At 46.5% G+C, this 242,416-nt stretch overlaps 1 protein-coding gene across 1 annotated transcript; it reads right to left on the bottom strand.

Moving 5' to 3' along the window:
* Positions 1-16,557: 16,557 nt before the first annotated feature.
* On the bottom strand, positions 16,558-230,450 carry TMEM132B (transmembrane protein 132B; the record flags this gene model as incomplete). The annotated part of the gene is made up of 9 exons (XM_084216990.1): positions 16,558-17,712; positions 18,912-19,103; positions 20,517-20,790; positions 28,420-28,625; positions 59,099-59,242; positions 83,800-83,986; positions 134,102-134,242; positions 170,071-170,950; positions 230,366-230,450. 9 exons carry the CDS (start codon positions 230,448-230,450, stop codon positions 16,558-16,560), a joined length of 3,264 nt encoding a protein of 1,087 aa, XP_084073116.1.
* Between the last annotated feature and the right edge of the window lie 11,966 nt (positions 230,451-242,416).

Raw genomic sequence — 242,416 nt, 5'->3', positions numbered from 1 at the left:
GGGGCTGCTCTGGCAGCAGAGGCAGCTCCTGCTGGCAGTAACCCCACCTGCTCCCAGGTAAAATGCAGTGTTCCTCAGGAGCTGGCAGCTGCTCACACCCTTGCCATCTTCCCCGGTGCTGAGCTGAGGGGGAGGCTCCTGCTCGTGTTTTCTGTCTGAAATAGAGTTGCTAGCGCAGCCTTAACGAGAAGTTCAGCATTTGAAAGCCTGCTATGATCTCTGCAAGGTGATTTACCAGCCTTGGATAAATGTTGGGAGTGTTTTGCTGCACCACGGTGCTGCTCTGGCAGCGTTCCTGCTCCCCCAGACACTGCTGCTGGCAGAGAGGCCAGTTCAGCTCCTGCAGCCCTGCTCCAAAGGGCTCTTATGCAACCAGAAGGGAAGGGGAACCACTAAATTCCAAATTCTGGTTACCTAGCAGGCTCAACTGAGGGATGGAGCTGCCATGGGTTCTGCCTCTGGCTCTACAATCCTTTCCTTTCCTTCTCCTTTCCTTTCCTTTCCTTTCTCCTTTCCTTTCCTTTCCTTTCCTTTCCTTTCCTTTCCTTTCCTTTCCTTTCCTTTCCTTTCCTTTTCCTTTCCTTTCCTTTCCTTTCCTTTCCTTTCCTTTCCTTTCCCTTTCCTTTTCCCCTTTCCTTTCCCCTTTCCTTTCCCCTTTCCTTTCCCTTTCCTTTCCCCTTTTCCTTTCCCCTTTCCTTTCCCCTTTCCTTTCCCCTTTCCTTTCCCCTTTCCTTTCCCCTTTCCTTTCCCCTTTCCTTCCCCTTTCCTTTCCCCTTTTCCTTTCCCCTTTCCTTTCCCCTTTCCTTTCCCCTTTCCTTTCCCCTTTCCTTTCCCCTTTCCTTTCCCCTTTCCTTTCCCCTTTCCTTTTCCCCTTTCCTTTCCCCTTTCCTTTCCCCTTTCCTTTCCCCTTTCCTTTCCCCTTTCCTTTCCCCTTTCCTTTCCCCTTTCCTTTCCCCTTTCCTTTCCCCTTTCCTTTCCCCTTTCCTTTCCCCTTTCCTTTCCCCTTTCCTTTCCCCTTTCCTTTCCCCTTTCCTTTTTCCCTTTCCTTTTTCCTCTCCCCTTTTTCCTCTCCCCTTTTTCCTTCCCCCTTTTTCCTTCCCCCTTTCTCCTCTCCCCTTTCTCCTTCCCCCTTTCTCCTTCCTCCTTTCTCCTTCCCCCTTTTTCTCCCTTGCCTTTCCTCCCCTCCCAACAGAAACAAAAATCCCCAGGTTTTGTTGGCATGGCTCCCATCCGTGTTTAGATCAGCTCAGGCAATCCCAGCCCCCTGCCCAGAATTACTCAGAAGAGGCTGGGATGGTGCTGGGTCTGTTTTTAACACTCAGATTTCTGAGTTATCCCATCAGTGCTCCCTGGGATGGTGCTGGGTCTGTCCCCCTGGATGTTTTTAACACTCAGATTTCTCAGAGTTATCCCACACTCAGATTTCTCAGGGTGATCCCACACTCAGATTTCTCAGGGTGATCCCACACTCAGATTTCTGAGTTATCCCATCAGTGCTGCCTGGGATGGTGCTGATCTGTCCCCCCTGGATGTTTTTAACACTCAGATTTCTCAGAGTTATCCCACACTCAGATTTCAGAGTGATCCCACACTCAGATTTCTCAGGGTGATCCCACCAGTGCTGCCTGCTCCTTGCTGCAGGGCTGGCTCTCAGCTGGGCTCTGCCCATTGCTCTGCTCTTTTCCAGCTGCCTGGTAACAATTAATGAGCCCCTCGGGGGATTTCCTGATTTTCAGATTGTTTTCTTAGCACTGGAATAGGAGGAGTGGTGAGCTGGGATGGGAGCAGGGACAGCAGTGAGGAACTCCTGAGTTGTGAAGGGTTGGATGTGGGATCTTCACCTGGCTGCAGGGGGAAAGTGGAGCTCCCCTTCCTCTGCAAACATGGAATTTTTCAGCCCAAAGCTGAAATCAGGTGTTTTATCCCCGTTATTTAGGTTTTAGTTGTGCTGTTATAGATAAATGTCTGGATTTCATGGCCATCCTGTCTCGGTTTGCTCTGCCTGCAGGGTTTGCTCAGGGTCAGGCTGTGCCTCCCATGAGGATCCCTGCTCAGCACCAGAGCCTGGGAAATAAATTGTGTTTGCCAAATGTCCTGGAAAGATTTGGGCTGGGAGAGCTCCAGCCGTGGAGGAGAGCAAGAAAAAAAGCAAATAAAGCAGAGCTCTCAAAGGCATCATTGCAGTGCTTCAGAATTAACATATACTTCATTTTGGTGGCTCAGTTTTTCAGTGAGAAAACAGCATTTTCTGCAAAAATGTTGCCTGCAACTGAAATTTCCATTGGAAATCTGGCTCTGATAGAAAAATCTCTGATGGATCTGTGCTCACTCCTTCTCTGTGTTTCTTACACTAGAACTGAAATTCTTACCAGTTTCAACAACACAGAGCTTTGCTGGCTGGCTCAATCTATAAATATAAATCAGAAGTAAAATTGCAATCCCAGCTCTCTTCTGTGGAAATATAAAAATGTTGGAATGGATGGAAATGAAGAATCTGGGAAGGGTTAAGCTTTGAGGAGGACCTGATGATTCTAAGAGGACATGAAATATTTTTTGCACTTGTACAGAAAGTCTAAAGAAAAGCTTTTAACATTTTTTTTAATTGAAAGAATTCCAGCCAGCTCTAGTTAGGAGAAGTGGGTACTCATAGGAAACACCAGAATAAAAGACAGGATTGCTCCACACATTTTGGTAAGGATAATTTTTGGTTTCTCCAAGCCTGCTCACCCATCTGTGATCTCTTCAAATGCCATTAATTGAAAATGCTGCACCAGTGGTGAAAAAAAAACCAAAAAAAAACCCCAAAAAATTGTTTTGAGGGAGAAAGCAGGATTTGTTTGTCCAAGTGATGCAGCAGAAGAAATCTGCCTCTCCAGGAGTGCAGGAGGTGGCAGAGCTGAAGCTCAGGGGTCACCAGGCTGCTCCTGAGCTTCACCTGGCACAGCCCCACTGCCCTCCCACCCCTGGGCAGGCAGAAACTGCAAATCATTTCCACAAGGAACCAAACCCCTTGGAATGTTCCAGCTGCAGAAATGCCAGCAGAGCCCTGGTTTCTCTCTGGGAGTGTGGGCAGCAAAGCTCAAGTCCCTGCTTTTCTGTCCAGGTTCATTTTTATCTCAGGTTTCAGTTTCCTGTTCAGTTCCCAGCCCCAGGAAAGGGAAAATCAGGTGAGCTTTTGTTCCGTGTGTTGGACCAGAAATTCCAGGCACTTTTCCTCTAAAACTCATCAAAACCAGCCTTTTGTTTCTGAAAATGCTTTTTGTAAGAAAATGCTCAAGCTGCTTCACTCTGGGTACTGTGGCATTAACTAAATAGTAATTATGAGGAGAGGATTTAAAAACCCTTCACAGGTTCTGATTAGGATAAAGACCCAGATTAAACCTGCCTGAAACACTGGAAAACAGTAGTTAAATCCTCTGATATGCTTTGTTATGTCTGTTTCCTGGCCATGAAAGCCCTAGAAAAGAAGGGGATCAGCAGAAAATGCAAACCAGAGGGGGAAATTGCCCTTCAGGAGAAATTTGAAATTCTTACCCCAAATTTACCCTTGGTGAGAGCAGAGCTTTCCTTAACTTTGAGGTCTGGGGCACAAGATGTTTTGCCTCAATTTTCATCCCCAGCTTTTCAGAAGCCCCAGGAAGGTGCAGGTCACCACCATGGAAAGCCAGGAGACTCCTGAGGAACAACAACCAGCAGAAAATTTTAAGAAAATCAAAGGAGAATAATCCATGAACAAGTCCCAGAAAAATGCTCAGGAGGCGGAGAGTTCATTTTCTAAACTGATCTCTTCTCCCTGCAGAATCTCGCTCCCACCTTATCAATATTTTAGGGAAGAAAGAGAAACCTTGTGCAGCTGCAGAAGCAATTTGGAGGGATTAAAAATTTATCCTGTTTGGAGCAAAGCTTTCAGCAGGTGCTGGAATCACTCAATCACAGGTGGGTGACCTGCCCAGCTTCCCCTGCCGTGGCTGGAATGGAGGGGAGGCCCTGGGAATGCTCCTGTCAGAATTCCAGCCACAGTGGGTCACACACTCTGCCTGGAAAAGCAAAAAAAAAAACAAGTCTAGGATGGAAAAGTGACTTTTTTTTTTTTTTCTGCTGGTTTCTTTCACTTGGTGATGGAATAGTCAAGCAGGTTGTATCAGGCTTTGAATTTGGCTCAATAATTGACTTGGCTGATTAACATCAGCTGAAACCCAGAATTTGGGCTCTGCAGGAAGTTTGGACAATTCCACATTGATTTGCACTCTAGAGTAGAAGGAGCCACGTGGATTAGAAATTTCCAAAACATCCCCCTCACCAAGAATTTCATTGGAGTGAAGAAAAAGGAAAATAGGAAACCTCCAGCTGACACACAGAAATCAACCCCAAACTTAAATTCCTAAAAGCTTTTAAAACATATGGGGTTTTATTTCCATTGCTGAAGGAAGCCTAATTAAAACATTTCCTTTCCAGTGTTTTTCAGAGGAATTTCACTGTGATTATGATGTTGGATGGAACATGTTGCTGAAACAAACCAGGTGTGGAGACACCACCTGGGAGCTGGGGAGGCTTTTTCCCGAATTTCCCCAATTTCCTCGGTGTCTTTGGCGCTGGGACAGCTGGTGACAAATCCCTGAGGATCCCACAGTGCCCAGGACAGGGCTGGGGGATTTTCCCTGCTCTGAGGAGAACAAGCTGGATGTGGCAGAGCTGGACTGGGCAGTGACCCCATCCCTCTGTTTGCAGAGCTGCTCCTCGTTCCCCTCCAGAATTAATTGCTTTTATCAGCACAAATCACCAGAGCCAAGAATAATCTGATTTTCTGGGCGTGGTGAGAGCTGGAGGGTGACAGAGCTGTGATGGGTCACACCAGGGCAGGGAGCAGATCCTGTTGGGACATGGAAAAGTGCAAATTGGAGCTTCCTGGTGGGAAGCAGCCTGGAGAGCCTTTAAACTCCCCGTGGTCCTTGGAGCCCCTGGGAGCTCAGGCTGGGCTTTGCAGGGTCTGGGGGAGCCTTTTGGGAGAGGTTTTCAGGGCAGAATGGCCCAGCAGGGAGGGCTCAGTGTGGGGCAGAACATTTGGGGTGCCAGCAGAGCCCTGGGGAGTTTCCATCCTCGGGGGGCAAACTCTGTCCAGCAGCTTTGGTTCCATCCCAGTTCAAACCAGGATTTGTTGGGAACAATTCCCAGCTCAGGGGGAAGGAAATGCCCTGCCTGGGAGGACAGAGGCTCTCCTGGCCCTGGGGAGGGCTCTGGAGCTCCTCACATCCCGAGGGATCCAGCCCAGGCAGGAATAACCCAGCGAGGGGGAAAATCCAAAAAATGTCTTTTCCAGTCAGAGGATTCCAGCTTTGGAGCTGAGTGCTGGGCAGGTTTCTGCAGCATTTGTCACAGGTAATACTGGCAGTCTATTCCTGGCTGAACTGTAAATAATTGCTGCCAGAATGCCATGGTGGTGCTGATGAATATTTCTCCAACAGAAGAGAAACAGCATGTTGATTCTTGAACCACAGAAAGCTATAATTGTCATTTAAAATCTGGCACGTTGGTTAAAATACTGAATTCTTTCAGAGTCTTTATAATTATACATCTAAACCATCACTCTGAATACATTTGCAAGTGTTGTTCCATTTTTAAGATCTTCCCCAATTTAAATATCAAGGCCTGAGAGAAAAATGAAATTTAAAAAATCCTACCTGCACAGAAAGCAAAGCCCATTCTGTTTCAAAGCTATTCATTCCTGTTATAGTTACAGAAAAAAAAAAAAGAGTTATAAAATTATAACACTTATTTGAAATGTCTTTTCTCACACAATAGCAAATGTTCCTGCTCCTCCTCTCACTATAAAACCACCATATCAAATACCTTTTTTCCTGAAATTACAGAAGTGCTGGGGGAAAAAAAACCCACAGAATATTAAAACTTCTCAGCTTCAGAGATGCCAAACTGTTATCAAGGCCTGTGAGAGGGTACAAATTTTCAGAAATATTGAAAGGAGGGAGGGAAAACCCCAAGCTTTGACATGAACAGGATGACACCAGCTCTTGTTCACAGCCCAGAATTTCAGCAGGGGGAGGATCAGGCTCTCAGGGGCTCTGACATGGATCAGGCTCTGATCTCTGGCCTGGCTGGTATTATGTGGAGTTATGCACTGGAGGAGTTTGGACAAAAATAATAAAATAATAAAATAATAACCCCTCCCAGGGGCAGGGGCTGTGTGAGACAGGAAAATCCCAGGTCCTGAATTGGCTCTGGGCTCCTGTGCTGGCTGGAGGGAAGCAGAGCTGCTGGAAATGCAGAGCTTTGAACATCTGGGGGCTGCAGGGGCTGATCTCAGCAGGGAATGTTCTGCCAGCAGGGAAGGAAGGTGCCAGACTTTGCTCTGCCCCAGAAAGGGCTGGGGCTCCAGCTTCCAAATGGGATTACGGGCATGGAAGGGGTTGTCAGGGCTGGAGGGTGAAATAATGAAATAATTAACATGTGATTTCCACCAGTGGCAGCTGGGAGCCAAAGAGCAGTGGGGAGAGGACCTGCAGTGGGGAGAGGACCTGCAGATGTTCTTTCAGGCCCTTTTGCTGAGCTGATTTCTGGCTCCATGGGTTGTCTATAACCCAGTGGTTAAAAGGTAACAGCCAAAACGTGTTGGGTGCCTCCTGAGACCCTGGTGCACATTTGTATCTTAAATCAAAAATTCCTGGCTTGGAGAAGCTTCCTCAGTGCAGCAATGCTTTAGTGATGCTGAGTTAATTAATAATAACATGCAAGCTCTGTATTCAGTGACTCTTGAGCAATGAAATTCATGGAATCCTGTCCCCTGAAGGAAATTCATGGAATCCTGTCCCCTGAAGGAAATTCATGGAATCCTGTCCCCTTGCTGCCTGTGTCCTGGCAAACCCCTGGCTGTGCTGTTCCATCCCCATCCCTGCCAGGACAGCTGTTCCCTGGAGGTCCCTGCTGTCCCCTGAGGAGCACTTTGGGCTCTAGCTGGGCTCAGCCTCTGCGGGGGCAGCCCTGGAGGGAGCTGAGGTGACCCCAGGAGTGTGGGGTTCCCCAGAAACAGCAATCCATGGAGCCAAAATCAGGGACAAAACCACATAACTTATCACATAATAAACCTCTGAGTTCCTGGTTTGTCTGCACAGGAGGGGAGGATGCAGCTCCTGGGGAATCCCAGCAGGGTTTGGGAGGAACCTCGGCCCCACTGCTGTGAGAGGAATTTTGGGATTGCATTTGGGGCTCAGGCTCCTTCTGGCACTGCAGCCCAGAGGCAATCCAGCCATGGGCCAAGGAGTGTCCCAGGGAATGTCCCAAGGAGTACCCTAAAGAATATCCCATGGAATACCCCATGGAATACCCCAAGGAGTATCCCAAAGAGTGTCCCAAGGAGTTTTCCAAGGATTATACCAAGGAGTGTCCCAAGGAGTATCCCAAGAAACACCCCAGGGAATGTCCCAGGGAATATCCCAAGGAGTGTCCCAAGGAATACCCCAAGGAAAACCCCAAGGAATACCCCAAGGAGTATCCCAAGGAATATCCCAGGGAATATCCCAAGGAGTATCCCAAGGAGTGTCTCAAGGAATATCCCAAAGAATACCCCAGGGATTATCCCTGAGGAATATCCCAAGGATTATACCAAGGAGTGTCCCAAGAAATACCCCAGGGAATGTCCCAAGGAACACCCCAAGGAATATCCCGAGGAGTGTCTCAAGGATTACCACAAGGAATACCCCAAGGAATATCCCAAGGAATGTCCCAGGGAATACCCCAAGGAATATCCCAAGGAGTGTCCCAAGGAATCTCCCAAGGGACACCCCAAGAAATATCTCAAGGAGTATCTCAAGGAGTATCCCAAGGAATATTCCAGAAAACATTCCAGGGACTCTCCCAAGGAATCTCCCAAGGAATCTCCAAGTGCTCTTTGTGTGCTCCTGGTACCCCCTGTGCATTTTTGGCCAGCTGCAGGGAGAGAAGCTCAAGCTCAAGCTCAAGTTAAAGTGTGGGGGTTCTCTGTAACCCCAGACTTTATTGAAAGAGCAGTTGTGTCCGAGTGCTGGTGCCTGTGAGCAGCCTGTGGAGAGGAGCTGAGCTGGAATGGTCCTGCAGTGACATGCTTGATTGCTGGGGAGAGCAGATGTAATGATTCTGGACAGCAACTGTCAGGGTTAAGAAAGTTATTTGTTCCATTGGTTTATGGCACAGACTAGTAGTATTTTATTGTCAAACAGAATTAGTTTTATATCAAGAAGAGTGATTACTTGGGTTCACTGTGTTTGAGATTAAACTTGATGATTTCATGTCCATTATTGATTTAGGCTTTACATTCAGAGGAGTAGCAGTTTATATTTTACTTAAGGGGATTTGATCACAGCAGATGGAATCTTCAATGGTTTCTGCAAATAAATTAGTAAAGTTGCTGTGCCTTTTACAGTAACTGCAGAAGGAAAGTGAAAGGGGGTTTAGCTCAATTTAAAAAAGTGCAAAAGAAGATGGAAAAAATGCTGCTGAGCTTTTGCAGGGTGCAGGGGACGTGGTGACACCTCAGGAGGGGGCACAGAAAAGCAGGAGCCACTCAGGGGATGCTCAGCCAGCGGCACAGGGCAGCTCCAGGTGATGCAGGGCTGCCAAAGCCTCAGTGCACTTCATCTCCTCTAATTCATCCTGAAATCACACCCAAGGAGAGAGGGACATCCAAGGGACATTCCAGGCTCAGAGGAGGGCCAGATGTGGGTGGGACCTGCAGGAGGCAAATGTGCAAAGTGAGTAACACCTAAAAATCCCTCCTGAAACCCCCTAAGGCAGGCAGGGCTTGGAGCAGGGGGATCCTAAGGCAAGGATTTTCCATAAATCATGTCAGTGACATACAGGGCCTTCACCTTGGCAGCTTCACCCCCCAGCTGCCCCAAACCCCTCAGCCTGGCCCAAAATGGATGTGCTGGGCCCAGCTGCCAGGAGGGATGAAGGGATGCAGCCAGGGCTCAGGTAATGATGTTTTCCCTTCTGTGGCTGGGGTCACTCCCAGCTCCTGGCTCTCTGCAGTGTTTGGCTCATTAGGGACACGGCAAAGCCCAGTTCTGCCTGCTCTGCAGAGTCCCTCAGGGTCAGCTCTTTACTGCCTCATCTTTTTCTCACTTTCAATTAGTGCCCTTTGCCTCTTGTCCTTTTGCTGAAAGGCACGGAGGGAAACCTGGCTCCATTTCCTTCTCTCCTCGCCCTGCAGTGGCCACAGACCCTGCTGAGGTTTCTGCTGGGAGCCTGGGGCTGCTGGGGCTCAGCAGAGCAGCTCTCAGCTCCTGCTGAGCCCCTCGGGCACCTCCAGGCCAGGGAATGACCTTGGGGCAGCAGCGCTGGGAGCAGAGCCCCAGGTGAGCCCTCCCCAGGGCTGAGCAGCTTTTCCAGCCTTTAGAGAGATGTCCCCATTCCAGCAGAGAGAGAAAACATGAGGAGGAAGCAGATGCATGGCTTTGAAACCAAGCAGGCACATTCACTGAGATGGGTGTTAAAAAGCTGCTGCCAAGAGCATTTTTTGGGGTTTTTTTGCTAATATGGGAGTTTGTTGATCATTTGAGTTTCTCTGTCCAGTGACCTGGCTCACACTGAATGGCTCACTAAGTTATGCCTGCAGTGGAAATGTGGTTTCTAATTCAGGGGGATGGACAAGCACCCTTTGTGCTGGTGGTGCAAAGTGCTCGAGGTGAGTGCTGCTCAGGATGGGGACAGAGTGTGGCAGGTGTCTGTCCTGTGCTCTGGCAGCTCCTCCTGCTGCAGGGCTGGATCCAAACCCCGCCAGTGTGAGCGAGCTGTGCCACCTGACGGGCAGGACAGGCCACCAGACACTGGGGATGCTGAGGGGGACGTCACCCTGGGGTGGTCAGGGAGGTTAAACCTGCTCCCCACTCTCAGGATTTGTTAAAGGGATTTGGGGGCTGTAGGACCCTACTGATTAAAAAGAAATCCCACTGATAATGCCGTGGTATAAAGTGTGTATTCTGCTCTGCCTACCACAGGTTTAAATTGGAGGATTAAAAATATCCATTCTTCATTTCCACTAAACCCTAAGCTGCTTATTTGGGTTTTGTATCATCAGATCCCATTGTTTTTTAAATAGACTAACCCAAGATTATCAGGAGGAAGGAGACAAGCCTTCATCTGCATTGGTTTAGAAATCCTGATGCTGATACACATGTTTTGGGGAGCATGGTGCCCTCTGAGAGCTTCAGAACAGGTCTCAAAACATCACATCACCAGTTCACTTCAATTTCTTAAGCCAGCTGCCTCTCAATGAGACAGCTCAATTCTGTTCCCTCAGTGCCCTGCAGAACCTGCCCAAGGAGAAGGAATGCAGAGCTGTGCTGCAAGGAGAGGGGGCAGAATTGCTGGTTTTCCCATGGCTGCATTTCCAGAGCCCAGGATCTGCTCAGCCTCGCAGCCCTGCGGGGTCCAGGCACAGCAGCAGGGCTGGGTTTGTCACACAGGGTCCAGCAGGGCTGGGCTGTGTCACACAGGGTCCAGCAGGGCTGGGTTTGTCACACAGGGTCCAGCAGGGCTGGGTTTGTCACACAGGGTCCAGCAGGGCTGGGGTTTGTCACACAGGGTCCAGCAGGGCTGGGTTTGTCACACAGGGTCCAGCAGGGCTGGGTTTGTCACACAGGGTCCAGCAGGGCTGGGGTTTGTCACACAGGGTCCAGCAGGGCTGGGCTGTGTCACACAGGGTCCAGCAGGGCTGGGCTGTGTCACACAGGGTCCAGCAGGGCTGGGGCTGTGTCACACAGGGTCCAGCAGGGCTGGGTTTGTCACACAGGGTCCAGCAGGGCTGGGCTGTGTCACACAGGGTCCAGCAGGGCTGGGTTTGTCACACAGGGTCCAGCAGGGCTGGGCTGTGTCACACAGGGTCCAGCAGGGCTGGGCTGTGTCACACAGGGTCCAGCAGGGCTGGGTTTGTCACACAGGGTCCAGCAGGGCTGGGGTTTGTCACACAGGGTCCAGCAGGGCTGGGTTTGTCACACAGGGTCCAGCAGGGCTGGGGCTGTGTCACACAGGGTCCAACAGGGCTGGGCTGTGTCACACAGGGTCCAGCAGGGCTGGGTTTGTCACACAGGGTCCAGCAGGGCTGGGGCTGTGTCACACAGGGTCCAGCAGGGCTGGGTTTGTCACACAGGGTCCAGCAGGGCTGGGCTGTGTCACACAGGGTCCAGCAGGGCTGGGCTGTGTCACACAGGGTCCAGCAGGGCTGGGTTTGTCACACAGGGTCCAGCAGGGCTGGGGTTTGTCACACAGGGTCCAGCAGGGCTGGGCTGTGTCACACAGGGTCCAGCAGGGCTGGGCTGTGTCACACAGGGTCCAGCAGGGCTGGGTTTGTCACACAGGGATTCTCCATCCTCCAGAGCCACAGCCAGGACTGTCTGCCCTGTCCTGCCCCAGCCCAGCTCCTCACACTGGCAGTTTCAGCTGAGGCAGCCTTTGGGATCTGGCCCGTTTCATTTGTGACACACACCGCTCCCAGGGCTGCCAGATCCTCAGGGCTCCCTTTTTGGGAAGCAAATCCCAGTTGTATTCATGGGGCTGTTTCTTTCCCAGGTGAATGCAGGGAATTATTTCCAGTTCCACAGGTTTGGTGGTTAAAATGCATCCCTGGCCAGGTGTTTGGGGCAGTTCAGTGTGTGTGCATGGGGATAAAACAGAACAAAAGATGATTTTCTGTGACAGATTTTTGATCTCTGGGTGTGAGGAAAGGCACTGGCAACCGTCAGATGCTGCCAAGGGATGAGTGTCCCAGGAATGGCCAAACCAACACCAAATGGTTTAAAAAAAAAAACAACCACATGAACATCATTTTTATTTCTCCAGCAAAATCGGTTTCTTTCAGTCTTTCATTTGCTTCTTTTCTGAAGACTCAAGTCTTTATTTCAGACATCTGCCTATAGAAAATAAGTATTTTTTAAAGGGCACATTAAAAGATGAAAACTGAAGCTTGAATAACTTAATCAGCATACAAATTACACAGATATAAAAGTTCTGTTTCATTGTCTTAACTTACAGTTTATTTTGTACAGAATTCATTATGTTATACATCTAAGACTTATTATATTGTATAAATATCTGGGGTGTGATGTATATACATTTCCAGTGTTATAATTCAGCAGTTAATGTATGCATCTCACAATACACTCTCGTGTATTTCAATGTAGTGCACATGATTTATAATCCATAGAAGAGCACATCTGCCAGGAAAAATCTGCATTTCCTCGGGGGGGTGTTCACCCCACCCTGCAAGACGAGGGTTCCTCCACTCTGATGGACTCTTGGCACTGTCTATGGCTGTAAGGTCTGCTTGTACATTCCCCAAGATGAGCTCAGGACCAGCAGCTCCAAACATGAACCTGGGGGGGCTGGACAGTGGCAGGAGAGTGGGGCAGGGTCCCTTGGGGTGGGGAAGGGGCACAGGCAGCCCCAGCTGGGCACTGTGGGGTGATTGGAACAAAGAGTTCTGCCCACGGGAATTTGCAGCTCTCCCCTGCCTGGCTCTGCTGCCCCTCCTGTCCCAGCTGCCCTGGCAGGGCTGGGGGCTGCCACCAACTTTGTTTTTAAAGTTTGCAGCTCCCCCCATTAACCCCTCTCTGCCCACAGCAGTCAGGGACGGTGTTTGTTTGGTGTGGAATCACAGGTATTGCTTCCCTAGGCACCTACTGAAGCAGCATTCTAATTAATCTGCTCCTATTTTCAGACAATCCTACTTTCCTGCATACATACTTACATACATACATTTTGTGCCTTTTGATCACTTGGCTACCATTGCTTTGTTCTCTCAAAAGCAGAGACTCTTTAATCCATGTGTAAATGCTGTTCAGTTAACAGCAAAGTGGAATATTATATATTCCATGAATAAAATATTGTATTTAACAGCAACACTGAAAAATATTTAGGTGAATGGGAAAATTGGGGGGGAGGGGGTGTTTAAAATAATTAAAAATTGAATTTGCTTAAATTTATAGAGTATGCCATAATTCTGAAATTAAAATTTGAGATACCTAATTTAAAATGAACTGATCAACTGAGAACTATTTTGCATCAGATATATTCATGTTGACTATATTTTCCTTTATCTTACGAGAAGTAGCATAAAGGCTCAAACCAGGATAAAATAACTCCACTTTATTGGTGTTATCCCAGTTTTACTGAAAATAGAGAGTTCTCTCTTCCCACTTCTTTTCTCTTTTTTTGTATTGCTTTTTTCCCATGGTTGTATTGCCATTTTCCATGTAAGAGCTTTCATGTGATGACATGTGATGGAAAAGAAAAAGAAAATTTATGAACCTGCAGATCTTTTTTTTTTCCCCCATTGCAAGATTTGAGGATTGGGTCTTTTTGTGGACAGCTGTCCCCAGTTCCCCTGTTTTAACTGGTTCCCAGTTCCAATGCTTAACTGTTCCCAGTTCCACTGTTTTAACTGGTCCCAGTTCCAATGTTTAACTGTTCCCAGTTCCATTGTTTAACTGGTCCCAGTTCCAATGTTTAACTGGTCCCAGTTCCATTGTTTAACTGGTCCCAGTTCTATTGTTTAACTGGTCCCAGCTCCATTGTTTAACTGGTTCCCAGTTCCAATGTTTAACTGGTTCCCAGTTCCACTGTTTAACTGGTTCCAGTTCCACTGTTTAACTGTTCCCAGTAGCAGCCATGCTCCTTCCCGCTGGGCAGGAATTGTCACTGACCTTGGGCAGAGGAGGACACCTCTGTGGCTCTAAATCCAGCCCAAATTCAGCCACCCAAACCCTCCCTGAGGACCTTCCCTGGCCACGCTGGGAGCTGACCTCAGTGGCACCTGTGACCTCCTGCCCCCAGCGGGTTTGGGATCAGCCAGACCCAGGGTGCCCAGGCACGAGGGACAGCCAGGGACTGGGCATCAGGGACAGGGGACACCCCCGTGGGGCAGCAGGGAGCCCCTGAACTTTGGGATCCTCCAAGGGACACTCTGCAGCTGAGTGAAGTCCCTGAGCTCCTGTAGGTGAGGCAGAGGAGCAGCCCAGGACACCTGCACGTCCCTGGGAGCTGTGGGGACACCAGCAGGGACACGAGCAGGGAGCCTGCAGCACAGCTGGAACCCAAAACAGGGCTGGAAGGAAAGGGTCCCATGAGATGGAACCTCAGCAGGGCTGGAAGGAAAGGTTCCCATGAGGAAATGGAACCTCAGCAGGGCTGGAAGGAAAGGCTCCCAGGAGGAGATGGAAATCAAAACAGGGATGGAAGGAAAGGTTTCCATAAGAAAATGGAACCCAAAGCAGGAGTGGAAGGAAAGGTTCCCATGAGGAAATGGAGCCCAAAGCAGGAGTGGAAGGAAATATTTCCATAAGACAATGGAACCTAAAGCAGGAGTGGAAGGAAAGGTTTCCATGAGGAGATGGAGCCTCAGTGGGAATGGAAGGAAAGGTTTCCATGAGGAAACAGCTCTCTGTGAGGGCACAGCCTCGCTGGCTCACTGAGGGTTTGCTCTTTGGGCTCTTTGCCCTCTGCACCTGCCAGCAGAGCTTGGTTCCTCTGATTTCAAGACTAAAGCCATTTGTGGTCAGTTTATAGTATATTGTGCAAACAACAGTAAATAGGGGGGGTTTTGGTTGTTTTTTGTTGTTTTTTTTTTTTTTTTTGTTCTGCTCTCTGGTTGGGCCAAATACAAAATAATGCACTGGAAAGAGAAGTTAGATTCTAAAAAGGGGTTTTTTTGATGTTAGTGATAAGGATCGTTGTAGGAATTCATCTTTCCTTATTTCCTGGATCATTGAAAGGGGAGAGAACATTTGTTAAACAACCCAAGACTTCATCTGACGCACAAGCGCTGCATCCCTTATGAAACAGAAGCATATCTGTGCTCTATTATTTTCTCTCCTCAAAATTAGATTTTAACAGATGCCATCTCCTCCCTGTGCAGTTCAGTGCCAGCAAAAGCAAGTCTCTAATCACTTATATAAGCCTGGTGTCCTCACTTTTAGTCTCAACGTTAAAATTCCTGTATTTTGCAGCAGCTATATTAAATGTGTTCCCAGTTGTGGATTAGGACCCAAATGCAGAATTTCCCACAATTTTCTGGTTTATATATAAATTCAAATCTTGCTTTGATCTACCTAAAGGATGGGAACTCCAGTATGTAAGGCAGTTGTAATTTGGCTCTTGTGGTTATTGCACAGGATCCATCACAAGAACATGTGCTTGACTGGGGGGCTTTAAGTATTCTGTAGGTTCAGGTTTTTCCTAACTGTAATTTCAATTTATCTCAGTCATCCTTCAGTAAAAAAATAGATGTGATGCATATGAAATGGCAGCTTTGTTTTCCTTGATAAAATTGGATAGTCCCTTGTGTGGCTGCAGTCCCAATGTGTCTTTTCTTCCCTTTTTAATGAAAAATGGTGTAAGGTTTTCTCTTTAATGGCTTCATGGCCAGGGACGTTTTAGACAAGGCTGTTGAGCATGAACTTCTCTGGCCTGCTGACCTCTACCACCAATGGATTCATTAGCACAGAGTAACAGTGACTCCAAGCTTTGCTTATTTCCTAGGAAATTTTCCTTCCTACTTTTTTATGCATTCCAATGCCACGTTTGGCTTTCCCACTCAGATAATAACACCTATTGTCAGCCAAGCTACTGTTTCAGCAAAGCATTTCCCTTTGAAGTATGTGCTGGGGTCTTTTTTACAGGTTATTTTTTCATATTAGCAATGACAAAAGTGAACCCAGGGCTACTCCTGATTTTTATTTTCCAGGGTTTATTATTATATTTACAGTTCCCTGTAAGAAGACACAACCCTTTCCCAGTAAGAGTTCTAATTCCTTTCTATGTTTCAAATACTAACGACCCATATGGAAAGGAGGAAGATAATCAGTGATGAAGGAGGTATCTCTGGGGGCTGAAGCAGATGAATAAAAAACTCTGATCATTATAAATATTACTGTACTACACTTTGGTACAACCAAAAAAAAAAAAAAACAAACCCCTTCAAAGAAAATATTTAATGTTCCCTAAGTCAAATAAAATTCACAAACAATATAAGAAGAAATTAACCACATGGGGTTTTTTATATCTGTAAAAAATAATAAGACTACTTGGCTGCATTGCACATAGGCAATAAAATGAGATTCATTCCAATCCCTTTTTCCGTGAGCCTCCTCTCAGGCCGTGAGCGAGAAATGTCCACTGTGCTTTACAAAGGACGACGACTAGAAAAAATCAATGCAAACAAACATCCCTTTCTTTTCTGATTGACCATTTCTCATGAGAGATGACCAACAAATGGAGTCTCCTCTGAGTCTGAGCGCAGTTGGATCAGCATTTGGCTAGAACCAGGCAGTACACAGAAACAGCCATCGTGTGTGACACCTCCAACACCTACAGGGAGCTGTTTTAGGGGCACATCCTGGTTTGTGGTGAAACAGGATTAACTCAGCCAGCCTCTTGGACCTGCTCTCTGCCATCAGGTTATCATCTCAGGACCTCCAGGGTTGGGCTGTCTTGTTCCTATTGCTGACTGGACTGACTGCTCCACCATCCATAAACAGAAGGCATAAAGGTGATTACAAACATAAGAAAGTAGTTTTACATATTGTCTTGCAGTCTTTCCATATAGTCCCTAAGTTCCTTGGAATCACCAAGATTCATATCTTGGCATACCCATTTAATATTATCATCACTGTCAAATAGAATTGAGTTGGTGTAGGGGCCTCCATCCTCTGGCAGTATTGTTGTATATGAAGTGAACTTTACTCGCTTCTGCTTTGGCCCAGAAGGATTTATAGGTTCACTTTTAACTTCTTTTTCACAAAGGTACTCAGAAGATCTGAGGATATGATTATGAAGAGTCTTCTGAGAACTCCCATTAAGGAGAAAGTTGCTTTCTTCAAACTGCATCCCTCTGTCAATCATGGTAGTGCACTCCTCTGATGGGAGCGAAATGTCCACTGGGTTTTCCAGGAGCTCCACCTCATTTCCAAGCCAGACCCAGTCATGGGAATGGGGGATGTTGCCTTGCTCACTGACAGCAAACCTTTTGTGCCTGTACTTCCAAGCAAATGCCACGCAGTTAATCAGAAACACCAAGATTGCCAAGCAGAAAACACAGAGCAGCGCGTACATGCCAATCTCCAGGTCCGTCAATCCTCTGGAAGTCAATGAGAAATCACTGGGATTGTTTTCTCCCGGTATTTCTACTTGGGCAGGGAAACCTGTGAAGGCAGTTGGGTTGTTTTGAAGCTGGCCATCCTCCAGGGACTCCTGATCAACGGGAGAGATGAAAGTTGTGCTTTTGTTTGCATTGTCCTCAGGACCGGACACGTCCTCGTGGTTTTTGGACCAGTCTTGTGCTGTCCTCTCTTGTTCTGCAGCTTTCTCTATGGCATTGCTGGCATGGCTTTTAAAATCTTTCTCCACATCATCGATGTCATTGGTGCTCCCTTTCTGGTCCAAATCCTTCTGACCAAACTTCACTTTGACGTTTCCTTTCCCCACGGCCAGAACGCTCTTGCGCTTGGTCTTCTGGCAGGGCTCGCTGATCACCATCTCAATTTTGATCAGGGGCCCCTGCCCGTCCCCTTCTGCCACCACCACAGGCCAGAGGGACTGGAGGCTCTGGTGTGAGGACACCACCATCTCATCCAGGGAGGTGATGGCCACGGAGAAGTCCTTGGAGTCGTAGATGTCCAAGGGCGTCACCGCCCCGTCGCTGAACAGAACCCAAGCACTCACCACAGCCTCCTGGTGGGGAGAGGACGAGGGGGTAAACAGGTGTGAGAGAGAGAGCACACATCAGACACTTTGTTGTTAAAGTCTGAAAAGAATACAGAGTTTAACTTTGGGGATCCTTTTTGGTTTGTTTTTTTAAAGAAAATGGAAATGTCTACTCTGCTTCTCATTTTCTTGCAGGCTTGTGTTCTCTAGACCACTGAGGCATTTACCTCACCTTCAGGAACTATCAAAGAAACACTCATGTAAATTTAATAAAAGTGCTGGAAAAAACAATTGACGATTCTTTTTTCTCAGTCTGAAGTGAGAAGCCTCTTTTGAATGCCAGAGCCTTATGATGAAAATAATCATATTTCCAACATCACGGTCAATTAGGTTTGTAAAGGGCCCATAATGGGGAATTTCTCTAATGCTGCAGTTCCAGGGCCTCATGGAACGCAATGAGCAGGGCTGGAATGTGTCGGGCCAGCGAGCCCATCCAGCCCATGGAACAAACTGGGAGGAGAACACAGTGCAGTGCTTTATATTTTCTGTCATGCTTTCAAATATGCAGCACTTGCAATATGCAAAAGGGATTGTGGTCTTTCCTGGGAACTACAGAAACAATCATAAAAACCACCATTTTTATGTTTTGACCAAACCAATTTGTCTTCTTGCTGCAAATTGCTAGTGCAAAAAATGTAGTTACACTTTCTGCACTGATGTAGAACCTCAGCTCTATGAAATCTATTAAAAAAATATAGAATTTGTTCTGTGGTCTCATTAAAAGCTATTTAATTCCTCAGATTATATGGTTCAAAGTAAGCACAAACTCATCAGTTTTCAGCAATGCAGGTCACGAAAACTTCTGCACCTGCAGCCAGAGGTCGTTTTGGCTGAGCTGACTTTGTGAGACAATTAAGGACTGGCATTCCCAGCCCTGCTTGCACAGCCAGGCTGCATTTCCCCACAGAAAAGGAGATTTTTGTGGCACATCCATGTTTGTTTGGCATTGTGCATCCCTTTCCCTGTGCTGTGAGCTCCCCAGAGCAGCTCTGGAGAGCGCAGGGGTGACTGTGCAGGGGTCAGGAAGATGAGCAGCCTTTACTTTGAGAAGTGACTGCTTTTCACAGCCATACATTCATCACATCTGCTGCCTAAAATGTACAGCAGATGCCTGTGCCAGAGCAGAGTGAACATGAAACGAATTTGCTGCATTCTTTGGGGCATACCTGTTTGGGAGTGCGCAGGATGTCGTGGGCAGAGGTGGTGGCAAGGATGGCTCTCTTATTTCCTTTGCTGCTCTGAAAGGACACGGACAGGCCTGACACCAGCTGCACCCCCAGGTCAGCAATGGTCACCCTGTCATCCAGAACTATCACTGTCTTCTCTGCCAGGATGGAATCCGAGAGAGGGGACAGGACCTGGGAGGAGTAAGGAAACACCCTGCATGAAACACCAATGAAGCATTTTAAAGCAAGGCTGGTCTCTAACCAGCACACCAGATCCCTCCTGAGTTTGTCACGTCCATGTCCAAGCCAGAACTGATGTTTTCCCCAACACATTACACTCATTTGCTGCTAAATTACTTTATCTAAAAAAATAATTTAATAAAACAACAAATCACTTCAAAATTGCAGCTTGATCTCGACAAAATATATATAATATAGAATAAATTACATAGTTTTGTTGTTTTGGGGTTTTTTTAAGTAATTTTTGTGGGGTCTATAAAACTCCCTGTTAATGCAGTGCAGGACAGGACAGGGTGTAAGACACTGATGAACACTGAAACTCAGTGAGGGGATAAATAAGTGCTCAAAGCCTGGCTGATGGGAACTTGGCCTGTTGCCTTTCTAGGGACACAGGACCTGAATGAAAGTGAGACTTGCAAAAGAACTTTGGAAATCCCACTGGGTGCCTGCCTGCATTTTTCAATGCCAAAACACTCCTGCCAGTTGCTCTAAGACCTTGCTTCCAGCATGCTCAGAAAGAGACTCATCTTTATCCTGGTGACAGAAACAGCTGCTTTGAGCCCAAAATAGTTGAGGTGTGATTTGTCTAATCCAACAGGAGAAACCTGCAGCACAGCTCGCTGCACTGGAGCTTCCTGCTCTTTTAGGGTCACTGGAGAGAAAGAGACATTTTAAGGGCAGAAACCCCTTGACCTCTCTATCCCATTTATTCAGGTTGAAGGGAGCTGAGCCCTAAAATCCCTGTGTTGACTCCAGAGTGAGACCAGAACATTACAGGTGTTTTCAGCCCCTGAGAAGAGCCCCAGTGTTTCCATTCCTTTATTTTGATTAAGGAAGGTGCATGAATTTGGACAGAGCTTAGGGGGGAACATGAACACTCCAAAAGGAGTCTGAAGATTATTTTTGTGTCCATGTGATTGGTTTTGTGAACATAAAAGGACTAATTTTTTAAATATGTTCAAGCCTGTAAAGGTGCATGTAGGTATTTGGTACAATCTCCCAAATGAGTTATGAGTTAACTCCAAGTATGAGTTATGCTCATATGGTCCCACTGAGGTGAAAAGGAGCTGGCTGTGTGCCTCATGTCACCTCTTTCACCAGCCAGGGAAATCCCCCTGTGTTCCAGTCACACTGAGATGGACAAATCCCCACAAAAGCTTCACCTAAGGGCATCTATGGAAGTGACAAATAGCCACAATGAAAACCCGCTCAAACTTCCCTTTCTGTTTACCACGCTCATTTTTTCAGCTTTTTTTTTTATTACTATTTTTTCCCTGAGATCAGTGAATTTTCCCCAGCAACCCTGAGCCCTGCTAGCCCGGGTGTGTGTGAGCCTGAGCCCCTCTGGGGCTGCAGGGGCTGTACCTGCACCGTGGTGATGCCTTGCTCGCGCCCGGCCAGCACCCGGCCCTCCTGCAGCTTGGCCACCTTGGGCTCCTCCACCTTCATGAAATCAGCCACCAGGTCAGTGATGTCAAACTGCCACTCCGAGCCCAGCAGGTAGGTCAGGTGGCCTCCAAGCTCCGAGGACTCGGCCACAAACTGCGTCAGGACCCTCACCAGGGCGTGCTGGTACTGCAGGGTGCAGCCTTTGCCCTTCTTCTCGTCATCCTCCTCATCCTCGCTGTCCCGCGTGGGCCTGTGAACACAGCCAGCCTGGTTAGATCCCCCAGCCCTGCAGAGCTCCAGCTGCACCTCCTCTGGGGGAAATGGGAAAGCTAAGGTGATTTCCACAAAGCTGGAAAAGCTTAGAAACAGGAAGAGCAGAGAAACTCAAAACTAGCTGCAGTTACAGTGGTATAACAAGCAAGGACATAAAACAATAGCTTGAGTTTTAGGCTTGGCTGAGGTGGACCTTAAGACTGCAGAAAAATATGCTTAACAGGGCAGTAGAAGGTTTTAGGCTTAATAATGAATATTGTGTATTGTTAACAGAAAGCAGAGAGCCAGCACTGTGTGCAGCAGGTGTAGGTGTGCTTTTAGTGACTGGCTGGAACAGCTGTCTGTAAGCTTCAGCAATATGCTGGTAGCTAAAAGGTTTTTCAAATGCTCTGCAACAAAAAAGTCTTTAGCTGCTGTTAAAACGTGAGCTGCTATCATCTTCCCAGTGTCTCAACCCTGTAATGAGTGATACTGCAATAAAAGCTCAGAGAACCTCTTCCAACAATCCCATCCTGTTTAAGAGAGGAAAAAATCCCACACCAACATGTTCATTGTCATCAGTGGAGATGTTATCACCTCCTGCTGGCTGAGCCAGGAGATCAGGGTCGGGATGGGCAGGTTAGTAAATCCTGTGTGGATGTTTGTGCAGCTTTTTGGTGCTGTGCAATTTAAAAGCTACTGACGCTTCTTCCAGGAAATCCCTTGTTTGTGTGGGACCTCCCAGCAACTTGAAAATGTGTCTGGCATTGCTGGGATCCCAGTGGAGCCACTGCCTGTTCTGCAGGCAGCAGGAAATGTTGAGGAAAGGGCAGCTGTAGCAGCTCATGCGGCGGAAGGAGGTGTTTTACCATCTTGTAACATTTGTATTTCTGAGCTGGTCCCTTCCCATCTCCTGTAACACCTCTGCCCTCCCTGCTGGGGCAGAGGCACCCAGCTGATCCCACCCCTGCTGTGCTCCATCCATCCCTCTGCTGTTGGGAGACACCTTGACTTTACCTTCATCTCACGCAGTCCCTGCAGTGACCTCAGGTGGCCCCAAAACCCCAAATCAGGCATTGAGGCTCCCCCTCGGGCAGGGTTACTCAGATTAACCCGTGCAGGAGCACCTGCAGCATTAGAAACACTTCCTTCAACATTTTCTATCTATCTGTCCCCCTTTGAAAATAGCACCTATGAAATAAACCAGCTTTCCCTAGAGCTCAGAGAAGGCATCCCAGTGATTTGTACATGATAGCACTGCTGTCACACCTCACAGACTTTTTTGTCTGCTTAAAGACCCAGTTTATCACCAATATTTTTTTTTTTTTTTCTCATGTTCATTGCCTGGCACGAACACATGGATCCTCTTATCTCTTCCAAGTCAGGTATTAAGCAGTGGGTGGTCACACTTTTACTCATTATGCCCCCATGCTGTGGATTCATTGCTCAGAAATAATTTCCCTCCCTCCTGTATTTATTGAGCCTGAAGCCACCTCTATATCAAGGGTGGGAAATACAGGCTAAGTCTCTCATTTTTCAAAGTATTGCAGGAGGTAGTTTTGTGGTTACTGTGTCCCTTTATCTCCTCCTTTGAAATAGCAGCTATGAAAAACTATTATAAAACAGAATTGCTTTTGTTATAAATTGTTTTATGACAAAGCTGGCAGCCAGTAAGCTGAAAACATATCTAAGAAAAACCCTTGTGCTCTTCAAAATGACTGAAAGTCCCAGTGTTACAGAACCTAATCCACTGGAAATACATTTTCAATGCATCACTTGTTAGCTGAATATTTATATTCAGCCTCAAGTAAATGGTCTGTGGTGCCTTTTGGTTTTGTGTGTGTAAAACAAGTGTCCATCATTACTTGCTGACTGAAACATCATTGAATAACAGGAATTGTTAGGGGGAAGGCTACTAAAATAGGATTTATATTTCCCAAAGAAATTAGTCTTACAGAGTTTGACTAGCTGGGTATTTCAGGGAAACTTTCCGTTGTTCTCTCCTTCCCAGCACTGGTATCAGTCTGAAGTCAGCTCACAGTTGGCAAAACAGCCACAAAGAAAGTTCTAGAAGGGGAATGTTCATTGAGCTTCTTGTGGTCCATATCCACCCATGCTGTAAATGAATTCATGAACTCCTTAATGCTCCCAGTGTCAATTTATTCCTGTGTTCTGACCCTCTCCAACTCAGCTAAGCCATAACCCAGCTCTGAACAACCTCAGACTTTGGCAGGACCAAGCTCAGCCCTGAGATTTTGGGCTTTGACCCTCTCTTAATAATCCAGACAGCAACATTAGTGCCTGTGCAGAACTGCAGAAAAATGTGCAAAAGCTCTTCAGGTAAGGAGCACTTGTGGGATTTGGGGCAAAAGAGCACAGAAGTGATGGGAACCAGCCTTGTTATGGGAAGGGAGACCCAGAGCCAGCGTGGTGTGGCTGGCAGGAGATGCTCACATATTCAGCATCCACCCCAGCATCATTTACACAACTCCCTTCCTGCTCCTGTTCGTCCCTGCCCAGGGCAGGGGTTGGAACAAGATAATCTGTAAGGTCTCTTTCAACCCAAACAATTCTGTGAGCCGATGTTTTATTCACATCCAATGGGTTGCTGTTTTCTTTATTTATGTGCTTGTTTATTTCTACTTTCACTGTTTAAAACTTTGCACTGCTGGATTGTCCGAGAGGAAATCTATTCAAAACAACTGGAGGGAATTCTTTTTCAGCCCCAGCTGATAAATCTGAGCTGTGGAATGACCAGAGGGGAGGACTGTTGCTCAGGGGCACAGAGGGAGCACTCCTGTCCTTATTTCACGGACTGGGACCGTGTGGGCAGCCAGTATTTACCACAACAAAACAATGATTCAAGTCCAGCACGTTCCTTGGGGTATCTCGAATTCAAAGGCTCCATTTCAGCACAAAAACATTTAGAGATGTTGATATACTTCTCCTCAGAAACATGTTTTCTGTGGCAGACAAATGTGGAGCATCAGCAAAGCCTCTCCAAAGCCCAGGATGAGCAAGGCACGTTCTTTGTCAGTGCAGAGGAGAGGGAGGCGTCTGAATTTTCAGTACAAGCTTTGCAAGTCTGCTTTGCCAGGTCTCAACTCAAGTTCTTTCTGGTTTTATTTTTTTAACAAAGGATATAATTTTTCCACTTTAAAGACACAAAATCAAGATTGAGGCAGTAAGTCAGTGTTTGAGGTCCAGTGAATTGCACAGTTCCCTTTAAACTCCTCATTAAAGTGTTTTCAGTAAGCTTAAAATCCTTCATTAAGCAGGGAGCTCATTTTCTGCTCAAGACAAGTCCTGGTGAATATAAGCAATTGCTGCATATTGTGCTTTTTTCCCCTTGGTCATCTCTGAAAATCTCTCAGAGTCCTCCTTACCCTATTTCTTGCTGCCTGGCAAACTTGCTTGGAAGGTTTTTTGCTTTTCTGGAGCGAGCCAAGGTTGCCAGAATTACATTTAATTTACATTTCACAGAGAGAAAGGCTCTGCCAGGGAGCTGAGTTAAAGCAGCAGCCTGTTCCAAGGGTGCCTGCAAGCAGTGATCTAATCAGTGATCTGTCAGCTCCGCATTACAGACCTTGTCTCTGAGCAGTTGAAGTGTGTCTCTTTTAATCTGCACCCCTCTCCAACCAGGCATCACATTCTTGGGCCAGATGCTAATTTTCTGTTTAAAAAAACCCAACCCTAAAGAAATCACTTTTGCTGGGTTTGGATTTGAAATACTCATTACAAAGAGTCCTATATTTAAAAAACATTTCCAACACTCCTAGTTGAAAAAGAAATCTCTCTCAGATACAAATTACAAACCACTAGAAGCTGATTTAGTGGAAGCCACAGAAATAAGCTGCACATAACTCCACTCACAGTTCAAGAAGAAATGTAATTTGGTACTTTCACAGATCTTGAAAATACAGCCTACCTATTAACGAAAATCTCCAAGGCCTTATCTCCAAAGGACATTAAAGTCAATTAACTAAAGGAGCAAATTTACAGCGTGTTCCAGCTTTGTGCAGATGCTGTTACCCACCAATGCAATGGTTTGAATCCAGTGTCACTTAATTCACAGCTTTACTTCTGAGGAGCAGAAAACCCTCACTGAGGGTTTAACTGAAGCAGTTTCTTTTCTCCTGCTTTTAACTGTGGCCAGCTTTCCTGCTTTTGTCTCCAGAATTGGACAGGACCAAAGCAGAGCTCAATAAACTCTGCCTGAAGTGAAGCCTGTGCTGGTGGTGTTGGGAGCCTCCTGAAAACAATGTCCTATCCCAGCTGCAAATATTTACTGAAATTAAATTTCCAGCTTGTACTGTGAGACTTTAGCCATGCAATTCTTATTAATGCAAGCTGAAGCCACTCATGCCATGTAAATATGTGTGCACAGAGCTGGTGCAGGAGCCTCAAGAAGAAGGTAATTATTTTGCAGATGCATAAGGAATAGAAATAAATGTTCTTGTTAGACTAGCAGAGTCTGCCTGGACCTCTTCTACACTCTAATATTTGACTTTAATTTAAATATACACCCACTGTTTGCTGAGGCTGGGGGTTTGTGCAGCCTGTGCTGGCTCAGGCACCACTTTCCCTGCACCACTCAGGAGCTGATGGTGGAGCTGAATTTCACCTGCCCAGGGAGGCTCCTCCTGTCTGCAGCAGCACTCCCCAGAGATCAAGTTCTCCTCCTGATAATATTGAAGATTTGCCACATATTTGCAGGCTGATCTGGTAAATTGTATTGCTGCTCTTACACAGGGGAGAGGAATTGGGTTTTTTTCCAGTTTCTGGCATAAAAGCAGCCTGTCTTTTCCTTTCTGTTCTCAGACAAGTTCCTGCTCCTGCCGCAGTTCAGACCAGCTAAAAACCAACACAGTTCAAACTGTGCAGGGGGCATTTGAAAAGTTTTGTAAAGACCCTGCCTTCTTCATGGCTTTGAGGAAATGATTCAAGAAGTCAGAGAGGCAAACATGTCTGTAATCACATGTATTTTACAATTTTACAAACATGGCAGGGTTTATAGGGAGCAGCAAGACATTTTACTGGCTCGAGAGCCATCACTGGGAAGAACAGATGTGATCTGGGGCACATAAACTCTCTCAGGTCTGAAGGAGAGCAGCTGTATCAGAAGAAGAACAGCTATGCTGATGCACAAACGTTTCTTTTGCTAACAGCACCAATAAACACGTTTAAAAGATTATTGTAAACCCAGTTCTATTTTGCCATCTGGCTCAGCCAGCCACGCTGTGGGGGTGGGAATGGGGCCCTGGGGCAGCCAGAGGAGATGAAAGAAACTCTGGAGGTTGCTGAAGTGTCTCTGCACAATCCCTATAAAATATCCCAGCATTTTACCTGCTGTATGTTGATGAATAATTTTACAGCAATGCTCAGTTCCTGCTGAGAACACAAGCAGTGGTGTGAGGACACCAACCCTGCAGGACAGGAGCAAAGTGGAAAATCGTTTTGTTTGTGGTGAGGTGAGCTATGAAGAAGCCACACTGCAATCCTGCCATGACCAGAACAGTGACACAGTTTCAGATGAGTTTTGGACTAAGTTTAAGGCTGCCTAAGCCTGTTGTCAGGGACTTTGGAAAGAATCCTTGAGTTTCCTTCAAGGACAGATATCAAAATCCTAGTGCAAATTGCCAATATTGGCTCTCACATGAAGGTGAAGTTGAAACGACACAATGCTATGGCTTCACCCGCTGGGAAATGCTTGGATTTGGGGTTTTTGCAAAGATAAAAGCACTCTGCTCACTTCCAAACCTACAGCTTCTGACTGCAGTCCAAATGTCTTGAGTGCTTCAGCTTATCACCTAAAAACTCATAAAAACTCCCCCATGTTTAGGATTTTGGGAAACACAAAGGAGGTGGAGGTATAAGCAGATTAAAAAGTAAAGAGAAAAGTCATAATAATAAAAAAGAGCCAAACGAAAAGCCACTAAATCTCAGGTAAAAACCACCCAAATCTAAAAATAAAGGAAATGTAAAAACCTTATGTGCAAAGTAAATGTCAGCATGAGCACAACTAATGCTGGCTCTGAACTATTGATTCAGAATAGCCCTGCAAAGTTAAAAAATCCCCATGAACGGTCAATAAAAGGAGAGCTCATTTGTGTCCTTTGCTGCTCACGTGGGCATGGACCTTCCAGGGGGATGGCACAGTGTCCACACTTTGGAAAATGCCTGCAGGACCTGGGCCAGCAGCTGCAGCGCAATCCAAGCAGCAGCAAATGCTTTGCACCAAAACTCTGCAAAGCCTGCCAGCTTGCAAGCAGAGCAGACTCTCAGACCATTCTCTTTATTTCAGCTGGCCAAACAAATCAGGAGGAGACACCAGGGGGGAAATTTCCAGCGCTGCCTGTAATGGGTTTAACTTGAGAATGCCCACGACTGCTAAGCAGGGCTGAATGTCTACTCCTGCAATAAACACCAGCCTAATCCTGCAGCTGTGTGCTCAGCAAAATCCCACTGCTTTCAGCAGGATCTGTGCCTCAGGGCTCGGACTGCACAGGCAGGAGAGGGAAGTTCAGTGAAGATTTAAGCAGTCAGCTTAAATCCATTCATTCCTCACCCAGCACAGCTCTTCCTGCCTTTGTCACTGAAGCAACCACTGCAACTTCTCTTGTGCCAGATTCTCATCACCTCTTCTGTCATAGCCAGAAAAATACCCACATGATCAGGAGGTCAGTCATTGCCCTTCTCTGGAGCTCATGATCTCACTACCCTGCAAATTGTGTGCTATTCCCTTGGTTTTGTGCCCTTATGAACTGTTGGGTAGTTCTCCTCCACTGCTGTCTGGGCTCTTCAGGCTCTTCAGTAGCTGAGATGTTCTCCTGGGCACTGGAGAGCTTTAGCTGGAGCTGCCACAGCGTTTAGCACTCCCTTTGCTGCTGCCAGCAAGGCTTTTTCACTGGGTTATAAATCTGAGCTGGTGTCACGCCTTTTCCCCACTAATATTTTTCAATTTCACCTGAAATCCACCAACACAACAGCGTTCCTGGAAGTTCTTCATCTTGCAAATGATGGTTATTACAGAATGGGCATTTCCAGTAGGAATCAATGGAATCAGAGCTCAAAATCCCCACTGTCCCTGCACTCCTTTTTCCCTGACCACTTTTTCCCGGTGGAACATGGTCTTCAGTAGGAATTGTTCCTTACTTAATTAGAGCTGCTAAGTACCGCAGCAGCCAGGTTCTGCACAGACTGAACAATAACCCAAAGCCATGGAATCACAGAGGGTTTGGGTTGGAGGACACCTGGGTCACCTGGTCCAAGGCAGCAACACCTGAACCCTTCCTTGTCCCAGCAGAAGGAACTGAGGTCTGGCAGTGCTGAATGTCTCACACACACACAGGGTTGTGTTACACCCACAGGAGAGGTCCAGGTCCTTCTGCTCAGGAATGTGAGATCCAAAGTCCTGAGATTGTGTGGGATTGATGAATGCTGCAGGCAGAGCTCTGCCTTTCAAACTGCACAGATCAGGATAAAGGCAGCGATGGCTGGGTGTTTGAATGAAGGCTGAGGCAGACTGCAAAGCTGATGGCAAGTTTCAAATGCTCATTTTCAAATGGCTGTGCTGTAAAAGCAGAGCCCTGGCACGTGTGAGGAGTGGGCAATGCTGAGGACATACCTTTTGTTGGAGGTGACAGGGATCCTCCAGCCCTTGATCTGGCTGAGCTCGGTGTCAGAGATCTCGATCTGCAGCGGGAGCCGCGGCACCCAGACCGTCACCTCCAGCTGCGTGGTGAAATGCTGGTAGGTGAAATTCACAATGGTGTCCACTTTGCTCTTCATCTCCTTGCCATTAACAAAGATGGAGTCACAGCTCTCAGAAACCTTAAAAACAAAGATAAAAATTAGGAAATGAATCCTGAGGAAGAAGGAGGATGATACATGAGTGCTAAGACAACACTGCAAATGTATGTCATGCATATTGCATTTCCAGTTTTCTAATTAGAAGCCAACAGTGATAAATGGACCCCAGGGAAAGAGTTGTGCTTTACTCAAAGGACACTACTCACACTACAAAAATAATTTAATGATGTTATATAACCTGTGTGAATCTTTTATATCAGGCAAATTAAACTCTTCATGAATCAAACTCCATGTGCATCAACATTTATGTTTACAACTTGCTTAAAGAACCAGGAAAAAACGGGGCCATATGTTAGTAAGAAAAAGACTGACTCAGAACCATAAACCAGAATCTTTTCCCTTTTCCTTGAGCACTGTAATGCTGGAAGACAAAGATCCCCTTATGGCTCATGAGCAGAAGTGCAGCAAAAGCATTATTTTTTAGAACTTCTCAGTAATTGTTTTAACAAAATGTATTCATAGTTGCTTCGTGGCATTCCATGAAATCACTGCTAAAAGGAGCGTGTGGGCTGTGTACTACAACTCATCTGCCCTCTTGGCTCCAGGGATCTTCTGGCACAAAATCAAGGTCCTGAGCACAGATCTTATTTATATAAAACTCTGATGTAGCAACTAATTCAATCTGCATCCTGGAAGACAGGACTCCTTTGTCAGGAAGGGGTTTCTAATATATTTCTAAATATGTGTGTGTGTAGTTTTAGCTATACAAACAGTATAGTTTTAGATACACAAACACCCAGCCATGTATAACATTCATGTACATTATTCATGGACAATATTCATGTTTATTTACATATACAATGTGTTATATACCTGCACACCTGCATGTGTACATGTATTTTATCTTTATCTGGTTTGCATTCTGCCTTGAAGAGAGAAAGGAGATCATTTCCCACAGAGTCCATGGTTTCAGTGTGGTTTTAATCTTTTAAGCCCACAGCTGATGAGATGTGGCTGTGTCCCTGGAATGCACTTTGTTCTCCTGCCAGGGCTGCTCTGTGTCACCTGTCCAAGGCTCTGGCACAGAGGGAGCCTGGCTGAGCCCGTGTTTAAATTCTGGTTTCCTGGAATTACTGAGATAACTCATGTAGGCTTCAGGGGGGAATAGGCTGAGACACAGGCTGGGTTCTCTCTGCAAACTTACCTCAAATCTTTTCAGATATTAACAGGGATTAGGGCTTACTGAGCCAAGAAAAATTAGAGAAAATCTCTGGCAGATGCTTTGTTTTGCTCAAAAGACACAATTTTGAGATGTGAAGTAAAAGATCTGTCCTTCCATATTTGCCATATTCAAGTCAGCTTCTCAGATCCTTCTCAATGCACTGAAACTACAATTGCTCATTTACAGAGGGGCTGAGCCAGGTGATGAGGGATGGGGCAAAGGAAACGAAGTCACTCCTATGGAGAGAATACTCCTCCACATAAATGCTTAATGAACACAAGAATATAAAAATAATAAATCTAGATAATCTGATAAAGAGCTTAAAATGGACTTCAGGCTCAGGAGTACCACAAATGAGAGGGAGCATACTTGGAATCTTTTTTTCCCTCCCTCGTAATGTGTCACGAGTGTCTCTGGAAAGTTTAAGCACATTAAGCAAGCCCATTAATTGAATGAGCAGTTGAGATTCTAAACCATAAAGCTTACATCTAGGGAGTTATGTGAGAATTAATACAAGACAGAAATAATTAAGAAAACTCAAAGAGGGAGGGATAAACATCAAGGCCGGAGCAGGGGAATAACTAATATCTGACAAGACAGCGGCTAATTTTTCAGATTCTCTTCTTGCTGTATCAAATGTTCTTGTCAGCAGGCAAGAAAGGTGCTAAATTAGGGAACCGAAAATGGACATTAATTGTAGCTATAAAAATATCAATCTAGGTGTTGGAATGCTGGATGCTGAGAATTTTAAACTTTCTGTGCCGAAAGGCACAGACCCACAAGAAAACACTGCACTCCATCTGAGGCCGTAGAAAAGGCTTCCAAAATTGGTTAATTGCACTGGGATTGTGGGTGTGGAGTTTGATTACAAGTGTGTAATATCACAGGGTGGAAAACTTAAGAGTTTAAGGTTTTAGAATACAGCAATATTCTAAGATATTAGCAATATTCTAATATTCTATAGAATAGAGCAAGATGGAGGTTTTTAGGTGGAGGCCAGTCCTTCTTCTTCCTTCTTCTCCATGGGTTTGGGTGGTGTTGTGTAATTGGACAGAAAAGTCCGCAGTGCGGGACACAAGGGATTAGTTATTGGGTTAAAAGTAAAAATAATTTAGGTGTCATTTCTTAATTGGATAGTTTAGCCTTAAAAGACCTTGTAGAGAAAGATAGTTGGCCATTTTGCAGCTTGTTAGTAGAATGCAGTAGAACTCAGGACTTGTAATCCAGATAAGCAATAATAAACATCTGAGTCTGAGCACGAAACACTGTCTGGAGCACCTCAAGCCCGACCGTGGCTGGGCAGACGAGAAGCCAAGAGCCAGCAGTGAGCGGTGCCCCGGGCTGGGGACACCTGCTGAGGCTGGGACCCCTCTGAAGACACTAACTGCAGCTGTGACCTGGAAAGAAAAAATCCCCAGGGAAAAGAAAGGAAAAAAGGAAGAAAAAAGAACTTGGGCATCCCTAGACACTGGTGAAACGGTGTGGAGCAGAACGTGGATGCTGGAGACCCACGAGACGGGAGCTGAGGAGGAGAAACGGACGGCGAGAAGTCAGGTACGATTTGTGTTCTGCAGGGTGAGTCACAGAGAGAATGGAAATGTAATGTCCAGATCTCAAAGAAACGCCTTAGATCTCCTCCACTCACTGGGAGGGAACATCCACGGCTGTCCCAACTAAAACGTGTTTTATGATGGGTGCGGGAGCAGTTTCCAAACGCAGAACCAGGGGCACTTTTAGACCCCTTTCTCTGGGATGAATCTAACACCATACAGTGCTGCTACGCTTAAGGACACAGCAGCAGCACAACTTGCAGCCCGCAGGGTGCTCTGTGAGGCTCCAGCCCGCAGAGGCCATGCACAGCAGCTGCACAGGAGGCTGAGGAGATAAACAGTGCCCACAGAGCGCCCGGCTCGGCCCGCGCGGCCCAGGGCGGCGGGACGGGGCAGCCCCCCTTCTCCCGCTCCAGCAGCGTCGGCAGAGCCTGGGAGATCGCTCCCCACGGCTCCCCCGGGGCAGGGGACATCCCAGCCCGGCGGAGGCGCTCCCCACAGCCGGGAACCCCCGGAATACCGGGAGCGGCCCGGGAGCGAACGGGCCCGTCCCCGGCGCGCGGCCCGCTGGAACGGCGGGGAGCCGCGGGGTACGCAAGCCGCGCAGGCAGCGACCGCACGGGCACGCAAAGCGCGCAGCCACCGCAAACGGCGCAAAGGCGGCTCCCTTCTGCCCGGGGCAGCGCAGCGGGACCCGCGGCTGTTGTTAAAAGCAAACACGGCTGTGGCTTCGCGCAGTGCGGGGACACCCAGGGGCACACGGAGGTGGCGGGAGGACAGGGGTCCCTCGGGACGGATGGAGTGTCGGACCGCGGGTGGCAAACCCAGACCCAGAGATCACAAGCAGTGCTTCTTTACTGCCCGCAGCGGCGGCGCGGGGGTCCCTTCCCCGCCCGCTCTCTCCCAGACCCAAACTCGGCTCCAGCTCTGCCCAGCCCGCGGCTCCCTCAGCCATTTTGGCTCCGCCCGCGGCCCCGCCTCCCGCCTGTCAATCACTCACCGCGGCCGTTCCGCGGGAGACCCCAGGCGCTCATTAGTGCAGCACAGAGGCTGCGCACGAAACACGCCCCTCCCACATCATGGCGGCGCCCTGCACGCCTATTCCGTACGGGAAAATGGCGGCGCCCTAGGCACTTCCGTAATTTTTGTGACGTACTTCCGCTGACGCCATTTTATGACCAACAAGACGCTAAACCTCCTGCTGCAGCGCCACCTCTGGCCGAGTCTGTTACTGCATTCCCCAATTCTAATAATACACAACAAATGCCGCCGGCAATCCCTCATCCAGAAGGGCGTTATGGATACATATGTTAATAGTGCCTTTTCGCAAATATTAAAATGGATTTTATATGTGTGGCAGTAAAATCACACATATTAAATCCACTTTAATATGGATTTAAACTTTGTTATAAAGATATAGTTTGCATTTCTACTGTTAATCAAGCTTAGACATAGTAGTGAGATAGTATATATACTATATACTATGATTTAATATATACTATATATTATATATAATATTATAGATAAGATATACTATACATATAATAATGTATAATAGACAATATATTATATATAATATAATAGTATAGATAATAGATACAAAATATATACTAGTACTATTATAGCATACTATACATAACACGTGTTATATATATGTATGTGTTATAAATACATATTATAATATTGGCTTTTTGCAAATATGAAAATGGATTTGATATGTGTGATATTAAAGCAACTTTGTCATAAATATATGTTTTTTATTTCTCTTGTTAATTAAGCTTAGACACAGTAGTGAAAGAGCAATGCTTGTGTTAAAATGCCTGCTTGGATGGGATAACATCCAATGAACACCTGTACAGATCTGCCAGCTGAACAAAGTGTGGACCAAGGCCCAAACTGGAAGTGAGAAGGAGCCAAAACCAGAGCCAAGAAACACACATGCTCTAAAAATGCAGAGCTGAGGAGGGGCCATGTAAAATAGTTCCTGGAAAATGTAAACTAGTTTGTGAATATGCATAAGGGTCTATGAATTTGCAACAGGCTGTAAGGAAAAGTCATTTAAGGGGTACCCCCAAAGATAACAGGGTGCTTGGCTGAGTGCTAAAATGTACCTGGCCATAATAACCTTTGCTCTGTGGTCCTTGTCTCTTGTTGTCCTTTAATTAACTTTTTAAATTTTCACAGGAGAGTGAACCTGTTTTTCACAAGGGGAAGGAGTGAATACAGCCTCGAAACTTGAAGGAAGAACATCTTTGCAGCACAGCAACCCACAAAATACAAAAAGAGAGTTTGTCCCATTTCCTTGGATTCCAGAAGCCATGTCAAATAATAATACAAAAGATCCATCAAGAGACAAACCAAATTCTACCAACTGGGCAGAGATTAGAAGAAAAGCATTAAAGGAAGGAGACTTTGACATGGCATCAATAAAATTAATGACAACAAAACATGGCAGACGAAGTGCAAATATCAAATGGGCACCACTGACATACGACATAATTAAAGACTTGAGACAGGCAGCTGAAGAGGATGGTTTAGGCTCTCCCTACTTCCAGCGATTATTAAAAATCACCTTTTATTATTACGACCTGCTGCCTCATGACTGCAGATGTCTTGTCTCGCTAATCCTCTCAGATTTGCAGTTCCAGGTGTGGGATGTGAGGTGGCGGAGGGCTCTCGCTCAGCTGAGGAGCAGGTATGCAGGAGGGCCACACGCAGCTCTCACCCTGGCTCAGCTGGCAGGAGATGAGCCCCATGACAGACCCGGAGATCAGGCAGCAGAGTTGCCTCGAGATGTGATTGCAGACATCCAAGAGGCAGCACGGAATGCAATTCTGCAAATCCAGCCAGTTGGAACTCCAGAAGGCTTTTATGCAGAAGTAAATCAAGGTCCTTCTGAGCCCTTCGCCTCATTCGTCCATCGTCTCACGCAAGCAGTGAACAGACAAGTGAGTGATGAAGAGGTGAAGCCACATCTGGTTCGAACTCTGGCTTTTGGAAACGCCAATGCAGAGTGCAAACGCTTAATTAACATCGTGCATGGTCTACCAACCGTGGCTGAAATGATAGAGGCATGCAGCAAGGTGGGCACTCCTCAGCACATCGCAGAAATCCTGGCAGGTGTTTGTGTAGAACAGGTCAGGAAACTCCTTCAAGAGCAGAACAAAGAATTTTCAAGAATTCTCACAGAGCTTCACCCAACTTTTCAACAAGGCAACTCCAGAGAAGCGATCTCAACAGAATTCACTGTGGGACCGAGCTTCAAATACGGAAAATATGGACACAAAAAAAAGAATTGTCCAGAACCTACGGAAGTGCCAGGCCTCTGTCCAAGATGCAGGAGAGGAAAACACCTCGCGAATCAGTGTTACTCCAAAAGGGATGTGGATGGAAGAGCTCTGCCTCTTTCAGGAAAATTCAAGAAGAACGCGAGATGCCGTCGCGCCGCGACACAAGGGATGGCGACGGCTCAGCCCGGGGCCCCAGAGGGAGCACGGCCATCGGGGAATGCCAACCAGACTCCATCAGCAGGACCAGCTGCTGCCTCCCCAGAGCCAGAATCGTTGCCCCGGGTGCACAACAGGAATTGGCAGCTTCCAAGTTGGTTTGCTTGATGAATGAAAGTCATGCAGTGATACCCACGGGGGTCACTGGAACACCATGGAAGAGACGAGACTTTTTAATCATAGCTAAGGACAGATGCAGCATTTCAGGGCTCATTGTTTATCCATCAATTGTTTCAGCAGATCATAATGAAGAACTGACAATTTTGGCTCGACCTGTATTCCCTCCATTGATCATTCCAGAGAAGACTCCAATAGCCAAGGCCATTGCTTTGCCATCTCATGCAACAGAGCAGATCATGCCAGTGACAGATCAGCAGATTTCACCTGGCAATGAAGACACGGACACTCATGCCTCGTGGGTGAAGCACATAGGCCGTTCTCGACCTGTGATCATCTGCAACTTGACAGGCAGCTTCAAAACAATTTCAATCAGGGGCATGTTGGACACTGATGTGGATTTCCTACCTCTTTTGACCCAGAGATTGGAACCTGAAGGCGCCTTTGAACTCCCTCTCGGGTATCAGAGGAAATATGTTGTGCCTGTACAGTAAGAACTCAGTTATTGTTTCAGGGCAAGGAGGAAAGACAGCAATCATTCATCCCTTCGTTGTGCAGAAGCCATCACAGTGTGGAGAAGAGACATTTTATCACAAAAACAGAAGTGGATTTTTAACAGGGGTCACTGCAGCACTCACCACCCTGAAAGCGACTTGTAAGACAGACAACCCAGTCTGGGTGGACCAGTGGCCCCAGGAACAAAAGAAACTAAGTGCCCTCAAGAAATTATTTGGAGAGCACTTGCAGAAAGGCCATATCAAGCCAACAAATAGTCCCTGTAACTCTCCAGTGTTCATGATCCACAAGAAAACCTCTGATTCATGGAGGCTGCTCCATGACCTCAGGAAAATTAATGAGGAGATGGGACCACTTCAACTTGGACTTCCATCTCTCTCAATGATTCCGAGAGATTGGCCACTTGTGATCATCCATCTCAAAGATTTTTTCTTCAGCATCACGCTGCATCTGAAAGATCCCCTTCTTGTTCTTCATCTACTCCAATTTCTGCAGTTTTTGTAGCACACAGTGATTGGTTAGAAAGAGCCATAATGCAGATGCTGGACAAAAAAATAATTAGTTATTGGTGGAAAGGTAGAAATATTCTAAGAGTTAATTGGACAAAATAGTTTTAAAAGACCTTGAAGCTGTGTGTCTTGTGACTCTTTTGGTGACTTCCTCTTTGTAGGTTAAGTTTGGTATGTAGACAGTGTGCTGAACAGTTGATAAGAGAAAAATAAACAGCCTGAAGACCGAAAAAACCAAAAGTCCCGTTAATCTCTCAATTCTGGCACAGCACTTTTTAGGGGTCTCCCCATCAGGGGAACCTCGGGGGGAGATTTCACATCTAGGCTTACAAATGTCACAGATTTTAATTTTAGACAGAGACATTCAGTCATTTATATACTGACCAAAAGGTAAGTACAAAGCAGGATATATAACTATGCTATAGTTCACCCAGTGCAGCGTTCAGAGCTCAGGATTCACTCAAGTCTACCTCCCAGAAAATAACCCAGCCTGGATAAGAAAACTTGAAGAGAGCCATTGTTGTTTCAGTTCTCTATCTGGAATTTGAGTTTACCCTATTAAGTACAAGCATACCAGATAATTCAAAGGAAAATCCAGCTGAATCCCACGGCAAAGCAGGATAGACTACAGCTCACATGAGGAAGCCTCTGCTTCACTCACACATATTTCATTACTGCCATGTTTCTTTCACTCACCTCACTACAGCTGGTGCTGGAAAGTAGACTTGGCTCATCTGAGCACCTTGAGCGTGGATAGAAAATGTCCAGCACTCCTTTTTCCCCTGGGACCCACTAGAGCCAGGACAAAGAGCTGATTCCATCTTGGAGCTGTGATTCCATGGCAGCAGCACCTCTGAGAGGGAACGGAGCCCCCCTTGAGCCTTGGGGACTGCACCCTCTGGCCAGGGCCCTGCAGCCATGGCCCCCTGCACTTTCTCTCCTTTTCAGTCCCCTCCAAACCTTCCAGCCACGCTCTGGCTGTCAGAGGTGGTGGGGATGCTGCTGGGAGGGGAGCTGGTCTCAGTGCTGCCTGTTCCCGTCAGAGCTGCTGATGGGGCAGAGCTGCCCGAGCAGGTGACTCGCACACAGAATTCCTTTGAGCTGCTGCTTCTGAGGGAACAAAGAGGGAAAAGGCTCTGAAATCTCTCCTGCAAACACTACACAGTGAGAAGAATCAGCACAAGCTTAGAATGCCACCCTCTCATGTAAAATACACGGAGCAGGGCTGTTTAAAGCAGTCTGTCACCATCCATTGTCAGCTGCCTGGCAGTCCCAGAAAGTGCTGTTTGAGACAGTTTGCAGGGGAGCAGGCCAGCCACCGTGTGCTCCCAAATGCAGGTCAAGAGAAAGAGAGCTGCAATTAACCTCTCAGGGCTTTGAAGCAGGTGGTTGGCTCCAATCCCCACAAGTAATTGTAAAAAAGCTCAATTTGCCCTGTACAGTCTGTGACAGCCTCCTCACTTTAGGCTAATCCAGACCAGAGGAAGATAGCAGTTCAGGGGGAGTAATTGGGAAACCATTTGATGTTCAGGTCACAAAGGTTTCTGCACCCTTTGGGGGAGCAGGTAAAACAGAGGGAACGTGAACTGACAGGAAAACAACAGATGCCTGCTTGTAGCTCATCTCTGCATGCAGGGTCTGCTCCCAAGCTGCTTCCTCACCCTCATCTCACAGGTCATCCTGCAAGGAGCCCTCACAGGAGGCAAGGCAGCCACAGTCCTCGTGGCTGTTTATTATTCAGGAGTTTTTTGGTCGTGCTGAAACCCTGCTGGGCACAACCATTTTCCTCCTCCTCTCAGCGTGGGAGGGGAGAGCAAGATCTGCTTCAGCCACAGGGACATCATCTCCTGTCTGCAGCACCTCAGGGGGCACAGCCTGCTCCTCAGCCCTTCTGCACCTTCAGGCAAGCACTTCTCACTGCTATTTACACACAGCTGTGTATGGACATGGATAATGAATTATACAGGAGAAACTCCCACCCAAAGGAATGAATTCTAGTTAATTCAGTGCAAAGTGACACTGCCTAAGAGGATGCAAGTGTGAGACCAAGCACAGCGCAAAGCTGTCCTCTGGCACTTTTCACCAGTGAGTTTTTGACACAAACCCCAAAGGGATGGTGCTAATTTTACAACACATTTAAAGAAAGCTGAGGCGGACACCGTGTGTATCAGAATTTGGTCTAACACAGAGTCTTTGCAGCTGAAAAACTCAGCCATTTGGTTATCCAGTCAGGTCCCCAGGTAATTTAAATCTTAAGTTCAAATTCACCCTTGAGAAGAGGTGCTTGCTGCCAAAAGAGCCTTCACCAGTGCTTCAGAAACACTGGATTTACAAGAGGAGGTTTTTGCTTGGAGTCAAGATCTACTTGTCTTTAAAAATACCTGAGTTCAATGGATGGGCGTGCAGACTGCAGAGTCGTAACCCTGATTTTTCTCATTAATTTCTCATTCCTTGCCTGCCTGTCTGCCCTAAATAGCAAGGGGCAGAAAGATGTGCCTCGTGTCTTGAAACAAAAGAAAGAATATTCCCAAACCCTTCTTAGATAAGAAATGCTAGGTTTATTTAAATTCAGAATTATGCCTGACAGCAGTCAGTCTAATAAATGTCAGGCTTCTTGTTTTGGCTGCAGCTGTGTGTTATGTCATGACATGACAATTATCCAAGTGCACAGGACTCACCCACATTCGTGTGTTGAGTGATAAAATCAAAACTTTTCATTAGATTTTGTTACCCTTTTAAAATTAAAACAAATTGACCATGTTTGAATTCCAGCTCTGCCCATCCTGGGTCTGAGCCCTGTAAGAGGCCTCACAAGGATCTCTTTCTCTTCCACAAGCAGGGATTTTTCCATGCAGATAATTCTCACAATAGTTCTGCCTCCCCCTGCCCCAGCTCATCTTGTGCACTGGGGTCTGCAGATATTGCCTGCAAGCAATTTGAGGCAAATGGTAGATTAAGAATATACAGAATAAAGGATGGCAAATGACATGATGCTGGAATTTAAACTAATAAAACAAGAGGTTTTATTTCCTTTTAATCTTCCACATGTGCAGAGTAGTCTTGGAAGTGTCATTTTTGAAACATTCTTTTCCCGTTAATTTGTTTTTATTGGCAAATCAGGTCTCCAAGTACTGTTCTCTGAAATAGCTGCTGTAGTTTCAGATACAAGTGTTGTTTTTAGGAATCCCCTGAGATATATTCTGAGCTTTCTTTCCTACTTAGAAACGATAGCCAGAGTTTAAGTCGAGTATTCCCCATCCCATGTGCTCGATATCTGTTTGTTTTTCCTCTTATCATTGAACAATAATGTTACACAGGAACAGGACACAAACTGCCTGACCCACAGCAGCCCAACAGCTGCACTTACCCACAGGATTAGAAGGGTTTCCCCCTCCCACCACCAGCTTTCACTCAGAAAAGGTAAAAAATGAGACATGTCAAGGTGAGCCTGAAGCAGTTCCAATGCTCTTCATCCTAAGCAGCCTTTAATTGCAACGTGCACCAAGAATCAAACCCCACACCTCCCACTGAAACAAGAGGTGTCCCTGACCTTGCTGTTTGGGGGAACTGGGAGGGAGGCAGGGAAGTCTGTCCAGCCCCCTCAGCTCTGTGGTGTCCTGTGAAGACAGGCTGGCCACATCATCAGCCAGCAGCAACAGGGCTGTGTTTGGGTGGGTTATTTGCAGATACATCTGCTCTTTTTTCAGTTACCCAAAGGCTTGATCTTAAAACTGCTGAAGTCAATCCAAAGGAATGGTGGAGGATGACGCAGTACCAGAGTTTCACTGGTTAGCAGCCATTTCCAAAACTACACAACCAAATCCACTGGGAAGTCCAGCCTATCTTGAAATTATCATTTTTTAAGAGTCTTTCTTCCCAGTTTATTGTTCTAAAGGAGTAAAGCAGGAGATCCAAAACTCATATCTGGATTTGGAGTGTCTCTAATGAGAGACAGAGGCACAGCCTGGCAACTGCTTGAAGTTGGAGGAGCACACAGCCTGCCACAGACACAGATTAAAGCCCCCAAAATAATGCCCATGGCTGCAGAGAGCTGCAAGAGCATCGCAGCACAGACAGGAGCACCATCCTTGTGTGTGCCAGACACAGGGCTGTCCTGAGATCCCTTCTGGCAGGGTAAAAGTGCAACCTGGGATTTACACCCAGGCCTGACTGGAACAACCAGGAGGTCAGAGCAAGGATGAAAGGAAAATCCTTCATCCAGGAAAGCACAGACCTGGAAAAGCAGATAATTTACTGGAGTGCTGTGCGCCCAAGAGGCCAGAAAACCTCACTGGACTGAGCAAGGGGTTTGTGGAGGGGGAGCAGCAGGGACACCAAGGGAGGAGCAGAGCTGCTGACACCTCGTGAAGGAGCCTCTGCTCATCTTCTCTGAGGATCAGTGTTTAGCACTGCTGAGGAAGAGGAGCAGGAAATTGAGGGAGGAGGGAGATGAGCCCAGGTATAGCCTTCGATGATGTGAATGGGTGTTTGAAGTTTTACGAGTGGTTTTAGCATTTAACCCCCATTGAAATGCACTGAACTCGAGGGAAGGACAGACATTAACATTTGGGTTTAACAATGCAGACAATTGCTGAGGCTCAGAGAAGGTGCACTGATCCATGAATGCACGATGAGGGTTTAAAAACCTGCTGAACGGAACGGAGTGTGCGCTATTCAAAAACTGTTGATCTGTGCAAAATTATTAAACAACACTTGAGATGTGCCAGGATTGCAGTCCCAGGTGCAGAGCAGCTGCTCTCCTTCCCTCCCCAGCACGGTGCAGGGGCGTTCCTGCTGGAGAGGAGAAGTTTGGCAGGGGCACAGCTCCAGAGGGGAAGGTGGGTGTGCACTCACAGTGCAGCCTGCTGCTGAATTCCAGCCCAGCAGCAGCCCCTGAGCACCCACAGCACACAGCAAGGGCAGCTGCTCCACTTTCCTCCTCATTGATTATGGAGAGGGAATCCTGAGAGCAAATGGGGAGCAGCTAAAGCAGGACATGGGGGCTGCCAAAATGTTCTCTGCTTCACGAGATGAGATCCTCTAGCCATCAGCTGAGATTTTAATTAAGAAAAAATCAAGTTGAGGAATTGTGTTGGAATGAAAAGTTCCCGTTTCTGCTCTCTCACCACCATGTGCAGACTGAGAAAGAGAGAACACCTGCATCAGGTGAGCTCCATGGCCACGTTAAGATGCTGGTGCCTTTGGAAGAGAAGTTAATGCCTTTGCTCATGGTACCTGGGACCTGGTTGGTCCCCCAGGAATGTCACTGTCCTGCAGGAAAAGAAATGCTGCTCAACACCGAGAGCCAAATGTAGAGGTGGCTGAGCTGGTGCTGCTCTGAGCCAGAGGGACTCTGCTGAGATGGGTGAGAGGGAGCGGGATGGCAGGGGAGGGGACACAGCCTGCCTCTGAAATTTGATCTGAACTTTTTTAAAACAAACGAGAGACTTTCTGCTGCTTTACTGGCCCCAGCCCAGGAGTTTTCAGGGCTGTGAGGACTTCGCTGTCTATTGTAGCACAGCGACAGCCAACTGTGACACAAGCTTGGAACAAAGACCTGTAGGCAGGGTGGTTCTGGAGGCTCCAGCTCTCTGGTATGTCACACTTGGAGTTGTTTGGACCGACTGCAATGATCCCTTGATGGAGTTCCACTGCCAGGATGCAGCAGAGCAGGTGCACATGGAGCAAGTTCAAGCTGATTTCAGTCTCAGCACAGTTTGTGTTTAGGGAAAGCTTCAGGAATACTTTTTTCTTCCCATTCAATCACTGCTTTTGTTGATAATGAGAACACATGGAGCAGAGCTTAGAGCAGGATCTCCTTTCTTTATCCACCTTGTCACCAGGATACAGTGGTGCCTCTGCTGGGCCAGCATCCTTCCAGCCAGGTGCTCATCTCCAGACAGACATCTCCACTCTCAGCACTGAGATCAAGGAGCTCTCCCCAGTTCCAAGCACACGCTCCCATCTGAGGTGGATTTGCTGCAATATTTGATCCTTCCGCTCGTGCAGATCAGGCATTACCAGCGCTCGTTAGTTTATGTAAACATCCACATTTTTCATATTCATCAGCTGCTATCCCAGAAGGGCTCAAGAGCTGTTTCTGTGGTGAAACCCCAGCAGATGGTACCAGCTCCTTCTTGCACCCATCTAATTGCAAACATGGAACCTGCTCTGTAAAAGCTGTTAATTAGGTGAAAATAACACATATGTTTGAGCTATAAGTTAAGGTGGGTTTTTCCCCCCTCTCTAATTTCCCCCAACTGAATTGCTCACACAAATGGGGTTATACACTGATAGAATAATTTGCAGATGGGTGAGAAAAGTAAGAGGGGAAAATACTCAGGCAGCATCAGATGTAACGTTCTTTGCAAAATAATGGGCTTTAAAAGGAATTTTCTGAGCACTAAGTAAACTAAATGTTCATGATTCACGGCTCTAATCCCTGTGACTGAAATTTAAGATCTAAGGCTCCATGAAATTAAAGAAAAAGAAACAATTACATGCATATTCATTCAATTTCATGTACTGCGTATCCTTCAAGTTTTCAAAAAAAATTTTGACGGGGGAAACGGAGGTTTCTAAAGACTGTGCTTGAGAAAACCCAGCAGATCAGCTCTAACTGCTGAAGCCAACCACCCTTCTGTGCCTGCTGGCCTCTCAGCATTCCTGGGGAATGCAAATATTCCATAGGTGTGACAACACAGACTGCACAAGGCTCAGGGCAGCGGGCGAGCAGAGCCCTCGTGCAGGACAGCTCAGCCTTCCCCAGCTGCAGGGGAGCAGAGCAGCACAGCAGGCACCCATCCATCCCTGAGCTGCTCCTGCAGGAGCCCTCAGCAGCCCTGAACCTTGAGCTTTCATATTTCCAGATTTGTACTGTGTTTGTATTTCTGAACTCCACACACAGTGCCAGCAGCTCTCCTCACAGCTCAGGCACACAGAACAATCCTTTCCCTCTCCTCAGTCACTCTCAATCCTTTCCCTCTCCTCAGTCCCTCTCAATCCTTTCCCTCTCCTCAGTCCCTCTCAATCCTTTCCCTCTCCTCAGTCTCTCTCAATCCTTTCCCTCTCCTCAGTCTCTCTCAATCCTTTCCCTCTCCTCAGTCTCTCTCAATCCTTTCCTCTCCTCAGTCTCTCTCAATCCTTTCCCTCTCCTCAGTCCCTCTCAATCCATTCCCAGCCCCAGACCCAGGGACAGCGCTGCAGCTCCAGCCCCAAAAGTGCCAACAGGGGATGGAGGAGAGCAGCCTGGGAGGGTGGGACTGCAGAGCCCTGAGCTGGAATTGACCCTGAACCCAACATGGAAATGGACCCAAACTGATAAAGGAGTGAAAGCTCCTGACCATTGTCCAGCCTGGGTCCAGCTCGGGCTCAGCCCTGGCCGGGCTCTGGCGCTGCCCAGGGAGCTCCTTTGAAGGCTTTGGATAAATCCCTGATTTATTGCTGGAACTCTGCTATTGCTCCTCCTGCCACGGGACAGAGCATCCCTTCCCCAGGGCAGTGTGGCAGCAGCAGCCCTGCAAAGCCCCCAGGAGCAGACAGACAGGCTGGAAAGCTTGGGAGCTTAACAGCATTAAGAGGAATGTCTTAAGTCATGAATATTTGCCAGACTAATCTAGCCTTTAATCTTCTCCCAGTAACACAAGGCTACACCATCATTATCCCAAAGGATCAACAGAAAACCAGGAGAAATCCCCAGAAAGCTCTGAGATACACAACAGCACACTTTTGTTTTGTAAAGATAACTCTGGTCCTATGCTTAGACAGTGCTGCATCGACATTCATAAGTCTTCCCAGTTCGTTTTTAGTCTCTGAGGCACAAATAATGCATTAATTAGTAAAAAAAAAAGACTTTGGGACAGACAACACAGGCAAGAAAACAGTCCTTAAACTGCATTCATTCAGCCAAGTGCTTCACTAGAATTATTTGGAGAGAAGGTCAAGAGTCTTTACTTTTCTCCTCTGGTCTTCTGAGACTGGACTGTACTGGAGTGCCTTGTCATCGAATCCAGGATGGCACAGAGGGCCAGCATTAGGAGAGGCTCCCTGGACAGGAAAGGGCTCTGGAATGTCCCTCTGGACTGTGCCAGGCCATGTCCTCAGTGCCTGCCCTGAGCTGTGCTCCAGGGACAGCACTCACAGGGAATATTCCTCAGGAAAGCACAGGGAGCTCCTCTGCATCAGAGACTGGAAAGGAAAAGTCCCTGTGTGTCAAAACCATGGAAAATCTGCTCTGACACCAGCAGCTGCCTTTGTGTTCTGCTCCTGGAGCAGGAGAGGAGGGAATTGTCCCTCTGTGCAGGAGGGAGCAGAGAATGGAACAGAATCAACCCTGCAGGGGCTGTTCAGGGAGAGAGCTCAGGGCCACCCCTGCTCTGCCCTTCTGCCCCTCCACTTTCCCTGTGCCAGGAAATCCAAACTCCAGCCAGGTGAAAGGAGCACATCCCGACCTCTGCAGAGCAGAATATCTTAATAATTACAAACAATCATTTATAATTACCTGTATTTATAATTACAAACGTAATTCTCCAGAGGTAATTACGGATGCCTGGTGCACAGCGAGAGGGGAGTTTGGTGCTGCAGGGCTGGCAGGGAGTGAGCTGCACGGAATGTTCTGGCACTGGGGCTGTGTCCCCACCCCAAGGCCATCTCCAAGCCCCCTCTCATCTCCATTTCCTCCTGCAGGGACAGGCTGGAGCTGCTGTGCCACCCTGGGGTGTCCTGCAGAGTGCTGGGGAGGTGGCCTTGCCAAGGGGGACACATCATGGGTGGCTCCAAGGGACATGTGTGACCCAGGGGTGGCAGGTCCAAAACTCCCAAAATCACAGCAAAAAGATTCTGCAGAAAACCAACCAAACCACAGAATTTTCCTCTTTTGAGGAGAACTTTTAAAAAACCTAATCACAGTGAGAACAAATGTCAAAATGCCACATTCCGGATGACACAAAATTTGCCTTTTTTCACAGCTCTTCAGAAACCACAACTTATTGAAATCAATACTTCAGTATTGACTTTCACTTACAGGCAGAGATTGAATTATCAGAAAAACCAGGGTAGAGCTACCTGAGTTCTCCACTGTGCTCTTCACTGGAGCATTTTTGATCCAAAGCCTGCATGACACATGTGGACTGGGCTTCTCCCTCATCCAACAACACCCTGTTAAAATCCATTTACAAATGAGTTGGCCTTCCTGTCTGTCAGTCTTTCTGCCATGGACTGGCATGAACCCTGTCTAAATGCCAAGGCAGATCTGTAAAGTTCTTCAGTTTCCCCCTGGAATCTGGGCACAAACAACTGTTCCAACTCATGCATGAAAGGTAAGTGACAAACTGCAGAGTGCTGCCATAAGTTTGCTCTTCTACTTTAGGATTTTTCCTCTTTTCTTTTGTTTTTAAACATCTTCCCTTAGGGCTGTGTAGATACAGAAAAAATATGCCACAGTGAAAGAGGAGAAAAACATGGGAAGAGTGGGAAAAGGTTTCTACCTTCTCTTCATTTCATCACAAGAGAAGTTTATGTAAAAGCTATGTGAGACATAAAAGTACACCCCCAGAATCACAGAAAACCTATAAATCTGACTCTTTTACTAGAAATGATGATTTCTCTTTCCTAACCAGAAAATTTACAGGTACCACACGAACAGAAAATGCTTCCAGACTGTGTCTGGGAAGGAAATGATGTCATTAAAAACAGTGCTTTGTTAAAAATCCCTAGAAAAATGGATAAGAAAGCGTCCTCTCTTACTTTCATCTCCTACTTGCTAGAGCTACAAAAGAACAAGTTAATGCGAAGGACAGATTGAATTTCTTCATTCATGCACAATTGTTCTTTGTGCTGCTGCTCCTGGAGACGCTTCCTCCCCATCCACACGTACCAAACTGCAAACCAGTGCTGTGGCTGCCACGTTTCTGCCCAAGCAGAGCACAAGTCCTGTGCAACATTTGCATCCCAGGCATCCCTGCTGCAGGTGCTGCACTGTGCTTTTATTCTCTGTGCAATCAGCCCTGAAGGCTGACTGGATTTTGCCTTTATTTTCTGTAAGAGGCTCATGCTCCCTGTCTTCTTTTAAGTTTTTCTTAATAGTGGCTTCTCAGCTGACATCACATGGATTTTTTCCCAGTGTTTGTGCTGCAGGTGCACTTTGGAGGCTGTGGTAGGACAGCTGTCATCTCCTCCTCTGCAGCTTCATTTCCTATTTCATCCCAAATCTTCAAATAGTTTCTTGCCTTATCTGCCCCTTCTGTGGCAAAGGAGGGTTTGGTGAAGTTCTGTTTGGATTTTAACCATGCTTGCTGCCAAAACCCATACATTTTTTTCTGTCCATTTGGCTTATTCTGAGATAATTTCAAATTCTTGCCAGGATTTCAAGGAGGGCCCCTGAGTTTTGAGGAAATCCTCTCTGATGCCAGGAGTCTCATCTTTATGGCACAACCCCCCTGCAGCAGGGGCTCTGAAGTCAGTTTGTGGTGACCAAAGCTCTCAGAAATAACTCTGTTAAAGGCCAGGGATGCAGCCCTATTGATTTCCCTTGAGAGAGGACCCTTCTTTGTGGCAGTGAGAAGTTTGTTTCTCACCCCTTTGCTGCTTTCACTCTGCCCAGCAATGCAGCTGCTGAAGGTCACCAGTCCTCAGAGAGCTCCTGCTCAGTGCAGGGCACCTGCACGTCTGGATTCAGCATTTCAATCTCAGGGTGCACCTCACACACCTGCTTGCTCTGGATTTTTAAGTTTTTCTACGCTTTTTGATGTTCACATTCTTGTAATGAACGCTTTCTGTAAATAACTCATTGTTTTGCATTCTTTTATGGAAGAAGAAAAAATTGATGGGCTGTTGGTTTGCCCAGTGTCATTGGAGAGGTGGCCCTGTCACCCTCCAACCCACTGCCACTTTTGGAAACCCATAAATGTTGCAGCCACAAATTAAACTGCCCCCGTTTTCCCTTAGAGAGTTTTGTCCTTGCTGTTTTATTTTGTGTCCTATAGCGACACACACCTGGCAGCACCTGGAAGGAGCTTCCAAGAGCCTTGGAAAGGATTTGGTGCAAAGGATCCATTTCTTGTGAGGGGAAAAGCCACCCCAGCTGTGACAGATTGTACCCATGGGCATCTCCTGCTCCTTGGAGAGCAGCACAGGCACAGTGCCTGCAGCTACAGCCCAGGGCTTAGGACAGACTGCCCCAACATTCTGGGAAGGGATGAGGTGCTCCAGTAAAATCCCTCCTTCTCAGGATACCTGCTGTTTCTTTTCCTTATTTCTCTTCTTGCCTGTCAGTCTCACCTCAGCCTTCTTTATTTAGAATCACCTTCATTTTCAGGTACAAGGGCTTTTCCCTGAGCTTGCTGCTGCTCCTCCTGAACTGCCAGTGACAGACAGAAAAAGAATTGTTTGAAAGACAGGCAGCAGCAGCCCCCTTCAGGATCTCTTCAGTCTTTGGAACAGGATCCCTGACTCACACAAGGTCAGCAGCCTTCTCTGAGGAGCCACACTCCTTACAGAACCATCTGTGCACTCCTCAAATGGGCCAAAGCTCGGGGGCATCTTCTCACAAGAATTAAGGGGATCAAAGTTGGCAATAATAGATTTTTCCTCAGCAGAACTGGTTACACAAGATGAAAATATCAATAATAGCATAAGGCAATGAAACAAGCCCCACTGTCACGTTTGTGAGGAACAGAAGGTCCTAGCAAATGGCTGTCTGTGAGATTTCAAACCCACCAACAGCCCTGCAAACAGCAAACGAGCTGGGGCTTCAACAGTTCCAGGGCTGTGCTGTCCCCAGCAGGGCAGGGCAGCATCCACACAACAGTTCCAGGGCTGGGCAGCATCCACACAACAATTCCAGGGCTGGGCAGCATCCACACAACAATTCCAGGGCTGGGCAGCATCCACACAACAATTCCAGGGCTGGGCAGCATCCACACAACAATTCCAGGGCTGGGCAGCATTCACAGCCCGTGGGCTTTCCCTTTGTTCAGGGACAGCCCCTCAGGTCTGAGCTCTCCAGGGCAGCCCTGCCCATGGATCCTGCCCCTGGAAAGGCACTCAGGGTCCAGCTCACCCCTGGGGGTTTCTGCCTGGGTCACCCCCAGTGCTCTGCAGGAGCAGGGTGACCCTGGGGTGCTGCAGGATGGGCTGTGAGCAGGAGACACAGCCCTGCCCTAAGGACACAGGATCTGCAGCTGCTCTTCCCCTTCTACCCTTTCTTTCCTTCAGGGTCTCTTTGCCTCTGATTTTTGTCCTCAGATCCTGATCTTCCCATAGCAATTTTGAAAACAGTTGCTTGGCATTTATAGGACACAAAATGTGCTTAAAAACACAGCAATGAAGCATTTACTCCAAGGAACGATATTCTCATCTCGCTCTCATAATCTCTCATGCTAGACTCACTGCAGGTTGGGGAAATCTGGAACTCTCCAGTTTCTGTGTGGCAGCAACTATTTAAGTCTGCAGATTTCCAGTATGGGTGTTTTGAAATCTTTTATTTGTGGGGTGGCAATAAAAGATGTGGAGAGAAAATCTCCCCTGGCAACATGTACTCTTGAAAGGCCCTTTCAGAGCAAACATCCCAGCAGTAAGAAACACTTCAGCATGCCATGTTCCCATCTTCCCCTTCCTTCCCTCTCTGCCTCCCCAGCCTGTGCTCTTTGCATTGGAATAATAAATTTATTTGTGCCCCATCTTACAAAAGTGTCTCACATCACCTCCATGCACTTGGCTGGGGAGGATCTGGCAATCTCAGATTCTATTCTCTCACACAACACTGCAAGTACTTCGTGTTTCTTTGAAGCCAAGTGCTATCAGCTGGCCATGTAAAAATATTCAGTTTGGGAAAAAAAAAAAAAGATTATTGTATTCTGAAATACTGATTGCATCAAATGGCAACTAGATTGTGAGACAGTAATCATGCTGAGCTCAGGCGATTAAAAACTCACTTGGAAAATTGGTGCTTGCTGAGCTTTATGGAAAGAAATGAATTAAGAAGGGAAACAATAAGGAAGGGCATACATTAATTTGGCTCTGCAGTGCATAATGCTGATTGTAAGAGATCTAAGGAAGAGCTGTGTGTCTTGAGGATTTCCTCTTATGTTTCCAGAAGGAAACCTGAGAGCCACCAGAGGGGGATTGCAAATTAAATCCTAACAGTAATCTCAGAAGCAGCGATTGGAAAAGAGCAAATAAATAAACAATATAAATAGGAGCTAGCATTTCCTGCTAGGAACTTCTCTTTTCTGACCATGCCTCTCACACAAGGAGTGCCCTTGCTGGCAGTCCTGCAATCCTGCAATCCCATCCATCCCCATTCCCTGTTCCCTGCTGAGCTGTGCTGGGTGTTAGCACAAGGAGCTCAGCACAGGAGGAGCTCCCTGGGGTCTGTGTTGCAGCTGTTGTCCTGTGGGGCTCCTGTGCAGCTGCAGGGCAGAGCCGCAGGGCAGAGCTGCAGGAGAGCTGCAGGGCAGAGCTGCAGGGCAGAGCTGCAGGAGAGCTGCAGGGCAGAGCTGCAGGAGAGCTGCAGGGCAGAGCTGCAGGAGAGCTGCAGGACAGAGCTGCAGGGAGAGCTGCAGGAGAGCTGCAGGACAGAGCTGCAGGGAGAGCTGCAGGAGAGCTGCAGGACAGAGCTGCAGGGCAGAGCTGCAGGAGAGCTGCAGGACAGAGCTGCAGGGCAGAGCTGCAGGGCACATCTGCAGGGCACATCTGCAGGGCACAGCTGCAGGGCAGAGCTGCAGGACAGAACTGCAGGACAGAGCTGCAGGACAGAGCTGCAGGACAGAGCTGCAGGGCAGCTGCAGGGAGAGTTGCAGGACAGAGCTGCAGGGCAGAGCTGCAGGAGAGCTCCAGGGAGAGCTGCAGGACAGAGCTGCAGGGCAGAGCTGCAGGGCAGAGCTGCAGGAGAGCTGCAGGACAGAGCTGCAGGACAGAGCAGCAGGACAGAGCAGCAGGACAGAGCTGCAGGGCAGAGCTGCAGGACAGAGCAGTAGGACAGAGCTGCAGGGCAGCTGCAGGGAGAGCTGCAGGACAGAGCTGCAGGACAGCAGCAGTACAGAGCTGCAGGAGAGCTGCAGGACAGAGCTGCAGGACAGAGCTGCAGGACAGAGCTGCAGGGCAGAGCTGCAGGAGAGCAGCAGGACAGAGCTGCAGGGCAGAGCTGCAGGACAGCTGCAGGGCAGAGCTGCAGGGCAGAGCTGCAGGACAGAGCTGCAGGGCAGAGCTGCAGGACAGAGCTGCAGGAGAGCTGCAGGAGAGCTGCAGGACAGAGCTGCAGGACAGAGCTGCAGGACAGAGCAGCAGGACAGAGCTGCAGGAGAGCTGCAGGACAGAGCTGCAGGACAGCTGCAGGGTGGGCTCTGTGTGCGCTGCACTGGCGCTCAGGGCTGTGCACGCTGCAGGCACTCTGAACAATCCATCACACAAACACCCAGAGCTGTGCCAGGAAGGGAAATGTTCCTCTCAGTGCCCCTTGCTGACTCCTCCAGCAGTTCAGGTCTCTCTGCTCATTGCCCCTCTGGCTCACAGGGGATTTTGGGATTTCATCCTGCAGCCCAGCAGGCTCCAGATCCATTCCTATGGCCTTGGAGGCACCAGCTCTTTTTGTCTGTCTCTTTACTGCCAGACTCTGGTTTTGTACCATATGTTTGGGTTTGACTCTAAACTTCCATATTTTTAAATGAAACCAAGTTTTTGCCATTCCACTGTGAACGGAGCTGCAGCAGGTGTAAAACCAAAGTGCTGATCCCTGTCTGAACACCAAGGTGACTGAGGCTGCAGGGGATGGCCCTGCCAAGCCAGGGCTGGGAGTGACTGCTCTCACTGAACACAATGCCTATTTGTTCCAGAACCATGGAGCACTTCCAGTGCTTTTCCTCAGGAGAAATTCATCAAAGGAGTAAAACTCAACAACTTAATATTAACAAAAAGTGATTCATTTTCACTGTGAATTCGGTGGAAAGCTGCTTAATTCCCCAGCCAAGCATCACAGAGTTCCAAATCTGCCCCTCAACTTCTTCTTGAGCAGATGCAAACTTTAAAGTTTAATTGCCACTTAACACTTCTGATATTTTAAAATATTTACCTGGACCACTCTCCAATAGCCTGGCTCGACTCACAAAAACAACTCTAGCAACTCAAGAAGTCTTAGATGTGGGAGTAAATGTGTTGGTGCAGTGCCATGAGTATAAATCAGACCTTAATAATTGACAGCACAAAACAAAATGCAAAATCCTGACACTTAGTTAACCATTGAAGCCACTGCTCAAACTGAAGCTGAGGAACCCTCTCCCCAGAGTGTGTAATTAATTGGAAAAAGAGAACAACCCCACCCCAGTCCAACTCTGCCATACTTCAGGCAAATGGAAAAAGAAATCCATTTATAACTTCACTTTGTTCTTTCATCCTCATTTAATGAGTTGTCTGACTCAATAACCCAGCGTTAAGTGTGATTCTTTAATGGGGTTTTCCCTATTCCCTCAGAATCCCAATCCAACCTGGGTGTTAATTCTCCTCCTGTTCCTGATCCTCTGAAGAACACCAAACCAGCTTTCACTCTGAATTCCAGTTTTCCATATAATGAGAATGCAAAACCATAAATAACTAAAAACCTAGCGAGAGAAAGCTGCCTTTGCCCACAGAGGAGGAAGGGAGCTGGTTACTGTCAACAGTAGCTGCTTCTTCTGTCAAATAAATTAACTGTACTTCAAACTGATGGTGCCGTGTCAGCCTCCTCATCTCCATCTCCAACTCCAGTTCCGATCTCGAGGGAGAGCATCTCAGAACACATCAGTAAAACACAGGTGTGGGTGAGCTAAACCACAAAAATAAACACCCAAGCTGCCTTCCAAACCCAGCTGTGACCCACAGAGCAGGGGGATGCAGGGCTTTGGCTGCTGCCAGTGCAAATCACCGCTGAGCTGCCTCAGTGCTGCAGACAGGTAGAGATAGCATAAAAGAAAGGCTTTATAAAACAGGGTTCAGGGCTTGCTGCTCTGGCTAAGCTAACAGGCAGCCTGTAAGTTCCCATGTGAAAAAATCAGAGGAATGACAATCAGTTTGCATAACAATCTATGCTTGTAGAGAAAAATAGGTTGCACCTGTAATAACAAAAGATCTGTCCCATGAGAATCCGTAAAGAAAATATGTAAACTAACCAAAAATAGATTTGATGGATATACACACGGGCCCAAGTAAAGTGAGTTTCAGTGGATTGTTAGCCAATTAGATTTAACACGGTGCCTTCTGATATTTCCTATAAACGTGAGCTTTGTGCATAAAGAATTGGCTCTTCTGCATGAAGAAACTGAGTCCTGTCTGTTTGTGTTGCAACACCTCAGCCCCAGGTTCTCTGGAAGTGAAGGCACCTGGGGGTGGATGCAGTTTCACACCGGTGGGTGCTGCCCCAAGCCCTGCTCTGGCTCAGGAGGGGATGCTCTGCCCCCTGTGCTGCCCAGCCCCACATCAGGGAGGGCAGCAGGGAAAGGCTTTGCTCCATCCAGAGCTGACAGCTAATGGCTGCTTTAGCTCTCACACCAGCAAATTGTGCCCTCTGTCACTCCCCTGCCTGTCACACGCTGGCATGACTTCGCTGAGAGCACAGCTTGGCCCCGGGCTTTTGATGACAATGGGAATCTGAATTAATTTGCCCAGCCAGAATGACAGTTCAAGAGGTGTAAAAGCCTCGGAATCATGAGGTTCACAGAGCTGCAATTAGAATATTTAAATGGCCAGCTAGGATAAAGTTTACAAAGTACAGAATCCGAAAAAAAAGCCAGTAAAAGTTTGTCATTTTCTCCCAACAACAGCTCCTTGTTGCTGCCTTTGTTGAGCGTGGACTGAGTTGTTTATTTACTCGTGCGTTTCTTACTATAAAATATTCAGAGTTTACCCTGAGCGATGCCATGGTTTGGGTAATGATTGTTTCCCAGGACTGGGATCCGTGCCCTTTGCGTTTCTGCTCTCAGAGCAGCCAAATGCTAAGCCATAGAATTGTTTTCTTCCTCTGAAGTAGCAGCTGGTGCCTTGGAAGACACCATAAGCATCTCTGCCGAAATCTGTGTAATTGCACATGTCGGTGTGGTCTGCTCTCAACGAATCCTTCTCCCAGACAAAACACTGTTTTCTCAAGCTGGCTTTGAAGGCTGTGTGTGTTCAAATATAGCTTCAGGAAGGCACACACATATATTTTGCTATAAACTGTGTACAACGTGTGCTGTATACAGAATATTAATGCCTCAATATGTGATTTTGTGCGACTGCCTCGCTGGCATCCTTATTGCTCTACATGGAGCTGGTTTGTGTGCAAATAGAACTCCAAACACAAAGTTTTAGCTTGGCACAGTCCTGAAACAATACAGATTTCCACCTGTTGTAGCCAGAGTGCTTTAAGCTAAATCTTTAATATGCAGTAAGTGGCTGTGGTCCTCTGTTCTGATCATACTTTGTCAAGCTAGAAAACTAATTAGCAGAATCTGGTGACCTGGATGTCAGAACCTCTGATATTTCAACAAAGAGCAAAATCCTTAATTCAACAGCAGACATATTGTAGAGAGATCTGATGTGCTCTCCTGCCCACCCCTAATGACTCATAAAGATGAACTCTGTACAGGGACAAAGAGAATGGACTTTTTGTCCAAAATAACCAGAAATTGCAAGAAGCTCTAATTTATAAGTTTGATGAATTGCAAACAGCTCGATGATAATTCATTACTGCCCTAACTTAGGCATATCTGCCTACAGATATAAAAGGCAAGATGTTTAACAAGACAACTCCTTCTGGCCAGTAAATCCTCCTGGGACAGGAGTGTCATCACCATGGCACTGCTGAGACAGAGACAGCAGCTAAACCAGAACTCCTCAGCCCCAAAACCTCTCCCCAGCTCCCAGCCATCCTCCTGCCCAGCTGAGGAATGTTCCTGCCATGAAGCTCCTGGCCCTGCCAGGCAGCAGGGGTGTCATTATTTCCATCCCTGCCAGCTCCTGGGGACAGCTGGGCACGGGGCTGGTCACAGCTGAGGGCAGGGAGCTGATGGCACTGGCACCAACCAGGTGACATTGAAGGGACAGGGTGGGCAGGGAGAAGGACTCACCAAATTAAACACTCCCACTTCAAAGGCTTTTTCAGCACACAGCCCCAGCCTGGCCCCTGCTCTGGGGCAGTCACACCTGCAGGGCTGCCAATCCTGAACCATTCCACTGAAGAAAAAATCACTTAGAAAATAAGATCTAGTTCAAAATTCATAGTGCAACGAGCCAAGTGGCACCAAAGTAAATCCATCATACAAACAAGCAGAGAGGATTTTTGCTGCTTCCAGGAAGAGTTTGGCCTCCTGGAGGAAGGTAATTTCTGCACGAGTGACCACAAAATAAAGCTGTTAGGTACTCAAAAATATGATAGATGGAGGAACAAGATTAGCTCTGCTTTATGTACAAGTCCATCACATTCTTGATCACATACTTTAATGGCAAAGCAGCTGCAGAACTTGCAAATTACAAGCTCTGGCTTTGTTTTCAGAGCTGCTTCATAAATAGCTGTATTTAAGAACTCCAGGCAGGCTCTTCTTTCTGTAAATTGTCCCAAGAATGTGCTGTGAGTCTGCAGCGAGGGATTGTTCTCAAAAATTCAGTGTCATCCACATTGGAACGCTCAGTGTCCCTCCATTTCCCTGTTTGTTTTTTGCCCATGGATCCTTGTAGCAGTTTTTGTGCTGGGGTTGGAGATCCCTGTGCCCAGGGCTGTTGGATGAGGTCCTAGTCACTCATCTGCTTTGTCTGGAAGAGGGAAGAACTCTCTTCAGATTTAATCTATTTCAGCTATTACCTCTCTGCCTTTGTTACACTGGGTTTTTCTGCACATTAGATAAAGCCTGGCTGGCTGCTGCCAGGAAAATTAGGCCTTCTATTGTTTTACCATTAATTATGGAGAGTTCAAGATAAGGTTTGTGTTCCAAAAGTAGAGGGCAGGAACAGTTTGAATTTTACTTTCATTATAATTAGACAGGAAATTATGAAAAGGTGAAAAATAATTCATTGAAGAGCTTTCTTCTAGCAAGATAACAAGGAAGGCACATTCTGGCACAGATGGAGTTCACAGGGTGCTGTTGAACACCATTGTTCTCAGTGTGCCTGTGCTGGGCACGGGGAGCCTGCTCCTGCTGATTCATGTGTGGGCACAAATGGGCAGGGGGAGGCTCCTGACTCCCTGCTCTTCTACTGAGGGCCTTTTCTCCTAGGAAAAAAAAATAAATCAGGCTAAATTAGTCCATGGTGTAGGGTATTGAGTGACTGCAGAGATTAATTGGAACAATCAGTCACTTTCTGTGTAACTTGCAAAGGACACGGAGTTATGACTAATGGAAGGATGAATTAATTGGGCAGCTGTCTCTCTTTCAGTTGAGCACTACTGAGATAAACATTTGGACTAAGAAGCTGTCCTCATCAGAATTTCTTCATTTGATGCTGATGGCGATGTTTACAAGTACCGTGAGACCCCGGGGTCGTCAGAATTTCCCTTCATGTGGAATTACTGCAGCTCAGGTTTTAAAGGCACTTTTCCAGAGGAGGGCATGAACCTTACCTGCAGCTCCTCACTGAAGGCTGGCCATGCCAAAGCCCCTCAGGCTCCATCTCCTTCTGCAATAAACCCTCTGCAATCAACCTCTGCCACGCTTCCACCATTTCTCTCCTTTCAGCTTCACAACCTGATTATTTATTTAGGGCTTGCAGGAAAAGCAGGACACGGGGACAGAGGTCCTGGAAGAGAGGAGTCCATGGCAGGAGACCACTGAGGTCAATGAGGTGAAGATGAGGATTTTGGTCATTCAGAGTCAGTAGAAGCTGTAGAAACCATAAAATGCAGGTGGGGGAGGGGAGAAGGGTGAATTTCTCTCCTTGTTAGCAGATAAGGAAGCGAGATTCCAAGGGGAATGAGTGATTTACCCACAGTCACACAGGAAATCAGCAAGAGATATGGAAATTAATGCTGAGAAGCATTTCAGTGCCTTAATCATAAAGCCAATCTTTCCCCTCAAATGCCAACAGCATTAAACGTTCCTTTTAAATAATGGAATAAGCAAAAGACTTCCATTGACTTACAGGAACTTTTCCATCCAAATATTTTAGAGGGCAGCCAGTTCCAGTGGAAGGCTTGGTGACTATTAGGACTTATGTCCAAATCTAGGGGGCAGGGATTGGGATGAACTAAAGCAAATTCAGCTGTCAGATTCCTTTGAGGATCACATGCTGAAAATGCAAGGTCAAACCCCCCTGGGTGTGTTTTATTATATTTACCACTAATTAGGTAGGCTTTGGGAAAAGGAGCTGAAATGTTCTCTCCTTGGGAAGCTGTTTAACTGTTAAATGGCTGAGAACAGGGAAGATTCCCAGGCACACAAATAAATCCCTTGTTCACCTCTTATCTCTTTGCCCATCTCTGAGCAGCATCAGGTCGCTGCCCAGAGAAACATATTTTGTATAAATACATTAGAGCCTGGGTGGAAGCCTGTTTTTATTTAATCTAGCTTCAATTCACTGTCTTTACTGAAAATAATGATGTTAGAGCAGTGATCAAAGAGTTGTCTCATTAATTGGCTATTAAATCATTAGCTATTAAACAGAAATAAAAGGTTAAGAATGCAACACTCTATTCTGCCCAAAAGAATAGGAATATGTCTCCAGCATCAAAGAAACAATAAAGGCAGAATTAAGAGTGAAAAGAAGCTTAAGATAAGGCAATTAGATCCAAAATGCCTGACAACTCTCATTAGAGGGTTTAGCTCTACAACCTATACAGAAAAGGCAACAGAAATTCAGAAGCAAAGTCAATATTGACTTTACCAAAGGGGCTTGTAAATGGAATATGCATTTTTCTGAAAAAATATAGGCACATAAACGTTGTACTAAATTTTAACTCAGCTAATTAATTGTTATGGATTCAATCTTGCAACCAATACATATATTTGCAGTTAAAAAATTATGCCTGAACAGCATTCAGTCTCAGTAATTTGTGACTGAAATCCTGCAAGTATGCTGCAATTTTTACAAAAATAGCATTACTCCCCATTTCTATCACCAGGATGAGGCAATACCAACTCAACAAAGACCACATTGAGACCCCTTGGGTTTGTTCACTATTTGAGAGACAGTACAAGGCATGGGAGAGGGTCACAGGAGCATTGCCTACTGTCAGTAATTTGAGACCCAAATAATTTCCTAAAGCAGGCAAATGAAGACCTGATTTATACCAAGTCACTCCCAAAAAAACCCACAAAACACTGTAAATCCTGTCTGGTTCAGCCCAGTATTCTCAAAGTGCAGCAAGTCCTAGAAACTCAATTAATAAAAATAAAAGTCCCCACACAGCATCTTTTGGATCTGGTTTTCTGAAGTGCAAAAAGAAGACAGTCCCAGCAATATGCTGATGATATACAACTTAATGCTTGAGCTTATAATTTGCAATTCATTGTTCATGTTTATCAACTGATAAATAATAGTCACTAATCAGATAATAGCTGCATGCTACACAGAAAAAAATGTAAAGAACAGCCACATTTATCAAGGCAGCCTTTTCCTTTGACAATTAATCTAGTTATAAACAAAGGTATTCATCCATGTTCCTCTGGTAAGAACCTTCAAAGAAATTTGGTTTCCAGAAAAAGAAAATGGGATTTTTTTTCTTTCCCTATCTGATACCTAAGAGAAAATATGAAATCCATAAGTAACACCAAAAACCCCACCTCATACAGAATTCTCTGCAGTCAATTTTTAGCTTCGTGTGAAACAAGAACACCCCCAAATCACATAATAAACCAAATTAATATATTCAAGATATTCAAAAGCACCTCTTTTATGTCTAAAAGTAATAATAATAGTACTAATGAGATAAAAGCTGAAGGCCAAGCAATGGTGTCAGAAGCCAGGCAGGCAGATTCTTGGTAAAGTCACATAACACAATTTTCATCTCAGTGTCAGGGAGACAGAACCACTTGAACACAATATTTAAAAACCCCACTAGAACACAGCACAACATTGCTTAAAAGCTCGCAGCTCTCATTTCAGGACTTTTTGCACTATGGTTGTTCTTTTCTATCCCTGTCACTCTCTACAGACGTTGGTACAGCTCAGGATTGTTCATGATGAGAAACTCCTGACTGGCGATGCAGCCAGAGAGCGAAGGGAGCTTCCTGCCCCTGTGCCAGCTCTGGTTTATTGCTGTGCATTATTGCTGTGCATTATTGCTGTGCATTACTGCTGTGCGTTATTGCTGTGCATTATTGCTGTGAAACCACAGCCGGCACTGGGAATGACTGGCTGGTGGAAAATCCCAGCGTGGGATGGAGGAGGGATGAAAGATACAAACTCAGAATCCCAGAATGATGAGGTTGGAAGAGTCCCTTAAGATCATCGAGTCCAACCTGTGCCCTCACACCTCAACCAGACTTTAGCACCAAGTGCCATGTCCAGGCTTTTTTAAAACACATCCAGAGATGGTGATTCCACCACCTCCCTGGGAAGAGCATCCCAGTGCTTTATTATTCTTTTGGTGAAAATTTCTTCCTAATATCCAACCTGACACAGCTGGAGGCTGTGTCCTCTGGTTCCGTCAGCGCTGCCTGGTGGAAGAGACCGACCCTACCTGTCTGCAGCCTCCCTTCAGGAAGGTGTGGAGAGCAATAAGGGCATCCCTGAGTCTCCTCTTCTCCAGGCTGAGCACCCCCAGCTCCTTCCAACGTTCCTCACAGGGTTTGTGTTCCCAGCCCCTCTCCAGCCTCATTGCCTCCTCTGGATGTGCTCAAGCATCTCAACGTCCTTCCCAAACTGAGGGGCCAGCACTGGGCACAGCAAACTCCTGGGGTGCCTCACCTTTACCAGGCCTGCCCTGGGCACAGAGAACTCCTGGGTGCCTCACCTTTACCAGGTTTGCCCTGGACACAGAGAACCTGGGGTGCCTCACCTTTACCACACCTACCCTGAGCACAGAGAACTCCTGGGTGCCTCACCTTTACCAGGTGTGCCCTGGGCACAGAGAACTCCTGGGTGCCTCACCTTTACCAGGTGTGCCCTGGACACAGAGAACTCCTGGGAGCCTCACCTTTAGCACGTCCTCGTCGGCAGATCTGCACTCGGTGGAGTCGGAGACGTCGACCACGGAGCCGTCCTCCTGCACAGCCACCACCTTGACTGGCACCGCCACCATCCTGCCCGTCAGGATGGCTGTGTTGAGGATCTCCGTGTCCTGGGGGCACACACAAACACAGGGGGAGGGTTAGAGCAGCACAACACCACGGGAATGTCCCAGGGTCAGGCACAGGGATGGGGCCCTCCCTTGCACGCACCCTTGCAGCTCCCTGCAATGTTTTTGCAGCTTTCTGAGCCAAGAGCTGCATCGGGAGCACCAAGCCCTTTTCTGACAAACAGAGCCCATTCACAGGTCTGGCTGTGGGCAATGGCTCTGTGAGCACAGCACTGCTCAGCAGGACCTCCAGGGCATCAGCAGTTCCTCCCAGCCCTTTGCCCCAAACGGTGCCAGTGGTTTGGGAGGTGTTTGTCCACCATCACAACAGCATTCCTTCCTTCCTGTTCCAGCTAACTCTGCTGTGAAGCAACCATTTCTTTCCATAAACACATTAGGAGAAAAACTGTGCATCCACACACAATTTTTTTAGTCTTTCCCCACCTAGAGACGCTTAACCACGTTTATCTGTAATCCTGATGAATTCACAGTGCTGGCACTCTAATGACTCCATTACACAGCCTTCCTCTCGGTCTCAGGTTGATTAATTACTCCAAACGAGTTGCTACAGAGGCCCCTGCCTGGCACGAGCAGGTCCAGGCTGGAGGGGAGCAGCCTGTGCAGAAGCAGTGCTGAGTGCCAGCCCAAAATGTGACACACCAGTGGGGCAAGGAATGGTCTGGGATTTCACAGGGATCCACTCTGCCCTCCTCAAAAAGCCTGCAATAGGAAATACTGCTCTGAATCCATCCCCTTTTCATTTTTCAACTTCCATAAAACTAATTGCTTGCCAGTTGGTGGGGGGGAAATAAAAAAGTTGCTTCAAACCAATCTAACTTTAAATTCCATTATTAGAATTGGTGGAAGAAGGAATGGATTTTAGTGAAAAATTTGATGGCAGCTTGCATAGGGAGATATATTCACTATCATTTGCTCTGGCTGCTGGCTAGATTGATAGAGAAAAATGGGCATTGACCACAAGCTAAGGACAGCTGGAGAAGACCAATAAATACTTGCAACTAAGATGTATTATTAATCAATATTCGGAACCTTCTACAAGAAGCGGCCTGAATTAAATGAGCTGCAGCACTAATAACAGCAGTGCCAGCCACCTCTGAGAGCCCTGAGAGGTTTATGGGCAGCACAACAGCACCCAGCACACACTGGAGTCCATTTCTGCTCAGGACAGCCTGAAAGGACGTGCTCAGCTTCACACTCAGGCTTCAATGTGATTTAAGAGTCATCCTGAGCAGAGAGGCTTTTTGGATAACACCTCAGGAAATAAGTGCAGGCTTTGTTCTGTTCTCTGCGAGGCACAAACCAGATGTTCTACACAGTAAATGACTGTCTAGTTTTTGTTTCTGCTGAACAGGCTCATTTATAACCAGCTGCCAGCCAGGAGAGAGGGACACTGGCAAAGAGAGGAATATGTGACAGAAGTGGAAGTGTGAAAAAAACAACTGAAAATCCTTTACAAAGACTGAGATTTGAAAAAGGCTGAGGAGAAAATGCACTGCCAGGTGGAAGAAAGCACTTAGGTGCGCCTCACGTGGAAAAAGGTTCTGTAAGACAGCAAAGAGAAACTGAAGGTAATTCATCCACAAGTCAGAGAAGAGGTAGTTGGATTTCACCACTGCAAACACCCCATATTTCCTGAGCCCTCCAACATCAGATATTTGATGAAGACCTGGTGGTCCTGGGTCAAAGGGCTCGTGAGGAGCAATTCTCCAACATTCTCCAACAATAGAAGGTGTTCTTCAACACATCTGGGGAAAATCTCTTTTGGCCAAGCTCACAAACCATGAGCACCCAGCAAATTCCCCCTCCAGGCTCTCTGTTAGCACAGCTGTGAGCTGCTCAGGTCAGGCAGGCAGTGCCTGTGTCAATCACACCTGACCAAAGCACCAGGGAGTCAGGATTAAACCCTCCTGAGCCAGGATTAGAGGGCTCTCTGCACCTTGGTGCACTGGAACCAGCTCCTCAGCAGGCCTGGTCCGTTTCCCATTTGTTTTTTGTGCTGCTGTTCCATCACCTGGGTGTTGGCCATCCTGTGTGGCAAAGCACAAGCCTCCAGCCCCTCTGAAGCCCAAGAGCTCTCCAGTGCCAGAGCTGCACTCAGACTTCGATGCCCTGAAGGACAATGTGAAGTTTTAGAGGCATTTGCACTCCTTTCATAGAAGATGAGCACAAGACAAGCACAAGCACCAGAACTGTCCCGAGCTCCCAGCACACACAGGAGCCCCCTGTGCTCAGCAGTGGGGCAGTCCCCCAAACCCTGAGCTCCACTCTCAGCAGTTCCACCTCAGAAATCAATATCACTGATGCCTGCAGTGAGTGTTGCACAAATATCACAGGCTGTGTAAAGGCCTTCTGAACAGCTGGCTATTTATAGACTGCAAAAATATATTTCCTCTGAGGAAGAAATATGAACTAATTGACTGTCCAGTAGATTTATAAACAGAACCTTTTAGTGCTTCTTCAACAAGTCATAACATTTCATCTAAATTCTGTAAAGCTTGGTTTGCATTTCCATGGTAGAGTTTCCTGCAGGAAAAAAGCTGCTGAACTTCAGCTGCCTGTGCTGGTGATTTCTGACAGCATTTGGGATGTAGAGGGCTCGTGGTGCTGATGGTCCTCCCACGGGGCACAGTGAAGCATCAGCCAGGACCACCAGCACCATCCTGGCTGTGGGCACTGCAAGGCCCTGCTGAAACACTGGGAATCCTTCCCCATTGCTTTTGTTGAGGTCAGATCTTGACCAACTCCTTCAGCTCAGCAGCCTGAAGGGGTGGAAGCTACACATTCATATCACAGGCTCCATCCCTGAATAATAATAATAATTATTATTATTATGTGTGTTTATCTGCAGCTCTCTATCTGACTGCATTAGCACTTCAGCAGAGCGCTTCTTAATTACAACTGTAACCTGCTAATAGCATTGCTTTGTTGTCTGAAGGAATCTGCTTCTTATGCAGCCCAGGCTAAATTAAAATTTAATACAACATCAGGTCGCAACAGAACTAGGAAGCAAATGACAGCTGTTTAATTAAAACCTAAAGCTGATTAGATGGCACTACTGAGAGAAATACTCCAGAGGAAGAGCAGAAAACTACTGGAACTCAAGGCTGGCATAATGGCTTTATTTAAATATGAATCAATGCTTCACACAGCCCTGGTAAATGTTTGATAACTGGTGGGTTTGGACAAATGTGGAGGAAAAGTGAATGGGAGATGTGTCAGGAGCTCTGAGAGAGCTGGGACTGCAGACACTGCTGGGAATGGGGATGGACCAGGGGCTGGGACTGCTGGGGAGTGACCCCCATGAGCTGGGACTGCTGGGGAGTGACCCCCATGGGCTGGGACTGCTGGGGAGTGACCCCCATGGGCTGGGACTGCTGGGGAGTGACCCCCATGGGCTGGGACTGCAGACACTGCTGGCACTGGGCATGGACCAGGAGCTGGGATTGCTGGGCAGTGACTCCCATGAGCTGGGATTTCCAACACTGCTGGCACTGGGCATGGACCAGGAGCTGGGACTGCTGGGGAGTGACTCCCACAGGTTGGCACAAATCAGCTGAGGAACTCCAGGCTCAGAGTTCCCAATAATTGTGTTTAAACACTGCATGCACAGTGACCTAAATGCTCCTTGGGCAGGTGGCTCTATGGCAGCTCCCCCCATGCAGCACTTTCACCCTCTCTGGTTGAAAAATGCAGGCATGGAGCAATGGGTGCTCCATCTCACAAGAAAGCATCCCAGGAGCTGCAGCCAGGTGAGCCCAGGGCTGACTGCTGCCCTGGGAGAGCAGCCAGAATCCTCCCCAGAGGCTGGCAGGCCCTGCAGCCCAGGCTCCCTGACAGGTATCACCATCCCTGGGATTGATGCACCGGCTGCCTGCGTTTTTCTAGAGGTTAACAAAACATGCTACAGTACACTAAACCCAATAAACACTCAATTGTAAATCAGGAGGGAAACCTAAAGCCAGCCCTATTCCACTGACAAATGCTACAGTTAAATGCCTTTTGGCATTTAGCTGAAATGACTGTCTTTAGTGAGGGAGGCAGAGAGCTGGAACATTTGTCTGTAGAATTGCATTCCTTCATTATTATTTCTTTCCCCTGAGTGTAGCTCACGAAAATACATTTGTAATATTAGAAGGAGTCTTTTAGGAGCCAGTTCTTCTGCCTGGAAACGGCATCTCTTAAAAAATGTAAATTACAGGGCAGATTGTGACGTGTGGGCTGGGCTAGGGGAGGGTTTTTTATTTGATCAATTATTCACCACCTTTTGCTTCAGATCAAAGAGCAAGGCAATATAAATCCATTAAGCAAGCTTAATATATAAATTAGATGCTTTGCTGAAATTATTATAATCCACAGCAATTCTGCAGTTTTCCCCCCTCGTGGCTGAACACCGTTTTAGGTTCCCAATACATATTAATGAAGCCTGGCTGTGAGAAAACTCCATTTCCCACCATTCTGTCAGGTAAGATACACCCTTCAGTCACCCACAGGCAAGAACAAACAACTGGGATGATGTGTTTATGAAAGATTAGAAAATTTTACAAAGAGCTTATATTCTTTGACCTTTTTTCCTTCCTCATTTCCTTTCCTTCCTCCCTCCCACTGAAGGGCTGACCCAGAGCTGCTTCCTTACTCTGCAATCACCATTTCAGTGCAGCCACCTGTGGCACCAGCCCCTCCCCGAGCTCTCAGGTGTCAGCAGAGTCCCCCATCCCATTCCCTCCATTCCCCTGCTCTGTTTCCCCATCCCTGCTGGAGGGGTCAGCTGGGACAGAGGGACAATCCCAAACCCTGCAGCCTCTCGTGCCCCAGCTAAAGGTCATCCTCTGTCTCCTAATAAAACCTATAAAAATAAAATAGAAATATATGGAAATAAAGCATATAGAAATAAAAGCTGTGAAAAGGTTTCATTTCCTGGGGCTGGCTGAGGAAGGGCAGGCAGGGGCAGGTGCTGTGCAGCAGGGATTAGTGCAGCATGAGCCAGGCTCAGAGGTCCCCAATCACTGCTTCTCACTGAACAATGGAGGCAGCAGCCATTAGCCTAATTGAATATTATTCTAGATGTGCATCACTGCAAAAACAATTTGCTTTAGCTCAAAAAAGCACAATCCAGAGATTCCAAAGCAGAGTCTCATTTCTGAACTTGTCTTTTTGCCACGGAGCCACTGAAGGAAGCTCTGATCTCAGCAGAGTGTACCTGCACGCAGAGCCAGCTCTCTCTCGGATTCATGGAAACTAAAGCTGAGATTTACTCCATTTCATGTTTTTTTACCAAGGAAATTCAGCTCATTGTGAGGTTTATGTAGGATGAACAAGCAAAACCTGCTGCTGAAGGTGAAACCTGATTAGACACACAGAGACTGTCATTTCTGTGACCTGAGGCAGTTTGTGGGTTTTTTTTCATAACTCAGAACAGATCTGCCCCCATTAAGCAGAGGTTCAGAACACAGCCTGGTGCACTTGGCAGAAGTAATTGCAACCTGTCAGGCAGACTGCACTGTGCCTCCTGCACGAGCAGAAGCCCTTTCTGAGCCTGGGCTCAGGCTATTTCTCCTCAGCACATCGTGTCCAAACCTGCTTTGTGACACCATCGCTCTCAAGTGCCCACCTGAGGCTGCAGGAGCTGGGCTGCAGCTGCTGTGTACCTGATTTTAAATGTCTGCAGAGAGGACAGGCAGCCAGAGCTCCTGACTTGTGTTTCAGGCCCTTTTAGCCAAGAAACAAAGGGCCTAAAGTCAGCCTCAAAGTCTGGTAAGCTCTGCCAGCCACTCACACTGGAATTTATGCTGTGTTCAGAAATCCGTGCGGGATCTGAACGCTCTCCTGACGGGCTCAAGCCAGTCCTGCTCAACCATTTTAAAGCATATTTAGAGTTTCTCAGTTCATTTCAAGATATTGGTTTTTTCCCTTTTTGTTCCAGAAGAACATAATCATGCTCTGACTTCATAAAATTGTGGCTCCCCTCTGACTGAAATCAAACAATATCCCCTGCACGTGGACGCAAAATGGGCAGAGCTCTCTGCTCGAGAGCAGCCAGTGTACAAACTGATACACTGATGATTGTTTGCAAATGGCCATGAAATAATTCATCTGAACATTCCTCAAAGGCATTGTTTTCTCCACAGAGGAGTCTAAGGAGGCCATGCCTTGCCATGGAACATAATTATCAGATTCACTTGAGCACCACCAGCAGTCAAAGACACAATTTTCTGGCTCTCTATATTTATCCCACAGGCTGAATAATATTTAATGACATCAGGGATGGCCACTTGGAAATGCTTCCTTCAGACACCTGTCTGACTCTTTTCCTGCTCTTGATATCTCCTTCAGACTGGGTTGGAGGGAGGGTTTTCTGGAGGGAGTTCTCTGCCCCTGGTGCAATGGCAGAGCTGGCAGCTCAGTGGCTTGAAAAGGCTCCAGTTTCACGAGAGCAAAACTGCAGGCACCGAAACATAAGGTTGTGCATCACGTGAGTTCAGCACTGCAATCTGTGTGCTCATCTCCTTCCACCAGCCCTACCTGGGCAGAAATCCATGTCCTTCTGTAAGAACAGCTGCTTAATGCTCTAGAAGGATGCACAAATTAATTACAGCATGTCTGCACCACGTCCCAACATGCTGCAGGACACCGGCACGGCGGGAGTGTGGCTCTCCCCCTGCCTTGGACACACTGCCTTCCTCCTCCAGCCCTCCCCAGGGGCTGTGCCTCGGGAAATCCAATTTCTGAGCAGGGAAAGATCCATGGGAAAGCAACCAGTCCTCTGAGATCTCCTGAGAGGGGACAGCTGGACAGGGGGGCAGAAGAAGGGGGGTTCCTGTCACACCAGCACCAGAGGAGATCTCACCTGGCTGGGCTTGGCACTGCCTGGGAGTGCTTTGGAGAAAACAAATCAGCTTCTCCATGAAAATCAAGTGTAAAGAAGGCAATTTTGAGAGTCTTTTCCTTTGGAAAAAAACCCTAAAATTAAAAAATGGGATTTTTTTTTCAAATCAGAACATTGATTTATTTCAGGTGAGTTTCTGAGAGTTCTCTGACTGATCTAAGAACTGGAGAATTTTTACTTCCTTCCTCTGCCTCTTCTTGGCTTGAGTTTTGTTCTTGACTTTAATTTGTCAGCCTGCTCACCTTGTGTGACGTTCCACCTTGTTCTGACATGCCCCTGTGTCTGATTATTTCTTTTCCTGCACAACTTTTACAAAGAACAACCTCTGTTTTATTCAAGTTCAGAACAAAATCCCTTTTTTGTTTTCATGATTGAATTTGCCAGTGAACTCTTGTGCAGTGTATTTATTTCCTGCAGACTAGGACAATATCATCTGGCTTTCAAAAGCTGAGCTGCTGCTGTCAGAACATCAATATTTTTCCAGAGTCCATCAGATTTTAGGAAACACAGTCCCTCAAATGAAAGAATGTGTTAAGAATTTGTGAGAAGGTAATGAAAAATAAAAAAGAGACTGACTGGAGATAGTAACTATAATAAAGACCAAGTATCCACAGAAATGTAAAACTGCTGTGAATTCAGCATCAAACTATTGCATTTTTCATCTTTTCCCATCTCCATTTCACCTGTTCTAAGAAATAGATATACAATGATTTATTTAAACTACTGCTTCTAGTATCTAGTCTTTCCAGAAGAGTTCCAGGCCAGTTCTCAGCCCTGCCAAAAACAACAGGACAGTTATTTCAGGTATTTTCATTATACATCTAAAATAACTGAGGCACAGGAAATCCCACCAGGGACAGATGAGGAGAAGAATTCCATATTCCCCAGTCCCAGGTCCGTGCCTGTTCTCTGGGTACACCCAAACCTGCTGTTGGTTCTGAACAATTTAAACACCAATTCCAACACCTCTCCTACTGAGTGGCCTTTTTGCACAACAAGAAAATGGGGATTTTATTGGCAGCTTCCCTGAAATTCAGCTGTGCAGCAAAGCAAATATCAGTGACTGTGAGGAACTACAGAGGGCTCCAAGTGCAGCAGCAGATGAAAGGCAAGGAAGAAATGCAGGATTATTTGCCATCCTTCTGAAGTGGGAAATGATAATGGCATAGCTGATGTTTATAATGGCACAGGAGTTTATAATGCCACTGGCAGCTGCAGGAGTTCAAGGGGGAAATCACTGAATATCTCTTAATCTGAAACAATTGCAAAATGTTCCACTTCAGGGGCTTCCAGTGTCACCTCACAGGTGCTTTGAGACAGGGCAAGGGGGTTGACATCAATGTTTCTCAGGAACAGAAAGTGACAGAGTTATTGGTTTTCAATAGAAGTATTCTGTAAACACACAAAGGTCTCCCACTTACTGTTCTAGAAAGGCCAGTAAATATCAAAATCACAGCACATTTCCTTGATAAAGGATTTTAACTGGTCCCTTGTTCTTACACCTCAGCACCAAACTCAGAGCAGGCTGGGATCCCACAGCAGCAAGGATTTTTTTCATTTAAGCTGTTTGTGAACTATGTGAAAGAGTGGCTGACTTGGTTTTCCAACAACAGACACTGAAGGACAGAAGGAAAGTGAAAAAATACTTCTATCATTGCTTAAAAAGTCTTGTCTTCATAATTAGCCTTTAGAAGTCATTAAGATGTGATTTAAATTCAAACCTCCCCAGAACCTGTTCCATGATGAGAAATGGGGAAAGTGCTGATTTTCCAGAGAGACAAACTGGCTGCAGCAAGAGAGGTACAAGAGAATTACCCCATTTGTGTTGAAGGACTCATCTCCAAGGTATCTGAGTGAAGGAAAGCGTCTCCCATTCTCTGCCATTTCCCTAATATGAGACACAAAAATACACACCCTGAGCTGCAGAAAGAAATCAGGTCAGCCCTGCTGGACTGTTCAAATAAAAGGAATATTTGCAATTCACCTCCATTAAGGAAATTTATCTCCCTTAAAATTGCCCCTGTTAACCATTCATTCTTTACTTTCTCTCTAAAAATGGGCAGGTTTTCATGATAATACATTTATTTCTCCTTTTGCACTAGCAATTTCAGGTTGTTGACTGCTGTGAGGTGGGAGGGAGGCCAGGAGTGAGGCCAGGTCCTTCCTGTCCTGCAGCTGATGGGGTGCCCTCCCTGCACATCCTCCTGCTAAAAGGACAGAGGAGCACAGGAAAAGAGCCTTTGTGCAGAAAGCAGCTGAACAAACCAGGTGCATCTCTGGCATTTTGACACATCATTTTAGCAAAGAATTGAACAAAGGTGGAAAAGAGCTGCACTTAAAGGCCTCCATAAACCTGACACAAAATTCCAGCTGCAAAGTGCTTGCACTTGGAAGCACCCCTGCACAATTACCGTGCAGAAAAGAGCAAGCCCTCCTCACCTTCCACTCCTCAGCACTTGGGCTTCTTTCCTTTTCCCCCCCACCTTGGAATACTGAGGCACATCCTCCCCTGCTGGTGATATTTCACCCCTTGGTGCTGAAACACACTCAGCACAGATGTGGGGCAGTAATTCTTAAAGTTTGTTTTCAAAATGTTCCTCCAGATAGGGAAGCTCTTACCTAAATAAAATTCAACATGGTGATTCAAATATCTCATTTAAACTACTGCACTTCAATTTTTCCAGGCAACAGGAATGAGCTGGCAGTGCATAAACAGGACCTTGAAACAAAAACCATTGGTCCTTTACTATGCAAGAATTTTCCAAAAGCCCAAAAATTACTGCCAGAAGGCTCCTCTAACAAAAAGTGAAACAAGGTCATCAAACATTTCCTGTGGTCGACCAGGGCCAAGCTCCTGAAGTCACAACAACTACATCAAACACACCTTTCTATTTGGTTTTCATTTTCCTGTCCAACAACACTGGCAGTCAGCTCCCTGCCCAGCAGTTACACTCTCTCAAATGTGGCCCTTCAGGGCTGCTTTTCTTCCTCCTGGGTAATGAAGGCAGTTGTGCAAGTTGGTGTTGATTTAATTTGGGATTTTTTCTCCCAGCAGCCTTGCAATTAATTCTGGCACACAGATCCAATGCAATCTGACCAGAGCTATTATGGAGAACGAGCTGGAATAAAACTGCACCTGCATTTCTTCCTCAAGACAAGGGGTGACAGGAGTGGGAGAGAAGAGAAGAGAAGAGAAGAGAAGAGAAGAGAAGAGAAGAGAAGAGAAGAGAAGAGAAGAGAAGAGAAGAGAAGAGAAGAGAAGAGAAGAGAAGAGAAGAGAAGAGAAGAGAAGAGAAGAGAAGAGAAGAGAAGAGAAGAGAAGAGAAGAGAAGAGAAGAGAAGAGAAGAGAAGAGAAGAGAAGAGAAGAGAAGAGAAGAGGAGTGGAGTGGAGTTCCTGGCCAGGTAAAGTGAGACAGACGAGGGACAGAGCCAGCCTGGGACAGGCTGAGCAGGAGCATCCCTGAGCAGCAGCTCCCTCCTCTGCAGCAGCACTTCTGTTCTGGTGTCCTTTGGTTTTTCTCCTTTCTTGGACAAGAATCCCCAACCAGAGCTTCAATCTAAAAAGCCTCACTCCAGCGTGCACTGCTCTTCAGTCCAGAGGGGAATAAACCTAAAATCTGGGAAAATCAAGGCAGAGGAAAGACTGCAAACTCTATTAAGCATTAGCTGTGTGTAGCTGCTGTAGTCTGTATTTCACCAACTTTTGTCACAGCTCTTCCCACTTGTTCTGCATGGTCTCTTGGGGTAAACAAAGCCAGAAAACCCTGCATTTGACTGAAAATACATTGACATGAAAGGTGCACTGGGATATGATATATATAAAGATTTTGCTATTTTTACATGTGCAGTGATATTTAGAAAGGTTGGGAATGATGTTTAGATCTTATTTATTTCTGGTCAAATGGATTGCCAGAGGATTTTTCTGACAGTGGCTGTTTACAATTCTGTGGCAGTGAATAACATGCAGAAAATGTGTGAGGTCCTGGGGTTTCATTCACAAAGTGCTGCAGAATGAATTGAGCTGAGGTGGGAGCTGTAGCCTGTTTGTGAGTGTGTGATTTTCAGGCACAACCCCCATTCCTCTCTCCAAGAGCCAGTGCCACTTTAAAGAGAGTTTTTCCCTCAGAGTGTTCTGACAGGCGTTTCACCGATGACTAAAACTTTACATTCAATATTTTGTTCACGTGCCCACGAGGAACAGCACAAACATGATTATACATTAAAAATAAACCCACAATGATTAATTGAGTAGATTAACCTCCAGAACACTTGGACAGCTGTTTCAACATGCTGTCTTTGAGGGCAATATGCTGAAGCAGCTGTTCTTACACATAAGGTAAAATTGTCCGCTTTGTTTTGCAGTGTGAACACTCAAGGCCTGTTCTGTGTCTTGGTGACTTTAACTCACACCTGGAGCCTTGCCAGGGCTCTGGATAACTTGCATACATTCCTTTTTTCCCCACCTTATTAGCAGCTTCAACAATGTCAACTCATTTGCTCAGCAATATGCTCAAAACCAGAGTAAGTGGATTTCTGTCACAGACATATTTTATGAAAATCCTTTTGCCAGGATCTTTTCTCCTGGGAGCTGGGAAACTTCAGCCTCTCCATGTTCTGCTGCTTTGGAATGTGATTTGGAGAACTGTTTACCCAGCATGTGAATTGTTTTTACTTGATGGCCAATGACAGGTCCAGCTGTGTTGGGACTCTGGTCAGTCACAAGATTTTATTATCATTCCATTCCTTTATTTGCTACCTTCTGATGAAATCCTTTCTTCTAGTCTTTTAGTATAGTTTTAATATATAATTTTCTTTAAATATATATCATAAAATAATAAATCAGCCTTCTGAAACATGGAGTCAAGAGTCTCATCTCTTCCCTCCCTGGGACCCTGCAAACACCACCACAGATTTCTGTCCTCTCTATGGGATCCACACTCACAGGCTGCTCCCTGCAGCAAGATCCTCCCCAAGAGCATGAATGAGTTGGATTCTTTTTGCATGTGGTTTTACAATAGCACAAGTGCTCCTTAAATGGAAAGCATGTCCTGGTCCATGGAGCTTCCTCTCCTTGTTTCCAAGGCAACTCAAAACACAGACACATGTAAACACACGTGCCTGCTATTAATATTCCTTCTGGATGGGAAATATCTTCATTTATCAATGAAACACTCAACAGCTTCTGGAGGAGTGAAAGACTCAGACAAACTTCTCACAGAGGAACTCACAGCAGGAAAACATTCAAGAAACTCATCCCTTTGAGTACACTAAAGCACATGTTTTGGAAAGCTTTTGCATCAAGATCTCCTCCAACCGCATCAACAGAATCCCTGAGTCCGCCTTGCCCTGTGCCACAATCAGGCTTTCAGCAAAGAGAGGGAAACAACCTGGGAGCTTGGCTGGCACATTGATGCCCCTGGATCCCCTCCCATCAATAAGGAGCTGACAAAACTGGTGGCACTTTGTGCTTCAGAGAGGTTCTGCAGCCTGGCCAGAGCCGAGCTGCAGGAGCTGCTCCTGACACTGAACCTGCTCCACGCTTCCAAATGAAACTCATTTCAGAACTAGTGAGGTCTGGGCACATAAATGATTTGTCATGCTCAGCACTCCGTGCTAAATCACATTTATAGCCTCTAATTCTCAATTGTAATCCTCTTTGGGGTTGGCTTAATTGTTCTGCTTTTAAGAGCTGGGGGTCAGGTACAGCCACTGAGTGCTGAGTGAAAACTGCACAGCCTGTGCCCGGCTGATTCTGCTGCTCATCTGAGCAGGGAGATGTCACAAGGAAGGGAGGCAGCTGGAAATGGCAGGAGATGCTTTCAAAGAAAGCACTCTGAACCCTTGTTGGCTCGTTCTTGTTTCCATCTTCCTGATTTCCCCCCTGGCATATGAAAGGTCTGACGATTGCTGTCACTGCCTGGGAGGCTGAACTTGTCATTCCCACACTGCTTTGTAGGGTTTAGAGCACATCAGACCTTGAACCAGAGCTGGCTCTTGCCTATCTAAATACCCCAAAAATGGCAACAAAATCTGGTCTGTCCTTAGGGGTCAAGTGTCCAAAATAAAACCCGTGGGCACAGTTCACCTGAGGGAATTTCAGTAATACCAAATCCCATGGCAATGCAAGCCCAGGACACAAGCTCAGGCAAAGGGTCCTGCTCAGATCTCCTTGTACCAGCTATGGATTTGAAGGGACATAAATGTGATTTAACTCCAAGCTTAAGAGCCAGCAATTGTGCTGAAATGGGGCGCTGCTTATCCTGAATTCAGTTTAGCTTGGGCTTGATTTAGAAACAGCTGGCTGTGATTTATGGTGTAGGGAATGCAGTAGAATTCCATTAACATCAGCAGAGCACCTTCATTTCACTGGGGAACCTGGACCTCTTCTCCATATGTGAATCCAGGATGTTCCTCCTCCTTTGCATAAGTATTTGAAGCTGTCCTTTATGCAGCTCCACTCTGGAAAAGGACTTGGGTTTTATGTCACCTCTAGTTTGTAAATAAATTTTTAAAAAGAGGAAAATCTTCAGTGGATACAATGAGAAATCCCTGACTTCCATGGGAACTCCACCATCCTGTACTAAGAAAACAGTTTATGAACCCAATTGCCTCAATTCATGCACTCCCTAACTTTTCAACATTGCTCCTATTAACTTGCACACCATGTAGCCTTAATGATTTTAGGTTACATTTATACTACATGCTTCTATTTATAAATGGTTTATAAGGGAGACTAATCAATATTTAATAGACATTTTAAGTGTGCAGCAGACATGAGCAGCATGTGTGAGAGAAGGTCAAAGGCACATCAATAGCAGGGTTAGAAACACCTGCGAGCTCTGACTTGCAAATAACCCCCTGGGCCAACAGGATTCTGTAACAATATTAATAGCAATTATCCAATTAGTAACAGCTTCATTAATAACTAAGTCTTTGTGAATTATTTTAAATGCAATGCAGTCCCACAAGGAAGCAATTCCTGTGTGAGAGGTGACCAATTCCATCACAAGAAATCCATGGGTTAGGGTTTAAATGCCCCCCTTCTCCCACAAGCCTGAACCAGCACTGGAACATTCCAGTGCAAACACCCTTCCAGGGTTATTTTGGGATTTGGGCATTTCATCATACACCCTTAGGGTTAAACTCTGCTTTAAGTCACAAATTCAAATCTCCCGGGAGCCTAGAGCTGCTTGCTGTGCATATCTGTGCGTGTAGGAGGCCACAACTCAGCCTTTTTATTTACAGAACCATTAATTAAATTACTGCAATTAAATACCAAATCAAATTGCATTAAGATAACATTAAGCACACAGGAAGTCAGAATCAGAACTGGCATTAGGGTTAATGGCAGCTCTACGTGGAGAGGTTTTAATGCCCTGTCTGTAAGCCAGATCCCAAAGGATGCAGCTGACACACACAAAACCAACACTTTATGCAAATATTCCTCCACAATGTCCTACTTTTTGCACCATTCCCAATTGTTTGTGTGGCTTTCCTGCTATTTTCCTCTTCAGGCAAGTCACCTGAAGCGAGATGGAAGAGCTCTGTAAATGACAGCTTCTGATCAACTCAGAGCCACAAAATTCCCAACTCCCAATTAGTCCACAGGGCACAAGCTGCAATAACAAATCCACCTGAAATTATGGTTCCTCTGCTTTCTTTTCAATTTCTTTGCTAATTAACGGTAACAGTAATAGAGATTTCTGGAAAAAAAAAATAGAAGTCAAGGGAATCTAAATCTCAGTTTTCTGCACTGTCACATCCACAGGAGTGGGCAGCAGCTCCACCCAGCAAATCCAGCAGGGGAAGATCCTCCCTGCATTGCCTGGGAAACACAGGGAAACCCCCAAAATGCTGAAATTTTTTTTTGCCACAGCAATGGGGTGGGAGGGCTCAGGTCTGTTCCCTGCAGCGAACTGACCCTGAGTGCAACCCCAGCCCTCCTCAAGGATGCAAACCTGCTGTTGGAAAATCCCCACTGAAATGGAAAATGTTCCTGCAGCAGGCCCCTTGTACATTCTTGCTGTGTTCTGAACTTCATGGTTTTCTTCAGAGTTTTACAGCAGAATTAAAATAATAATAATAAAAAAAATGATGTTTGCTTATGCACTGATCAAACTAGCACAGAACTCCGTGTGCCTGTATTTTCAACTGCAGGAAAAACATTGAGGAGATTCAATATTTATGTAATGTTTTATGGAAGTTCAATAGAAAAATCCAATATAATTTCCCAATTAAAATCACCTGCTAGTTGACTTACATCCATTACTATTATCTCAAGCCACTGTATACTGAACCTGTTCACACAATAGTGTTATGTGAGCATGCATAGGTTAAAAATTAGTAATTACTGTCTAGACAATTCACTGTTAGCTATAGTTGAGTGAATATAATGAATAATTTATTTGATTAATTTTACATTCCTTTTCCTCTTTGCGAATTGATCATGACCATGGAAAACTTGAAAATGTACTCATTTATCAGAGTTATTTTCTGTGAATAATTCTTAGCCTGAACATTTTTTCACAAAACAAACTATTCTTACTTGTGGACCGAAATTCACATTATGGGATGCAAACTACAGAGACCACTGGGATTGCTGTTCCTTTTTGCTTTAGCAGATCATCATGGAAGCAGCAGCCCTGCTAAAGTGCTTTTACAAACAGACAACCCAAACAGTTTGATGCTCATTTTGTTGTGTAAGCTACATAGTAAAGAGAATTTATGCAACTGATAAGCAATAGCTAATACTGGATTTTAAACTGCAGGTGAAGTGGGAAGTCCATCATGTTTACTCTGAGTTTAAAAGCTCACAAGGAAAGAGGGAAAATAAGAAATATCTGAGCAGGGGGAGTGCTGGAGGAAGGGCTGCAGGAGTTCACTGTCCATCACAGCTCACAGGGCTGGAGGCTGCTGGGACAAAAACTGCTGGGCCCTAAAACCAGGCAATGCCACAGGGAAATATTTCTGATTTCTGTGGGCAGAGGTGGATTTGGGCTGGCAATCCAGAGGCAGGAGACCCCACGCCCATCCCAGCTCCCTGTTCTGACATGGAATTTACCAGTGTGGTTTTCCCTTTGAAATTTGCTCTTCATTAGGTGAGCTTCAAAATGGAGACTGAAACAATGAGGGGCTTTGAGTCTGCACAGATCAAATGCATCCTGACATCCACACACCCAGCAATAAATGACACTCTAATGAGACACGGAGATCAAATGCTCTGTTTGCCACTTCAGTCGCCAGCAATGAGAGGCACATCAAGGCTGTTAACCCCTTCCTGGCACTGCAGGATGCTGCAGCCTCCAAACAGCCCCACATTTTCTTTCTATCACACTAAATTCTCATGGCTCCTCCTGTTTGCAGGACCAAGCCAACACCATAGGAATGATCTCGCTCCTGACCACGAGGAAACAAGAGGAGCAGGAAGGGGGATGAATGAAGTTTGATTTTGGGGCTATAATTTCTACCTTTTCCCTTCCACCCTTTACAGCAACCCTACAGGGACACAGCACAGGCAGCACCAGCAAACACTGGCTGAGATCCCTGTGTCAGGGCAAGGGACTGGGGAGGGCAGGGACTGGGGAGGGAAGGAATTGGGGATAGAAGGAACTGGGGATAGAAGGAACTGGGGATAGAAGGAACTGGGAATAGAAGGAACTGGGGAGGGCAGGGACTGGGGATAGAAGGAATGAGGAGGGCAGGAATTGGGGATAGAAGGAATTGGGGAGGGCAGGAATTGGGGAGGGCAGGGATTGGGGAAGGCAGGGACTGGGGAGGGCAGGAATTGGGGATAGAAGGAATTGGGGATAGAAGGAACTGGGGAGGGCAGGAATTGAGGATAGAAGGAATTGGGGAGGGCAGGAACTGGAGAGGGCAGGAATTGAGGATAGAAGGAACTGGGGAGGGCAGGGACTGGGGAGGGCAGGAATTGAGGATAGAAGGAATTGGGGAGGGGAGGAATTGGGGATAGAAGGAATTGAGGAGGGGAGGAATTGGGGAGGGCAGGGATTGGGGAGGGCAGGAATTGGGGATAGAAGGAACCGGGGATAGAAGGAACTGGGGATAGAAAGAACTGGGGAAAGAACTGGGGATAGAAGGAACTGGGGAGGGCAGGAATTGAGGATAGAAGGAACTGGGAATAGAAGGAATTGGGGATAGAAGGAACTGGGGATAGAAGGAACTGGGGAGGGCAGGGACTGGGTTCTCTCCCAAGCCCAGCAGCCTCACTCCCCTGCTCCCACAGCAGTGACTGCATTCACTCCCTGTGAACCCCTGGAATGTGCAGTGCCTGCTCTCCCTGCCCTCCCCAGTGCTGCTGCCTCTCTCCCACCCCACCAGTGAGTGAGTGCTCTCCTCTGCCTCTGATGGATTTTGGAAGAGCTCATCAAAAAGTGCCAACAGCACAAAATGCACCTCCCAGCCCCACAGGAGGCAGAGCTGGGAACTGCTAATTCCCAAACTTCAGCGCTGAGCAATGCAGGATATTCCAAAGCTGCCCCAAAGCTCTGGGCTGGACTCTCCTGATCATATTCATGAAGCTGCAGCTTGGCATTTTCAGTAAAGCTGAGGCACCTTTGCAAGGAATTCCTTCACACACAATAGCTGCTCACAGGCTGCATCACAACTTCCAAAGCTCTTGGATTGCTGCTCTGCTCCATCTTTATGCTGCTATTGAAATTTAATTTAAAAAATAGAAAATGCATGAAAAATAATTCCTGAGCCCAGCTGTACTGGGACCATGGGAATCAGAAATAACCACACTGAGGGCAGTGACAGCTTTGAGCAGGAGTTGTGCAGAACACAAATGACTGTTTAAAAAGGAAAGCCTTCACTGCAGCCTGTACATAAGAAATATTGTATTATACATACAGATATACACACAATACAAAGTTAATTTATGCAGAAAGGACTCATCTTGCTGTACAACTAATAAATGCAGGCTGACTACTAAATATTCCTAATAATGCTTCCTGCTAGCAGAGCAGCTCAAAAACAAACATCATTTTGTTCATGTGTGTCCATTATATTCATGTGCTGATTTAATTAACAGTAATTTCAGTATCTCCCAGATTTCTTCCCTGTTTTACAAATGATGCCCTTTTGCTGAGGGCTTGGGTTCGAGTTGCTGGCCAATCAGACGTGGAACAAGTCTAGAATGCTAATGGGCAATAAAACCAGAGTGAGCACGCTGGAAAAACTTACAGATGAGCCAAGTTATGGGGGAATTGTTAAGGAACACAAAGAGATTTTTAGGGAGAGAAAGTGAGTGAGAGCTTTGCAGCTCCTTCCCCAGAGCAAGCAAAGGAAAATCCCCTCTGTCTGTCCCCAGTGTTGCTTGCCCAGGTGATCATAGATCAGCTCCAAAACTGCATTTTACAGCAGGGCCAGGCTTAGCACAGCCCAGCCACACTCAGGGCATGGTTTGTGGGAGCAGCACAGGGTTCCCAGGGCACAGAGAGCCCATCCCTGCCCCATCCCTGCCCCATCCCTGCCCCATCCCTGCCTGGGGAAGGCTCATGGGGCAGGAGAAGCCAGCCTGCCACGCTGCCAGGCCCCCATGCCACAGGGAACCCCCTGCCCTCCCCAGACTGACAACGTGGGGCAAATCTCTGTCAGCTGGGGAGACCCAGAGCCACTTCCAAGGGGTGGATTGGTGGGAAATGCTGCCTAAAGGATCTGGAGCATTTGGCATCAGCCTCCTCTGCATGTTCATTAATATTTTGGGCTCTGATTGCAAGGAGTATCAGCAAGTGTATCAAATTCCATGAAAGCAAATTGTTGGTTCACAGTGCAATAACATGGTGCTTTACTCAAGCACGAGGATGAAAACCTCATATCATCTCCAGCTATTGTCATTCAATGTTTATCATCCAACACAGCAGAATACAATCCTTATCTTTGATGGATGTGGCACACAATAGATGTTTTCTTGAGTGCATCATAAATATTAATAGTATTCACAGAGCTTCTTAAAATTTGTCATGTCACATTGCTTTCATGGAAACATTCAAAATGCCATTATTTTTGTCCCACCAATAGCAAATTTTCCTTTGGTTTCTTTCTTTTTCGCTCTCAAAATTAAATGGTAGAGGATGTTTAACTGAGCAGAGGGAAAAAAGGGGATAATGGTTCACATTGAGCCATTCCAAAACCTACTTCAGATGCCCAGAATTAGACTGAAAGAGAAAAATTGTGATATCCTTTGGAAAACACAGTCCAGTTAAAAATGAAACACTTGATGAAATTGAAGAGATTTGTCTGGAATTTCATTTTTGGAAGAACACTGAGGAAGAATGCTGACATGACCAAAATCTTCCTATCTGCCATATTCAGAATGGGACATTCTCACTTCAGAAAAAAAAAAAAAGGCACTTTTTTCTCCCCAAATGGAATATTTGTACATTATTGTGCTGATCCTGGGCTGCATCCAGAGCAGTGTGGGCCAGGGGGATAATTCTGCCTCTGTGCTCTGGTGAGATCCCACATGGAGACTGCATCCAGCTCTGGGACCAGCAGCACAAGGAGCTGGAGCTGCTCTGGGCTGGGGGAGCTGGGGGTGCTCACCTGGAGAGGAGAGGCTCCAGGGTGTCACAGACACATTTTATGAAAAATCCTTTCTTAGGATTTTTTCTCCTGAGAAGCCTCAGAGGAAAAGAAAAACAATAATTCTCTGCTGCTGTGGAATGCAACAGGTGCATCTTGGATTGGTCCATGTGATTGTTTTTAATTAAAGGCCAATCCCAGCCCAGCTGGCTCAGACTGTGGTCAGTCACAAGATTTTATTATCATTCCTTTCTATTCCTTTCAAACCTTCTGATGAAATCCTTTCTTCGATTCTTTGAGTATAGTTCTAATATAGTATTTTCTTTTAATATCATTGATATCATAAAATAATAAATCAGCCTTCTCAAACATGGGGTCAGGATTCTGTGAATGCCACCCCACCAGGCAGAGCTCAGAGGAGGAGAGCTGGAGAGGGACTGGGGACAGGGATGGAGGGACAGGAGCCAGGGAATGGCTCCCAGTGCCAGAGGGCAGGGCTGGGTGGGATCCTGGGAATTGGGAATTGTTCCCTGGCAGGGTGGGCAGGGGCTGGGGCTGCCCCTGGATCCCTGGCAGTGCCCAGGGCCAGGATGGACACCGGGACACCCTGGGACAGCGGGAGGTGTCCCTGCCATGGCAGGGGTGGCACTGGGGGGGATTTGGGGTCCCCTCCACCTCGATCATTCTCTGATTCTGTGATTTAATCAAGCTGAATCCAACACCTCAGTCCTGCACAGCAGTAAGTTTTCCTGCTGTTGAACAGCTGTGATCACTAAAATGCCTTTTCAGGGTGGCTGGTGACAATGGCAGCTGCAATCCCCTGGCCTTGCCCAGTCAAAGCCCATGAGGACATTCCTCACATCTGCTCCCACACATTTCCCTCCCAGGGTGTTCCAGAGTCAAAGCCTTCCCCTGATCAAACTTAATAAACCTTCAGTGCTTTGTGTTTTGGTTGATGTGTTCCAAGAAATCTTTTTAAATTTCCATCTTTATCCATAAAATTCACCCTGTGGTTTTAGGAGCAGCCCCACTAAACAAAACATTTAATTCTCTATGACAATTAATTTGGAGATGGTAATAATTGCACAGGATCTTATCTCTGCTGCAGAGACATAAAACACTTGCTATGGGCAAGGGAAATAAAGTCATACAAAAGAAGAATCTCTTTTTTCCTATTCTGTACTCTCTCCACAGTAGTTAATTTGCTCTGAGTATAAAATCAATCCTTCCAGTGTGGGACTTTAGGAAAGCTCAAGGCTTCAATCCTGCTGCCATTAATCAGTGTTAAAATTCACACTGAAATCTGTGATCTGGGAGCCACAGATTCCAGTTTTATTTAAAAACAATGTTGATAATCCCTAATATTTCTGGGATGAAGATCCACTCTAGACTGAATTTACATTTAATTTTTTTTTTATGAAACAGTGAATGTTGGGAAGGACAAAATCCCTTTCTAGGCAGGTTCCTTTGCATGCAAAGTATGACAGAAAGGCACTGTTAAAAAGGAACTGCAAAGCCAAAGGTCAAAGAGATTTCAAGTAAGAAATATGCATTAAGTGCAATGGATAAACACATAGGGGACAATTCTGCACATAAATGCCTTTAACCAACTTCTGAGAGATACATGAATCATCTGGGTTTGCCAGAAAGGACTGATCCTGTCCTGGATGTTTTATTCTTCAGAATGAAGTGGGTTTGGTTTGTACACCCAACCCCAGAGCAAGCAAAGGAAAAGCTGCTAAAGACTGACATTTTCTGGTTTGGTTTAAGGAGCTGCTTTCTAAGTCTGGATCACCTTCCACCTTGGACTGAGTGTGCTCCTTTAACTGGTGTCTGAATATAAATTCCATTAGCAAACCCTGAGTTCTGTAGGTAAAATAAATTCTTTAAAGTTTCTTCTCAAACAAATCAGCCAAGTGTTGCACTCAGCAATCCCATTTCAGCCTGAGCTACAGGAACTTTAAGGACAATTTCTGTGGGTGTTCTTGTCTGGCAGCAAGCAGAAATGAATTATCCAGGCTCCCATTGAAGGATGCTCAGCAGAGCAGGCACAGCCCTGTGTGCAAGGGACTCACAGCCTCAGGAAACCTGTGCTCCTCCAACAGCTCCCAACAAACTTCCTGAGACATAGTTCAGATAGGGAATAGGGAAATGTGTGAGGCTGAGGGCACAGAGCCCTGGGGAAACACTGATTGCTGCATTGGAGAAATGCTCTGGAGCAGTGACAGCCTGGGACTCACAGGAATTCCCTTCCTCCAGAGCCAGGATTTCAGCAGGGACCTGGGAAGGAGCAGGGCTGCCAGCCACAGACCAGCCCATCCTTTTCCCAGGTAAGAAGACAATGCCAGGCATTTTTCTGTTATTAAATCTATTGTTCCTCAAGCCTTCAGCCCCAGCTGGAGCCTTCTTACATAAACCAGTTAAGATGCATCTCTTCAATGTCTAATGCTTTAACTAAGTTCCTGGTTGCCTAGAAACTCTCTGAAAGACCTGGATTTTAATTTTTTCTCTTTTTCTTTGTATTTTTGCCAAGGGGTAGTTAGGTAACAGATTAATCAAATCACAGGTGTTTGTGACAGAAGCCTGGGTGACAGACTGAAAGCTGGGGCAGTGTTTGTTCCTGCATCCCAGGAGTGCCAGACTCCACTGGTGACCTTGCTACCAGCAATTTCCACAGCTATGGAAATTGCAGATGATGTCTGCTTAGATCAAGGGCAATAACTGAGAATTACAGAATTATATCATCACTGGACAGAGCAGATTTATCTGTGCTCTCAGTTTCTGTAATTAGCAGGACATGCACTTCCACTTTGCAAGATTATTATATCACATTTTTATATTAAGATAAATCAAGCTGTCTAGTTTAGATCCAACTTTAGAAGGTTCTGCTGGACCTTCTGGATGCTAAACACACCTTCTGCTGCATCAGACACCAACCAGACTCACAACTTCCAGCCTATTTCAATGCTATAAACATTTTAAAATAATCACCTGCTGTTATTAAAGGTATAAATTCTACCTCTTTTCTAAGCAAAATAGTTTTTAGAGTTTATAAGCCAGAGCTTTGTAAGATTAATTGTTTTAAAAGTACCTTTAAGAATATAAAAAGGGACTTAGAAGTCATTCAGATACAGGTAAAACTAAATAAGAGTGACTTCATTTCCATTTAATTTTCTATTCTCATCAAGCTTAGTTTATTCGGGTCTGATTAATTAATGTCTACAAAGAATTCCAAAAATATAAAACACTACATAAATGCTAAATAATAATAGAGTACTGAAGGAAAAGCTAATTTGTTAATTTGCACGGAGTTTTAGGAATTAGCATTTATTTATTTCTTTATTTCTCCTGTGCAAGCAGGCCCATCCAATCCCTTTTAGCTTTTTTAGTAGAAAATACTTTGGCAGCTACAGGACAAAGGGCAAATGCTCGTGAGGAAGCAAGTAAAAAAGGATGGGTGTTCTGAGGGAAATGCTGTAGCATCCACACTCTGCCTGTTTCTCTGGTTTTACACCCCAATTTCCCCCCTGAAATCTTTGTGTAAAGCTCTGGTTGTAAAAAGTCCACCAGGCCCTAACACAGGTGAAAGGTCCCTCCTGGAGAAGGTGCCTCTGATTTTACCAGGAGATATTTGCATTTTTAAAATAAAATATCAGCCTCAAGCTCTCTGCACTCACACACCTTAACCTGCTGCACACCTCCATCTTCAGGAGGCATTTTATCCTTCCTGTGCAACTCAAACCAGACCTTTTATTAAATCTTTTATTAAATTGGTACTTTGCAGCTCGCTGGACTATTTGGGGAAAAGCAGAGCAGCGAACAGCCCGGTTGTTTGGTTTAGCAATGAAGCTTCCCACGCAGGCAATGCTCATTTATCCAGTGAAAATGTCCCCACTAATGGCACCAGTTGCCCTCAGAGCACAGCCTGGCAGTGCCACTCACACAGAGAGGACAAGGGCTCCAGAGGAGCCATTTCCATGCACCAGGCCAATAACCCACCAACGGGAAAGGATTTTCACAAAAGGCCCAAATGCTTTCCAAGGAGCCATTACGGCACATCAGGTAAATAAAATATTATTGAAATGGATTTTTTGCATTTAAATCACTTGCAGCAGGTGCATAGGAAGCAGCTCATAATAAAAAGGCTCCTATTCCTGGAATACTAACGAGGATCAACGGAAACATTCCGGAGAAGGGAGCAGGGGCAGGTTCTTGCCATGGCAAGAGGAACAATCCCCATAAAAATAGGGAGCAGGGGGAGGTTCTTACCATGGCAAGGGGAATGATTCCCATAAGAACACTCAGAAAAGGGAGCAGCAGCAGGTCCAAACCATGGCCAGAGGAATGATTCCAACAAAAATATTCAGGAGAGGGGAGCAGCAGCAGCAGGTTCTTACCATGGCAAAGGGCATGATTCCCATAAGAACACTCAGGAAAGGGAGAAGGAACTAGTTCTTGCCATGGCAAAGGGAATGATTCCCACAAAAACATTTAGAAAAGGGATCAGCAGCAGGTCCTTACCATGGGAAAGGGAACAATTCCCATAAAAATACGGAGCACAGGCAGGTCCTTACCATGGCAAAGGGAACAATTCCCCAGAAACACTCAGCAAAGGGAGCAGAGCAGGTCCTTACCATGGCAAAGGGAACAATTCCCATAAAAATAGGGAGCATGGGAAGGTTCTTAGCATGGCCAGAGGAACGATTGCCCCAAAAACATTCAGAAAAAGGATCAGCAGCAAGTTCTTACCATGGCAAGGGGCATGATGCCCATAAGAACATTCAGAAAAGGGAGCAGAGCAGGTTCTTACCATGGCAGGGGAACAATTCCCATAAAAACACTCATCAAAGGGAGCAGAGCAGGTCCTTACCATGGCAGGGGAACAATTCCCATAAAAACACTCAGAAATGGGATCAGAGCAGGTTGTTACCATGGGAAAGGGAACAATTCCACAAAAACACTCAGAAATGGGATCAGCATCAGGTCCTTACCATGGCAGGGGAACAAGTCCCACAGAAACACTCATCAAAGGGAGCAGAGCAGGTTCTTACCATGGGAAAGGGAACAATTCCCATAAAAACACTCAGAAATGGGATCAGAGCAGGTCCTTACCATGGCCAGAGGGACGATGCCCACGAAGAGGGTGCGGCTGACGAAGATCTCGGACACCACCAGCTCGCTGACCGAGTCGTCCCGCGGGTATTCCACCTGCCAGGTGATCTGCTGGGCCCCTGCCAGGCTGCTGGCGTTGTCAATCTCAAAATCCATCTGCAGGATCTCGTAGGAGGTCATGTTTGCTCTGGAAAACAAGGCAGAATTCCCCACCACATCACCGGGCTGTTGATAGCAAAGAGGATTTTCATTTCTCTTTCCTCCTCGCCAGAAGATTTGCCATTAAATTCAATGTGCCATTAAATTCAACGTGCAGAATGGAGACACTGACAGAAACCTAAATAAAACTGCACATGGGCAACTGTAGAACTTTCTAAGTAAGGTGAAACTTTATCTTTTATTTTCCTGAAATGGAGGCATTTTTCCCATTGAACTCGGGCATTCATTCTCCATAATCACAGTGAACTTGCAGAATAAGCCACAAACCCTTGGAAAAGCAGTGCACAGAAGTTGCTAAATTATTTAATACAACACTATTATAATTTTGATGCTGCAAAACAACAGAATACTTGGCCATTCCTCATGTTCTACCAGAAATGAGCTCTTGAGGAGGGGAAAAAAAGTCCTTCAAACCCAAACTGGTCTTTATCTCAGTGAAAAAATGGATTTGCAGAAATTATACATGACAATAAATGAGGGGTAGATTATCCCTATTTTGAATTCATGACAACATTCTCCTCGTCAGTGGTGCAGACTTGTAATTATATGGCAATCGTATATTTCTCATCTGGAAATAAAAGTTTAAAAGTAAAGAAATGGAAGTAAATGCACAGCAGTCAGAAATGAATTTAAGAATTACTTCTGCTTCCTTTCTCAGCAACAACTCTTATCACTTTCCTCAGGTCCAAAGCTATGTAAATATTAATAATTAATCCTCAGGTTAGAAAAACAGATCTTGTTTTTGTGTTACAGAGAAGCAAACAGACACCAAGCTTTAACCAGCAGCCCTCAGTGCACCCACAGCAGGGAGCTGCTTAGAAAACAGACCTTGGCTCATCCAAACTTCCCCACAAACTGAGTTGTTTTACAAATCAGGCAAGGTTTACACACAAATATTTACAAAGTTCCAGACTCCCAGGCAGAGCCTGCAAGGTGGAGACCTGATGGAGGTCACAGGCATGGAGAGGGGATGGAAGGGCTCTGACTGCTGAGCTTCTTCTGCTGGAGAAACACCTGATTTTACCAATAGTGCTCAGGTTTGGGGGTAAAATCTGAATTTGCTGCATGTCAGGCCAATGGCACATTCATTGTCTGTGCATCCTTCCCCAAAGCAGCCATCCAGGAGCTGTGTTCACAGAAGTTTGAGCTGCTGCTGCAGACAACAGAGACTTAAAACATCCTTTTCCTCTCCCCAAATGCACAGAGGCAGAATCTGGGTTTGCCATATGTTTCTGAAGGAGAATTGTAAAGGGGGAAACAAATCTGAGCAGGAATTATTGATTTTCGTGTTTTCTTTCTGACAACAAACAACCTAAACATATGCTTCAATGCCTGGAGGATAAATATTTTCCATGCTGACAGAAGATAATATCCACCTCCAGGCAAAACTAGAAGCTATTAAGGCATCTTTTGTGTGACCAAGCAGACAACCAGCAAAAACCTTTTAAGATAAATTTTATTGCATAATAATAGGGATGTAATTAAACCATTTCTGTTAAAAACATAAACTGAACTTCATTGTTTTCTGTGTATCACCTCCAGCAGTTGTTTTATCTAAATTGCATACAATTAATATGCTCACAGCACAGAACTCAAATTCAGATTTGAGCTTGCTATGGATTTAGATACTGGGCCTGTCAAGGTGTGTTTAGGTCTGCAATTTCACTTCAGCCACTCACAAAACCACCCAGGAGTGGTTTCAAACTGAGAACAAAACCACCAGTGGAGGGTTTGGGTACAGACAGACTAATTAAATACCAGGTCAGGTTAGTCTGCAATGACAAATCCATTCCATGGGTCCCTCTGACTGGCAATTGAGTTCAGCCCACAACACCTTCAATTATTCCTTTCTTGGTTTTCCTTTTACACATCCAGAAAGAAACCTCTTATACATAAACCTTCCTCAGATGCAGCTGCATTAGCAGGTGAAGTCAAACAAAACTACACAAACAGCTGAATTAAAACAAAGCCACATTAACAGGTGAATTAAAACAAAGCTACATTAGCAGGTGAATTAAAACAAAGATACATTAGCAGGTGAATTCAAACAAAGCTGCATTAACAGGTGAATTAAAACAAAACCACAGTAACAGGTGAATCACAACAAAGCTGCATTAGCAGGTGAATTCAAAGAAAACCACATTAACAGGTGAATTCAAAGAAAACCACATTAACAGGTGAATTAAAACAAAGCTGCATTAACATGTTAATTAAAACAAAGCTGCATTAGCAGGTGAATTAGAACAAAGCTGTCCTCCCAGGTCTTGATCCTGGTTCCAAAGAGAATCCCAAGCACCACTTGGAAAAATAACTCCAAATGTTTGTCAGAGGTTTTCTGCTTTGTCTCAGTGGCCCATCGTGTAGCATGGCACATGAATATTGATTAAAGAGGTGGCCTTGAACCATCTCTCACCTGCAGAGCCTCCCCTGAGTGCACAACCAGGGTTCAGCTTTCTGCACTCGTATTCCCCAGCAGGTGAATGAATTTTCTCTAAAATGATGGGTTTTGTCCTTTTTAGAGATTGAGCCTTGGAGCAATGCCAGGTGCTCTGGTATCTGGGACACTGAGTGCCCCACGGATGAATTCACCCTCTTTGTTCTAAGCTTCTTCCCAGGTTACCGCTGTAACAAACTCCTGATAAAACCTGAAAAGTGAATTTCTCTCATGTTCAGACTAGTGCTCACCTACTGGCTGCTTCATCTCTTATCCTACAGAGGTTTCCTGGTGGAAAGGCTGGAATTACATTCATAATTCTTGCAATTTATTAACCATCCTCTGTAATACCGTGTGGGAGACCACTGCCTTTTTCTACTGAAATTGATGGAGGTTGCTAAAGTAAAACCAGAGATAAATTAAACCATAATCAAGACCTCAAATGTCAGCATTTACTTATGTCAGCTCCATTAGCTGATAAATTCCCATCCCAACACCTGCATTTCAATTTCTCTCCTGGCTGTGCAGCACACCTCTGAAAGGCTTTCTAAAAGCAGATGTGCCCCTGCCAGGGCAAACCTTCAGCTTTGCTCTGGTTTGGAGCTGGGGGCAGAACCTTGCTCTTGGTGGCCACTGTCCATCTGCAGACAAAATGCCACCAGTGGGAAAATCCACAAGCAGAGCAGACAAGGACTGTAACTCATGCTGTTCTCAGCCATTAAATCCTGTTAAACCAAACTTTATCCTATCAAGATTTTTCAGCTTTTCCTGGAGACTTATTTCATTTTTCTCTTAAATAAGTTTGCACTCTTGGGGAGAGTCTGATGGAATCCAAGGACTATCAATCACTTCTCCTTTGCAAATCTTTTCTCTCTCTTTAGTTAAATATTTCTATTGTCCAGTGAAGTTTTGTCCTGGTTTAGGATTTTGCCAAACTCTAGTTTAGAGAAGCAATAAAAAATAAAAAGTCAAAATTACTTTTATAAAAAAAGATTATTTCCTGCAAGCACAAGGAAAAGACCTTATAATTTTAGGCAGCTGGCATGCTTGCTAATAAGTCCATTTCTATGGAAATGAGTTCATAACTATTAATTTTGCCTGCTCCTGATCTATTCTTGATGAGCCTTTCAAATTTAGAAAAGCGCTTCATGATTCTCTCAATTTGGTAATTACTAACTCCCTTTGATGAATCCAGCCCAGTGTTTCAGACATGAGACATTCATTACACATTTTTCTCTCTGGTGAGAGGAGAAAAAAAAAAACCCCATGGGTCTTTTTGGATTTATTTCCTCTCACAAACTCCTGTAAGTAGGTCCTCTTCTTCAAATGGTGATTTATAATCCTATTTGAGTACCTTCACAATCCTGCCTCTGCTGGGGGCTGGAAGAACGCCCAAATCCTTGGGATTTCTGCCCAATCTCCTGTTGTCTGCCCTCATACCTGTCTGGTGCATTTCCAGCAGGTCCCAAAGAGCCCAGCCAAGCTTTGTCACCCCCAGTCCCCATCCCACACCCACTGGGAGCTGTGGTTGGGATCCCAGTTTGGGCACAGAATGGTAAATCCATTCCTCAGAACGCCAACTTTAGCTCCAGCCAGCTCCAGAATAAAGGAGTGATCCTAGGAGAGGAGCTAAAGGAGCTGCAGTTTATTTTTACAAAATAACAGATCTCTGTGAGGGTCCAGCACAGCTCTGATGGGAGAGGTTTTAACCAGCACCATGAAATCACCTGGCACTGAAATAACAATGAATTGAATCGGTGTGAGCCCAACATGAATTATTGACTCCATGGAATGATACTCTGACTGATATTAATGCAGCAGCAACAGCACAACTGCTCAGTATTTACCTTAAATAAACAAAATTTTTCACTATTAGGAAAGATTAGCATTGCTAACCAAGCTGAAGGGCCTGCCCTGTGTGTTTGGCAGAGAAGGAGAGATGCAGGGTGGCATTTCTGGGCACTGTGCAGTGCCACACCAAGGCTCTGCTGGCTCCCACTCATGGGTCAGCAACAACTGAGCTGATAAAAGTCAGAGCCTGCTATTGCTGCACTTGGCTATTACAGGAAATCACAAGTTCCATTCACTCATAAAAGAATGCTTTCAGTAAATGGCAGTTTGTTTATGAGACCCACAGCAGAGTAAACAATACTTTCCAAAATGGAGCAGACATGAGGTGTTGGAAAAATTGGAAAATAATACAAGTGAGGTTATCATGTTGCTTGAGAGTCTTTTCCAGGCTGATAACGGCCAATTCTCACTCTGACAAATTGTAACCAAATTCAATAAGAATTCAGTGACCTCACATTACCAAGGTACATTAGTTTATCAAACACTTGAGTGAAAAAGGTCTCGCTCCTTTGGTCTCAAGAGGATTAATTCTGTAAGTGTGGTTTCCTGAAGAGCAAACACTTACAGGAGGAGCTTTGGGAAGTGCTCAAGACCCTCACTGCCTGCTGAAGTCAAATGAAGCAGCAGAGGCCAGGACCTGTCAGGGAACCCACCAGGACTGAAGGTCCTGACCCTCACCCCTGAGGAAATGCGGATCTGAGCAGTGTGAGATGAAGGAAGGGAAAGCAAACCCCCACCAAAACCTTCTCCTCCCGAGGAAATGCAGATCTGAGCAGTGTGAGATGAAGGAAGGGAAAGCAAACCCCCACCAAAACCTTCTCCTCCCGAGGAAATGCAGATCTGAGCAGTGTGAGATGAAGGAAGGGAAAGCAAACCCCCACCAAAACCTTCTCCCCCTGAGGAAATGCAGATCTGAGCAGTGTGAGAGGAAGGAAGGGAAAGCAAACCCCCACCAAGGCAGCGTGCAGCTTCTGGATGATGCAGACCAAATGGCTACAGAGGATAAACCCAAGCTGCTAAATCCATTAAGAATGTCTGGATTGACATAGCATGTTTTAATAATCCAGTAAAAGCCATATAAACAACAAGAAAATATTTTTGTTCAAAACACACCACCAAGACCAGGTATTATGATGTTATTTTGCTTAGCCAACATTTTCCTACAACTGAAAACAATAAATCTAGATAATGAGCAAACCTTTTAAGCTCTTCAGCTTCTCCACTGCCAATTCACAACTGTGCTGCTCCCTAACAATGTGCAATAACTTCCACTTTATTTGATTTTATCAACATCATCATGACAACCCTGGAGACAACCGAGACAATTGCTTCAATTATTTTTATTTGCTTGCACCCTTGTGACAGTGCACAGAAATGCTTCTGGTAAAAGAGTCCTTAGATACTCTTTAAGTCAACCTTTAACAGAACAACTTTTAGGACTGAGTTTGGGATGGGGTAATTGGTGAGCTCCGCTGGTAACGTTGCTGGGCACTGGGAGCCCATTTGTACCTTTGTCATTACTCTCCCCTTTTGGAACAGCATGCAATCTTTTGGGGCTTAAAAAAGCATTTTGATTGCACTGGGATGTTTTTCTGACTACTATTTAGAACTTCTTTATTGCTGTGTTGTGTATTTCTTAAAATAAAGATTCTCTGTCAGGAGGAAGTCTTGTTGGGGAACAACAAACACATCCAGTGAGAAACTGGGGCCAGGCAAATATAGAGGCAGCTATTGTTGTTCAAAAAATAAGAATGATTTTATGATGAAAGACTTATGCTGAAACCTATCCAGTAAATAAATATCAACAGCCCAAATGGTGCTTATAATTTTTCTTCAACTATTGAGAAATCCTTACATTTTTACATGCCATAATCACATGGTCTATTTTCAACATTGCTGTGAAAGCAGCTGAAATACATCAAAAAGCAGAGATGAATTTTTAAATAACCAGTGGCTGAAAATTAAAGATAATAAGTTCAGTGGCATAAGAAGCTCTTTGCAGAGCAGGAGCTCACAAAGATCTCTGCAGAGTCTCCAAAGGTCTTTACAAGAACCAGAGAGCAGAGCCTGGATGAGCCAAGGCACGGGGAACTTCAGCCAAGCTGAAAACATTTCACCTCAGGGAGAACCCAGGGGAGGGACAGGGGCACCCAGAGGCTCCATGAGATGGGGAATGTTCCCTGGGAATCCCTGGTGACCCTGGGCTGGCCATACTGCCCACACAGGCACACTCCTGAGCTTCCTGTCCCCTCCTCAGCAGGCACCATCTGAGCACAGCTTCACCCAGAGCCTTGTCAGGTGTGGAAGGGGAGGCAGGCAAGGGTTTCACTGATCTGTGCCTGTCCCAGTGCTCTGTGAGCCCCAGGGGCAGGGATGCTCCATGGCAGCTCCTGAACAGGCACGCTCAGGTGAGCTCTGGAGTTTTGTGTTTACCAATACTCACAATTCCTCACCTTGCCAGGCAGAGATGAGACCTGGGGGAAGTGACCTGGAGCCACCCTAACAGCTCAGCCCACACCTCCAGCAGGACTCCTTGCCATTTTAAACACTGAGCTATTTTAATGTTCTATCACATCAGGTGATCAGACCTTTCTGTATGCACCAATCCCACGGGAAAAGAAAATCCCTCCTAGAGCCAGGAGGAAGCTCCTTGCAATCCAGCTGCTGTTTTGATTTCAGAATTACAATTGAGGCTGACAGCTGAATCTCCCTGGGGAGAAAAATCAGCCAGAGGGGATCTGGAGATGTAAATTCCCCAGAGAGGGAATTTCTGAATGGAAGCAGGAGGGAGCCAAGCTGCAGCCTGGGACAGGAGCACACCTGAACTGCTGCAGGATGCAGGAACAGACAAGTGGGGCTCTCCCCATCAGCACCCAAAAAGCCTCATTCAACACTTAACTGAAAAAATTAAAAACTTGGAATTTAATCCTTTGCTCAATGGCCAGACTGTGTAAAAGACTAAATAACAGAATACCAAAGGGGAAATTAAAAACCAGTCCATAGTTTTCTCTCTACAGCTTGCTAAGGCTGCACACAACTCATAGGTCTGCTGTGATGACACCTGCATTAAATAATTAAAGAAAAAAAATCAAAATAGGAGCATGGCAAGAATTATTTGACTCCTCCTACATTCTCTTCAGCTCCAAAGAAGTTTAAGCACCTAATGAACTAGACCTGGCTCTCCTTGAAGCCAGTGCACTCTTGGATGGAGAGGGAGCGTGCAGGGCTCCTGTGGCTAAGAAATAAATGCCCATGGCAAGATGCTCAAAGCAGGGAGGGCAGGGAGCAGGGCAGCCCATTAAATCAACACAAATGCGGCCTCCTCCCTCCCCTCCTCCCTGACAGACACATGGTGGGCACAAAAGTGTTTTATTTTAAAGGCTGATCATTATGTTTTACAAAAGAGTTAAGCTCTTCCTCTCGCTGTTGGTACCCACTGAACAGACAGTAAAAACATGAAAGTGAAACTGGCACAGAAACATCAGTTCCCCATGTTTTAATTAATAAACAAGATTAATTTATCCAGCTGAGCAAACAGAGGGTGGCTCAGGGGCTGCATTCAGTGTATGAACAGAAAGAACCATCTGCAATAAGTCTCTGAACCTCCACCCTTTGCTGGCTGACCTTAAAGTCCTGATCTTCACACCAGAACTAAAAGCAAGAGATAAGCAAAGAGTTCCCATGTAAGTCACCCCATTAAAAGATCCTTTTTGCCCTAAAAATGAATCCAAATTTTCCTAGGCATGCAAAGATAACTCCAAATAACAAACCACAGAGGGCTGGATTCAATATTTCTCCTTTTAAAAATCATTCCACAATTATTTTTTAATGGCACTAAAGTAAGGTCAGCCCCACAGACACCCCGTGCCAGCTCCAGGTCACCTTTCCAAAGGGCAGCCAGGACCTTGGCACACTCCCAAGACAACAATTTCCCAACAGAGTGGCAGCTCAAGGGGAGCTGCTGGGACATTGCTCAAGGTCACACCCGAGCAAATGAGTGCAGGCACAAGTGAGGAATAAGTGAGGTTAATTCACTCAACCTCTGAAAAGGAACAATTAGAAGGGAAGGGGGAGAATTGGTGTTCCACCCACTGTGTGTTAAAAGCCAAAGCATCATCCCAAAACCTCATTTAAAGGAGTTTCCTCAGCAGTGGAGCCTTTGACAGCCTGAGATGGGTGGGCAGAGGGCCCAAGCTGAGCAGACACCTGCACACGTGGAGACATCACACCAAGGACATCCATCCCTCCTGCTCTCAGGGGGGCTGAGCAATGACCCAAAGGGCAAAATGACCCAGAGTCACCAGGGACAGAAATCCTGCTCTGATGGATGGGGTGTTCCACTGACTCCCTTTTCACCCACTCTAACAGTCACACAGTCTGGGCACGGTTCTGCTTTTTCATTTTCCTTGCTACTATCAAAAATTCCACCCAAGCAAAAATACCAGCTGTCACAAAGCACAAAGACACAGATGAAAGGGTTTCTAGAAAAAGAAGGCAGGCTCCTGTAAGTGCTGCAATTCATGCTAAACTACAGAAAATATCCCCAACATCACGGGTTAATGTGAAGCAGAACGTACAGAATCATCCCCCTGCTATTCCTCTCTTTTCTGAGTCCTTCAGGATTTCATCATCTCTTCCCTTCTCCCGCCCCCTCCCAACTCCCTTCCTCCCCATACAAGAATATGCTCGGCCCTGGAAAATTGTTCAGCTGAAATCCTGAGATTTTGTCGGGCCTGGCATTCTTTGGACAGCTGTATTTACACCCCTGGCTGCTGGGTAGTCATGCTGGAAGCAATTAGCTTTCATGCTTTTTCAATATTGCCTTTCAAAAACTTTGAGATCCCTCTTCTCTATCGATTTAGATGTAGAGAAGCACAGAAAAAATAAAAATAAAAAAGAGAATTCATCCATATGCTGAGCTCCTTTAGTCCCATTCCAATGCAGCAACTTCAGCTCCCCACCACCAATGAATGCCACCACAGCCACGTCCCCAGCACATCGGGGGAGATGCTCAAAGGCTTGAAAACCATCACCACAACACTCAAAGGCAGCAGCTTCCAGCACTGCTGGGCCCAGGGAAGGTTCAGCACAGCAGCCATGGAGTGGGACAGGTCACCTTCCAGCACCTCTGTGCAGTTTGACAACACTCTCAAGTGTGTCCTTTATATTTTTCTGAGAGGGAAATCTGTCACTGCTGGACTGTTTTAAAAAAGAGAAAAAAAAGGGAATGGGAAGAAAAAAACATAAGAGCGTAGCTAAATGTATACTGATTGCAGTAATTGCATCCATTCCTCTGCTGGGAAGTCTGGTATTGTATTTCTAATACGTGCTGATAAGTGCATTCACAACATGATTAACTGCCTGCAGACAAGAATGGCTATTATGTTTAACAGACTGATTAGCAAGTGACAGAGCTGCAAACTGTACTCCTGGTAAATTGGCTGCCTTTAAATTACAGCAACTCTTTTATGGTTCCATTTTTAAAATGCAATGGCTTGTTACACATATGCCACGTAAATTCCTATCTGACAGTAAGGAATAGAGGATACTGAGCTTTTAACTTTTAATCTTCAGATCTCAATTAAAGCATTGCTCATTTTCTTGTTAATCTCACCAAAATCTGCACTGTACATGGCTCATCTCATTTTCAATATTGGTCTCTCCAAACCCACCCTTAAACACAGGGACAGGGATTTCAGTCCCTCTCTTTCCAAAGTTCTGCCTTATTTTTGCTGGCTCTGTAAGCAGATAACTAAGATGGGATTTAGTGTATTCTTCCCAGGATTTGATTAATTCCCCTTCTCACAGCTGCAGGCTCCTTTTCCATGGGCTCTCTCAGTGCCCCCAGAGCAAGGCAAGGGAAGAAGTGCAGGGTCTGTCCCTGCTCAGCTCCTGGAACTAAATCACAAATCTCAAATCCTCCTCAGTTCACACTGGCCACGGCACGAGGCTCATCCCTGCCACAGCCAGGACTGCTCCTGCTCCAAGTGAAACGAGCTCCTCATTAATTCCCTCTATTTTACCCCAACAAAGGGCAGGATTTGGGCACCCAGCTCCTTGCAGTGCTCCTGACAATCCTGCCATGCAATGCAGAGCTCTGGCTTTTTGATTGCTCTTATTTTTATCTCTGTAATGTATAAGAGCACCAGCCTTGTTTTGGGCCCCTGTGTATTTCATACAAACACAGCTACAGAGACAGTCATGACCCCAGAGAGTCTGCAGTTCACAAGACAGAGAGAGAGAAGAGATTTAACAATCTGCACCAATTTAAATTCATACAGAAGGCACAAACCCTTTAAGTACAAATTTATCTAGAGACTTTCAAGCTCAATGACATCATGTACTTCAAACCAACTTATTTATAACATAAAGCTTAGTATAGCTTGTAAGGAGATAGAATAAATCAATTTGCTCTATCACAGAACTTCATCAGATACAATACAGATGGCTCTGCTACCACGGTTAAAAATAACCTCCCCACTTTTACATCAGCTCAAGGCATTTATCAAACCAGGAAACTGGAGGAGGAGGATGTAGTCTGGCTTGCACACAGTAATGGGAATATCCACCCAGCAGTCTGGGGCTTTTATTAATCTTCTGTCACGTGTTTATAATTTTATTCTGAACTGGGAGAATTCCGTTTCCAAAATCATTTATCTTTGCTAAATACCAGGACAGAGCAACTTGAAGTTGTCTGTGGAATGTAGATGAAGAGGGGAGAAAATAATCCAGAGGGCAGCCTGATTGCAGAAGGGGACAGAAAACACTTGAGTACCAAACCCACTCCAAAGCAAACCTGGCTGAGCATCCAGCACTTCCTGCAGGATAAAACAGGGTGATGGGAATTACCAGAGCCTGGGACTTCAGCACAGCAGTGGCTGTGCAGGCCTGGCATCAGGCAGCATCTCATTTTCAAGATTGGTCTCTCCAAACCCACCCTTAAACACAGGAACAGGGATTTCAGTCCCTCTCTTTCAGGTCTGGCATCCTCCTGCGTGCTGCTCGACCAGCCAGCTTGTGTTCCCAGACAATCTGCACCAGGCAGAGTGCACAAACCCCCATGGCCCTGCAAATAATGCTGCTGCAAGAAGGAAATTCATTTGTTTCTCAGCTTGCATCGCTCTTGCTCTCACTTTCCACCCCCAGAGGGGAAATTAGGTGTCGATGTTTGCTCAGGATTTATTGACTGAAGGGTTTGCTGCCAGGTCCCTCCAGGAGCTCTGTTCAGCTCTTCCCACTGGAAGGAAACCACTGGAGAGAGGGCACAGAAAGCCACCATGGACAGGGGGCTCGGGCTGCAAATGCCCAAAGGGACAGAATTCTGTGCTGGGAGGGAATTCCAGTACCTGTGCAACCCCTGCAAACCAAGGAGGTAGAGCTCGTGCTGTGACCACTTTTTTACTCTTTTTTCAACCAGGTATAACAAGCTCCCGGGTCAGCCAGAGCTTTGACATCTGCTGCCTAAGATTTTTCTTCATAATGAGCTCCCTGAAGAAGACCAGAGGCCTTTGTAGCTCAAATAAAGGCGGATTTCATCACAATGAACCTCGAATATGTAACATTAAACGGGGAAAACTCCAAGCAGCTGGATCAAACAGAAGGGAAATGGAAAGCTGTGTACACAGCCCTCCCCAGAAGGGTGTCACTGCAGGCAAGCCCTCCACACTCACTCCCAGCTGACCTGGAGAGCCCTGGGCTGCAGCAGAGCCTGCCCTCCCCTGATGCTCCTCAGGGAGATCCTTTCAAGATTTTTTAAAAATGAGGGGAAAAAAGATACATCAGATAGACAATTGAAACTTATTGCATGTTAAAACAAATTAGTCAATCCCTACTGCATTGTTTAGCCACTGCTCTGTGCCCATATTTTGTTTTCCAGGGGATTACAACAGCATAGCTATTATGTGAATGCTTCTGCAGTTATAACTGGCAATGAGATCAGTTCAGTATCTACTTTGATAGGGATTCCACTGAGTACTGGGAGAAAGTGGGAAAATCCCCCAGAGCAGCCTGGCCTGGCAGGAGGTGTCCCTGCCCCAGGTGGGCTTTGGAGCTGGGTGATCCTTAGGGTCCCCTCCAACCCAGGCCATTCCATCATTCTGAGATCTGATTTTGGTTACCTTTGGCATCTTACTGAAATGATCATGGGTAACAGGCCCCTGTGTTCCTCCCCTCCACTTCATTATTATCTCATTCCCTTATTTACCAAGCCCAACTGGAAATGTGCTCCCAGGAATGAAAGGATCACAAGTCTGTTTCCTGAAATGAAAGGATCACGACAGGAAAAAGCTGCAAGGAGATCAATCATGCCAAGGTCCAGTGACTAACCCAGCAGGCCACAATGCTGCTTTGGAGCTCTGCAAGCAGCCAAGAGATGATCACACTCTAATTAGAACAGCAAACTGCCAAAGGTATCCAAAAGGTTTTCCTCCCCACCCAGTGCTGCACAGACATCAGGCAATAAACTAAACATCAAGTGGCTCTGGGAGTTGTTTTCCTAAACAAAATGCAGATAATGAGGTAGCCCTCAAAACTCTTTTCTTTTTTTCAATTTTAATTTAAAACTGAGAGGAGTGTGTGAATAAAAGGGAAAGTGTCTGAAGCAAAAGGACAGATGGTTCTGCTGCCAGAGAGGTGCCCAAAACTGAGGTTTATTACAAACCTTTTATTTCACTTACAGCTTTTTATTTACTCTCCTTTCTCCCTTCACTCACCTATTCATCTCCCCCTCAGAGCACTGCAAATTCAAGATCCCATCGAATTCTTCTGATTCAAATTCAAATTGGAACGCACAAAGCACAGCACCACTTCCAGCGCAGAAGTTTGACGGGTTTTGTTGCAGATTTTGGGTTTGTTTTTTTGGTTTTTTTAAGTGTCTAACAAGCCAATTAGAGGCTGAATCAGTACCTTTCAGATGAATACACAGGAAATGAGAGGAGCGTGGCGGTGGTGACACATCCTGCAGCCTGAGCCCCTGGAACATCAGGCATGTGCTGTTATTTTATGTATCATGAGGAAATGCTACTGTGTTTATCTCAGCAAGAAAACCACTTTTTCCCCTTGCTTCTGCATTCCCTGGGTGCCTAAGGGAGTGGGTTTGCTTTTGATGGAGGTAAAGGCATAAAGAGTCTCCTCAGAACCATCCCTGGCTGCCCAGGAAAGCAGCCAGAGCCTGGTGCAGGTGTGCACCAAACAGGGCAAGCAGAGAAGGCCCTGTGCTGCTCTCATTTCAGAACTTGTGCATAAAATTCATATTTATATTTTATATTTTTATTTTTATATATTATATATGTATTTCTATTTTTATCTACTTTCTATTAAGCCCCTGTTCAGCTAAACCCCCTGAGACCCTGCTCACATGGCAATGGTTAATGGGTTCATGGGCTGGATTCTGGATTTCAACTGTTCCAGTCCAATAAAATTAAATACTGTGAAATTAATGTCATTAATATCATCCTGGCTGAACACTAAACACTTGCAGGAGAGCTGAGGTATCCTGGATTTCCTCTTGGAAATCTTGTTGTTGAGCAGCTCAGGTTACCCTGGGAATGTTACTGAGGTGGGTCCTTCCTTCCTGTACCTTCACTTTTGGTCTTTAACCTTGGGGGGGGTGAAATTATGTGCATTATAATTAAAAAGAAAAGGAAAAAATAATTTAAAGCTAACAGTCATTGCAATCACCATGATAAATTTATAGGAAATACATTTAACTATTGCCATGGCAATCAGGAAACTGTTTTGTTATAATTAAAAGGATAATTACCTTTCTCTATTTTAACAAACTCATGAATTAAAAATTTAGGACAGCTTTGCCAGGGTAAATTTATCTGCATACATTACAAATCTCACATTCCCATGGTGTTTTTCTCTTTAACTCATCATGGTTTTTATGTTTTATTTTATATGTCTTTAGATCTTTATGCCATGCTGCAGAATTCAAGGTCAGGTTGGGTGGGGAAATGGGAGGTGTCCCTGCCCATGGCAGAGGTGGGACAAAACCATCTCCAAGGTCCCTTCCAACCCAAACCATCCTGTGATTCCACTGAGAAAACTCTGAGTACCTGATTTACCCACAAATCTACAGCAAAAAGAACCTGGGAAAGTTACTCGGCAAATAATTTCAAATTACAATAACGTGGTCAAATCCCACTGAGCCTGAGAACAAAGCAGGAGCAAAGCAAAGCTTCTGCTACAAATTGGACATCAAGAAATCAGGGGGAGAAACTCACTGCTGTGTTTTGGTTTGTCACCAGCAGAACTCCTGGCTGAGGAGGGAATGTGACCTATTCAGAGTTCCTTTCAGCAGTGATTTTCTCTTGTTTGCAGGTGCAGGTCACAGCTGAGACACAGACCGTGATCCCTTTGGTTTGAAATATAGATCTCTCTAAACTGTCTTAAAAACAGGCACTGGCTGGGAAACTGCCTCTTCCTTCTAGATTTTGTTTGGAATAGAAAAAATGGACATTTCCTTGTTACTTGTTTGAAATAGAGATGCTTCTGAAGACTGTAAAGGGAAAAAGAAATGGAAATTATAAGAAAACATGAGCTGCAAGGATATTTAGTGTGTAATTATTTAAGTAGAAGACCTTTAATAAACTGGATACTCAACCTCAGTTTATAAACTCAGTATTTAAAGACCAGTTCCATTTCTAGGGAAAAACAAACCAGGACTGCTGTTAGATCAGTAATATATTTCTACTGCAAAAATGTCTAATATTAAATGTACAGTAATAAATTGGAAGGGAAAGCAAACATTAACCAGGGCAAAGAAAAAAGCACCTAGAGAGATAATGCACATAGAATATATATAAAATATATATAATGCACATAGGACATATGTATAGAATATATATGTGTGAATATATACATAGAATATATATTCTATGCATAGAATACATGCACCTGGAATATATATATATAGAATATATGTGTAATTAGAAGGAAAAATAGAAATAAAGGTGGTGCATCTCTGCTACACTAAAGCCAAGAGGTCCAGGCAGCAGCAGGACAAATGGAAATGAGCTTCAGAATGGGATCCAAGGTGGGGGAGCCGTGTCCTGGCTGCTCAGAGCTGGGCTCTCCTGGCACAGAGGGGATGCTGGGGCTCCTCTGCCTGCAGGGTTGAACCCAGACACTCCTCCCCTGTAACATTTGTACATCAGGAAAGGGAATTCAGCATCTTGGAAAACTCTAGCTCTGACAAATCAGGATGGAAACAGGGCACAGAGCTCTCTGGGAAAGCCAAAGCCAACCCCACAGATTCAGGTGGCACCAAGGATTTCCTGCCAGGGATTTCCATGAACCCAGGCATGCCTACAGCTACAGAATTGGAGCTTTGCCTCAGGAAAATTCAAATCCTGGGTCAGCAGTTCATCAGAGGGCCTCAAGCTGAGGGACACAGTCAAGGACAACACCTGAGTCTGCAGCCAAATGGCCACTGCAGGCCAGGGACCTGCACACTAGCAATACAAATAATAAAAACATATGGAATTGAAATATAAATGTAACTATAAACACGTTGTCCTCTCATTCCATACTGTTGTCTCCTCATCACAGAAGTTCCACACCTCCTGGGTGTTTCTCATGGGCAGCTCTCAGAGCTCTGCCTCTTTCTTCTTCACAAAGAACCAACTGACTCCAGCTCCCTTCTCCACACCACCCCACTCCTTTATAGCACTCTTCTTCTTATTGTTACAGCTGTGGCCTGGTAAAGTCAGCCCTGCTCCTAATCTTTGATAATTGCCCCAGTTATTTTTTTATATTCTATCCCCCTACATAAATAGATGTAAATAGATATTTTTATATAAATATATAAACATATAAATTTTTACATATATATATATATATAAATGACCAGTAGTCAGCCAGGCAGAGGGGAGGGACAGCAGAAAATGTCCCACATGATGGAGCAGAATCTCCTGACTGCTGAGCTGCTCCTTCCTTCTGGAGACACTGAAACTGAGAAACTGAAACTGAGAAACTCTGTGGCTGTGGCAGGTCCCAGCCCCAGCACCTCAGAATAAATGAAGAAAAGGCCATGCTGAGCTGAGGAAGGAATAGGGATTATTCCTTTTGCCTTGCTCCAGGTTTTGCTGCTGTGACCCAGGGGATGATGCCTGAGGGAGAGGCTCAGACACCCTTGGTCAGCCAGCACAGCCCACAGTGCAGGGGCTTAGAGGGGAAAAAAAGAAATTTAAAATAAAAAGGGAATTTTACTATTACTGAATGGATTTTTCCCTTTCCTTTCCAAACCCACACAAACTTTTACAATCCACCACATCCTCTGGCACAGCCTCCCCCAGGCTTGCAGCACCTCCTGTCATTGTGAATCTGCCAGCTTCAAGTGATATCCCCAGTGCTGTTCTGGAAAAGACAGTAATTTCCTGTTCACCTGCCACCCTGGGCTTTCTCCAGACCTGGCTCATTCTCACTGAGATGGGATCTCCATGCCAGTGGATGCATTCCCTTTCCTGCACAAGAACACAGATGTTGCCTTCCTAGCTGCTAATTTTTCTCTTTTCTCTTAATTGAAATTACCTTCTGCATCCCTAATCTTATAACTAAATGTCCTATATGTTGATTATAGTGTAGCTTGCATAAATTCAGCTGAAGAAAGTTGGTAAATTTCTTTAATTAATAATTATTAGAAAAATACCCATTAAGGTAAATTGAAATTACGTTAGTTGGAAATTAAATTGTTAAAAATTATACTTTCTTTCAAGTTTAAAAATTATGACTGAGTAATCCTTCTAACCAAGCATTACAAGACAAGAATTCCAGTGCTCAGCACAGTGTCATTTCAGAGGGAAGTGGATATTCTGTTGTGATAAAACATACATGAATATACATGACTTAAACAACTCCTTAACAATAATGAGTATTAAATGCTTAGAGAAATCCCTTTGGGCAACAGTGGGTAAATAAATATAAATCCTTTCAGGTTAAGCAGTACATGGAAGTGTCCCAGGATCAGGGGGGCAGGGACACCTTCCCCTGCCCAGGTGCTGCCAGGATCCCACAGCTGCATTTCTAACCTGAATTTCCCCACTTGGAACCCAATTAATGTCATTATTCCTTGTTCAAACCTTGCCCCTCGCTCCCCTCAAAGGTGAAACCCAAAGTAAACCTTGGGCTGTGGCTCTGGGCAATTTCATTTCTTTTTTAGCTGTACTATGTTTTCAAGGAAAAGAATCTGTCTATTCTTTCAGATTAAGCTAGTCTTCTGCACTACAAACAGTAATTATTTCATGTGATACACACACCAGCACACACATATTTCCTGTCACCGAGTACCTGACAGCATTTCAAATGCTGGGAGAAGTTTTTTGCATTTAATAAATGGAAAAAACCTGCCACAGTTGATTTTATATAACTTATCTTTATAAGTTTAATAAAAGAATCCCATCCCACACCTCGACCAAGAAATTTGGCTGCCACATATTTAAATTAAATACCCAGTGGAGCTTTCTAACTGCAAAGCAGCAGCAGATTTACTGAAAGCAGTAATGGTCAGACAGCCTGAGTGGCAACTTTTAATTGAGACTTATTAGAATTGGAGATTCAGGAAAAGGAGGCCTGTGGATCATTTAGAAGCAATTTCAGCTGCAGAGCTGCAGGTTGGGACTGGCACACGTCACAGCTGGCAGGGACTGGTGTCACTGCAGTCACTGTCAGACCCTTCCTGATGCCACCACCCTGAGCAATGCTGGAAACTGCAGCACCCAATGGGAACAGCCCTAAAACCTCTTTGGGAAAGGGAAAACCTCTCTGACTTTTAGGATCGGCAATAAATTCATTTTTCTGTTCCCTCAGGACAGAGGGAAGCAAACTGGCAGGTCAAAAACCAAGGCAAGGCACGTGTTTTGCTTTCCCTGATCTCTGGCACCCTAAAATGGGTGGAAAGAGAAATCAGTGCCTAAATCAGCAGAGCCTCCCCAGGGCAGTGCTTCCCTCCAGGGCTGCTCCTCCATCCTCATCCCAGCACTGAACTGCTTCCTCTGGCACCTGCTTTCAAACAAAACCCAAATCTGAGGTCCCCTCCTAGCCAAGCACAGGGACAGAGCTGGGCTCTTTAAAGATTCAACTGCAGCAGCCCTGAGTGCCAGGGAAATAAATATATGGTATTTTAGAGGCATGGGACATAAATTCTGGCTTGGTTTAGAAGCCTGTGGGCAGTAAAGTGCTCTGCCCATTAAAACATAAATTATCATCTGAGTGTAGCTGATGAGAGGCTGGGACTAATAGGAAGTGGTGCTAAATAAGAATTATAGGAATGCTTTTCCCAGTCTGACTGCAGGAATTTACTCTCCACCCTAGCACACCTGAAGATGGCAGATGGAAATTAAGGCTGGTGTGTACGGGAGCTCAGAAGCAAATTGTTACCCTTCAAACACATCCTTATCCATCAAACATCTTCTTAATCCCATCAGCTGTGATTGGAGAACACCTGTTATCCCCAAACTTCCAAATCTTTCTGACAAGAAGATGTTCAATCTCCCTGTCAGCCCCTGGATCGGGAGCAGCAGCACTGACAGGAACAGAGAGTGCACCAGGAAACTGAGCTGGGCTTGCAAACAAATCATCCAGCCTGGTGCCTCTGAACTCCTCTGAAACCTGAGCCTGTGACACAAGTGAATCCCTCAGAAACCCTGGCCCTGTGCAGCAGGACTCAGCACAGCACTAAAGACCACAGAGACTCAGGAATTTCATCCAGATCACTTCAACTTTTCAGTCTTAGCCCAGACCAATCCTGAGCTCCTCTTCTGGGAATTAGGAAAAAGCAAGGGTAACAGGTCTGAAGTGCTTCATGAGCTCAGAACTGCCAGCTTGTGTTCTACAGATAAATCAAAACATTCAGCTCAAGTTTCTGATTGCCAGTAACATTTTCTTTGACTCCTGAATTTACCCTTTTCTCCAGATGCTCATTTCTCCAGAAGTAATAACTCGCCTCTCTTTTAATGGTCCCTCTCTCCCATTTTTTGCTCTCCCTCTCCCAGCAGGGCTCCCAGACCCACTGGGACAGTGAGCATTCCAGTGACATTCAGCATTGCCAGTGTCACCAGAGATTGCCCACAGGGACAGGGCTGCTGGAGAATTCAGCATTGCCAGTGTCACCAAGGATTGCCCACTGGGACAGAGCTGCTGGAGAATTCAGCATTGCCAGTGTCACTAAGGATTGCCCACAGGGACAGGGCTGCTGGAGAATTCAGAATTTCCAGTGTCACCAAGGATTGCCCACTGGGACAGAGCTGCTGGAGAATTCAGAATTTCCAGTGTCACCAAGGATTGCCCACAGGGACAGGGCTGCTGGAGAATTCAGAATTTCCAGTGTCACCAAGGATTGCCCACTGGGACAGGGCTGCTGGAGAATTCAGCATTGCCAGTGTCACCAAGAGGGATTGCTCGAGGTGCCACTGCTGCAGCCTGCAGCCCTGGCCATCACTGACAGAACAGGATTCTTGACACACATATCTATTTCTTCAATGAAGATTGAAAGCCAGAATAAATGGAATGTCAGTGTTTAGGAGCAGGGAGTAGCTGTGGGTTCCCAGCACCCACGGCTGTTCTGACTGACTGGGCAGGAATCCTTTTAACTCCAGGTTTGGCCTCTTGCACCACATAACTGAAGTTACTTAAACTCTGCTGGAGACCTATAAAGAGCAGAAGAGCCCCAAGCTAAAGCAGATTACAATGGTTTCTTGTTTTTCCCTACCAACACAGTGATGGCCTATTGTCCATTACAAATAAAGTGGAAAATCAGTCCTGCATTGAAGCAGCAGCCTCTGCATCATGCAGCACAATTGGACTCTGTTTCCATCCCATCTCAGCTAAACAGGACTGGAATTGTTACACAAGTCCCAAGGTGCCCACTGATGTGAGATGTGGTTTTTATTTATTGGAGAAGACACTTGCATGCTCTGGGAAAAAGTTATTTGCTGGCCTTAAATCATCCATGCAGGAACAACTAAAGAAAGCCTGCAAATACATCAAGAAAGGATTTAGGATTGAATAGGGCAAGACAGGACTGAGGAGCCCAAAGAACAGGGGGAAGATAGGTTTGAGAGGCAGGGGTGAAGGAAGCCACATCTTTTGGGATGGAGGAGCAATCCTGCCTGCAGAGCTCCCCTGGGCACTGCACAAAGTCACTTCCACTGCCAGGCAAATAAACTATGGAGCATCTGAAATAAGCACAGCCATCACCCTAAGATGAGACATATTTCTGTTAATTTTTTTTTTTTTAAGTTTCTAAAAAAAACCCCAAACAGAAAAGAAGCTGCTATTTACAGTAAATTAAAAAGATAACTATCAAATCTCACTTATGGTAATATAAAACTATTTCTGAACTTTAATTATTATGACAAACTGGTCTCCTGTGGCTTGTTCATTTCACGCAGCTGAAAAAAATTGTTAACAGTCTTCTAATTATATCAGTTTTCTGTGTTAAAAAAACTGGCTCACACTTATTACTCTATCTAGAGAAGCTATGGATCATCTTGCTACTCACTTAATGCTTTTAATTTACATATCAGAAATACTAATAAGAGTGGTGTTATTAGATCACATTCCCTTTTGCTTCTAACCCAAGAAAATGGTTCATTTTGTTTGGCTGCCACAATTAAATTAATTTATTTTCCTATGGCATGGTTTTTGATAAGGGCCTTTATCAGAAGTTTGACTGTATTAAGCTTAATAGGACATCTCTCATTAAAATAAAATACATTTCATTAAAATCAAACAATGGCTTTGCCCCCCCTACCCACCCCCATTTTGGCTTAATTAGCATATTTAATAGAGGAGATAATTGTGCTTTTCACTTGGCCAAGAGCCTCAATCTGAAGGCCCAGATTTGTTTAAAATTCAGCAGATTATTTCAGTCCCACGTGATGCCTGGCAGTGCTTTGCCTGGAGGTGGCCAAGGCAGGAATCTGACAAAGAATTCAGATTGGGCACGCTCTGGATGTGCTCCACGCTCCCTCCCTGTGGTGCCCTTACCTTCCCCTCATATTTACAATATCTCCAATTCAATTATATCCTTTAGCCCCCTGCAGCCACTCCTGGAAGACACAGAAGGGTCTGTTTGACAAGGAACTGATCCATAGCCTAGAAAATCAACCTCTGAGCGCTCTGTAGTGGGAGAGCTGGCTCCTGTTTCCAGCAGAAACACCCTCTGATGATCTCTGGGATCATTGCTGCTTAGGCCTCCAAAAGGAACAGAAAAATACAAATCATTTTTCAAGAGACAAAAAAAATCCCTACCTGAAAAAAACCTCAACTTTCAGAATAAGAGAGAGCCCAAGGTTTTGACCTCTGCTGTTCCCTCTGCTTTCAGCTGCTGCTGCTCTCCTGGTTCAGGCAGGGGACACAGCATCCCTGTCATGCCTGGCTGCTCTGTGCCTTTTGAAGATCCCTTTCCATTTCCACTCATCAGGGCCTGGAGACTCAGCCCAGGTCCAGCAGATGCTGACACCTGACAAAGGGAGGAATGACATACCCTGATTTTGGCTTGATGCTGGATGGGAAAGGAAAAGCAGCTTAGCAAAGATCTTGGGGTTGGTTCTGAGGCAGACAGAGATCCTTGCATGTGGTAATTTTGGGGTCCCCCTTCGTGGGGAGGAAAGATGAATCTGTCTCCATGTTCTTAGAAAGCTAATTTATTATTCTATTCTATTCTATTCTATTCTATTCTATTCTATTCTATTCTATTCTATTCTATTCTATTCTATTCTTGTCTTGTCTTGTCTTGTCTTGTCTTGTCTTGTCTTGTCTTGTCTTGTCTTGTCTATTCTGCTATACTAAAACTATACTAAAGAATAAAGGATACTTACAGAAGGCTTAACAAGATTCTAAAGAAAATCTCATGACCTCTTCCAGAGTCCTGACACAGCTGGCAGTGATTGGTGATTAAGTAAAAACAATTCACATGAAACAATGAAACCATGACCAGTTGGTAAACAATGTCCAAACCACGCTCCAAAGCAGCAAAACACAGGAGAAGCAATCAGATAATTCTTGTTTTCATTTTTCTCTGAGGCTTCTCAGCTTCCCAGGAGAAGAAATCCTGGCGAAGGGATTTTTCAGAAAATGTGATGGTGACACTTGCACAAAGCCAAGTGGCTGGAGAAGGGTCCCAGTTCAGGTGGAATTTGTGCCTCTCACAGGTAGCAGAGCCTGCCCAGGGATGCAGCAGGAATCCCTGGGCAGGGAGCACCAGGCCAGGGCAGTGCAGCTCAAGGCTATGCTCACAGACACTGATTTTATCCCAGACAATGTCACTGACGTTCATTCTTCTGTTCTCCTGCCACCTGCTCCACTTCTTTTGTTCTTCTGGCACCTACCCCGTTTTTCTAAGCAATTTTCTGAGGTGGAAACTTTTGTCTCCCCAGCTCCATCCCTGCCTCATATGCTCTCCAAACAGATTTCTGCTCGCAGTAGAACAGACATTAGCTGCCGAAACAAAGCAGCAGCCCATATGCAAAGTTTGTTTATTTGCACTGTAGTGTCCTGTGCTTCAACTCAAAGCCAAAATGCCCATATGGCCACTGGAAAAAAAAAGAAGTGAGAAAGAAAAAAAAACCAAGGAGAGTAAAATATTGAGTTGTTTCTGCAGGAAGGCAAGGGGAGCTGTCAATACAGAAAGTGGGTTAACACCTCAGCAGTGTAAACACAGAGTGTGGCACTCTGCAGAGGAGAGGAGCTGAGCACACACTGCTCAGCAATTTCCTCTTGCTCCTTGCTCTGTCCTTCCCTCCCTGGGCAGCCCCTCCTGCCAGAGGGACCTGGGCTCACAGAGGGCCCCTGGCAGAGCTGAGCAGCCCCACACAGCTCCCAAGGGCACAGGGGCACCCTGGGCTCTGGCACTGTTCATGTAGGGCAGAATTTCTCATCTAGCTGCTGTCAAAGGGCACACTTGGTACTCTCCTCAGATATCACACACAGTGCTGCTAAATAAAGAGGCTTGTCTTCAGCATCAAGGTCAGTTTTAGGGGAGAACTCGGGGTTTAAGCTAAACCAGAGCTAGGCTGAATTTTTACTCAGCTGCTAAGATGAGTATGAAAGTCTAGCTCAAAACAATGAAAAAACCCCAAACCTTTCTGGGTTCTCTGCATCCCTGGGCATCTTTTAGGGCTGTCCCCAAAATTAACATGCAGTCCTTTGAGAGACCCAGGAGCTGAAGCAGGGCTGAAAACAGAGGGCTGGTTTGAGCCTGCACTGGGGCAGGAGACAGCAGCAGCAGCAGCAAGGATTGCAGAGAGGCAGCAATCTGGCAGCCCCCGTGGAGAGAGCGTGGAGCATATGCTCAGTGCAGCATGCACACATCTCTGCCTGGCCCAGGCACATCAGCAGCTCTGCTGACACGTCCTGAGCAGTGGGGAGCAGCAGATTGTGGCACGAGCCTTGCCTGGCCCTGCTGCTGCTGTCTGAGGTGATTATATTTATCCATTTTCTGCATCACCTGCAGCCCCAGCGCGCTGGCCGCAGGAACTGGAGCCGTGGGGTGTCCAGGGGGGCTGGGGACACACAGGAGGGCTCCTCTGCTGCTGCTGCACTTTTCTCTAGGCTTGTCTGGAAGTTATTTGCATTTTCTGTCCTGCTGGTGCCTGTATTTGCTCCTGAGCCAGAGTGAGTGCAGGTGCCCTTCCTGCCTGCCTGTGCGAGGTTTCCTTGCACACAGCTCTTGGCATTTCATTGGGAAAACCTGACAGAAATACCAGTGCTCCATTTCCTCTTGTGCCCTTGTTCTCCTCCCTAGATGCCTCCTAAGCTCAGTTCTCTAAAGTCTGACCCATAAATGCCCCAACTGCACAGAACTGTGCAAAGAGGTTTTTTTTAAATGATTGAATCTGAAAAAGAGAAAGGTGCAATATTTCTTCAGATCAGAAAAGCTAAAATTAAAAATTTTGTATCGTTCTTTCAAGGTCAGAACCCCTACATTTTAAAAAGCCACAGTAAAAATATTTTAAAAGAAAATAACAGCTTCAAACAAGGTTATTAAAAAGAAAATAAATGAACAAAACAAAAACCAGCTCATCTATTTTTCCAAGGTCTAGAGAAAACAGGGGTCAAAAGTTTTCCCTTATTTATAGCCTAAATGGTCTAAATATATAATGACTTTTGGTTGACACAGTAATTCACTTTTTTCAGCGAATAAATAAATTTTTCTGCAGTTCCACAAATAACTACAGACAACTGAGAACTGATGAGACTGTTTCAAAACAAAGCAGGCAAACCAAAAAAAGTAAGGAAATGAGACTGAACTTGTGTCTTCTCTCCAGCACAGCAGTTCCCAGCTCCTGCCACCCTCTCTCCGTGCCAAACTTTGCAACCACAATAGCAAGAGCATAAAGATATTTAGTGCCATTCACTTGCATTTTGAAATGAAAATTAACTTCATAGCTTCATTAACAGCTTCAGATAATTGAAACAACAATGGAAATGTTGATCTGCAAAATGTGATTCCCCAAACCTCAGCTGGGCCAGGAGCTGGGGACTTCCAGCCCCATTTCTGAGTAGAAAATGACAACAACCTCTCTTGTATCTCAAGTATTACTTTCTAAGCCTTACTTTTACCTCTGACAGCAAACCAGTGTTTTATTTCCTTTTCTTCCCGTGAGGAAATGCCAGAGCTTTTCCTGGTGCACACAGCATTTCCCTTTTTAGCACTTATTCCATTGATTTTCTGAATCTTGGCAAGACACTAACCTAGTCTGTATAACCACAGGCTACAGTACTTCAACTGCCAGACATTAATACATCTGTTTTAGTCACTCATCCACCCTCAAAATTGACAGTTTGAAAAATATCAGCTTCTGATACATGAAACTTAACTAAGCCTGGACAGCTGAATCAGTGAACAGCCCAGATTTCCATGTTAATACGACCCTGCTCGACACAAAGCACTTGAGGTGTTTTATCAGTTTGTCTGTGAGAAGCATTCAATCTTTCCAGAGCTATAAAGCAGAGGAAGGAAAGCCCATTTTGCCTCACTGTGAATTTCCCATGCATGGCTGAGATGCACAGCACCCAGAACTGAAATGAAACGAGCCTGTCAGGTGTGGATTGCAGGCACTGACCAGGCTCCCTCCTCTCTCCAAATCAGAGTCCAGTCCACTCACTACAGCACCTGGGAGAAATACAGAACACTCCTCTGAGAGCCACTGAAAGCCTACAACAATAAATATAAAAATCTGCAAACTGAGAACAAGGAGCACCTCCACCTGTCGCTGCCCCAGCCCCACATCTGGGGGATGCAGATATCCATCCCTGCCAGCCCCACATCTGGGGGATGCAGACATCCATCCCTGCCAGCCCCACATCTGGGGAATGCAGACATCCATCCCTGCCAGCTCCACATCTGGGGAATGCAGACATCCATCCCTGCCAGCTCCACATCTGGGGGATGCAGACATCCATCCCTGCCAGCTCCACATCTGGGGAATGCAGACATCCATCCCTGCCAGCTCCACATCTGGGGGATGCAGACATCCATCCCTGCCAGCCCCACATCTGGGGAATGCAGACATCCATCCCTGCCCAGAGGGAACTGCAAACACCCTTCCCACCCACACTGGCACTGCCTCAAGGTTCTGTGAGGGTGGGAAAAGAGAGAATGGGACACAGCCTCAGAAACTGAGGCACAGCACCAAGCTCAGGAACCAGCTCCCAGCTCAACTCAAATCTCCCCAAAAATGCAGCTTCTCAGCAAGGATTATGTTTGTTATAATCATTGTTACAATAACCTCAACAATTGGTCAAGGCTGCAACAGGGCAGGGAGGCTCTGAGATCATAAGAAGTACTTGATAATAATGAAAATTAAAACTTAAGTGAAGAGGGCAGAGAAAACCAAACCAACCATCATTTTCAGAAATCTGTTACAGGATGGTGAGCTGATGCAGAGCAATCTGCAAGAGACAAGCAGAGCTTTCAGTATAAACAGTCAGAGAGGCTTTAAAGTAAAACCACAGAGCTGCAAATTATTGCAGAATGGGGAAAATGCCTTGACCAGTGACACGGTGACAGCAGGACAAAGGGCTGTGTGGCACCTTCCAGCACAGAGCACAAAATGTCACTATGTGCACTGGGACTCTCTTGGGCTGCACCTCAGGAAAGGCCTTCAGGCTTGGAATTGTGGAGAGAAAGTTCAGCCTAAAGCAGGCAGGACAAGCTGGAGAGGCTGGAAAAGAGGAGGGGGCGGTGACAATGGAGAAGGAATGGATTTTCTGGGGCACTGCACAGCTCTGACCAACACTGCTCTTGTTCACGTGAAGGAGCTGGGACATTGACTTCAATAAAAATAAAATTTGGCCTTAAAGTTGCAATGAACTGCTTATTAATTAGCATGCCCTAAATGTTCAGAAAAGGCTATTATTTAAAGTGCATTATTCCCCTCTCCAATCTTCTTTAAATGAAAGTTGATTGAAATGATGATAGGATTGAGAAATGCAGGCTCCTGCCATCTGAAGATGCTCTGTTACATCCTTTTTGCTTAAATTTCATCAAAAGCTAGCACAAAAGGGATGGCAATGACACAAGAGCAGAGCCAAATGCATCTGGCTTTACTGAGTATAATTGTAGCATCAAGTGCCTTGTTGGGTTGTGTCTTTTAGAAACAAAAACAATCCATTGTGATACTTTGGAAAGGTTCCTTCTCATCTGCATGGGACTGGTTTGAAAAGGATGATTTAGAACAAAAGGAACATTACCCAGTATTAGAAGGAGCAGATAGCAGGGCTCAGTGATGCAGTGCACTGAGGCCTCAGCCTCTGCCATCCCATGGCACAGCTGAACTGGGGTAATTAAACCACAGCTCCTCTGTGTCATTTAGCAAAGTAAATAATTACACCGTGCCCCTGAGCTTTATTGGTAATTGGTAGCATCAGGCAGGAGCCCTTGCAGGGGTTCCTGAGCCTCCACTGCACGGGGCCCTGTCCCTGCTGGACATTTCTGGCATCTCTGGCATTCCCTGCTGGCTCCTCCAGCTGAGCAGCAGTGCCCTCCTGTCCCAGGCACCACCTCAGCCCTCAGGCAGCTCTGAAATGCTCTCTGGGGGTTCATTGCACAGGGGGAAAGGCACTGTCACCCCTGAGCACCACAAAGGGGCTGGCTTTGCTCACTTACTGAAATTTACATTTTTTTGTCCAAAGATAAATGTCACCACAGCAGGACTGGTCACTTCCAGCATCACTCCTCCTTTGCTAAGTGTGGCTCTTCCTGCAACCTTTTTATCTCAGCAGGACTCATCAGCCCACTGGAGAATAACCAGTTTTCTACAGCCTGCTCATACCTAATTTAACTAAAGATGGAGAAAAGACAGACAGGTAATGATAATTGTTTAAAAAAAGTAATTCTCTGTTCAACTCTCCCTCTATCCCTGAAGATTTTAGGTCATGCTGGGGCACATATCTGTTCTGGAAGCCTCAGAACTAGAGCAGGGCTGGCAGGATTACAGCTCCATCCCAGCCCAGCAGCTGTGAAAGGGCTGGGACAGCCCAAGGTGACAATCAGTCCATTTCTAATGGCACACTTGGACAAACACCCAACATCTCTATGTGCTTTGTGAGGCTGGAAAGGGGAATTGAAAGCACAGTGCCCCAATAATCACAGAATTCAACACAAAATAATTGTGTTCACCAACAGATGAGACCAGTAATTCCCACATATCAGCAGGAGAATTAACCCAGGTGCCAACTCCAGTCCTTGCAGTCTGGAGTTGCAGCGTTTGCTCTGAGGAGGAAGATGTGCTTTCCCTTGTTTTCCTGCTCCTCCCAGTGGCAGAAAGGGAAGGTCTGTCTGCTGGCAGCACAGCACAGACTGCTCTTCCCTTCTGACTGCCCATTCCCACACCCCCTCTAGCCAAAAGCCAGGAAGGGCTCATCGTGGAGCTCCACATGCCCAGGATGAAGCAGGAAAAAGCTCTTACATGACCAAGAACTGATATTATTCCATTGCCTTGAAAAGCCTGAGACTACCTGTCAAATACAGTAATAGTAGAGCTGATGAAATAAAGGCATCAAAGATAGGGAAAACAGATTCAAGAAAGAAAGAAAAGAAATCTTTCCACAGGATATTAGTTTTGTCTGAGAGACTCCTCAGGGTTGCAAGCATCTAAACCAGCAATTTGTATCTGCTTAAGCAGGACAAGAGATTCCATTTCACAAAGAGAGCTTCGTCAGGGAAGGTGTTCTGAGCTGGGGTGATGCACACACACAGATAAAGAACAAAGCACTGTCTTTAAACCCTGCCCTTAAACCCTGCCTCCAGCCCAGCAGGGTTTGGGGGCCAGCAGAGATGTTCTGTTGATGAGCTTGATGGCTTTAGAGGCTGCCTGGAGCAGGGGCTGGGCAGTTAAATGAATAAATCAGGGATTTATCCAAAGCCTTCAAAGGAGCTCCTTGGGCAGCGCCAGAGCCCGGCCAGGGCTGCACCCGAGCTGGACCCAGGCTGGACAATGGTCAGGAGCTTTCACTCCTTTATCAGTTTGGGTCCATTCCCATGTTGGGCTCAGGGTCAATTCCAGCTCAGGGCTCTGCAGTCCCACCCTCCCAGGCTGCTCTCCTCCATCCCCTGTTGGCACTTTTGGGGCTGGAGCTGCAGCGCTGTCCCTGGGTCTGGGGCTGGGAAAGGATTGAGAGAGACTGAGGAGAGGGAAAGGATTGAGAGAGACTGAGGAGAGGGAAAGGATTGAGAGAGACTGAGGAGAGGGAAAGGATTGAGAGAGACTGAGGAGAGGGAAAGGATTGAGAGGGACTGAGGAGAGGGAAAGGATTGAGAGGGACTGAGGAGAGGGAAAGGATTGAGAGGGACTGAGGAGAGGAAAGGATTGTTTTGTGTGCCTGAGGAGAGGGAAAGGATTGTTCTGTGTGCCTGAGGAGAGGAAAGGATTGTTCTGTGTTCTGAGCTGTGAGGAGAGCTGCTGACACTTTATCTGGAGTTCAGAGTCACACACCAATGCAGCACAAATCTGGAAATATGGAAGCTCAAACTGAAAGCATCCAGGTCACCCTGGCACCTGAGTGCCCACACTGACCATCCCTGCCCTGTTCCAGGGACAGCCAGGTCCCCACGGAGCAGCAGAACCTGGAAAGGGTTTGGAGATCCTTCAGAAGAAAGGACACTGAGCTGTAAGATATTTCTGTGTGGTCCTCATGGTGTGCCATCATTTCTCTTAGGAAACACATTCTGAAGCTGATATTCCAACATAGGTAAAGAGCTGAAAGATTTATTTATTTTTTGTCTGGATAAACTATTTTCACCCAAAAATTCAAACCTAAAGTAAACAAAAATAGATGTCCTGCACAACATAACACTGACAAGAGAAAAACATCACATAAAATCTCTACCTTTCCACAACTGCTATTAATCCTGGTGGATCCCTGCAGCTCTGCAGAGCTAATTAGCAACTTAGCCCAGACTTGGCGTGTCTGGCAATATTTTGAGCTCAGTGATTTCTATACACCAAAATTTTACCTCTACAGGTAGGATGTTGACTTCTAATATCTTTACTTAAGCTGAAAAATGCTGTCACATCCAATCAGTCCAAAGTTTGTCACTCATGAGCTTTGCCCTCACTCTCAGACCTCAGTGTTCCCCAAGAAAACAGAAATAACAGAATATGGGATGGCAGAAGACCATGTGTAAGCCATTATTTGTTTTATAGTAATAGGTTGTTAGAGTCCTTCTTTCAAGGTTGGCATTTTCTTTAATGAATCACCTTTCTCCACAGTTATTTTTAATGTACTGTGCCATGTTTCCCATAGAACCTCACTCTCTTTGCTGAAATGCCCTGTTGGCATTTAATTTACTGAAACGAAAGGATTATCACCATATCTTACAGTTAGATTGGGATGATTAAATGCCTACCACCATACTATTTTTAAGCAGCAGCTCATTTAGCCTCAGTGAATTGTCACATGTACAATCCAACTTCATCGTGCGTTGTCATTGAAGAAGTAAAATATTGTCACTCCTGGCATAGTTTAGGACACTCTAAATTGACTCAGAGATTTCCTCGTGCACAAGCAAGGACAAAGCAGGACTGGAGGTCACCCACTGGATCATCTGGGCCATTTGCTGCCACGCTGCATTTGTGAGCTGTGTTTTAGCTGTGCCTGTTCTTCAGGGGCAGGGAATGTTCCAGAGCCTCGCTGCCAACAGGCACGAGGCTGTTGGACTGAAGTGGCTTCAGCTCTGTCACCAGACTATAGCAAAACTCCCCCCAAAATGGCTTTCCAGTTTAAAACTGCTTGTGAATCCTAAACACTCAAGGAGAAGGTTGACATTTCAAACTGCAAGTGATTCGTTCCCTTAGAGCTGCAGCAAGTGCCCCTCTCACAAGACAGATCTCCAACAAAGGCCAGCCCAGCTCCCTCTCACCTCAGGCAGAACCAGAGGCTGTTGGAGAGGCTGTCTGCCTGCTGTTGGTGCCACATTAAAACAAACATTGCCTTGGGTTTTGTTCAGGGAGCTCCAGAAACACTCAGCCCTGGTGCTGCTGATAGCTGCAAGCCTGCAGTTAAACATGGGGGTGTTTTCCTTACCATTCCTTTCCTCTGCTCCTGTCCTGTACCAGTGTGACTCCAGATTCCCATCACTAAAAGCCTGATCCAAAAAAACAAGAATTCAGGGAAGCTTTCCCACCAGCTTGGCTGGAGGTTGGATTGGGACCTTTAAAAGAAGGTCCAAACTCATTGGGTGTGGATAAATGAGCTACTTACCCTTGGCAATTCATGTCCAGGCTCCAAAACCCACAACATTCCTTTTCCACACCACAGGATGGACTCTCTGCTCTTTCTCTGGGTTTGCTATCCCTTGCCATTGTCCCTTTTAGGAGAGAAGAAGGCTAGAGAGGAGACAAAAGTGCTCCTTTGGACAGCTGTCCCTCCAGCCCAGGTGACCTTGGCACACAGATGAACACAGCCCTGCTGTTCCCTGAGCCCTGCCAGCTCTCCCAGCACATTCCCACACTGCATCCCCTGCTCCAGACAAGTCCCCAGCTCCATTATTCAAACTCTGAAGGCATCCTCTGCCTTGCTGGTCTTGGTAAGTCACATTATCTCATTAGTGCAGACATTTCACTTCTCCTGTCAGCTTCTGATTTGTTTCAGCAAGTGAAAGAAAGCCAAGGAGTTACATAAGGAAGGACTTGTCTTCAGAAGCTTTGCAGACAGCAATCCCTCATCTTGATAATTTTTAACAGGTAGTTGCTTTCTTCTCTTTCCTCCCCCCCTCCTCCCATCAGTTTCTCTTTTTATCAAAGTACAGTTAAGCAGCCTGACTGGCTTGCAAAGTTTTTATAAGAGAAACTCCACTTCTCTTGCCTTTTTGGTCGATCTTTTCAAGCTTGTCCTTAAACAGTGCTTTTAAATGTTGTTGCTATTATGGAAAAAAAGAGAAGAGAAAGGAAAAAAGGCTTGATAGGTTGCAGACATGGTCCTTGGAGGCTTATTCCTTACCTCAATCTCTTCAGAACTCAGCCCAACACTTCCTTTACAGCCAAGCTCCTTCCCCAAGGAACTGCACTATGCACATATCCCTCCTTTCTCCCCCTCTGTTCCCATTTCTGTTTTCCACTTAAGCCCTGTGGACAGAAGCTCCTCAGGCACCAGCAGCAGGAGGCCAGGCAGCAGAACTTTGGGAAACAACAGCATTCCCATGGCTGATGTGCACCACAACAGCAATAGGCCAGGGCATAAAATTCTCACTTCTGCAACAAAAATTCAATGTTCTCCATCTCAGCCATTTAAAAAAAAAAAAATCCTTAATATGAAGCTTCCCCCTGGAGTCTGGCAGAATACCTCCTTGCCTTTTACACCCTCCCTGTCTTTGCCAAGTGCCCAAATCCATTACCTTGACAACCCAGTGCATCACTGTAATAGCATGAGTCAGCCTGGCAGGTTTTGTGACCATAACAAAAGCAGATTCCCATCGATTGGCGTGGAGCTCCCTGCTCCCAACTATAATTTCAGAAGGGTACTTGCTTTAAATCTCATTGCTCTGTGCTTTGAGTCTTGCCAAACTTGTCCATAGACCAAAACCAGAGGCTTGTTTTATGGTCTCATTTTAATGGGTTTGTCTGTACTCCAAGCCCCAGCAAACAAAACAGATCAAACCTCTCCATTTAGGGTTCTCACTCACAGCTTCTTCCTCATCTTCCTGTACCCAACCTCCCCAGGCTGAGCCCAGAGTCTGCAGCACCTCCCAGAGCTTGCGAGGGACGCTCACAATGTTCTGCTCCAGGCATGCAGGGGTTTCACTCAGAACTGGCACCTGCAGAGCTGAACCAGAGGCTTTGAGCAGGGCAGGAAGGAGTGAGGGGCACAACCCAACAGGACTGGACAACAGCTTTTCTGTCAGGGAAAGCCCAGCTCCAGCAGGCATTGATGCAGAGGCAGGGCTGTCTGCTGACCAGCACACCTGGGGCTGGCAAGCCAAGAGGGCAAAGGGGTTACAGTGATGTCAGGAAGGAACTGTCACCACCAGCACTCAGCAGTGCATCCTCTTTTACAACAGCCACGAGAAAAGGGCTCAGGTTTCTTGTTTTGGTTTCCTTTCCTTGTCAACATCCCTTTTTTAGCAGCTTTCTTTATGGATACCTGTTCTCTTCTGCTGTGTGCTACAAGAGGGTATTCCCCAGCCTGTGGATGCCAGGCAAGTGCCTCCCTGGAAACACTGCATAGCCCACACTGCTGAAGAGAAATCTGATTACCAGGGGATGTCCTGAGAAGAACATTTTCCATGTGCTTCTTTGGGACAGCACTGGAGTGCTCAGCCAGAAATGCAGAGGTTTCCATCAGAGGGATGTGTTTCTGCTAAGCCAAAATCCACTTTGAATCAAAAATCCTTGCAGGAAAGATGGGTGGGTCACCTCAGCACTTCCCTGGGGCTCCTGAGAGCCTGCAGCCCTCCCCAGGCAGCAGAGAGCACACACTGCCCTGGCACAGCCCCACAGCAGCCTTGGTGGGCATCACTGCTCTGGGGAAGGGCTGGAGCTCTCCTCAGGTGTCCCAGGAGATCCCAAGTGTTTCACAGCCCCGAGCCTCCCATCTGTTCCTGAGAGTGGGATGTAGGATCTAATTAAGGGGAGATTAACATGATGGGCTGGAGGCAGCAGAGTCTCTGCTGGAGGAAACTCAGTGACCTGCTGGAGCTCTCTCAACAGCTTCATGCAATAGTAGAGAATGGTGAAAGGCAACAACTTCCTACAGGTTTTCAATAATGTCCATGTATTAGAGCAGAGGCCCTGTCCTGTCCCCAGGGGAAACAATGCTATAGTTCAGAGAAAAAAGATAAATCAAAGCAAGACACAAATCAACTTCCAGCCCAGCACTTTGGGCTAGAAGTGATACACAAGTAAAGACAAAGCATTGTGGCCCATCCAGAGAAAGGATGATCCTGGCAGGACTTCAGTGACCCAGCCTGCAGAGCACATGCTCCATCTCCAGAGCACCAGGCCGCCAGTGACCAGGCTGTACTGGACAAACCAGCCCCTGAAGGACTCAGAAGTTCTCCAGTCAAGCTCCAAGGGTGACTAATGGTGGTGTCAATGAGGCAACACTGCAAGGGAACAAACAGCCCTTCAGTAAAAACAAAAAGAGTGACCTAAGTGACCAGAAGACAGAACTGCTGAGGGCCCAGCAGAACTTTCTGTCATACTGCTGCAAACTTCAACCTGAGTGAGGCACAAACATTTCTAAAAACCCACATTCATTTTTAGGCAGAGGAAGAGAGCGTCCATTTCACAGCGTTCCCTTGGCTGCTTCCCTTCCTGTGGCCATCAAAGACTTCAGGTTCAGCTGGAGCTTTGCTGGGGAACTGAAGGCAGCCCTTGGAGCTGGTGCTTTGGATTCCCTCATCTGAGGCACGGCCCCAGGCTGAGCCAGACTCACGGGTGCTGCTCTCTGCCTGCCTGGGGAGCAGGGACCCTTCCCCAGCCCTCCCTGAGCGTTCAGCTCCCTCTGATCACTGCATTCCTAACTCCCTTGTCAGAGAAGCAGATGTTAATGTTCCCATTTCATGACTGGAAACTGAGGCACAGAGAGTCTAAGTGCCTTGGCCAGAGCCACAGAGGGAGCATCTGGCTGAGCAGAGAGCTGGAGCCCAGCTCCCCAGCAGCAGGCGAGCAGCCAAACTCCTGGAACAGCTTCTGTCAGGAACAATTCCCATATGGAAACATGCCACCAACACAAGGACAGCCTAATTACAATTAAAAAGGAATCTTCCCATACACAAATAGGGCAGCAGTGCCCAATGTACATTTAACCCCTTCCAGCCCTGAGCAGGAAGGCTCTCACTGTGCAGAAGGGCTCTGGAGAGCACGGAGGGCACAGCCAGGCCTGGTTTGCTGCTCAGGATGGTTTCCCTTTGTTGGAGCCCCACACCAGCCCTGTCAGAGCTCTGTCCCAGCCCAGCCCAGCCCTGCTGCCATTTCCCTGCAAACACGCTTGCTCACTGCAGTTAAATCCCCTCTGCGCTTTCCTTCGGAAGGGAGGATTTCAAAATTTGATTTGTTTTACTCACTAAGTACTCTCTGCTATTCCCAGCAGATCCTTTAGCTGACAAGGTTTGTACTTGTTGCCACTTTGTTGTGTTTTATGAATGGGGCCCCAGCAGAGCCCCAGACACGTTTAGCACAGCGCACATCAGTCTCACGGCGCTGCACACAGAACGCTCCCTGCAGGCAGAGCACTCAGCCAGGGAGGACAGTAACTCACCCCAGCAGGGCGTGGGGCACCAATTCCAGCCATCCCTGCAGTGCAGAGCACGCCTGATAAACACTTGTGCAGATCAGGGGGGTGTTCACACGGTTGATGCCACGGTGAGGGTGCCCAGGGATGGATGGCACAGGGAGTGTGGCAGTGCCCAGCTCTCCACCTGCCTGCTCTGGTGCTTCTTCCCCAGCCCCAGCCATCCATGGGGGGGCTTCAGGGCACCTGTGTGAGCAGGGCTCCTGCTTCCTGAACCTTCTGTGCCCTCCCCTCACCTGCAGCCCACCCTCCTGCCACATGTGACGAGCCACACAAGGGTTGCTAAAATCCCTTTCAATTGCTTCCTCCTCGACAAAAGACACAACTGGGCAGTCCTGATTTGCCACCAGGAGTCAAGAGGTGCTTCACCAGCGCAGCAATGGGATGAAAAACCTGCAACAATCACATCAGCCACAGTGCTGAGGTAGACAGCAGCCCACAAGGAAGGTGCTGACCAACAATGCATTAAAAGTTCATCCCAGAGCACGATCCCACCTTGCAGGCAACTGGAGATGGCAAACAGCAAAGAAACACCAAGGAAAGAAACTGGAGATTTGAGCCAGTGCTCACCCAGCACATCATCTCACCTCCCACAGCAGGCCTGGGATAAAAGCCCTGCAGCAGGGAATTACAGGGCAGCTGTTGGACAATTTCTATACAATTTCTATTCTCACACTTCATGGGAGAATATTTCACTCCTGCAGCGCTGCATTCAAGGCTGACAGCAGAGCCAGCAGTGGGGCTCCTTAACAAAGTCCTTAACAAAGTTTGCTGCCTTTGGAAGTGTAAATTCTGCTCCTCTCTGTTCAGAGGGGAAGGCAGGGTGTCTGCCAGACTCCAGCCCTTCTGACCTCACAGTCCTCCAGGTGCCTTCTGCTGCAGCCACCAACCCAGACAGAGCCACCCCTGCTGCTGCCTAGCACCGAGAAATGGAGCTGGGCGAGAGCATTGCAGGTTACTCAAGTTCCCAGAGAAATTAGCAGGAGTTTTTTCACTCACCTCCTTAGGAACAAAACCTCTCTGAATAATTCCTGCCTCCCACCAGTCTGCTGCTCAAAAATCTTTTTGGCTGGGATTCATCAAAGCAAGCCATAAAATTTCAGTGAATTTAATTTAGGCTTAGGGTCAAGTGTGTGGCACCTTAAACCCCCCAGAATTTTACTTTCTTCTCAACAAATTTAATTTTTCAAAGCATGTAAGGAGGTGAAAGTAAGACCTTTTAAGTATCTCTGCCTTTAAAATTTGTCTTGGATCATCTTCATTAGCATCTGTCACATTACACCCAGAGACAGAGTTTACTGTGAGTGACAGAACGTGGCAAGTCAGGACATGCAGGTGTGTGACAAACAAAATCAGTGTAATCATGAGGCTCAGAAAATTGCCTTTAATGTTATGTTTATAGATGTAATTCTGTAAAATTACCTGGGCAGGATATAGAAGGATTTTGCTTTACACAACTGCCTGGAAATCCTAAAATTGCAGGTATAGAGGTGGGACTTCACTCACATTTTACTGCAAGGACATAATGCAGAAAGCAAAGATGTGTCAAGCAGCAAAGTGACATCTCAAATATTGGTAAATAAAATGGCATTCAATTCTTTCCAGCCAATGGTGGGAAAAGGTTTTAGATACATGTAAAGAGTTGAGGAGGGGACTGGGAACAGAACCTTCCAGCCCATCCCACAGACAGTCTAGGACCTACCAGCAAATATGTGGAAAACATCACATTTGTAACTAAAAATAAAATGCCACTTCATTTGGTGCCTGTGCAATAGTGATTTCATACAGTGCCATTAAAAGTAAAATTCAAACAGGAGGAACTGCTGAGTGCTGCTAAACTGCAGAATTTTTAAGTTCTTTTGAGGCAAGAACATGTCAATCTTTTATATGTCTGCAAAATGCCACGAACATCTACAGCAGTCTATAAATCATAAAGGGAATGATACAAGCAAACAGGAATTATGGGATCTTATCTCTCTGGCAGATTTTGCCCTATGGATAAAGTAGCTTACAAAGCAATAATGGAATATTATCAGCAAAATAAAGTTTTAGTGGCTTTTTATTCTTAGCAGCATTTTCCTAGCACCATGTCAATAGAAGCAAAGCTTCATCTGGGACCAAAAAGTTCTGATTTGCATATGTTATCATGCAAAATGAGATTTTATTCTGCCCTTGCCTTCAGAAACACTGAGCCATGCATAAGATCAGATCACAAAATTAAAACAATTTATTGTACTGGAAGTCTCTTCTGTTGGTCTTGGCCAAGTTCCCAGTTCAAGTGATTAGTGAAAGCACAGAAATACTAATTAGCAGGGCAGGCTCCTCAGAACCCGCCCCGTTTGTGTTCATGGGGTATTAACAGGTAGACTAACCATGCTCATACTAAAATTACTGTCTGCTCCATCATTAATCACCAGGACAGCAAATTCAATGAGCACTTGCAGCAGACAGAGAATTTATGCCTGGAGCTGAAGCCATCCCTGCCTTGGTGTGGCCCTGAGAGCAACACCAGCTCACAGACATCAAAATCCCACCCTGCACGCTCAGGAGCCCATCCTAAGCATCCCTACAGCTCTAACTGCTCTTTCTTTGCTCTCATCTTTGAGTCTCATGAAATTTTCAAGACTTTTCATCAGTCAAAACAAGCAGAATCTTACTTTTTACTTTCAAATGCAAGAGCGATCCTTCTTCAAAATCACTTGACTCCAGAAGCCTGGGATTTCAAATGTAAATATTTGAGAAGACATGATAGAAAAAGTGACTTGCCAATATGCATCATCATCACTGCTTAATAAAACCCCTCTGTACATGAGTACCAGCACTGTCCTGGTGTTTTATGGTCAATGGGTGAAACCAAAGCAACCAAATGAAGCTTTGATCAGCAGGAAACCAAACTAGATTAGCTATGAAGGGTAATGTCTTCCATGTCATCACATAAAGAGCTGCTTCCTGGTTTTTGGCAAACATCAGCTGCTGGTATGAATTCAGAGCTCCTCTCTTGATCTCCCAAAATCCAAATCCCATAAACTTTAGGAAAACCTTGCATCATGAGACCTCCAAAAAGAAAACTTCCCACTTGCAGAAAGCGCTCAGGAAACAGCAGCAGAATTGGCTGCGTGATAAAAACCATCCAAAAAGCAATTAAAGGCTCCTCCTGGACTGGGCCTAACCCTGCCACATCCCAACTGCAACACACACTTCACATTCCAGAAGGCAGCTCCCACATAATGGTTCAGCAACCTACACTGCTGCCAGGAATAGAAAAGTACATCAGACTTCAGCAATTAAGTTTTTCTGTGCTACATAAGCAGGAGAAGAACCGCACAAAGAAAATAGCAGCACAGAAAATGAACAGGATGAATTACAGGCATCAGCAGTAACAGATAAAAGAGTAGCTGCTTTCTTTCATTCAATAATGTATTTGGAGGAATAAAGCTTGTGCTGACAATGAAAAATGTAACAAGTGGGACTACAAATAAACTCGCAGTTAGCATTCATTTCGTCAGAGAGAGTCCAAAATTCAGCTTAAGGTTCACAATTTCTACCTAGGTCAAAGACTTATCCTACAATTTAGGGCCACAATAGACCTTGAAATTGAATTTTATTTGGAGTGGGAGGACTGATTGGGTTAAGGAAGGTCAGGCTTGCCAAAAAACATTCTAGTTTTGTATTTAAGCATGAGTTATGGGTGGGGGCAAAGAAAAATAGTAAAACATAAATGGGGGCTTTTGTGTGTTACTCTGCTTTGTTAAAAAATCCTTATCTACAGTATAAAAGGTACTAGAATCTAATCAAGTGCTGCCAGCAGGAAGGCAGCAGTAGCACTTACAGAGTGCAGCAGACTGACATATCATCGTGGCTGAAGCAGAATTACAGAACCCCAGCACTCCTGCTGATCTCTGCTGGAGCTTTGGGGGGAGGAAGAGGAGCAGGGAAGAAGTCCAGCAGACATCCCCTCATCAAAAAAGGGAAACTGCAGGATTAGCTGGTGCCAGCCCCAAAGCTTCACCAATTCACTGAATCACAAGAGGCAAAACCACAAATTATCCCGCTGCAGGTGATCAACTTCTTGTTCCATTCAGTTCCTGCTCCCACCCATCCAGTTCTCCAGCTCTTTATACTATTTATTGCTATATATATAAATATATAAATATATTTTGTAAAAAGATCAGAGAGTTTATTCTGTAAAACACCAAGAAAGGAGCCCTACAGTGGCTTTCAACACTCCTGCAAAGAATAAAGGTGCAAATGCCTGGATAGCTCCAAATCAACAGGCATCTGCTGGTATTTTCAGCTTCTGAGAAAACATTTTCACTGTTCCCCTCCACCACAGTCTTTTCAGAACATGTCTATGTTCATGTGGCTTGGGGTTGGCATACATGTAAAACATGAGTGATGGGAAAAGCTGAGCTAACTGTGGAGCAGCAAACAGCTCCTCACAGGCAGCTCAGAGACACAGCCCCTGGAAATGCTGCTTTGGGATGGAGAACACTGAGATGAGGGAAGGATCAAGGTTCTGGGGTGTGTGGGGAGGAGCAGAGCTCTGGTTTCTGCCTGAATCAGATGCTGGGCTGGGACAGGTCTCATGCAAGTGTTAATTTTTGGATGTCACTGGACTCCAGGGAGCTCTCAGTCTGATGTCCACACTGCTGACCTCACTGCAGAGGGGCAGGGCTGCCCATTTAAAGGAAATCCTGAATAAAGGTGTGAGAAACAGAGACAACAGGGGCTCTCTGCCTTCCTGAGCATCAGCTGAGCTCCCCAAAAACCAGCCCCTGGGACAGGCACGAGTCCACAGGGACCTGGGGACAGGGTCTGCAGGTGACTCCACACCACCACAGGGACCAGAGATGGCTTTTTGGAGCCCTGTGGAATTGATAATAAACAGCTCATAACAGTAATAGCATGACAATTGGTAATCAAAGGAAAATATTCAGTATGAAAGAAGTCATTTTCTCCTACAAGGTGTTGTTAAGCAGCAGTCACAAGGTGTTGTTGACTGAATAAATAACAATTTTCATTATTAAGGCATTCAGAGTCACTGTGTTCCATACTCATCATTATCATTTTTATTAAAAAAAAAAAAAATCTACTTTTCCTTTATGGCAAGGCTTGGGAATGACAGATGATCCATCAGCTTATCTGCTGATTTTTAATGACAGCATTTTGCATTCATTATTCACTACTTAAATGACTCTTTTTAAAAGAGGAATAACTTATTTCTTCTTCTTGTTACTAGAGAAATTAACTGGTACACCATTAAAAAGTGCTTGTCTAACAAAAAGATACACCAGTCAGAGACTTAGAAAACCAGCATGGACATAAATTGTCCAGGAGGGAGAGTGAAAACAGGAACCCATATATCCAAAAACCTCCGCTCTCCCCTCACTGCCAAGGTCAATACTTCCAGATTTAAATCTCTGCACTGAAAACTCCCAAGAGAAAAGACAAAATAATTCTTTAGGCTTGTGCAGGGCTGATGGTGGGGGAAGCCTGTGGGGCAGGCAGGGTCCCCCCTGTCTGGGATATTTCCCAGGGAAAACCTCAGCTCCAGCTCAGCAGGGCTGGGAAATCACTGATGGAGGGCTGAGCTCTATCAGTCCTGCTGCTCCCCCCCCAGAACAACCAAAGAGCCCAAAAATGCAGCACCCACACCTCACATGCAGCACAGCAACCCCCAGAAACAAAGCCCTTCTTGGCACTTGTGCATGCCAAGCTTTTGAGCCCAGTGAGCCCAAGAACTCCAGAAGAATTAAACCAGCTCCTTAATTACACCAACAAAAACAACAACAAAAAAATTTAAAAAAGCATTTTTGCAAGATCAAGTTATTGGCAGTTGGTTTTAAGGAAAGCTTTTTGCTAAAGCTTTAGTGATTTGCCTTAATGACTGCAATATTTCACAGCAAACCCCTGAGCAAGTGTCCTGGGAAAATCCACACAGACCAGCTCCAAGAGAAAGAATAAACACAGCTTCTGGGGGTGAGTTCCCAAAGACAGGACTTTGGGAATTATATACCCAAATCAAATGGTATTTTCAGCCAAGTGCAAGGGGAGATTCCCCTGTTACAGGCCCAGGGAGATGAGCTGGTGAACAGTCCTGGTGCAAAGGGCTTAACTCCCATTTAATGCTCTCCTCAAATAAACACCAGTGTCACAAGAAACAAACAAAAGTCACATGCTGACACTGACAGAAGCATCAGCCAATTCTCATATTTTCATTTTACAAGAGTTTATAACTTTTCAAGTTAACCATAAAAAACATAAACATAAAAAGTTAGTCACTTTTTAAGTAGTAAACACAGGTGAGGCATATTAATGGCAAAATGAGTGAAAAATTCTAACTAAAGCAAAAAATAACTTATGCAAAGTTAATGCTGGGCTGTTTTATAATGTGTTTGGCACAGATGATTCAAATAAATCAATGTAACAAACTTAATATTTGCCTGTCTAGCAACAGCACCTCCTAACAATAAAATGAGTTTAAGTTTTGGCTAAATGCCTAATAAATGAGTTGTTAGCTTTTGTACTTTAATGCACTGGCTATTAAGTAAGCAAGTCAACACATCACGAATGGAATCCAAATGTGTGCAGCAGGCTTTGCCACAAGCCAAACTCATAAACTGGTAAAAGAGGGAATTAAACACACCTCAAACACCAGCTCCCCGATTTCACATTCATTCAATAATCTTTTCCAGTCTATTATATCAAAGAACAATCCAATTATGGTACTTAAATCCCTGTGCACAGTTGCCAAAAATAATTTCCTTAGCAACACTTGAGATATCCCCAGAAATGTTCCTGCATTACAGAAAATTCCAGTTTCTGATTTCCACAGCATTTCAGGTGTGACACACTAATGCCTGTCATTATGCAGAACATGGCTCACCATCAAGACTTATATTTTCTGCAGATTGGTGTCTCTAATTGCAGGCTCTGAGCACCTCCTTTATCATCACACCTGCCACAAAAACCAGACAGGTACTTCAGAGCAAGTGGGTACTTAAGTGGCACCCCGCATCAAGGGGCTCTCCTGAGCCTGCAAGCTGGGACTACACTGAAAACTACAATATTTACAGAGCAATCAGGTCATGCTTCCCTGCCATAAGGGTTTGGGGCACGTCTCCTCCCTCCCTCTGGGATTTCCATGAAGATTTCCCATCAGTGAGGGGATGGAAAGTGTCTCAAGGTGCTGCACAGAAACCTAAACTTGTGCAGACCACACATTTGTAAGATTATTTGTATTAAGAATTGTGTTTCCTGCGTATTCACCCCAACAAACACCAAGGAAAAGGCTACCTCAACCCATCAAGGGAAAAAGGTGATTAAATTATGGGAAAATAACCCAAAATCCAACACAGCCATTGTGTGGCTGGAGTCAGGACTGCTCTGAGCGATGAGTTCAGCAGCCAGGGTTACCTGGGCTGCATCACTCACACTTCAGCTGTCAATCAGCACGGCTGCAGAGTGCCACAGAACTCTGCCAAGCCCTGGAAATTCCCCCCAAATGGACAGATTTTGGCCATGGACCCCCTGAGGCAGCCCATGGCCATTCCCACAGGCAGGGAGAGCAGCAGGAGAGAGCAGAGCCTTGGGGACATGCCATCCTTCCCTCTGGCACCCAGGGTGGAAGCTGTGCAGCTCCAGTGGCTGAAGGAGGATTTCAGCAGCCACTCACTCATCTGCAGGAGCTGCAAATTGGCTCCCAGCCTCCCTGCCACATTCCTGCAGTCCTAATTATACAGACCACCCTACCCTGAAATTAAACTTTCCCAACTGTTACATCAGTATTAAGCTTCACATTGAGGAATGATATACCCAAAACCGAGGTAATTAGGTCAAATTTAAAAACAAGACTAATTTCAGAACGTTTTGGTTTGCTTTTCTGCTGCTCAGAGTAGGGTTTGGATCAGGTTCTGTGGACTAACTCATGAAGAGTTTATTTAAGCCACTCCTTTGCCTGTTCCCCTCTGCACCAAGGAAGAGACCAAAGGGTCTGGAGTTCCAATGTTTGGGTTTTGTTGCCTTTTTTTTCCCCTAGTATTTTTCTAATTCACTGTAGTTCCATTAAATAAATGCTGCCAAAAAGAAATTTTCTCAATTTTCTCTGGATTTGCACAAAGCTTTCTACTGGTTTGGCAAGTCCAGAGATCTTTATCAAACATTAATTTTCTAAGTCATTTTCATGCCTCTGTTTGAACTGAGTTCTTCCAACAAGATGTTCCTTATTTTCCAAAATTCCCAGACAACAGAACATTGACTTTGCACTGCACACCAGGCTGCTCCAGCTACCAAAGGTGCATTTGTTAAAAAATATTCTTTTGGGTCATAATAGGGATGGAATGAGATGGAACAAGAAGAGTGGCTGAGCCATCACCTTGCTGGGCTGGTGAAATGGGCCAGGAGCAATTCTGTGCTCTGGCAGTCGCTGCTCCCTGGGACCCAGCTCTGCTACCAGAGCAGCACTGAGCCCAAGGGAGAGGCAGAAACAGCCAGCCCAAAGAGCTGGCTGGCCAGGAGGGAATCCAGGTGGCTCCCTACAGGAGATGGAGACAATTTCATTGTTCTTGGCCTTAAATGGAAAAAAAGGATAAAAAAGGAAAGAGGAAAAACGACCCTCCAGAAATGCTATTTGATCCTCACACCACAGTTTTCTACAATAAGCTCTCCCTCCTACTGCTGTTAATTTGTCCATTATTTTATGTCCTCTCTAGGCTACTGTGAGGAGTCAGTGCTTTCATCTAATGGGAATGTTGCCAGGCTGGCCTGGGTTCTTTCACACAAAAAGGCTGAGTTGTAAAGAATAAAGGCTGGTTAAAATTCTTCCAACTCAGTTTTTCTTTGTGACTCAGTAGAGTTGCTTACATTTGGAAACGTGTGGAGATGCTCCTCACTGTACACTCCTCACACAAAGAACAGACCCTGTCATTCACAACAGAGGTCACAGCCTGAAAACTGCTGCATTAAAGATAAAATCCTCTTCCTCAATGGCTCAGGGGACAGAGCTGCCTTGGGGGTGGCCAAAGGGCAGGAAATGAACTCCTGCAGGACCTAAGGGCCATGGGCATCCCACAGCCACAGCACATTTCCTTGCCCAAAACACCTCTGACCTAAGGAAAGCGCCTAACAAGAGGAGGGAAGCACCCAAGTGCACAACACCACAGCATTTGGGGCTTCCTCCCACACCTAAAGCACCCCTAATTTTGAATTCAGAGCTTTCCTTTCCAAACCAGCTGAAGCCTGGCTTCATGGAAATATGGCTTTCATGGTGGCAAGAGTTCCTGAGGAACTCCAGCATCCTCACCTACAGCAGTCAGGCAGGGGGTGACAGCAGTGGTTTTCCCTCCCCATCTCCCTGGCATTTCCCTCCCCATCTCCCTGCCTTTTTCCCTCCCCATCTCCCTGCCTTTTCCCTCCCCATCTCCCTGGCATTTCCCTCCCCATCTCCCTGCCTTTTTCCCTCCCTATCTCCTTGCCTTTTTCCCTCCCCATCTCCCTGTCTTTTCCCTCCCCATCTCCCTGGCATTTCCCTCCCCATCTCCATGCCTTTTCCCTCCCCATCTCCCTGCCTTTTTCCCTCCCCATCTCCCTGCCTTTTCCCTCCCCATCTCCCTGGCATTTCCCTCCCTATCTCCCTGCCTTTTTCCCTCCCTATCTCCTTGCCTTTTTCCCTCCCCATCTCCCTGTCTTTTCCCTCCCCATCTCCCTGGCATTTCCCTCCCCATCTCCCTGGCATTTCCCTCCCCATCTCCATGCCTTTTTCCCTCCCCATCTCCTTGCCTTTTCCCTCCCATCTCCCTGCCTTTTCCCTCCCCATCTCCCTGCCTTTTTCCTGCAGTTCTCCTCGATTCTTTCCTGCCTGCCTTCCACACCTCCCTGTGTTTCCTTTCTCCCTCTGCTCCTCTTACTCATTCCCTTTCTAGTACTATGTGAACTCCGTGGCATCCAGCCCACTGCCTTTGCATGGCCTAAAATAAGACCCAGCAAGGCTGTCTGTCTGCAGCAGTTACTGCTCTTTTGTGCACAGCAACACATGCAATTGATCTTCTGTCAGACAACTGCTGCTGCTGGTGGCACTTTGCACGCTGGCTGTCCTGGGGCCAGGCGGGTTCCTGTGGCAATAAACACATCAGGAAGTGTTTGAGTGCACGGCCTGATGCCCTCCCCAGGGTGGGGAACAGCCCTCTGTGTGTGTACACTGGCTGCAGCCCATCTTTCTGGGCTGATTTATCTTCCAGGAGCACCGAGCTCCACAGCCTGCCCTGGGTACGAGCACAGCTCAGCCTGCAGGAGGACAAGGCACTGCAGGAGCTCAGCTCAGCAAAGCCCAGGCTCAGCCTGGGAGAGGGGCACTGGGGATCTCTGCCCCACAGCCCCGCTCTTGCTGGCTTGGAGGGGACATCACACCTGAGTCTGTCACTCTGGAGCAAAATGGAATGGAATTCAACAGAGAAACAGCTGCAGAGAGCTCTGAGAGAGAATGTCCATCTGGCAGAGGGGGTGAGCACCCCGGGATGTCCCAGGTGGCTTCTTGCCCCATGGAGGGGGGACTGGAAGGGGCAGGGGGGAATGATGCTCCCAGCAGGGCAGGGACAGCCAGCTCCCAGCTGTCACCTGTGCCAGCCCTGCCCCAAACCCTGCAAAGGGAGCACAGACAGGAGGAAAAAACCCTGCCCCAAACCCTGCAAAGGGAGCATGGACAGGGAGGAACAAACCCTGCCACAAACCCTGCAAAGGGAGCACAGAGAGGGAGGAACAAACCCTGCCCCAAACCTGGCCAAAGGGAGCACAGAGAGGGAGGAACAAACCCTGCCCCAAACCCTGCAAAGGGAGCACGGACAGGGAGGAACAAACCCTGCCCCAAACCCTGCAAAGGGAGCACGGACAGGGAGGAACAAACCCTGCCCCAAACCTGGCCAAAGGGAGCACAGAGAGGGAGGAACAAACCCTGCCCCAAACCCTGCAAAGGGAGCACGGACAGGGAGGAACAAACCCTGCCCCAAACCCTGCAAAGGGAGCACGGACAGGGAGGAACAAACCCTGCCCCAAACCTGGCCAAAGGGAGCACAGAGAGGGAGGAACAAACCCTGCCACAAACCCTGCCCCAAACTCTGCAAAGGGAGCACAGAGAGGGAAGAACCCCAGCTCTCGTTTTCAAGACATCCCCAAAGCTTTGAACACAAAACCAAATTATCTTTCCTCAGCTGATCATCCATGCCAGCAACACATATTTACTTTAAATAAATATATGCACAAATCTTAACTGGCAGCAAATTTTACATCTTTCTTTTGGCTGATATTCCTGATTCAAAGGGTATTCACAAACATAGGACAAGAAATGAATTATTTTAAAACAGGAGGATGCATTTGCATGCCTATAAATACATAAAATAACTGCTTTTCCTGTTTTAAAGATACATTACAATTACCATTTTATAAAATAAGTTAATAATTTTAATTCTGTAAACAGCTCTTAAAACAGTAAAGAAACTGAAGGATCCTAAGAGAATCTTAATTTTTTATTCAAATTTAAAGACAGAGGATGTCAAATGTTAGATCTGAGCTGGACTGCACCAATTTAAAAAAATACATAAACTTCCAGGTAACAGAATAAATACTTCTGAGGACACCTGAAAAAAAGCCTTCTGAGGATTTCACTCTTTCTACTTCTGCATGCTGAGTGCCCCTCATGCAAGTTTAATTTATGCAGTGACAGATATCCTGAGAGACAGAAGCTGTATTAAAGACATGAAGATAAAATAATCCCTAGGTGAGAAGCACCAGTTTGGTCTCAATAACACTCTACTCAGCACTGCAGGTTAAATCAATTTGATTAACTTTGCTAGTTAGCATAAATATAACCTTCCTGATTAAAATACTAGATTGTCAAGGATCAGACTCTCCTTACCTGGTAATAATCCAATCCAATTTCTTCCTGAGGAAGGAAATCATCTCTCAGTATAAAATTCCCTTTCAGAGCTGTTGGAACTCTCTGGCCCAAGTTTTTGTGCTGGTGCCCCCTCCTCTGTCCTGAACCACAGGCTGGGTCACATGAAGAGTTTGTTCTTCAGCTTTCCAGCAAGGAGAACACTGAGCACCATGAAATATGTTCTGTCCTGGAGCCTTTCAAATGAGACCATGGAAACTCAGCTCCTGCTCAGCCCTGATTTGAAATAACCTAATCCTATGAAATGCTAAATCACCCTGGCAAAGCTGCTGCAGTCCTGTTCCTGGGGATATCAGCCCTGAGTTATGGGGTACCACAGCTTGCCAAGATGCACCAGGCTCTCAGGGCATTTTTTCAAGCCCTCCTGCCCTGGTCCCACTGCAGGCTGATTTGTGGCTTGTTCCTGAAAGGCTTCCAGAGAACTCTCAGGAGCAAAGGACACAAGAACTGCAAGGCTCCATCCATCTTTTGGCAGATGCAGTGGAAAAAACCTGCATGGCCTTTACAAAGTGGGATCTGCTTGCAGGAAACACCGAGGACTCGTGTCTGGTGAGCTCCCAAATTTTGGCTGTGTATTTCAAAAGCACAAATTTTGTGCTGTGTATTTCAAAAGCATTTCTTGCACAAATTCAGCCCTGAGAGCTCTGGGTAAGACCCCAGCCCTTCAGCAGCTCAGCTGTTCTGCACAGAGGGCTGGAAACACCTGATTTTCAGCAAAGCCCACCAGCCCTGACTTCCCTGCCAGCCGTGTCTGCGCTCAGAGCAGAAATCCACAGGGATCCTTCCCCATGAATGGAAGTGTCCCAGCTGCAGGCACAGAGCAGAACTGTTTGTGCTGGAAGAATAAACTGTGTCTTTTTGAAGCAAAACGCTGCTGCTTCAACTATCCCCACCAAAATGAGATTTTTTCAGAGTTCTGCCCCAAGGAGAGAGCTCGAGGGAGAAGAGGTGCAGATGGCAATAACCAATCTTCTCACTCAATGAGTGACAAAAACCTCCTGTGAGATAGCAAGAGTAAGGGCGAGGCAAAGCTCCACACAGATGAGAAAAGATGTGGGCAAATATACTGGTGTGTGTGTATTTAAAATAAATCTCTTCTTTTTATGCTCTTTGTTCAACTGCATTATCAAAAAAGAGGTTTTAAATACAAGCTTATGGGACTACTAAAGAGGTGAATTTATGAATGTATTCCTAACAAAACACACTCTTGAAGGCTTTAATCTATGAATTGTGACAACCTTGGACAAAATGGATTTTTAATAGAATATAATGTAAACTGCCTGAAACACTGTGATAAGGAATTTTTTTTTAAGTAATGCACAAAAAAGGCAACGATGCACTCTGCATGAAAGGAGGAAAGGTCTTAATTTAAAGCATTTTAATGGACACTCAATTTGCGTAGGGAAATGTGAGAAATGGAGATGAAAACCCCGTGATAGCAGTACCACTGCAGAGGGGAGAGGGAGGAAGATTAGAAAAGTAAGCAAATTTGAAAATGCTCCAGCTGATAACAGGAATGCAGCCAGGATTAGAACATGTCAGAGCCCAGAGTCACTGCTCTCCGTGCAGGCTCTGTCTGTCAGGGGCTCTTATCAGAGCTGAGCACTGGCAAAGCACAGCCCAAGTGCAGAGCACAGCCCAAGTGCAGAGCACAGCCCAAGTGCAAAGCACAGCCCAAGTGCAAGGCAGACCAGCCTGGGGTGAAGGGCACCACGAGGGCACAGATCCCACTCAGGCTGGGGTTTCTCGGTGTCCCCAAAGCCCCCAGAGCTGTGCCAGGGGCTGGTGGGGCTTTCCACCCTGCACAAAGCCTGAGGGAGGCTCAAGCCCACCATGAACTTGGCCAAATCTTACCCAGGAATCAGCTAAGCTCGGCCCAGAGGCTCAGTCCTGGCTTACCCACTGCTCCTCTACCAGCTGGGCCAGTCAGCAGAAGTGAAATTAATTCCAAGAGAGAAAAAAGCATCTCCCCTGAGGTGGACACCATTCTGTTCACTGACAGCTTCTGCCCTGCCACAGGAGAGGCTGATCCTGCACTCTAACCCAGGCACAAACTGCCCTCCATGAAGCTCCTTGAACACATGAACCAGCTCTAGTGACAATTCTGCCACCTTGACATTAATAGAAGCAAGTTCAGGTCTCCCATCATTGAAATGAAACAGCAGAACTTCTGCATAAACACTTGACATTCTTCAAAAGAAACAGGAGGGCCATCATTATGACCAAAAAGACAAATTAAAGGAAAGATCAAAGTTAAATATTTACCCTAAGCACTACAATATTTGCAAATCTGGAAGTGATCTTTCAGCAGTTTCTATTTGCATACTTTAATTAATCCAAAAATATTAAACTAATCTCACAAAGGAGAGGGTCAAAGTATTAATTAACTTGAGATGCATTGCTTTTGTGCAATTTAACAGTTCAAGACAAAGCAAAACTCAGTTTTAATAAAAACTAAGTTACTGTGACAGGTATAATTTCATGGATTAGTGAAACCCCATACAAGGCAATAAGTTTCAGTGTTCAGGCTATTATTTTTGGCCCAACTTTAAAAATAGTCCCTTCAGTTTGATTTCAGTAACATCAGATGACCTCAATCTTCCTTTAACCTCAGTATTTCACTTTTAAACTGATGATTTTCCACCTTGCTCCAAGGGGAACAGAGGTCGGGGCTGTTAGAGGAAAGAACCTGATGGGGTTCACAGGGAGCAGACCCTGCCCAGCCACCTGTTGCTTTTTGGGACTACCTAAAAACAGAGGGCAGCCAAAATGAAGGGAATAAAAAGCAGTTATCATTATTGAAGGGTCTGCATTAAAGGGGCAGACAAAGCCCTCCAGGGGCTACACCCAAAATGCACCATATTTCTCTGGTTTAGTTCATTTTTTTCCTGTTGGCTTTTTGGCAACATCTGCTTCTCATGACCCTGCAGGGCTGCCCTGAAGGGTCACGAGAAGCAGATGTGAGCTGGGACTGGGGGCTGCCTCCACTTTAATTCAGTACTCCCAAAATCCCAGCAGTGAATCAAAGGGAACAAAGCTGTGATCAGATCCCCTGCAGCTGTTGAGGCAGCTGGTGTGTGTGGCAGAGCTGAGGGCAGCAGGAGGGGCTCACTCACCTGTCCTCGGCCCCGGGGTCGTTGTGCACGCAGGTGAGCGTGGCCGTGCTCCGGGCGCTGTCCGTCTCCTCCTGCACGCCCCACTGGTCGGCATCACTGACCCTGATGTCCGAGATCCTCACTCCTGGGGCTGTCCTGATCCTGTTGGGAACAGCAAGGATTGCCTTTGAGACACAGTGGAAGTTTTCAGGAGCAGAAATCCATTTTGGTTTCGGTGAAATGTACATCTTTTCTGTTTGCACACAGAGCTGTTTAGTCCGACTGCCTGTTCTCTTAAAAAGCCTGTGCTCGGAGAAACTGCTTCAGCCAAAGGACAGAGATAAGGGGGGAGACAGACAGAGAGACAGAGAGACAGACAGACATGGAGTCTGCTGTGAGAGCAGGGCAACCTGACCCAGGAATTCTTTCTGATAAAGAAGAACTAGCGGCAAATTTGTAAAATGGATATGTATGAACCTGCTGTGAAATTGCATGCATATGTACCTGAGAGGGGGATAAAAAGGGATCTGGAGTTCCCAGAGGTGCACATGTCTTTTAAGGAGAGGAATCCCCACATGTGTCCAGCGCTGTCACAAACATACCGGCTTTACAACCTTCACAAAGTTGTGGAGTTTTGTTTGCCTCCAAAAACCACCTTTGCCTCAGATCAACCCAGAGAGGTGAACCGGGAGGCTGAAAGGAAATACTCCCTCTCCCATCAATAACAGGGTGCAGCCACGTGTCACTCTGTTAAAAACCATAAACCAGGTCCAGTCATTTAAAGAGGTGAGGGATGAGTTTCATTACGTGCAAAGCCAGTCAACTTTAGCTTGAGCAATGTGGAGAGATTAGGAATGGTTTCTGCTCCTGTGGCACCAGTCTGATACAAATGAAACAGATGTGATGAAGCATAAGTTGATTTAATTTGCTGTGTCTGTCCTGCAGTTTCAGATGGGGAATAAGAGCAATGTGATATAAAATACATCCTCCTGCCTGCAAACATTTGGGAGTGAGGTATCTTCTAATATTAGGGATGTCTGCATGGAAAAAAATGAGTTTCATTGCTCAAGGACCATAATGCAGGAAGGAGAGGAAAGGAGTAAGTTATCCTAGACTGAGGGAGGAAAACAATTATGTCATTGCAGCAGGATCTATCAAACTGGGCACATCAAACTGCTGCTGCCAAAAATAATATGATGCTGACATGGAAAACTTTGATTTCCTGAGAATGGCTAGAGTTTGAGAGCAGTGTGGTAGCTGGGAAATGTCACCGCTTTTTGGCTCAGAAAAAATAAAACTTGCCAAAAATAAAAAGTCCATGCTCCAGAGAGGCTCAGCGTTAGGAACAGATTGCCAAGGAATAGGAAACAAACTGCTTTTATTAGCAGGAACTTCATTTGTGCAGCTTGACTCCTGAAACAAGCCTGGGATTACGACAGGAGTGCTGCAAATGTGCCTGGAGAACAATTAGGCAGAGAGAAACTGCTGCAGCGCCACGCTCGCCACTGCTGTGACTTAATTAATTAAAAGCAAAGCCAAGAGGGACCTTTTAGTTATATGGTGGAATGGAACAGCACTGCTGGGACCTGGAGTGTTATTTAACAGTGAATTGTGATGGGTTTGCCCCATGCCTCATGGCCAGTTGGTGCTCCTGTCACACCATTAAAAACTTCCTTGGAGCTCTGGCTGGGTTCATGGGCTTGGATCAAAGCGAGTTCACAGCTCCATGGGTGGGCTGTTCCTCTGAGAAGGAATTAATTCATCCTGCTTTTATGGTATCCTTATTTTTGCCTGTAAGCCTGTACTGACTTGATGGGTCAAATCCATGCCTGGCATAACCAAGCTGATGAAAAATATTCTCTATAGCAGGATTGTATCTGATATTTTTCTAATTGTCTCCTTCCTGCTTTCCCACAGGCATTCACATCTCCAAACAGTACTCCTCAAAGCTGATGTGCCCCTTTCCTGTCACCTCCTCTTCTTTTTTTAGAGGGACATTGAGTCATTCTGTAGTAATTGCACTGGACCAAATCATTCCTGCAAGACACCCGTGTGGCTTCATTTCAGACTGACTTGTAATTCACATGAGATAGAGAATTAGGCCCTCAGCAATGGATTCAATATTTTCTTTCATTAGTCAACCACTTTTGGGAAAAAAAAAAATCATTAGGACCTGGCAAAAAAAAAAAAAAAAACAAAAACAAAAAAGCCCAAACAAATCAAAGTACCAGGTTTTAAATTTTCTCTTCCCCAGCCAAATTTGCATTTTTTTAAGAAATTCCTATCACCATTCTCTCAAGTTCCCATGCTTTCTTGACAATGTGTCTGAAAACTTCTAACCTGACTTTTTACCTAGGTCAAATCCTGGTTAATTAAAGGTTAATTGAAGGGCAGAGATGCTGGGGGGACAGGCACACCAGGACAGTTGGAACTCATCCACAATTTCAGGATTCATCAGCCTTTTTCATCTGCCAGAAGCTCGTTATGTCCTCCTACACAGCTTTTGCACTGCAGAGAGCTTCACTCTGCAGCAGCTCCTTTTGCCTGTCCTCAACCAAATCTGGGGAGGAAGAGGATGAGGAGCTACAACAGGGATGAAGAGCTACAAGGAGGATGAGGAGCTACAACGAGGATGAGCAGCTACAACAGGGATGAAGAGCTACAAGGAGGATGAGGAGCTACAATGAGGATGAGGAGCTACGAGGATGAGGAGCTACAACAAGGATGAAGAGCTACAATGAGGATGAGGAGCTACAATGAGGATGAGGAGCTATGGCAAGGATGAAGAGCTACAACAAAGATGAGGAGCTACAATGAGGATGAAGAGCTACAGTGAGAATGAGGAGCTACAATGAGGATGAAGACCTACAACGAGAATGAAGAGCTATGCCAAGGATGAGGAGCTACAAGGAGAATGAGGAGCTACAATGAGAATGAGGAGCTATGCTAAGGATGAGGAGCTACAATGAGGATGAGGAGCTGTGCTAAGGATGAGGAGCTACAATGAGGATGAGGAGCTGTGCCAAGGATGAGGAGCTCCAGGACGCAATTCCTGCCCACCTGGGCAGGGTTCAGGACCCCTGTGCAGCTCCTGCTGAAGCTGCTCCCCTTTGCCTCCATCCTGGGGCTCACACAGAGTGTGAGGATGCAGGAGCTCCAAGATCCCCCTGTTTCTCCCCATCCAGCTGTCCCAGCCTCCTTCATGGACCCTGCAGCCCAAAGCTGTGTGCATCCCCTGAGCCAGGGAGCTCTGCTGTTCATCCTCTGGTGTCCGAGCTGGCTTTGCCACCAGGTGAGGCTCTCCTGCTGCCCTGGCCTGGCTTCCCTTCAGGGTGACCCTGTGGTTTTTGTGCCCCCCCTGCCTCGCTGGGTGAGCAGCAAGTGAACAGCGCTCGCTGCTCCCCAGCCACCTTTTCCAAAAGTGTCCCAGAATGCTGCATTTTAGGAAAAATTCCAGTCTAATCCCTTGCATTGCATCTGCTCTGGTGGGCTGAGACAAGATGTCACTTTGCATTTTTGGATATCAGTAGAGCCAGGAAGGTTGAAAGAAGGAAGAAACTACGTTCAGCTTCTCACTTAGGAAAAGTCAAGAAATTCAAATGAAACCAGCCTACATATGGGAGTTTGAGCCTACTGTTCCTCAGATAAGTGATTCATATCTTTAAATCTTCCCCCAAACTCCACAGGCACAAAAATTATTGTAAGTGTTGGGGACTGAGGCTTCAAAAAAAGAGTAAGAAATTCCTAGCAGAGCTGCCATCAGCTGGAGAAGGGATGGTGAATGGCACGTGTGTGGGCCCTCCTCTGTGCCAGCCTTCAATTAGAAGCTTGGGTGGATCATTTAGGTTTCTTATACCTCCCTTCCCCACTTATAAAATACTGGAAAGTGTTGATCTGCCAACTCAAAGGGAGCTGTAAGGATAAATGGAACTGCCTGAAAAAAATCTGATGTCCTTTAAATTTGCCAGCTGACAAAAACTCTGCCATCTCTGTGCATGAAACGGTGGAAAGGAGATGCTGAAGAATTTCATAGAACTGTGACCCAATAAGACACTGTTACCACTAAGATGGCTTAATTACTTACTTTATAAAGATAATTTTTGAAATGAGAGGGGCAAAGAAAGGAAAAAAGGAACAAAACATGACAGCCCATTGGAAATTTGGCAAAACTGACATTCTGTTTGCATGGAATATTTGCTTTCTGAAAAGCAGAATTGTCAGACAGAAAAGTGCCCTGTTGAAAACCCACTTCTAAAACATTGCAGTGTCCATGGCATTTGAAAATGCAGTTAGCAGGGATGTGAGACAGGGAGCTGGGCAGAAATTACCCTGCAACAGGGCCTGAGTGTTTGGGATATCTCTGCCATAGGGGTGAGGGAGGTCCTGCAGGGATGTGACCCCTCCAGCAGCGCCTCTGTGCCTCTGTCCCTGCAGGATCTCCAGGGGATGAGCAGGGGACAAGTGCCAGAACTGCTTCAGAGGGAGCACAGCCCTGCTGCAGCTCCACAGGCACACGAGGAGCCGCCTGCAATGTGGATTTTGGAGCACATTGGGAAGCCCTGGCAGGACTTTCCCCTGAACAATGTGTCCCCCATTTACTGCAGAATATAAAGATACAAACGTGCTGGGCTGGATGGAGCAGCATTTCCAGCCTGCCAAGCTGGAACCAGAAACTCTTTTAAAATGCAATCTCAGCCCAAAATGTATTTGACCCCGTGAATTGAGCCAGCCCAAACCTCTTCTCTCAGCTCTCCCAGCACAAGGAAAATGGGACAAGAAATCACCAGGGCTGGGAGGAAACTCAGAGCTGCAGGAGGGGTTTGTGCACCCAGGACTTGGTGTGGGGAATTCCACAGCCCCCTCAATGAAGTGCAAAACCTGAGAGGTAAATCCTTGCCTGTCACACAGCCCCAGCCCCAAGCCTGGCAGTGGGAACTGGGAGGTAAAGTCTTGGCAAAAGGAACTTTGAAATAGAAACAGAAGGAAAAGATATTTAGGAAATAAAACAGAGATGTGCTCACAGCAGATGGGAAATGCTCAAAATGATGTGAAAAACGACTTTTTCAGAGCTATTTTAGAAATCCTCTTATCCCCTCCCCACTCCATTGGGGGGGAAAGCATGATCTGAGCTAAATTCACTCTCAGTGACGTACTAATAATAACAGTTATGATAAATTTCATTTGTAATTTCCAACCATTTCTGCAGTCAGCCCTTCCACACACATTTTTAGCCCAATTAAAAATAAAGCCATTATCCTTTCCCTACAGGAAATCCAAGCTGTAACCAGTTTAGTCAACTTGCCCAAAATTATACTCTCTGCAGAGCCAGAATGAGGGCTGATCCATCCCAATTCCCAGCCAGACACCCCTCCCCATCTCTAAGACCAAACCAAAGCAGAGCTGAGTAATTCCAAGCCCTCACAGAGCATTTAACATATTTGAAGAATTGCACAAACAGCGAGCAATTAGTTCTGAACAAGGTCCCTGGGGAGTTTCTAGTTAAAATACATGTGTTTTAGGCTACATTAAACCAAGCATTAGAAATTAAAATCACCACTGAACTCAGATATAACATCTGGGGACTTGTGGGAGTGGGTGAGATGGGCAGTGTTGCTATAAAAGGTGGAATACAAGGATTCCTGCAGAGCTGGAGGAAGGAGAGGGGGGTGGCTGGGAGAGAGAAGCAGGTCTGTGATTCACCCACATCCAGTGCACTCTGTGGCTTTTGGGAGGGAGGCACAGACAGTCAGGAGTTCATCCCTAGCAGGGTGTGAAAGCAAAACCTCCTGGGAAATGCAGATAGAGCAGAGGGAGCTCCCCCAAGGAGAGGCACCATCCCTCTCTTCTCTCTTCCTGCGCCTCCTGGACAAAATTCTTCATGGCTAATCCAGAAATATGAGGAAATGAGGTGATGTAAAGTCACCCAGAAAACACATGGCAGAAGCAGGAGTTAGACCCAGAGCTGCCAAGGAATATTTTGGTATCTCCACCCTCCTGCCAGGCAGTTTTCCTGCTGCAGAGCCGCTGACAGCAGCCAGCCATGAAGCACCAGTCCCTGGCAAATGCCCTTTCTGCTGCTGCTGCCTTGGGGTGTGACAGTCAGGAGCCCTGCACTGCCTCACCTCTCACAGGATTCACAACAGCTCAGGGATCAGGTCCTCAATCTTCACAAGTTAAGCGTTTATTTTTCAAAATATTTTCTCAAGAACTTTAGTTCTTTGTTCTTTCATATTTTAAAAGACCTGCCACAGATTTATGTTCAAATTACTTCCCCATCAAATTCTCCTTAAAATAGCAGCACTGGGCCAGCTGTGTTTGCTTCTGCAATTCCATATTAATGTCACTATAGGCAAAGTTATTTTTCCAAGTATGTAAAATACACTGCAAAATACATAAAGACCCTGCAAAGACCCGAGCCCTCTCCAAAGAGGTCACAAGAGTAGAAACACAAAGAATATTCTGCAAAGTAAAATAGGCAGCCTACACAGCACCACAGAGAGGTGCAAGTATCACAGAATCACAGAATTTCTAGGTTGGAAGGGACCTTTAAGATCATTGATTCCAACCCATGTTCTAACAGTTCAACTAGGTCATGGCACTAAGTGCCACATCCAGTCGTTTTTTGAACACATCCAGGGGTGGTGACTCCACCACCTCCCTGGGCAGATGATTTCAGTATTTGATCACTCTTTCTGTGAAAAACTACATGGTGAGCAGATGGCAGTTTGGAACCAGCAACTGCAAGGAGGCACCAAACTGAAGGAAACCCCAGGTGAAGGGGTTTGATGGAGGTACCAGCAGGCAAAAAGCTCAGCGTGGCTCTGGGAGAAAGCCAGGGCTGATCACTGCTGCCAGTGAACAATGGTGGGACAAAACCCTAGGGTTTGCCCTTGGGGTTAAAGGCACATTAATACTCAGAGAAAGGCAGCAGCTTCCAGAGTCACCTGGAGCTTTGAGATTTGACGTCTGAATTTCATCCTGTGCTAAAACTGCTGCAGTGCCCGACCCCTCAGTGCAGGATGGGCTGGGATGTGTCCCCAAACCTGAGCTGGGCTCTGCCTGCCTCGGCCCCATTGCCCCAGAACACCTCCCCACCCCAGCACTCCCACCTTCACACCTGGCAGGAAATGTGCCTTTCCCTCCCCTGGCACACCTCACTTCCTCCCTGCACCAGCTATTTTTAAATAACCTTTTGTAGCTGCTGTGCTTAACCCTGCCAAGCGTTTGGGGCTGCAGCTTCCCTGAGAGCAGCTATTAGTGTCAGAAATCTCAGCCCAACACACACTCCAGGGGGAAAGGCAGCACCCAGGCTCTGGGTAGGACACAGCAGACAAAACAGGTTCAGGGGGGCAAGGCAGGAACAAATCTGCTCAACAGAAGTGGTGGCTGACAGGAAAAAAGCCCAGTGACTCAGAGAAGCCTTTGAAATCGTGGAGGAAGTCAATGCCAAAGATTTAGAATGATACAATTACCACTCTTCTACCCAAAAAGGTGAAGCTATCAACCTTTTCTTTTTTCCAGCCCATCAAATGTTTCAAATTATGTAAAACATGGAGCTCACTAGCATATTGGATTTTGAATAATGAAAAGAGTAAACAGGATTTTAATTTGGATTCTGACAGTAAGGCGCTTTCCATGTGATAAATTAACTATTAGGGAAGACAAATTAACACAACCACCCCTTGAGTATGATGGCTTATGATTCTGAGGAAGCTTTTACAGAAGCATGATAAAAATAAGGCAGGATGAAAAACAGGATATGATGATGGAGGGAGTATTTTACCAAAAATTCTTCCTCCTTCTTCTCACCAAACTCTGCATATAACTTCTCTTTAAAAAAATGCAGCAGCTTCTCTCAAGAGCCCCCCATTTTTCCTAAGAATGACTCAACATTTTAGGAGAGTTGCTCAGCTGCTTGAGATGACCAGATTGATGAATTTTAATGTGCTTGTTTAACACTGAGATGTTAAATTTGACATCTGTGAAGCAAGGTCAGAAGAAGAGGTGTCACCCCTCCTTAGGAATTTTTTTGAAAGGGAAGGTGTCTGAGAAACATTTTCTAGGCATAAGACTATGCTCATGAAACAGCAAAGAGGATGTGATCAACTTCAAAGCAGCCAAGCATCATGTTATATTTCCATATCCAAATGAAAACTCCCAAGTTTTGTCATTTCTTTAAAGGAGAGAAGACATTTTAAGATTTCATCCTCACATTTCAGCAGAAACTCCATTTTTCAAACTGCTTTCTCTCTCTCTCAGGTAAGCAAACACAGCTTAGAAAAACAGCAGAAAGGCATCCTAATTGGCTTGAAATTAAAGCTATTAATTTTTATTCTTATTTATTCCTGTCACAAACCAGACCTGTTTTATATGGATTTCCAACACTGCTATGGAAACCTGAGAGGTTCTGAAGTCTTTATGTAACACGAGATGAAAACGCCGTCTCCCACAGTGAGCACTGTTTTCTTTGAAATATGTCAACAGTGGAATTTTGTCCCTCTGGGAGAAAAGGGTTGCCAGGCACTGAGACAGGAGACATCAGGTCCAAATCTATTGACTCAAGACGTGCTATTAACCATTTAACTCTCTGGGCAACTTCAAAATAAGGATGTTTACTCACCTTTGCTTGGAAATTCATGCAAGGAGGAAAAACCCTATTATTTCCATGGAGACACCATGTACTTCTATTCCTAAAAATCGTACAGATACTGAATTTCAATGTATTCCTGTAATTTTCCAGTAGTACTTCCAACTGCAGGTCAAAAAGTTCTGTAACAATTGGCTCGTTCTTGATAAAACTGAAAGTTGCCATTTATTGGAGTCCCCCTGAAAACATTATTGTACCTTTGACATACAAATGACTTTAATCAAAATATGAGCAAGTGTGGGTCTAGATTGTGCTGAAGGCTCCTAAATTCCAGCGAACTCGTGACAGCAGTGGGACAGGCCTGATGTTTGGGTGGCCAACCCTGGCATCCCACTAGCCCAGCTCCAGAGAATCCTGCCACACCAGCATGGAAAGGGAGCACATCCTCTGTCCTCTGGGAAAAATTGCCCAGAATTTGCAAATAAACACACACAATTCCTACAACTCGTTGGACACTTTACATATTCACATATCCAATAAACATGAATTAACCATTCCTGCTATAAATCAGAAGGAGACAGGTCTTTTTCCAAGCCTGATGGATCCTTGTAGCACTGAGCAGCTCCTGACACCCCTCCCTCCTCAGGGTGCAGCTCACAGCCTCCCCTGAAGGAAGGGAGATGTTTTGCTCCATCCCAGTGCCTCTGTGGAATTAAGTGAGCTGGGATGTGTGGATGTGCTTCCAGGAGCTGGGAGTGCTGGCTCGTGCCCTCAGACATCCCCAGGACTGAACTCGGTGCCCTCCTCCCTCCAACACAACAATTTGTGCTAAACCTTCTCTGCAGAGAGGAGAGGTGAAAAGCTGGAGTGGTTTTCTGTAACACATCTACAGAATAAAAATCAAAGCCCCTTCAGTCTCTTCAACCTTTCTCTGAAAGATCTAAAAGGCTCAGACCGTGTCCTTTACCTTGAAACCAATGCAGTGCTCCAAGAAATGAAACTCTTCCTCAAAACCCAGAAGTTTAAGGGGGAATATGCATTACCAGCCTGAAGGAGTTCAAAGGATTTGAACCTGGAATTCTTGCAGTCATGCAGAAACACAGCTTTGGAAACCATAATGAAAAAATCAAAGCAAGGCAGAAGTTTTCTCCTGCAAAGACAAAGCTACTTACAGGTTTCTTTTTATTGGAAGGCTCCTTTCAGAGATCATCACTGCCAAAACATTTGCAGCCTGAACAGAGTTCAGGCCTCCTGGGAGACAAAGCACTGTTATAAAAGGGTCATTTTTCTGCCTCTACAAATAAAAAAAAGCTCTGAAGGTCAGAGATTCTGGAAGCACCTAAACAATAACAAAATAAAAACTTTCCATCCCTGTCCTTGCAAAAGCAGATAATGAGCTCCATGGCATGTCCTGGTCAACACTGGGGCAGGGTTTACAGCATTTAAAACACTCCATCACTGCAGCTGAATTTGCTCACCATCCTGGTGTCTCAGACTTTTCCTTTCAGAAGTTTATTAAATCCTATAATATATTATTATAATTCATTCTCTTTTACCAGACATCAGTATATATGACTTAGGGCCAAAAGAACCTTCCTGGGTTGCTTCAAGCTGCACCAGCAGGAAAATAAACTAAAAATGAGCGTTCAAAAGAGCAGATCTTTGAAAACTATACACACTTCCAATTCCACTGAACTCATCCCAACCCTTGGCACTTCCAGCAGTTGTTTAACAGCGTGGGGTGGTCTTTAGGGATCTATCCTGCATTACCCCATGCTTGCTCAGCACTCTGAATGTCACAGCAGCACAGGACAGGTTGTCACCAGGGCCTCCACCCAGGCTGTGGCAAGGAGACACTGACCTGAGCACAAGGGATGGAGCTAGAGGGAATGAAAAAAAAAACACAACACAGCAATGAAAGTCCTCCCAGAATTAAAAAGGCCACAAGAACTTTGCCTGAACTAGTAGTTGTTGTTTTTATTGGAGTATTTTATGGGGTTTTATTTTGTTTAATCGAAGAAAGAAAATGGATGCCATAAAATATGCAGAGCTAACTGGGGCTGCAGAGTACATTGCTGAATATTGCTGGTAATGCCATTTCCCCTTCACTGTCAAAAAATAAAAATATCCTTCTTTATATCCCTGTCACATGGAACAGCAGTGCTCTCACGCTTGCCAATCAATCACCCTGGAGTGCACCTTTACCTTGAGCACTATGTGCCAGGACGGTGAATAAGGGAACCTTAGGAAATAATCTCCCTTTCCACAAGATAGAATTCAATTTCCAGCATAGCTCAGGCCAGTAGTTTCCCTGAAAAGGTGGCACCATATATTACAGCAGAAAAGCATTTTTCTGCTGGTAGTGAAAACTTTAGTGAGCATTATGATTATGTGGTTTGTACTCCAGGCACCAATGACCACCGAGCAGGCTAATAACGAGTGAGCTCTGATGAGAACAGCCCTCCAGCTGGGATAAAACATCAAAGACTTTTTTCACCCTGTTTTTTTTTTTCCCTCCATTCTCCTTTCTTCACTATAAGACTTTTTTCCCTAAAATGCAGATAATTTTCCAAGATCTTCCTCAGGAGTCAGCACCTCTGGTGCTCAGGTAGCCCCAGTCAGCCCTTTGGCCACAGTGCCAACAGCTTTTATCTCTGGCAGCCCAGCTTGGTTTCTCCAGGTGGTGCTTCTCAGGAGCTTCCTGACCACTCTCTGCAGGTTGATTGACTCTCTCAATCCTCCTTTGGAACTCTGCAGTTTTGCAAATTTTTTTTTGCAATTTTGCAAGTCCCAGGCTTGGTGTCTCATCTGAGCCCAGCCGAGCAGCAGAGGCTGCCTGGGTCCACAATCCACTGCAGTAAAGTCCAGGGAAAGCCCCACAAAAGGATGGTGCCAAACCCTGTCTGCCTGCATTTGCCTGCAATGTTTCCAGCTATGAAGATGAACAGACAGATTTTTGCCTCTGGACACCCTGAAGCTCCAAGTCCCAGCTTTTGCTCTTCAGATCTGGCCAAAATATCATTCTGCAAGCTGATGCCTGACAGACAGAGCCCAGCAGCTCCAGAGCCAAAGATGGGAAAGAGTTCAGGAGGATTCAGCCCTCCAAAGTGAGTTGCTCACAGTGCTGCCACAACCTAGAAAGCTTATCCAGCCTTGCAAAGCTGTCAGGAAAATTTACCAGCCACCACACAAAAATTACTTGCCATTTACCAGAGTGATTGATGGTAATGCAAGAAACCAATGGCATTTTACTTGCCTGTCGAAAGAAATTACTCATCCTGGACCAGCAGGATTGGGGAAGGATTCTTTAATCCTTACAGCAATTTTTAAATTAGACTCAAGTGTTCGTAGGGCTGAAGATCAGTCACAGACAGCAGCTGGACTGAGGATGGATTCCAGCATGATATAGCATGGACAGACAGGTCTGGCAGAGCAATGCAGGGTGACAGGCAGCTGCACACTGGGCTTCTGACTGCTTTTTACATTTGCAGATTTCAGGAGGCCAAATCCATTTCCAGATCATTAATCTCTAACAAAGACCTGAGTGCTGGACCCGTGCATGTAATAAAAAGTTGGGGCCATAACAGGACAAAGAGGCCATAACCAAAAACTGGAGGCTTCAGTGGCAGAGGAATGTGCTCCCATTTTGTCTCTGTGTTCAGAGGAGTATTCCAGGATTAGGGATTCATTCCCTTCCTGAATCAGTAGAGGGATGGGACCATTCCCTCTGTAACTTTCCTTCCTAACACCATCCCAGAACCTCCTTTCTGTTTTAGCATTTTTCCTTTACCACTGCAGCTGTAGCCACCAGGACTCCTCTGCTGTGGTCCCACCTGCAGAACCAGCCCTGCCCTGCAAGGACACAGATCCTCCAGCACAGCTCAGTCACAGCCCCCTTGGTAAAGGAGATACTTCTCTGCTCTGGGGGCAATCAGCATCCATTAGGAGATTGCCAAGGGGGAAGGACTGAACAAAGGTCCTGCTGATTCTTACAGGCAGAACCACAGGTGGCTCCAACACTCAGCACTGCCCCAGAGAACTTCTGGAAGACAAAAAGCAAAGGAAAGCCCAACTTTTGAGGGTATGAAGGAGCCACTCTCACAGCTCTGGTTTTGGATAGCCAGTTTTCTTGACCAGTCTTTATTGTTCAAGCTCCTTGCCCATCCTCAGACACCAGATGAAAAAATCATCTCTGCCAAAGGTCACAATTCCAAAAGGGAGAGGAGGAACAATTAATGTTTTATGAAGACAGGCCTAGGTGCTAGATACCAAGAAGCCTCTTAAACTTTCAGATGTCAAAGAAAACACTGTGTTTGCAATAATAACACTCCAAAACCAGGCTTTCCCACTGAGGGGGCTTGTGGGCCACAGAATCATCTACCTCAAAATCCAGCCACAATCCATTATAACAATTCAGTGATTTTCAGAGAAAAACACTCACAGTGAGACACTGTATCCAACTGAGCATTGAGCACTTCCCATTTCTGTTCTGCTTTCCCAATTTCACTAGTCCCTAACCCTGTTAGTCATGAATTCTTGATTAATGAGCCTTGTTTAGAGGATGTGAATGCTGCAATTGCTCTGATATACAGGCTCTAACCACAGAAAGACAATCTAATTCAGGGAGGGAATCTGCTGCGCTTAGGGGGGATTCCAAACCTTCAATAAAGGAAATCAGCTGTTTAGCCATGCTAACAAGGGGCATCACGCTGTGCTCTCAGCTCCGTGGTGCCATGTGATGGTCTCACAGCTTGGCATCTGGGGGAAAAAATCATCTTCATGTGTTAAGGATGTTTAACATCTGCTTGTAAATCTGGGGCCGGTCAAAACCAGGCTGTGAGTGGAGCGAGGGCGATGCCAGCGTGGTTTTACACCAGAATCCTTAACTACAAGGAACATGAGCACACACACATCTCCTGAGCTTGTGCAGCAAGGACCAATAACCCAGGGCTAAACTAATTATGGCTTGTTATGCTTGAGCAGGAAAACAGCAGCAGCTCCTCTGCTGCTCCGAGGGGATGTGTAAAACAAGTGTCTCCGTGGCTCCTCCTGCCTGTGCCTGCAGGGGAAGAGCTGTCTCTGGGGAGCCTTCAGCTCCCAGGGTGTCCAGAGGAGCAGATTTCCTCCTCAGCTGGGGACAGGGGGACAGCTCTGCTCTCCAGGCTGGATAGCAGGGCTGGACAAGGCCCTCAGCAGGTCAGCCTTCTTGTTGACTCTAACATAAAAATGTATTTCTCAGGGTACGAAAAATCTGATACAGCAGTGCAAAACAAAAAGATAAAATTCTTCATTAAATAATATCTTTCATCACGTGCCCATGAATATTCATAACAATTTGGGGGGTAGAGGATGGGACCTTCATTATACTTGAAATGGTTTATGAAATGCACCAAGGTGGAAGAAATGTTCCTTGTTTTTCTACATCAGGCACTTTCAGATCTTTCAGGAGCCCAATCCTAGAGACCAGGGGATTCATTCCTGAAAACAAACCCTTTTCCCCCTGAGCTCCTCCCCAGCTCTTCTCAGAAAATGACATTTTCTGATCTTAAATCATCCTGAAAGAGACAGAAAGATTAATTATGCTTCTCCCTACTTCATCTTCACAGAACATCTGAGTGGTTTCTAGAGCTGCAAAGCCTTGAGGTCCATGGTCCTTGTAACTGCACTGCTGAGATATTTAAAGACCATTAAACCAAAGGGGAAGACCCATTCACTGAGACTTTGTGTGGGAAGGAGTTGGGGTGGGAGGCTTAAAATTATCTTCTACTTAAGTTAGCCAGAAACAACTGGAGATTTATTCATAAATCAAGCTCTCCCCTTTCAAAAAGTCACCCATTCTCATGGTGCTCTGCACACAGAGACTAAAAGGTTGAGACTAAAAGGTTGGGACGAAAAGGTTGAGAAATGCAGCCTGATCCAATGATTCTGCTTATTCCCACAGGAGCTCCATGGGATGAAAAAGCAAAAGCAAAGCAATCTGCCCTGTATTTTTGTGGACACAAGTCACAAATGTTTTCCAATTGCAACACTAACACGAGTTGGAGCTCACCTTCCAGAGCACTTTCCTGCCAGGGTGATGTTTCTTGATGCCTGCCTGATTGTGGCTGTAATTTTTTCCTCCAGCAATTATTGTCACTATCAGACCTTATCCTAGAGCCAAGTGCTGAGGCACTCAGGGACTGTGTCCCCCCAGGAAGCAATTGCTGATACAAAGCTTTATTCCCAATTACCAATGTCAATAACCTGTGGGTATTAAAAGTGAAGGCAGTGTTTTCCTGGGCTGAGATTGCTTTCTAATCCGATACCTGGGATATAAATTATCTGATTTGCTGATGAAGAGCTCAAATTAGAAAAAAACATTGAAAAAGTCACAAAATATAAGGCTGACATCTTTTGATTTTCAGTGGCTCTGAGAGCACTCTGTTCCTTCCTGGTGGTGTTGCCTTCCTGGCTTGAATCTTCACTGTCAAGACATCATCCTCAATTAACTTCAGGCACAACTGCTCTCAGCTTTAACAGTCTGCCCACCAGACTAGCACTGGGCTTCAAAAGTGGGTCTGCAAGCTGTAATCTCAAACTCATCTATCAGAAATACCAATATTATCCATCTTTTCTACTTTTTGGAAGAGTGGAACCTCAGAAGTATCATCACATTCAAGTTTTGGCTCAGTCCTGGGAACATTTTATCTTGTTTTCACTTGGGGAGCCCCTTTCTTTACTGAATATTCCTGCAGTTAAGATCTCTCTGCAGCTTTATGTGAAATTAAGTAGCCAATGTCATACACATGCTGCTGCAAAGACTAAATCTTGATATTAAGCAAAGTCAGGGTTTAATTTCCCTGCACGCAGCAGGTGAGATAGGGAAAGGCTGAATTTGGAGAGTGTAATAAGCAGTCACAGGTGAACATAAAATATAAATGCAAAATGCATTTCCTCATATTTATTGCATTTTTTACATCTAAATCAGGCAGATTTCATTCCACAGATTGAGACTGATCTGAAGTAATTTAGTGGGAGGCTGGTAGTTGAAACACATAATCACATTTCTAGAACAATGTAATTACATTGAATTTAATGTGATTTCCTGCCACAGGTTTAAAAGTGCAGCCTCCTCCACATTCTCAATTTATGCTGAACATGACACTTGATGTGAGACTACTTTTACACAGCCAGGTAGAGCATTGCATAAGGGGAGAAAGTGTACTGTGACCACTTAAATTCCCCAGGACCATCAGACAAGGATGCCAGTCATGAAATGCTAGTAAGTTCAAATCTTCAATGTCTAGGAAGATGCTGTTTCAGCAGATGACCTTTGATTTTAGATTTCATTTTCATTAAATGCCTCACAAGGAATAATTATGCCCACCTTAAGAACTCCTGCACAAGTCAGCTCTGCTCTGTGCAGCAAAGAAATTTGATTGGAAATTCACAGCAGAGGAGTTTTCAGGATTTTGTGGGTTGTAGATATTCAGAGAGTGCTATGATAAAGACTTTTTATAAAGATCAGGCTAATAAATGGATAGGGCAGGTCAAATCCATTATGAACTGCTAGGAAATACTGGGGGGGAAAAACTAATTGCAACCTGAATGCAAAGCAAGAGTTTGAGTACTAAAATAAACACAAGGACAAAGGGCTGGAAATGTATCAAAGCTAGGAATGAAACAGCACAGTCACTGGTGTTTGTTTAACTCCTAAAAATTAGTTAAAAGTTGATCTAGAGAAAGTGTGCAAGCCAATGCATCAGGACAGTGCTGCCAAAGCACTGCATAAACAGGATGGTTACTCTTAAAAATAAATAACACAAAGTTACAGCTGATCAGATGAAATTCTGCCTACGAGACAACTCAAGTAATCTGCTTGCAGAACGATTCCAAAGTTGTACAAATGGAGGCATATTTACAAGCAATTTGCAAACAGAAAGAAAAATGAATAAATTGATCAAAAATGCTATTTACTGCTGGCAGTTCATTTGACTTTCTGCAGAATGCTTCAACATTTATATTCCTTCATTGGAATAAATAAGTATTGAAATATAATGGATAATGAAGCAGATGCTAAAAGGCAAAGAGCACAGGATTTTTTTTCCCCCCAAGAATAATATAAATCTGAATGAAATAAAAGTTGAAAAATGGGTTTTAAAGCTGAGGACTTTTATGAAAAGTAAACAAACAATGGATTTAAAGCAGCATCATTATTGATGAATCACAACAGTGTGGAAATGGCCTCAGAGAACTCCAAGTGCATTATACACTGTGGAAGGGGAAGGAGGAGAGAGAAGAAAAGCCCCTGAAAGGAGACAACACTGAGCCCTCCCTCAGCCCAGGCACCCTGCACTGATGCCACAAAATCGGCTGCATTTAGGTTATAAAGCCAAATCTTGGGATTACCCCATGCATGGAAATTTTCTTTGGCTTAAACAAGAAAAATCTCAAGATGTGCAGGCTTGAAACAAACCAAGGAGAGACCTCAGTGTCTTTGAGTGGCTTTTTGTCCCTCCCTGCAGGGCGTTGTGCTGTGAAAGGCTCCCACAGCCAGCAGCTCTGCTGAGGTGGCAGCGACAAATGCGGACCTGTGACAAAACCAGGGGACAGGAGAGCTTTGTCTGGGAGATGGCAGCGTGTGCTATTGATGGCTCAGCCACCTGCAGGCTCGGTGCTTGGAGAGGATAATGGCTCTGTCCCAGGAAGGACTTGAGGAGGGCTGAAGGCAGGTGTGAGTCCCACAGGCACAGCAGGATGAGCAGCGCCAGCTCCGCCACCGCATCCACCCGCCGCGCGTCCAGCGCACAGCTCAGCTCTTCCTCCTGAGCCTGACAAGCTTCCCGACAGCTGCAGCATCTCCAGACTTCAAACCCTTTAGCAGGGTTTCTTCAAGGAGCAAATGCATTTGCTGAAATTAATTTTGGGCTGCAGCTTCTTAAAAGGTGCCCATTTCTACATCAGGCAGATTAGCGGCACAGCCGGCTGGAAGCTGCACTCTTAATCAAAACCAAAAATGTACTAAGCAGATTTTCCCTTTTGTTCAGTGGAAAGCTACTTTCTTCAAGGTGACTCAAGACAAAAGGCAGTTTGCTTTAACAATCAGGGATTTGCCAGAGGTCTCCCTTTTCATCCCTGGTCACTTGCTGTGGCTCGGGAAGAGAATTCTGCAAAGGCACTCGGGAGTGGGACGGTGGAGTCAGGGTCCTCACCAATGTCAACCCATCAGCTGCAAACCAGAACCAGCCAGACACGAACACTTGGATCCAAACTTGATCAAAAATGGTTAGAATTGAGAAACAATTTGGCTACAGCAGGATTACCACTGCATTAACTGGGAGGTCAACCCAACTATTCAGAATTTCCATTATGAAGCGAAAGAAAGCAAATCTCTGCTTGCCCCATCACCGCTCCAACAGTTAGATATTCAGATTTCTTTCTGGAATAAGTGCAAATTTGCTTTGATTCTATGACATTTCATCACTTAATACATTTATAGCACGTCAAGGGAAAACTTGACTGAATTCACAATGCTGTACTGATTGAGTTCCTAATAGGAACAGCTGTCAGAAGGACTTGTAAAGATAAATTTCAAAATCACATTTCCTAGTTGGCAGAGGACTTTCTGCACTTTCTGCACCTATGTACAGAACTTTCTGGGACACAGAGATGGACAGCCCCTCTCTTCCCAGTTTCCATCAGCCCATGAGATGGCAGCTGCTGCAGCCACACCAACGCCTCCACAAAATGTTTTTTTCCAGAGTCCTGCACTTGAGTCTCACAGTTGTGGAATCAGGAAAAGCTTTGCTGACAAGCAAACAAGCTGTGGGGGAGGAGTGAGAGATCAATTGAGGGGAACTCACCAAAATGTCCCCCAGGTACAAACTACAAAAGCAAAGAGCTCAGGTGTGAGCAGAGAACACAGGAGGCAGCAAAGCTGGAGGTCAGCATTGACCTTGGCTGAAAATGGGGAAAGATGACACAGAAAACCAACTCAATTCAAGTTTAGCCCATGGCCAGTGCCCCAACCTCAGAGCATCCTGCCCCTCTCAGCCTCTACATATGAATGGAAAAACATCTGGGGAGTTTTGCTCTGCTCCTGATCCCTCCTCAAAATTTTCACATTTATTTAGAAAGGTCTTTAAAACACAGCTTCCAGGGGAACCCGAGCATTTCCAAATTCCTCTCCCTCTTTGTAGAGACCTGCAAGGCCCTGAAGTGACCTACCTTGAGCACTCATGACCCTGTTTCAATTAGGCAAAGAGGGGGAAAAACCAGTGCTTTTCAATACTTGAAACCAACCAGTTTCAAATAAATATTTAAAGCTGTCCTGATTGTTAGATAAGCAGCTTCTGCAAAGAGATTGCAAACGTTGCAATTGTTTTGCCATGCGGTCGCCAGCAGCTGGAAGCTCTGAGATGCCCATTTCAATCAGAAATTTTCCATTTCAAATACATTTGGCTGCTTGTTCGTAGTGAGAAATGCTTCCCATTACAGAGCTTTCAGAAGACCACAAGGAGTGAAGCACAGGTGGCTTTTCTTGAAATGGGGGCAAAGCACAGCTTTCTGTAAACACTCCTTTTGATCAGTAAATAAGTAAGAGAAGGTGCTGTGCCACACTTTCTGCACTGCTATTAGGAGGCTGAGAGGTTCCTGCTAGACCAGACAAAGCCTTCAGTCAGTCCCACAGAATATTCCCAAACAAATGAAAAGAACAGGGGGAGGAATTCACTTTAAAGTGCATTCATTGTACTTTGCTTTTCATTAAATATAATAATATGCAACAGCTCCTTGTGGTGTTGAACGGACAATACTCTTCACTCTTTTTTCATGCCAGCACTTCAACCACTTGTACTTACATTCTTCCACCTAATCATTACCTCGCTGTTGTTAAAATCCATCATGCACCAGGGGCCAAATCTTGAGGTCCCCACTCAAACCCTCGCTCAAATGAGCTCTTAGGAGGATTTTTGCATGATTAAGCATCACAGGCTTTCCCCCCCCCGAACTGATATTTGAATAAAGAACACAGGAATTGGCCTTGATCATTACCATAATGCTTTCATGTTTTCCACAATGCCACTCAAAAGCCTAAAAATATGGCAGAGAAGCCCTGCAGGGAATTAATGCAAAGTGTCTGTATTTGCACCAGGAACCAATTGCTGAAAGGAAAAAAAGGATATCTGAAATAAACCTGGAGGATGCATTAGCAGAAGCACTTGTGAGCAACTTGCCCTTTAAAGTACGCATGGGACACATCCATCTCGAGAGTCACTTCAAAGAGAATGGTCTGTAATCAAAATTAATCACAATTAATTTGGCCCTAGGTTTCTGCCACGGAGAGCAGCTCCTGCAGGCAGCTCTGCGGGCAGGGATCACATCCACAGCGTCCACCTCTGCTGATATTGCCAATTCTGCTCTGCTGGTGCCATCCTCAAATGCTGCAACAGGATCCAGGCCAAATTTGCTTATCAGCTCTGAACCATGAGGCCAGCCAGCAATATGTGCTGAATGGTGCTCTTTTGGAGGATGTCATCTTTCTATTTATATTACCTAATTCTTCTCCTCCAGCTCCCTGTGGCAAACCAACAGTTGAAATCAGCCAGTGGAAGCTAATAGGGTTATGTAAGTGTCCATTTGCTGCACATATGCTCTCCCCCCTAAGGCAGGCAATCACAGGAGAGAGGTGCACCTTCCATTTTTGATGTCTAAGCACATCAGAGCTTTGGAGATGTTTCAGTGTCTCCACCCTTGCTGGAGGAGCTGAGCAAGAGGCAAGCAGCAGGGAGCTGTCACAGGGGCAGACTCAGAGCAGACAAGAGATGCTTCTGGGCTGGACACAGATCCTTGTCTGCCCATGAAACACAGCCCCACTCAACCAGGCAATGTCAGCTCCACATGTGAGCCCTCTCAAGGCATTGATGAGTAGACACAACCCTCAATCTTTTTACCCAGGCTTAATCCCTTGCTCTGCCAGCACAAAAGCAAAGCAATTCCTTGATATGGAAAGATGCAGCTTCCCTGCCTCTTGATCCCTCTCAGTCTCTACCATCTGTTTCAAAGTAAACTGAGTTTATGGACCTGGATAATTGTTTTGTTCCAAAAATATTTAACTTACACTTAAAAGAAACAATATCAATCCCTGCAATCCATTAATTATGGTACCCTTCACCCCAAGGTATGTAAAAATGGCACAGGCCCTATAATTTGAGGGACTGTTGGCACCAAATCTCTGGCTCTCTGGAATATCCAGGGTTTAAAACCTCAGGAAAACTCTCTAGGAAAGCTGAACTCCTTGACTCCAATTTAGTGTTAAAAATATGACATGAAGTTTAAAGTAGGCATTTTAATTATGTATATTCACTTTTTTTTTTCTTTGCTATTCTACCCTGAAGCTTTGTCAGAATAGAGCTCACCAATATACAGCACTAAGGTTTTACCCACAATCAGAATCCCTGAATTCAGCTCCTCCAAGTGTTCAGTCATGTGAAGACAATACTGATTCCTGCTGCCCCTTCTCCTATCTTGAATGTATATTTTGGGAGGTGTATCTTCCCAGAATATAGTAGTATCACTTCAAAAACACCCCAAGTTTCTGCATGCAAATCCCCATAACACATATCCAAGATAAGTGAAAGCCAGCAATAGCAACTGGAAATGCTGGATTCTTTTGCACAGAGCCCTTGCTCCCTCCTGCCAGCAGATGGGCTCTGCTGAACCCAAAGAAGATGATCCGGGCCTGTGGCAGGCTACAACACGGCAGGAAAAGAAGGAGCCATCACAGCAAATGAGGAATGTGTCATTTTCCCCACCTTTTCTTGGATGGTGAAGCAGAAGCACAAGGAAAACAAGCAAATCGTTCACGACCACAGCAAGAATAGCACCAAAGTCCCCAAGCACAGGACACGCTACATACTTGTAGTAACAAAAAATATATCTGTCACTGCATGTCACACGAGCTCATTCAAACTAAAAATTTATCACTTGCTTCGGACTCCAGCCAGGTGACAGCAAATACATCATGGAGCTGTCAACAATCTGCTAATCTGGGCTGTGAAGTGTAGGAATACAAGAAGCTTAAAAATATACTGCTCCTTCAGAAACCATAAATTCTGCTGGCTCCTTCTCACGTACCGCTGGGTAATAGGTCTGCTCCAGCTCCTTCCCTCCCACCTCCTGCAGTTAAACAGTTTCATTTTGCATGTCTGTTTAGCGAGTGACAATCAGCCACACGAGGCAATCACCCATGGGTACAACTCCAAAGCAGCACAGACCCTCTCTGGCTCTGTGACTGAGAAGAATTACCAGTGGCACATTTAACTGCAAAGCTGGTGCAGAAATCCCAGGACAGACACAACTAGATTTTCAGAGACAGCTGGAATAACATTCCTGCCCATCTGGAAACCTGAGCTGTTGTGCTCTTTGGAACAGAGAAGAAAGCAAAAAGAAGAGAAGGAAGACCTTTCCTCATCCATCTGAAACCAAACCACGTGTCCAGGCTGCACCTTTTTGGAGACAGTGCAGAGGATGGCACAGTCCCATGAGTGAGCACTCAAGGACTTCAGCATTGGACAAAAATTCAAACCGAGGTGGGGGAAGGAGCTCAGATTATAAACACAGGAGAAGTTTCAAAGAATACTTCACAAATAACAGCTTGTGATACTTCACACTGGGCACATTTCTGGGACACTGCAAACAAAAGCAAACGTCCTTGTTGTCCAAGTCATGATGCTTGATGGGCAGCAAGCTCACCAAGGTCTGCATTATCCTGCTTAGCCTGAGCTCCTGCCCCTGCAGCCCTGTGACCTGGCCTGGCTGGAGAAGGCAGTTTGACTCACTGTTCTTTGTGAAAATTCAGCTCTTTAACTGCATTTCTCTTATGCCAAACACCTTGGTGTGCCTGCCATTCTTCATTTCCTCCTCCGGCCACAAACTTCAATTTTCTCTCCTCAGCTCTTAAACAGCGCGTAATTACAACTAATTATCGATCACGGAGGGATTACTAGATGACAAATCCAATTTCCACGCTGTTATCAAGCATGACTGACTGGGGTCCAGAGGGGATGGAAGGTACCTGTGCTGAGGAGAGCCCTGCAGGTGTCTGAGCTGGGTGGGAGCAGCGTTGTCACCGTCACCAGCGCCAAACCCACCGGGCTGCAGTGGCACCTGAGGGCTGAGGTGCTTAGGGACCTGTGACACCAGACTCCATGAAGCCACACCAAGTGACAGCCCTCACCCCAAAGAGATTTACAAGCCTGCAAAAGCTGAGCCTTTTACATCTGTAAATGTATTCAATTTGGCTGCATTTGTACCACTTTTGCATCCCATTTCTGCAAATATCCTCCCGAGCAAGCGAGCTGGCAGCAATGTTCAGAGAAACAGCTCATTTCAGGGCAAAAAAATGCCACTCCATTTTCCTCAAAGCAAATTTTAAATTTGCATGCTTTGGTGCACCTGCTGATCTGAACAAATTGGATAATGAAGGGAAGGGGAGCACTGTGCAAGCCCCCAGAATGCAGCTCACACGCAGCCCATTAATGGCATCTGTGAGCTGCAGCAGGCCAGCTCCCCAGAAATCAGGAGTTTGCTGCCACGTGCTCTGGGCTGTACAATAGAGGCACTGTGCACACAGAACATTAAAGAAAAAAGAATTAAAAAGAGAAATCTGAGAGAAAAATACATGGAGCTGCTCAAACATCATTGAACGGAGTAAAAAAGCAATGTTTTAATAAAAAGTCACATGATGAATTGTTTCCCAGTTGTACTTCAATGGAGTGATTCACATAATTCAAGCAGACACAAATCCCAGTGTGAAAATATCTGTGCTCTTGTAGCCCAGTAGCAGCCCTTCCAGCATGACTTACAACAAAAGGCTGAAAAAGTCCACTCCCCTGGTACACACAAATTGGTTTATTATTAGAGCTCATCCAGCACCATTATTTTCTGACAGTAAATGTGTTTTTAACAGAATTGAAATTGCCGTGAAGAACATTTTTCTTGCAAATGTTTAAGTTTTCTTTGGGGAAAAACCACATTTTTGTTTCACGTCTGTTTAACATTAAGATACATTTCCCTGTACATTCTATTCCAAAGGAAGTACGACAAAATTTAGAAAATGCTGCACTAAATCTTCCCAGCTCCAGAAAAAAAAAAAAAAAACTGAGAATGAGCCTTACATAAAGAAAGATTGCAAGTACCTTACTAAGGACTTTATTCATTAAAAAAGACTCAAGTCTATTCTGCTTCTTGTCTATGGAAGTGAAATATGATTTTATTAAGTGAAACCCTTAATATGTTTGCTAAGACTCTGTCAGGCTGAACATTAACTACATTTCTATTGTTTTTCAAGTCCGAAAAAGAAAGTTATTCTGCAAAGAGACAATCTCACTTAAAGCTTCTTAACCTTCAGACCAGCAGGGAAATTTGCTTTATGAAGCGCATTTGCAATATCCAGCTCACACGGGGCACAGTACATTCTTAGAGAGAAAATGCAACAGCTCTCAGAAAGAGAGGGAAGGGAGGGGGGGAAAAGAAGGGAATAAACCGCAGTACACGGGTTTATTTGGGGTAGGAAATTGCAGCTATGGGCTCCGAGCTGGGCGCACCCAGGGAGTGAGCGCACAGAGCTGCCCTCCTCGCTCGGAGATAACCCCCGGGCAGCCCTGCCGGCTCTCTGCCCTTTGCGGGGACAGATGGAGCAGTTCCTCCATGGAGGTGCCCCCATGGAGGCACTTTGAGGGGAGGGGATGCTCTGAGTCCTGCCCGGGGATCGCAGCCCGTTCGCGGCTCCGCTCCCAGCCCCGAGCCCGAGCGAGGCGCGCCGCTCCCGGAGCGCTTCCCCTGCCGGGGCTCCTGCTCCAGCACGAGCCCGCTCTGCCCTCTCCTGGCCTGAGCTCGGATCCGTGCCCTGCCGGGACCGAGGGACGAGGGGTGGGCATCTCTTCCTGGGGGCACCCGCAGGATGGCGCCTCCCTGCCCACCAACATCTCACCACCCCTGGGTACTCTCTGCGCCATCCCAAACCCATCTAACACACCCAAGGGACAAAGCAGGAGCTGTCTCCTCACTGGAAAATAACACTTTGAGGGTAGAGGAGCCGTTGCCTTCCTCCTTCTGGAAAGCATCTGCTCTTTGAGGTGTATCGCTGGAACACGAGCAATAAAAACAGTGATTTGTAAAATGAAAGCAGTGACAGACGTTCCTTGTACAAACACTGTGAGACATTACAGATAAAGGAACGTTACATAAATAGGCAAAGCATTAGAACTATTATCACCAACAACAGCACAGGGGACACAGCAGTTTAGCAAAGGAAGTGAAAAATAGCGGATGTGATTTAAGAGGCAGAGAAAATCTGAGCTGGCAAGTTGTAATTACTGCAGCTGAAAGCCAGCCAGGATCCTGGTTGACTGCCTCCAGGCTCAGGAAACGCAACCCAGAATCTTTAAATGACCAAATAATTGGGACCTGGGTTTCATGTCTCCAGTGAGACACCACCATTGATGGAGAGTTCCAGGAGAACCACCAACACCATCCTGCCTGGCACTCCTGGCTGCAGATCCTGCAACCAAACATTGACCTGAACCAGATCTGCTCTGCAAGGTCATTTTTCTTCCCACTGTGGTACGGCTGCAGGGCTTTTTCAACCATTCTTCAGCTTCAGCAGCCTGTAAGCATCTAATGTCTAGTCAAAGGACATCATTCATCCATTTTATGGTTCCCAGAATGCAAAGATATCTACCCAATTTCCTAAGAAATATTAATATTAAAGGATGGCTTTCTCAGCCCAAATCATGCAAGCTGAACAAAGTTCTCCTGACGTTTCATGACAAGGTGATTAATAATACCAAGAAGAAGAATGAAATGATACCAGATTATAAACTATTGTAAATCTTTCAGTCATCCCAGGAATAATGAATGTAGATTTCTTAGGAGAGCAGTACAGATTTAAACAGAATCATTTTAGTTTCCTTGTCAATCAAGGGGCTATTTATGTAATAGCAGAGAGAGACAATGAACTCACGTAATCTTAAAAGGAGAGTGTAGCACATGTCCTTAAAAACAAAGGATTCCAAAGAGTGTCCTAAGCTAGAATTTCCAAAACTGTTAAAGAAAATGTTGCACTTTAGCCATTATTTTTGATCCCTGACCTTCCCTTCCCCAAGCAAGAGCCACAATGAGGAGAATGCAGCTGGACTTCAAATGTCTGAGCTGACATGACCAACCTTCTTCAGACACTTAATTTGAGGGTATGCTCAAAACTGTACTGCCCTAAGAATCTGCTGGACCAAAATGCCCCAAACTTCCTTGGCGTGGGTTTTGGGGTCAAGCAAAATGCAAATGCAAACTCTCAGGAGCTGTTCCACAAATGCTGTTAAATTTTCAACCCCCACCTCAGACAAAGTTTATGGCCTTACTCTGCTTTTGGCTGCACGGGGAACCCAGTGCCCTCTGACCCCTTGGGGCAGTCTGTCCTAGACATTACCTCAACACAATAATTAATAAGTAATAATACTGAATTTGAGCTCGTGGAATTTGCACAGGCTAAATGTTCCAAAGAAAAATGAATAATGCATGCAGAAGAGATTCATTTGGGGGAAAAAAATGTAACTTCAGTTAGAAATAAAGCCCTGGTTGCCTTGGCAAAGAGGATTTAATTGCTGTAATCGCTACATCTCACATAAGGTCGCTGTTTGAGGGAGTCCACAGTGCTGCTATTCATTCTGTGGCTGCTCTATGGCAAATAAAGGACTACTGGTCCCTAGAGCATCAGGGGAATCATTCTGAAAAGGTTTAAATTATTTTTAAAGGGTTATTAGCTTTGGCAAATGAGTCAAAAGTCATCTCAGCTGAGGAGCATAGGTACTTACACCACATTATGGAGATGACAGCAGGAAATGCCACAATTAGGAGTGTTCTACTGGTGGTGCTGTGTGCCATTAAAAACAGAGCTCCAAACACCGCCCTTCCCTCTCCATCTGTGTCCTGCCCACCCACCCACTCGGGGCTGCCACTGTCCCCAACAAATTTCCCAGAGAAACATGAAGCCAGGACACTGGCACACACACGTGTGCCGTCACACAACCAAATTCAAATGGTTTTACTGGCACAAATCCTAAGGAATTCTACGGAAGTCAATTAAATCACCCCTCTTTTCTGGGTAACACTGAGAAGACTCTGGCCAGGCAGATTAAATTAGAGATGGGCCAGAGCCAAATTCCCAGATCCAAAAGTACCCAAAACTCACAATGCATTTGGATCCCTGTCCAGATTCTCACAGTCTGCTACTGCTTCTCCCTCACCCTCTGCTACCTCCCAGGCCAGGACAAACTTTCAGAGTGTCCCCAAGCATCACTTGGTGTATTTTATCTCCATCCTCCACCAGGGATCAGCATCACAGTGCTCATGTGTGTGCTCCCTGTGGCTGCTTGGCACATTTCTTGCCCAGACCCTCATTAACTTGAGCAGCTGCTTAGAAAGCTCATGAACAAGGCATTGCCTATCCCACACTTCTGCTTCTCTGCCTTTCCCACTTGCTGTCCTCTAGGACCAGCACAATTAGAGATGGGGATTTAGTGAAAATGCATTTGAGGACTCCTTCATTAATACCACAAAAGGCTGGGCCACACAATGAGGGAAAAAAGGAACTGAGAAAGTTCACTTGGCAGGAGGATTTTCAGAAGGATGTAGTGGGGGGACAGGAAGGACATGTTGGTCTTGGTGAGCCATTTAAAGGGCAGAATGGTGGGGCAGAGGGAGGGTGACAGGTTTGCCCCATAAACATGGGGCTGCTTGAGCATGGCTCTCCCAAGAGCACCCTCCAGGGGGGATACCCCTGGAAATACTGGAAAAACAATTCCTCCTCTGCTGGGACTACAGCATCTCCCTGGAGATCCTGAGGAGAACAGACTGGAGAGAGATTTCCCTTTTATTCACTTGTTGTAACCCCCAACAGAGGGTGAAGCACTGCTGCACCCAGGGCACTGACAGCCAGCACAGACAAAAGCTGGGGGAGAGCAGAGCCAGAGCCCTCAGGAGCAGCTCTGGAAAGCTCTAGAAGAGCCCCTGATGGTGCCCCCTGTGCCCCCCAGCACTGGCCCTGGGGCAGGGGCTCTGGGGGCTCTGCCATCCCGGGTTTCCCCGTCCTGGCACGGCCACAGCGCTGCCCCTGCGGCTCCAGGGCTGCCAGGAATGGTGCAGGCAGTGAAATAGCTTTAACTGTAAGCACCATTTGCTGTGCCTCGGAATGGCAGACTCATTTGTCACTGTTTTCTTCTCCTGCAGCTCTTTGGATTCATCTGGGATCCAATAACTTTGTTAATATGATTTCTTTCATAACCTGGCCGAGTACAGCATCCAAGGCAGACGTGGCAGCTATTTGAAGCATTAAATACCTCACACAGCACAGCTCCCTGCTCTGCCTTGCCCAAAACCATTTCTTACGAGTCTTTTATTGACATAAATTGCACGGGGAGCAGGAGCAGCACCCAAAACAAGAAGATATGTTGACAATTTTCTTGCAATATTTGGTTTCCTGCTCTTTCTGAGAGTCCTTTCTCCCCAGAGCTGTCAGCAAACTATCACACCAGCCTTCTTCTATCAGAGCAAGCAGAAACTCACGGGTAAACACAAGGACAAAAGCAACTCTCTGTTGCATCAGGGGGAACATGGAGAAATTGAGATCAATGTGCTCCCTCAAAGCAATACTTCATCAGCTTCACGCCAGGGTAATCTCATTTTTACCAGGATAAAATGACAGCAATGCATGGCCTAAAACATCTCAGGAAAAAAGGAAATTTCAAAGTAGTGGCATTTTTCTACTTTTAATACTGTTCATTACTGTGAATGTAATGAATAGAAGGAGAAGTAACTGCATCAAGGACCGAATCACTGTTGTGTCTGACTTGTTTAAACAAGACTGTGATTTACTGCGCTGCCAGCTAATGAAGAGCTGTACAAGAAGCTGATCAATGCCATCATTGTCTGGCAGCACAAAGCAGGGACTACTCAGCATATTGTCCAAAACAAAGTCTCCCCCCAAGCTGCCCGCCAGGGACTTGTTTATGAGGACACACAGTTTGCAGAGAGCCACAGTGTGCCCCAAACTTGAAATGATCACTCAAAGAAAGGAACTTTGCTGACCTGTGTTTCCAGCCTGAGTACAAGGTAAAAAATAAAAGAAATGGATGAAGAAAAGGAAGACAGCTGTTAGACAAACATTAAATTGCCCTTTGTGATACTGTGAATTTAAGCAGTCTTGTCACCCCAAGGCAGCTTTGTGTTCATTAACAGAGGTAACTCAACTCAGAGCTGGCTGCTCACAGGCAAAACTCAGCTTCTAATTCCATCTTCTGTGGTTTCCTTTCCCATTTCAGAGCTGCACCAGCATTAATCACAGCAAAGGTAAGACAGGATAGCCCCCAGCAAGAGCAAGCTGTGGAGAAGAGCAGTGGCAATGCCCTGAGCTGGCTGCAGAGGCTGAGCTCTGGGGCCCCTGCGATGCAGCTCCTCACCCAAGGGATGCCCAGCCTGGTCCCAGGCAGGCTCAGCACCAGGGGAAGGTGAAGCACAGCCTGTCCCTGTCTGAGTGCAGCCAGGCAGTGCTGACAGTGCTCTGCACACCCACACCTGGCCCTGCAGCAAGCAGTGAGCTCTGCAGGAGCTGCCTGCAGTTAATTAGCAGGAGCTGTCATGTCAAAGCTCCTGGAGATGGGGTTCGGCTCACAACGAGCTTGTAGAACCCGAACCACTTCCAAATGTAAAATCTCTTTCCATCACCATCAACAAGGCAGAGTTTGTGTCAGCATTGGCACCCTCAGATCCATGGGAAGTGCTGCCCACATCCCCTCCCCTTGCAGAGCACAGCAATGCCTCTGACATGGGCACACAAGAGCCTGCCAGGGCTCCTCTCACAATCCTTGCAGAGCCACCAGTGACACACAGCACCACGAACCCACTGGCAGAGCAGCCATGAGACACCTGCTTGTGCACCAAACAACTTAGAACAAACACAGCCACCTCTCTTATTTCCTACTTGATGGTTCTGGATACGGGAAACAGCAAATTAATTTATGTGACATTGCCACATCCTTACTGCTCACAGGTGCAGATGAATGAGATAGCTGAGGTGCTGGAATTCAGGGCTTGAATGGAAGCAGAAGTAGGCTTTCAAGGCAAAGCAAACACCTTTTCCAGTAGGAAGTTATCCTTGTTTCATTCCAGCTGTACTCAGTGCTCTAACGCACACGTGAAAGCACCAAAATTAAAAATAACTGGCAAACTCTTCAGTGAAAAACACTGGTGGAATGCACACACAGGCTAAATGTTTGTCATTAATTCTGCATTTTGATCCACCCTCCCCTCCAACCCTTCCAAGCATTTCCCCACTCCCATGACAGAAGTGAGCCAAAGCTGGGGGGCCCAGGGAAGGAGCAGACAGTGGGACCCCTGCCACGGTCACCAGGACCTTACCAGCACCTCCTACACACAGCAGCCTGGTTTGTGCCCAGAGCAGCACATCCAGGACCCTTCTGCAGGGCAGCAGGCATTCCCATCAGGAAACATCTCCATTACAGCCCTGTTTCATCACCACCAGGCTGCAGTCCCATCTGGAAGCGCTTCCAAGCCAACATCCAGCAATTCCCAGGGCTTCTCTCTGTCACTGGAGCTGTGCAGTGATCATGGACAGCTGATTATTGCAGCACATAGTTGACCTTTATCTAAAATTCCATTTAAAAGCTTTATTGACTGTAGTCTTGCAGGCTCTTTCAGGATTCACTGGGTCATTTATTCCCTGCTTTTAGAATTGCTCGAGTTCTAAGGAGGAGTTATTATTTTTTTGTCATTTTGAACTGGGTTGAAGACTGTATGAGGGGGTGGTTTCTTTTCTCCTCCCTCTCCAGGGTGGCTAGGGCAGAGGAGGTTATCTGAAGGCACGTGAGGAGGAGAGAGAAGCTGCCAGGGTGGCACAATGATTTCCAGGCTGGTTCATGGATATGGATCCAGCAGCTCCCAGGGAAAAAAAAAACCATTTTCCCTTCAGCCAAGAGAGATTCAGGTCTAAGTATTTCATAGAGCATCCTTGTGGAATTTGTAACTCCATTCCATCATGTCAGGTTTTCATCAGCTGCAGCCAATTTTTCTGGGCCACAAGCCGGCCTCAAACAGAAATAAGAAAAATAAAAGGATGTTTCAACCTTTTCTGAAAGAGAATTTATAGAAATGGTTCATTCAAGCCAAAGAAACCATTCTGGTGACAGCTCCCCCAGGCCTCATAGGAGTGTCCTGAAGGATATTACTCCCTTTCCCATTCAGTGACAAAAAGAAAAGAAAATAGTGGGAGGAAGACAATATAGGCATCAAATGAAGCAGGAGATCTGGAAAAAAGAAATAGTGTGAATCTGTCTTGGAGGAATATGAAATAGTGCATAAGTACTTGGGGACTGAAGTAAGGTTGCACAGGCAGATCTGGCATTTCCAGATTAGCAGTGCTTGGTATTTTTATCAACATTACATATCACTATTTCATATTTACATTTAGTTCCATGTACATTCAGAGAGGAAAGGGAAACCAAAAATTTCAACATGCATCCTGGGTTTATCAAAATTTTGGACTAAAACCCAAATTATTCCCAAGCCACCAGTAATGGTTTATTTCTGTGATTATTTCTAAATCTGAACCAGCATTTCAGATTTCAGAAGAGCATTTTTGTGGGTTTTTTTTTCCTTTCTCAACACTTTGATTTCTGCTGAATGTTCATCCTAAAATGATGTTCCAGTGAATCATTCCTTTCTCTCCCCAGTAACAATCCCAGTGACAGTGCTTCCCAGTCCCAGCAGCTTGCTCAGGAGCGATGAAGGCCATGTGGAGCCTCCTCCTCACAGGCAGCCAGGCTGCATTCCCCACAGTCTGTACTCTCATTTTCTATGCATTTCCGGATCCAAAACCTTCTGTTTTCTTTCCCTTGTTTGCTCTTGGCAGCTATTGGCAGGAGACATCCTCTTAATGATCTTTTTCTGGCCTTCTAGACGACTGCTCAGACTTCTCCAGATCTTTCATTATTAACACAGAAGCCTTGTAAGTCACTTTTAATGGTCTGTGCAATTTTTATTCCCTAGCAGGAGACATCACCTCCTCCATATGGATATATGTTTATTAATATAAATCCTCAATATCATTTTGCCTAGCGAGACTAATCAGGAAGGGTCTCCTGGCGTGTGTAACACCTTGTCCTGGTCCATGCCCCAGTCCAAAGGCAATCTTTGAGCTGCTCTGCGTGGAGCAGGGCAGGGAGGAGTGGATAATCCTTCTCCTGAGGCTGCCCCAAGGGACAGTGCTGCCATCCCCTGCAGCCCCTGCTGCTCCCATCCCTTCCCAGGTGTTCCCTACCTGCTCTGAGCCCCTTGCTGTTCTCCTGGGATTTCTGCCACCTGCAGCTCCTTTCTGAGCAGGCACAAAGCAGGATGGCTCCTTGCTGCTGGGAGGGTGTGGGCAGCCAACAGAGCCACGTTTTGTGTGTGACACTTTGCTGTTAGTGCTCAGCTTCCAGGAGCAGCACATCCTCACTGACAGCTTAGATGGGGAGACTTGGAAAACAGGCCAGAAATCCATTGTTTGCTCCTAAAGAGAGTGTCCTCATTTCTTTCCTATAACCAAGGGGCAATTGTCCATTTATTCCATTAAACGTTCTCCTGCTGTACAAATTGACTCCCATTTTTCTTTTAAATACATCCTCTGAGTCTCAAGATGGAGTTAAATAACAACAAACACCACAGAAGAAACAGAAGCCATTCCCAGTGCTATTAGATGAGATTTCTGTTCTTCCAGTTGAGCAGGAATTGTTTTCTCCTGTCTCTTTTATAACTCCTCCATGTATCAGGAGACTTCTTCTGTTTAGCAATTAGCACTAAAGTTGCTGTTACCCCTTCTGTAGTCATGATTTCCATCTTTTCTTTTCTCATTTACTACATTTCATCTAAGTTTGTCAGTGAAGAAGGAAACAGAGATACTCCAGGACATCAAAGGACAAAAAGTGCCTGAAAATTTGTGACACTGAAGTATGTATGAATCCTGCTGGAATCTCAAACCTGTCCTTCATTTTTACCCCTTTTTTTTTTTTTAACAAGGTGGCCCATAAAAGAGTTTAATCATGGCAACAGAGCCCATTTCACCTACCTTTACAGTTAAACTATGCTTAGTGACAGACCACCAAACATGATGGGCAAAATTTATCTTCCCAGATGGGGAATTTTGCAGTACAGATCAGACCAGCAAGGCCACAAATTAATCTCCAGTGTCATAAGCATTTCATCACACACATGTATAGATCATGTGTCAACAAAGGCACAGCACGAGTGGCAGGCACAGCAAAGGCACTAAATGCACACTCTGTCCCCAAATTCTGCCCCTGACACACCTGTGTCCTTCCCTGGCTGCATTCCAGCAGGAAAAGAAACAAATGTATTTTATTTCAAACACAGCACCACTGGAGCTCCATCTCCGCCTGAAATTCAAGTTATTGAACCAAAACAACCAAGACTTAGCTCAAGCCAAGCAAAACCAGTTTGGAGTGATGGAAGGGGCTGGAAGTGATAGCTGGAGCTTCACAAACGAGCGACAGGACTGGGAGGATGGGGATCTGACCAGGGGGTGTCTCTCAGCACAGCACACTGCTCAATCAAGGAACTGCTCCCAGCTGCCTCTCAGTTGTTCCCAAGCCTGGTTAAGAATCACAGATTTCACCAAAACAAAAAAACATCAGCTCCCATATGAGAATTGAAGTGAGTTCTGCGAGGAAAAACCCAGCATAAAATAAAATACTACGCAACACAGCATGAAATAGTAAAGAGGTGCATAAAATTGAGCATATCTGCTCCTTTGCATCCTGTCAGAGCTCAAGGCTGTGCTGAGAATGACTTGGTTTTGATCTATCCTCTCATATGAGCAAGACCCTGCTACACTTACAACAGATATGATTAAAAACTATCAGTTATATTAAGCAAAAATATATTTCCCAAGGCAAACATTCAGTTCAATGTATTTTTCTCTGGCTATAACACACAGAAATTCTAGGTATATAAGAACCTTCTGGGTTTTCACAGACATTAACATTGAGCAGAAAAACAGGAGAAGCTGGTGAGGGGAGCTGCATAAATTAGATGTAGGCACTATAGTGCTTGTATTTCCCTCAGCATCATTCCCTGCCTTCCATGAAAACTTCAGCTAAAAATCTCTCCATGGACCCAACATACATCATTCAAAATAATCATAGCAACAGTTGTAGATACTCTTCCCACTCTAAAGGGCAGGTGAACCAGCAGCAGAATTTCATTCTGCCTCTCACTTTCAGCATTCAACTAAGGGGTAAATAAAAATACTTTCAGTTTCTCTGATGAAAAGCACAATGCAAGCAAAGCCAAATAAAAGCCCAGACAGGCTAGACTACAGAGAGCCAACAGTGAATTTTCCAAGGAAATATTTCTGGGCACGTAAAACATGCTGATTTATTGTACCAGAAACATTTCCTGGAGATGAACAGATTCCATACACTTTTCAGAGAAGGAAATCCCCATGGAAACCTGACTGCCTTCCCAGCAGCCCAGGAGCACTGAGATGGACGTTCCACATGTTGGGAGCACAGCTGGCAGCTGGAGCCATGCAGACCCCAGGGGCTGTGGGACCAGGTGAGGTCTCAGCAGCAGCAGCCAGGCTCCTGTGGATCATCCTGGGGCTCCCCAGCCTGGAAGCTGCCTGCTCCCTCAATTTCTGCTTCCCTGAAAACCCAGCTCTATCACTTGCTCAGTGCTTCCAGGACCTATTTTGCTTTTGAAAAGCAGCATTGCAGAAGTGCCTCTGCAAGAAGTTTTTGGTTATTTCCTGGCCAGCAGAAATATCAAAACTCTACCCTTGCACCATTTGTTACGAGGTAAATGCTATTTTAGAAATTCCAGTGGAAAGAAAACATCCCCGTCTTAGGCTGCCTCTAATACCTTGGGAATTTTATCTGTGGTGTGGGGAAGAGAACAAAACCCTGAGAATTAAGAGCTGATGTTAAATCCTTGCAGAGCCTTAGGCAAATTCTATAATCTCTCTGCTATAGCACCGAGGATCAATACACGCCTGCTGAAACCCGACTGCTCCGTCAGGCCAGTCCATCCAGCGACAGTGGATGCTGGCCAAATCCATATTTAACAAATTAAAAACATCAAATCCACAAAGAGCACGAATAAGTTGTGTTTAAAGGAAGCCCCTTCCTGATCCAAACCTTTTCAAGTTTGGTTAAACCCCATTATATTTCTCACACTTTCCCCTCGTTAGCAGCGCTGTGCTGTGAATCTCTTATCCCTATTCAGGCAGCAATCTGTAAGTTTATTAATATGCATGTGCTATTTCACAAATGCTCAATGATTTGAAAGTGCTGCATAAGGTTTGCTGTCTGTTTTCTCAACATCCATCCCCAAAGTGCACTTCTGTCAAGTTCTGCTCCCATCCTTCTCGGATCAAAAAGTTGGAAGCAAGGCACGAATCTGCTCTGAGGTTTCCCTGCAGGGGCTGCAGCTCCTCCTTTCCTGAGAGTCTCACATCCTTACAGCAGATGACACTTTCCAATTACCTTTTGGCCCTTTTATTCCCCCGGTTTGGCTCACATTTCTCTCTGAATTTGGTCCCTGTGCAGCTCTGAACCCAGAGTCTGACAGCTAAGGACAGAACAAATATGCAGCACTAGCCCTCAGGGTGGTTTGAAATGCCTGAGTTGTCCTATTACAGGTAGATTCACAAGAAAAGATCAACAGAGAGTCTCCAAACTTAAAACAAAAATGGGCCACAAAACTAGCAGTCAAAAGCTTGATTGGAAGGGCTGATTTTATAGGAAAACTGAAGACAACTTGCAAAGTTTAGCCCCAAATCCTGGCTCTCCCAAAGGATCCCTACACAGGCTGAGCTCATTTTCCCAGCTCTCAGCTCCCCTCTGTACAATGCACCTAGAGTTGTCACCACGTTTGACCTGTGCAGGAGGTAGCCCATGCATTTTGGAAAGGTGATGATGATAAAGTTGATAAAACAGAGGGAACTTCACCAAAGAAACAGAAAACCCTCCTGCAAACTCTTTAGCAAAACACATGGCAGCAGTTACCCTGGCTGATTTACAGAGACAGAATTTAGGAGGCAGAATTATGACTAGAAGCAAACAGAATTAAAACAAAAAATAATCAAACAAGCATTCATAGCCCATACTTTAAAATCAATGTCCACGGTCCAAAAAGTGTCATCCACACAGATAATTCAAGACTATCTACAGTTTTCTCCTGTTGAAGAAGAAATGCACAAGTTCTCTCACGAAAACAGTAAATATAACCAAAGATTTACAACCAGCACTGATTTGCCCCTATTTGTTTTGCATACAACACTTAAAAATTCTCTTACCTTAATACAAACTGGTCTGCTAGTGAGTAATCAGCCAGGAAAACATGGAAGGTCACAATGTCACCCTCTCTGACTGGGCTGAGTGGTAAGTGAATAATGATATTTTCATCCACCCTCAGCGAAGACTGCTTTAATTTGTCTTGATTTGGGTAAACAACGATGCTACCAATCCTCTCCATAGCTGACAAAGCTTGGTGCTCATCCTCTTCACCTGCATGGATATTGTTTTCCCATTTTGCATCCTCTGGAGAACATTCCCCATCCACTGTATAAATCTTATAGAAGAGCTCCACAGTAATCCCTTCCAGGGAGGCTGTTTCCTCTGAAACCAGGGGTGGAGGGGAACTGAACCAGCTGGGAGACAATTCCAGCTCCACAACACATAATCCCAGGTGGCCTGTCAATCTGCAGCTGGCCACCACTTCTCTGGACTCCAGGAAAGCAAACATCTTCACACAAGGCAGCATCTCCTCCGAGTCGTAGTCATCCCAGTCCTTCCCCGCGATATAGAACAAGGTCTGGATTTTAGGTTTGTTGGAATAGATTGAGCTGTTGATTATGTGGGATTTTAATTTCCAATTAAAAGTGAATTTATTTGTGAAACCAAAAGATGCAGAAGTCAGCATGAGGTCCAAGGGAACGGGTTGTTCAACAGAAAAGGGTCCGTACGTGGCATTTAGGACAGGTGGCTGTTTGGCTTTGTATATAAAGAATGAATCCACCCTAGACTGCAAACTGGAGTTCCTCATGATATCCTGGTTGGCTTCCTTGAGGAAGAAGAAAGTATCAGCATTGGAGATGTGAGGGCTGGCAGGGAGATAGGTCGGCAGGTTGGAGAATCTCTGGATGCTGTCCATGATCCCTCCTCGGCTCTCCACCACTGCGGGCCAAAGAGAAAAGGAAACAGAAAGAAACTCAAATGTTTGGTCAGCATGGGCCTCAGCTTCTGACAAAAGCAATGGATGACAGGAGATCAGTCCTGCTGGCCACACACAGGTACCATGGAACAACACTTTTGTTCAAAGCTCAGCTGTGCAGCTCCCTCTCCGCCTTCCCCAGCCTGTCATCTGCTTGAAAGCCATTAATCAAGTACTGGCTACCACTAAGAGAGGATTGGCTGGCCAGATCCCAAACTAACTTCCAAAACTTTTTACTGTTTTTGTTTTTATTTTTTTTCTTTTATCATCAGATTAAACTTTCAGCCTCTCCTCACCCATGTTTCAACGTGCCTAAGAAACTGACATATTGAATATTAGTAGCAGTAAAACAGAACAGTTTAAGCAGTAAAAACTGAACATTTCCTTTAATCTACCATCACTAACACACAAAGCAATGGGGGTTGAACATCTGCATCACTCCCAATCCATTCTGCCAGGTCAGCAGCTTGGGAGTTAGTGAGAACCTGATGAAAGCCTCATGTTCTTGAAAACAAAACTTTTCATGATAAAATATATGGGGTTTGATAGAGGTCTCACTGGGATGGATTTACAGGCAAGAGTGAACCTGAGAGAAGGAGAAATCCTTTACACACAGAAGGTTCTCAGACACTTGGAAGGATTTTTTGGTTTAATTCCTGAGGAGAATAAAACACATTTGGAAACCACAGAAGTTTCTCTACGACACAATGGTCAATCCTCCACTCAGCGCTGAGCGATTTTTCCCAGGAAAGAAAAGATTCCAGAGGGAGGGAGGATCAAACAGACATCTTTGGTTCGGGCTGATCTCTAATTAATAATGAGATATATTCAGTCTGGGCTGTGATCCTATTAGAAACAGTGGCTCTTTCAAACTAACAATTGGCACCCAACAAAAAGCCGGTGACTGCGAGCTCCTGGGACTGCTCAGAGGAAACATACAGAAAGCCAGGGAATTAAAATGCAGCAGTTCCAAAGCACAGAGATAACAAAGGCACAATGACAGAGCCTAAGGTCAAAGCTCTCATTGTCTCTCTGGAGCTGAGCGGTGATTTTTCAGTGTTTGTCAGGGCTGGGCAGAGCAGATACACAACACACAAACAATTACACCTGTTCAAGCCAGATGACTCAGATTCTTGCAGCCACGATTTAGCAGAGATAAAAGCTCTAATATTTAAGCTATTTTTTTTCAGGTTGTGTATTTTTAAAGCCTACATTTATCAAAGACAGATTCTAAGGCAAATCCCATCCATTTGACTTTGCTCCACTCTTGTTCTCAGTTGAAATTCTGGTCATTTGTTTTTTGATAGTCTGATATTATCTACACTTCACCACAATACTTTTGCCTTTACTTTTGCTGTATATTTACTTGTGTCAGGGAGTTTTTTTCAGCCATTGGAATATTCTTTGTGGGAATGAATAAACATGCAAAAATATACAAAAGCAGCCAAAAAAATTCTCAGCAGGAAACACTCTGCCAGCAGTCTCCTCTCTCACCACTGCACCTGGGGATCAGGTCAGGGTTTCCTCTCAGCTTCACAGGCAAATGCAAATGTCCCCTGCCTTGCTCTCATCATAAACATCAGCCCAGCTCTGGAACTCACCAGCACAGCCCACGGTGAAATGCAGAAACCCAGAATGATGAGAAACTGGCAGTGGCATCACACATGGGACAAGCAACTTTCTAGTCAGGAAAACTGCCCTTGGTCCTTCCCTGCCACCTCTTCCATCCCCATGGATGGTGGGCAGTGGGTGCTCTCCCTCCCCAGGCACAAAGTCACCAAGGGATGTTTTAGCAGCCCCATTTCTGCCCTGTGGTTTATTTTTAGGGCACTTTTACACGTTCTGCCATTGTGCAACTTCCCAACTCAGGAGTAAAAAGTGAACTTTGATCCTGGGAAAGCTGAGGCAGAAGAGAAGGAAAGGTGTTTTTTCTCTGCTATAAATTCAAATGCAGACAAGCCCCTCTCTGGATTAATTGTAAATAAATTGAACGACGTTTGAAAGGAATACTTTTGAGAAGTTGCAGTTAACATAAAAACTTTACAGCCATACAGATAAGCAGCCAAGCAGATAAGCAAGGAGCCAGAGCAGTGAGAGTACCCTCTGATTTCTGGAGCAGGAGCTAAATCTCCTCCCAGGGCACACCAGGCTGCAGAGGAGATTTAAACAGGGAGGCAGTTACAAAGCAAAAACAAGACAAGGCTTAAATGCATTTGTGTTTACATTACAGGACTCCCACACACGCTTTATGCAGATATTTTATCTCTCTCAAGCAGTGATTTACAGGAAGTTTAAAAGGGATGCTTTTCCCTTCCCTCCATTTCATTACAGTGGCAACTTCTCAGAGCCTCTGCTCAGAACTGGTACGAGGACTAGGATATCATCCTGCTGTAACTCAAGCAAAATGAGATACAAATTTTGTCTGAAGGCTTATATGGGAAGCCATAAACATCAGTAGACAGGGCTGGGCTTTGTCCTAGAACCAGCCTGCAAGAAAATATGATATCTGAATTTAGCAGCATTTTATGATGCTGTAGGAAGATCTAAAAAGAAATACTTCACACGATGGCAGGCCAACACCCCACCTTTTTAATTCAGCACCCCAGCATCAATCTCCTTACAGCAACAATCAGAAACCAGACACATCTGGAGCTTTCTGGTGCAATAATGCCATGAAAAAATCACCTGTTCCTTTAATAAGCACTCCAGCAAGATCAAAGAGGGCAGAACATTAGAGCAGAACGTGGGTTAGTTCTAATTAGGTACCAAAAGAGAGCAAGAGCTGAGGAAAAGTAAATGGAGACCAAATGAGCTCCCCCAGAGCTCAGTGCTTTCCCAGACAGAACAGCCTGCTTTGCTCAGACTGCTGGGGCACTGGGGGTGTTGAGGGGAGATGTGTGCAGATCACACACTGGGGGATGTGAATTGAGATATTTAGTTGGAATTTCAGAAAAACTTTTCCCTTGTAGCAGATTCTCTGCAGGTGCTCTGCCCCTGCTAAGACACTCACTGGGATTAAGGAACTACTGACCCCTAGAGCGACAGGTCAGCTTTTGAGGCATCATCACTGCAATTTTATGTTAAAATCCTTCCCTCAAGAGCTGGGCAATATCCTCATAGCCCAGCTCATCCTGCAGACTCAGAGCACAGGAAAGAAAACTCCCTTGTGATGTTTCTGAGGCACAGAGGGAGGAAAGCAGCAGGCAATGCAATGCTGAGCATCACACATGCCCCTTCCTGGTCCTTACCCTGCCCAGCTCAGGCCTCAAACAAAGCTTCTGTTCTGTTCTCCTGAGCATTTTTTATCTAATCATAAAATTATCCGCCATTTTTGGTTTTAATCTCACTTGACCCTGGACTGCTACCACAAAAACCAGCTCAGGTCTGAAAGAGGAGCAAAGCCACAGCTGCAGGTCAGACTGTGCAGCAAAAATCTGCCATTCATGGAACTCAAGACTTCATTGAATCTTCACTGAATTTCTTAGATTTCATACTTTTTAAGAAATAAAACAAGTATTCCTGCTGGAAGATAGTGGTGGCAGCGGCAGGCCAGTGTTAGAAACAATGCATCTGTTTAAGATGCAGCAAGAGGAAAGTCCTTTAAAACCATCATTTTGTAGCTGAAAAGGAAGATAGCTCCTGATGGAACATAAATTCAAATTTCACATCTAAATATTCTCTCCTCTTTAGCAAACTATTTAACAGGAGCCAAGTCTTCCATAAGCCATCAGTAATTCTGAAGCTGAAGGTGCAAGGAACAACAACTGTTTAAAATTGCAACTCCTTCAATATCCTTTTTCTCTGAAAACAAACAAGAAGCCAACCCTGCACCTGTGGAAAAACTGTGAAAATGTTAAAATTCATCTTTCCTGCAGCATCATCAGAACTGTAGCACGAGCTCATACAGACACTCCTCTTTGTAAAAGAGGAATCATTTCAAGTAATGTGGTGCCAGTAAGTGCTATGATGTTATCCATGACTCACAGAGGCAATCAATGGCTTGTCTGTACAGGAGAAAAATCACCAGCCCCTCCCACCAGCCCTCACTGAAACACCATAAAGATCAAACTACACATGTACATTATTCCACTATAAGAATGGCTCTGTTCATAATAATGATTTTGTTCTGGAATTGCAGGCATTAGCCTTGAATACAAACACACTGCACTCCAGAACAGGGTGTCTACACGAGGAAGGCTAATCTGGAACTCATAAATTACAGGGAAATAATTCATTCTGGACCAGCAGTGTGGGTCACTTTCTCTCATATTGCCAGGGATGCTGTTCAGAGCCCCCGGCAGGGAGAGTCTGCCCGAGGTGATTTGGCCTGGCCACAGCTGGGAAGGAAAACTCTGACTCCTGGGGCTGGCAGGAGGAAAAGGAGGAGGATGATTGCAGAGTGGAAGTCTACTAGGAGTTTATTCATCATCTGAGCACTGTGAGTAGGCTAAGGCTGGGCTGTGTGAGGATCTGGGGATGAACACCCCCTCGTGCTCTCCCTGACTCACTCCACATGCAGTGAAGTAGCCAGGAAAGGAGGATGTCACTGTTTACTTCCTACATTCAGAGCCCATCCTGTGACTCATCTCCTCAGCTTTACATTCAGAAGGAAAAGGAGGAGAGCCCTCCACAGACCCCCCGAAGGGTAAAATTCCATCACCCAACTAAAGCAGGAAAAATTCCATCACCTTCCATCCACAAACAAGCCTCACTCCTTTACTGCTTGACTTTGATATCCAGTGAACCCCACTGCACAGAAAAAGGGCCATAATGACAATTAGTGTTTCCAGCTGTAACAGAGCAATTTGAAAATGCAAACGACGCTGCAAGGAAGAGTTAAGAAGTGCTCCCAGTACATTTCTAACATTAAAGTCAGACCAGAAGCTGTCAAGATATAAAAAATAATAGTCTGAGAAAATGTGATAAAATCCCTTAAAGCTTTTCTTATTCTCTCTTCTTCTTATCCAAATTTGATGTAAGGATAGAACTTGATGGAGGACTTGCAACCAATTCACAGTCCTTCCATTCAATCTTGATTACACATTTGTGGAGACAGAGATTTGCTTTGCAAAACACTGCTGGACCAGCAGCTTGTTTGGAAAGACAAGAAAAAAGATGCAATTTAAAAAAAAAATTAACTTAATCCAAACATCTAAAACTGAAGAGAGGTTAATTAACTTTTGTTGGCTTGGGACAATGTCTCACATCCTTATCTCCAAACGTCTGAGTCAAACTGCCCAGACTCCTCTGCAGCTGCACATTCTGGCCCAGTTCGTTCCTGAAGGGTGTCCAAGCTCAGCCACACTCCAGCCTCCCCTTCAGCAAGGCAGGGAATGTGCAGAATTCGCTCACCCTCCCCTGGCACGGAGCCTGCAGGGTGAGAGATCAGCAGGAGCCCATTCCACCCAGTGACCCCAGCCCTGAATGAGCTGGGGGTGGCAAGCCCAGGGTCCGTGGGCAGAGCATCCTGCCACATCAGAGCTCCTGGCTTCCTCCTCCTTCCTTTTGGGAGCTTCCCCTCCCAAAACTTTTAGAGGCTTTTATTGCTCCCTCTGAACCTTGTGCAGTGGGGTTTAACTAAGGCACCTGGTTTTATGGGCTGGAGTAATAGAGAAACCACGTGCCTATGTTTACCCAGCAAAAAAGCTTCCAAAAAAGCTTTAAAGCACATCTCTGGCCTCATAAATCTTTTGCCTACTAAAATACATTTTTAAGTGCAAAATTAAACCATGCATATGAATGAAACCCCTGATCAGGCCACGCATTCAGCCATAAATTGTGTTATTGTGTTCCAAACAAGGCGAGTGCTTTGGAACACAATAACAGATTAAGTTGGATGGTGAAGTTTCTGAGCTGGTGCTTTCTAGAGTTTTGAGCTTGCCTGCGTTTTGCACAGTCACCCATACTGAAAGACATCTGTGCAGCAAGGCCACCTACAGATAGTAATAAAACCGTGCTGTCTGAAAGGCTGCCTATAAATCTTATTAAAGTAATCCCTTCCCTGAACCCAGATTATTACATTCACCTTTATGGTAGAATAAAAATTAATTTTCTCAGCTATAATAAGTGTATGATAAGAAGGCATCGCTTGGGACTAAATAAAGATTATAATTAACTCCAACTGAATAAATCTAAATTTAGCTTGGACTAGCAATTTGCTTTCATGCATTTTCCTCTCCGACTGAGTGAATAGGTACAGAAGGATTAGCATCCCATGCCAGTTCCAGCACTGCTGTCACAGAAAGGACTGGGACAGAGTGTAATCCAATACCCAAAAGGCCTGAAGATTAATTCAGGGTTCCCTATCAGCAAAAGTTTGGAAAGCTGGAGAAAAACAAAAAGGCTTAAAATTGCCATTAGGCTGGCAAGGAAAACGTGAAGTGTTGGACTCCAGAGGGAATATTGCTCCCTCTGCTCCCCAAATCAGGCTTGGGCAAAGGCAGGAGCTCTGGCCCTGCTGCTGAGAGCACGTTTAGGGGAAGCCCTGTCTGTGATTGCTCTCTCCTACCCAGCACCTGCCTTTGGGAGCTGCTGGAAAGGGGCTGCTGGGCTGGCTGGGTCTGTGCCCTGACCTGGCACAGTCACTCTTCATTTGCCCTCCCTCACCTGCAGCAACCACAGGTGACCCTAAAGCAGCTGCAAAACAAGAGGCCACAACATTAAACAAGGACAGTCAAGCAAACAAAATAGGGTGAGGTAAATGCATCGGACAAATATGCAAAGTTTACCCTGACTTTTTACTTAGCTGAAGATAAAACCCCTCAGAGCAGCGCTGTACCCAGCAGATCAGAGATTTATCCTTTCCCAAGCAAACAAGGCTCCGCTTATAAAGGCTTGAGGAGCTGCCTTGTTAAGCCACTACCTCATTGTTTGTGTTGTCTGGGAAGATGATTGTTAACAGTGTTATTACTGGGAAGGAGGAGGTCCAGCTCGTTCATCCAAACAGAGCGTGCATTTATCCTCAGCAGGGCACACGTGCAGCCCCAGCAGTGCGGCTCCTGCGCCACCTCCTTCCTCCCCAGCCCTCCCTGCCAGCCCAGCCCCGAGCTGGAGAGCAGAATCCTCTCTCCATGTCACACCAGCACAGCCCAGGCCACAGCAGCAGACCCCAACAAAGCTGCTCTGGCTGCCCACACCTCAGAGCAGGGAGGTGCTGAGGAGTTTTCTCCTTTATTGTGGCTGCTGCAACAGCTCAGGTTGTTTTACTGGGCTATCACTGGCCTAAGTTGCCATTTTAGTTTCCATCAGGGCTGTTAATACAGTGGTTAAAAGTCACAGGCTGCTCTTGGCAAGTTTCTCTGCATCTCTTATACAACAGCAACAGGGAAATTGTCCTGCCACTTACAATTGGAGGCATTAGTACAGTGGCTAAAGGTCACAAATTCATCAGCTGAAAGAACTGAAGGACAGAGCTACTGGTTCAAGTTAACCTGAAGTTTAAAAAGCACCTGATTAACCGTGCAGGGGTTTTGTTCTGGTTACCTGGAGAGGAGAAACAGCTGCTAATGCAGCTGCCAGCACTGACAAGCCCTGTGCATCCCTCCTGGCACCTGATAAATAAGGTTTGTCACGGCCACTGGAGATTCTCATTGCTAAAAAGAAGGTTAGGAGAGGGCTTCCTACCATTATCCAAAGAAAAACTCATTTTCCCTCTGAGATATTTCATAAATAACAGAAAATGAATACATGTATGGGAGTGTGTGGATAGATTCTCCAAATAACAGAGAGGCTTTACAAGGCAAACACATTCACTAAAGGCACCAGGTGATTGCAAAAGTAAATCTTTTAAATATATGCTCTAAACCATTAGCTAACTGTGAAATATTTGTATTCTGTGTCAAAACACCTACACGTCACACAAAGCCAAGAGACTGACAGGAGAAAGGCCAGGATTTATGTTAGCTGGGGTCTATCTGTCATGGAGATAGCAAAGCTGAGAGAGCCTTTTTATTAAAATCACTCTCTGGCTGCAGATATTGATCTCAGCAGCTACAGTTGGACAGCAAAGTGTGTCCCCATTTCTCACAAAGTTCCTCCCTGGCACAGCAGGAGAGGACTGGGGTGAATGCCCTCACCCCCAGCCAATGGCACCCCAAAAGGATAGGCAGGGAACACGGGGCACTGGTACAAACAGCACCCCACAACACCAGGGCACAGCTGCCTTCCAGGAACCTCAGAGTGCCTCTCAACAGCTCTTCCCAAATATCCAGAGAGCCTGTTTTGCTCCCCAAATCACTAAGGCAGGTTGCCATCACCTCCAGATTGGGTTCAGCATTAAAACAAAGCAAAGCCACACAGTGCTGAATGCCTTTCTTGCATTCCCGTTTTAAGGAGCAATTTTGCCATTTCAAAGGGATCCTTCCCTAAAGCTGCTCCAGCATTTTCCATTTTCCCTCTAAGCAATAATTTCTCCCCTGGTTTGGGCTGATCCCTCAGCCTCTGGAGGACACTGATTTTTGGCTGTGCTTCTCTTTACAAACCCCAGCTTGTGACTGTATTCAGTGGCCTTGAGTATTACACCTTAACCCAAAATGAAGGACAGGAATTAGAAGTTTTACGTTCTACAGACTTCCTACATTCCTGCACCCACTGGTTACACGGGTATTTCAGTTTAGGTACTTGTGATTCTCCCCATGTAAGCATCTCTCTTTGGAGATATTGGAAAATTCCTTGCATGAGCTGAAAATTACAGGATATTAAAATGCTGATTGTCCAGAGGCACTATCAGAAAGCAGGAAGGTTGGTCCAAAGCCTTTCTCCAGAACAATGGGCTTTCACTGGATCCTCCATCCTGTTGATTCAAAGCTCTTGGAGGCCCAAGGAGCTGTGTGAAACCACAAAAGCAGCTTACAATAAACCCCCTGCACAGTTATTAAGAACACAGATATGTCTTGAATGCAGAGAAAATCCTGTGTCTCACCAGCACACATCCACATCCCACTGGGACTGTAATCCCAGGAGCAGCCTGTGCCACGCCTGGCCCTGCTGGGGACCATGATAAAACAGGGCAGGGACACCCAGGGCAAATCCAGCTGGGGCAGCAGCTCTGAGCTCACTGGGAGCAATTCTCCTCTCCCTCCCCATCTCTGCTGCATCTCTGGCTACCCACGCTGCTTTTGGGCACTGTTAGGGGTGTAAATCCCTGCTTTGCACCGTTCAGGTCTGTGGAAAGAAGTCAGCTTTCCCTTAGGTGCACTCCAGAGGTGCAGGCAGCTGCCTCCAGCAGGATCTGTGTCCCCATCCTGCAAGCACACACGCAGAAATCACTCCAAGTGTGTGCAGCCTGGCTACAGCAGGGAGTTTTTCTACTGGGAAATTGAAGCACAAGCTACAGAGTTGCAGGACAGAGACCTGCGAGGGCATGCAGCCTTTTAGCTGCTTTAAATAAAAGCTCCACGGCTTTAGAGATTCCCCACTATTAGTTCAGAGATGTCTGGCCTTTTTTCTCTGAAGCCAGGCTTCAGCCTGCACTTAGCATTGCTCTCCCCAGTAACCAACATTATGCTAAGCAGGCTCCCAGAGCAATCTGTGCTCTCTGACTCCCCCAGGAGCAGCCACACGGGCCCAGTTCTGCAGTTCAGACACCGCTGAGTTATCAATTCATGACTGCCTCTCGAGGAACAGCACACGAAAACACAAATCCTTCCTTTCTAATGACAGCCTGCTTCTTTTCCCCTGCCCAAAATACCCAGTACAAAAGTTTCTATTTTGTCTCAGATTTCTTTGCTTAATTCAACATTTTATTTTTGGAATGACAACAGCCTCGAGCAACTCCATTAATTTGTTACAGAGTGGGAGAGCTTTGCATTCCAAGTGTGATTGCTGACCTGCTCTCCTGCTCCCTTGCTTCTCGAAACAGCCCTGCTCGAGCACATCCCAGCACCAGAACAAAGCAGAATTTCTCATGCTTGAATGCATTATTTTACTTTATGAATACACATTTGACATATTTTACAAATTTGCGGCAGCTGCTGTCAGAAAGGACAAAATAACCCTCCCCCAGTAGCACTTTTCTCTTACTGCAGCAATCAAAGGCTGCAGCTTGTCACTCACACGTGGAGAATGGCTCCTTGAGGCCAGCAGAGGAGCCTCACCCAGGACTTCTTGGGTGTTTGTTTCTCTCTCTGTCGCCAATTCACAATTTAGAGTTTGATTTTCTAAGCACAATGAAAATTCCCAGTAGCTCTGGAGGAGGCAGTTCAAGGAGATCTTGTCAAAATATTTGTGTGTAAAGAGAGTGAAACCTTATTGTGACTTTCATGCTGTGAGGCACCGAGTACAGTTACCTTGCTCACATACAATTATTAACTCACAGGCAAAGAATAAAAACTCTTGAGCAAAACCCAAATCTGGATGAGGTCATACTTGCTGTGTGGTTCACTCATGTCAATGTATTAATGCAATAAAAGATAATGAGCATTTAGCTGACAGCATTTTCAAACTCTCCAAGAGTCAAGAGGAGTAAATTAGAGCAGATTTGAGATTGCCTGAGAAGGCAAAAAGCTGGATCTAATTCTTTTCTCAATGACAGGGAAATTATAAAATTCAATAAGAGTCACAGGACATCACTATCACAGCCCAGCATGCCTGGGCACAGCATTTGGGTGTGCTGAGAATGCAGCTCATCACAGCTCAGCATCAGCATCTGCCCATTTGAAAATGCCATCATGGGCAGTGACAGGGACAGCAAAAGAGCCCTGTTCACCTTCTGCTTCGTGGCATCACCTCTGAACCTCTGTGTGGAAACATCACTACTGCAGCTCAAGTTTGAGTCAATTCAAGTTCAAGTCAGATCTTATTACATCCAGTACTGCTCACCTACCCACAGCCTAGAGAATGAAATTCTGCAGAAATTCAGCACCCAGGTCACTCCAGCACTCTGCTTTGTCTGGCATTTTTATCTAGAGCCAAGCACATAATTCACACTGCATAATTTATCCATGGGATTTTGCCCATGGAACAGCCAAAGCAGATAACAATTTCTTCATTCTTATTTATATTTTAGAAAATTCAGTCAACTTCTCCTCTGCTTCTGAACTCTGCAAAAAGATTATGAACCTCTGGTTTTACTCTTCCAGAGCCTGAGCTCTCGGCTAGCTGTGATCAGACAGATTAATTCACCTCTTGTTCAGTCTTCTGCCTTTAGCTATTCTTGTTTCCTGAGTGGAGGGAAATGTGTACAAGCACTAAATCTCAAACATGCTATTCTAACATTTGGATTCCATTATCCTAGAGATAACATATAATCCTATAATGATATGTAATAAATTAACATTTAATCTCATATCAGAGAGTTCAAAGGGATCAGAGCCAGCTGGTGCTAAAATAAGCATTTGCTGGAGGCTGCAGGACTGGAGCTGAGGATGAGATGTAAGATCTGAGCTGCTCTGATGCTTTGGCTTGGCAAGAGTGGTTGGCAAGGAAAGGATGGAATAAACCCTGGAAATGAAGGGAACCATCTCTGAGACCACCCAACCTGTGCAAGAGCAGGAGAGGAGGATTTCCCCCTGAGAGCTGACGAGCAGGGAAGGTGATCATCCTGGGCTGCTCAGGGGATTTCATTGTGAGCTCCGCTCATTCCCTGTTTGTCAAGGGAGATGTGACGAGGCTGGGAACAAGCACCCAAGCTGGGAGTGAGCTCTCTCCAGCTGCAGAGAGCCCCAACAATCCAATTCTTCCCCCAGCCCTCCCTTATGCACATGCAGAACTGATGGAGAACAGACAATTTCAACACAGAGAAGGCAAAAATCATTTTTCATTTCATTTCCCTCTCATGTGCCTTCAAACACAGAGCTAATACACCGACCACTGCACAATCTTCATTAGCAATGACAGCTGTTAATAAAGTTTTATCCATAGAGACTTCCCTACTAGATGCCCACAGAGAGGCTGGTGTGAGGGATGTGTTTCTCTGGAGACAGGCACAATTAAACCCCCGGGAGCAGACGCAGCCTCCCGAGCCAAGCGACGATTACCGAGGGCTGCTGACCCAAAAAAGAGCAGAGAGGAGCCCCTGACTGGATTCCAAGCCCCTCCAGCTTCCCCCAAGCCCAGATTTCACTGTTAGGGGAAGGAGATAAAGACCTTAACCTTTGTTCACAGCACCAAAAAAAAAATATTGACATGAGTGAGATTCAGCCTTTGTCTCTGAATCCAAAGACACACTTCACTGCTCCATCTCAGACTGGAACACAGTGTAAAAAGACTCTCAGCCAAGAGAGGCAAGAATCCATCAGACACAACAGTCTTTTTTAAAATCTTGTCAATTGTCTCTGTTAGTTTTTAGTGATCACACATCAACTTCACTGCCAAATTAACTTAAAAGCAAAGGCAGATAAAAAAGGGGGGAAAAAAGAAAATTAGAGAGGACAGCCAATAAAAATATACAGTGAGAGGAGTTTCACGACTTGACACTGACCACAGTTCTGTATCTGAAGAAAACTTAATAAATAAAAATAACACAAAAATTTGAAGTGTTACAGAGTTATCTTTGCTTTGGCATTTAACACACATTTCTATTACCCTTTCTCGATTAGCCAAATGAAGATCAATGTATCTATAAAACTCAATGACATGTTAATGCAAACCTTAAAAAAGATAAAATGCCTTTTATCTCAGTCTTAGGAAAACCTAATAAAGAATTAACAGTCCATGAAGCTGTGGAATTTCACTCAAGGCTTTACTTTATGCCAGGACTTCCTACTCCATTATTTTTTAATGGACAGGTTTCCCCAGGCTTTGGGACATGCCAGTACAATTGTACATTGTCATTAAAATTGGTCCCATATTTTCCTTCAGAGCTGGGATAGGAACTGCACTGTAGTATGTGAACTTGAAATACAAACACCCACAGTGGATCAGAAGTGCAAATCTAGAGCAAGTGTTAAATAAATACAGGAAAAATTGTAAAAAGCAATGATTTTGATAATGATCTGACAATGAATGAATTTATGAGGTAAACCTTCCAGCTGCAGGATGAGCACTTTGGATCAGAACTCATTTGGAACATCAGCATTTCAAATATCTACCAGAAGCAGCTGCCAGGAATCTACTGAGATGACACTAGGTGTTGAATCTCTAAAGGGACACAGACAAATATTAGTCTAGGACTTTGCTCCAGACTGGTTCCCAGAATTAACAAGCCTTCAGGGAGTGAGACAGGGAGCTGGGATCCATCGAGCCAGACCCCCCAGGCTCAGTGGGAAACTGGTCCCATCCAACTTCCATCTGTGCTTATTCCTCCTGACAAACCACAGCAGCAAGGTCAGACATCTCAAAGGCCAGCACTTAGACACATCAAATCCAGCACTTCTGCACTCATTCACAAAGTTGATTTTTCTCAAAAGGGCCTGAGCACTTGCAGCTCCCACTGGGACTGAAGGAAATGCAGGTGCTTCCCACTTGTGCTAACTGAGGTGGGCTTGGCTCGGATGCCGAGGAAGGACCTTGAGACACCCACTCAAGGGGGACTGTGGGGCCACAGGGCCCAGCTGCAGCGGGATGCTGGGCACAGGGAGCGTGCCAAGAGAGGCACAGCACGGAGCCTGAGCTCACACACTCTTCAAGGCTGACAGGTTTGGCCTGTGAATCAGCACAGGGAGAAAAGAGACAGCAGCAGGCAGGAAAAACACTCCCAAGGAAAAGCAGGAGGCAAGAGTCCAGGAGAGAGTGATGGAGAAGCAGTGAGCAAAGAGGAGGTGGCAGGAGCAGAAGTGACTGACACACAGACTGACAACTCACTATTTCCATTTAAAAAACCCCAAGCCATCAATGATTGGTCCAAACAGCTAAATGCCACTTTGAAACCTTTCTTTTTCCTCTGGGATGAGGATGCCTTGCCCTTAACCCTGTTGGGTCAGGTAGAAAAGCTTTCCTGCCATGAAGGTTGCTCCAGCCCAGCATTCTCCCCCAGGAGCTGCACTATTTGTACCTGGGACCCTCCTCACCTCCCCTGCTACCCCTGCTTCTCCCCCTCTGTTGGGAAAACAGCTGCTTCTCCCAGGCACTCTGAGATTAATTATTCTCGGCTCTTCTGCACAGTGCCTTGATCTGGAAAATTTATTTAGATAACTTCTCAGGCAGCATATTTATCTGCTGGCCTCAACATCTGCCTGAGCATAAAAGTCAACATCTGCCTGATGATGAATGTCAGGCCAGTTAAGTGCAGACTGTCCTCTGCCATCCCCACCACCCTTGTTCTGGCAGACTTGGGTCTCATGGCAAGGAGCCTGAGTGTGTTCCCTCCCTCCTCCCTGAGGAACAAGCACAGGTCTCAGCCAGAGTGGGGAATCAGGTGTGGGACAATGGGAGAGGGCCCCTTGTCCCATCAGGACACAGGGACAAAGCTGCACTCAGCCCTGGGGAGCAGCAGCACTGCTCTGTCAGTCAGATATAGAGAGATGAGATCCAATTTGGGACAAGAGGAGAGACCCCAAACACAGCAGGTAGGGAAACCCACCCCATCCCCAATTCTGCAGTGCCACCCCACGCACTGAGGACATTCAGGCTCCCCCACGCTGTCCCACCACCCCATTCCAGCCCAGGGAAGGAGCTGTCCTGTTGGGAGAGGATGGGAACAAGGCTGATGTCTTGAGCCACAGGCATTTCTGCCTCTCTGTGCGTGGGTATGGAATAATAGCCCCAGATGCATCTCACTGCAAAGTCAATTGCTGGCAAAAAAGCTTATTTTGCCATCTTTACTCACCCATCCTCTCATACACAACAAGTACACTTGGATCACCAAGGTGGGATGTGAAATTAATCAACAGGAAGGACTGCCTCCCCAAGGCAGCCTATTCCAGATCTATTCCTGGCCAATCTTCAAGGAATGTTCTTCTACTCATACAGAAAATGTGTAAGAACTGCAAATACAAGAAAACACTGCTCTGTGCAGCGGGGTTCAGAGCAGTATCCTCTGTTGCCTGATGTGGAAAATTCCATCATCAGACCCCATCTGACAAAAGTCCCTTCCGTGAGCCACAACTTTCAAGAATTCTTATAAAAGCCTACTGCAAGCTTGGAAAAACCAAACAAATAGTAGAGAAACAAAGACTTAATAAAAAGCAAAAAATCCTCGTTGTTCCCTTTTAAACACACCTTTGAACCTCACCATCTCTACTGAATGTTGGGTGAAACGTGGAGCCAAACATTTATAGGCAGCCAAGTGTAACAAGGACCCTCCCTTTTGCTGTCACCCTCCTGGCCCCCAGGGCAAGGCTGGGCAGACAGAAACACGAAGATGGAGGGGGAATTAGCTCAGGAGGGGGAACTTGTCAGTCAAAGTTGCTAATGCAAGACCACAGGAAAACTTGGGTTTAACCTCAGCAGTGACCACCTGTCACAGAGTGGCACTTTGAGTGCTTGTCAGTGACCTGCTTTCAAAAGCAAGGATGCTGCACAAGAACTCGGCAAGGAAAAATGCACCTGTCTGCTGGGCAGCCAGCAAGGCTTCCCAAAGTCTGCACCCAAATGGATTCTCAAGTTCCAAGGAAGTTATGGAGATGAAAAACATGCAGTAAAAAGGATTCATACAGAGAGGGACTCCACAGAGCTCCTGGAACATCATTTCTCAGAAAAATCGCAGCACTTTTGTATAACCACACCTGACTGGGGTACGAGGTTGCACACGAAGAGATCACGTGTGTTCTTCACACTTACCATCAAATTTAAAGCCCTATCACACAGGAAGGCAAGATCTGCCTGCCAGGGAGTTCCCCAGCACGTGTCCAGAGAAACTGGAGGTGTCTGTGTGGGAATGGAGGATGGCCCAGAGGAGGCAACCTTCTTCCTCTTCTTCTTGGCTCAGAGCTGAACTGTTTTGGGTTTGTGTCTCCATGCCAGGAGCAGTGCAGAGTGGACCTGGGCCCCTGACATGGACTGCCAGCAGGTTTTGTCTCAACCAGTTTATTTGCACCAGTACAGACTGGAGTAAAGCTCACCCTGTTTTTCCTATAACACTCCTGCCTTAGAGTTCCATTGTCTGAACATCAATAACTGCAGGATTCACCAGAGATTATAATATCTTAAACAGAACGTGTCTGAGGATTTTTCAGGAGTATTAGTTTTCAGAAATGCTGTATGTTTATTCATGCAGTTAATTACATAGACCGCAATAAAAACAAAAAATGTCTGATTTTTCTGAGTGTAGGAGTAAAAGGAAAAAGTTCAATTCTAACTAACCAACAGTCTTATCTTATTCTTTCCTCAGTATTTAATCAAAACGTTTCCAGCATATACAGCTAGCAACAAAGACCCAAACAAGTTAATTTTCCTTAAGCAAGACACGTTGCAAAACCTGCAACACAAATAAGCCAAGCATCACCTTGAATATAAAGACATCCCCCAACAGCAGGGAGCTGAGTCCCAGGAGTTTGGGCTCCTGACAGGGCCAGACCAGGGCTGAATGAGGGGGGCAGCAGTGGGAAGGGGCGCTGGGGGTGGAATCCCTGCCCTGGCACAGCCCAGCAATTCCATTCCCAGCCCTGGGACTGTGCCTGTGCTGCCTCCCACAGCGCCTGCAGCTCTTGTCATTTTATCAATGAGAACCAGGAATTTGTGAAGACCAGCTTTCACTGCACTTCATTATGTTTTTAGCAGAAACCAGAAATCGATTGTGTCTCGTTAATAAAATTCCACCACAACAAACTAATTAGAGAGCCTCATTAATTTTTTATGCACGTTACTCCTGTGCAGGAAGCCGCTGACCTTTCAGCGACGGGTGTCGCATTCATTACACACTTCATGTTTTCTGCCTTCTTTTCTGTGATTTACAGCAGTTGCAACACGTTTTCCAAAAAGCAAAGCCTGTTTTCTCCAGCAGAGCTCAGAGCTGCCTCCTCCCTCCTGCCATGTAATTCCTGCTCACGTCTGCCCAGCCCTGCATGGCCCAAGGAGCAGGGGAGCAGGAGGACACCTCCAAGCCACTTCCACCTGCAGAACAGGTGCAAGCAAAGCCTGGGCACACCTGAGGGTGCAGGGGAACACGGGGATTCGGTGAGCACGGAGAAAACCCACCCCTGCAGGGACTGAGGATGTGCAGTGTCTGTCCTGCTCAGCCCCAGGACGGTCCCAGCTTCCATCCCACACAAATCCAGCCTGGGGGTTTCATAACGAGCAGCCCAAAGGTCAGTCAGTCCATCCCAAAGCTGGCCTCAGCACTGCCCAAAGCACAGGATGCACCACTACCAGGTGGCCATTAAATCCTTTAAAGAGAAGTAAAAGAATTTAGGAATAAAATGAAATTTCTGCTTGAAAAAGGTCTCCTGGATCAGGCATTAAATCTGCCTGGTATCTCTTTCCTGTGTCATCACACACCTATTTTCTCCTTGTAAAGCACAGTATTGATTTTTACATGTTTTCATTCACACTTAGAAGCTTTCCAAGATTGGACTTTATTCTTCAATATTATCTGCTGAACAGTGAAACCCTGGAACAGATTGCCTGGGAGCACCACAAGGTCTTCATCACGGGGAGGCCCCAAGGACAGGCTGTCTGTGAGGAATTCCACAGGGAGAGCTGAGCTCTCCCTGGGACAGGGACATGCACAAGATGATCCTTTATGTTCCCTCCCAGCCCTGTTTCTCTCTATTTCTCTACCAACACTCAAGCACACTGCACCTGAAACAACCAGGTGAGTTCACCTGCCCCTTGGGACAGCAGCAGCATCTCAGCAGTAGGGAAGAAAAGAGGTTATCCTCCTTTATGTCACTCCTGGAAAATCCAGCTAACACAGAGCTTATCTGTAAGCCATACTCTGAATTTCTCAGATCTTACCAGTCACCACTATGTATTGAACAAAAAGAGCAGCCACTTCTCACAACTGAACACCCATTTCCAAAAGTATTTCCTGAGCCCAGCATAGTCTCATCCCAATACTGGCCCATATTCACCATGGGCATCAGTCATGTTTGGAGGGTTAATTTGTTAAGATACAGCAAAATGGCAAGTACTAAGAAGCATTATCCAAGTGACAAGTGCTTATGCATATTTTATGAAGCATCTTCAACCTCAGTTCAATGTATCCAAGAATACTTCTGAAAAATGGCAGATTCTGGAGGGGATTTGGAGAGGAAATGACATATAGAATAGGAGGACAGATGTTGCTAATTTATGATGCAAAGGCCTTCACTGAAAAGTGCACATTTTGCTTAAGATTCTCTACAAATGCTATTTTAATGCTGATTTCCTCCTCTTTAGAATTTCACGAACTCTTGTCTGTAAGAACTTCAGCTTGGCTCAGAAGTTTAGCTTGGATCAAAAGCAGCATCTGTAACCAGCAATTAAACTGGGGCTTCAGCACTGTGCATGTTTTTAAAGCATATCCACTTTTTAACACCACCACTTGGAAAAACACAGCTAAGCTGTACATTGGGAATGTGAGAGCGCATTCTGCTTTTCTGCCTTCCACTCTTGCCAGGATTACTGGGACTTTTTGACCTGGGACTAAACTCAGAACAGCAGCAGAGTAGGAACCAGTGAGATGGATGGATCCTAGTACCCAAAGAGGTCATAAAGCCAAAGCTAGATCATCTGTTAAAGAAAGAATAGCAGGATACAGTGTCAGGCCCAAGTGCTTCATCAGTAACTCCCAATGCCTCATGCACACAATTTTGCTTTTCCCATCAACGCTGAAGAGCTTTCCAAACATGAGTCACTTGGTTCCCCTCTCCTCCCTTTCTGTTCCCAAAAGGATTACAAGCCAGGAAGACACTGGTGTCCCACTTGCAGGAACCTGCACAGATCCCTTTCTGCATACCCTCCAAATGGATGTGTGGCTTCATGGCTCTTCTGCCGCTCTCCACAGACTACCACTGCAGAGCAGATTGTTCTGTGCAAGGCTGCAATAGAGGGGCCTGTGAAATCTTCCTCGTGTGTAAATATCAGTTAAAAATAAAAAAGGGGAGCCAAGCACTGGCTTCTCCTTCTGGCAAACATTTCAGATACTGCTGGATCATGCCAAAGTGCAAATAAAAGGCAGCCACCATCGTGCACAGACACTGCACTGGAAAACCGACATCAATCCAGGGCTTTCACTCCATCACAGGGCAGTGCTTGCTCCTCACTTAAGGCAGCATAACTATTTCACATAAGGCGACATTTAAAAATCAAACACACACCAAAAACCCCCACAACCTGACAGTTACACAAGTCAGCAATCAAAAAATTTCAAGAATTGGGGTTCCCTGTACAACCACACTGAGGACAGGAGCACCAGGTCTCAACACCAGAGCTGGGACAAGGCAAGAGCCTGGAACTTCACCCAGCAGCCCAGGTGCAGGATTTGGGGTGCCTCAAGCTCAGCTCCTTGCCTGCACTGCACAAGAGCATGAGCTCAAATCACAGCCTGCATTTCACCTCCAGGGGAGCCTCCTGGCCCTGCTGCAAGCCAGGAGCGCCGAGGTGGGACCCCAGAGAGTGAGGAGAGGCAGCAGAGATGGCCAGGGCAGCGTGGGCTGCACCCATTCCTTGGCAGCACACTCCAAACCTGCAGTGAAGGATTCCTAATCCATGGTTCAGTGGCAGTCCCCACGCCGTGGATGGTGGCAGCCCAAACAATTAATGACCGTCAGCGCTGAACGCTCCGATCCTGGGGAGCTGCCGGGGGAAGGCAGTGCTAATTACAAACATTGCAATGAGACCTGGCTGATACCTGGCCTTCCCAAAAGCAGTGGGGACTCTCCTCCACCAGTGGCACTGTCCACCCCCAGGTCACACAGGAACAGCCACAGGGCCACCAGCACAGCCCTGGCAAGGAGGCTCCGAGGGCACCAACACCCCACCAACGCCAGGCAGTGGCTGCTGCCCTGGGCCCTGGGCTGGCAGGGGTGTCCCCCATGGCAGGGAACAGGGGTGTCCCCCGTGGCAGGGGGCTCTGGGGGGTCTGGGAGGACACTCAGCCCTGGCCAGACCCAGCTCAGCCCTTGGCAGCTCTGGGAGCCTGGCAGTACTTCGTGCTCACACACACCCACGGTGCTGCTGGAGGAGAGTGATTACTCTGCACAGCACTATCTCTCCCATCCCAAGCAGAATTTATTTACCTTTTTTTTTGTTGTTTTTATCTGATAAGTTGAAATTTCAGTGCACTTGTCTGCAAAAACACTGCATTACAAAGACATACAACAAATACTGACTGTTTATAGACTCTGTTATTTATTCCCAGTGTATCTTCCTACCTTTTACTGGCCACGTCTTTTATCAGCAATAACCAAGTACCTTTCAAGTTGACAACCTGTTTGCTTTATGGCTGGAAAATGTATCCAAGTGTCTTCCAAGCCTGCTGTGGCTGCATAGAATTCAAATAGCTCAATGAATGTCATCTTTGCAAAGTTTAGTTTAGATATTATTCACATTTTGCTTTTGAGTTGTTTGTGGGTTTTTTTGGCTAATCAGCATTGTCTTAGGATGAGCTTCTTAAGGCAAACTTTTCAAAATTGACAGTGTCAGTGCCAGAACCAGGGTTTCCAGTCTACATATCACCCAAAATTATAGTGCCTGAAAAGAAGAATAATCATAATCAAGGTCCAAGCAATTTTGAGATGATAGGCCCTTTCTAGTCAGCATTTAAGGGAGCTGGCCACAAGGATATAGGAAGAAAATCAGCTAATAAAGAGCGACAAAAGAAAAGAAAATAGTTAGAAAGTGACTTTGTGGCAGCAGGCAGGGACACCAGACTGCTGGGACCTGCAAGGCACAACTGCAGGGTTTCAGGGCAAGAGGAGAAAGCCCAAGAAAATCTGAGAGCACACGTGTGTTCTGCCTGGACACTCAGACATGGACTCCAGCCATGTCCTCTGAAGCAGAGATGATGTTTTCACTTGCACATCTGACAAAAGCAGCACTGGAGAGAAGGCCAGGGGCTCCTGGGGATGTGTGGTCTCTCCCAGAGCTGCTCCCCTCCCACACCCAGCTACCAGCTGGGAGCACTCTGCCCTCCTCCTCCTCCTCCTTCCCTGCCAGCCCTCCATCTCCTCACCAAGGGCTTGCTTCACATCACAATTTCCTTTGGAAAGTGCTGTTTCTCAAGCAATAATCATGCTTTTGTGTCTTAATGTTTTGATTGTACTCTGCCTCCTGCTCTCCCCTAAGCCCCCTCCAGGTTCACAGCAGTGACACCTTTCCCTTCAGATTCCCTCTCCAAGAGCCATCATTTCTCTCCCTAACTGAATTGTTGTCATGGAAATCATTCCTCCTCTCCATCTTTCTGAAAGGCTTTAAAAAAAAACCAACCCCCTGCTCTTCCACCTCTCCAGCAATCAGCCACCCCTCTCCCCCTGTCCCACGCAGCCCAGGGGAATATCTGGGCCCCAGCACAGGGGATCCTGCTCAGAGCCCGTGAGGGTGATGCCAAGAATGCCAGAGCACTCAGAGGTGCATCCCCCTCCCAGCTCAGGTGCATCCCCCTCCCAGCTCAGGTGCATTAGCTCTGAAAGCCAGGGTGCAGCCACAGCCACCTGTTCCCTGGCTATGGATACAGACTGAGATGTGAAGTGTTTGGGGATTTTGTATAAAAATGTTTCTGCTTGCATAACAGGCAGAAATTCTGCAGTCAAGAAATTCTGTTTTTCCAGGCTGGAAAGTTAATTACTGAAAATTACCTTTGATGAACTTCCAAGACAAAGGCTGCTGGCTCTAAAAGTGAAGCATGGCTGAGCTGCCTCCAAAGAGAGAGGAAGACTCAAGTGTGCCCTAAATAAAACCCATGAAACTGCTGGACTGTGGGGAGAGACTGGGGCCACCAAACTCAGGCCACCTCCACCAACTTCATTTGAGTGACACAAAGCCAGAGGTCAGTGTGAGACCAAGGACAGCTCTTGGTACTTCCAACAGGCAGGCCCTGCACAGAGAACCAGGATTAAAATAGCCTAAACCCCAGCTAGGAAGACACAAACAGGCATTCAGCCATGACTAATACCCAAATATTCTCAAGATGGAAAACAAGAAATCTCTTCCATGATCATTCACTGACAGAGTCCCATAAAGCTACTAATTAGAATGGTGTTTACAGTCTATATTTCATTTCATCTGATGTTTTTACTCTGATTAGTTATTCTATCACCTGCAGAGAGCTAGTTAGCTGAATGCAAAGATGTCATTGGACTTAATCAAGTAAAGTAGCATTTCATAGAGGGAATTCAGCTAGCTCCATCCTGCTCAGTGCTGTGGCCCTGTTAATAACTTCTTTGAAAATTAAAGTTGAATGAAAGCTGAGAAGAGTCAAGTTAGGCCAGCGCTCAGAAGAGTAACGTAAAAAAATGGGTGAGCCACAAAAAAAAGTGCATTAGGGATTCTTTTTTCTGCATAAACACCTCAGCCAGACAGCAGAGCTTCTGGAGGAATTACCAACCAAGGTTGAGTGGCCCTGAGTTCCCAGAATATCCAGTGCATCCCCCTGGAGCAGCAACACTCCTCCCAGTGTCTTCTCACCCCCAGCCAGCCAGACTCCCTGAACTGCTTTCAGATGTCAGATCTGATGGGAAGGAGCTCTCTCCCTCCCAGGCAGGGTGTCAGTGATCTCAGTCTCTCACGCTGTCCCACATCCCTCTGAGCCCTCCAGAGTGCAGAATGGCTTTTTTGTCATTCCATGACAGGCTGATGTCCGTGCTGCTGAGAGCCCACTGCAGCCTGGATCCTCTGCCTGAAGTGCTGCCCCACCTGCTCTGCTGCAATCCTTGCCCCAAGCTATCACTTGGCCCTTCCAGCCCTTGTTCCACATCACCATTTCAATCTGCCCAGGCTGAAATGAAGTATTTTAAGAAAGCTCTCTGGTTCTTCCTCCCCAAGCATCTGCAGTCTCTCCTGACTCTACATCACCTGTCAGTTTAACAAACCTACTCTCCATTCCATTACCCAGATTGATAATGAAAATATTGAACAGAGATGGACAGAAGCCAGCCCTGCAGAGCCTCACAGATTTTTCTGGGAATTCAAGATAAATGGGCTGTTCCATAAAGCCCTCCCTCCTCTCTTCCCTCTGCTTTAAACCCCAGGACCACTTCCATCATTATCTGTCCTCCAAGCAGCTCCCACCTCACACACACACCTGACACACCATCCCTCAGCCCTGCCACACTGCAGCTGCAGCTCTGGGGCACCCAAAGCTCCCCAAATCCCTGAAAATACCTCAAACCCCAGTGGATGGGGAGCAATCCCCTGGCTGAGAGATGCTGGCACCTCTGGCCTTTCCCTGCCAGGGAACAGGCACCCTGGCTGGTGAAAGACACAAATAAGCTTTGGCTTTAGAACAGAAATTGTTGCTTTTTTCCCTCCATTTAGCTTCCTAATCACAGTTAGCCAAGCTTGAAAATGCTATCGTGCATTATGCAATAATCCACCGAGAGCAGGGGATTTTTGCATAAGCTGTGTGCTCTAATGAAAAACATTTCCCCCCCTCTGCCAAGGGGCAAAAACCCCAACCCACACAAAACAAACAAAACCTCAGTCCTCCAAGAGACTTTTACCAGTTCTTTGTTCCATTTGAGTCATACGTCTACTGACAATACTTCTGACAAAAGCAGAGCAGAAAAAGCTCAATTTGCAAAGAGCTGGGCTGTGTTCACCTCTACAAAAGCCATACACTGATTTGCCCCAAGTTCCACTAAAAAAAACCTAATAAAGGCTGCTTCTCCAATTGAGGGGCTGGGGTTTCTTTTTTGAAGGAAGAAAGCCCATTACTTAGTTATTAGAGTGGAGAAATCGCTCTCTACAAGACACAGAGCACTGAAATGTTCTAAAATTAATAAACTGCTCTACTTGCTGCATTTTAAAATTAGATTTCCTTTTTCAGGGGACCTGTATGCAAAGTTGCAACCTGATGCAAATTGAAACAGTAATAAACACTTCAAAAACACGTTTATAATAGAAACGCTAACAAATCCTTAACTATAATGATAATGGCTTGCTAGGCAGCTCTATAATGTAAAATTAATCCTTAACATGTCTTAATTTTTTTTCCACTGGGTCATTTAATAATGTGATAACTCATTTCTTTCCTCTGCCTTCATCTCTCACATTGCCATGGAGACAATTGTGAATCAGATATAAATAAAAATACTCTAACACTGTGCCACCACATGTTCTTTTGATCCGTTGCCAACACGATTTTAAAATTACAGGAATTTACAGGAGCTCAATAATTAACAATTCATTTGCTAAGAAATCACTTCTTTTTAGCCAGTTTCCTGGTGATTTGCTAACTCAGGAATGCTCACAAACATGAGCAAGAAATTAAAAGTTCTGTACTTCCTTTGAAATATCTACCTTGCATTTCAATCAGCAGCTCAAAGGAAAACTATTGCAGGCCAGAGCCCAAAAGGCAACGCTGCGTTTCCTTTTGAGGTCTCATCAGTCTAGGTGGGATTCCTAATGGCAATCATTTTTAAGGTAATTTTTAATTGTTTGAGCTCAGAATTTACTTGCAAGGAAAAGCAGAAGTATGCAGTGAACAAGTTTATTGCTGGCCTCTATTATCTGAAGTGTCAAAGCAAGGCCACGGATCCCTGCTTCTGTATTAGTTTGTTAAGTACATACAGCAGCAGAAAGATTAAGATTAATTATGCATTAATGATCTTGACACCCCTTAATTGCTACCCACTGATAGAGGCCACAATCCCTGATATTATCCTTGTTCTCTGGAATTCTGATGCAGATCTCTCCTCCACCATGGTTTCACAGGGGCAGGGCTGGGGCCAGCAGCTCCTGCAGCTGAGGCTGCTGAGTTCTGTCCGTGCCAAGGAGCCCCGTGGCCTCCAGCACTCACACACCTGGACACTGCCACCTCCAGAACTGACACACCTGGTCACTGCCACCTCCAGAACTGACACACCTGGTCACTGTCCCCTCCAATACTCACACACCTGGTCACTGTCCCCTCCAATACTCACACACCTGGTCACTGTCCCCTCCAGCACTCACACACCTGGTCACTGTCCCCTCCAGCACTGACACACCTGGTCACTGTCCCCTCCAATACTCACACACCTGGTCACTGTCACTGTATGTGACCTGGAACAGCATGAGGACAGTCCTGGTGCTTCACAATTAGGGACTTGAGCTTTTTGAAGAACTCAGCTGTGTGCTTAAACCTTTGAAGTCAGGGAAGAGCTCCCAATCTCAGGTTTTCCAAAGGCTTCCACACAACTGTACCATTTTTACCTGCAGGTGCACAAACCCCTCAGTTAAGCAGCATTATCACCCCATTTACACCGTGCCCTGTCCAGCCTCACCAGGTACTCCCAGCCCAGCATCCCCAGAGGAAATGTGTTTCTCTGCACAGCATTTTCCATTCTCTGCTGCCTTGGAAGTGGAAGGGCCAGCATGGGCTGACCAAGTTATTAATCACTGCCATGTCTCTCCCACTAAAACATATCAGCTACAGCTCTACAAATACCTCTGTGCATCACAGGGAAACCTCACGTACACAAGGTCTTGTAAGAAAGCCCTCAGCTCCAATAACTGTTTTGTCCAAAAGGATTCAAAGTGATTTAAGAGCTCAAGTCTGACTCTCAAGAGCAACATAAGCACCTAAAGAGTTTAAATAATAGTGAGGACTCAATGGCTCAGGACTTGCCTTCCCAATATAATTCCTGCTGTTAAAGCTAATTATAGTTAGTGATACACTTGATACCAGACCCTTCCTTTTGGAGACTTACAATGCTCTGCTTCTAGAGCAGGCTAGGGGAGAAAAAGAAAGAAAAAATTATTAAAATAAAAGGAAAGAGAGGGAAAAAGGTCACTCCTTCTTCTGACAGCTGCTCAGAGCTGGTCCACGGGAAAATAACACATGTTGACCAGCTCCACCAGCTGCCTGCAGCAGCAGAACTCCAACTGCAGCTGCTCCAGCTTCAGCTCTGCCCTCTGCTCCCCTGCCCTGACTCACAGGTGGACACCTCCACCAGCCAGTGCTTCCAGAAATGGGACAGCAGAGCACCTGGGACAGCCACCCTTCTTCTGTCAGCACGGGCAAAGGCATTGAAACCCTGCTCCCAATCCAAACCCAAACTGACTGCAAGAGATAATGATTGGATAAACCTAGTAGGGAACCCATGGCTGGCAACCAGCATGGAAAAATAAACACAGAGCAGCAATTTTGTATAAGGTGAATTCAATGTTTGTGCCTCCCTGCCACTAGATCTTGCTATTTTATTGAGCAAAGCCAGCTGGTATATTAGTGAGAGACAAAAATAACCCCAAAATGCAGGAAAATTGCCTGGTGTTCAGTTCTGCATAGTGGATAACCCCACCCCATCACCACAGGACACTCAGACCTGCTGCACATGGACACATCACCTTCAGCTTCCCAGGAAATGGCAAACAGCCTTGGGAGGGGCAGAAAAATGAAGCTCAACTGAGAAGGCAAACAGCAGGGACAGAGGGGGCTCTTCTTCGCTTATTGCACAATTTGACCTAAATTACATGCTCACTCTAAGCAACCAGGAGTGGATTTGGGGAAAAATAAGTTACCACAGGGCTTTAGCCTCCTGCATAGCTGTGCTGCAGAAAAGCTGCACGACTTCCATATCTCTTAATGGGCAGCTTTTGCCCACTACCTATGTCCAATTTCTCCCTTTGATCTGGTCCAGTAGTCTAAAAATAAAGTTAAATATAAACATCGACATCTACACCACAGTGTCAAGGCAGGAGGGAATTTTTAGTTGAGGGAGAGGACCTAATGCACAAAATAACTTTGACATTTTGTTGTACTCACTGTAAAACTCTTCAACACCTACAGCCTGGCTAAGACATTTGAAAACACAGATGATCTTCCAATCAATACCCAGCCTATCCTTGGGAGGAAAGCAAGGCAAAACAGTGCCATGTTATATATCAACTATCCCAGTCAGACAAATCAATAATTCATGATTTTTCCAAAGGCCAGGCTGTACCACAACCTCCTTCCTCCTCACTGGTGCACAGGACTCTCAATTAGCCTGGAAATATTTCCACACCAAAATGAACCACTTTGGTGACCTGACTCAGCTGTGGTGTTTGCTGTGCAATTTCACAGTTAACCCCAGCTTCAACAGCAGGGACTCAGGATAAAGGCACCCCCTGAGGAAGCTCCTCAGGCCAACCCTGGCATTGCTTGGTCTGAAATCCCATCAGCTCCAACTGCTGAGCCTGGAAAATAGAAAACCTAATGGAAAAATGGACCAAGAGCTTTGGGGAGACACAAGAAGGAAGAAACCTCAGTCCTCAGGGATGGGAGTAAGAGCTGACTGAGTCAATAGGGAAGACAGATGTGCACAGAAGTTTTCCACCATCCAAACCACCCCTTCTCCCATTATTCCTTGCTCCTACAGTTTGCTTTGAAAACAGTGGCACAAAATCAGGTTCCAAGTGGGGAGCTGCCATGCCCAGATGCAGTTACAGAAAGGAGAGAGAAATGATGAGATGTTCCCCTCCCAGAGCCCCTGTCTCACCGCAGGGAAACCCAGGGGACAGCAAACCAGGGATGGGGCTGACACAGAGGCCAAGAGAGCTTTCCTGGGCAGGGGAGTTCCCACTGTGGAGCTGGCTAAACAAGCTTCAACAAAACAACTTCGAGGGAGGGCTGGTGGCATCCCTGGCCCTGCTGCCCAGCCCAGCCAGTGCCAGCACTGCCCTGTGGAGCCTGTGTGGCGTGGGAAGGCAGCAGGCTGGTGGTGGCCCTGCCAGCTGGAGTGCCCTGGGCACACAGAGGGCAGCAGGAGCCATCAGCTGCAGGAGTCACCTCGGGGCAGCCAGGCAGGACTGAGGATGGCAGCCCAACCTTGCAAACATGATCTCTGCTGTAGGACTGCAGAATTGAGACACGCAGAGAGGGAGTGCCTGCTGAAATTCAGAGCCCAGCCACCGTGCAGAGCTTAACACGCCTCTCTTGATCACTGTCTAATAACTTTAAACACAAGAGTATCTCCTGCTCTCCTCCATCCAAACACCTCAGTAACCATTAAACATTCAAAAGGGAGCAGCAAAGCCTACGCACCAACTAAATGATTTTTCAGTAAAATCCCATCCTTGTGATTGATGCTCTGTGATATCCTGTGTGCTCCTTCTGTGGGGCTCTGCTTTTCATCAGCTGCTGGAGCATGGGGTTTATAACACACAAATTCTCACTCTTGGTAGGATTTTGCTGCCTGTGCTCTCCCACAACGGCTCCCCACATTTATTAGCAGTTTGATAACAGAGTGAAGCACTTGTGAAAGTGGCCCCAAGCTCGGCTCGCTGAACTGTGAATTAACTGTAAATATAATTAGAGCTGTACCTCACACTCGGGACTGGGAGGAACAGGAGGTCTGCCCCAGAGCTGTTACTACAGCAGTACCAAGTCCAGGGCTGATAAAAATAGCAAACCCCAGCTAAAAGAGCAGAATTAATTACATCAACTGTTAAAACAAGCCACACAAAGTGCTCGTTCCTCTCCTTCAAAATTAGGAGGAAATTCCTTCCTGCACCGTTTGGGGAAGGAGCGATGATTCGAGCAGCCACAGTCCCCTCCCAGAGCATGATGGATTTCCAGGAGCTCTGACTCCATAAGGCAATGCTCAGTCATGGAGAAAAATTAAACCAAAATTTTCTGAGACAGACAATCAAACGGGTTTTCAGAAGTACCCATCTGCACCCTTTCAGAAAAATCCAGCCTTCTGGTGAGATGATGAACACAGCCATCATGAGCACCCTCAGGCAGCTCCAGCCCAGAGAGGGGACCACTGCTCTCCTAAGACAAGCAATAAAAGATGAGCAGGACTAAAATGGAAGGGCAAAGAGAGGTGTGAGCTGTGACAGCTGAAAACCCAAGATATCTTCAGGAAATTATGTACTGTTGGCACTGTTGGACTGGGGAGCCTCAGCAGGGAGGAGGAAAGGTGGTAACAGGGCAGCAAGGACCAGAGGGAGCAGAATCAGCTCAATTTGAGTGCAATAAATAACAGATGGAGGGATACCAAAAGCGGATCTGTCAGGAAAACTGCAGCAACAGCCCGGGTTACAGTTTGGAAGACTGAATCTAGGGGTCAGGAAGGTTTTCCCTCAGAGCACAGGAACACGCCCCAGGGAAAGGATGAATCCCAATCCCAGGGAAGGAGGCTTTCCCACTCAGTTCAGAAAAACCACTGCTCATGTGGGCAACTGTCCTGCTCCAAGCAGGAGCCAGGAAACCTCCAGAAGATCCTCCCTGCTGACATCTCTGCAGTGGCACGAGACACAACCTGTGTGAGATTAAATGAGCTGCACTTGGTAGGGACAGGATGGAGGAAAGCACAGACCATGAAGAAGAGGAGAAGTGGGAAGCCCAGAGGATGAGATGCCTTTCTACCAAAACTGCTTTTCTGTGGAAACAATCTGATGCTTTGCAGGGCATCAGGCTGAGACCCACAGCACAGGAGACCCTTCCCACTCCTGTGAGGATGGAGGCTCCAAAGCCCCCTCACCACAAGGACACCCAGCACAGGGATTCCCATGGCCCAGCTGCCTCCTCCAGCCCCATCCCATGGCAGAGGCATTTCCCACCCCCAAGCTGCAGCAGCAGTGGGAAATGGAAATATCTCTGGGTGATGCAAATAAAACCAGGGCACTGCACCCATCCCCACATTTCTGACCTGAATCTGTGCCAGCACAGGCAGCGAGGCCATAAATCGAAAAAGCCTTGTAACATAATGTCTCCTTGTGTTGCCTTCTTCCATAAACAAGTGAGATTTATGCATTCCTGAGGCTATTAACAAGAGCCATTTGTCTTTATTTCTGCATGTAACTAATGGAGACACCAGCAACATTGATGAGCCACGTGGGATTAATTAATAAAGCTGTTTTCAAGGGGTATCTGTGGACTTGGTTTCTCTCATACTAAAGGAAACGTCAGAGCGTTTTTTCGAAGCATAGGATGAAATTTCATTTAAGAGACCAATGGCCCATGTGAGTGCAATCATTACCCAGCCTAGCAAAAAATTATCAGTGTCCAAAAGGTTGATGACATTCTCAGGTTTTCCTTAATTACTGTGTTTTACAGTTATTAAAGCAGCGCAGCAAATCAAATCCAACAAGGCCACAAAAGGTAAAAAAAGAAAAAGAAAAGCCAAAAGGTCCATATGGCTCCACTCTTGAGCTGCTGATGGCCAGAACCAAGGTCGCTCTTTTAGATACCCATTTCAATCCAGTCAGGATGAACCTGGAATTCAGGAATCTCCTCTTCCCCAGGAGAATCACACAAATCAGAATAAAGAAAAAAAGGTAAAACCCCTCATGGTTTGACAATAAATCAAAGGTTGAGCATGGCTTAGTATCTTGCAGTCTCATGTTTTACACAGATCCATCTTCCTATGGAGTGACCACGTTGGGACAGGGAATAACCAAATGAGGGGTGGAAGGACAGGACTGACCGGAAATATTGGAGACAGTTTAAACTTTGTAAACATGAGCTTTCTCCAAGACAACACAAACAGAAATGAGTCATTAACTTAATTCATTTTATGAAAAAGTTGAATAAAGGTTAATAGGAAATTAGTCATCTTTCCTTAGGTTTTTCCTATGCATCCTACCTAATTTAATTAAAAACGTGCTGTAGAGTTCCAGAGGATGATTAAAAATAACCTCTCATTTTCTATTTAACTCCTTAGGTTTGTACAGGAATTCCTATAGAATCTTATTAAACTTCTGTTTACCTCTGCTGCATTTAATTTCTATTCTGCACATCTTTTCCTTCAATCCAAAGGGATTTCATTATGGTAGTGGCTTATTAAATAAATATTCTTTCCCATGGCTGGCAGTGCAAACTTTAGGTCAGTGCTGAACACTAGTGTAAAAACTCTTTAAAAAGCAACATTAGTAGCTTTGCTTTTCTGGATGGAACACAGGAAGAGTTGAAAAGAACTTTTCTACCTATCACGGCTGCAGCTTTGGAAAAGAAGACCCACAGCAACTCAGTCAGTCTGCAGGCTTGCTGAAAGCAAAAAAAATTGGTTTTTCCCATCTTTCTTTTCCTGTGGAGGTACAGCAGAGTTTTGCAGTATTTATTAAAACAAGGCTAGGTTGCTTTACAACAGGTAGAATATATTCAATGAAAGCAAAAAGTCCAGAGCTTGCAAGCATTCTAAACCTATTAAAAATAAGAGAGCAGCTCTGATTTCCTTACTCAAGCACATCCCTCTTGCTGTCAGTCCCCTTGAAAATTTGATCCAGCTAAATTCACTCAGCTGTTCCTGTGTTCAGTCCATCCTGACGAGTCAGAGGTCCAGAAAGGTTTGTACAAATTCCTCAGACCACAAATTCCAATTTTTAAGGAGCAAATGAGCAGCAAGCCTCACACCCAGCACCACCCTGCTGCACATCCAATGATGCTACACTGAGCAACTGGCTTTGGGGCTGAAGACCCAAGTTTGATATCAACAGACTCGTGTGCAACTCTGGTCAAATATTATAAGTCTGGCTTCACCAAAGCAGGCTTGCTAAAGATCATAACATGGTTTAGCTTAAATATCTAATTGGAGCTTAGTTTGCTCCATGCTGCTGCTTTCCATGTGCTGTGAGCACACCTGCACTTCCCAGGGCAGATGGGGGGTTAAAAATCACCTGTGAGCAGCCAGGCACAAATTTTCAGAAATTTTTTTTGTGGAGTTTTTTCCTGGTGGGAGGCAGACCGGGCACATGGCACATCCTCACCACCAAGGCTTCCAAAAGGGCCCCCCAGCAGCAGAGCCAAGGTCTTTGCTGGCCTCCCCAGCACAAGACTCATGCCCAGGATGAATGTGCCTTTTTGAAACTAATTGCACAACAAGAAAAGATTCTTTAATATCATGCAGCCAATCCTAAGGGGAATAATTACTAGGAGATAAAAAGAACAGAGAGGGAAAAAAAAAAAAAGACAGATTTACAGTTTCTACATTTCATTAGGAAAGGCTGTGGATTTGACAGTCACCTTGAGCAGCATTCAGGAGGGAAGGGAGGAGCCAGTAAACATCCAGAGGCTGTAACATTGCAGTTCTGCCCTCAGGTAACTGCCATTAAAGAGCAAACCTAATAACAACTGTTCTGCCTTGCAAGCCAGACAAAGCTTCAATCATCAGTTAAACTGAGAAGAGACTGCAGCCAATTCCACACACACAGACCACTCGAGGCCAGGCCCCTCATCATTTTTCTGAGATCAATATTCACCAGTGCAGAGTGGTCAGGCACACACCCATCACCCCCAAGGTGGCATCAGCACAGGGCTCTGGGCACACAGCAGCAGCCACCCCTTATCCTTCAGGGCAAAGCCAAGGCTTGAACCCCTTTGCTCCCCAGGAAGGAGGACTGAAGAGGATCCTTTCTGTTTAGAAGGAACACCAAATTATCTGAAAGGGGCCCTCGTTCTTAAGAGCCAGCATGAGAATCCCAGCTCTGCACAGGACCTTGCAGCAGGTGTGTGACTGCCACAGTTCCCTCCTGGTTTGACTGCCACTGAGCCTTGCCTAGCTTCCCATCCTACCATCTCTCTCCTCTGAACACAACAGAGTAATTCCTAATTTGAATTCCGCTGCACAACAGAAACAGCCTGCAAAAGCTTAAAAAGAAGCCAGTTCCCTCCAGCAGAATAGAAGATATATTAGGCTCCAGGACTGTATAGAGCAGAACATAAAATTAAAGTAACAGACATCATAGAGTTTGATAGCATCTTCCAGCCTCAAAGATCTCAAAATACATTACTAAGTGCAACAGCCATTGCTCTGCTAGACAACTGCACATCTCCAAAGTGAATCACATATTCAAGAGAGGAGTTGAAAAGTCTTTATTCAAATGGAAAGTACTTTGCTGAGCCACAAAACACTACCAGCTCTGGGAGGGAGCACAGCAGCACAACACAAAGGTCATAACATTCACCACAGGTGTGCCTGTTACTCCAGCTCAGTTTGGACAGCAAGAGTAAATTAGCATTTACTTTGTCACCAGCAGAGGAAGATCATAGCATAAATGCATTTTCATCAGCTTTATGTAATTCAGAATCTTCCCTTTCTTTGCTCTTCCCAGTATTTAATGCCTAAAGAACAGATTCTGTGGTTAAAAATTGGTATTTCTATAAAGCAACATAATAATAATATCCTTCTTCAAGCCAGCTCCAACAGGCTCTTTTCCAAATGGTTTAATCAAAAATTATAGTTAACAGTTGGCTCATTGTTTTCATTAGTGGCTACATTTTCCCTTTCTTTTAGTTTTTACAGAGATAAAAAAAACAAGCACAACCTGTTCTAAAAAGTTTCTGAAGTTCCCAGCTCAGTGTTGTTGATTCAAAGCAGTCCAATAGACTTTTTTTTTTTAACTCTTATTTCTTTTTTTATTATGTGCCTTTTAAAAATAAGCTTGGTTTATCCTTTATCCTCTTTCTGCAGACACAGGAGAGTCAGATCTGTACTCAGTATCCAACTTCTCCAAAGAGAAACTCATTCTAACAGATTTTTTTTTTTAATGCAAAACCTAGAATTCAATTTTTAGGTCTCTCAAATACCTTCTGATGCTGATAAACAGAAGCATAATCCGAGCAAAATAAGTGTCTCAAATCCTCACAGCTAAATTCCAATTTCTGTGCAAATTTTAAATGTTGCCGTCCAGTTCCAAGGAGTTACACGTTGCACAAGCAGATAGTAAAGGCACTGACCTGATTTGTTATGCCAAGTATATAAAGTGCCATAAAATACTGCAGAGGAAAGCTCAAAATTCCAGCACCTTCGTAATCAATGGAAAAAACCACAAGACTCTCCCAAGCCACCAAGCAGGTCTCCAAACTCTGACATTTTCATTATGAAAGCTTGTTTTCCAAGTCATTAATTTGTCAGCATTTCTACAGTATTTCATAACTCCACAAGAGCAGCAAACTAAAGCATCTTGAAATCGAATGCCCAAAGATTTCCCCTCCATTGCCACCCACAGAAAACAGCTGGGTTCCACCTAAATATCCACCAGAGCACAGTTGTGCCTCAGGCCCCCGCAGACCCCTAAAAGCCAAAATCTGGGCACTCTCTGCCTCCCCCCTCAGCCTCTCATTTCCCACAATGGGAGCAAAAAATATCAGCCTGAAACATTCTGGTTGGAGACACGGAGCATTTGAGCATCTGTGAAGACATTGCAAGGATCCTCTGGTAGCAAAGCAAACAAAATCAGCATCCTGCAGCACTGAGCTGACTCCCAGAGCTACGTGAGCTTTTGAAGATCCAGCACCCATTCTGAGAAATGCCAGCAGCTAAACTTTGCCATATTTGAGTGCAGGGAAAGAAGAGTTCCCTGAGCTGAGCCTGGCAGATTTATTATTTTCTCTGCTTCCCATAAAATTTTCCAGCAGAAAATCCAAAATTTTTATATAAATTTTTTTAAAGGAAGCTAATTCTTAAAGCACCTAATACAGCCACTAATCCCTAACCAATCCCAGAAGGCAATCTCTACCCAGTGCCCATTTGCACTGGAGAGACACAATTCTGCATTTTTCCTTGACTCAAACTCCTGCTCACTGGGAATAAGTTGGGCAACACGAGGAATATACAGGTGGCAGAGCAGAGACATTTGCAAGCTGAGGAATGGAAAATCCTGCCTGTGGGAAAAGCACCAAGTCCATTATTTAACACTGTCCCTGTGAGTGCCATCACAAAATCACCCAGGAAGCGCCTCCTGCCAGGAGGGAATGGCTCGTGGTGGGTACAGAGGAATGGGGAGGCAGGCTGTCACTGCTGGGCACAAATAAATACCCAACTGGAATTATATACATACTAGAAATGGGTTTTTGGTTGTGTGCTGCCCTTTGCCATTACTGTGCTGAACTTAGTACAACCCTAGAAATACAACTGGGACCTTCAAAAGCATCACTGTGACCCTGAACCAGCCCCATGTGGAACAGGCCTGACAGCAGCACCTGAGACAGCTCTAAATTGCCCAGCTGATGTGGCAATTCCTCTGCTAGGAGAGGGGAACTATCTCAACAGGAAGAAAAATTGATTTGGGTCAGGATTTAAACCTTTCAGCTTCATTCAGTCCCCATGCCCACCAAGATAAATCCAGCCTATCAAGCTTGCATCCCTCCATTCAGGGCTTGGCTCCACGTATTGATGGGAGGAAACACTTGTGGATTTTTTGCTGAAACAAAGTATTGAAACCATGTGATGTGGCAATTGAGAGCATCTTTCAAAAGATTGTCAAAAAAAAAAAAAAGCACCTTGGGATTTCCAAGTCATCCATTCCTTACACCCTGCACGGTAAGGACTTGAGCATGTATCACCTCAGAGAGGTTTTCTTCCTTGACACAGAGGAAGAAAAATACAACTGCCACATGCTACAACAGCTGCTAGTTGTCCACTGAAATAAAAGGGAAAATGCCATTTCTGCTCCTACACCACAACTGCTGCACCCTAAAGCAGAACAGAGCCCTCAAAGGTAAATCCTGGCACTGCTGCAGAAACACCATCCTCGTGACAACACGAGTCAGCAAATTACTCCCAAGGAGTTTACAGCCTGGAGAATACCAGAAGGAAAAAGCAAAACAAGAAATACACCTAATTTCACCTGCATGCACTGTGTGTGCTCTGATACATCACACATTTGTCATATTAGTGTGTGCATCTTATTATCCAGGGATGCATCAGAAACTGCTACCAAGGTAACACGGTGGCAATAAACAGCAGCCAGGGGAAGCACACCACCAGGAAGGCAATGCCTCTCCTCAGGTTATATTTTTGCTCCCCCTCTTGCAGCCTCTTTGGTTATTAACATATCAAATATTGGATTTGTATAATTTGACATCTTTTGTGTTTTTCTGAGAATTAAGATCAGAGTCTTTAATAGCTCTGCTAGAAGAAAAATTCTCATTAAGGACTGAAGATGAAGTGCTGAGATTTCTCATACGAGGGACTCTCCAGAGGAGACATATTTGTGTGAGTCAACAGCATATGTCACTCTTGGAAAAAAAATGCATTTGAATGTGATCTTTTCTCTACCAGTTTTATTTAATGAACAAACAGAACAAATCTTCAGCACTTCATTTCAGAAGGGTGCACAGCAAGGCACGGGTTAAGTTGATTTCCAAACTTCACCACGACAGGCAGAGAACTTCCCAAATCTGGCACAGATCTGGGGAGAATGGCAGCCCAGGGAAAACAGAAGGATTTATTTCCTTTTTTATGAGAAGATGACAATTCAGGAGCCTAGCAAATCCTTAAAAAAGAAGTCTCTAGTGGATGGATGCAAACAGAAATGAGCCCAGGCACCTCTGCTGCTGTTTTGTCGACCACATTTATATACCTGGCCCAGATCAGCAAAGGGAAAATTGAGCTCTTTCAGGGGGCCAGATGGGCTCTCAGTCTCAGGTGTTGACAGTTTTCATTTCTTAACTGTTTTACAAATGAATGTGGATGTTTGGGGACGAATTTCCATTTTTATTCAGTGTATGAGAATGGCATTTCTGGATATAGCTGTCTCACAAAAGAAGCCACTGCTTGATCATGGCCCCAGCTCATCCAAAAAAAAGCTGAGGGCTGTAAAGACTTGGCAGGGGAGCACTTGGGAAGGGCTGCTGCTTCCCCAGCCTCTCTTGCCTGTGTGCATTGAGTCAGATTCCCTGGCTTTCGTGGCAGCCCTTTTATTATTCTTATTATTACTACTACTACTATTACTACTATTCCCAAGACAGCACCAAATGCTGCTACAATAGGAGGGAGGTGAGCTGGGCTCTACTTTGCCCTGCTGAACACTAACATAATTACCACGTCCCAAGTGCACTACAGTGCCTTTGTGACTGGAAGTGATTCATGAGTCCAAAGGACCTCAACTGGAATTTAAATTCCCAGGGTAGGCCGTTGGGTTTGCAGACAAAAAAAAAAAAGAAAAACCATAAAAGTCTCAGAATGGGTACATTTGATCTAAATGTCTTGAAGAGAGATATTGAACTCCACGGCACTATATTTAGACTCACTTTTCAAAGGATAAATGCACTTCAAATCTCTTCAATTAGTTCCATTCTTCAGCAGTGGTTTATTCTGCCAAGAGCAAACCTGTTGTGCTTTGGAGAGAATTGTGGTGGCCGCTTTTCCGCAGCAGAGCTTGAGGGTCCCTTCCCACCTGAGAAAATCCCCATGCTGACATGGCAGGGGAGGAGGATATTCCTCTGCTCCAGGGCTGGGTGAGGGCACACATGGGGTGGAAATCCCCGTCCAGACCAAGGCCAGGCTGCCCCTCTCCCCCCAGCAGGAGCAGGGATCTCGCTCCCCTGTGCACGGACACCAGGGTGAAAGCAGGACAAATTGCCTCTGAAGCAGCCCACTCCCTGCAGCGACTGAGCAGAGAAGCAAACCACCCTTTCAGGATGACTAATTGTTAGACAAGATACATCCCACATGTGGCACACTCCTCCTCAGCATCACCAGCCCAAAGTCAATATGCAAGGGGAAGCAAAAGGCCCTGCTGTCTTTGGCTAGCTGTGAAAAGCCATGGGGCATGACCCAGGGATGGATCTTCACTGCAGAGCCAGGCCAGGCTGCCTCTGGAGTGCTGTCCCACAGCAAAACTGCTGAGAGCGCACCTGGAGCTGGTGGCCCTGGGGACGTGGTGTGCAGGATCAGAGCTGGCACAGCAGCCCCAGCCTGGCTCCCAGGGCAGGGCAGCCCCTCTGTGCTGCTGCACAGCACGGACACAGAGCAGTGCCCTGCAGGGAGGGTGGCCATGCAGACCCTGCTGGGGCAGCCACTGGGGCCACCACACCCCAAGGCCACGGGGAGAAGCTGCCTCCCAGCTGGGAGCTGCCACACCAGAACCTCTGCTGAGGTTTTTACCAAATTCCAGCCCAGAAAGTTGGTCGGCTGCAAGGAGGGCCTCCAATCCACACAGGTCAGGCATTACCTGGAGGAGCAAACACGACAGACTCTCCTCCAACAGCTGCAATAATGCACTTTACAGAGAGCTCCAAGTCAGCTCAGATTTAAGAGGCTGCATACTTCAAACGTCTCTGAAGAATACTAAAATGAGAACTCGGTCACACTGCACTGTGACTAGTGTGGAGCACTATTAAAGAGAAGCTAACATTTGTTTTCAATTACCCAGTGAATATCTGAAAGACTAAAGCTGTCTCCTAAGTATTAGATAAATGCGTGTGTTTACTGTGCACTTGTGCATGGAAAATCAAAGTTATCTGACAATCATTTCCAAATACCAATATTTTACCAATATCATTATATCAACATCTAACGAGTCTCCATGGGCTTCACACCACGTTAAAAGGCAAAATTAGAAAGCAGAGGTAGCTGAACACTGCTCTTCAAGACACAGAATAAATACAAATTAAAAAGCCATGATCTTACTCCCATATCTCCATTTGTTCAGATCACGTTGCCTTTTTTTTTTTTTTTCAAACTCTCCTGAAAAAAGGAAAGCAGAAAGCAGGAAAGTTTGTGGCAAATGCAGAATGGCATCCATAAATTTATGAACTAACTAGAGTGACATTCAGTGCAATGCAAAGTGCTTTCCAATCAATAGCCATGAGCATCAATTCCCCGGGAAGAGCAGTCCTGTGCCACCAGCAACAGGCAGCGCCGTTTTCTGCTGAACTTCAGATGGCTGCAGCCTCCCCCAATCGATGGCATCGATGGGGCTGCGGGATGCGGAGCCGTGCGGGCAGAGGGGGCCGGGTGTGTGACGGGGACAGCGCGGGGCACGCCGCGCTCCCGCTGGGTTGCTTAGCAATGGTCCCCGTGTGCCCATCCCTGCCCCTGCTCCCAGGGCACAGACATTCCACAGCAATCCAAATACTGGCGACGAGCGGCAGCACCAATAACAGCAGGCAAAATAAATAAGGGCTCTGCTTTTGCTACGTGAGTTAAGGAAATTTAACTCCCACTTCTCCGGAGCATCGCAGGAAGCAGTGGGTGGTGCTGGCCGAGTTCGATGCAAAGCTTACCATGCCCAGAAAGAGACTCAAAAAGCAGCCTGGGAATCAGAGGGCTTGGGCACAGCCCCACTGATTTGTGAGCAATAATTGTTTTTCCTTTCTTTCTGCTGCTAAGTATCAGCAGAGAGTAAATTTCTCCCAGCTACCAGAAAGGTTTGCTCAGGATTCGCTCGGGATGCATTAACAGCACCAGAGATTGACAGAGTCCCTGACAGCTGTGACAAACAAAAAGCGTCGTGTTTGAGGGCTGCAGGGACAGCCAGGGCTCTGGAGCAGTGCTGGGGGTGTGAGCCATGCTTGCAGATGGGGCAGCCTTGCTGCCCAAAGCCTGAAGCACAGGGATGCTGCTCATCCTTGGATAAAGGGAGCTGTGATCTGCAGCTCTGGCCTCACGCAGGAGAGACACTGAACACCCAAGCAATAGCAGGTGAACAGGTTGTTTAATATTTAGGTACTTCTCACATGAAGTCCTTTAATCTTCAATTAAAGATTTAATTCAGATTTGTTAGACACAGATTAGGTGCTAAATTCATGGTGATAATTGCTAAAAGTGACCTGCAATGTGAACTACATAATCCTTCCATTTCTGTATTGCCTCCAAATATGCCCAAACAAGGCCATGGTGAAAAAAACCAGCTTCTCAGTCCCCTTTTCAGCATCTGCTGCAAACAGGAGGTTTCTGCTGGGCAACTTGCCCACTTTGCTCAGTTATCAGCACCTTCACTGCCCAGGAGCCCGAGATACCCAGTGGGGACCAAATAAATGGTCAGCAGGGACAGAGTGGATTCAGCATCTCTGTGAAGCAGACATGAGGGATGCCTCAGAGTCAATCACTGAAAATCCCTCTGCATCAAAGCCTGTCAGAGCAGTTAGACCATCAACTAATAACTGTCAATCTCCATTTGTCTGCAATGCTGTGAAGAAGGCTTTCTTAGTTCTCGTAGAGATATAAAAGAGGCACTGACTTTGCTTTAAATGGAAGTGTGTGATAATGTTAGCTGCTGGTAAACCTCAAAGACAGTACTTATGCAGCATCAGAAACACTTGCAAAGACGGAAAAGATCTAACTTTGGACTGAAAGACCTTGAAATCTACAACCCATATTCTGCAAACTTTGGTGCCTCTGCCTAAGCACGCTGCAGGATCTGTGTCTGTACCTTGATCACTCCCACACTGCATAAAGGAAGTTCGAAAATTCTGAAAATGTATTATTGTTTTTCTTAAGGATATTCATTTTTTTAAATGTTGAGGAGGATATAGTACACCCAGAAACTACAGTCTCTAGCTCATCTCAAGAGGCACAGCACAAAAAAACACCTTAGTGCCCTTTCCTAAGCAGAGGCAGGACAGCATTGCTAATTTACTGCATAGGATCATGTTCTTCCAGGTACCAGGAGGGAAACCCTGTCCCTGCATTTCATGGATCAAAACCTCCTAGAAAACAAATCAGGCTTGTGCTCTGTGGTCAGTTCCCATAGCTGCTGGGGGTGGATGGGCAGAGGTGGTGCTGCTGTGTTAACAAAGTCTCTCACTCCAGATGTCCCATCCCTGTGGGCCCAAGGCTGTCCTGGAGAGAGGGCAGTGACCAGCTCTGCTTTGCTGGGTGGCTGCACAGACCTTGCAGAGGAAGCAGTGACAGCAGCAGCATGGCAGGCTCACAGTGCATTTTTATGTACCTTGAGCTGAGCAGAACTTACCAGTTCCATCATGCAAAGCCATGAAGTGCTTCTTAAATCCCAGCTGAGTGTGGGCACATGAACAATGCAGAAAGGAAGAGAAGAGAAGCACTAGAGGGGAAAACCAATGCCCAGAGCAGGGGGAAAATTCAGACCCAGATTACTTAACTGGTAAGAGAGGCCAGACAAGCAGCCAAGTCTATCAAGGTTTCTATCAAGGTTTCTATCAAGGTTTCGTGCCTCTGCTATACAAGAGTACATAACCCAAAATATTCACCACTGCTTTCATTCCTGTCACACAGGTGTAATTCAAGGGCAGGCACGTAAAACAAGGTTGAGTTGAGCAGGATGACCAGCTCAGCCCAGCACCTCCTGCTCCACTCACACACTGCAGGATGACTCCCAGACAGGGTTGTGTGGTGTTGTGCAGGATTCAGGAGCTAAAGGCTCATCTGTTTTCCTGGCTCTGGCAGAGACCAAAGTGACTGCACATCTCTGCCAGTTCCCTCTACCTGCAGAACAGGGATAACTGTGCTTAGCATCTTTTTCCTGCAGCTTGCAGAGTGCTTTTTAAAAATAAACAGGTGTGGAGAGCTGCTGGTAGAAAGTACCATTAAAAACCCCTCTAGATAAAAATTTGAAGTATAGCAAACTTACTAAAACAGGATGCAGCCTTTTAGCTACAGCAACCCTGTAGCTTCTTTTCTCCCCTGAAGTTAAATTGAGGCAATTTTCATGAATACGTTAAATTGGCATGGAAACTAAGAATGGAGAACAGTTTGTTTCTGCTTTGAAAAACTTTCTCTCCTGGTCTCTTCAGTTTTCTTGCTCATATCCAGCATTTTCTTCACTTTCAATTGTGTTATCACACATTCCATCCTATGATTCTTCATGGAAAAGAAAAAACCATCACTAGGAATTCAGCCTTCTTTTCAGGGTCACTTAAAGGGTATTTCAGTTGCCCATGATGCAGCTGAGGACTCCAGATTATTCACCTGTTGGTCCTGCAGGTGCTGTTCCTATAAAATTAAGTGCCTGTCTAATGGAAGTGTTTCCCAAGGAGCTGGAGAGACTGTACAGCATGGTAGAGAGTGCACAAAGTAAAATGACATCATCCTAAGGGGGGAAAAAAAACCAAGGAGGATCTGGAACCAGCTCCTTTCAAAGCAAGGCAGAATTCTGCTGTGCTGAAAATACCAACTGGCTGCTTTCCCAGGTAAAATGCCATTGCTTGAAAGAAAGAGTCAATTACTGCCTCAAGGAACCTCCCTGTTGAGGCAAAAAAGCTATTTCAGACAATGTGTTGAACCCTCTCCATGATTAGAAAAAGAGAAGGAAAAGCTGCTTGTGTGTCAGGCCAGCACACAGGAAATACAGGGAGATGTGGGCACATTTTTCACCAGAGGCTGGCAAAGGGGAGACACATCCTCTGCTCTGGGCTGCTCCAGCTCCACTCCCAAGCAAAGCAGCAAGGAGCAGCCCAGTGTACTCTGCATTTGGCAGACAGAGAACACAAAATACCTCCAGGGGATCAGCAGGGATGCCCCTCACCTTGCTCTCTCTGCCAACCTTGCCTTTTTGTTTTAACCTCCCTCCCTGTCAGGGAGTGCAGCCTCCTGGAAGGTGCTGTCCCCCAAAAGTGGGGCCACTTTTGGAGCCACAAAAGTCTCTCTGTGGGCTCTCACAGAGGCAGCTGGGCTGTTGCCATTAACTAACCCACACCAGGTCTTCTCCAAGGGTCTGGTGAACCTACCCATGCACCCAGTGACCAAAATCCCAGCCAGGGGTGCAGGGCAGGAGTGCCCTTGAATCAATCCACCAATCCCAGCAGATGCAGCTGTGAGCCCATCAGGGTACCCTGGTGAGAATTCTATCTTCTGTCAGCTAACAACACTCAGTTTTTGTTAAAGAGATGAGAAAAGCCTATTTTATCTGAGAGAGAGAGGAAAACCCCCATGTATATACACATGTATCTCTGTATAGTGTGTGCCTGAGCATACAGAATATACATGCACACACTTCACAGCTTTCAGAAAGGATGACAGCATGTTCTCATATAGCACATCTGAAGGAAAGGTCTTGTATCAGTGCTACAGCAGAGAAAATTTCATCTTGAAAATAGAGAATGAAGGGAGAAGAAAATAAAAGAGAGAATGTTTTCCATCTCATGTCTGAGGAACTTAACTACAGTGATGGGAAGATATAAAACCCCAGACAGCAGAGCAACTGTTCTGGAGACCAGGATATGCATAAAAACTCCTGCAAACCCTTGTTAAATGTTCCTACCCCTCCTACCCTCCAGTCCATACCTCCAGGGTGCAATTTCAGGAGACAGAAAGATTTAATATGCTTTGGTTAAAATAACCCCCTGGATTCTCTCTGCAGAGACTGTCGTGACAGTGTGTTCCTCTGGTTTATTATATTAATAAGCAGAGTCATTCAGCACTCAACATGCTGTGGCTCTCTGACTTGCACATGACTGTGTCCCCAAGCTGCAGCAATACAGAGGCCTGCCCCCAACTCCTGCTTGCAAAAAAGGTTTGTTATTTTGAGGCAGAATAACCACAGCTGCTTGAAAACAAGGATGCACATACAGCAGGTTTTAAGTGCACAGAGGCAGCAGCTGAGTTCACCTCCAGTTTCCTCCCTGCTCCCTGCCAGGCTCCTTGGGATGCTGATGATGTCCCCCAGTCCCAAGCCCTCCATCACACTGCCATGTCCATCCCATCCTGTGCACCCAAGGTGCATGTTGAACATATTTTCTACTGATCAGAGTCAAATAAGAGTAAAAAATGAGGTTATTAAAACAGTAAAAAAAATCTCTAACCCATGGGCAAAGCTCTTCTTCCTCTTCCTGGCTTGAAAAACTCTGCTATCCTGGCCTGAAATCCCATGAAGTTCCCCTATAACCTCTACTCACTGATCCCAGCCTTTATTTCCCAGCTGGGAGAGGCAAGTTCTGTTTGTGCACCCCAGGAAGCACCACTCACTTGGCTCTGAGGATGCCCCATGTGCAGCTCTGTCATCACCCCCTTTTTCTGGGGTGTTTGGCTGCAGCACAAGCAGAAAGGAGATTGCACCACTGCTGCCAACACTGCTGCTGATATCCACATGTACTCAATCCATGAGGACCCCAGCTGATTTTCTGCTCCCCTTCCCATAAAGGTTTTCTATTTTTCCCCTAAGATGCAGCCTCAGGAACATGCTGTGGCAGAGGTTTTATACCATGGAAATGATGGATATTGTTTATGTACTGATTATGTCGAACCCAGCTGTTTACCTTTGCTAGGACTGCAATTATTTTAACAGTAATTGTAAAAATAAATTGGGGAGAGAAATAGCAGGAACTTTCTAGTTTGGTTTTTGAAACTAGAGCACTGCCAAGAGTGACCTGACCTCAAACAAGTCACATGCAGCCACTTATTTTAAATATCAACTGAGCTCATCCATGCATGGAGAACAGAGTGCTCTGTAAGGTTCTGGGCACAAACGGGTCCCAAAAGGTTCAGAATTCAGCCCAGTCACATCTTCCTCATTTATCACCACCTGCTTAAGCTGCCACAGCACCCAGATCTTCCCAGAAGCCAACCAACCACATAACACTGACATCAAACCTGCAGAACACAGTCAAACTGCCCACAGGACAAGCACATTGACCTCCCTTCTCTTCTTTCCAGCAGGTTCCCTCTCCTCCATACAAAAATGCCAGTATAGACTAAAGAATTTTGAAGGTACTCATTTTGCAACTGGAGCAACCATTTCCCAGCCCTGCATGCAGTTCCCTGCTTCTCCTCCTCTCCCTGGATCGCAGACAGATGCCAAGCCATGGAAGTTATTCTTTCATTTACAGCATCTGGTTCCTTGGCAGACTCCTCGGATAATTATGTTCATAGCTTTAAAGCTGTCTCAGGCTCTGCTTCATGGGTTTGCTGCTTTTGGCTTGTAGCAGTCTCTTCTCATCTTCCCTGTCCATCACATGGGCTGAAGGTTGCTCTTAAAATACAGGAATTAGACCACTCACATCTCCCTCTAACCAGAGCACGAATAAACAATACCCCACGCTGTTCTTTAAACACAAGCCCTTGTTTCACTTCATGCTGTTCCCCTGCCTCTGGAGAAACCACAAACCCTTGTCCAAATCCCTCCCAGGACCACCTGGAGAAGCCATGATGGGAAAACCCACCCTGTGACCTTTCCTTTGCTTTTAGCTTCAACCTTGTCTGCCTCTGTGCAACTGCAGGGTTCTCAGCACCAGGAACAGAGGGACAGACATGCACTGACTGCCAGACAGGGGGACACAAGCAGTGCAGCCACAGCAGCTCTGTTCATTTGACTGGGTTGTCAGTGATGTTTGTGCAGGGCAGGTCAGAGGAGCAGGGTGCAGGAGGGAAGCTGGATGCTCTCTCAGCCCTCATGCCCAGCGCCCAAAGGGCCCATCTGGAGCAAACAGACTGAAAATGCTGCTCCCTCAGCACAAGGGATCCCTCCCTGCTTTGGCACAAACCCCCCCTGTACCCTCTGTGCTGCAGAGGTGCAGAGCCCCACCACAGGGCTCACGGAAAGAGCTCATCCTGGGCAGGGAGGGACCCTGGGCACAGTTATGCTTTTTGAAGGAATAAGCCCATAAAGAGAAAAGTACAACAGATTTAAGCATTTAAATGCATTTCCATAACTGTTTGTGATGATTCCCAGACAGCAGCCTTCATTAAGCTGGAGCTGAGGCTGAGAGCACCAATTAGCAGGATTTAAAAACAAAAAGAGGAACTGCTGCAGTTATCCCCAAATAAAGAATTCAGACCCAGCCTAATCTTTCATGCCTGGCTTTGCTGGAAATGATGGGAGGTTAAAGCTCCAGGAGGGTGCAGTGCACAGTCCTTGGGATGGGCAGCCAGCTCGGTCACTCAGCACCACTTGGCTGCTTGGGGAGGGAAGATGTAAAATATGGCAGCTCATCCTCACATCCACTGCCATGAAAGCAAGGAAAGAAAGGAAGGAGAGAAAGCCTGGCAAAGCACTGGTGGACACCTCCATCTGTTCATCAACCCCAGGCAGCTGGAGGAGGAGCACACTGAGAGCTGCCCAGCAGGTCCCAGCAGTCACTCACACACACAGATTTATTGATGTTTGAGCTACTTTAAAATCACATGGCAGGTTAAAGTTACACTTTTTTCCCATTCATTCTGTATTCTGTCAAATTCTTTAACTTTATGCTGTGCAAAACTGTTCTACCAATGGACCTTGGCAGCAAGAGCCTGCTTCATCCCTGCTGCTCAACTCCCACCATGGGAACTGCTTTCCAAAGAAGGGAAATTCCTTATCCAGTTTTCCTTCCCCCAGACTCAGTCTGCAAAGCCTGCACATCAGCCTTGTCCAGTTTAGGCTCAGACTGGCAACAAAGACGCTCAGCAGTGCAAAACACAAACCAACAGGAAAGATCAAATCCTCTGTTTAAAGGGTGAGTGTTATGGATTTTCATTTTTTCTGTAAGAGCCATGAGCAATTATTTTTGAGCACAGAGATCTTAACCATTCATTTATCCTGAGAATAAAAGTGGGAGAAGGGGAAATGATTGCTTTTTCATTATTTGTCACACTGCCAGTACTGAATCAAAGTCAGAGGACTGCCAAAAGATCTCTTTTGATCCAAATAACTATCATCCTCATAAACATTTCTACAGGGAGAAAACCCAAAACCCCAGTCCAATCTTTGCACCATGATTCTAAAGATAAATATACAAACAACAACACACCAAAAAAAACTTCTTCCTCTATAAGTTTTTGCCATTCAAGCCAGGCACAAAAGCTTTTTAAAAGATGCTGTGGGAGGGATCCAGAACTGGACCAGAAAAAGCCAAGCTTGAAGATTCCCATCATCAGCCCAACACTGTAACACCACTCACAATGACTTAGAGAGATCAAAAAAGAAAGAAAAATTACGTATATATATATATAAAAAAAGATTTTACATCAGGAACCAATTTGCTGCTCCACAGAGCAATCATGCCTCAGGACCCACAGCTAAATGGCTGGAGCTCACATGACTGGAAGAGCAAAGACAGCAGCAGAGAACTTTAATGGCTTATGAAATTCAATTGAAGTTGATGGTTGGAAAAGTGAAACATTTAACACCCCACCAACTTAACTTCAGTGCATCCATGTGCATGGACACTCACACAGGTACGTGGACCAAAAAAGGTGGGAACTCATTTTCTACTCCCCCACACTGCCCCAGGGAAGGAGATGGCACCCTCATACAGGAACTCAAACAGTAGGTAAATATTTCAACTCCTCCAGCCCTTTTTCCACTGGAAGCTTTAACAGAAAACCCATCTTTTGTGAAAATGGCAAAACATTATTATGACCTGCACCATTCATGTCTCTGAAATATTAGAAGCTGCATTCTGCATTTCAACTTCAGCTGGAGCAGGAACTCAAAAACCCTCCCTGCTATTTGAGCTGACTTTGAATAAACTGTTTGCAGCTGATGTACTTTTCCAGCACAGATTTCTTCTGTTATGAAGCCTGTCTCTGATGAACAATAGAAAAATATTGTTGACAGGGGTGTACTTTTCCATCTACTCAAAAATATCATTTTGCAGAATATTTTCACAGCTCAGCAGAAGGTGGAAAGAAAGACAATATTATGACTGGATAAGAAAGGAAGAAGACATTCTTTATAATTAGCTTATAGTAGTTTTCTTGTTGGTTTTGGCTTGCTTGAACAAGGTTCTTTACCAGTTAGAGCTCCAATCTGACTTACAAAGCCTTCAGGCAAAACTCATAATCAAAGATTAACCTGGGTAAAAACAATCAGAATTTGGCCAAAACACTTTAGAGCAATGCTTATATCCACAAAGCCCTAGAACCACCAGTAATGTCACACCATGACTTTGAAGGGCTCCCAGGTGCGCGGCCAGTCAGGTGCTTCAGGATGCATCAGAGAGGCATGGCCACATCCTGGTCACACTGTCACTTACGGAGTGACTCGGGGCACAGGGACCCTGTTGCCTTGCAGAAGGACTGAACCATCAGGAACCAGCTCCTGGAGCCTCCATGGTGCCCCTGCAGCAGGCAGGGATGTGTTCATGTGGGCACTGGAGCTCACTCTGGTGCAGTGCACCGGTTGATTCATGGGGAGGCTTTGATGTGCAAATTAATCATTATAACTTTTAACTCAGCTAATGTAAGCGTCATATGTTGCTAATTACACAATACAGGGGGGAAAAAATTGCAAATGAATTTAAATGCTTAACCTAATCAGGATGGCAAGTTGTGTTTTAATTACAAATTGTTGTGCAGCAGCAAAGCAGCTGCTGCATTTCAGCAGCTCTGGTTCCACACCAAAGTCCTGCTGTGCCTCGCTCGTGTGCTCAGGTCCAGTTCTGCTCCCCACAGCCCCAGGCACCCCCAAAGCCAAAGGTGGCTGCAGCCTTGGCTGGGGACAGCAGGGACATCCTTCCAGGGCCGTGCCACCCACACCTGGCATGAGGAAACACTCACCCTCAACATCTTTCTCCAGCAGTGTTTTGCAAGAAGGCTTCCTTATGGTCACCTTCAAGCTTGGCACATTCAAACCTCCCCATTTGCTGCCTCTCCTTTAATCTGAATGAATGTCTCCACACACAGAGGCAGAAATCAGTGATCTTCCTCCAACTCAATGCTGCTCAATTCTCATAAGCAAGAATCATCTTTGGAGCTTGTTTCCTCTATGCCCTCACAGTTAGGGGGAAAGGAAGAATAAAATGAGATTACAATAAATAAACAAACAAACACTCCTGAACTTTGTAGTGCCTGAAGCAAGTTTTTACAACTAAATTAAAATCCCTGAATATTGTGGCTTTTATGGGAGACACTGATAGAGCCAAGGAGCTGCAGCATGGGAGTGCACCTGCACAATGCATCACCCTGGGAATGTGCCACTGCGAGGTCAGTGATGATGACCCTGCTCACCATCAGGCTGACCCTGCACAAAAACACCCCCTTGCCAAAACCCTCTTGGTAATAAACCAGAGAGTTCCAGTGAGGACAGAAAATCTCTGAAATGTACGGCAAAAACATGGTTATCTAAAAAAACAAAGATAGTCCTTTGTTTCTTATATTATTTTTAACTTGATACAGCCCCTACTTGTCAAAAAGAGGGGGGAAAAGCCTCACAGCCTCTGAGAACATTAATTTGCTTTAGATTTTGCCACAGTGAAGCAAAAACCTGCAGTATTTTTGGTTGGGTTTTTTTTGAACACCAGGGGGCTGATTACTGTGAAATGATCTTAGGCTTCTCCCACTAAGTGGACAGATGGATTGCTACTTTTGCAACTTCTTTTTGCAGCCTTGAATTCAGTTGCTGGCGGGAGGCTCCGTTCCAGCTCTCCCCAGCATCATTTCTCTCCTTGCACTTGTCATCTCACTTCCCAGCCTGAGGCTGGCCATGGAAAAGGCTCTCTGCAAGCACAGGAACGTGCACACAACCCTTTCCCTGCCAAAGGCTGGGCCCCACTGTGTCGGTACCCCTGGGCTCTGCCCCTCTCTCGTGCCCACCCCGGGGAGAGGGAATGGCACAGGCACAGCAGAGCCCACTCCTGCATTTCCATGCCAAGGGAGCTGCTGGTGCTGAAGCTATGGAGACAAATACCACCAGTGCTAGACAGACCAAAAATGAGGTCTCTCAGCACTCCAGCAAACAATCTGCAATGTAGAGGGTTCTGCAAGGTGAGAAAGAAACAAAAAGCACTGCTAGGCAAAAGTCATCTCCTTAACCTTTTTTTTAAAAAGACAGATTTTACAAAGTACAAACTGACACGCTGCCAGGCTCCATCCCTACTTCCCTGACAAGCACGGGGAGCCCACTCAGAGCGACTCAGGGATGGAAGGAGCAATGTGGGTCCCAGCCAGCAGCCTTTGCACTCACAGCCCACCACTCCCACCCAGCTGGCCGGGAGGAGAGCTCAGAAGGAGCCCCTGAGCATGCAGGGAAGGGAAGTGCTCCTTCAGAAGGTGCTTTTTGGGAACAACCCCCCGAGGGGACACCGCCCGACCTGCTGGGCATGACCCCACTGCAGCCCACGGACTGCAGCCCCTTTAAGATGAAGACAAGGGACAGAAGGAGGAAACGCTCAGTTTGATCCGAGGAAGTGAAAAAGCTCGGGAAAAGCAAACTGCCAGCCCCAGGAATGACTAAGCACAGAGCCAGGCAACGCAGAGCTGGCTGAGGCAGCCACACAGAACACATCCCCAGATCGGTGCCAGTTCTGAAGGTATGCTCCATGGGAAAACCATTCCTGGGGAGAAAAAAAAAAAAAAGCCAAACCTAAAAACAAGGAGTCAATTCTTTAGCAAGCCACATGAACTGCCTGAGTGTGTTTATAAGCATTCCCACCCGTCTGTGACTCCAGCTGATGCACAGATAGCAATATATGGGTCAATAATGGTTTATCTAAAGATGTGTGTCAGCCCATCTCTCCTCACTCTCTGACAAACCTTTTACAAGAGCCACTTACTTTAACCCTGAATTATCTGCCTCTGCTCATCTTCAGGGAGAATCAGCACGGCAGAGGAAGAAGCAGGCAATTCCCTGTGATCTGAAAGCTCACTTTCTAAATCAAATCAATGTTTCTAACATAATTTGCCTCATCTAAATCACTGACCCATGCATTTTCTCACCATCCTTTGACAAGAGCTGCACCAATTGAAGTAAAGCTAAAACACTTCAACCAGACCAATTCATAGAAGTCTTTAGAGGAATTCTTTCATCACTGTAATTAATTCTTTAAGTACCACAGTGGGATGCTCTGAATTCAAACCCAGTCCAAGGAGTAATGATTATACTAATGGGAGAAGCTGTGCAGTAAATAAATGCAAGTGCCCTGCTGAAAGAGAACATTTTCAATAGGAGACTGCCATTGAGGGAGAGAATTGCATTTTGGAGATAATAACTCAGATGATGAAGTCCCACAGACTGGAGTCTGCTACAACAATTCCCAGATTCCACACACCTAAGGGATGAGCCTTTTGACAGATATGAGTTAGAGCTGGGGCTGCTCCAGCTCTCAGCCCTCTGAGGAGGGGACAGAGGGCCCAGGGCAGCTTGGGAAACCATCTGAGAGTTTGCTGGTTGGTGCAGGAACCAAAACAATGACTGCCCTTTGGCTTTCCCCATGGGGTTAAATGCAACAAAGCCTTCTTACACATTTAAGGTAAGGGCTCCCTAGAAAGGGAGGGAGATGCTTTAACTCTGGATGAGCAGGACACTTCAAGAAGACACAGCTGAAGCTGTACCTGGGAGATGATGCCTGTCCCCCAAGGCTTACAGCAGACTCCAGTAATCTCATTATGACACTATAATAAGAGAAATAAGGTGCCCAATGGACATGGACATTTGGGGTTTAAAAGGGAATGTCTGAAGAGCAGCTCCTCAGTGCAGTGTCTGGAAATACCCCAATTCCCATGGCCTGTCCAGCTTCATCCCACCAAGGAGGTGATGAGATGGGCATCCCATCTGGGCTCTCCTCTGCGGAGCTGTCTTTGATTTCAGCAATAAAGAACAACAATTCCATCTCTTCATTTCTGCTTGTGACTCCCCATAAAAATTATAATGGGCTGGTGCAAATCAAAGCCAGCAGAAGAACCAAGTAATGCCAATGCTGGGGCAGACAGAGAGCCCTTAGAGAGAGCCTCAGCACTGGCTTTGGGCTACTGCCCCAGGGCACCTCATGGGGATGATGCAGAGGACAGACAATGGCTTCAGTGGTACCCACTTTTTTCTCTCAAGCCCTTTGAAATCTACAGGTGAAAGAATGACAAATTATTAATATTTGAAAAGAGTAAAATGTCTCAACTGCAATAAAATTCATGCTATCTTCTGTTTATCTCTTGTTTCTCCTTTTTAATGGAGTTGAGCCTTTTTGCACCAATATTCTTGCTAATAACTTTCAGTGGGCTACTCCTAAGCAAAAGACCTGAAATGAGTAACTGTGCTGCATTATATAAAAAAAAGTGGAAGAAACCTTTGTATATTAATTCTCATAGCTGTCAGAGATGAGGATTTAATAATGTTAGTATCTAAGCTACTCCATTATTTCCAAACACCTTGGAGCAGAATGTCTTAGTGGGAGATGAATTAGATAGCGTGACTGGAACTGCCTTCTGAGTGTTTTCAGAGCATAATCTATGGCTCATCACCACGTGTGTTTCATGTCCTTGCCCTCTCTTCTCCAAATAACCTCCAGCTGTAAATGCATTTACATGTTGGGTATTTGCATGCCAGACCCAGCTCCTCTTCTTGAGCATTTCACACTCACTTTCAACCATTTGTGCCCATTTAAAGGATTTGCCTGGGTTTGGCTTTGGATGGGTGGTAGGGATGGAGGGTTGGGAACACAGGTCATCCAATAAACGATGGAATGAAGCAAAGAAGGAGAACTGTAGGTGGAACACAGGAGAGGTCTGCTGGGCTGCAAAGCTCTCTGCCAAGGGAACAGCAGAAATCCTGCATGGCTGAACACCAGCCATGCTCAGGAACAGGCTGTACCCAACCTCCAGAGATGGGAAAGGCATTTTATTTGCCAACTTTTCCAGCTCTAATTCCCATTATTTGGAGAGGCTGAGGCCCATTGGCCTTTGAGCTTGCCCTGAAAGGGCTCTGCTGCTTCTAGAAAGCTCTTACCATCCTCTCGGGGTGCCTCTGCTGCAACCTGTTAAAAGCCTGTTGGACTGTGTGTGTGTTGTGTCCTCCCTGCACTCAGTGAAAGACAATCAGACCTTGTGCTATCAGTGCCTGCTGCCCCCAGCCCCCTGAGTGCCCCCGTGCCATTTCAGACTGCTGTGACCCCATCGAGTCAGGGACAGAGGCACTGGGGGCCAGTGGCTCTTGTCTTTCACCACACCAGGTGCTCACACTGGCAAGGGTCTTGCCCCACACGGACATCCAGACCAGCTCCTTGCAAAATTCATCCTGGATTTTTCCTTTTTCAACCAGAAATCTGGGTACCAAGACCAGTCAGCAGCTACCAACTCTGCTGAGTCTCTAATTACTGCTTATTGCATGGAAACCTGCTCCATCTGCTCAAAGGCTCCCTTTTAGGGCACAGGGGCTCTGTCTTATTTTTGGTGTGAATTTCTTCCTTTTTTGAAGCTGTAGCATGAATGTTTGTTTCAAGAGCTGCAGCATCCATTAGACAGCCCTCTTTTCCCATTGTGGCAGGAGTCTAGCTGCTAAGCAAAAGCTGTGGCTAATTGACAACAACTCCTAAACTGAGATATAAAGTAGCTGTGTCTGTCACTCATGCAAACAGCAACGGCAGCTCAGCTGCTAAATAATGGAAAATGGTTCATTTTTCTGACTCAGGAAAGATCCTTTATTAAAGAAATGAACGTCTCTGGTGCTACAGAGCCATGCCCTGATCATTCCTGCATCTTAAAAGTCTAACATTGGCCATAAAATTCCTAAGTAAAATAAACCCTTCTCCTTTCAGTACTCTCCCAATCAGAAAAACTGGATTTAAATCACCTGCTGGCAGGTTTATTACAGGGCCCACAAGCAGATAAGGTCCTGTGCACCAGCCCTCTGCACTTAACGGGAAATAAATCTCTGCTCTGCCATCTGTTTTTGAAATGTTTCCATACAAGCTAAACAAAAAAACCAAAGATACCTGCACCTCTCAATCCTTCTAAAGGATTTTATTTCTGGGGTAATGAGGATGACATTTCTCCCCTCTCTGGCAGAAATGCTTTTCCTCCTCAGGCTGATTCCCCTCAGGGCTCCCTCAGCCCAAAACTAAACTCTCCCAACATTGTATGTGTGGATAAATGGGCTCAGCACGGGGGCAGCTGCTTGGCCAGAGGCACCAGCTCCCACACATCCCACGGGCTGCTACCAGTGCAAACACCATTTCTGGAGCCTGCTGAGCCCCTTGGCTTGCCCAGAATGAGGGTTTGATCCCTGCTTCTCCATTCAGCCCCAGTTTGAATGGCATCAGTGGAGTTTTTTCCATCATCTCTTTCCATCAGCAATGCCAAGCTAGAGCTGCCCAGCACGGGTGGTTTCACACCATCCCCTCCCCATAACCACACCTGTGGTTCTTGCACAGCCTTTAAGCAGATGGCAGCAGCATCCCAAGGCTGGAGGACGTGGCCATGCAGCCAAGGATGCCGAGCACCCTCTCCCCAGGATTGAGCAGCTTTGTCCCTAAAAGCCCATTTCCTGCCACTGCAGGTCCCCTTCCCCACTGCAAGGGAGGGGATGGGGCAGAGCAGCTCCTGAGGGCCAGCTGGTGCAGGCACGGTGAGATGAGCAGAGCTGGTTTACATGCAGTTTCCAATTAGTTTACTCAGCAGACAGCAGCCTCGTGGAAACTCCTCTGTTCCTGGTATCCCTCACCCCTCAGGGCACCCCTTTGCTTGCTCTCTGACTACCGCCATCACCAAAAAAAATCAGGAAAAAAACAGAGTTAAAATCAAATGCTACACTTCATTTTCTCTCCTTGCCTGAAGTTGCAAGAGACAAGATAGGACATAATCACCACTTTTAAAATCATCTCCTATGACAGGCAAATTGATCAAGTGGAGAGGCTGGGCTGCTTTTGAACTTGAACAAACTGATTTTCCATGAAAGATGGTGTTTACATTGCCTCTCAGTAGCCTGCTGAAATATGCATTCCTCCTGCCATTTCATCACCAAAATTTGGGAGAAAAGAGTGGTTTTGAGGGGAAAAAAGAAGGAAAACGAGAAAAGGGAAAAAGCGTGCTTGAATCTGGAGCACATCATAAATTCATGAAGCCTTCTGAATGCTGTCAGAGACAAACATTTATGTAAACAAAGAACAGCTCAAAATGTGTTGCAAGAGAATTTTTGGGAAGTGTGGAAAAAACGTGAATATTCACCTTGCACCTGAGACTAAAGCAAGTCGTGTGAGGTGCTGCCCAAACGCAAAGTCCTTCCACAAGGAGCTCACCCACCCACACACACACACACACACACTCCAGCAGCCCTGGCTTTACTTCCCATCACAGCACTCTACACCACAGAGGGCAGTGGGAATACCCAGGGAAAGGCAGACACCAAGCAATCCCCATCCCCTCGTGAGTTGTCTCCAGGCACCTCTTTGCTTTGTAATTTCTGCCTGCCCATCCTCACGTGGGAACTGCTTCCCCTGAAATGCCAGCTGGGAACTCCCAACAGCACGAAATCAAGCGTCTTCCACGGCATCTAGAGCACCACATGGTAACTCACACTCCACAGCCTCCGTGGCACTTCATGCGAGAGGATCTGACAGTTGGGCAAGCACCACGTGCCAGCACATCAGTGAGCCACCAACAGGGCTGAGAGCTAAAGCTATGCCAGCAAACCAAGCCACCCTTGTCATTAACTAACATCAGTTATATTTAGGCAAGGAGAGAATGGGGAATCAAGATCAGTGAATTGAATTTGTTGAGCTGACAGTATTTTTTTTTGGTGGGAGGGCTTCCCTTTCACCAGGGGGTTTATTAAGGACAGAAGACCTTGGTTTTGCTTGCTTCACGCAGGACTTAGGGGCTGCCAGCTGCCCTTTGCTCCTCTGAGACAGGACAGGTCTGCAGCCACAGAGCTTCATGAAGCCACCTCTCCATCACAGCAAAACCTGTGCTTTGTACCAGCATCAACCACCAAGGCCAGGACAAGCAGCACGAGCTGCTGTAACCCAGCACCACGAGTAACGGCACCCCTTCCTCCTCCTTTCAGCAAAGGGACCCAGCCAGCATGGGCCCCCTGAGCAGCCTGGCTGCAAAACACATTTCTGAGGAGCTGTGGAGAAGGGCAGGAGGACCCTGACTCAGTGGGGTCAGCAGGGTGGAATCTCCATCCCACTGGCACCGATGGGCAAGCCCTGCACAGCCCAAATCCCTGTGTAACCCAAATCCCTGTGCACCTCCGTGGAGCACAGACTCTTCTCTCCAGGCACTTGGAAACAAGGGAGTCCTTGCCCACGGACTGTGCCTTCCAAACTGCTGCCTGGGCTCAAAGAGCAACCAAATCCATGATGGCAAACCCAATACAGCAATTAAATAAATGGATCCATCTCTGGCTCAGGAATGCATCCTTCATCCAAAAACTCCTTCCCGAGACACAAACCCTGTCCCAGCCTTGGCAGCCCTCTGCTCTGACCTCCTGCAGCTGCTCCTGGGCTCATACCTTCCTCACCACACTAAGCTGCTTTAAACAGAGATACAGAGATTACAGAGATAATAGGGCTGGGAGTGACTATCACTCCCAGCAATGAAATACAGCAAATTAATTGCATTTAATTGATTTTTATATTTTAATGTAACTATTTTGGTATTCAAACCGCAAAAGCCTCTATTGATCAGCCAGAGTCAGTGAACAGAGTTCTGTGACCAAGCCGCACGTATGGAAGAAAATAATCAAAACCCAAAACCAGTGAGACTTCCCCATTTCAAATACACAAAGGAGGCTGCAGCAGCAGTGACAGGAGATTTTGAATTGAAAAACGCTGTGCAGGGTAAGTCACACAGTTGCCTCCTGCATTCCCAGAGAGCCCAATGCCGATCGCAGCAGCAATGAATAAATCCAGAGTAGCTCCACTGGCTTCAGAGCAGCTGGTCTAGATTTATGCTGATGGGAAGTAAAATCAGGGTATCTAAAATATTCTGCTCTAATGGATGCTGGAGCAAAGGCACTATAATAATTTCAGACTTCTCCCCCCAGCCCACTATCCCCCACTTCACATCAGTTTGAACAGTCATTGCATAAAATGTTGAGATCCGCACTAATCTGGGGAAAATAACCTACATTTCAACAGTTTGTACGATCGTGATCTGCAAATCTATTGTACAGTAGATAATGCAGGTCTTTCATTTCTGTTCCTGAAGAGCCTCTGAATAAAAAGTGTCTCCATATTAGGTAGAGTGATACAGGGACACATAATAAAATAAGCATAATGTCTCTCCACCCACGCCCCCCTGGAGCCAGAGTCTAAAAGCAATCGCGGGTCCTTCCTCACGCACAGCTGACAGCAGCCCGAGTGCATCCCGCAGGGGCTGAAGGAGCGTGTTCAGTGAGCTCTGCACGCCCCGTTCCTGCGCTGCCCTGCCCCGCGTTCCCGCACCCGCTCCGGGGTGCGAGGCAGCGGAGCGAGCCGGTGACACAGCACCGGGCAGGAAAACAAAATATTCAGGTAACTCATCCAGCTCGCTCACAGGATACCTATTCATATAACCTCGGAGACAGCTCCGCCGCCGCCAGCGAGGAAGGCGGCCAAAACCCTGCCTAGATGCCAGCAACAAACGGGGGCCTGCTGCCAGCCAGAGACATCCTCGAGCTCAGCGTGAGCGGCCCTCGGCTGCCAAACACACACGCACACCCTCTGCTCGCACCGTGCGCGCCAGCAGCCGGGCCGCCGGAGAGCCGGGGCAGCGCAGTGATCTCTTAATTGGACCTTCACAAAGCTATTTAGGGGACCTGCCTGACAGGCGAACAAATGCCACCCGCTTTGAAGAGGCTGCAGAAACTCAGCCTGGTGCATCGCCGGTGCAGCCGGCCCAGAGCCGGCCGCGGCAAGGGGGAAGGGAGGGAGCAAAGGCAAATAAATAGAGAAAAATGGCAAGAGCCCAACGCGAGCGTCTGTACGAGCGGGGAGCTTTGCGGAGATGGCAGCACCGCGGCATGACTCATGCAGGTGTCTCTCCCGTCTGCAACAACCCAAACCGAGATGCGGTTCGTTAACCCCTGTAATCCAGAGGAGAAAACCGACTTGGATGACAGCGAGCTGCAGGAGGATCGGCACAGCCCCGGAGGGAGGCGTTCCCGGGCTCTGCCGCCGCTCGCCTCTCTCTGAGCGGCTGTCCCCTGATCCCAAAGCCCCTCTGCACGCACGGACACCGCTGCGGTCCCGCAGGGGTGGGACAGGGCTCCGCTAGGGAAGCGGAAGGATGCTACGGCCGAGAGAGGAGAGAGGCGCAGGCGGGGAACGCGCTCGTTATTCACAGCTCGAGCTGAGCGCACTGCGAGCTCCTGACGCGCACACTGAGCAGGGAGGGCTCAGAGCGGCGGAGAGGGATGGATGGATGGATGGATGGATGGATGGATGGATACGTCGGTAGGTTTGCAGCCACAAACTGTTTCAAAGTGGGTTTCCATATGTTTAAGCACTCAGAGCGCTGGAAGAATTACACCCACAGCCCAATCTCACCATGGTAGCTACCCACACAGGAGGAGACCGGAGGGGGGGAATAGCAGGGAAAAGATTAGCATTAATATGTCAAAGCAATAAATAAAAAAGATTTAAAAAACAGAAACCTGCTCCTTTGCTGCGCCTAACTCTCTCCTCGATAAAAGAAGAGCTGCACGGCGCACAGGGCATGGCAGTGACCACAGAAAGCCACCATTCCGCGGGGCAGTGCTGACCCACAGGCAGCCCGTGCCCTGCGTCCTGTGCTCCGTGCCCCAGACCCCACAAGCTGCACCCCAAACTGTGCACCCCGGTCCCCATGTGCTGCTCAGGAGGATTTCCAGGCGCTGCCGTGGCTGCACACAGCCCAGCCAAGGAGGGGGATGGAGGGCAGGGGCGAGCAGTGCTTTTTGGGGTGAGCAGAGCAAGGACCCCCTGCTGTCCATCTTCTGTGTGTCCCCAAGGTTGATGCCTCCTTCCTAGCAAATCGTTCCTGCTCTTCCTGTAGGAACCTTTCCTAAAACACTTCCTCACCACAAAGCCTCCCCTGTGCCCTCCCCAAGAGCGACAGCTACTGCTATTACCCCTCCCGTGGATCGCTCCTTTTTCACCTAAAATCCTCACATTTAGGCGTATTCCTAAACCCCCCGCGAAGTTTCCCCAGCAGCCCAAGCTCCGCGCTACGGCCAAACGCGAGCACCGTCCCGAGAAGCAGTAAGCGCAAACGAATGCCCGAGCAACTTCAGCACCGATGCACCTTAATTAATTTGTTTTTAACAACCCCTGTTTATTAGGAGCAGCATCTGCGAGGGAGCTCACGAGAGCACGCAGAGGAGAACGTCCCCAGAGTGAAGTCCTGCTAAAGACTTTCCCAGGGGCAGCGCTCTGGTGAGCCCTTCCCCAGCAAACACCCGCACTGGGACCCGAAACGCTGCTCCCTAGTCTAGCTGCGGGGGGGAAATAAAAAAAAAAGAAAAAAGAAAATAAGAGAGGAAGAGCATCTCCCAGGCTCACTCCCTGCCCGGGCGCGCTGCCTCGCAGCTGGCCGCGATGAGGGAATCCCACCTGAGCCCAGTCAAGGGCCAGACCCCGCTCCCCGCCAGCCCACCGAAACACGTCCTTGTCGGAATTCAGCGCAAAAGGGTTGCACAAGTATTTTATCACCGAGGGGTGACTCCTGCACATCTTTTCCCCCAGCCACCCCACAGATAGCCAGAAAGAGCAAGGAACATCAGGGGGCAACGGGGGTCGGCCGCCCCGTGGGAAACCCCACGATCCTTCTCCATCCCCCGGAGCTCCGACAAACCCAAACTTTTCCCATTTTTCCCCCCAAATGGGCACCAACGCGCTTGGCAGCGGCCGAAGCAGGCGGGCAGCCTTCGCGCAGGGGCTGGGAGCCCGCGACACGCGTGGGGACAGCGGACAGCCGGGAAGGCAGCGGAGCTGGATGGGCGCTCCTCGGTGCGCCCCAGAGACGGAGCTCGGAGCGCGTTGCGCCCGCAGCGCGGGGAGCCGGGGAGGGAGGGCTGGGATGGGGGAAACGGCCGCAAATAAAACCGGGGGAGGGGGCAGATATGAAATAAACACAAATAGTTAAAAACAAACATAAAAACGAACACAACAGCCAAGCCACACAAACAGGAGCACAGTGGCGGGGTCGCGACGGCGGGACCGGGGTTACCTCGGCACAGGAGCAGCAGCGGCGCCAGGAGCAGCGCGGGGCCCCGGGAGAGCATCCTCTTTGTTCCATGCCCAGAAGTAGTCATGGTGCTGATTTATTTGGAGAGGGGCGGCTGAGCGGGGCGGGGGGGCCGGGGGTGTCGCGCCGGAGCCCGTAACCACTCCCCCCGCTCCCCGCCCGCTCCGCTCCGCTCCGCTCCGTCCGGCGGCGGGGCCGGCGCCCGCGGAGGAGGGCAGGGGAGGGGAAGGGGGGTCCCCGCTCCCCGCCGGCCCCGCAATCACGGCCGCCCCCGCCGCATCGCCGCCGCCCCCGCCCGCGGCAGCGGCAGCAGCAGCAGCGGCGGCTCCCCCGGGGCAGCGGGCGCCGTGCCGGGGCTGTGCCGGAGCTGCGACGGCGCGGCCGGGCCGGGCCGGGCTCACCTGAGCGCGATAGGGGCGGCCGGGCGGGGGCGGGCCCGCAGGTGCCGCTCAGCGCCCCGGGGCTGCGCGATGCCCGCGGGGCCGGCGAGCAGGGCAGCCCCGCGTGGGCTCGCTCGGCCCGCCGGTGCCGGTGCTGGTGCCGGTGCTGGTGCCGGTGGCGGTGCCGGGCCCGCAGCGCCCCGGGGCCGGTCCCGCTCCCCCGGCCTGGGGGGCCCTGAGGGGGGGGCGCGCGCCGGCCGCGAGCCGTGGAAAGAGCGCGCGCGCGCCCTGGCGGCCGCAGCGGGAACTGCGGGGGGACGGGACGGGAGAGCGGAACCCCGAAAACTGCGGGGGCACCCCGGGACGGGTGTGAGAGAACCCCAGAAACTGCGGGGGCACCCCGGGACGGGTGTGAGAGAACCCCGGGATGTGTGTGAGAGAACCCCGGGATGGGTGTGGGGGCACCCCAGAATGCGTGTGAGGGAATCCCGAAATGTGTGATAGAACCCCAAAATGTGCGAGGGCATCCCAAAATGTGCGGGGGTTCCCCAAAGTCTGCGAGGGCAAAAACTGCGAGGGCACCCCAAAATGTGTGAGGACACCCCAAAATCTGTGACGGCATCCCAGACAGTGTCAGAGTATCCTGAATGGTATGGGAGCATCCCAGGGGTGGGCAAAGAGCATCCCTCGGGATGTGGGGGCATCCCGAACGGTGTGAGAGCATCCTGAACAGCGTCAGAGCATCCCTCGGGATGTGAGAGCGTCCTGAACAGGGTGAGAGCATCCTGAACAGCATCAGAACATCCCTCGGGATGTGGGGGCATCCCGAACGGTGTGAGAGCATCCTGAACAGCATCAGAACATCCCTCGGGATGTGGGGGCATCCCGAACGGTGTGAGAGCATCCTGAACAGTGTCAGAGCATCCCTCGGGATGTGGGGGCATCCCAAACGGTGTGAGAGCATCCTGAACAGTGTCAGAGCATCCCTCGGGATGTGAGAGGGTCCTGAGCAGGGTGAGACCATCCTGAACAGCGTCAGAGCCTTCTAAAGGCTGTGCAAAGGGCATCCCTCGGGAGGTGGGAGCATCCCAAACAATGTCAGAGCATCCCGAGCGGTGTCAGGGCGTTCGAAGGGCTGTGCAAAGGCCATTGCTCTTCAAAGAGTGCGAGAGTGGCCAAAGGGGCGCGCAGAGGGCGCCCCAAGGAGTGTGGGGTGTCCCCAGGAGCGCGGCGGTGTGCGGAGGCCTCCCCAGAGCTGAGGAAAGGGAGTTGGAGGGTGTGCAAAGGGCATCCCAAGGGCTGTGCAGCGGGACAGGAGCGTGCCCAGGGCAGTGCCCGGGGGAGCCCCATCCCCGCGGCATCGCCCCTGGGGCACTGTGCCAGCGCAGCCAGGCACTGCCTGTGCCCTCTCCCTTGGAATGCCAACATATCCTGCTGCTGGAGCTGGAATTCCGCTCCAAACCCGCTCAGCCCTCATTGCTGGGAGTTGTCGCTGTGATGGAGACAGGGAAGGAGAAGGAGAGGGAACTCTAAACCCCGCCCCTGGGCTCTCCCGCAGCTTTGCAAACACGTCTCCGAGTTTGATTTTTTTTTCCCTCCCTGCATAAACAAGCTTTTCTGTAGTACTTGCTGTAATCTTGTTTGCTCCATAACCACTCTTAGGAATGTCATAAAAAATTTAGCTCTAATATTTTACCACTCCACACAAACATGAACGTGAATAAATGCTTATCTCCCACGTAGGGAAATGTGCAGCGGCGTGAGAGCACGTGGGAATCAACCTCAGGCTGGAGGAGCCCGACCCACAGAGGTGGGGAAAAAACAAAACCCAGGGGAACCCAAAGATCTGGATTCCTCAAAGAAGATCAAACTAATAAATAGGTGTATAAAATGAGTAAAAGGCAGTAATGAAGAGCATCTTGCTGTCTGCCCTCATACCTGATTTAATAAAATACAACTGGAATGTTCAGCTGCTCGTGGAGATCTGGTGATCCACAAGAAGGGAATTGGCTGCTTTAGACATCCCATTTCTTTCTTGGGAGTGTGGGGGATGTTGTGTTTTCCAGCTGGAGGTACAGGGGGGTCACTGTGTGAAAGAAATGTGCAAAGGGGCATCCAGAGCTGTGTGTGAGCTCTGCCTTGTGGCTCAGCTGCACGCCCTGGGGACAGCAGCAGGACTCAGGGGAGCTATGGGGGCACAGGGGATGAGGAAATAATTCCCTTGTGCAGCTCAAACCCAGTGCTGACCCTCAGTTGGGGTACACAGCCCCTCACCAGCCCAAACCCTGCACACAGCCAAGGGCCTCACCTCACCTTTAGGGCAGCACTGGGAAGCATTTAGACTTTACTCCATCCCTGCTGCACTTCTTAAAGTGGGATTTTATATCCAACATGTGAAAGAAAAGCCAAAGTGAGAAATCTTGCAGGCTGACAAAGTGCTGACAGGGAAGTGATCCCACTTGCAGAGATCCAGGTGCATTGGCTGAGAGGTGCTCATCCCCCATCCAGCCTGGTTCTTCCAAAACTTACCTCCCAGGCTGGTTCTTGAGGTGGATAGTAAAGCTGTGGTGATCCATTATGTGCTCTCAGCCTAATAAAGCTGTAAGATCTTCTCTGACCACTACAAAATGCTTTAATGCTTTTACTGCCTTTTAATGAAAGGTAATATTCTGGTAAGAATGAAGTGGAAACATGAATTAAGTGGTGTCTGCAGACTGTAGGAAGGTTGCTTGGCAGTGCCCTCTCTCCTTCCCGCAGCTTTCCCTTGTTTGTGTTGCAAGAAACAAACCAAAACAAAACCAAATGCAAACAGCAATAAACTCCTTTGAGAGCTTTGGGCTGAACACGAGGGACTGCGTGCAAACTAAAAGGTAAAAGGGAAGATCCCACAGGAAAAATGCATCAGAACTGGGGATTTTCCAGGTCAGAAAGCACCTTGTGGGGTGAGCCCGTGGTGCACACAGCAGCTGCTCCCATGACAGGGGCTCCTGGGGGTGCTGAGGTGTTTTGGGGAGCAGGGGGGGCAAAGCCCTTGGACACCCAGCTGATCACCAACCACAGGGACAGCCACAGGGGTTAAAAGAGGAGGCCTGAAAAAGCAGAAGGGGATTCTTGGGAGATAGAAAAAGCATGAGGAAGAATTGCAGAGACATCATCAAAATCACGGGCAGCTGATGGAGCACAGCTCCCTCATGGAAGCAGCAGGACAGTGGGTGCTCCTTGAGTGAATGTGCACAGTTCATGATGGGAGATTCTGCTTCCCAGATCACTGCTGAGCCATTCCCAAGCTCCTGAGCTGGCTTACAGCATGGCTTGTCTCTCCCTGTCTTCTTCTGGTGTGAGAGCATCAAAAGGCTCTGAGGAGACAGCTGAGACAGCAGAGCCACCCATGGTGCCATAATCTGGGTCTCCCATATGTGATCCTCACAACAATCCTTTTCCCAAAGGAGATTTTCTTTCTAAGTTATTCTGGTGGGATGTTGCCACACTCCCTTTGTGCTGGCGTGACTTTGCACACAGAGGCAACCTGTGTTATGAGAGACTTGAAAGACTTTGCAGCATTACAGAAAGCTGTTGATTTTCACATCACTCACATGTCAAAAGATGGGAGGCTTTGGGAATGCCCCTAGGAGAACAGAAAGAATGGGAATGTTAAGGATGGATTAGGAGGCAAAGCCCAGCTGGGAGTTAAGGATGGGGGCCAGATCCTGAGCTGTGTTTAGATCCTGATTTCCTGGGGGGAATAAGGAGCTCGAGTAACCCTGGAGCTCTGCACAGCAGGAGATATTGATCAGAGCTTTGCACAAACGACATTTCCTCGTCCTATAGCAGATGTGGAGTTGAGATTTGAGTCCTGTGTGTGCAGAGGGGCAGAAGCTCTGCCAGTGGGGCCATCTGAGGAAACCCTGCCCCACTCAGTGAGCCATGCTGTCCCACTGACCACGTCTGCCCACTGCCTGCTTGCAGGCTGCAACAAAGTGTGACAGAAAGCTCAGATTTGGCCAAAAATTCATGGCATCCACTTCATACTGCAGAAAAACACTGGGGTAATGGATCCTTGGGGTGTTGGATGGAGGCTGCTGAGATGGAAGCTTGGAACACGGTGCCTCGATCCAAAATCCGGGATCCTCCGGGGCTCTGTCCCTGCCCGGCGGTATTCCCGGAGGGAGGAACGGAAGGGAGCAGCGGGGAGGAGCCGCTGCTCGGCCGGGTGAATCACAGGTGAGCGATGCAGTGATTCACCCAGCCCAGGAACCTGCGAGCCGGGCAGGAGCTGAATCACAGCGCTGCTTTGGTGAGGGCTTTCTTCCTTTTAATCATCTTCTCGCTCATTATCCTCAAAGCCTCTTCCCAGAGGAGGGATGAGAGGGCTTCGCTCGCCAGAAGGGAGCGGGTTAATCACCCCCAGGAGGAAAAGCGCGGAGCAGGGGGAATTGTGGTGCAATGAGCACCTGCTGAGACTAAAAGGTGATGAATCGCCGTAATTTCTGCTTCCTTCTTCACCTGTATTTAATTAAATTGGTTTAAGACAGGCCTGAGAGGAGGCTGGCTGGTTTCTCCCTGAGTAATTTGAAACACCTGTATGGGGTAGGTGGGGGATGCCCGGCAGGATCCCTGTGCTGGGGCCAGCTGGAAATGCTCAGGGCCTGGCAACTGCCCACAGCTGCGGGCAAGCAGCCGAGTAACTCTGCCCTGGCCACGACCCCGGCCATCACCGAGAGCCACCTGCAAGGGACAGACAGACAGGGCCGGGGCGCCTGGTCCCCGCCCCGCTGGCGATTTCTCCTCTCTTCCTCCGGCTGGGAAGCACCGGAGAGGGAGAAGAGGGGCTCAGAGAAATGAGTTCAAGGAAAGGGCTTCGCTCCTGTGGCTCGGAGGGAGCGCAGGAGGGCTGTGCCAGGGGCCGGGAGGGCGCTGGGGGAGCCGGACACACAGCCAGGCAGCGGGACGTGTGTCCATCCTCATCCTCCTGGAGAGGCTCAAAGGATGGCTGATGGAAACCCCGCTTCCACCAAGCCACGGAGAGCTCACGGGAGCCACTCAGCCCCGGGGAGAAACAGAACAAAACCCCCGAAAGCCGAGCAGGAGAAGAACGGGCAGGGCCTTCCCAGCAGCCCGGAGCTCTGAGCCGGGGTTCCACCCTTGGCCAGGCTGCAGCAGCCCGCTCACATCCATCCTTCCAAAAGTGCCAAAACCCGGCCCCCAGCGCTGCACCCGGCTGCCCAGAGATAAAATGTGGGCACGGGGATGGGAGGGACGCAGGCTCGGGGGGAGGGTGAGGAAAGCTCAGCCCCGGCGCCTCCTGCCTTTGGGACCAGCGGGCGCTCCCGTGCCCGCACTCCTCAAGCTGGCTTTCCGTGGAAATCAAAATCAACCCAAAACATCGAGCGTTTTCCATGCAGGTCACAGCCGGGAGACTTCCCAGGTAGCTCCATCAGCGAAGAGCTGCTAAAAGCAGGAGTCACACCGAGCTCCGTGCCTGCCTGCTCATTAAAACAGCCTTTGTGCTCCAGAAAGGCGCATGAAAGACGCACACGGGCCCTGTCACTCTCACGGATCCCTCCTCTCATGTTCGCTCACTCTCAGCTAAGCTAAGAAATGCCTGAAGCCGTCAAAGGGGCTGTTTCAAAGGCAGCCCGGAGACAGAAGGGGAGCGCTGGGAGCCTCGCTAATCAAGGCGCGGGGATCTGCCCGGCTCCCTCCCTCCCCGAGCGCCGCTCCTGCTTCGCCTTTGAAGACCTGTCATCCGTGTCGCCGCTCCGCTTCGGCATTTATACCGAGAGCTTTTTGCCTGGAATAGATGTGGGTTTCTGGCTTTTTTGGGGTTTTTTTTTTAAGCCGTTCCGCCCACCCTTCGCCTCTCAGCTCTGGGGTGTCGGAGCAGGAGCGCTACAGAACCGTAAATAAAACGCAAGGGGAGGTGGCCCCGGTGTCCGGACTGTCCCCACCCAGGCCATCAGCTGTGTAAACAAAGGGATTTTCTTTTTCACAGCACGAGTGCCGAGCAGGCTGTGCCGAGCACCGGGATCTTTAGAAATCCGGGTCTCTCTAATGAAAAGGAGGGACTTTTGCTCCCAGGAGCGCTACAAAAATTAATGGATATTATGACTGTAACTACTTGAATCAAATGCAAAGCCATGTGTCACGCAGCCCTTTCGCGATTTCCGCAGCTTATTACGAGCCTGTTTACATCTGCCCCTGACTGATTTAAGCCCAGCAGGAATAAAGCTACTATCGAGTGGGCAGAGTGAATGAGGATGCTCCTAGCAGGACCCGTCCAAGTGCTGGCAGGCGGGTCCTGCTGGCCCAGGGTGGGTCACAGCCCACAGGGTACCCAGGGCACATCCCAGCCCCTGGAATCGCTCCTTTGTGCCTGCTGTCACTGTCCCACGCGGGCAGGGGACATCCCATGGCCCAGCGGGTCCCTGGGGCAGCGCAGGGTCAGCTCAGGGCACGGAGACTGGAGTGGAAATTATTCCACTATAACGCGGAATTCTGCGCGCTGGAAGCGCAAACACCTTGGCGCAGCATCTCCAGCTGCCGCCGGGCGCCTTCATTAAGCCCAACAATGCCTTGGGATGGTGTTTGAGGAGCTGATGGAGCTGTCTGCGCCGTGAAAAGCAGAGGTGTGAATTTTCTCCCGTTCTGCGCCGGCGGCGGCTTTAATCCGAGCGAGCGGAGCGCTGCTGCCACCGCCGCGTCCCAGCTGGCGACCAGGCTGGGGAGCGACAGAGCCGGGAGCCAGCAGCAGGGGCTGTGCCGAGCCGGGAGCTGCGCGATCTGCCAGCCCTTCCTCCCCCCTTCCTGCACGGAGCAAAGCGCCTGGCTGGAATTTTAGGAGGTTGTACGAATAGGTCGTCAAGCTCGGGTCAGGGATGGGGTTGGTGGGTGTCCTGCTGCAGGGAAATTGGGGTTGGGACTGGCAGGTGGCTTCAGCAGCTTGCCCTCACAGCGGGGTTTTATGAATTAATTACAGGTAGTCTCTGTGCTGGTTTAATATTTTATTGTGTTTCCATCCAGATGCAGGACAAGATCCCAGAGAAATCCAGATCCAGGGCTGAGCCTGTTAATGCCACCACTAAATTTGCTAAGGAGCTGGCCCGGTGCTGCTCGTCCCTGAGATCTGGATGTGATGCACATGACGTGCAGGTGGAATTATTCATAGCAAATAATCGCTCCTGCCCAAATTAGCTTCTGAAAAAGGTGGCTGTAAATCCACTGGACCGTGTGAGCCAGGAGCTGCTGCTAAGCAGCTGCTTAACAGGAGCAGATCTGAGCCCGGAGTGGCAAAAGGGAAATCTGGCAAAAAAGGCAGCTCGGGGTTATCCAAAAGTCACAGCAAAAGCAGCTGCTGGGCAGGGCCGAGCCTGGCCGAGAGGATCTGCCATCAGAGGGGCTCAGACTCAGTTCTTGGGCTGCCCAAAGCCTCCCATGAGCCCTGAGCAGGGGAGGAGAGCTCAGCTCACCTGAACTGCCCCTGTCCAGGCAGCACAGCTTCACCCTGAGCTCAGCTCGCTCCCTGCAGGGCACAGCTGTGCCTTGGGCACCGCCCAGGTGGGATCCAGGAGACCCCTCAAGGTCCCTTCTACAACGTGGAATTCTGTGAATTCTGAGGAGACCAACAGAGCTGAGCTCAGAGCTGACCTCTCTGCAGGGCAGGGACTGGTGGCCACGCTCAGCCAGGACCAGGGCAACCTCCCTGCACCTTGCTCAACACTACCAGGAGCAGAACAATTGATTTTATTTTTTCTATTCTAATAAACGAGTGGGAAATTTCCACTCCTTGGATCAGGAGATGCTCTGAATATTTATGTTATTGTTCACCAATTGGAAAAAAAAAAAGAGAAGTGCTATAAAGGAACATGTTTGGTGACCCAGTTTGAGTGGCTCATTACGATTAGATCAAGCTAATTGCCAGCCTTGTATTTCATTTGGCAACTTGTTAAGCTAATTGAACAAAATAAAACTAATGAACAATTATAATGAAGTTTATAATTAGACCATTGGAAAAAACTCAGCGTGAGAATATTTAAGGCATAATGAATGTGTGGGAGGTTTGGGAGGGGGGCAGTAAATTATGTCACTCTCTCCCACCAAAATCCTTCTTCCCAGGTTCTTGGTGTATTGCCTATTCCCAAACCATATCAACGTGGCCTTTTCTTCATTATTAATTACCTGAATGCCTTTAATGTCCATAGATGGCATTTCCAGGGACCCTAAGTGCAGGAATCAGCCTGGTAGTGAGCCTGTGACCCCCCCCAGCTCCACCTTTACAATTCCAGGTCTCCATTAAGGATGGGTTTGTAGTCCTAAAAGTGAAAATCAAGCATGTGGAGCAGGCAGAGGAGTTCACAAAGCCCAGCAAGCTGATCTGTCCTGTCAGCACAGAAACTGGTACAGGAGCGAGGGAGGCTGAAGGGGGAAGAACAGAAAGAAAAATGCTCTCTGCCTGATTAGAGCCATTTTTTAAAAATAGTTATTTTTGTCTCATATCTGAATAAACCCATTCCAGCCCCCTTTCACCCCCTGCTGCTGAAGCACAGAAAATTAAATACCATGATAAGACTTTCTGGAGTTTCAATTTACAGGTCAAGCAGGTACCCACCAAAACCTAATAGAATTGTCACACCAGGCTCTGCATAGCTTAAAAACTTCTCTTCCTCCTGTTTGTACATGAAAGTAATTAGTTCATCTAGAACTCAGTGGTAACTGAGGTTTTGCATCAGGGACTAAAGGCAGAAACTCTTCAGCTAGGGAGGAAATGTGTTCAGCCTTTTCTCCTGGATGTCTGGAGGCTCCCAGTGGTTCTGGCACTCTGAAAGCAAATTCTGGATTTCAGCAGGAGCCCGTGGTGCCAAGGGCCACATGCACAGGGCAGGGATGAAGCACACATGGTCCTGGAGGAGCAGAGGGTGGGAGAGGAGGAGATTGAGCCCTGGAGATATGAAACAGCTCAGCACTGATCCCACTCTCTGCCTGTAACCACTGTAATCCCAGGGAGAGTAATGTTCTTCTTCCCATTCACAGAGCTGCTTTACTTTCACAAAGATTAGGATAATACACTGACTCAGGGAAAAAAAAAACATTTTTATGAGCTATCAAAATCTCTATTCCCCTCCCCTGTTTTAATTTGAGCTGCATTAGGAGAAAACCTCTGTTTCTGCAGTCATGTCTCAATATTTTTATGCCATTAGAACCAGCTGTCCTCTTAATGTAATTACAGGTTTCAGCAGGGGAGTGATCAGATCCTGGTAGCAGTGGGAGGCTGAGGCTGGCTGAGGCTCTCCCTGTTCCATCACCTTTCCATCAGCCTTGCTTTGGGGTTTTTTTGCAGGTGTTTGTTCACCTGCCAGCCTAGAGCTGCTGGGGCTGGGGCTGCTCCCACTTCAGCAGGGGCAGGAGGGTTTTGGCAAGGAGGGTGCAGAGAGCATGGCCAGCCCTTGCAGGGTTTAAAAACGCCTTTCCCCATGAAAAGGGGCAATTTTTCATGGGGAGAAATTGCTGAGGAAGGAGGGCAGAGGGTGCCAGGCTGAGCTCTCCCCCTGCTCCCTCCCTCAAAGCTCCCACACAGCCAGGGGTTCCCGTGGGCTTGTGCTGGTTTGGGCATTTCCTGCCTCATTTCCCTCCCCTCTCGCATGCACACACCCTGTAATTACAAAAAGGTTGAGGAAATGGGAACAAACCCTGAAGTGAAGCATGAAATAGGCTCCATGGCTCCAGATAGCCAGGGCCATTTAAAGCCTTGCTTGGCATTTGCATTAGAAGAACAAATCCTGTACAGGAATCTCTCCTATGCTTTCTCCTCCTGCATTAATTCATGAAGTGTCATGTTTCTAGCATATTTTATTATACATGAGAACCAGACAAATTAAAATTCTCAGCTGAGTATCACTTTTGTACACTCAAGGCTGCCTCCTTCAGCTCTGGTGAGGGTTGAAGTGACACTGCTTTAAACTCAGCTCACCTTTCAAACCAAGGCAGTTAAACCAAACAAACTCTCCACATTTTCTTCCATTTTCTTCACAATTCATTTCCATTCAGCTTTAACCTCTTTGTAGCTAATAGAAGGTGAAGATAAATACTCTCCTGATCCTTGTCAAAACACAGATCAATAGACTGGGAGTGCTGGAAGCAATCAGTGCCTTCGTGAAACAAAAACAGAATAGGGGATGGAACTGGGTGATCTTGAAAGGTCCCTTCCAGCCCAAACCATTCCCTGATTTTAAAACTCTTCTCACCAATGGCACTGTTATCCTGCAGCAGCCAAAACTTAATTCCCTTTGAGTCTACAGAAGAGGGAACAAAACTGGAAAAGGGATTTTTTTTTTTTTTTAGTAGATTCCTCATTAGTACCGTGAACCTCCTCTCATTAGTGATGTATACCTTAATATGCTATTGTAAACTAATTAGCAGTCCTGGAGATGATGGGTTTTTTCCAAGGGACATTATCCTTCCAGCTGGAATCTGAGGCTGAATGCTGATAAGCCTCTTGAACTTTGCAAAACCACTCATCAAAAGTAGCTGGACGAGAATTCGTTAAGGTCTCCTAATTAAGAAGTACAAGGCCCAATTAAGCTCTCACTAATGTGCTGCCCAGCCCAGTTAAACACAGCACGCTGAGGATTTTCCCACCCCCACCAGGGCTGGATCCTCACTTGAGTTCATCTCCAGCTGCTGGTTTGGGAGAGTTTCTGTGAGAAATGGCGTGGGCAGTGAGGTGTGGTTTGGGACATCTCACTGTTCCGCAGCTGGAATGTTCTGGACTCCCTCTCCTGGGGGTGACACAGGGCAGGCAGAGCAGAAGGCTCAGCCTGATGCTGATTATTTCATTATTGGAACCTGAAGAGGCCCCAGATTGCCAGCAAGGGGAATGTGGGTGCTCCCCTCAGCCCCCAGGCTGCCCCCTGGATCCTGGCCACAGCCACAGAACTCCCACCCTGCTTTCATCCTGGGAGAACACAGCCCAGGACACAGAGACATCAGGCATTCCTCTTACTACAAAAAGTGTAGAAGAAAATAAAGATACATCTTGATGCTCTCCAAGACCTGGTTATAAATGAGCTAAAGATACCCTTCCTCTGGAAAGAAGGATGAACCAGGAAATCTCAGATTTATCCTGCAAGATCCAGGCAGCAGACTGGCACCTGAGAAAGCCCCTCACAAGCTGAACAATGTCAGAGGAGGAACTCCAGAGGGCACCTGTAGGAATCCCAAAGCCTTTTCCTCCTGAAACCTCTGCTCAGGCTCTCACAGGTGCCCAGAGCATTCCCCACACACTCCAGTTTCCCCAGCCCAGAACCCTTTAGCTCTGTCTCAGACCCTGGCACTCCTTCCTCCTGCATTTTAAACCTAATTTTAATGCCCCTTTACCTGTGTGAGTGACTGCTCAGCTCATAAATGAAATACTTTTAAATATGTATGCACTAAACTGGAAGACAATAATGGCCCCAGGGAAGTTGCATTCCATCAGGCAATTACCTGTGTTTTTAAAATCACTGTGTAAGTAATCCACACAACCCATTGCTCTTGCACATAACAATAAACCATTTTATCATCTCTGCCCTGCTTGGGCTGCTGTGTACCAGCTCATTTTATTTCCTAGAGAACCACCACTAACCAGGGAAATTAATTGAAATCATAAGGCAGTGGGAGG

The sequence above is a fragment of the Fringilla coelebs genome, assembly GCF_963513975.1.
Source record: "Fringilla coelebs genome assembly, chromosome: 17".
Lineage (NCBI taxonomy): Eukaryota > Metazoa > Chordata > Aves > Passeriformes > Fringillidae > Fringilla > Fringilla coelebs.
This window is presented reverse-complemented; position numbering and strand designations above follow the sequence as displayed.